Source organism: Balaenoptera physalus (assembly GCF_965194825.1).
Source record: "Balaenoptera physalus genome assembly, chromosome: 13".
Lineage (NCBI taxonomy): Eukaryota > Metazoa > Chordata > Mammalia > Artiodactyla > Balaenopteridae > Balaenoptera > Balaenoptera physalus.
The window spans coordinates 49270792-49546917 of record NC_138892.1 but is presented as its reverse complement, the minus strand read 5'-3'; the positions used below and the strand labels follow the sequence as shown (position 1 = coordinate 49546917).

The following is a 276126-nucleotide window of genomic DNA, read 5'->3' as shown; positions in this document are numbered from 1 at the left end:
TGGGCGAGGGTATAGATCATACCTAAAAGACATCCTACACAAGGGGCGAGTAAGCTGGGCTACTTATCCTCTGACTCTCTCCATCATTGTCTGAGGGCTGCTCCCGGGACATTAACCTCCTAGCACATCCGGCCTTCCCCACACGCAGACAGAGAGAAACCCTCAGGCCATGGAATAGTAAGTTGTTACCCTTTAACATTTAGCGCAGTGGGTAAGGACAGGAAGGGAGGCTGCTGAAAAGATAAGGGCAAGACACCAGCAGCATTTACTGTGGTCAATTCTGTTAACACTCTGTTAATTATTCCCTAATAATTTTTCCCATTTTTATTATACTCTTTATTTTTCAGTCATAATAACAGTACACTGACAAGTTGCATTTGTCAGGACTCTCTGGGCAGCAAGTGATGGAAATCCCAGATACACTATTTTTATCAAAGAGGAGTGTTTATTGGAAGCAATCTGAGAAATCGCGGGTAACAGAGGGAGAACCTCAGGGACACCTGGAACCAGGGACCCCCGTTGACAAGGACTTGTCTCCCTGGCTCTCATCTCTGCTTCTCTTGGTGAGACAATTTCAATCTCACCTACCACAGAGCAGCACCCTCCCCTTGGAAGGAAACTTGGCTGTCAAAACATTCCTCCAAAGCTTCTTATTTCACAGATTTTTGCCCCCAGAGATAGACTAACATTTTTTTCAATTCCAGTTTGAAACATTGTACTAATTCATTAAATACTTGTTGATGTGCTAGACATCCTTTTAAGCACTGGGGATACAGCAATAATTTTAAAAAGAGACAAAACCCCTGTCCCGTGGATCTTACGTTCTGGAGGAAGAAACTGACAATACATAAACAAACAGTTATGTAACATAATGTCAGGAAGGGACTATTGTATGAAAAAGTAAGTAGGAGAAGGGGCTGGTACCTTTTGTTTTTATTGTGGTAAAATACACATAACATAAAACTTACTATCTTAACCAGTTTTAAGTGTACAGTTCAGTACTATGAAGTACATTCATATGGTTGTGCAAACATCACCACCATCCACCTACAGAACTCTTTTCATCTTACAAAACTGAAATTCTGTACCCATTAAACCATATCTCCCCATGACCCCCTTCCTCTAGCCCCTGGCAACCTCCATTCTACTTTCCTTTTTTTTTTTTGAAACTTCCCCTTTCCCCCCACATCCCAGCTTCAGTTAACCAACACTCTACTGTTATTATGAGTTTGACCTTTTTTTTTTTTTTTATTTCACACGTAAGTGAGATCATGCAATATTTGTCTTATGTCTGGCTTATTTCACTTGTGACATAATGTCCTCCAAGTTCATCTATATTATCACAGATGGCAGGATTTCCTTTTTTTTAAAAGCTGAATAATATTTCATTATAGGTAGATATATTACATATCTATCTATCTACCTATATCACATTTTCTTCAACCATTCATCCATTGACGAACATTTAGATTGTTTCCATGTCTTGGCTATTGTGACTAATGCTGCAGTGAACAAGGGACCATGCTACTTTAAACAGACGGGTCAAAGAAAGCTTTTCTGAGGAAAGAACATTTGAGCAGAGACCTGACTGAAGGGAAGGAGGGGGTCAGGGTCATGACTGGGAGGAGAGTGACCAGGCAGAGAAAATAACAAAACAGAAACATCAAACATGGGAGCATCGTGAGCTGGGGCTGGGTTAGAGCAAGAAAGCTGGTGTGGCTGGACCTGAGGAGCAGGTAGTGGGGTTAGAGAAATAGCCAGGGACCAGCTCATGCAGCCATAGGAAAAAAAAAAAAAAGGTGGATTTTATTCTAGTAAACAAATGGGTAGTCTCCACTGGGTTTTGAGCAAGACAGTGAAACGATCTGACATATGTTTGTTTGTTTTTTAACATCTTTATTGGAGTATAATTGCTTTACAATGGTGTGATAGTTTCTGCTTTATAACAAAGTGAATCAGCTGTACATATACATATATCCCCATATCTCCTCCCTCTTGCGTCTCCCTCCCACCCTCCCTATCCCACCCTTCTAGGTGGTCACAAAGCACCGAGCTGATCTCCCTGTGCTATGCGTCTGCTTTCCACTAGCTATCTATATTACATTTGGTAGTGTATATGTGTCCATGCCACTCTCTCACTTCGTCCCAGCTTACCCTTCCCCCTCCCCGTGTCCTCAAGTCCATTCTCTACGTCTGCGTCTTTATTCCTGTCCTGCCCCTAGGTTTGTCAGAACCAGTTCTTCTTTTCTTTTAGATTCCATATATACGCGTTAGCATATGGTATTTCTTTTTCTCTTTCTGACTTACTTCACTCTATATGACTGACTCTAGGTCCATCCACCTCACTACAAATAACTCCATTTCGTTTCCTTTTATGGCTGAGTAATATTCCATTGTATATACGTGCCACATCTTCTTTATGCGTTCATCTGTCAATGGACATTTAGGTTGCTTCCATGTCTTGGCTATTGTAAATAGAGCTGCAATGAACATTGTGGTACATGACTCTTTTTGAACTATGGTTTTCTCAGGGTATATGCCCAGTAGTGGGATTGCTGGGTCATATGGTAGTTCTATTTTTAGTTTTTTAAGGAACCTCCATACTGTTCTCCATAGTAGCTGTATCTATTGACATTCCCACCAACAGTGCAAGAGGGTTCCCTTTTCTCCACACCCTCTCCAGCATGTATTGTTTGTAGATTTTTTGATGATGGCATTCTGACTAGTGTGAGGTGATACCTCATTGTAGTTTTGATTTGCATTTCTCTAATGATTAGTGATGTTGAGCATCCTTTCATGTGTTTGTTGGCAATCTGTATATCTTCTTTGGAGAAATGTCTATTTAGGTCTTCTGCCCATTTTTGTATTGGGTTGTTTGTTTTTTGGATATTGAGATGCATGAGCTGCTTGTATATTTTGGAGATTAAGCACTTGTCAGTTGCTTCATCTGCAAATATTTTCTCCCATTCTGAGGGTAGTTTCCTCATCTTGTTTATGGTTTCCTTTGGTGTGCAAAAGCTTTTAAGTTTCATTAGGTCCCATTTGTTAATTTTTGTTTTTATTTCCATTTCTCTAGGAGGTGGGTCAAAAAGGATCTTGCTGTGATTTATGTCATAGAGTGTTCTGTCTATGTTTTCCTCTAAGAGTTTGATAGCGTCTGGCCTTACATTTAGGTCTTTAATCCATTTGGAGTTTATTTTTGTGTATGGTGTTATGGAGTGTTCTAATTTCATTCTTTTACATGTAGCTGTCCTGTTTTCCCAGCACCACTTATTGAAGCGGCTATCTTTTCTCCATTGTATATCCTTTATCAAAGATAAGGTGACTATATGTGCAAGGGTTTATCTCTGGGCTTTCTATCCTGTTCCACTGATCTATATTTCTGTTTTTGTGCCACTACCATACTGTCTTGATTACTGTAGCTTTGTAGTATAGTCTGAAGTCCAGAAGCCTGATTCCTCCAGTTCCGTTTTTCTTTCTCAAGATTGCTTTGGCTATTCGGGGTCTTTTGTGTTTCCATACAAATTGTGAAATTTTTTGTTCTAGTTCTGTGAAAAATGCCATTGGTAGTTTGATAGGGATTGCATTGAATCTGTAGATTGCTTTGGGTAGTATAGTCATTTTCACAATGTTGATTGACATATGTTTAAACAGGATCCTTGTGGCTGGCAAAAGGAAATTAAGCTCCAGTGAGGCAAGAGTAGAACTGAGAGACCAATTAGGAGGCTCCTGCAGTCTTCCAGAAAAATCCAAGTGAGGCCCAAAAAGGTCAAACCTAAGTCAAGTGCCAACCCCAGAGACAATCAACTATGGAGTCATATAAAAAATGATGATCTCCCAATAAATCATGTATACAATATAAGCCAGGTTATATAAAGAAGGAAAGATGCTGGACAGGCAAATAGTATATGCCCATCACATAGGTTTAATTTACAAATTACCTCACAAAAAGTGATTATTTAAAAGATAGACAAATATATCCTGTTAACTCATGATCATATTTCAACATTAGTGTGTAAAAGAAATGTGATTACAGTTTGGAAATTTCTGTTTTTTGAAGATAGATGTATCTTCCTCCTAAAATAAAAAAATCTATGAAAATATTGTTTACAATATTGTTTACATCAATAATCTTTTAAGTGCACATGCTAAACTTTAATTGGCAATTTTTAAGTTTTATAATCTATTAAATAAAAATACACAGCATTCTCAGAGCATTCTCAATAACAACAACCACAAAAACCCCACTTAGCTCAAAATTATTACTAGTTGTACTGGAAAAGAAGTTCAAAATTAGATTCTTTTCATTCATTACCAAGTAGCATGCCAAAAATCAAGGCCTGAAAAGCATTTCTGCAGGTAAATATACTTTACTATAGCATTTATCAAGTAAGACATATTTGTTTATTTACACACTTGTCTATATTATTCATCCTTCCGACTTCATTTCATGCTATAATTTTATTCATTAGTTCATACAACACTGATTATCATTTTTTCATACCAGCACTGCAGTGTTCTAAAGATCCATTTATAACTCTTAATATCCACATTATCATTTACCTTCGAGTAAAGTAACCATTTTCTGAGCTCTTCATTTTCACAGTTCTGCTACTTCTCTCTACTGATGGCCTCTTAATCTCCACCTCTGGCAGAGACCTCTCTCTCCAAAACCTCTGACCCACTTGTCCCACTCTCGAGTAGACATCCCCCAGTGGATACTACCTCTCTTAAGACTCCCTTATTTAGAAGGATTAGAAACCAACCTGAGCTACCTTAAGCAAAAATATTTAAAAAGATAATTTATTCTAAGGACTCAGGTTTTTCTCACGGAATCCAAGGCAGGAATTTCAGCCATGGTTCAAGAGATCTCTTCTCTCTCTGTCTCTCTCTCTTTCTGACTGTAGGCTACATGATTTCTCGTCAACTTTCTGTGCACATTTGCTCATTTGCTTCATTCTTTCTCTTCCTGAATATTTGTCTGTTTCTGCCTTCGCAGGACAAAAGATGGCCACCTTATAGCTCTGGGGCTTTTACTTGTGGTTCTAGCCAGAGGCAGAGACTCTACTGTCCCTGAATCATAAATTAGAATATCCAGTGGAATTAACTGATCCATCTGGATTGCCTGTTGTCAGCTTTGCAGAACCCGCATACATTCTAAGGTCTCTCTCCTCTGTGATGCAATGAAGCCAGAAACTACATTTCCCAGAATCCTCTTCTCTGTATATTCCTTGGTTAGAGTGGGCCAGTTAAGGCATTTGCACAAGATTTAGAAGGTAGAAGAGAGAAGAGACACAAGTGCACATGAATAGACATGGGGCTCAAACCAGCTTCTGAGCAAGCTTCCTGAGAATTTCCCACATCAGTTCTACAGACTGAAATGGTCCATAGAAGCCTCCTGGAGGTTTTTGAGCTTCCCAGTTGCTTCAGGGCCAGTCTTAAAAACCAGACAGCTCAATGCTGTAGGCTGACAAAAGCTCCCAACAATGATCCAGTCAAACTCTAATCCCCGTCATTAAAACCTTGTTACATGAAATACCTAAAGCAACTTCTATTTTATTGATCAAACCCTGACTGTTACAACCTGTGAGAACTAAACCATGGCTGCCAGGTGCAGGGTTGATCTCAAAGGAGACAGTTGTGAGTGGGGAATATACACCCAAATGAGTTTACTGCCGTTTGTTGGCTGACAGTTACCCCAAACATCATCCATCTACCCTAAGCTGCCTCCACTTGTGCTCTCTCTCTCTGTGTGGTGGCATCCTCTTTTCTTAGAAACATCCAACATCTAATCAGTCTCTTAGGTCTTCCAATTTTATCTCTTAATCTAGTATTTTTAGCCTCCTGCCCATGCTTTGGAAACAACCTTGTTATCTTTCCTAAACCCCAAGAGCTGCCTAACCGGCTTCTGGTCTCTGCTTATGGTCCTTTCAACTCTTTCCAAACAGAGATTCTTTTCTCAAACGTGAATATGATTATGGCATGCCTTTCCTCAAATAAGAACTACTCTTCACTACAAGTTCTTTAATGTAATGCATGAAACCATCCCTGGGCTTCTGACCACCTGCCCATCCTCATCTCAGCATTCTCTGACTCACATCTTAAGCTCCAGCATCACCAAAGTGATTTCAGTCTCCAACTCATGTTGAACTCTCTGTCACCTGATAACTCCTACTTTTTCAAACTCACCTTGAACATCACCTTTTCCAGGAAGCTTTCATGGATTCATTCAGGTTGAATACAGCTCTCTTCTTCTGTACTCTCAATATACTGTGTATATCTCCATAGTTGTATTTATCATATCATATTATAATTTTGTTTATATGTGTGTTTTCCCCGCTAAGTTAGGAGCTTCTTCAAGACAAGGAAGGGTTTATTTGGTAAATATTTCATTCTTAATCTTTTCTTTTTACCACTCTATTATTTTCCTACCGCTGCCATAACAAATTACCACAAACAAGGTGGCTTAAAGCAACAGAAATTTATTGTCTCACAGGTTTGGAGTCTAGAAGTCCAAAATCAAGTGTCAGCAGGGCTATACTTTCTCAGAAGTCTCTACAGAAGAATCTTTTTTTGCCTTTTCTGGCCTCTGATGTTTGCCAGTATGTTTGGTGTTCCTTGGCTTGTGGCAACCTAACTCCAATCTCTGCCTCCGTCTTTACATGGCTGACTCCTTTCTGTGTGTATCTGTGTCAAAATTTCCCTCTTCTTAAAAGGACACCAATCATTGGATTGGGGAATACCCTAGTCTAGCATGAGCGCCTCTTAACTTGATTCTATCTGCAATGACCATATTTCCAAATAAGGTCACATTCACAGGTTCCAGGAAGACAAGAATTTGGGGGGAACACCATTCAACCCAGTACAACTACCTTTCATACACATGTAGCTGGTTTCCCCACCAATTACATTTTATCAAGTAGTGAGGACATTGCCTCTTCTCTAACAAGAAATTCTAATGACAAATATTATCAGATTAGTTAATAAGTGCTTACTATATACCACTTGCATGTATTAACTTATGTGGTCCTCTGGCAATTCTATGAAGTAGGTACTATTTTTATTTCCATTTTGCAGATGATCGAACAGTCACAGAGTGTCAACATAGGTCAAATGTTGTCATTATGCAGAAAGAAAAAAATAAAGAGAATAGCAGACCTTTTGTATTTGATAACTTAAAAGGGAAAAGCTGGCGTGGCCATGGAATGGATCTTGGGGCAGAGAAGGGTCGTTGAGAGCATGAGGGGACAGATGCTGGAACCAGTTCTGAGGAAGTGCTCCTGGGGCCAGGAGGAACCTGAGAGGTGGCCAGCTGTGGGGACAGAAAGAACTGAGCATTAAAAGCAGCAAGTTTGAAGCTGAAGTTGGGGTACCTTGGCAGTTTATCACAGGGAGACTGAAATCATCTGCCTTGGAGTGCTTCAATGACCTATGCAAGCCTTGCTCATCATGCAGTGTTGGGTCACTCTTTAACAAGTGGCAGCAGAGGAAATAGTCATCTAAGGCCACTTGATCGTGCAACTACTTTTTTGGATTTATAAGTCCCCAGGGCTTTTGTAAGAGGAAGTTTGAAGAACCTGTAAGAAGGAAATGCTGGATTTCTTGCTGTAAGTTGAGTGAATTTTAGAGTTCAATCTGCGTCCAATAAATAACATCCCTCTTTTCTTCCTGGTTCTGTGCCAGTTGAAAAATAAGACAGAAAAATGGAACAATGGAAGAGCAAAATATCATTCTTTTGCTGATTGAGCTGATATTAGTGAATGTGGCTCAAATCTGTGGGCAAGTGGGAATCTTAAAACTGAACCTCAGAATTAGAGACTTACCCATCCTGTGTTGCTAGACAGGGTGGACACACCCTCCAAGCCCCTGGCAGGAGCAGAACAAAACCTAAGGAGGTCACTCCCAGGAGGGAAAGAAGAGAGAAGAGGAAGAGACTAAAATATGCATGCCCCATTTGTCTTCCCAAACATGGTAGCCAGATGAGACACTCCACACCCCAGGGCAGAGTGAGTGAGAGGGCAGAGAGAGAGCAGGGGTGTTACACTCATGGAGCTTCCCCAACAAGGGTGGAGAGGAAAGTCCTACCCCAATAATGGGTGCAAAAATAGAGAAGTAGTAAAACATCATAGTATCTGCACAGCAAGTTCACAGAGCATTTCATGCTGGCTACACATAAAGATAGCTCTACGAAGCCACTTTCAGGGAGCTTGCTGGAAGTGCTTGGAGGGCTGGCTCCCTACAGGGGTTACACTTAACGTAACATTCCTATGTAGAAACATCTACTTTTTCTTTTCTTTTGTGGTTTGGTTTGATTTATGTTTTTCACAGTGTGAATCCTAAGTTGGGAGGCATTTGGGATGGCAATTAACAGCCCAGATCTTAAAGCCAGAGAACGGTGGTTCATATCCTAACTTCACTACTCAGTGATTATGTGACTTTGGACAAGTTACTTAGCCTCTCAGGACCTTACTTTCCTCAGTTTAAAAATAGGGACTATAACAGCACCTAGCTTATAGAATTATTGTGAAGAACAAACATGTTGGTCTTTGTAAAGCATTTAGAGCCCTGGTAGGCAGAGAGTGAGCTAGGATATTGTTGCTGTTGTTGTTGTTAATGATGATGATGATGATGGCACTGGCCAGCTTGATAGCTTCAGTTTCTAATACAAGTGCTGCAAAGAAATAAATATCACTCTTATGACTTGAGAAACTGCCACCAGGTGCAGACCTGAGGGTACGCAACAGAGAGTTGGATTTAGCCATAAATGAGGTTTTGCCAGGAGAATATGAAGAAGGAAGAGAAGGGCAGATGACAGACCATGAAATGTAGACTGGCTATTAAGAGAAGTAAAGACATGAAAGGGGTGAGGGGTAATGAAAACATATAAGGATTAATGGATTTTCAATATCATTGGGGTTGAATGATTACCGGAATGGGTATCAGAGGGGACAAACTGGGAAGTCATAGAGTAGGATTCATGAAACTGAGATAATATGGGGAGTGAGGGCTGTTGTTATAATGCAAGTTATGGGGTCTGTCCATGGGGACAGCCGGCTGAGGAGGATAGAAGACAAGATCTCGGTGGCAGGGAGATCATGGAATTAAGAGATCAGCATGTTGGAGTCACCATCTATATAGATATTAAAGTTTGTGTTAAGAATGGTGCTGGAGAGAATGACAGTGAATCCATAGGTAAAATCTTTCTAGAATGAGGAGGAGTGACTGAAGGGTCAGCATATAACGACCACCAGAGGACCAGTGGGTGACATAGTCTAATATGATATTTAAAACAGGAAGAAGCTAATGCATTTTAGAAAGAAAAGAGGGAGAATGGTGTGGACGCTTGTGATGAAACACAAATGGGCAAACTCCCTCCACCTCTATACCTAGGGTTATAAGAGGAAAGGGAAGAAAAACAGCCTCCTATAGAGAGAGCTGCAAGGAAGCCAGGTCACCAGGGAAGAGTCAGGTCAGTTACAGCAAGAAGGTGAAGTTCAGGGAAAAGTGTTGAAGGTCTAAAGGATTTTGCTGGCTACTGACTGAGTTCAGAGGACACAGTGGGAGGGTTCCAAAAGTTGGCGATGGGGTCAGAGAAAAGGAAGTGCAAAGCCATTGTGGAGATGAAAGCCTGAGGGTGAGAGGGGACCTGGGATTCTGGGCTTCTGTAGCATCTGTCTTAAATAGGGATAAGAGCATCATGGGATTATCCCTGGTGTTCTCAGAGTCCAGAGTGCTGGGGAGGTTATGCATGTTGAGGATCGTACTAAGAACAAGGAGATATGGGTCCCCTCTCCGCTCCTGCCAGTGGTTGTGTGGAGGTTGAGGGAGCAGTGGTCTTATCTCCCAGAAGGACCGGAGCTCCAGGCTCTGTCTAGACCCCCTGGGGAGGATGTCACGTCTGCATTAATATCTATAGATGGAGCCATAGGAGGAAGGCCTCCTAAGGAAGAGAAGCCATGTAAGGACAAACCCAGGAAGGAAGGGGTAAATATGACACATACCAACAAATCAGCAGGCCTGGGGCCAGTAGGAGACGAGCTATGAGAGAGCTTAGTAGTCTCTGAACCGAATGTCTTCATTTCAATGAGCAGAAAACTGGAGTTCAAAGAAGTAGAGTGAACCCATGATAAGTGGGGACCTATGTAATATATCTTGGAAAGTTCTCCTCAAAAATAATAATCCAAAAAGAAAATGATGAACCACTTAAAGGAGAACTGATTTATTATTTGGGAAATTCGCTAGCGGGAAATAGGCAAAACTTGTTTTAAAATGTTTAGCATAATCCACCTAAAATTCTCTTGGCTGCATAATTATCGGTAGCTGCTTCAATGGTGACACTAATAACTTCTCATTACACGACAGTAGTAATTGATTTTTCTTGTACACTTGATACTACAGTCACCAAATTATGAGCTCTGAAGTAAAATGTCCTGTTATATGACAAATTTAAAATAATACATTTTTAAGATTTGCTGTTGCAACACTCTTGGAGAATATTCGTTGAAAAACTATTGATAAATTAAAAATCCTAGTGGATTTTATGCCTCAAAGCTGTCTTTTAAGTGATGCTTGAGGGGAAAAACTATTATCCTAAGATTTTTAGAAATTATACTTTACCAGTGTAGAAATAGTTAATGGAAAACCTATATTATGGTTAAACATATTTTGTTTCAGTGGTGTTCGTGAAATTTGACAGACTATTTGATAAATCTATATTTTCTTGAAGGCTCCCAACTAAAAGCTATAATTTCTTAGGACTTGTCTTGGTTATTTTGATGACCTTAACTCTCTCATATAGGCTATTAGATTTCTAAATTGATACTTTGAGACCCCAAATTGTTCCCACCATAACTTAGAGTTGCTTTTGAAATATCTTTTAGAAAGCACAAATTGATTCTATACCTAGGGATTTTTTCGAATTGTTTATAATTTATATATATACATATATATGCGCTTATTTACATAATTTATCTGTATATGTTTACTTATATAGTTTATAACCAGATTTCTCATACCAAAAAGATAAATCAATCTATGTTTAAAGTGTGATAAACAGTTGAGTCATTTAACTTTTTTTTTAACATTTTTATTGGAGTATAATTGCTTTACAATAGTGTGTTAGTTTCTGCTTTATAACAAAGTGAATCAGCTATACATATACATATATCCCCAGATCTCCTCCCTGTTGCGTCTCCCTCCCCCCTCCCTATCCCACCCCTCTAGGTGGTCACAAAGCACCGAGCTGATCTTCCTGTGCTATGTGGCTGCTTCCCACTAACTATCTATTTTACATTTGGTAGTGTATATATGTCCATGCCACTCTCTCACTTCATCCCAGCTTACCTTTCCCCCTCCCTGTGTCCTCAAGTCCATTCTCTACATCTGCGTCTTTATTCCTGTCCTGCCCCTAGGTTTGTCAGAACCATTTTTCCTTTTTTTTTTAGATTCCATATATATGCGTTAGCATACGGTATTTGTTTTTCTCTTTCTGACTTACTTCACTCTGTATGACAGACTCTAGGTCTATCCACCTCACTACAAATAACTCAATTTCATTTCTTTTTATGGCTGAGTAATATTCCATTGTATATATGTGCCACATCTTATTTATCCATTCATCTGTCGATGGACACTTAGGTTACTTCCATGGATCATTTAACTTTTGCCACAACTCACTCTTATCCATTGATTTGGAAACCATATTCAAAGTAATCCTCTTTACTGAGAATTGGCCCACTGATGCAGCAGCAAGGTGCCATTAACTATCATTTCCACCAACAGCTGAGGCTGTGGTTTCGCATTCAGCACTTTTTTCCTTGTGTGGAGTATAGAGTAAAAGACGTTACTAATGTAGTAATGTGAGTAATCAACCAAACCTGTGGTTACCACTACCATGAAAATTTTCTTTCTCAGTAGGAAAGTGTCATTGTTCATCCCCAAGATGTTACACCTGAACAGAAAAAAAGTGAATAATATTGGCTTCTTACATTTTTGTCTAGGAAATAAAACTTAGTTCTTCACTTGTGGTTAAAGGCAAGTAACTGTGGTGACACCATTTTTTCATTCAGAGATGAGTTAAGCAGGAAGCAGCAACATGAGATGTATCATCAGTGAATTTGACACTTACGTGATTCACTTTGTTTTACTAATACAAATAGCAAATATAAAAATTATTTCTATATACTTATTAAACGTTCTCCTTTGAATTGCCTCACAACAACACATACCATATTAATGTTTTGCTTTCTTAAATGTTTCCTTTTTCTTTGAAAAGAAGTCCAACAGATTTTTTTCTGCTCCATCAATGGTACATCGATTCTTCTAGTTTCCTACTCAGTTGGTGTCTCAAAGAACAATGAGAAATAACATCGTTGTTTCTAGAACCAGGCTTTGTTCTAGGGCTATGACAGGAGAACCTAACAATAATAAGTTGGGTGGCCTTCAAATAAGGAGCCCCATGATACGTGGTTTTTAGACAGAAATGACAACTCCAGTTTGGAAAACCCACACACTGGGCACCTCTGGACCTTTCCAAAGCCTCCTTGAATCCACCATTCTCCATCTCTGCTACCTCCTCCCTGGTCTAAGTTGCCACCATCTGTCACATGCACCACTGCAAGTGCCCTTTAACTGCTTCCCAAGCTCCCACTCCTACAACGAGGGCTGAGAATCCATGAGTAAGTTTGCTTTCCCTGTGGTTGGTCAAAACCCATGTCATACTGTTTGTTAAATATTTTTATTACCATCCCTGCCCACAACTTTTTTTGGCCACGTACTAGCCAGAGTGATCTTTACCATATAAATCATGGCTTGCCACTCCCCTGATTATAATGATTTTATCTAGCTGACAACATCTGAAACCGCTGATCTATCTTAACATCAAGAAAAGAGAAACAATCAGGCATTATGTGCTGTCTGAAGTGATGCAATAGGCAATCCATAGCACCACTGTGAAGTATTCTTGCCAGAAAATTGAAACTGAATCTGACCATGCCTCTGCATCTAATAACCAATTTACAGGAAATTCTATGGATGAGAGGGGCATGTTAAGTGTCACTGTGGGGATACCAGCAGCAAAATGCAAAGTTGGAAAATCTTATAAGACAAGTAATCTGCTTTCTCCAACCAATAAATATTAAGATTGAGAGAGAGAGGGAAAGAGAAGCATGTGGGTACTGTTATAGATCTAAGAAATATATCTACCCATTTGTTTTGTATTCTGATTCAACCAAACCAACTATAAAAAAGATATTTGTGAGATGTTTAATTTTATATTAATAAATTATTGCCAATTTTTCACATGTCATGACAATATTTCAATGGTGGTGGGTTTTTTTTAGTCTTTATTTCTTAGACATTCTGAAGTATTTATGGATAAAACTTGGAATTTTCTTTAAAATAATCTGGGCTGGAGGAGTAGGAGGTACAGGTGAATCAAGATTGCCAGATGTTAAGAATTTTTTAAGCTGAATGCTGAGTATATTAGGGTCTGTCTGTATTTTTGGTTTTTTTTTTTAATAATAGCCTCTCTACTTTTTTGTAAGTTTCAAGATTTTATAGTAAAAAGATGAAGGTATTAATAGAAAGATGTCCTTTTACTCTCAGAATAAAATTCAAACTCCTTGCCCTGTCCTCCTGGTCCTACATCATCTAGTTCCTGCGTGCGTCTCCTACCCTATCTTGTCCCATTCTCACTGTTTATTGTGCTCGGGCTACACTGGCTCCTTTTCTGTTTCTTGAATACTCCAAGGTCTTTCCCACTTCAGGGTCTTTGCACTTGCTGTTTCCTCTGCCTCAGATGCTCTTTCTCCAGCAACTCACATAGCTGTCTCAACTTTGATCTTGCAAGTCTCAGCTTAAATATCAATGTCATTTCATCTCAGAAATCTGCCCTGAGCACCCTAGCTAAAATAACCCTCTACATACTCACCCACCCACCCCCAGCTAATTGTTTTTTTATCATATTACCCCAGTAATTTCCTTCATAGCACTTATCACATTCTGAAATTACCGGTTTTGTTGTCATTGTTGTTGTATGGCTCTCTGTTTTCTGCTTCCCCGTTAGATTGTAAGAACCTTAAAGGCAGGGCTATAGTCTCTTTTCGTGGCTGCTCCCCAGTATGAGAACAGTACCTAGTATGCAATAAGCACTCAATAAATATATGTTGAATAAACAAATAGTGTATTAAAAATGAACAAACAGCCAGGACAAAGAACTGATATCAGAGACCTTGAATTAGCTAATCAATTGAGTCCTGTTTCAAACTAAACACCTAGGCAGCCAGAAGTTGGAATATGACCCAGATTTCCTGGTTTGAAATGAGGCAGGAGCACTGCCTCAGAGTATTCAAAACTGTTCCTCTCATTTGGCTCAGAGATGACTGTTGTCTAATGAAATCCAGAATTTCCAGAGTAGTGGGGTCATCATGAGGCTAGTAGATGGTATCTAAATATATAAATACTTGCCCGGTCACTTCACCAGTCCACAACGTGCTTCAGGAGGCAGAGCGTGACTGAACTTGCATCACCTGTGTCTCCCCAACCTCACCCCTCTTAAAGGTACGTGAAATTTCAGGTCTCCAAGAGATCAAGATTCATGGACACCTGAACTCCTCAAAGTAAACTGGTACATCAGGATAGGACGGAGCAAGAGAAAGCATCATTACATTAACACAGCAATAACTCCTGTTCTTTTTATCCCTACAAATACTACTGGGTGATATTTAGGGTTAAGGTGAACCACATCAAAAGCTTCTTATTGATTTATTCCCAGAAAACTGGTCTCAGTTCTAAATTTGAGAATGTCTTCTTACCTGGGGCCCGGATTCCTGACTTGAGAGTGATGACAGGGTCACAGTCCTGATAAGACAATAGTTTTCTGGCTCCCTGCTCTAAGAATGCCTTTCCCAAGATCACAAGCTGGCTGGAAAGCTCTGGCACATTTATGTCAGGCAGGACAACCTTGGCAATGTTCACAGATGGTGCTGGCACGGTAAATCAGAGTTAAAACTATCACCCAAGTCACCAAAGGTTTACACATCGCGGTCAGTCCCATCAGATGATATGGAAGTGAGTGGACATAAACTCTAGTGAGTAGATATAAACTCAGTGAGGACCTTAAAGTAGATTAGATTATTGCTTCAATTCTTCACTTTATCTTTATATTAGAACTATTCATCCATGCCTCTTTGCCATACCACAACCACTAGATTAGACAGAGTTTATTTTCCCACCCCAGTGACGTTGGCATTGGCCATCTAACTGAATTTGGCCAACGGAATCTTAACAGACATTATGAAAACAGAAGCTTACAATATGCTTGCATGATTTGGCTTGGCCTCTTGCACTTCTGCCATCTGCATGAGAAGGACATGCCCTATGTTACAGAATGAAAGATGTGTAGAGTATACCTGAATCTAGACCAACAGCCTGAAGGCTGCACCAGAACAGCCCCAGCTGACCCAGATACCCAGGAACAAGGCACTGTCTTAAGACACCGAGATTTGGGGGTTGTCTGTTATACAGCATTAGCACAGAACATATTCAGTCTCACACAGAACTTCAAAAATCAAAGCTCAGTGAAATGATTCCTTCTGTCCTCTTCATTAATGAATTGGTCTTTGTTGTTTTCTCAGTTGAGGAAGGTTTCAGTCACATCAGCAGCCCATGGTCTGATGACCCAATGAAAATTCCCCAATTATACAAAGTAATGCAGGCTATAAAACTCTGTCAAAAGAGACCTATGTCCTTTTCCTTTGGGAGTTACTACTGTTTTCACATGAGGAAAAGATCTGGAAAATTAACCTACACTACCCCTAATTCACCTGATCAAGAATTTTTTTGATGGCCTCACAACAAGTTCTCACTGATATTCCAATAACTTCAAAGCAATGTTGCATTCAAGCTTTTTTTAACCTTCTAGTAAGTTGATGCTTTGTATCCATGTCAAATTTGACTCAGAATGTAAAACCCTCATGCCATCTCTGTTCTGTAGTGGTCTCCTCCAGCCCACTGCTCCTGCAGCCCTTGCGAATGGAGACAAGTCACTGATACCTACTCCAAGTTCACAGTTTACTTCTCAGAAGCAGCTTCCAAGCTATTACTTCCTATTGTTGATTATGTTACTGGCCCTAATTCTTCACCCTACCTTTCATCGACACCCTTTGTCATGGGACTTTACAATTCCTCCCACTAAAGGGGCAGAAATATGTCCCTGCCACTTGTCTCTGAATTTGACTTGCATTGGTCAATCAAATAAGGAGGACATGCCAATTTGGCAGTTCTGAGCTTAGACCTTAAGAGACCTTACATTTTCACACCCACCACCTTAGATCCTCAAAGGAGGAGAGCACTACTGGAAGCAGAGCCAAGCCAAGATAAGCAATGGCATCCAGGTAAGTCAAACCTTGGCAAATGGACCCCAATGGCATACAGAGTTGAGAGCCAAAAGACTGCTTATGTATGACGCTGAGATTTGGTGGATGTTTGTTACACAGAATTTTGTGATCATAAAAATTGGTAGACAGCCCTACTTGCATTTTTCAAAAAGAAAATTCTCATGTCATTTATCTACACCACTTTTTATACCTACTTATTGATAAGATCTATTTAAGCATTAAAGATATTAAACCTTTGCCATAATTTTTCAAAGAATCTTTTTCCAACATGGTTTTTATCTTTTAAATGTGCTAAAAGTTGTTCTTCACATATAATTTTTTAAAAATTTGATATAATAAGACATATTGGTCTATTCTTAATGGTGTTGCCTATTATTTTGGTATTTGCAAAATTGGTCATCAACCTAAGATCAATTAAATACCTCTATTTTGACTGGAACATATTTATTTACATATTCAGTTCCTTCGTATAAATTTGGAATGTTTTCTACAGTTATGCCTTTGTGCATTGCTGCTATTACAATTAAGGGGAGAGAAGTTCTTCTCTGGGAATATCTATATTTCTTAGGTTTTGTATTTGAGGACACAATGGTGGAATTCATGGGTCACATTCTACCCAGCTAAGATATTGATAGAGTACAAGGTTAGGTGCTGGAAATTTTGACTTAGAAGTCCTGAGAGCAAAGAAAAATACCTAGTTACTTGTGAAATTATGCAGATTTCCCTTTTCATCCTTTATATTTCTGTTTTGGCCTTTCTATTAACACAACTTCTTGAAGGACCAAGGCCTTATCTAAAAGGTTAACAGTCTGGTCTACTCTTTCTCAGCATCTTGGCAGCATCCTGGCTCCTGCCACCATTTAAGAAAAAAAAATCCCTAAAAAGCTGCTCCAGTAGAGGCCACCAATGTCATGGGAGAAGGAGAAACATAGGTTGTCAAGAACATCTCAGAGGGAAGAAAATACCTTTGTCAAGCACGTGCTCAAATCACCAAGTGTAGAATAATCAAGACCAGCCCCACAATCCCAGTGATTCCGTGTGAGGCAAATTGCATTATTTCAGCTATTATTTGGACTTTAACATCCTCTAAGTTTCAGGAAGTCAGAAGATGCCTACTCCAGAAGGAGACCAATGGGTAACAGAGGAGCCCCACCCCAGGAAATCCTCCCATATTTTGCGTTCATTAATTAAGCGCCCAAATGTTGAGAACCTACCATGTCCCAGGCACTGTGTTCAGGTTGATGATACAACCATGAGCAAAGTTCCTGCTGTCAAGGACCTTACAGTCTGGGGAGAGAGAGTTGAGATAATCATCAAATGTACTACTGAATGTAATTCAGTCGATATTTAACTAGTATTTACAGAATACCTCCTAGTGCTAGGTCTGACTCAGCGTGCTGGGGATGTAGTATGAACGAGTCAGGCAAAAGTTCCTGCATTTTGGAGATTAATTCTAATGTGGGTAGGGAAATGTTAGATGATTAGTTAGATGGATGATTGATTGATTGATTGATAATAAAATTCTAGGAAGGAAGGTATAACAAACAAATCTGATTAAACTGGGAATTGTTGCAAAGGCTGTATGGTGCCTACGAGCACGGACCCTGGAGCTGGAACGCCAAGATGCTAATACGAAACGCTGGTCGGCCGCTGTGTGAACTGGTGTACTTCACCTAAACCACTTATAATAATGGTATTATTATGTGGACTATATAGGTTAATATTTGTAAGGTGTTCAAAATAGTGTCCAGCCCATAATATGCATCATGGAAAGACTTTTTTTTTTAATGTTCAAAGTGGGGGAGAAAACATGTTCCACGGGGAGGGAACAGAATGTGCAGGCGCGCGGGGCTGATGCTTGCACACACCATTAGCATCTTGCCAGCTGCTTTCAAGCCACCATCCATTCTGAGTGGTTGGGCATCCATTCTGATCAGCTGAAGCCCATGTTCTATGTTTCAACTCTGACCCTTGCAAATGTTTCCAACAAGAGGGAATGAAAAGACTAGGGGTCTAGATCTCAAAGAGGAAGGACAATTAGCGTAAGGGTGTTGCAAGATGAGGTTGAATGAGGACACATAGTACCCTGGAAGCCAGGGCCGGACTGAAGGTGAGGAGAGTGAGGTGACTAGAGCGTACAATGTAAGGAGACTCTGACTATCACGGTCAGGCAAGTTCCATTTGCACGATGCTGACAGTGAGCGCCCGCTTAAAATGTGCACACCAGGTGCCCCACTGGCCTCACCCTAGTGCCAGCCCTGCTGGAGATCATTTCATGGAACTTGCTCACTATGATAGGGACAATGAAAAGCCATGTTTTGAAGGGTGATGGAGATGGACGTCATGATAGTATTTGCGCTTTGCAAAGTTCTCCCTGGCTATCCAGACAAGGAAGATGCTAGCCAAGAAGGTCCAGTGTGGACAGCTGATGGTGCTTATATAAGAAGCAAGTGCCCGGTTGGGAATCCAGATCATTCACTGCTCCATAGGATTCTGGAGTGTTACAAAGGGGATATGTTCTCTCTGGGAAAACTTGCCCAAATATACTTCAGTGGCCCACAGCCAGCTCTCACTGCCCATTCAGACTTTAAAAGCTGTCTCCTTGGACTTATGTAGCCCAGGGTCCATGGGTACACAGCACCCCAGCACCTAAGCCAAGAATGGTCCTGGGCAGCTAGAGAACCTCTGAAACCTGGTCCCAGCACCTGGACATTGGTGGGACACCATAACTGTCAGAAAAAAGAGGGGAATGATGTAGCAATAGGAACAACAAAGGAACCTCTAGGAACAACTCAGAATCCCAACAATTGTACCTAGGCCCACAGATCCCATGTCTGTGTGGGTGGAAATCTAAACTATAGAGTTAGGAGGATTTTGGTTGCAAGTAACAAAAAATTCTATTCAATTTGGCCCAAAACAATGATTAATTATTCCACCTGACTAAAACATAGGGAAGATTTGGGGCACAGTTTAATTTAAAATACAGCTCCACTTCTTGGTGATTCTCTAAACTTTGGCCTCCTTGTATTGGCTTCATTCCTAGGCTAAATTTCTTACTGGTAATGAGAGGCCCACAACAGTAACTGGTGTTACAATCTTTCTCATTCACATCAGGAAGAGATAGTACTCCTTCTTTCAATTATTGATCCAAATTTATAAACCTCAAAATGACTGGGCTCCCTCTGAATTAATCTCCATGGTCAGGTTAATTCCATTGGTCCTGTGTTGACTGAACCATTCACTGTGGCAAAGACATTGACCAACTCTATCCTCATCTTTCCCCACTCCTTATCCTTTTTACCTTGCTTTATTTTTACTCTATAGGTCTGATCATTTAGCTTATTATATACTTGTGTTTGTTTATATGTTGCCTATTTCCCATTAGAATAATGTAAGTCCCATGGGGATAGAGACTTTGTTTTGTTCCCTGTGCCCAGAACTGTGCCTGACATAAATAACTATTTGTTGGATGAATGGATGGATGGATGGATGGGTGATCTGTAGTAGTGTGAGTGGTGAATGGCTATTGAGGAAGCAGAGGCATAGACTGCTCTTGCAGGAATGTTAGCTATAAATGGAAGAACAATAAGGCTGGGGCTAGAGACTGAAGGTGAGCTTGAGACAAGGTTTCTTTTTGTAAGAAGAGAGTTTTCTACACATTTATATGCTGAGGAAAAAGATCCAGAGAGGGGAGAGTTTGAAGTATGTACTGCACACTCCTAATGTAATGTAACCGGAGGAACAAATTGGTTTCCATCTCTTATTTCAAGAAGCAAGGCAAAGCAATTTTAATCCTTATCGTCTTTTCCTTGAGTGACATCTAGAGTTAGGTCAGAAGTACTAAACCTTTTCTAGCTCTGCTTCATCTAAAGATTATCATTTGTGTGGACCAGTGTTTCCAAAACTATTTTCTGTGAAAGAAAGACACAGATGTTGCTAAGTGATAAAGCTAACATATTCTTGGGTCAAACAACTTCTGAAAACAGGTTAAACAAAGTTAAAGATTTATTTTAAAGCAGAACTTCTCCAAGCCTTTAACATTCCAATGTGTAATATAATTCCTGAGGTAGAAAATACAGTTTACATCACTTTTCCAAACTTGTTAAATAAGAAAACACTTTTTGTAAGTTAAAAATGAAAACTATTACTATATTGAGGAAATGCTAATATTCCATGGAACAGAGTGAGAAATTCTGGTTTTAGTCACATATTTGTTTTTTCCTTAGGAGCAAGGTACACCCTAGTTTGTGTTTAATGCTTTCTGTCAGGTCCAAAGGATCTGTATTATTAGGGTGGCCACATATTCTTGATTTGATGTCAGCTTCAATTACTTGGTCCATTGTCCCTCTAAGTACTTTAGAAATGTTTCCGAATTTGTTGCCCAATTTTTGATTCAGAAAACACATTCACTACATGTAGTTAAAAAAATAGTTTGGTCAATCAAGAGAACATGGTTTTCCACACTTAAGAAGTTGTTTCTGCTGTTTATTAAAAGTCATCAGATAACTGAGATGAGAGAAAGTAAGGCACAAAAGGCAGCTCAGAGTAAAACTTTGTAGGTTACGGTTTTAGTCTGTTTCCTAATAATTATGTGATATTACTGAAAATATTTAACATCCCCAAGCCCCAGTTTCTATAGCCACAGAAAACACAAAATCAGTAATACCTTTGCTCACCGAAAACTAATACAGCATTGTAAATCAACTATAATTTAAAAATTAAAATTAAAATTAAAAAAAATTAATAACAAAAATAATACTACCTTTGCTACTTCTCAGTCATCGTGAGGATCCTTCAGATCTGTGCAAAAATGCTACCTCATCAGTGAGCCTTTTCCTGACCATACCCTTTAAAGAGTGAACCAACCCCTGCCCTGACCCCCCTCCCAGCTTGATTGCTCTTTTTAATGCTTGTCATCACCTGACATACTTTATTTTTTTCTGGTAAGAATATTTAACATGAGATCTACCCTCAACAAATTTTTAGTGTACAATATAGTATTGTTAACCCTAGGCACACTGTTGTACAGATCTCTAGAATTAATTCACCTTGTGTAACTGAAACTTTACACCCATGGAATAGCAACTCCCTATTCCCCCTCCCCACTCAACCCCTGGAAACCACCACTCTACTTTCCACTTCTAAGAGTTGGGCTATTTTTAGATATCTCAGATAAGTGGAATCATGCAGTATTTGTCCTTCTGTGACTGGCTTATTTCGTTCAGCATGGTGTCCTCCAGATCATCCATGAGGTTGCATATGACAGTATTTCCTTCTTTCTCATGGATGAATAATGTTCCATTGTATATGTATACCATATTTCCTTTATACATTCATCTATCAATGGACACATATTGTTTCCATATCTTGGCTATGATTAATAATGCTGCAGTGAACATAGGAGTGCTACCTGTTTGAGATCCTGATTTAAGTCCTTTGGAATACATACCCAGAAATGGGATGACTGCATCATATGGTAGTTCTATTTTTAAATTTTTGAGAAATTTCCATACTGTTTTCCAAAGTGACTACACCATTTTGCACTCCCAGCAAAAGGGTACAAACCTTCCAATTTCTCCACATCCTCACCAGCACTTGTTATCTCTTGTTTCATTTTGTTTTGTTGATAATAGCCATCCTAACAGGTATAAGGTGATATCTCACTGTGATTTTGATTTGCATTTCCTGATGATCGGCAATGTCGAGCATCTTTTCAGGTACCTATTGCCCATTTGTATGTCTTCTTTGGAGAAACATCTATTCAAGTTCTTTGCCCATTTTTTAATCAAGTTATTTGGGGTTTTTTTGCTATTGAGTTGTGTGAGTTCTTTATATATTTTGGAAATTAACCTCTTACCAGATATATGCCTTGCAAATGTTTTCTCCCATTCGATAGGTTGCCTTTATATTTACTTCTTTATTTGTTTATTGTTCATATCCCCCCAACTAGAATGATATTTTCATCTATTTAACCTTTAAAACAGAGCCTGCCACATAACAAGTAAAACAAATCAATCTTTGTTGGCTAAATAAAATTTTTAAGTGATCAAATTTATGGAAACACTTGGAAAGTGATATTAGATTCAATCAGCAGAATTGGAAATACAATTGACGTTTGAACAACTCAGGTTTGAATTGCATGGGTCTGCTTACATGTGGTTTTTTTTCAGTAGTAAATACTGAAGTACTATAGGATCCCACGCTTGGTTGAATCTGCAGATGTGAAACTGCATATACCAAGGAACTGTGGTTACGGAGATACAGCAAATTTGTAGGGCCAACTACAATCTAATAGGGGGATTTTCCACTCTGCAGGAGAGTCAGCGCCCTTAACCCCACCCTCCACCCTTATGCTGTTCAAGGGTCAACTGCGATATCAATGAAATCAGGTACATATGAAAGTTCAATATATATTTATAGCCAATCATTGATAACACTGGGAAACTAACTGATAGGAAATAGTCATTGTGGGCTACTGTGGCCACAGAAGAATCCGTAGACCCAAGGGGATCATGAAGAAAATATAGAATTGGGTGGGAAATGGAAGAATAAAGAGGGCATTGGAGCTGGGCAAAGCAGCATATACAAGATAATGAAAGCAGAATAAGCTTGCCTTATAGGGGGGCTTTTTAAAAAATGGACTAGTCTTCAAGGGAAGAATACATTTCAAGGACTAGTGAGAGATGGATTTGTAAACTCATTCAGTCACTTATTCAACAGATACTTATTGAGTACCTACTACATGCTGGATTTGAGTGAGGACTGGTGATAGTTGAGGGCCTGATGATGGACTCTTTGAACATCAGACTAACAGTTTGGAAGATGCTTGTGCTATCCCATGGGGTTATTGCTATTTTCAAGATTAACAAAATAGTGTACTCAGGGTGCTTTGTAAGCCATTATATTCTATGATGATATACATCTCTATTGTTACCCAGCTGGAGATTGATGTGGTGAAAACCTCATGTTAGGCCATATAGTTAACCAGGTGGTCACAGACAGTATATTTCTGACGATCACATGGTATTTCAGAATTTAGAAAGCATGGTTGTGGGGAAAATAGAAAAGCCATAAAATAGATTAAGCACCATCAATCAACAGACCTGTTTCACGCTTTAAGAACAGAAACTGCTAGAATTAAGTGATAAACTCAATCTTTCCCAGAATGGATCCAGACCTTTAAAAAAATTGTTCTGAAACTAATAAAACATTCTTCTGTTACCTCATTTAAAAGTTGCTGGGTGGAAAATTACAAGTGACTAAAGGAAACTGATCACTGTCTATAAGATCCAACATCTACTAGAAAAATAGAGAAAAAGCAAACCTACATCGTGTGCCTCAATGCACTCTTCTGCCACAAATTAACCAGTTTAACAGCAAGAATCGTTTTTCTCAAAACATCTCTTATTACTTTTATCCTCAAAGAACTGATCATGCCTCTTTTCATTCTGACAAACTTGTCAAAACCTTTGCTACATGTAATGGAAAATGCCTCATTAATTCATCCCTGTGATTTTTGAGCCCCTACTATGTGCTAGGCTCTCATTAAAGGTTGGCAGAACAAAGAACAATGAGGCATAACCCCTCCTCTTAATGAGTTTTGATTCGGTGAGAGAGTTAGACAAGGGAGTCAAAGGTTGAAGTATGCTGTGATAAGTGACATATTGTATTTGGCAGGTATCGTGGCAGCCAGAAGAATCCAGGGGAGGAATCTAACAAGGCTAGAGATGGGAGTAAGAATATGAGGTAGATGGGTAAGCTCACAAACTATTTGGACAAGACCTCTGTTCTCATGTAGATGGTCAGGCATGTCATCTGGAAGGAAGGGACACTTGAGCTAAGACCTGAATGAGAGGAGTCGGCTGTGCAAAGAACTGGAGAAGAACATTCCAGGGAGAGGAAGTAGCAAGTGCAAAGGCCCCAGGCAGTGAACTTGGATGTTTCAGAAACAGAAAGATCAGCAAAGAGATGAGGTCAATGAGTTCACGTAGGACTTTCTACACCAGATAATAAGGTTTATTCTCAGTGCAAGGGAAGCCACTAAAAAGTATCAAACAGGAAGGGATATGCTTTGACTTACAGTTTTTAAGTTCTCTCTGGAAGCTATGTTGAGGCTAGATTCGGGGGCAGGAAGTGGGTGGAGACAATGGGACCACTAAGATGTGAGGCTTTTGCAGAGACGCCAGTGTATACCAATAGGGGAAGGAGAAGCAGAAGGATTGGGGATGTATTTGGGAGATAGAACTGAAAGGACATGCTGGTGAATTTGGTTTGGGTATGGGAGAAGAGAATAAATCAAAGATAACCCTAGATTGTTGGCTTTAGCAGTTGAGTATGTGCTAATTTATCATATCATAATAATAAATCATGCTTTATTGTTTTTATTATGCCCCAGTCACAGCTCTAACCACTTTACATATATTACCTCATTTAATTCTTACAAACAACACTACAAAATAGATACTATTACCATCACCCCTATTATACAGATAAGGGAAGGGAGGAATAGAGAGATTAAGCTTTTAATTTTCAGCCTATGTTTGAACCCAGGCTCTACTCATTCCAGAATTTGTGTGCTTAACCGTGACATTATTCTATCTTGTATTTCCAAGTTGCTGAAGACTAGAGGTTGGACAGATTTTAGAAGGTGAAACAAAATTTCTGTTTCTGACGTATTATGTTTTAGATGCCTTACATGGAAATGTCAGGTACAGAGTTGGATGGGTGATTACGGAAGTCAGGTCAAGCTGGACACATTAATGGAGTCATCAGCACACAGATAGTACTTAAAGCCATGGGGTTGAATTGGATATATCTAATAGCAATCTGTAATACAGTTTAGAAGAACCTCCAAACCACGTCCTGGGGTCCTCTAATTTGTAGTTTTCAGATAGAAACTCACTTGAAAGACTGAGAAGCAGCATTCAAGCAAGGTAGAAAGAAACTCAGAAGAACACGGATTCCCAGAAACTGAGAGATTAAAGTATTGGCTTCTTCTCAGCCAAGCTCTGTCCTCATGGTGGCAACATGGATGCAGTGGTTCAGCCTATAACCTTTCAAGCTTAAGACTCATAGGAAAGAGAGACTCTTCCCAGGAAGCAAGTCCTGGGATTCTGTCTGAATGGACCTTCTTAAATCATGGGCCCATTTCTCAATTCTACACCAATCACTGCAACTAGGGAGCTCGAAGTTAGGGTCCCATTCATGATGTATGGATGAAAAGCTGGGATTCCATCATCCGCTGTAGCTTGTAATTTGCGTGAAACTATCACCAGAATTTTGAAAATTACCATGGATGTAAAGTATTAGAGGGACCTGATTTCTATGAAGAGAATTCTTTCTCACCTGTTCCAAAGAATCTCAAAAGATTTTTTTACCATACGAAGGCTGCCCACACTCATGGTTGCCCATATCTAACCCTCAAATATGCCTTCTCAGTCTATGCCGCTCTAAGCCTGATCTCAAGTGGGCAGGACTCAACCATAAATGATATGGGTAAATGGAAAATAGAAAATCACCAGAGCCTCATTTCATGTCAACCGCTTTGCAAACAGTTCTATTTAAAGGAAATGTAACCACATGGTTGGGAAGCCATTTCACCCACTCTCTTGCAAGAGTTTCTATCATAGAAGAGTTTCTGTCATAGAAAGTGAGGTTAGGAACCAGCCATGGTTAGGATTTTCAGCATCCTTGGCAACAAGGGTTTTCAGTTTTCTTCCCTTTCTCTCTGAACGCACTGTTCACTCTCTCACTCACTTATTCATTCAAGAACAGTTTATCGAGCACCTACTTGGATAAGGCACCATTTAAGTACCGGAGACACAACAGTAAATGAATCATGCAAAAACCCTTCCTGTCATGAAACTTAAATTCTAGTAGAGGGAGACAGGTGACACTAAGTAAAAATAATACGTAAGTAAGTTATATAAGAGTGTACTATGGAGAGGGGAAAAAGGGATGTGGAGAGCTATGGTAGGAGGTGTGAAATTTAAAGAGGCTGGCCACCTCTCTTAGACACTTTTTTCTGCGCCAACTACCTTTACGTAGGAAGAATTTTTTCCTAATTATTAAAAACATAAAACCAGTGATGCATGAAGACATTTCGTGGAGGGGGAGGCATGGGGCCCTGGAGGACCCCAGTTTACCAGCCCTGGTTTTCAAAGGCTCCTGGGAGTGCAGGGATCAGAGTTCATTCTTGGGAAAGTGGAGCCAGCAGGACTCATCCCAAATCGGCTGGCATGATGGGCTGTCTTGTTTTGGGGGGTGGGGAGCAGATGGAATTGGGCGAAGCTTTGGACAGGAGCTGAAAAAGCAAGCTGGGGGGGTTCCTTACCCCTGGAGGACTCTGAGTCCCCACCTCTACCCTCCCACAGCAAATGCAGACTCCTACATTTACGGCTGGGCTTCTCCCTCTCCCTTGCACACCCAGCGCAGCAGAGGGATGGGGTGATGCACTCCCCAGTCTCAGCTGGGGCACACAGGCAGAAGCCATCCACACTGCAGTCTCTTGCTGACAATGCGGACTTTGTCGGGGTAGAGAGGAAGCACAATATATTATCCAGGGCATGCGTCTACTAAATTATTTGAAATGTTAAAACCAATTAAAATGTATTTTTTAGTTAGGTTTGGGTACGACTTCAGACTTATTATTGAATAAATGGCCTGACATTTTGGGGGTATGTATCTCAGAAAAAGAAAATGTAAGTGGAGTATATATAGGAAAAGATGATCTACTGAACAAGTTGTCAGACGCATGCAAACTAAAACAATGTGATGCCATTTTCAACCATTTTCATCAGGCTGGCAAAAATGGAAAAGTATTGATGATATCCGGTGCTAGCAAAAATGTGGGAGAAATTAACAATGGAAGAGTTGTGGGGAAAATTTGCTGGTATTTAGCGTATATTCTGGGGGAAATTTGCGGGTATTTATTATATATTCTGCCCCCGCAATCTTGCTTTTAGAAAGTATTCCTATAAAAATAAAAGCACAGACCAGGATATACATACAAGGATGCTCATCACCGCTTGTTTTATACGGACAAAAAAATGAAACAACAAACTGGAATGGTTGAATCAATTAGGCTGTACTCATTCCACAGAATATTTTGTAGCTAATTAAAATCAACTTATATATAATATATACATACTTGGAAAGACATCCCTGATGTGTTAAGTGGAAAGAGCTAGTTAAAAGGTGGAATAAATGGTGTGATACCACTTTTATTTCTAAAAAAGGGGAAGATGTGTGTGTGTGTGTGTACATAATATGTATGACTGTTGTTGCTGATGAAAACAGAAAAACTGGGAAGAGTTCTAGCAAACCATCACCATTGGCTTGCTTGGGAAGGTGGTGATACAGAGGTAGAACCATATAATTGTTTTTTCTTTATATGCCTTGATAGTATTTCAGTAATGAGCCAAGATCCCAGCCGCCAGCAGCAGCAGTGTTCACGGGGCTGAGTGTTCCCCAGTACGTCTGCCACCAGTGTCTATGTCCCCACGGGAATAGCAGCCACTCCTCTGCCTCTCCAGGAGAATCTCCAAGACCAGCAGGCGGGTCTAGCCCAGGATCCTATCAAATTACTGCTTTTGCCCTGTGTCCTAGTGTGCATGAGGTTTTGTGTGTGCTCTTTGAAAGCAAAGATTCTATTTCCCCCAGTCCTATGGGGCTCCTGCAATTAAGCCCCACTGGCCTTCAAAGCCAAATGCTCTGGGGGCTTGTCTTCCTGGTGCCGGACCCCCAGGTTGGGGAGCCTGACATGGGGCTCAGAACTGTCATTCCTGTGGAAGAACCTCTGCAATCTAATTATTCTCCAGTTTGTGGGTTGCCCACCTTGCGGGTGGGTATGGGATTTGATTATAGCACGAGTCTGCCCCTCCTACCCATCTCATTGTGGTTCCTTCTTTATGTCTTTAGTTGCAGGAGATCTTTTCTGGTAGGTTCCAATCTTTTTCATCGATGATGGTTCTGCAGATAGGTGTGATTTTGGTGTGCTCATGAGAGGAGATGAGCTCAGGGTCTTTCTACTCTGCCATCTTGGCCGCTCTCTACTCTTCACCTTGAATTTAATTTTTCCTGCAAATTGATTTTATTGACTGTTTCCAGGAAGTGGGATACTCCCATGTCATAGTTGTGTGACTTTTTTTAATGGATGACCCAAGGCTTTCTTCTGCAATAAAAATGAGGCTGTTACCATTGTTTTTAAAAAATGCTCCAGGAATTTCTTCTCTGTGGGATTCCTCTTAACAGGAACTCAGACCAAGGTTTTTGTTTTATGGGATAAAATTTCCAAGATGTACTTAACGCTGTTCTTCCTAAACCCGGGCCTCCTGCAGCAGCAATTTCTTCCAGTCCCTATTTTTATAATTTTTAAAAACCCTAATAAAGTATAAAAGAGAAAAGCAAGGGGATGACGCTGAGAAAACACGGCTCCAAGAACACAACAAGGATTCATTAAGAACAATTGAGGATTCAGCTGGAAGAGAGTAAGTTTTAACTATTGAAAGCACACAAAACAATGCCATTTGAGAACAGGTGGGAAAACGAAGCTGTTTACTGGAGAAGAGATTAGGTGGGAGGAGATGATGAAGCTGAGATGGAAACAAAAGGAAATGATGGATGTCTGCAAATATTTAATGTGTGGCTGCATCACCTGATATCCATTCTCCCACCACTCACAGTATGGAACCCTCAGTTTTTAGCTGGATGCATGGCTACCCCAAATAAAGGCTGCATTTTCCACCTTCTTTGCAGCTGGGTGTGACTCTAAGGTCTGGCCCTGGTCTGTGCACACACAGGGTGTATGTAACTTCCAGCTTGAACCTTTGAGTCTCCCCTCCCCCAACATACCTCCTAAGTAACCCACCTGTCCTATGGAAGATGGGTCACAATTACTCTAAACCCCAAGTTTTGGAACTAGGAAAAATACATGACAAATTTCAGGAGGGTAGATTTCAGATCAATATAAATAATTGTCTGATAGGCAAGATCATTTGGAGAGAGAGGGGGCTTTTCCAGGAGGTAGTCTTCCTTAATTGTAAGTGGTCAAGCATATGCTAGATGGGAACAGTGTTATAAAGAAGGTTCCAGTATAACATGCAAAGTTGACAATGCGCTCTTATTGTTCCTTTCAAATTATGAGATTCTATGCTCCTATGAAGTCCAAATTTCAAGGCATTTCTCTGTTGGCCCAAAGGAGATACTAGAATCTCACTGAAGTTTATTTTTCTGAGTCCTGGTTTACTACAAATCCGTAGAAAATGTAAAACCCTAGAGTCATCCTAGGCTATTTCCTCAGCACGAATCCCTCCTCAACCAGTTGGTCACTGAGTTTTATCAGTTTTACCTCCTAAATGTCTCCCAAATCCATTTCCCTTCTCCAGCCTCACAGCCATTGTTTTTTTTCCATCGTTCCATTCCAAAAATACTCCCTGAATGCTTGCTATATGATAGCACCATGCTAAGCACTGAGTACATGATGCTGAATAAGACTCAGTCTGTGTCTTCGAGGAAGAGATAAGGAAGCAAGTAGAGAGTTACAATACGATGTGGTAAATGTTATGCTGTGCAAGAGTCATAGAACACAGCCTGGGAGTCGGGGCTGGGAGGAGGGATCCAGGAAGGCTTCCTGGAAGAGGCAACACCTGAGCAGAGTCTTCAAGGCTAAATTACCTCAAACTTCACCTCCTTAGTGCAGTGTGTCCGACCTCCACCCCGCTGCACCTTCTACATAGCTCCTTTATTGCTTATATTTTACCGTGTGATTGTTTACCTTCCTATCTCCCTTCCTAGATCCTAAATTGCTAAAAGAAACTATGAGTTTTATTGATAATTATGACCTCAGCCGCGACCACACGACTAGCAGATAGTAAGCATTCAGTAAATGTTTCCAGAATTGATTGGTTTTCATTTTAGTTTTTAGTTAACAACTCTTAGCCCTAGTGAAGGAATCGATTCTCCTGACTTCTTAGGCTGTGTGGTCCACAGCACAGTTCTGCATCTGCTTTTGAGAGTTTCTGCTGCCCTTCTGCTCAGCCTGACTGAGCTTTCGCTTTTTGTTCCTTCCACCGTGTGTACATCTGACGTCTCGTGAAGCCTCCTGAACCATGACTCGCATAGCTTCCCTCCCTGGGAAGCCGCGTGGACCATGGCTACCTGGACAGAGACTGCTCTCCTGGAGGGCTGACAGGACAGGAGCAGGGCGGTACTGCCATCCCAGCATCCCCTGTGGAGAGCCATAGTCATCGGCCCCATGGAATGACTGACTGGGTGAGCGTGCTTTCATACCTCCATCTCTGGAAACAATGACAGGAGCTCTGAAACCTGTTTGAAACCTAAACATCGTGGCTTGACTTCTTCTAAACTGGTCTCTGTGGGTAGGTTAAAATGATCAAGTTCGAATTTCCAACTATTTCTCTAAGTTGGAGCAGAATGAGGCAGTGGAAATTCATTAAAATGCAGTGTTTCCCAGTGTCTGAAGTACACCCTGCCTGGGTTTCACAAGATGATTCTACGTGGTACACTTGTGAACATGTTTTAGTTAAGAACATACTTGTTTAAGTTGAGTGACCTACTTGAATAGTCATATATGTATTTACAGTTACCTCTTATTTGGGGCAAGTAAAAAAGTATGCTGATTTAAATTCTTTGTTAATGTAAATAATAACATAGATGTTCTTAGAGGACTTGGGTTGGAAAGCATTGTTATCTCACAGTCTTCAAGTTTCATACCAACCAGTGAAGATTATGGCAGCAGAAATGTCAGAGCTGAAAGAAACCTTGGAGGCTATCTAATCCAATTTACTACTTTATTCACTTAACAAACATTTATTGGGCACTTACCATGTATAAGGAGCAGAACTGCAGTGAATCCGAGAGGGACAGTCTAGTGGGAGAAACAGATATTAAATCTACAGAAGAATTATAATTATGACAGGTTCTGTGAAGTAAAGAGTGTATGAAACCATTAACAACAGGATGATGTTTCAATAAAATCATAAAGGTTCAGGAGAAATGAAGCAGGCAGAGCAGGGCTCGGGGTAGTGGGGGCAGGTGGTAGGAGAGAAGAGAGTGTGTGAGGTCCTTTGAGGGTACGTGTCTGGAGTAAAGAAAGACCTCAGTCCCCCACTCTGCAGGTATCTGTACAGATCACCCATGGTAGCTAATTTCAATCAGGATCCATCCAGAAACGGAGGCCCAGGAAGTGAATTAGCCTGACATTGGTCACACATCCTAAGAGCAGCAGGGCCAAGGCCTCGGTCCATTCTCTCAAGAGTTCACACATTCACCGTGTGCTGATGTAGTGCCCTGCGTCCAGACCCTGATCTGGATGCTGGGGACCCCCCAGAGAACAGAACAGACAAAAGTCCTGCCCCGCAGAGCCTATATTCTGATACGGCAGAGACAGTCAATAAACAAACAAGTCAGTACAAGCACACCGGTGCGAGAGAAGTGTTTAGAGAAAAGTGATGGGGAAGGAGGTTGATGCTTTGTATGGATGACCTGGAGGAAGTAGGGACGAATCGGGTGTCTGGACCACACTGAGGGCTGTTTCCACCACTCCACACTACTCACTGGTTCTCAGGCTCCTTCTGCCCTCCCTGTGTTAGGAGCAGATTCAATGCCCTTAACTCTAATTATCTGCTGTCAGACAAAACATTTTAATAGGAAACATAGTCTCCTAGGTATGATCCAGGAGGGATCTGCTAGAAGGAATCTCCCCCTATGAATGCTGAATGGCTTGGGGATTATAGAGCATCTCGTGGGGGTTTGGGGTTGTGCTGCCATTTCCCAAAATGCAGCCACCTCTGGCTCTGGTAAAGTCCAGGGTGGGACCTGTAATCAGAGGGAAGCTTTCACCCTGAGCCCACAGTGACCCCACCAAACACGGTTTCCTCCCTGTGCACAAGGATAACAGCTTCTCCCTTCTTAACTGCCGTTTCAGAATACCAGTCTTTACTCAAACACACTAAGACGACGCTTTTTCCTTTGGTATCTGAAAACAGTTTGTGTATAGGCACCAGCACGTAGATGTTGGTTTTCTGCTCGGTGATGATGTTTAAGTTCCTATCGTGCTTCAGCAGCCTTTTGACTCTTCTGGGCAAACGGAAGAATTTGGGAAACGATCCAACAAATAAACACATTGAATTCAATCACCCCAAAGTACTGTGGAACACAGATGAAATTTTATCCCTAAGGACCTGAAGTTGGCAAATGAGCATTTCACAGCCCCTCTAATACCCAGCGTCCCTAAGTAATGGAACACCTAAGAATGCTTTGTAACCAAGATGGAGACTCCCAGCTCTGTGGAAGTACAGCACAAACTCAGCTGTGAGGGTGCCTGATCCTGGAAATCACCGAGGGCCCTGAAAGTGGGGCAATGAGAGGCCGTGGGTGCACCACTTCCTCTCAGGTCCAGGGGAGAGCCAGGGGGTAGATTCCTGATCCCCAAGATGCCAGCTCTTCCAAATGTTTCTCAACAAAGAAGGCTGCCCCATTACTGATGGCCTAGGAGCCTGCACTGGGAAGCCCTAAATCAACAGCACGAAAAGAAGACAGAGTCCCCCAGTCTCCCCATCGCCAATCCCCTCCACTCACCACACCTTTCCCTGCCTGTGGATTTGTCTAACAATGAGGTCCCCAGTAGGATAAGACATGGGGCCACAGAGTGTTGATGGAGAAGGCAGAATAGAGAAGGGGCAGAGAACAAAGACGTAATTTTGGGCTATGAGATAAACCAAGAGAGGATAGGCCCAGGTGAACAGACTAATAACCATGCGATTGAAAAGAAGAACTGGATGGTGGGAAAGCAAGGTAGAGAGGATGTTCCAAGGATGAAATCCACAAGGGCCTTCGGGAAGCCCCGCCTATTCATACCACAAAACACCAAGTCCTGGTGTTGTCTGTGTGCAGCAGAGGCACCATGGGTGCCTTGTGGAAGCGAACTGGCCATCACACAAATTGCTGTCTGAAACTGCCCATGCCTACAATGCCGAGGCAGGATCTGTTTAATGCAAAACAATGGTCAGGCAATATGACTCATTCAACTGAAGGGCTAGCTGTGTGGGTTAGGTTTTTAGATAGTAAGGAAAGTTTCCTGTGGTTGACTCTGAGCTGCCGTTCAGACTTCTATTTGGCCTCTACCAACTTTCTTAATTGTATGGCACCCGGAAGGAACATAATCACGCTTCGGCATCATTCCAACTTGGTTCCTTGTAGTCTGTGTAGCTTGGGTTTCTGTCAAAGGCGTTTCTAGTAAACCATTCCAAGCAGTTAGTTTGCATGTGTGTCCTACTTGATCTGATCTGGTAGTTACCCATTGTACTCAATGAAATTCTAGCATACTGTCCTAAAAAGGACATCCAGGAGAAAGAAACACAGCTTATTTCATTAAAATCAAAATCTCTTAGGGGCTAAGTTCACACTGGGCATAATTAATAATCATCAAGCTCTTAAGTAGACAATAATCATATACACGGCATCTATGTAAGTCTCAATAACATTATATTGTATCCCAGAAATCTGTCATTTTCTATGCACAAATATTACATGATTTAATTCTGGTTATACACCTTTAGATTAAACTTATGCAATGCACTTAGGAATGACAAAACATGTTCAGGATGAAAACATTCTTTGAAAATACAGAAAATGTGCATATTAGTGACAACTTACTTACCTCCAAAATTTTATTACATTAAATTCCTCTAGTCTATTCTGAATCATCTAATTGGCTGTTAGTACTATGTACAAAATTTTAAAAAGGAAATACACTGCTTTAAATTGATTTCTGGTTGTTCTCATTATATTTCAAAATAACAGTCAAATCAATCCACTTGGCTTCTTGCATTACTTAACGCTTTCCAGGAATTGTTTAATCCAGGAAAAAAGAATATCCAGTTCACTGATGGCTTTGTAGATTCCTTTCTTTCCAATCTGTGGATAAAGTGGAAATATTAGAAGCAGAAATATTTCACATTTTAAAAAACAAAGCATTCAAAGACAAGAATTTGGAATACTTACCTCATAAAATTTTCTTTTCATCCTGGTAATGGATTTCATTTCTCTAGCTGATGAAGCACAGGAAAACTAAGAAATCAGAAGTAAATACAGAAAATATTGTTGAAAAAGGGCTAATAATACTCACTCTTCCATTCACTCAACCAACATTTTTTGAGCAGGTATAATGTGCTGGGCATGATATACACGGGCAAATAAATAGTACCTTGTCTCTATCCTCACAGAGCTTATAGTTTCATGGGGGAGAGAGATGATAAATAAGAAAACAAATGAAAAATTAAAATGTCCAAATTACAATTAAAGCTGTGTTTGTAATGCATAAATTCTATGATAGGAATTTACAGAAATGAGCTGCTTTCAACTGGGTGGTCAGAGATGGTTCTTTCAAGGAACGATATTTAAATTAAGGTCTGGAAAAGGAGAAGGAGCCAGCTACATGAGGAAGTGAAGAATGAAAACAGGGGTTTGGGGAGGATGCACAGGAGAGAATAACTCAGGTAACCTGAGTGAAAGGTGTGCAAATGTCCTGAGGCAGGAAACACCTAGTGCTTTCCAGAAACTGAAAGAAAGAAAGCACGGCTGGAGCAAGAGAGATATGGGAAGCATAGGAGATGTGAGAATGACAAGAAAAAAATTTACTTTTTGAAAAATCACCGTGGCTGTTATATACATTGCACAGTACAATATTCAGGTGTTGATTGCCAGGAGAAAGCACCAGGAAATTAATATTAGTTTCTAAATTAGGAGGAGGAGCAAACTAATGTCTCGAGAAGATGGCTTGTACCTTGGCCGGGGGGGAAACTGTCAGTCTCCTTTGAGGAGGTGAATTTTCAAACCCCATCTGAGCACAAGAATTCCTTAGGAGTCAAGTAGGAGGAAATTCTTCATCATCCTTTTTTCTCCCACAAATTTCCATAAGGTTAAATAGAGAAAAGGGAAGGGAAGAAAAAGGTGAAAGTGTCTAATTTATCTACTTAGCTTTTACTCATAAAACCTTAGCGCTGGAATTGACCAAGGACATTATATGGTTCAATTCTTCTCAATTTACATAAAAGGAAACCAAGCCCAAGGTGTCCCAGGATGTCCTGTCCTCGTGATGAAATAATGTCAGTGCATCAATAAAGATAATACGTAATTAAAACTAGAGAAATGGAAGCAGTTAAATGACAACACCTATTAAAACAAATAAAACACGGCCAACATCAACCCACAGGTCCCTTTAGACCAGAACACAGAGGAGAAGAGGGGACGGGGGAGGGGCAACATTCAGGTCTTTCTCTTATCAAGGGAAAATAACTGAAATGATTTGACAGTTATCTCCTGAATGCTGTTGCAGGGGCCTAAAGGTGGTGATGTTGTCATGACTCTGCCCAAATGGGGACTCTACCTTCAGGTCAGACCCCGCGTAGGAAGAGATTCTTCTTGTGAAAGGGGCTTTCATGATGAGGCACAGAAGAGCTGCAGACACAGAATACTCGGGTGAAAGTTTAGTCTGCAGGACTCAAGTGCTGGACCTCCCTGTGATAAGAGCCGTGAATTTTTTTTTTACCATCTTTATTGGAGTATAAGTGCTTTACAATGTTGTGTTAGTTTCTGCTGTATAACAAAGTGAATCAGCTATATGTATATATATATCCCCATATCCCCTCCCTCCCACCCTCCCTATCCCACCCCTCTAGGTGGTCACAAAGCACCGAGCTGATCTCCCTGTGCTATGCAGCTGCTTCCCACTAGCTATCTATTTTACATTTGGTAGTGTATATATGTGCATGCCACTCTCTCACTTCGTCCCAGCTTCCCCTCCCACCCTCCCCGGGTCCTCAAGTCCATTCTCTACATTGGCATCTTTATCCCTGTCCTGCCCCTAGGTTCTTCAGAACCATTTTTTTTTTAGATTCCATATATATGCGTTAGCATACGGTATTTGTTTTCCTCTTTCTGACTTACTTAGCTCTGTACGACAGACTCTAGGTCCATCCGCCTCACTACAAATCGCTCAGTTTCGTTCCTTTTTATGAAGAGTCGTGAATTAAGAGGACACTTCCTCCCACACCAGATCCTGTGAGGCGAAAACAATGCATGACAGATCCACGACAATGGCAGCTAGTGTCAGAGCATACTGTCAGAAGGAATTCATTCCTTCATTAAACAAGCATTCATGAAGTGCCTACTAAGTGTCCGATCGTGTGCTAGGCACTCAAGACATAACAACGAGCAAAACAGAGTTAGTAAATAGAATAGTGGTGGACAGGAAAATCAACAAAATATAAGATCCATATCAGAAGATAAAAAATCCAGCAGTTCCAGGAGCTTCCTTTTTATCCCAATTCCCCTTCATGCGACGACAGAACTACTATGAAGATTGTTAGATAAAAATAATAGCAGTCAACATGTATTTTGTTAGTATTATGTATCAGGCACTGATCTGAAGGCTTTAGTTATATTAACTCATTCAGTCCTCACAACAACCCTATGAGGTAAGTACTATTTTTATCCTCATTTTATAGATTAGGAAAGCAAAGCATAGAAGTTAAAATTCTGCCTATTTTCACATAGTAAGTAGCAGAGCTGAGATCTGAAATATTCTGACTCCAGAGTCCAGGGGAAATGTTGGAAATGCCTCCAAAAGACTAAGCTGATTGGCAGAGAGAGACACAGAGAGAGAGAGAGAGAGAGAGAGAGAGAGATTTCAACCTGAAAATGGACAATGCGATAATAAACAAAAGAAGAAATCCTCTGTGTGTTTGTGTGTGTGTGTGCATTTCCCTTTGTTCATTTGTTTTTCAGATTGGAACTGCAAAAGCAAATTCTAGAAATACCAAGTCTAGTTCCAACCAAGTAGAGTAGCTATGGAAAAAACTTAGAGAATTCTGCCCATTATATTTTAAATGGAGAGTCTGATTAGATGCTAAATCCTTCTAGTCAGAAATTATCTAATATAAAAGTAGTTGGCCCAAATCTTGCAACTGGGAAAACAAAGAGGACTTCACAAAGAGAATCATTACTTGCTAATTCCAATACACTCGATCAAAGTTCTTAGATGCAAAGATCAAATCACAAAGCACCAAATAAGCAAGTCACAGGGCATAATATCAAATATGCTTGTGTTGGGGTTTAAAGATTTCACACGGGAAGTGGGAGACCAAAGAAGTCAACCAAATTCTGGACGTTACAGAAGCTGAATATCATGAAGGCATTCCTGCTGACTAGGCCCTCTGCCCAGAGAACTTGGGTCTGCAGTGTCTCCCATAGCAGGGTGGGAAGTACAAGAAAGGCTTCTGACTTCATCTAAGGTACAAGCTACCCTAAGAAGAGCAAGGAGAGTAGAAAAGGAGAAAAACAAGGTCGGGCAAAAAAACAAACAAACAAAAAATCAAAACAAAACAAAAAATCACTTAACAGCACCCGTGTTGCCACCAGAGCTCCACGGGTTTATGGGATGCTTTCTAGCACCTTGAGCTCCATTTACTACAAATGACTCCTAGTAAAGATCTGACGCAAGAGGTTTTCATTTTCCTCGCTGTTGTAAATATGTCTACAGACCCAGTAGGACAGCCTGATTTTACTGCTGTAATCTAGATTGCTTTGCTTGGAAGGAGGAATGTATGAAAGAAAGATTTCCTTTACCTTATATTTCAGTGTATATAGTTCCATTTGCTGAAAACAGAATGCACAACCAAAGGGCAGCAGTTTTATTCTAAGAATGGCTGAATGATTTGACAAACTCAACCAAAGCAGACACGATCTAGACTAGAGGCAATTTATTAGTAGGGCTGGAATAACCAGAGATAGGCTCAAAAAAAAAAAAAAAAAAAAAATTGTGAGGTAGTCATGGAATAACAAACACAAGGCAACAGGCTAATCATTCATCATTAAGTCAATACATTTTTATTGCATGCTTACTATACGCTAGGCATGCAATAGTGTCCCTGCCCACATAGCAGAGATTTATTTAATTTATAAAAGTAACTTTCATGCTGAAAATTGCCTTGGGGCACAAGGCAATTGTTTGATTTAAAACAAACAAACAAACTGCTCTGGCGACAAAGCAGAGGCAGCCCAACTGTGGGATGCCAGAAGACTTCCAGAAGGAGAAAACAAGTGAGTTGCATCTTGAAGGGTGACTAAGATGGAGTGGGAGAAGCAGAAAGAAGGGACGAGTAGGCAGAGGAGGCACCATGCTCCAAGGCTGGAGAGAGCAGAGATGATTTACACACCCTTTGGGTCTCAGCTGAAATCCTCAGATTCAATTATCTATGATATGGTCCCCAACCTCCGGCCCTCAACGTCCTCTTGTTTGCTCCCTTCATGGCACCTATCACAATCTGAGAGTTGCTGAAACTGGCTGAGAGCATTCTCAAGGAGTTCTGTACAGAAAGAGATATTATCTATCAATTTTTGTTGAATCCCCAGCTTCTGGAATAGTGTTAGCAATACTAGATACTCAGTAAGTGTTTCTTGAATGAATCAGTCAATGAATGAAATGCAAGCATCAGCTATGGCTTTGGGGCTTGCAAAGCCCACTGGTTTTAATAATAGTTTGAAGCATATCCTGGGCGTTAGTGAGCACTGTTTAAAACAATTGGATTTAAAAAATAAATACAATCCTTAGATCTGCATCCCCATTATCCTCAATGTGTTTGAAAAATCATTCAAATTTGTATTGTGTATTATAACTAAAGCAAAAATGGATAATTCCTCTCCACTGATAATTCTGAGGAAATGAAATACTTAGGCCAGGGAGTGGATAGCTACACAAGGCATAGTCTCTCACCCTGTATTCTCATGAATAACGAACTCAAATCCTTTCTACAAAGAGTTTTATTATACTATAGCCTTTTATGAATATATACAGTATTCTCACAACCACTGGAGGAATGTAAAACCATACATAAGATCTTATATATATATATATTTTTTAGCCTCAGCATACAACTTCAGACAGGATTGTAACCATCTCTTTTTGTTTTGTTTTGTTTGGGGATTTTGTTTAGTTAACCTTAATAGTTAAGATAGGTCCTACTCTGGCCTTGGTTTTCTGAAACTTTCTTTCCCCCATATTGCAAATAACAGATAAGGATTCAGATTAAAGATTAAATTAACTTAATTTTACTATATGACAGTGGATGTAGAGTTTTAAGCAAATCTTACTTACTTTTTGCAGTTTTTTCCTGTGAGGTCTTACAAATATTATCTGAGGTGCATTTAAAATAACAGGTGAGAAAATTATATCAGGGTAGCCTGTTTTGAAAATAGATTTATAAAAATTAGTTTAGCAAAAAATGGACACCAGGACATCGACACAAAAGTACTGAGACCATAAATGTTCATAGGAAAGCTGGAAGTAAAATTTAAAACTCAGCATTATTGGAAGAAAGCAGGACTATATTTGCAACCAAGGAGGCTGCATGAAAGGAGGAAAAAATGACTAAACGATTAGCCAGTGCTTTTCCTCAAAACCAAGTTCATAATCAGACATTTAATTAAAAGATAATTACAGATATTCAATATCTGAGTAAATGTGTATCAGGAGAGTTTACAAAACATCATCCTATTTCTATACTCTATATAACTGAATCGTCTGATATAAAGTATATATAATCTCACCTACCTACAGTAATCTTAGACCCTCATAAAACATTTCTCCATGTTCCAATCATAGGAAAAAATCTAGAAAGAGTTTCTAAATACCTTAAATACAAACATATACTAGGGTAAGCATAACTTCATTGCTGATTTTTAAAAATTCTCAGCATAATAATCATTCATCAGAATGAGTCCATGCATCGATGTTAACTAGACTTATTGTGGTGATTATTCTGCAATTGATACAAATATCAAGTTATTGTGTTGTATACCTGAAACTAATATGATGTTATATGTCAATTATACCTCAATTTAAAAAAAGAATGAATCCATGCAATTTTGCACATGAAATGGTAGAGTTATGCCCCATAATTTTGACAGAAAAGTTATATATCATTAACCAAGGAATGAATTTGTCAGAAAAGAGATTCTATAATATTATAATTAGAAAATATACTTACCAAGATTAAAACCAATGATTCACAAATGATCTCTTTATCTTTCAGTTAAAGTAATACCATAAATAAAACACTTACATTAGGCACTAAAAATGTATTTGATTGTTTAAGAGAACCACTCCTTAGTTGGAAAAAAGAGGACATGAGAACTGAAAAGCCTAAAATATTTACTGAGTTTGCCAACCCCTGCTCTAGATAGTTTCCTGAGTCTGCCCCGCCTGGTCTTACTGTACCCCAAGGTTCTCACTGCTGGGACCCTAGTAACTGACCAGAGATTATCTACAAAGAACATTTTATTTTTTCTGTAACCTCCTCTTCAAACTTAGGGCTATAGTGGGTGAAGTGAACAATGCTATACTGTTGAACTTAATGAGATAAAAAGAAAAAGAGAAGGAAGGGAAGGAGGAAGGGAGGGAGGAAGAGAGACCACCAGAGTAGAGAGGAAGAAATAGGAATTTTTAAATGTAACTTCTAAGAAAGATAGTGATAGAATATTCTAAGTTTGAATATTCTAAGAATGTGCACTTTAATTCTGGTAATTTTTTTTTTTAAAGAACAGCACAGTTAATGTTACTATTTATAAAGAAGACATAAGGATGTGTACTCATAAACATAAAATTAACTAGTACTTTTCCAATGTGAGTTGAATAGTTATCTAAATTTAACATCATCTTCCAATTTATACAGGAAGATTTGTTCGGTTCTTGTAGAATAAACGGATCTTAAGTGCTAAACATTAAGAGGTTCTTAAAAAAAAAAAAAGAAGAGAACCACTCCTTTGGAAATTGTTGAGAAAATGTAATTGGAAGAAAATTAGTGTTCTGTGTGTGGAAAGCAATAAGAAAAGACAGTGACAATTTTACAGAACTACTACGTTAGGCGCTTTGATATATTATCTTATTTAATTCGTCTAACAACAGCAAGATGAGATTATTGGTATTGTTGAAAACAGGTTTAGGACTTTGCAGTTAATGAAAGAATAAAACAGAGTTCGTCTCACTTCCTACTTCTGTTTTTATCAGTTCAATCAATTGTAATTTTTAAAATATTTGAAATTACAAGGACAAACAATTGGCAGTGCTTCACAACTTGATAAGCTAGTTGCAACTGAGGATACAAATTATTTATCAAACATCCTACAGGAATTGGAGACACAACTATTCTATTTGCCAATACTTACCAGACTTTAAAATTAATTACGTACAATTAATGTAAAGAAATGGAGCTCTTTAATTACCAATTACTATTCAGGCTCTCAAAATGTTAATTAAAGTAAATGATGAAATCTTGAAAGCTAATGTAATTTTTTTCAGTTTCAACTTTGATCACTAGCAATTAGGCAAATTATTTTATGAATTCAACTAAGCAACTATTAAGTTCCCTTTCAAGTCTGAGAGTATTTGAGTTCTATAAGAATCTTTAGGGCTTCCCTGGTGGTGCAGTGGTTGAGAATCTGCCTGCTAATGCAGGGCACACGGGTTCGAGCCCTGGTCTGGGAAGATCCCACATGCCGCGGAGCAGCTGGGCCCGTGAGCCACAACCACTGAGCCTGCGCGTCTGGAGCCTGTGCTCCGCAACGAGAGAGGCCGCGATAGTGAGAGGCCCGCGCACCGCGATGAAGAGTGGCCCCCGCACCGCGATGAAGAGTGGCCCCCGCTTGCCACAACTAGAGAAAGCCCTCGCACAGAAACGAAGACCCAACACAACCAAAAAAAAAAAATCTTTAAAATGCCTTCTAACCAACTTTCCAAATACCATTAGGGCAAATACCATGGCTAACAAAGATTAAAAATAAATATATTTATGTTACCCATAACTTTTTTTCTTTGAACAGTTATACACCTGAATTACCCAAATCAGACTAATTTTTTTTTAATTTTTCTTTTATATTGGAGTATAGTTGATTAACAATGTTGTGTTAGTTTCAGGTGTACAACAAAGTGATTCAATTATACATGTATCTATTCTTTTTCAAATTCTTTTCCCAATTAGATTGTTACAGAATACTGAGCAGAGTTCCCTGTGCTATACAGGTTAACCATTTTATTCTTTTTTTTGTTTTTCAGGATTTAAGCACAGATCTGTGTGACTTTATATATTTATTTTTTTGGCCGCACCCTGCTTGTGGCATGTGGGATCTTAGTTCCCTGACCAGGGATCGAACCTGTGCACCCTGCATTGGGAGTGTGGAAATACGTAATATTTTATTAGGTGCTGCAAAATTCTTAGAATGTTCTCAGAAACAATAAGATGACATTCAAATACAGTGGTACTGGGATTCCAGACCTTGGGGTCTATCACGAAAATTACTGTAGTTTTTTGTATCTTAAGAGTGGCTCGAGAAGATGTCAGTCTTAGTGGACTTATAAAGAAATCCCAAAGGCAGGTAGCTTATAGAATCAGAAAGACTGCTCAAAAATAAAAAAATAATTTAAATCCATGAGTTAATAATGAAACTAAGAGAAAATAACAACTCATTGATCACCCTGGAAGAATGTTAGAAAATCAATCCCTTATATTCAAAAGTGGTAAATAAAGAAAAAGAATTACATGTTTATTCTGCCTTTCTTATACGATAAGTTCCTCAGGACAGCCAAATAGTAAGGGGTAAGTTCTCTTTACAGAATTATCCCCACTTATAAATAAAGTAGGCATAATAGAATTTTAAAAGCATCATTTTTCAGTTTTATGAATTAATAGATCAAAACAATAATTATCAATGACTGCTAACATAGAAATAGAGGCCATATAGTGCATTCTAGAAGCTAAAAGAAAGATTGATCATGTTAAGTAGGAAAGGGGAAAATATTAAAAAGACCAAATTCAGACTTCTAGAGATAAAAACTACAATGTCTAAGATGAAAAATATATTGAATGGGACTAAAGCAGATTAGATACTACAGAATAAAAGGTTTATAAACTTGATGATGTAGCAATAGAAACTATCCACAATGAAACACAGAAAAACATTGAAAAAAACACAGAATCAGTGAGCTGTGGGACAATTACCAATGGCCTAATGTATATGAAATTAGAATTTCAAGAATAGAAGAGATAGAAGGAGGTACAGAAAAATTTTTTTCTGAAAAAATAATGGCCAAAAACTTCCAAATTTGATGAAAACTATAAACTCACAGACAGAAGAATTTCAATTGACTCCAAACACAAAAAGCATGAAGAAAACAAACCAACGCACATTATAATTAAATTGCTTTAAACAAGTAATAAAGAGAAAATCTTTAAAAAGAAAGAAAGCCAGAAAAAAAAGATACGACATAAGAATAAAGATAAGAATGGGAGAAGATTTCTTGTCAGAAACAAGCCTGGAGACAATGGGGCAACACCATTAAAGTATTGAAAAAAAAACTATCAACCCCAAATTCTATATTCAGAAAAAATATATTTAAAAAATAAAGAGGAAATAAAGGCTTTTTTTCTGACATAAAAAACTGAATGTATTCATCACCAGTAGAACTGTACTACAAGATCTGTTAAAGGACAAATGCTGGAGAGGATGCGGAGAAAAGGGAACCCTCCTACACTGCTGGTGGGAATGCAAATTGGTGCAGCCACTATGGAAAATAGCATGGAGGTTCCTCAAAAAACTAAAAATAGAGTTACCATGCGATCCAGCAATCCCACTCCTGGGCATATATCTGGAGAAAACTCTAATTTGAAAAGATACATGCACCCCTATGTTCATAGCAGCACTATTCACGATAACCAAGACATGGAAACAATCCATTTTTTTTTTAATGGGCGAAATATTTGAACAGATGCTTCACCAAAGACAATATATAGGTGGTAACTAGGTAAATCAAGAGATGGTCAACCTCATTAATGATTAGGGAAATGCAAATTGAAAACACAATGTAATACCACTACACTCCAGCTAGACTGGCTAACAGTTTTAAACACTGACCATATGAAGTGATAGCAAGGATACTGAGCAATTTTAACTCCCACACACTACTGGTAGAAATGTAAAATGATTCAACCACTTTGGAAAACAGTTTAGCTGTTTCTTACATAGTTAAACCTACACCTAACTTATGATCCAGCCATTCCACTCCGAGGTGTTCACCCAAGAGAAATGAAAATATCTCTCCAAACAAAGACTTGTATATAAATATTAATAGCAGCTGTATTTGTGATAGTGAAAAACTGGTAAAAAAAAAAAACCAAATAGCCATCAATAGATGAATAGATAAATTGTGGTATATCATTACAATGGAATACTACTTGGCAGTGAAAAAGGGAGACGTAATTGATACACTCAGTAACATGAATGAATCTCAAAATAATTATGCTGGGTGGAAGAAGTCAGACATTAAAGAGCATAACACATACATAGATTTTCCTCAATTTACGATTGGGTTAAGTCCTGATAAACTTATTGTTAGTTGAAAATATTGTAAGTCAAAAATGCATTTAATACTCCTAACCTTCCAAACATCATAGCTTAGCTTAGCCTACCTTGAAAGTGCTCAGAACACTTACATTGGCCTACAATTGGGAAAAATCATCTAACACAAGCCTATTTTATGATAAAATGTTGAATATCTCATGTAATTTATTGAACACTGTAATGAAAGTGAAAAACAGAATAGTTGTCTGGGTACAGAATGGTTGTAAGTGAATCGGTTGTTTACCCTCATGATCACATGGATGACTGAGAGCCGTGGCTCACTACCACTGCCCAGCCTCAGGAGACAGTGCCGTACCACGGATCACTAGCCCAGGAAAAGAGCAAACTTCAAAATTTGAAGTACAGTTCCTACTGAATTCATATAGCTTTTACACCTCTGTAAAGTCAAAAAATCATACCATTGTAAGTCAGGGATCGTCTGTAATACCATTTACGTTAAATTCTAGGAAATGCAAATAAATCTATAGTGACAGAAAGCTGGTCAGTGGTCCCCTGGAGGCAGAGTGTCAGGGGGAAAGAGGGAGCGGATTACCAAGCCACACAAAGAAACTTCTGGGGGTGATGGACATGTTCATTATCTTAATTGCTGTGGTGGCTTCACAAATGTACACATACATCAAAACTACCAGATTATACACTTTAAATGTGTTCAGTTAATTGCATTTTAATTATATCTCAATAAATCTATTAATACATCATAAATATTAAACATACACACAATATATGAGAGAGCATACATACTACTCTTATGATTGCTTTTATGCAAGGGGCTCCTCAAACTTCTAGCAGGTCTAAAGCAATTTGTTAACCTTTCTCCAAGCTTTTTCTTTTTGTTCTCATAGTGGATGACACCACCATCCAGCCAGCTCCCCAGCTGGAAACCTTAGGCTCATCCCAGTCTGCTCCCCTCCTCAGACTCCCCTCGCCCTTCCCTGTGGCTCTAGTGTGCATACTTTAGTCCAGGCACATTATTGCAATGCTCTGTTCATTGTTTCCTTTGCCTCAGGTCTCACCCCGACCTACACCCCTCTCCATTCACCAAAGAGGTCTTTCTAAAACAGAGTATTTAATCAAGCCATGCCTTTCAGTGGCTTTTCATTTTCTTCAGTATGTAATCCAAACTCCTTAGCCAGTCTTACCATGTCTTTCTTAATCTGGCCCCTATCGGCATCTCCTGGTCAAAGTCTAAACTACAAGCCTGCCCTTTAAGTTCCCCAAGCCACATTCACACACTCATACACATACATTCATATTCAATTACTTGCAAATTCCTGAATATGGTATGTTGTTTTATACCATCAAGGTTTTATTCAAGTTTCTCCCCTTGCCATTCCTGCCCGTTATTCCCCAGGAAATTAAATTCTATCATCACATCTTCTAATAGCACTATTTGTGTCTATCCCCACATACACCCCAAGCCTCAGAGCAGGTAGAATTATTAACTACTTCTTCCTTTGCACTTCCCCAGTGACTTTGTCAGACAGAAAACTCAGCATGAGCACATGTCACATTTCATGATTCACTAAACTTCTTTGTTTACATCTCTCTCCCCAAAAGAGCATAAGCTCTGGAGAGCAGGGACCAAATCATCCTGGTCTCTCTTATAGCACCTAGGACAGGACCTAGACAATATACAATTAAACCAAACTGCTGTAAGACAAGTTGCAAGAGGTCAATTTCCAAAATTTACTTGTTTCTTTTAGTCATTTAGTTTCAATTGATTGGGTTTTCCTTTTGTCTTTATAACACCAATTTTTGTCTGTTTCAGTTCCCTTCTTCCTCATGAAAAAAATATACTCATAACAAAAAACCATTCATTTACTAATCATGAACCACCCTGTACCATTGTGCAGTTATGTCCCACACGAGAGCCCAGTTTAAGAAAGTGTTCCATTCATTGTAACATGCTCATGCAAGGCTATATCCTTTTTCTACTTTGCATAAAGGTACCCTATAAGCTAAGGATGGTCCTGGTCATAAATAATATACTAATGAAAAATTCTTGAATAATTATGGCACAGACTGCTAATTATTGGCCAAAATTTATTTCCTCTTCTTCCTAGCCATAAGCTAGACTACGTTTCCCAGGATTCCGTGCAGTTATTGTGGCCAGGTGACTAGTTCTTGCCAATAGAATATGACCAGAATGATATGTGTCATTTTGGGAGCCAGGCTTATAAGAAGCTGATATGTCTTCTTCCTGCTCTCATCCCCCTTTGCCTGACTAAACACAAAAGGCCTAAGGAATGACAGAGCTGCAATGTGGAAGGCCCCTGGATCTCTAATTCATGATGTGGAGGAAAGTGACCTCATCCAGAAACATTCCAAATGGAATTTTACATGAGTGAGAAATAAAGTTCTAAAATGTGAAGCCACTGAAATTGGTGGGCATATTTGTTACAGCAATTAGTGTCTCTCTGATATTGAAGTTGGTATATATACTTGAATGTGTTCTTGACTTTGGAAAATTCTTACAAATGCATTCTTTCCATATATAAGAGTATATTAATGTTAAATATATGCATAAGAATTCTGCATGTTCAAAAAGACTCAGTTTTTATGACTCTTCTTTATTTCCCCAGCCTCCCTTCTCTCTGCTACTCAGTCTCCCATTCCAAAGGTAGGAATCTGGAACTGAGACAAATTAGAATATTTCTTAAAATGAAGGAATTCTTCCACATGAAGATAAAAGCCAGTAAACTAAAGCCAAAGAAGTAAAAGAAATGATGGATTCAAAAAGTTGGTCTTTTGGTAAATTAGCTATTTAGCAAATTGACTTAGAGCAGGTACATGAAATATTCTGAAAATATGTTTGGGGAAAGGAAAGATGGGGGAGGGAGGAAGGAAGAAGAGGGGAATGGAAAAAGGAAGGGAAGGAAACCCTTGGTCTCAGACACTCGATGGCTACCCATCAACTATAAATCCACAAACCCTCAAAGTGTGGATAATTATTTATTTCCTTGCCTTCAGCACATGTAATAAGTGGCACACTGCTATGTGGAAAAAAATAAATGAGGGGAGAAAAACAGGGCGGTTTACTTGCCATGGACATTTTAACCTTGTGTTTGAAATTTTTTTTCATAAATGTATTTATTTTATTTATTTATTTTTGGCCGCGTTGGGTCTTCGTTGCTACGTGTGGACTTTCTCTAGTAGTGGCGAGCGGGGGCTACTCTTCATTGTGTGCGGTCTTCTCCTTGCAGTGGCTTCTCTTGTTGCGGACCACGGGCTCTAGGCGCACGGGCTTCCGTAGTTGTGGCTCGTGGGCTCTAGGGCGCAGGCTCAGTAGTTGTGGTGCACGGGCTTAGTTGCTCCGTGGCATGTGGGATCTTCCCGGACCAGGGCTTGAACCCGTGTCCCCTGCATTGGCAGGAGGATTCTTAACCACTGCACCACCTGGGAAGTCCCTGTATTTGAACTTTGAACTAAGAAATCTAAAGCCTAGAAATGTTCAATGGTTGATTGGTGATATTAATGTCAAAAGAGTTGTACCATTATCTATAGCCAGTAATCTTAAAGTTCCATGGAAACTACAAAATGGGGAAGAGATATTGATCAACTCTAGCTGACGACATGTGATGCACTATCTAATTCCTGGTTGCTCTAAACTTAGTTTTCTTCTCTGGTGATACAAGACAACCTCCACCAAGAATAACTCAGATATAACCCAGGTTATACCCCCAAGGTAATGAGATTTGGTAATAAATTACATGAGCATTCCATCACTGGAATTGTAATATCTCCCCAACCCTAATAATACCAACGAAGTCCAACGTCAGTGTTAAAGAAGGAATTTAGTACTTTGCTCTTGTAAATAAGTGAAAAATTCCGCCTAGTTCAACATATAATCAACAAATTCTATTAGGTAAAATAGGGCTGATGATATGAAAATTTTTATTATCACAAAGTAAAATATCTTTGCATCTTCAGCAGAGTAATATTTTTTTAACAGTTCTGGATGTCCATTAAAAAGTATCACCAGAAATAAAACATCCACATAGAATCAGAGTATTTTAAAAATATTATATACAATTTATAAAGAGGCTGTAGTAATCCTTACTCCTTAGTATTTTCTTCAATTATTAAGATACAAAATAAGTAATTGTTGGATTCTCTAAGTTACAGAAAGCAATTTGTATCATAGATTTTGCTGGTTTTGCTATTTACAAGTTTTTTGGGGGGTTGGTTTTCAGAAGAGCAAACACCAGTGATTATGGTGGGCATAAATTCAAATCCCAAGTAAGTGAACACATTAAACAAATTACTATATGCCAAAATTCTGTATGTAAGTTAACTGTCTAGAGCTCTGGAAGCAACATCATAAATGCAAAGCTGGTTTTTTAATCAACCCCTCAGAATCCTATTTATCCTAAAGCATCACATAACCAAAGCATTATTCTAGAATTCTGGGTCCTGGAAACAGGGGCTGGGCCATTTCCTCCTGTTTCCAGATCATGGAAGAAGCCTTGGACCAGTTTTGAAATGTGTCGAGGTTCTGCAGAAATAGAACCTGCAGAACTTGGGGCCCCTCTCAAAGTCCCTCCTTCTTGAAAACTTACCTGCTCCATCCAGACTCTAGTATTTCTGCTCTGAAACCCCAGAGCTTTGCTAGTACTAATATTATGCTGCTTTTCCTTTCTTCCTCTTGTTATAATTGTTTGTGAAGTTACCTTGCCATCCCCTTCCTTCTGCCTAGAACCCTCCTACCAACACACACACACACACACACACACACACACACACACACACTGCAGAACTCCTAGAGGGTAAAGTCTGTGTTACTCATTTTTCCCACAATACCCCAAATAGCAAGGGCAACAGGGGAAATACAAAAAGTGTTAATTATTTTCTATGTATTGGCTGTTTCTATATTGACTATATTTAGTGTCCCTTTTTGACTAAGAAAATATCACATCTCAGAACAGTCCAACGAGAGCAGCAGAGAGAGGAAAGATGAGCAACATTCTCATGAATATTTTCTTCATCATTAATCATTTAAAAATATTTTTGGGCTTCCCTGGTGGCGCAGTGGTTGAGAATCTGCCTGCCAATGCAGGGGACACGGGTTCGAGGCCTGGTCACGGGATGATCCCACATGCTGCGGAGCAGCTGGGCCCGTGAGCCACAACTACTGAGCCTGCGCGTCTGGAGCCTGTGCTCCACAACAAGAGAGGCCGCGATAGTGAGAGGCCCGTGCACCGCGATGAAGAGTGGCCCCCGCTTGCCACAACTAGAGAAAGCCCTCGCACAGAAAGTGAAGACCCAACACAGCCATAAATAAATAAATAAATAAATTTAAAATATTTTCCTCATTAGTGTTTTCTTATCAAGATGTTCTTTTTCAAAAACTCTTCATGGACACATCTTTCAAATTATTTCATAAGTTATTTTTTCCTGAAGTATTGTTTATGGAAACATGCTTCATGAATATAAATATATTCAATGACTATATTCATTTTTTTAAAAGAACAGTTAATTAGATATAAAGTTGTTAACTAGGTAACTAAAAGGGTAAAGAGAGACATCATAGAGGTAGTAACTGCAGGAAGCAGTTACCATCTCCAGGCTGGAGGGAACAAAGGGAAGAGGTTGAAAAAAAAATGGAAATGACAGCCATTGCTGAGAGCGACCTGTTTACCTTTTGCGGTGGAGAGTCATTCTTGACTCAGAATCAGCACATCTAGGGGGGTGTCTGCATCCAGTAAAAAATGAGATGACCCAGATTGGGTTATAGATGCTATTTCTGGTTTTATTTTTATTTTTCAACCCCAAATTCTATACACCAAGACATGGATTTAGTCTCAGAATCCATTCCTAGAAAGTCCACCCAAGTTTCAGATGGTTAGAGACACAGTCTGAGAGAGGAGAGCTTTAAAGCAACCAGCAGAACCATTGGGAAGGGGGAGAAAAGTTTTCTGTAACTTGCAAAGCTTTGGTTCATTGCCATATTCAAGAATTAATTATAGCCTGAGGTCCCTGGAATGAAGAGGGAAAAGAGAAACAATAGGACAATTACACATCTGGTGGAAGGCACAGCTGCTTCTGCTTAGGAAAGCTGCCCCCATCCCTGTCTCCCCGAATTAAAGCAAATGGTCAAAAAAGAAGAAAAGAAAATATCACATGTAAATTAATGTCGCCTACTTCACATTTTATAACTTCTCCCTCCTAAACTCCGCCCCAACCACTAATTTAGAATTCCACACAGAGCAAATGCTCGGTTAATTTATATTAAACAGATACTAGCTTCTGTGGCCAAAAATATAAAATTATAATTGGCAGAAAGATTAAATGCAAGGCCTATTATTAAAATTAAACTTATTTCCCTAAAGCAATGTCTGGGGAGACTTTCTAAAGCTCAGGCTAATCCTAGACTTCTTTTTTACAGTTTCACAGAGGTGGTTGGTTTACTCCAGCACATAAATGCCTTAGCTTGTGAGACAAAGTGACTGAAGTCAGCAAGGGTTGTCTTGGGGTGGGAGAATGTAAGAGGGAAAGCCCAGAGTTAGGTGGCGCTCGGGGTGGTTGTGCTCATATTTGGCCGCAAGGGGGAGCCCGCCGCTTTGGAAAGCCTCCACGACCAGCCTGAGCGGTACCGCCTGCTCCCATCGCGCTGTGGTCCAAGGCATTGAAAAAAACATCTCTTGACAGATAAAGGTCCCTTCAGGAAATAACTTCTCCCAAAACAAATCAAGGAAAACCAGAGTTCCTAGATAGCTCTATGTTTTCTAAGTTTTTCATCTAGAACATTGCTTGGTTTGGGTTATAACTATTATGAAAAAGAAGAAGTAACAACTGACACTGCAGAAATACAAAGGATCATGAGAGACTACTACAAGCAACTATATGCCAATAAAATGGACAACCACAAAGAAATGGACAAATTCTTGGAAAGGTACAATTTTCCAAGACTGGTTCAGGAAGAATTAGAAAATATAAACGGACCTATCACAAGTAATAAAATTGAAACCGTAATTTAAAAACTTCCAACAAACAAATGTCCAGGACCAGATGGCTTCATAGGCGAATTCTATCAAACATTTGGAGAAGAGCTAACACCGATCCTTCTCAAACTCTTCCAAAAAATTGCAGAGGGAGGAACACTTCCAAATTCATTCTACAAAGCCACCATCACCCTGATACCAAAACCAGAAAACGATATCACAAAAAAAGAAAATTATAGACCAATATCACTGATGAATATAGATGCAAAAATCCTGAACAAAATACTAGCAAACAGAAACCAACAGCACATTAAAAGGATCATACACCATGATCAAGTGGGATTTATGCCAGGGATGCAAGGATTCTTCAATATATGCAAATCAATCAATGTGATACACCACATTAACAAATTAAGGAATAAAAACCATATGATCAGCTCAAAGGATGCAGAAAAAGCTTTTGACAAAATTCAACACCCATTTATGATAAAAGCTCTCCAGAAAATGGGCATAGAGGGAACCTATCTCAACATAAAAAAGGCCATGTATGACAAACCCACCGCAAGCATCATACTCAATGGTGAAATACTGAAAGCATTTCCATGAAGATCAGGAACAAGACAAGGATGTCCACTCTCACCACTCTTATTCAAGATAGTTTTGGAAGTCCTAGCCACAGCAATCAGAGAAGAAAAAGAAATAAAAGGAATACAAATTGGAAAAGAAGAAGGAAAACTGTCACTGTTTGCCGATGACATGATACTATACATAGAAAATCCTAAAGATGCCACCAGAAAACTACTAGAACTAGTCAATGAATTTGGTAAGGTTGCAGGACACAAAATTAATGCACAGAAATCTCTGGCATTCTTATACACTAACAATGAAAAATCAGAAAGAGAAATTAAGGAAACACTCCCATTTACCACTGCATCAAAAAGAATAAAATACCTAGGAATAAACCTGCTTAAGGAGGCAAAAGACTTGTACTCAGAAAACTATAAAACACTGTTGAAAGAAATCAAAGATGACATAAACAGATGGAGAAATATACCATGTACTTGGATTGGAAGAATCAATATTGTGAAAATGACTATACTACCCAAAGCAATCTACAGATTCAGTGCAATCCCTATCAAACTACCAATGGCATTCTTCACAGAATTAGAACAAAAAATTTTACAATTTGTATGGAAACACAAAAGACCCCAAATAGCCAAAGCAGTCTTGAGAAAGAAAAACAGAGTTGGAGGAATCAGGCTCCCCGACTTCAAACTATACCATAAAGCTGCAGTAATCAAGACAGTATGGTACTGGCACAAAAACAGAAATATAGATCAATGGTACAGTATAGAATGCCCAGGGACAAACCCATGCACATATGGTCACCTTATCTTTGATAAAGGAGGCAAGAGTATACAATGGAGAAAAGACAGCCTCTTCAATAAGTGGTGCTGGGAAAACTGGACAGCTACATGTAAAAGAATGAAATTAGAACATACCTAACACCATACACAAAAATAAACTCCAAATGGATTACAAACTTAAATATAAGACCAGACACTATAAAACTCTTAGAGGAAAACATAGGAAAAACACTCTTTGACATAAACCACAGCAAGATCTTTTTTGACCCACCTCCTAGAGTAACGGAAATAAAAACAAAAATAAACAAATGGGACTGAATTAAACTTAAAAACTTTTGCACAGCAAAGGAAACCATAAACAAGACAAAAAGACAGCCCTCAGAATAGGAGAAAATATTTGCAAATGAAACAAGAGACAAAGGATTAATCTCCAAAGTACACAAACAGCTCATGGAGCTCAATATCAAAAAAACAATCCAGTTAAAAAATGGGCGGAAGACCTAAACAGACATTTCACCAAGGAAGACATACAGATGGCCAAGAGGCCATGAAAAGATGCTCAACATCACTAATTATTAGAGAAATGCAAATCAAAACTGCAATGAGGTATCACCTCACGCTGGTCAGAATGGCCATTATCAAAAAATTTAGAGACAATAAATGCTGGAAAGGGTGTGGTGAAAAGGGAACCCTCCTGCACTGTTGGTGGGAATGTAAATTGATACAGCCACTATGGAGAACAGTACGGAGGTTCCTTAAAAAACTGAAAATAGAACTACCAAATGACCCAGCAATCTCACTACTGGGCATATACCCTGAGAAAACCATAATTCAAGAAGAGTCATGTACCACAATGTTCATTGCAGCACTATTTACAATAGCCAGGACATGGAACCAACCTAAATGTCCATCGACAGATGAATGGATAAAGAAGATGTGGCACATATATACAATGGAATATTACTCAGCCATAAAAAGAAACAAAATTGAGTTATTTTTAGTGAGGTGGATGGACCTAAAGTCTGTCATACAGAGTGAAGTAAGTCAGAAAGAGAAAAACAAATACCGTATGCTAACGCATATATATGGAATCTAAAAAACAAAAGGAAAAAAATGGTACTGATGAACCTAGTTGCAGGGCAGGAATAAAGAGGTAGGTAGACATAGAGAATGGACTTGAGGACATCAGGTGGGAGGGCGAAGCTGGGGTGAAGTTAGAGTAGCATCGACATATATATACTACCACAAGTGAAATATTTGGCTGGGCAGCAGCATAGCACAGGGAGATCGGCTCGGTGCTTTGCAATGACCTAGAGGGGTGGGATAGGGAGGATGGGAGGGAGGCTCAAGAGGGAGGGGAGATGGGGATGTGTACGCATATGGCTGATTTGCTTTGTTGTGCAACAGAAACTAACACAGTACTGTGAAGCAATTATACTCCAATAGAGATCTATTTAAAAAAAAAAAAAAAGAGAGACTATACTATTCACTGTCTTAATAAGATGACCTTATAAGTTAAGTATAGAATAAACCAAAGATAAGTGATGACCTTTCCATTATTTCAGGCAAGGGAACTGGCCCGGAGCATTCTCTCCGTGTTCTGCCAAGAGGTACCAGTTTGTAATTTTTATGCCTGTTGTTATTTTAAGGGAATAGGAGAGTTCATGGAAAACTATGCAACCCAAGTCCCAAACAAGGACGTAACTTAAACACAGACTAACCAAAGAGAACATAAATTTGTTGAATTTTTTTACCTAACTGAGCAGCTCACCCTCATAAAAATGCCTCTGCACTATAGACTGGAATTTGGGTTACTGAGTACTTTCATGGACCACAAGAAAATGATGTCCTAACTCTTAAAAACTAAAACTCCACTTCCCACTGCCCAGAGTTCAAGTTTCTGTAGCCCTGGTGCCCAAGGGTAGAAAGCTCATTTCCTTCTGGCAACCCAAGGATTGTGGTATCTTCAGGAGCCCACACCCCAGTTTGTACCACCTTCAAGTACAACCACAGGAGGCTTGAGAAAGCACACTTGGAGCCCAAACAATGTCACAGAAAAGATTCAACACTTCCCACAGAGGCAAGCCAACTAATACTGCACAGATCCTGGCCTGGTCGTTTTGCTTTGTTTTGTTTTTCTATACCAATCTTTAATATTGTGGATGTTTTTACAGAAAAGTGTGGTCACTTTTACCTTCTTAATTAATTCCCCATTGCTTAGGGTGACAGCAACCACACTGCAGCATCAAATAATTTAGGTACCAAAGAAGACACACTTCTTTTTTTCATTTTGTTTTGATTGAGACTTTGCCTTATACAGGGTACAACTCTAAAAACTTATATAAAAATAAGACAAAAAATCAATCTAAAAGCTCTTATCAATATGGGAAAGAGAGGAGGTGACAGAAAGAGAGAAGAAAAGAAAGATAGAGGAAGGAAGGGAGGGAGGGAGGAGAAGAAAGAAAGAAAAAGAAAGAAAGAAAGAAAGAAAAAGAAAGAAAGAAAGAAGGAAGGAAGGAAGGAAGGAAGGAAGGAAGGAAAGAAAGAAAGAAAGAAAGAAAGAAGAAAGAAATGGAAAGAGAGAAAAAAAGAGAGAAAGAAAGAAAATAACCTAGAATAGCATTTGGCACATAGTTGGTGCTTAAGAAATATTTGTTAAATGAATGAATGAATTAGTTGGGAATCATATAAAGAGAGAATGATTTGAAAAACTAGATATTCATTTGAGAAGCATCTCCTGTCACTTTAGCTCTCTTCAACATGTTTTCTGTGCCATTCCTTAAGAAATAATACATAGTGGCATTACAAGTTATACAGGGTTATTTGATACTGTTTCCCTGGTGATGGACTCTCCATTTGGACTACAAGCCAACAATTAGAAAACCCCTTTACCCACTCTTTGGGGTGAAGACAACTTCCTACATGCTGTTTTCTGGATAGATGTCTAGGATCAAATTCACCTTATTTGCTATGCATACTTGCACAGTGGCTCGATTTCTGCCTAAGGCTGTGAAAGTCTTACACAAAGTGTATTTTGTTGCAAACTTGTAATTGGAGTTGACCAAAAACATCTTCCATGAAAAAGGACAGTAGTTGTTCTTGGAATCTGCCGTTTTTCTATAAATAAGATAGAATAAATTGCGTAAGGTAAACCATGAGTAGCTTTCGTAAAATGACACTGAAGCATTCCCCGATTATTACTTCATGACCATCTGGAAAAAATAAAATGCAAGGAAATAAAAGCATCCAACAAGTAGAAACGTGAGAAAGAAAAAGACCCTCTGGCTTACCATAAATAGTTTTTTGTTTTCTTTTTTAATAACTGTACTTTTTTTACGTGATCTTCCTACAATAAAACAAAGAGAAATAAGATTTATCCAGAATTTCAAACGTCCCTTTGGTCATCATTCTAAGCAGAGCCTAATACTTACTGGAATTGTTGCTTTGAGCCTTGCTGCCTTGACACAGAGCATACCAACAGCCTGGGACAGTGTTCCCCTTAGGTAGCAACTTGCGACAAAGGAAGATTGCTTGTGCCTGGCAATGGCAAGAGGCAGAGTGACAAACAGCGACCCAGACCTCAAAATGCAATCACCCACATTTCCCTCCACCCCACTCTGGGCTCATGTCACTCAGGGCCAGACAGCTACTCGTGTTGGTTAGATGAGAGGATAACCTAGTTACTTTAGCCCTCAAGGTTGCCTCTCCAATGAGATGCTGTGAAAGATAACTTACAGTTTAGAGAGAGGAAGATGACTTCAGTTGTTCTATTTTCTTAGAGCTTGCTTCATAATCAAAAAATGCTGACCACATCATCTGTGACCTTAAGTAAAAGCACAAATTTACCAGTAAGGTTGGGGCCCTGTTCCCAAAAAGAATTCAGAACCTCCGCTGCACGTCACAACAGATTTCAGTATTTTAAAAGTCATGTCATGCTAGTAAAAGAACTTGTTCTCCAGGACACCATGTGATTTTTTTTTTTTTTTAATATGAAAAAAACCTCCTTTTCTAACAAGTAGCCCAGGAAAATTTGACCAAAAGGTAGAATGAGCAGCCCTGGGAAACCTGCTCATGACCTCAAATGGGTTTGACATTTGTCCTTTGCCAGATCCTTCACCTGCCCCCCTCTTCCCTCAGAAGCCATTGTTCTGCAGCCTGGCATCAAGACCCAAGTCCTCAAGAATTTTTCCAGCTCAGAAATTGCAACTCCCCCAACATATTCAAGACTTTTTTGAACCTGGACCCGGGATTAAGACCTACAATTTAATAGGTTCTCTATCATCTCTGTCCAAGCCGACCACCCAGACTTTTCCTTTAACTCTAGACTTCCAGGAGAGTGCAAACTCCTTACCTTTTCATCTTTGAATTCTCAGTGCCTACCACGATGCCTCATGTAAAGCAGAAGCATATTAGCATTAGATGAATTGTACTTCCCTTTCCACATCATGAGATGCTACTATAACTGCTTTGTTTTTTCATGTATTCCATTAACAAATTTTTATCAAGGATCTGTCTACAAAGAACAGTGCTTGGTACCAGGGGGCTACGTACGAAAGCAGGTGTTCCATGGACTCCCATTCTCAACTCTGTCCCAGTTCTTCCCATGGTGATAAATATGGTTCCTTTTGTGTAGCATCCCCAGGTTAAGAAGTGGACACAGCTCAGAATCATATACTGAGAAGCAGAGCTAAGTCACCAAAGCCCGGAATGAATGGAGCCAACATCATCCCAGGCAAGTTAACATGAGGACTCTGGTTGTGAGTAAGTGATTCATCAAAACTAGGCAGAGTCAGTAAAGCATCAGAACCCAAGACTGATTTCTAAATCAAGGCAACCAGGGCTGGCAAAGGAGCAAAGAGAAAGTATAAAGTAAAAGGTCCAAACACATGGAAGTATTTTTGGCTGTTTCAGATAGTAAGCGGATCTCTTTGGCAAGCCCAAGCATCATTTCCACAGGAGCACCTCCGCTGATGAAGGACACTCCCTCTGAAATAAGATAGGAACCCTTCCTAAAGAGCTACGACAGAAGACAGCTGATCAAGACTGCAAAGCGAGGATCACTGAAGTTTTATAGAAATTCAGGAAAAGGAAGAATTATTTTTAGCTGGGAGTAGCTTAAAGGCTGTTGGAACTGGGACATGAAATATCCTAAGGTTTTTTGTTTTGTTTTGTTTTGAGCAGAGTAATGCTTACTGTTCAGAGTTCTTTTAGACAAAAGAATGTGAACATCAGGAATCAAAAGTCCAAATGCCTTCAGTGGGCATGGGATTAACATAAGCACCCTGAGTGGGTAGACATAGGACAATTGAGACTAAACTGCTTATATGGCCACCAGACCTAAAATCTGCCCAATTATATAGCCTATTAACACACTGTGTGGGTGCAATAAAAGCACCACACAGAATACTTCCAAGAGCCATATACTGCCTTGAGCAACTAAAATTTGGGGGCCCCTGATATGTACCAACAAAATGTAAGTGCAACTCAAATTGCTAATATTGATAAAGAAAGTCAGTGTGGGTGCTGACTGTTTTTTCACCTCCGATAGTTGCATTTCCATAAATGTCTTATATCCCTCAAATCCTCATAATCCAAGGAAGATCATACATATCCCAAGAATGTTTCTGCTTTAGTTTACAACCAACTCAAGAAAACCGTGGTCTTTTCTTAAATGACTGAAAACTATGTCGCCCTGTTGATCACAGTTATCCTACACCTTAGTCAGCAGACCTGCCTCGTTAGGGTCCTTTTAACAGTCAAATCTCACCTCACAGGATGAATAGGGATTATCCTTTTGAATAAGATACTCAAAGCGTGGGCCCTGAAGGCAATTCCAAAAGAGGGTTCCAAAAGTGTCCTGAATAACAGAACTATTGGAATAAGTACATAACGTCCTTCGGGCACCGATTTAAAAGAGAAGTTTCTGCTCATTTGGATCGATTTTTATTATATCACTTTCACAAGTTTCTTATACAGAACTGTATAAAAATTGCTGTTAATTACAAGGAGATTTGGTTTTGAAACTCAGATCCACTTCTCATTAGTTGTATGGCCTTGGGAAAGTTACTAATCCTCTCTAAGCTTCAGTTTTTGTCATCATTAAACAGGACAATAATTATACTTACTGCAGAGGGTTGTCATGAGCAAAAAATACAGCAATATAAATAGAATGCTTAGCACGATGGCAGCTATAGTAGCACTCTGCAAGTGGTAGCTATTTCATTCTTATTTTTTAAACAATAAATGTGTCTTAGTCTGTTTAGGTGCTATAACAAAATACCAGACTGGGTAACTTTCAAATAACAGAAATTTATTTCTCACAGTTCTTCAGGCTGGGAAGTCCAAGATCAACATGTCAGCATGGTCACATTCTAGGAAGGGTTCTCTTCTGGGTTGCAGACCACCAGCCTCTCACAGCATCCTGACATGGTGGAGCCTCTTTTATAAAGGCACGAATCCCATTCATGAGGGCTCTGCCTTCATGACCTAATCACATCTCCAAAACACCATCACCTTGGGGTCTAGGTTTCAACATATGAATTGGGGGCAAGGGAGAAAAACACAAACATTCAGACCATAGCAAAATGCATGTGTAATACCTGTATAATATTCAAGTTCATTATAATCCTTGAGAAGCTTTGGGAAATGGTTGAAGAAAGCAAGAAAAGGGATGGACGAACAACGAGCTAACATTTCACAGTGTGTGGGCGTGAGGAATTCCATTTATCCCACACACATCCAGAAGGCAGACTAGAACCAATTAACTGGGTATTTTAGGGCTGCGACTCCTACGTAATATACAGGAGAACATTTAAACACTTTATCTGCCCCAAAGCACAATTAGCTGCCCCAGTTCCCAAATGCCAGCATGACAGCCATTCCCCTTGAAATTTAAGTCCCTTCCCACCCAGAAGAATGCTAGCAGCCCTCTCCGATGGTCAAGCATGTCCAATAAGCAAAATGAGCACACCAGCTCAGGCAGAGAATCACAGCTCACTTTGAGTCCTCGATGATACAATGTTGCATCTGCCCCTCTGTTGGAGGAAAAAACAATTGGGGATTTTTAATTTGCTAAACCATTTTGTTGACTCTAAGATGCTTTCCTTCCACACCTTAGTATCTCTGAAATCCCAGCCTGTTTCTTTTTTTTTTAAAAAACAAAATTCACATTTTATTTAGGTTGAAATAAGCTATACAAAATTGATTTTCTTCACCAAAAATAATGGCAATATTTTCTGTATTATTCCTAGATAAACCACAAAACACTTATTTTTGTAGTTTCTAGGTTTTGCTTGTAAATCAAGATGAGGCAGTAGATACCGTCATGGAAAAAGACAGAAGAAAACAGACAAACCAGTTGTCAGTATCCATGGCCTCTGATCCTGTCTTGACCATGAAACAGAAGTGTTCAACATATACCTGCCAAAAAGCTTACGAAGATGTAGGCTCAATAAAGGAATGCAAACAGCAACAACCAGATGTGGAACAACAATGGCAGGCTCTTCCTTTCAAACTTTAACTATAACTTGTTCCTTTAACTTCATTTGATAAAGACGAAATCTACACTGAAATCCTTGTTTGGCGAGCCCACACGTTTCTCTTACAGTCTGATAATTTTCTTAACTGTCCCTTACAGATTTTTAACAGCATACTTAAAACTCCTACTATTCAAAGGTCAGTCATGAGCTTCATTGTAATGTTTTATAAAATGTATTCCTTCCTCCCGTACCTCCTCAAAATTTATTTCTTCAAAGAACTGATAACTCAGTACCTGACAATTGGATCCACAGTGATAAATGTTATGTGTAAAATGACTTAACTAATACAAGTCCCAAGTGCCATTAGCAGAGATCACACAGAGTGTAACGTGGTACTTTCAAGGCTATCTTCTGGAAGAACAGTTAGGTCTCCAAAGCATGGGACTTCAAACGGGCCATTTAAACAGGCAGATTATCAATGACTAATGTACTCAATGGGAGGCCTACAGGTCAAGATATTCAGTGATTAAGTAGCCTACGTACACCTTACAACTTTTCTGTAAGATATTTTCAAATTTCTTACAGATTTTTTCAAATATCAAATATAAGAGAAAGCCTATTTTAAAAGTCTCTTAGGTATTTTCAGTGGTTTCTGAATTATCTGTAGGAAGCTCTGATTTACTTGTATAGAGTTTAATATATGTATCCACCATCAAATCCAAATTGTGTTTTATATTAAAATTTGTGTTAAGTGAAGCCAAGTTCCTTGACCTTTGGTCTGTCAAAGTGTTCCTCAGGTATGCTTTGAGACTCTTTCACCCATTTTCATAGCGTTCACTCTCAACCTTCATCACAGGAAGAATACATAGGACCTTCAGCAATGCATAAACTTTAGGAAAAAACTTGATGTCTGCCAGATGAAGGGCTTCATAAATAGTGGACGGAAGTTCTATATCTTTCCCTCTGTGTTCCACTTGATTCTCCAACAATGCAGCTCAGCAGAGAGCGTGTCAGGATTAGGTAAATCACTTCTGTGCATGTCAGCACTATGCTCCTCTGATGTATTGAATTTGAGCTGTCCCATTACAGAGGGTACCAGAGATAAGCATTTAAGAGCTTTAAGGTGCTGTTCTGAGAGTATATCTTTCAGTTCCTGAATAATGTGTTCCACTGTTGGAACACTTAGACTTTCTTTATAGTAACTCGCAGAGGTTAGCTGAGATTCCAGGTTACTGTGCTGAGCTCTGGAAATTTCCCTGGGAGTTTCATCAGAATATCAAGTTTGGTTGCCAAATTTGTGACTTCCTCAAACCAAAATTCATGATAAACCGGTATTTTCCATCACTTCATTTAGTGAATGCAGCACTGCAGTCAAACTACTGGCTGCAAAGAAGACATCAGAAGTTTGCCCCTGAAGATTTTTCCCAAAGGCTCTTGTAAAAGATAGAACATTTTTAAGAACAACAATGGTAACGATGAAATCAAAATCTGTTACCGCAGCTCTCACAGACCTCTAGCATCCGTTTCTGCTGTGTTTTCGAACAGAACAATGTGTTCACTGCCGTTGTCTCAAGGCACTTTCTCAGAACCTCTTCACCAGAATTGATCTGGCACTCCAGCAGTGCTTGAAAGTTATCAGGAGTAAAGAGACCTTCTGGGATTTCATCAGCTTCATGTCCATCCAGAGGTGTGTTCTGTTTTCCCATAAGAATCAAAATTTCAAACAAAGGGGCTTCCCTGGTGGCGCAGTGGTTGAGAATCTGCCTGCCAATGCAGGGGACACGGGTTCGAGCCCTGGTCTGGGAAGATCCCACATGCCGCGGAGCAACTGGGCCCGTGAGCCACAACTACTGAGCCTGCGCGACTGGAGCCTGTGCTCCACAACAAGAGAGGCCACGATAGTGAGAGGCCTCTCCGCGATGAAGAGTGGCCCCCACTTGCCACAACTAGAGAAAGCCCTCGCACAGAAACGAAGACCCAACACAGCCAAAAATATATAAATAAATAAATAAGTTTATTAAAATATATATAAATAAATAAATAAAAATTTCAAACAAAGATTTTAAGTATTCTTTATTTTCCTTCTCTTCAAGGGTTAAAGGTAAAATGCCTTCATCCTGCTCTTCACCCCCTTCTGCACTGGGGTTCTGAGCATTGCCGTTGTTTATTTCCTTATGTTTTCATTCCTGTTCAGAAGTTTCATCAATTTTTTTCTGTTTCAATGTCCTGATTTCATCTTCACTCAATTCTTATATTCGTTTTCTGTGTCTACTGTGTGGATTATTCAAATGGCTGGTAAGATCAAATATTGTTGGTATTGCATTATCTCAAAGAACTGTCCTATAAGGACTAGTTCTACAGATCATAGAAGTCTCAAAGTGTTTGGCACAAATCAATAATGTTTATTTAGTTGATCAGGGGTTTTATCTTCTAAGTCTGCTCTCCTACAATTCTCCACCCACTTCTGGCATCTGGCTGGATCCCGCGGGAACCTGAAAAAGGCCAGGTCCGACTGCGTGCTCTTCCACGTGCAGTCGGGGACCTCGCAGAAGTTCGGCATCGTCGTCTGCCAGCCGGCCGGCCCAGCCCTGCCCTCCCCGCCTCCTCAGGGCAGCCCGCCAGCCCGTCGGGGCCAGGGAGGGGACTCAGCCTGTTTTATAATCCACGGAGTCTTACAATTATATCATCGAGTGAGTAGTCCGTTCTGTGCGGTCCCTAATGACGTCATCACTTCCGCTGAACTGTGCACATGGTTGTTACTGTGGGTGTTGAGTTTATGTGCTCTTCAAATGCCTTTGGAAAGACACCCTATGATTTGGCATTGAAACTAAAGTTAATGTGTTCACAGAAAGGCACAGAACAGCAGTGGACTGCAAATCTGCTTTTAGAGAAGCAAATATTTGTCTTTGGAGGAATGACCAAAAATACATGTTTTCTTGCAAAGCAACAGCCAAGTGCTCAATGTTAAGAAAGCGTTGCATCGGAGTTTATTCAGCAACATTTTTTTTTCCTTTCTTAGTGGTAAATGAAATAATGCTGCAACTTCCAATATATTGTATCTTAAATTTGTTGAAACACGATGTTTAATGACCTCAGTGACTGGCATAATTCCTCAGGATCATAAATCCTAAAATCAACACAGATGTCAATAAGAAGCAGATAGATCTATTTAAACCAGTCATCCAAAAAAAAAAAAAAACCAAAAACTCACTGAAATCCAATGTTTTTCCCAGGATAGATCCAGAAGATATAGATAAGAAATAGTCATAGATAGATAAATTTGTTCAGTACAATGATAGCTTGGTTCTCGTCCCCTCAGAAATGGTAGATCCCATTCTATTGAACACTTCCACCCAGGAAACCTGTTTATCTCATGTTTACATCCTCAGAGGGATGGATGAGAACAGGTTAGAGAGGGGAAGAAGAGTGCTGTCAATGGTCTGCACGGGAAAAGAGGGAGCTATTGAGGTCGGGTGCATAAGGAGCATGAAGAGGAAACATGCGTGGAGATTCACTGAGAGTCTCAGCCTATGTTCCCGGCCTTGTGCTGGGTGGCTGGTACTCTTATGTTTTCACCCTTCATCATTAATTGACTCATTCAGCAAGTACTTAAACTGAGTGCTTGTCATCTCCCAGGCTTACTGGAGCTTGTTGGGAGGAGAATGCTTTTATATCCTAAAGTTCGAGGTATAACTAAATGCTTCCCATCATACTTGAGAATGTAGTTAGTCTTAGAGCATCTGGCACTGCTCCATTTTACAGAGGAAGAATCTGAGGTCTGGGGAAGTTGAATCACATGCCCAGTGACACTCAGCTCAAAAAGGCAGAGGATTCCATCCATATTTGTAAGACTCCAAGCCCATGTGTTTCCCAGTCCCTGTGCAGCCTCCCTCCACACTGGAGAGCAGGATACAAGGAGTGTCTGAGGCTGTGGTGGAGATCATAGAAAACAGAGACTTAAAGAAAAAGGAACAAAAAGAAAAAAAAACCTAAGGAATAGTAAAACGAAGTTTTTTGTGGTATTTTATAGCCCTTGCATATTCACTATAGGAATATCTAATTTTATGTAATACTTCATAAAGATTTTCCTTTACTTGGTCTTCCCAACATTTCTATAAAAGGTAAGGGAGGTCTTGTTTTTCTCAGTTTACAGGTAAGAGAGCTGAGACTGAAAGAGGTTAAATGGCTGTCTGAAGGCACAAAGACAGGAAGTAGCAAACCTGGGCTTTGACCCATGTCTTCGAACAGCAAATCCAGTGGCATTTCCACTGTACCATTTTGACTCTGGGTTAATAAATAAACATTATGTATGTATGAGTCCAAGATCTTCTGATGGGAAGTGTGAGAATAAACCAACACACAAATACAAAAAAAGTATTATCCATTCCAATAGCTCTTGTGCAGTACCGATCTTCTTCATAGCTTTGTAGATTTTTGGTTATCTTAGCATTTTCAGTTTTGACATGATGGTAGCGTACATATTGGCCATTTATTCTCCGGCAATGAAAGGCACGTCATCCCTAAAACCTGTGAAGAATATGGTACCCTAACCATGATTTCAAAATAAGAAATAAGAAGTCAGAAGCAGATTTCCCATAGTAACCACCACAATGGATGACAGAAATAGACCTCTGCTGCTGTCCCCCTCACTCTTAGCCCTGCAGAAGAAAAGGATACACAATGGATACATCAATCCAAGCATCCTCCAAAATTTTATCAAAGTACATGACTTAAAAATAGCCTTTCTACCTCATTTTCTAAGTGCATCAAAAAGAAGTTTGGCAGTAATAACCGCAAGAATTGAGATAGAGTTTAGAAATCACAATAGCAATAGTCCTAGAAATAGATGCATCTTTTCTGTCAAAATGTATTAATCATTGGTCCATCTCTTCAGCCCTGTGGTTCTGGGGCAGTCAGCATAAGTGCCTGATGGATTCTACTCAGACTAAGCAATGCACTTGAACCTGAACTTGCTGGCCACTAGAAGCATGATTTCTCCCTTAAAGACTTCCTGTCACACTCAGAGTAAAAGTCAAATCCTTTCAATGGCCTAAGGGCCTGTCTGATTTTGCTATTCTCCTTGCCTTTTGGCTTCTCCTCCTGCTCTCCCCTTTGCTCACCTCCTCTAGCCACAATACCTCCTTGTTGCTCTTCAAACTCACTAAGATGCCTGTAGCTCAGAGCCTTTGCATTGGCTGTTCCCTCTACCTGAAATGTTTCCCCACTCCACCCCACCCCACCCCAGGTATCTGCATGGCCAGCTCTTTTAAGTCTTTCAAGTCTTTGCTTAAATACCACCTTCCCAGCTAGGCTTTCCTAGGATACCTGTTATGGGCTGAAGGTTGTCCCTCCAAAATTCATATGTTGAAGGCCTAACCCCCAGCACCCCAGAATGTGGCTGTGTTTGGAGGTGTAGCGTCTTTAAAGAGGTAATCAAGTTAATTACCTATCGGGGCAGGCCCTAATTCAATGTGACTGATGCCCTCATAAGAAGAGGAGATTAGGACACAGACATACACAGAGGAAAAACCACGTGAGGACACAGAGAGAAAGTGCCCATCTATAAGCCAAGGAGCGAGGCCTCAGAAGAAACCAATCCTGCTGACATCTTGATGTCAGACTTCTAGCCTCCAGAACTATGTCACTCCGCCTGTGTGGTACTTTGTTATGGCAGCCCTTACAAACTAATACAGTACCCTAACGAGAATTAACCTCACTCCTAGCTCCTTTGTTTCCTTTTTCTGTTTTATATTTTTCCAAACTCCTTACCATTATCTTACATATCTTTCATTTATGCATTTTGTTTACTGTTTATCTCCCTTTGCTAAAATCTAAGCTCTATCAGGGCAGGAATTTTTTTCTGCTTGGTCATTGCTGTTGCCGCGGTTCCAAACAGAGACTAGCCCATGGTATGTGCTCAATAAATGCTCTTGGATTACTGATTACACCTCCATCATCACCATGGAATGCTCTGTGAGGTGAGAGAAGACCAAAAGGCTGTCAGGGCTCTAAGGAGGAAGGAGAGCGAAGTTTGGGTGCTGACATAAAGATAATAAACTCTGCTCTGGGAGCTCGACCCACTTCTGAGCCACGTTGGGCAGCCACAAGCAGCTCTTTATCTTCTCATTTTGCCTATGAAATCTACAGAGCTCACAATGGGCATCCCCTCCTCTGCCTTTGATATTGTTTCCTGTCTCTCCTCTGCATTTCAAACCAAACCAGATGCGTAGGAGGATCCGATCAGCTGAGCATCTGGGCTTGATGGGAACCTCTCATGCAGCTCTGCGATGGGGGTGCTGGCTACTGCTTCTTGTTCTGTATCTTTCTCTCGTAACTTCCTACACACCAGCTGCTCGCTTTACTGCAGTTAAATGTATCTGGGTTTTTGTATTACAGGCCTGGGTGTTCTCTGACGGCAGGAACCAGCTAATGACAGGTCTCTTATCCTTCCTACAGATTTGTTTTGGTGCTAATGTCTTCCGTGATTCTGTCCTGAATCAGTATATTTGTTAATTCCTTCAAAATTACACACACACACACACACACACACACCATTCTACTGTTCATAGCAGATCTTATCACTAAGATAGGAGATATATATGCATATATGCAGACCTTATATATATTGAGCACCTCCTATGTTCCAGGCAATACTCCAGATGGTAAGCAAAACAAACCAAAACGCTTAACCTCACGGAGCTTAGATTCTAGTAAGGAATTGCCTTAGCCCAGGTGCCTCATGCATCTGCCCACACAACCTGAGTTCTAGGCACACTGGACCTCTGACCTTCCCCTGAGCCCTCTGTCCCCTTGCATGTCTCCAACCCTTTGCTTTTCCAGGTCCTTGGGCCCAGAATCCTATTCCATCCTCTATGCATTCATCCACCAAACATTTACCAAGCACCTGTAAAGTGCCAGGCATTTTTAGTTCCTGGAATACAAAGGTGAACAATAGTTCCTGTCCTTGAAACATTCTCAATACAGACACATAAATAATTAAACTTTGGTGTGATAAATGCTAAGAGGGAGATGTAGATTATGCTTGGCCAGTCCTGAAGATGGAGCAATTAACTATGACTAGATTGTAAAAGGGAAGAAAAAGAGAAAATTTCACAGAGGAGAAGACATTTAAAAAAATTGAAATATAGTTAATTTACAATGTTGTGTTTGTTTCAAGTGTACAGCAAATTGATTCAGTTACATACACACATATATGTATATGTATATATCTATATTTATACATATCTATATCTAGCTATCTAGCTAGCTATATATATTTTTTCAGATTCTTTTCCATTATAGGTTATTATAAGATGTTGAGTATAGTTCCCTGTGCTATATAGTAGGTCCTTGTTGTTTACCTGTTTTATGTATAGTATTGTATATATGTTAATCCCAAACTCCTAATTTATCTCCCCCCTCCACCATTATCCCCTTTGGTAACCATAAGTTTGTTTTCTATGTCTGTGAGTCTGTTTCTGTTCTGTAAATGTGTTCATTTGTATCTTTTTTTTAGATTCCACATATAAGTGATATATGGTATTTGTCTTTATCTGTCTGACTTACTTCACTTAATAAGATAATCTCTTCTTACTTCACTTAATATGACAAATGACATTATTTCATTCTTTTTAATGGTTGAGTAATATTCCACTGTATTTATATACCACATCTTCTTTATCTATTCATCTGTTGGTGGACATTTATGTTGCTTCCATGTCTTGGCTATTGTAAATAGTGCTGTTATGAATATTGGTATGCATGTATCTTTTCAAATTAGAGCTTTCTCCAGATATATTCCCAGGAGTGGGATTGCAGGATTATACGGTAACTCTATTTTTAGTTTTTTAAGGAATCTCCATACTGTTCTCCATAGTGGTTGTATCAATTTACATTCCCACCAACAGTGCAAGAGGGTTCCCTTTTCTCCACACCCTCTCCAGCATTTATTATTTGTAGACTTTTTGATGATGGCCATTCTGACTGGTGTGAGGTGATACCTCACTGCAGTTTTCATTTACATTTCTCTAATAATTAGAGATATTGAGCAGCTTTTCATGTGCCTGTTGGCCACCTGTATGTCTTCTTTAGAGAAATGTCTATTTAGGCCTCCTGCCCATTTTTTGATCAGGTTATTTGCTTTTTTGATATTAAGCTGTATGAGCAGAAGATCTTGCATACCCTATGATTTAAATCGTTGCTTAATGAACTACATTGTATTGAAATGCCTAAGGGTGTCGGTGAGTCAAGCAGCCATGTGAGATTCATAAAGTTCCTGCGCACTCATTGTGCCTAAAAATAGCATCTGCAGCGATGGCAAGATGAAAATGTTACGGGTGAAACAACAACTCAGAAAGCATTTCAGCTTTTCGAGGACGGCCACCGAGTCTGCGGAGCCGCCCCAGGAGCCGGAGCTGTCGCATCCCCTCCTCTTCCACTTCCCATTGCAAACAATAAAGGCCGTTCGTACCGTAGTTAAAAAAAAAAAAAAAAAAAAGCATTTCACAGCATGTGGGTTTCAAAAAGAAACGGCGCCTACTAGTTAAGGACACAGCTGGTCGATATCTAGGTGGTATTGAGGTTACCCTGCAGGCACATTGCCAAAGTAAGACAGGCGATGCAGAGGATGAGCCAGACGGTTAAACCCGTAGAAATAAGGCAGGGACTGTGCCTCCAAGAGACATGTAGGGTCACCGTGAGCATCCTTAGCAGCTGTAAAAAGAAAAGAGTTGAAGGAAGGGCCACATAAAAGAGAAGCAACCAAAACACAAGGCTGGGTGGGATCAGAATTATTCAGGTGTTAATAGCTCTCCCACCCTCTAGCTGGCACAGTAGCCTGACTCCAACAAGATTCAAGTGTGCCGGGTGTGCAAGCAGCAGGGAGAAGGGAGCCTCACGCACAAAGCAGCACGAGCACTCCCGGACCAAAAGGGAGAAGAAAGCTTTTTAGGTCCTTCAGGTAATACTGCATGTTGACCTAAGCGCCTCTATTTCCCGTGGAGAAATCTATTGGAGAAATAGGATTTTTTTTTTTAATTAAAGAAAACTATTTTGATGTTAGAAACCAAAATACCACTGTTTCTGATTTTGCTTCATTACAGGGTCAAACATTTGCACACGACTTAGATATGCCAAAAACTGGCTTGATTTATTGTCCATAAACAATATCTAAACTAGCAGACTCCATCCTACTACTAGGTGGGAGCTGGAAGGAGAATGGAAGAGAGAACAGCGATATACAGGTCAGAATCTCAGCAGAAAACATACATTACACTCAAACTGGGTAATGGAAAAGAGTTGTCTTTTTAATGGAAGTATAGTTGATTTACAATATCGTGTTAGTTTTAAGTATACAGCAAAGTGATTCAGTTATATATGTATTTTTTCAGATTATTTTCCATTATAGGTTATTCTAAGATATTGGATATAGTTCCCTGTGTTATACAGTAAATCCTTTTTGCTTATCTATTTTATGTATAGTAGTGTGTACCTGTTAATCCCATACTCCTTATTTGTCCCTCCTCCCCCTCCCTTTCCCCTTTGGTAACCAAAACTTTGTTTTCTATGTCTGTGATTCTGTTTCTGTTTTGTATATAGATTCATTTGTTTTATTTTTTAGATTCCACATATAAGTGATATCATATAATGTTTGTCTTTCTCTGCCTGACTTACTTCACTTAGTATGGTAATATCTAGGTCCATCCATGTTGGTGTAAATGGCAATATTTCACTCTTTTTATGGCTGAGTAACATTCCATTGTATATATATACTGCATCTTCTTAAACCAATCGTCTGTTGATGGGGACTTGGGTTGTTTCCATGTCTTGGCTATTGTAAATAATGCTGCTGTGAATATTGGGGTACATGTATCTTTTCAAATTAGAGTTTTCATCACTTCTGGGTAAATGTCCAGGAGTGGGATTGCTGGATCATATGGTAGCTCTATTTTAAGTTTTGTAAGGAACCTCCATACTGTTTTCTATAGTGGTTGCACCAACTTATGTTTAAAAATTTTTTTTATTAAAGTACAGTTAATTTACAATATTGCATTTGAAAAAGTTTAATAAGGGATTGGCTTTTTTTAAGGTGTGGAAAGAGTTTAAGGAACCCTATAAAGAAGTAATGCGATGCGCTGAAGCTAAGACTAGATGGAAACCTGTTAGTGAACAGGGTGGAGAGCAATTTCCAGAACCAGGAAAGAGAACTATATGGAAGAGGGCTGTCTGCAAGGAGCTGAGGTTTTGGGTAGAATATACAACCAACCTGCATGGCAACTTGGCCAGAGGGTTCCAGAGGAATACATATTCTAACTTGATTCTCTTCCTTCAATTTCCTGCTAACTTCTTTTCACGTGCCAAATGCAATCAAAAACCAGACAGCCAGCACATATAGGGGGCAATTCGTGTATGTCAGCTTCTCTGGGGGCAAAGTAGAATGGGAAAGAACAGAGGATGGATCTGGAGGGCCAGATTGGCATCATCCATTCTTCCTGTCCTCAGCACCCACTCTTTTCTTTGTGCAGGTGAAAAATGCTTGTTTCCAGCACAGGAAATACTCAGAATCTCATCAACTACACTATGGATGATGTAAATGTGGTCATAGTCCCACCTGAAAACTGAAATATCAGTCCCCATTAGTACTCTTCATGTAAGAGGGGAGGGAGGAGGAGAAACAAGGACAAAGAATGAATAACAGAAACCATATCTGCTATAGTTCCTATTTTTATAGCTGTTCATAGGACCTAAATTAATAATCATGAATTCCTTCTTCCACCACCCATTCCGTTTTCCTCTTACCCCCTGCCTGCACCTTTACTGGATGGAGTCCTTCACCTGGTAAAGTGACTAAACCTCATTCTTATAGAAATGGAGTTCTTGAGGATCCTGTCTCTCTTGGGTTGATGCCAATTTTTCATTGATGGAACTGTTGAGCAAGTTGACAAGACAATCCAGTGAACCCCTTTGGTCCAGTTACAGTCTACCTAGCCCTCAGGGTGTAGCAGTAATACAGTTTTCTCTTGGTGATTAGGATCAGTCATCCCAGCCTTGTCTACCTGTTTTTTTCAACAATAAACATTCCTTGAAGTTGATTTTAAAGATAAAGGCACTATATTGATGGTTGCCTCCGGGACAATAGGACCTCAACTTTCAACCCTTGGTATCACTGCATTCTCCTCGTTTACGTGTCTGCACTCAAATCTTAAAATCTTAACCTGCTTTCAGGGCAAAATCACTGTCTTTACTTTCATTCCTATATGAAGCACTGCATATGAATGAATACTATAGTATAAATGAAAAACCAGGAGAAACACTAACACTTTTCCTGTTAGTGAATCGGATCCATACGTAGCTCATATGTCCCAGGCAACCAAGCCGAGTGTCACAGTCACAACAAGTTTCCTCTGGCTCTACCCCCATCTACTTCAGTACAATCACCACTTTCTCCTTGGATGATTGCGTTGGCCTTGCTTCTATTCTTACCCCTCCTATAGACCTATTCTCCACCCAGCAGCCAGAGTGATCTTTATGGAACATGAGTCATATCAAGTCTTTCCCACACTCGAAACCCTCCAGCGGCTTCTCTTCAGTTCTAAATGCTGGTTCGTGTCTCAGGGGGCTTGGGTCTCGCACAAGCTCACAAATTAGTCTTCTGAAATACCTGGGTGTTACCATCTGGTGCTGGGGGAGGAGACATCCAAGGCTTCTGCCAATGCCAAGAACAAGAGCAGTGCTGAAAGTGCCAGCCAAATGCTAGCCACTGCCACGGATGCCAAAGCAGCTGCCAACGATTACGTCAAGACTCCCTATGAGGAATTTGGACTATTTCATGTCGCTGCCAAATTTATCAGCACTGCCCTCCAGACTTGAAGAGGATGCTGGCGCCTTATGACTTATGTCCATTGGCATTTGGAACTTTTAAATCTCTTTATTTCAGACTCCTTGTCCTAGGACGGAAGCATTTGTGAATCCAATTTTAAAGGTATTCTTCCATTTATGGCTCGATTTCTAGAAGACTGGTCAAAAACAAGTACGATACCAAATTTTTCTCAAATCATTACACTGAGACTCATTTGGAAGAAGAGAGGAAAGAATTCTAAACCTCAGCTTATCTCAGAAATAATTCTCATCCCAACAACCCTGAAGCTTAGCTTTGCTACCTTTCAGCATTTGGAGCCCATACCCAAAAGTATTAACTCCGCTTTATCCACGAGTGAATGTGCAATTTACATATGTGCTCACAATCACCACCAGTCTTTTTTAATTGATGGATAGTTGCTGTGCAATATTATATAAGTTACAGATGTACAATCTATTGATTCATGATTTTTAAAGGTTATACTCCGTTTATAGTTATTATAAAATATTCACTGTGTCCCGTGTTGTACAATATATCCTTGTAGCTTATTTTATACCTAACAGTCTGCACCTCTTACTCCCTTACACCTACATTGCCCCTCCCCTCTTCCCCCTCCCCACGGGTTACCACTTGTTTGTTCTGTATAACTTAATCATCACCAGTCTTGACCTCATCCTGCAGGAGCTTGGCAAATAATTGGTGAGTGACCTGTAGAATAGTCCCAGGGTTCCTGATTTTTTGGCGAAGGAAACACTTTAGACAGCTGACCACTGGCTTTCGCCTTTTATAGAAAGACCTATACATGCTTCAGTGCTGGTGTCATTTGTCCATTCGTCTAGACAGAACTAGTCCAACTTTTATCTGTATCTCTCCTCTCTCTTCTCTGTACCACTGTACAAATCTTGAAGACATCCAGCTTTCCCCCCTCATGTGTGCTTCATGATATCTTGCTCATCTTCCACTCACAAGAATTCTCTATCAGGGCTAAACTCCACTAGCAGATAAGACTCCCCAGACTCAGTCAGCTTCCCCTTTACTTCCCTGACTTACAGGAAAACTGGAGGATGGCCTTCCTAACAAGCTCAACCTAGAACTAAAAGCAGTTCATCTACAGCAATAGAGGCGACATGCATTTCTCCCCCAGCAGGCATCACTCCTTCCTTTTAGCAAACTGCTAATGAAGCAGATGGATTCTTTACAATGTCTTACCTTTTTTCTTTCAGAATCACATGCTGAATCAACATAACAAATCTATATAGGTAGTATAACAGATCCCCCAGAAATCAGATAGACCTAGCTTTAATAAGGGTCCACTGCTTATACTGACACAATGTTTTTTAACATGTTTCTGATTCAGTTTTCTCATCTGTAAAATGTGGATAATACTAATAGCCACCTCATTTGCTTAGAGTCAGGAATAAAATCATTTATACAGGTTCTGGGCCCATTTAGCAAATAGAAATGATTACATGATGATGATGATGATGATGATGGTGGTGGTGGTGGTGGTAATATTAAAGGGGAAAAAAATCACAAAGCCACAAGATTTAGGATATAGAAGTGTTTATTGAGATAAAATAAACATATCATACATAGCTCCATAATTATTGTCATAAATATTAATATTAACCTTATGATTAAGTAGAAATATCTTACAATGCTTCTATAAATAAACCCATATTAGTAAAATGACATAAATAAGACAGGTACTTATAACAATAAATTAATTCATAAATATAAATTATTGATTATGGAAATGAAATTATTTAGGGGCTTTTTCCCTAAAGAGATGGGGAAGCAATCATTTTTGTGGGGAAACAGACAACTGCTTAAAAATTAAATTTCTGTGTATAAAACACCAACTACGATAAAATGTTATTAATAGATCTCGTTATGCTTGGAAGGTCTACCTTCTGGTCGTATGGATACAGGTGACATTGTTCTCTTTTTTAAGCTAAACAGGGGTTTGTTTAGAATCCACACAGGGCTGTGGAGTTTGGCTTCCCCTTTTTCTTTTGATAGAAGAAAACCTCAGGGGATCTTATTGTTATTTCTAACAAGCAAGAAGCGTTAGTTATCCATTTCTGAGCTTTGCCCTGGACGAGTGCATTCGTTTTTCAGGGCCATAAACAGCAAATTCAGTTCTCCAATTACTTTGATCTCTCCACTCTCTCCAAGCTGTGAAAATAAGAACACACAAGTATTTCAGCATTTATACCATGTTTTCTAAAGAGGAACAAATTAGAGGGAGATGAGATGGTTAGGTTGCTGGGACAGAAACCAAGGTTTAGCCTTTTGTAAAAGATCAGTAATAATACCCTTTTAGCAAGTATACGTGATTTGCCAAAGACTTTAAAATTACAGCTATCTGAACTGAGAGGGCACCTGTGGGCATCAATCTAAGTTGATGATGTTTCAAACCACTTCCTAACCAGAGCAAGCAGATAGAGGCTGTGCTGGGATCTGGGGGACCCAGAGTGCCACTCATCCTGCCTTGCCCTACCTCCTAGGCCCACTACTGTCTATGACCAAAATGAGTCCAGTTTGGACTTCCATTTCCCTATAATGAATCCATTACTAGTATTTTCATTCTATTTGAAACTGTGTAAAAGAAACTGGGGGTTGTTCACTCTTGCTTTTAAATTAAAATCAATAGATATTGGGTATTATAACAGTTAAATGTAAGTATCAATCATTCCAGAAATTCATCCTATATGCAAGTCCAGCTCTTTTGTTATGGTTGTTCTGGGTATTTTTCTCCAAGTTTTAAATCTTCAAATGAATGACTTCAAAAATTATTTCAAATAAATATGTCCCCAGGCACTTTTCTGGTTTTGAACAAATGCTTCTTCAGATTAAATGAATCAGTAGGAATCTTAAATTTCCCTTAGAATTAATGAGACTAAACATAATATCCATTGCTCTGGCCTGGATGGGATTCAGAAGACTTGCATTCTATTCTGGCTCTGCCAGTGAGTGGCATATAGGGTGATGAGATTAGATGATTTAAGTTCCTAGCCAGTTCTAGAAATCTATGATTTGCAAAAATTTGGAAATTGACTTATAAACATATAGACACATCTATACACATATGCACCTAAATAGTCAACTCAATGGCAGGAGAATCAAGTAAAAAATCATGACATGGGGAGGAAAAAAAGGAAAGAAAAGAAAGGAAAGGAAAACAACATTTGTCTCTTCTATCAAATGATTTAGCATTAATAGTTATTAGTGGTACCTTTTTCACTGTGTCCTTCAGATTCTGTACATTTCTCTGGATATTCTGGTTGTCACGCTCAATATGCTACAAAATGAAAACCAGAGTAACAATTTTAACACTGTTGTACTGAAGCTTTTTGAACCTCAGCGCCCCTAACTGAGGTATGTTACGTTCACCTGGAATTAATGTTCTTAGCAATTTTGCCCACAATGACCTAGATTTCACCAGTGGCCTAGATTTTCTGAGCTCTTGAATTTCTCTGGACACCAAAGTCCAGTCATTTCCACTACATTGGACCTCGCTTCACTTTTGGGAAACCCTACTGAGGTTGAAGTTTGTGGAAAGAGTGGAGTGGTTTATGCAAATCCTGTCAAGAATAAAACCATAACTGCACCTCATCAAAAATACGTGCTCAGAACAAGAAACATACATAAAACATCTTATGTGAACAGGGCCCTCCTCAATAAATACTAGGCCCCCTTTGCTCTGCTCGCTCCACTCAAATCTTTTTTCATAGTTTTAAATGTTCAGAGGCATCGAGTTCACACACCTCTGATTTTGTCACTCCCCATATCAAAAGGGCAGCAGTCTTCACCCACCCACCACCAAATATTAAATCTTCTTGTTTCCCTCTTTCTCTCTTTCCAGTCCCCTCCCTCCATCAACTTATACTCAGTGGATTCATTTGCACCAACTGGCATTTTTCCTTGCAGCTCCCAACTCCTTTCTCATCTCACATTACCCGAGTTGGTTTTTCCCAGGGACAAATAAGCCTCATGTGGTCTTTCAGACCCTGTCCATCACCATCAACTCAAAATGTGACTCAATTAAAGCAAAAGTAAACATTCTGTGATTCCCAATGATTCCTGTAATTGTTTTACTGAGGCACTTCTAACTGCCAGCATGGGAGGGGCAACGAATGAGGGTGGGAAAGAAAAGTGCTCCATGCAGAAGAAGGAGGGAGGGTGGGCACCTGGGAGCAGGTGGACTTAGGTTGGGAAAAGAACTTACGCATTGTCCTAGCTTTTTGTTGAGCCTGGCCAGGAAGGGCACCACCTCCTGCATGTAGGGCTTGAATCTATTGGATTGGGGTAACAGCATCTCTTCAAGGATAAAGTTCAGCACCTGCTTCAGCATATAGCAGCGCTCCGTCATCTGCTGGTGAAAGTGAAACAGCAGGGCTCATATTAGGCGACATTAGGAAGACCCAACCCATCCTCACCACTGCTCCAAATAACCACGAGTGGCATCATGCCTATGGCTTACATTGACTCCCTGGAACAGTTTGGTCCCAATGAGACGAACATCTGTGTTGTTATCTGCCAAACTAGCCTGGAAGAGAAGAAAAGACTAAGTGCCTGGACGTCAAGGAGCTAGAAAATGTCTGTAAGTAGAGCTGTACTCTATCCCCTCTCCCCAGAGCAGCCATATAAGGACTAAAGAAAGGATTCAGATATGTGCATGAGTTTAAAATAATGCTCAGGTGTTGGGAGGAAGGATAAACGAGGAGTTTGGGATTAACATATACACACTACTATATGTAAAGCAGATAACCAACAAGGACCTACTGTATAGCACAGGAAACTATACTCAATATTTTGTAATAACCTATAAGGGAGAAGAATCTGAAAAAGAATATATATATACATATATATATCTGAATCACTGTGCTGTACACCTGAAACACGACATTGTAAATCAACTAGACTTCAATAAATAAATAAGATACAAGGGTATAATGTACAGCATAGGTAATATAGCTAATATTTTATAATAACTATAAATCCTTAAAAATTATGGATCACTATGTTGTACACCTGAAACTTAAATAATATTGTAAATCAACTATACCTCAGTTTAAAAGAGAAATGGATTTAAAGCTCCTAGCATAGAGTTCATAACATAGTAAGTGCTCAATAAATGTCAATTTCTTTCTCTTCAAAAAATAAAATAAAATAAAGTAAAATAAAATAATGCTTAGAGGAATAAAGGGAAAAATAAATAGTCAGATGGGCTACTAAATGGCTCCTTTTGGGGTAAAACTCAATGTACGCATCCTAAAGGCCAAAATGGAAGATCTCCACAAAGTCTCAGAAGAGACAGAGAATATGATGGCTGGTCTACCAGTAGAGATAAATGTTGGTTTCTTAAAGATCTTAGATGTGCTCTGAAGAAACTTTAAGAACTATTCAGGTTCCAGGTAGATAAGGATGCAAAAGAAAGAGAGAAAGAGTGAGATGAGTACCTCCTGAGCCAACGCGAAGGTGCGGTTGGTGATGTAAGGCTGCTGGAAGTTGGCCCTGTCGAGACTGCAGTGCGACACGATGGGCACAGCCGCTTCTCTCTGCACCCACAGGGCCATGACGAGGAGGCAGCTGGCCGCCAGAGTCCCCATAAGGGAAGAGCTCATAGATTTCTGCCGGGCAGCCATTGTAGACAACACAAACTCGAGCAACTGGTGACTAGGGAAGGAGAACCTGGTATCAAGAGAACAAGAAGCAAAAACAACATAAAGGAACAAAGTAAGTATCAAGAAGTGTCACACGCAACAAACAAGCATACCAAGTTTGTTGGAGGACTTACCTGTTGATTTCAGTGATTCTGCTTGTGATGGGAAGGTAGAAGACGCTGCTTTTATAGCCCCCAGGACACCAAATTGTGTGTGTGAAAAATATGACATCAGCAATTATCTAATTTCCAGTGCTGTCTTCTGAGAACTACTTAACCACCATAGGAGCCCACAAAGCACCACCTCCTAGCTTTCCCACCTTGATATGCCAGCATTTCCCTAAAACGTCACTTTTAGGGCCCAGAGGGTGCTTTTACAGACAAATCCCAGAAATTTTCCAAACCCTACATACTTTTCAAAGAAAACAATTGCTTTGTCTTTGTAGATTCCAGGTTTAGTATAATATTTTTTTATTTCCTATAGTCAGTGAGTAAGCATTTTAGTCACGAACTCATTTTCCTACCAGCTTCATAGATTCTTATCTCATTGGAGGTGATCAAAAATAAAGCACTTACATCCTCTGCTTTAAAATAAACAGTAATGACAGCTTGAGGATAATTCCATTTTCAAAAAATAATTTTATCTCATTTTTTAAAATATGCTGAGTTCTAAAGAAGACTAACATTTTAAAAATAACAGTATTGGCTATCTAAGCACCGTTTTCCCCCCGTTCTGTGACCTTTTTTTAAGTGACCATAACAATTATACTAGATGCAAATATATCTTAAATTTTTTCATTAAATTATAATCAATATCAATTTAAGTTTGGAAGTATTAATGCTGAACAATCTGATAGCTATTTTTCTTAACATGCAAGTATTTTAAGAATACAAGCAATTATACTTCAATAAAGATTGAAAAAAAAGAATATAGTAAATACAGTAGTTCATCATAAAATTTTACCTGCACTCATTCTAAACAACACACAAGTTAAGTCTCAAAAAACATTTCCAAAAACCTTATAACATTTTTTGTTATATATATGGAGGTCTAAAGAAGAGAATCTGGCAATTTAGTGATTACATGTGGACTTTATTAAAAATACATTGAATTCTAAATAATACCTAAAAACTAGACTGAAACCCTCCCAATGGGTGGGAGCAGGGAGCAAGTACACTGATCTATTGCTAAGGGAAGGAATGTAAATTCGTGCAAATTAGTTTGATCAGATATTTCTCTTCACAATGAGATCAGGAACATCAAAGAAGGGATGTGAATAATTGTAGAAACTTGAGCATTTTGTGAGTTGGCACAGACCTAGGCAAGGAGCCACAGTAAAGGCTTAGGACAGCATGAGGACACTGAGCATTTCGGAAGGTGGTCTTAGGAAAAAGAGAAGGTTAAGGAGGGTAAATAAAAACTAGACCCATTGCCCATGTTTTCTTGGGGTTGTTCATGAGCCCAAGATGAGGAAACTCTTCTTTTCCAATTTCCTGTTAATAAGATATGACCATTTTTGTCCAGATCTCTATATAATTATATTAGCATTAGGGTTAAGAGTTAAGCTCTTAACTCTATCTAGAGTTAAGCTCTATATATAGAGTTAAGTTATATAATGGATTAAATAGGTTTTTGTTTGCCTGGGAACCTTATAAACATACGTAATTTTGTTCCCTGGGAAAATAAGTTCTGATATTATTGAATTATATGCTTTTGAGGGAAGAGTCTCTCTCTCTATCTCTCTTTCATCTTTGTATCTCCAACACTTAGGACAGTGCAATACACGTAGGAAGGACTTGGTAAGAGCATATTGAATGAATAAATAGATTAAGTTAAATAATTTACTAAGTATCTTTGGGAATATGCATGGAGATAATTTGGGTACTGCCTTTATAGCACTTCTTTTTTTTTTTTTTTTTAAGTTTATTTATTTATTATTATGGCTGTGTTGGGTCTTCGTTTCTGTGTGAGGGCTTTCTCTAGTTGCGGCGAGCGGGGACCACTCTTCATCGCGGTGCACGGGCCTCTCACCATCGCGGCCTCTCTTGTTGCGGAGCACAGGCTCCAGACGCGCAGGCTCAGTAGCTGTGGCTCACGGGCCTAGTCGCTCCGCGGCATATGGGATCTTCCCGGACCAGGGCTCGAACCCGTGTCCCCTGCATTGGCAGGCAGATTCTCAACCACTGCGCCACCAGGGAAGCCATTTATAGCACTTCTAACGTTGGGGTTTGACCCAGTACTACTTGCCAGCTTCCTGCATAAGGAATAAATAGCTGTGAAACAAAAATAGAATGCCAGAAAATTGCAAACCAGTCTTTAGTAGCAGTGATACATCTATTATTCATTATATGGCCCTGATGGACAACCGTTAATAAGATAGCGTTAATGGAGCAAAGATCTTAGGTTTTAGTGAACTTGACCAAGCACACTAAGGGGAAAATCTGTTCTAGAGCTGTATGTGGATTTCTAAACAGTCATACAAGGAGTCTCAACAATATTTGCTATTAGGAGAGATTGTAGATACAGCATAAAACGGCTTCTGTGAAAATAGCTAGAGACATCTGTGTGCTAAATAATTTCAGATCATTAATGGGCCTTCTTTGCCGTTGTTTCTTTGTGAATTTTCAGCTCTCTCCCAGAAGCCACCCCGGACAAAGGGCAACCCCAGCGTCCTGCTCCCTGGCCCCAGACAGACTGTACCCATGGTCAGTCTTAGCTATTTGCAACAATCTACCTGGTCTAATGCCAGGAAGGGCTAACCAGAGTCCTCTGCCAGAAGCAGGCTTTTTTGTCTCATTCACTACACTAGCCCCAGCACCCAGAAGGGTGCCCGGCACACGGCAGGCGATGGATATTCACTGACTGCATGATTACACTCCTTCCCAACCCGTTGGCCGATGCTTGGAAATCCACAATGCATTCCTTTAAAGTACACATCTCTCTAGAAGTAGGACTTTAGGTATCTCAGGTAAAAAGTTCTGTATTCATCATACTCCTCAGTACAACACACATGATCACTGTTCCATACAAGGTTCCTTCTGGGTGTGTGTGTGTGTGTGTGTGTGTGTGTGTGTGTGTGCATGTGTGTGTGTGTGATCCCACCCTCATTATTCTCCTTGCCTCTGCACCGGTCACCCACCACCACCTCTAAGCCTGCCATAGACAACTGCTCTAATGTATTTGACATACGTTTCTAAATATATATGCATCCTTGTAAAACAGCAAGTAGCAAGTGTTGTTTAGTGGCAGGGGTGTATTTTTATTTTATAGGAATGGTTCTCTTTCTTAATCTTTCACTTGGCACAGTGGTCTTGCAATCTATCTACGTTGCTGTATGTAGCTCCTATTTCTAACGTGACATGCCATACTGAGTCTCCACATTTTACTTATTTGTCCCCCCTTTGATGGGCACCTAAACCACCTCCAGTTGCCCACTCACAGCCATCACAGCATTAAGCAACCTAATCCAAGTCATTTTAATGGTAATTTTAGAGAATATCTTTGAAACAGTTACCCAGGAGTAGGTCCGCTGGGTCATAGAGATAAATTCATCTACTAGGTACATCAGATTGCTCTCCAGAAAGGCAGCATTGATTTACTCTCTCACATCAGTGAAGAAAGCTTTCTGTTTTCTTACCTCCCCACCCACACTTGGCATCATCCAGCTTTAAGGTTACCAGCTTTTGGAGGTTTAAAATGGTATCTCATTGTTGTTTTAATTAGCAGTTTTCATACATTTGCAGCCACTTGGGTTTCCTTTTATGAACTGATTGTTTACATCAATTGCCCATTTTTCTAATGGGCTTTGGTCTTTTATTCTTGTTGTTGATGATGATGATTTGTAAGAGTACCCTGTATATTTTATATATTATTCTCGTTTTGGTTGCAGGCAACTCTTCTCCCAATTTGTGTCCTGTCTATTAACTTTTTCTACTTGTCCTTTGTTGAACAGAAAACATAATTTGGATGTCATGTAAAACATTATTTTTCATTATATGGTTTGTGCTTCTCGAGGCTTTGTGTAAAAATCTCCCTCCATCCCTAGGTCACAAAGATATTCCTCTGTCTTTTCTTTTATTTACCCTATAATTTTGCCTTTCACAATCAGGTTTTTAATGCCTTTGTGTAGATGATGGAAAGTAGGGAATCAGTTTTATTTTTTCCACATAGTGAGCCAGTTTTCCCAACACAGTTTACTAAACAGTGAGTCCTTTATCATATGTGAATTTCCCATTTATAAGTAGCTATCTTTGAGCTCTCTGTTTTGTTACACTGGTTTATTTATTTTTCCCTTTTTGTTCTTGAGCTAGTTCCTTATTTTTTATTACTGAAGAGTGTCATTATATCTAGACAGGAAAGTCTACCCTCTTTTCTTTACTTTTTCAAGGCTGGCTTAGCTATTCATGAACTTTTTGTATATATTTTGCATAAATTTTATAATAGATTTGCCAAGTTTCTAGAAAAATGCAGAAACTTTAGAATATCATTTAATTTAAAGATTAACTTGGGAAGAATTAGCATCTTTATAACATAAATTCATTCCATCCCAGAGCATTTACCATCTATCTCTCTTCTATGGAAGATCTTCTTTTATACCCTTTGATAGTCTTTCAAAATTGTTTCCCTGAGATCTGGTGTTTTTAAATTCCTAGCTACATTATAGTAGAAGTAAGATATTAAGCTGTTATTTATCACTTTCACCTGGGTGTGAATGAGTACCAAGATGGCTTGGAGAAAGAGACTATGTGGGCTACTCATCTCCTGGGAACATAAAGAGCATGTACTTTCTTCAGCTTCAGTAGAGAGGAGAGAGAGGCACCCAGCACAGAACAAAACTAGAGACTGGGGTTCCCAAATGTGAACTTCCTTTACTTTTCAGTTCTGCTCAAATATAACCCTGTCAGTACCCAGGACAACTTCCTACCATGTCCACCCTCCCTCTTAACACCCTGCCCACAAAGACACTTGTCAACCATCGCCACCTTTCTCTCCTTCCTGAGGACTAAATCTTGTGAATCTGTACTTTACCTCATCTTAAAGGGAAGACTATACCCACAGGGCTGTGTCATAATATAAATGAGTACAGTTTCCTCTCTAGTAATAACCAAGTACTGAAATTGATTTAAATGATAGAAGAAAGCAACGTTTATGCAGTTCCTCATTACTCTACGACATAAACACAGAATTTGACATTGGCTTCTTAATGTCCGCCCTCTACTGTCAGATTTTTTCTAACCCATAGATCCATCCCAGTCTCTCTTTTCACTGATTATTTTGACTAGTAAATAAATCTTAAAAAATCATAATTCACCCTTGCTTATATCACCAGATATTCTAAATCATAGCTAATGGCCTATTATCAGTGAAAGTTTTATCCCAACTCTCTAATCAGTTTTAGGATTATTAATGTTTCTCACAATCATTTGCACAGGTTAAATAGTATTTTAAAACATGACTTTAAAAACTCATATTAAAAACTCTATGTATCTTGGTGCAGTTTAACCAGACCCTCTCAGTCTCTGATAAGAAAATTTGGGGCCATGTGAACTAGACATTTCCTATATTCTCATGACCCTGTTGAACTTGTTAAAATACAACTGATCAAACACAGTTCCAATTCTGAGGTGATTTGGTTTTAAAATATCACAAACGTCAATCCTGAGAAAATGTCCCCTTTCCCTTTTCTTTGTCCTAATTCAAAAGCTGTGTGTGCTATAAATAGGACAAAGTATCACCAATTTAGGTCAGTTGGACAAGATGTCACTCTAAATCAGTGCAAGTCTGAAATGCAGTATGTTTTAAAAGAAGTGCCATTTTGTTATTACCTCCAAATTCTTATAACCAGATAAACTAAGCTAATTTATTTCATTCTGTTTAACAAATACCTGCTTTGTTTCTATTGGAATATTTTACCACGTAAGGGTTCTTGAACCCATGTTTAATACTTTTTAAAACTACAGTAACAGTTAACATACTAATTGTGTTGTAGTAGCCTTAGGATTAACCTGAAGTGGGCTTACCTTTGAGAGGAAACACTGAAGTACCTAAACACTGATTAGAGAACTGGAATTGAGATTGAACTCATATTAGTTAATTAACATACCTTTAGAGAAATTTGACCTACAGGCCTTTATATGAGTAGGGAGGGAATTAAATGTAAGAACCAGATAGAAATAGTATTGTAATACTTAAAAGCCTAGAAAAGGGAGGAGTTAACAATAAATAATAAAGTCATAGACAGCGGGTTCATCTATTAGAACATCTAGTTGAATGGGTCCAAGAGGAAATATCTGAGTGAGGTTTACCAGGAAATGGAGCAGAGACAAAGGGCTATGCACAGGTTGCTGAATGAGAGTAAAAGGGTAATTTGCTTTATTTATTCATTTCCTCATTCATTTCTTCTTTGTAACATCAGCTCCATAAGAGCTCAGACTCTATCTGGCACAGTCCTTAGAACATCCTTTTCTATGTGTTTATTATGGTTTAATAAAAGTTTTCTTAACATTCTTCAGAATCAGTTACACCTTTTCAGTGGTGACCCTGTCCACATTTTTCTCTTACTTGGGCAATAATTTCCAGGGCGGCTTCTGCTCAGTTCTGTACTTCTCAAGAAGTGATCAGTGTTGACCTTCACTATCTGTTCAGGGTTCTCTTCTTAGGTAATGGACAAAACCAGGGCCACACCTTGATTTCTAGAGCTGATCCTACACATCCCAGATTTAGTCTCTTTTCAAGCCTACTCCCTTCCAAGCACGAGAATTCCTACTTCTTTATCTTGAGAACTCAATGTAATAATGACTGCTGAATATCTGCCATGTGCCTAATACTGTCTTGGGCTTTCAGAGATGCAAAATGACTAAGACATGGCCCTGGCCTCAAGAAGCTTATTAATACAATTGATTCAATAACATTTTTAAGTCAACTGCTATGTCCCAGGCACTGGGCTGGACACTAGGGAGACACAAATGAATAAGGTGTATTTCTTGCCTTTGGAGCACTCAGAGTATAATGGAGACGGTGATCACTCAAAGAGAAAAATAATGATTCTTGTAGTATTATCCTACAAATATAAAATAACATTAAATGAATAAAACATGTTACAATGGAATTATAACCATGACAGTAGAGGTGCCTGATTAGAAATTGATACTGGAAACTCATTCAAGACTTCAAGATGTTGAATTTGAGTAAAATTGTTAATACTATCAGTATTTGGATCAGTTTAAGGCATGGAAGAAGGGTTTCCCAAGAAGAGGAAATGGCAGGGAAAAGAAACCTTGGAGATGGGGCTGGTGGAAGAGAAATGACTAGCTAGATTAGAATAGAATGATGTGGAGAAGTGATGGCAAAGAAGGGGGGGGTAGGTAGGGTAAGAGCAGCTTACGAGCAGCTTTGAATACCAGCCAGAATAGTCTAGACTTGAGACAATGGGCAATTGAGAGCCATTATGGACAGTTGTGCATGGAAGGGACTTGTATAAAGCAATACCTTAAAAAGACAGCCTGAGAGTTATGGGAAACATGAATTGGAGAGGCAGAAACTGACATCAGGGAGATGAGCTAGGAGACTGTGACAGCAGCAGCAGGGGTAATTTAGTGCTACTGGTGCCGTAAGAAACAATGAAGACAAAGGTCAGAATCCAAATATACTGGTGCCACCAGAGGGTAAGATTTAGACTTAACACTAGTTTGAGTTTGTGACACAAAATATTTTTTGACCACTTTAATTGAGGCAATTCAGTTAAAAAAAAAAAAAGTCAGCTACTTAAGATGTTTTAGGAACTAGTGATCCTTGAAGCATAGTCCCATACACTGCTGGGGATCAGTCGAATGATCTGGTAAACAACTGGCATACCCAGAGTGCAGAGATGCCTTATGGGGGTCCCTGAGAAGGTGCAGCCACTTAGGAGAAAAAGATAAATGGAATAGGAACCGCTGACTTTGAGGGAAATTTAGGCCAAATTTGAAGGCTTCGGGAAGAATCACCAAACTGCTGCCACTGATTGTATCTGCAGCAGCCCAAAGGCTTCTAACCAACTTTCTCCTCAGAATTGATTCATGAGCCCAAAGAATGCTTTCCTGTCCTCAGGGATCACCCTTCCTCCCCCAATCTAGCTGAAATGACAGGTGGGGAACCAACTGAAGCCAAGATCAAATACGCTTCCCCCGTGGAATGGGGTGCAATGGGGGGAAAGGATAAGAATGAGAATGCTGGGGCCGTGGAGATCGTATGTTTGGAGAGAGGGGTAAAAGGGACTTGGTGGCTCCTGGATTTTGCCCTCATAGAGATGGCCTACGCACCCAAGCCAGAGAACTGTTAGTGAAAACAAAATTATCAGTTGGTTGACAAAGATTCTAGTTGCTTTGACAGCTTCTCGACAGAGCCTGAGCAAGAGCGTGCACTGACAAAACCCTGCTGTTCCTCATCAGACACTCAGGCAATCTGGAGGCAACTGAGTAATGAAAGCTGATTTCTTCAGCTTCAGTCTCGTCTCCACACATTCCCAACAGAGAGAAGCACGTGGGAGAGGGGTTTCCGCTGAATTTGACCTCAAGGCAGAACTTTATCCAAAAACATCAAGGACGTGACTAGAGACGTTCCTGCTTGAGGAAGATCTTTGGTGTGACCTTTTTTACTCTCTTTCATACAAACACCCAATCACAGCTCACCATTGATCTCTTCTTCCCATTCTCAATCTCCAGCCCCACCCAGAATCTCTCTTTTCAGGTTCCATAAGAATTGAGTTAAAATTCTTTAACTTGGCACCATCTTGGTCTCTGAATCTGATTTGTTCTGATAACCACATTCTCAGGCTGTTCTCAGCCAGCCATGAAAATGTGCTCCTGTTGGGCTTTCAGGAACTCCGCCAGATCCTTTGAGACTGAGGAAAAAAAGGAAGTTTGATGATGTCAGTATAGTTTCCATTGGAAGGAAAAGAGGTGGTTTATCTGTGGACAGCATAACACTGACTGAGTCACACACATTCTAGTCTTTCTGTCCTTTTCCTCGTTAACAATGGGGTCAATTATTCACATTTCTCAGTAACTATTATCTTCAGTTAGAATGGATTTGAAGCAAAACCGTGGAATAAAACAAGCGTGCTTTGGGACTGTCATCTCTTCCTTTCCACACCATTTCATTCACCATCGTCTCTCTCCTCTCCAGCTCCAACCTCTAGCCCAGACTGTTTTATATGCATACTAAGTGATAAATCATAAAACTAATATCATCCATAATTCTCATCTGTTCCCCTAGATTTTATCTCATTTGATCTTCATAATAACCTGTTAAATTATGTTATTCCAATTCTACAGATAAGAAATATGAGGCTCAGAAAGGACAAATAACTTTCTCCAAGTCGCACAGTTACACAATGACAACTTCAGGGCTAATGAAGGGCTTTTTCCATCACCATGCTATCTCGTAGTGAAGTGTCAAGCTAAATGCATCTCCAATTATAAGATTTCAAGTATTAGCAATCCAGGCAAAGGAAATACTTGGTCAGCAAAGAAAGTTTCCTGGAATCCATGAAACTATACCACTTCCTCTTCCACTAAGTCACATAGTACCTTGTGGGCACTCCCATCATGGCACATGTGAATCTGAATTAAAATACCCTGGTTATCTATCTCCTCAACTAGATGGCTGGCTCCATCAGAGCAGGGAGCATGGATAGGTCAGTTTTTATGTGTTTCTCCCTGTAATTCCATTAAATACTGTGGTCTGTCTGTCTGTCTGTCTCTCTCTCTCTCTCTCACACACACACACACACACACACACACACACACACACTACAACACTTTATGTTTTGCCTAGGGATGACCTGGAGTAAAGTGAAAAGAACAAGAAGTGAGGATATGGCTATTCTACATAACATTTAATATGTTACATGATTACTCAAACTGAACGTAGAGAGTTTTTTATGGGAAATCTCCCTCATACATTAGGAAGAGAGATTGAGAGAGAATGGCAAGGAAAAAGAAGGGGAGTGCCATGGGCACCAAAGGGAGAGGAGGAGCAAACTGCCCACTTCCTTATTTTGTGAAGGATAAAGCCTGCACTCACGTGAACCCAGCCTCTCTGTAGTTCATTCTTTGAGCTAAGATCCGACCTGGAAGATTCACTGAAAGAAGGTCAGGTTGGGAAGGTTGCTGTCTCTGTGTCTCATGAGAGTTACCCAGTTCTTCCCACCACAAGCAGACACACATGCCCCCAGAGTGACCCAACTGCAATGACCACCCAAGTTCACCGCTTTTCTGCTTTCTCCACAGTAGCAAGGCCATCCTGAGGGCACTCTAGATGAAAAACGGAAACTGTGGGTAATTATTAGTCAAATCCTTTTCACCTGCCTTCACTAATCAAGCTCGTTTTAAGACTTGCATGTCCTCCAAGCAGCTTGTAGCCTAAACTTGTTTGCCCAAGTGGCTTTCCAGTAACTTGGGGTCAACTGTGTCTAGTAGGAGCTGAGCTGGTTATGACTGGATAGGACCATGGACCCTCCAACTGGGCATGAGCAAGGGTCCCCTTGTGACCTTTTGACCTCAGGGAGCCAAAAACTCTACCCTCAGTTGCTGCTAGGCACCTCCATATTTGAACGTGCAGAGGTCTGGAGCGTAGTTACACCTGCCCAGAACCACGAGCACTGCACCTTTTTTCAATCACCTTTCCCCACGCTCCCCTCACTCCCCATGCCTCAAACCACCCTGCAGCTTCATTCCTCATCCCATAAATACCCTGAGCCCCTCGCCTTCGGGGAGGTGAATCGGAGACTTGTTCTCCCTTCTCCTCGCTTGGCTGCCTTGGGAATAAACCCTCTCTTTGCTGCAATACTTAGCATCTCAGCATTTTGTCTTGCTGCACTCAAGCAAACAGACCTGGCTCGGTAACAAACCCACAGTGGCAGCCACGCTCACCTTCTTTACTAGACCAGTTCTCCTCCACTCTTCCACCGTTATGTTGACCCGCAGACTGCTCGGGGTTTCCAACGTTTCCCCCATGGAGGCATAGCCTCAGCAGAAACACGCCATGCCCTGGTCCTCACCTCCTGCCCCAAACCTTATCAAAAATTGTTCTGACCTGTATTGCTACTACCCACTGTGGCACCAGGTAACTGAGACAATAACGGCTAACTAATCCACACCTAGGCACTAATAACTAAGAAATTCTAAATGCAGATAGGCATTTTTGCAGGATTCTTTAACATCTTAGCTCAAAGGAACAACTGGCGGGAAACTGGTACAAAATGACAGGCTTATAGAGGAAAGATTTCGGATATGTGTCTCTGGGCAACTTTCCATGCCTCTTACGCATGTGTTGGGCTACACCCTACCCTGACCCCCTGACTTTCTTATAACATTAACATTTCTGTGACCTCTTTGGAAATATTTGTGGTTGGCTGCATTCACTGTAATTGAGAAAGAGTAGAGGGTTTTTTATATTTTCACATAAGATCCCAAAATGTATGATTGCATTATTGGCACCAGGTTGACTTGGGGGACTTTATAGCATGCTCACTACCAGGTAGCCATGAATTAACTCCCCCAGGAGGTCCAGAAAACCTCTTCCAGGGACCCTTCTGAGAACATGTTCTAACATCATGTTTGCCTATGGGAATCCCCTGAAGCACCCTGGTGGTTTAGTGTTCTCGACAATGACTTACACAATGAAGAGGATTGAGGGAAAGAACTGGAAGTCAGCATCACTTTACCTCAAGAGCCACAAATGCTTCCTTCTTTCATTTTTTCACACCCACAAATAGAACCGAAACTCTATCTTTTGAGATCTTTTGAGATAATCCACTTTCCTAGATGTCTACATTTGTCACACGATGTTGCTAGGTGCTGGCAAAAGCATCATTCATCATCATGAATTAAATTAATTAAACTGACTTGAAATAAAATAAAAGTTCTGACACTCAGATAGAAGTTATGTCCTGAAATCCTGATCTATCCAGAAAGGACCTTTCCATGAGTTTATGAAAAGCCACTTCTCCCCATAAGTCAGTCTCTCACAAGAGCATTTATTGAGTGACTGCTGCATGCCTGACCCTGTGCTGGTCCTCATTATGTAGTAGGAAAGAAACGTAAGGAACACCTCCTTATCTTATATTTGAATCAGTGAGACAAACACAAAGAAGAAGCAATTAGGAAACATGAAAGTAATGGTCAGAACAGTCAGTGTTGACATTAAGTATGATAGAAATTCAGATCAGGGTGAGTGTTGGGCTGCACCCCAGAGGCCTGCAAGCCCTGTGCTTGCCCAGCCTCAAGACCAAAGAAAGAGCCCCCGGAGCCAGCGACAGAGACATCAACGGTTGAATGGATGGGGGATCTTACTTGTCTGAAGCAAGGTCCTGGAGCAACCCCCCACCATGTGTGCAGCAGTCTTCGCTATGGGGAGAGGGAGGTTGCCAGTTACAGGGGGAATTGACGTCAGGTTGATTTATCGGTTACCAGGGAAACCAGCAGAGGAGCAGACCCCTTACTGCCCTTTTGATAAGCTATCATAGTGGAGCCCTTCTGATCTAAAGTTTAGAACAATCACGAACTGGGGCTGGGGGCAAGTATGTAGGCATTTACTGGTTAGGCTTTATGATTAAGAGAGAAGTTTAGTCTTGTGAGTAGGGTGTAGGTGAAACAGGCACTGGTCGAGCAGGGCATGTACAAACAGCAAGAGAACAGCCGTCTTAAATGGCCTGACCATAGTGAGAAACATGTACATGTGCAAATTTCTTATTAAAAATGTCTCTGTTTTAAGAAATCTTGCCATCTTCCTTTTTCTACCCCTATTAGAGAAGACAAAGGAATTTGACCTTCAGGGTCCCAAGTGAAGCTAAAAAGTTATCCTTGCCTGTTCACAATTTCTGCTCTGAGCCACAGTCATAAAAGGAATCTGAATGCAGTATAACAACATGACTTTGGAATAATAGCCTTCTAGGCCAGCAGAGAATCAACCCAAAACACAGGCAACCCGTTGGATGTCCAGGCCCCAAACACTGAGAGAACAAGCCAGAATAATTTGAAATTAGAGAATTCCATTTTAGCAGAGAGCGGAAGTAGTGTAAGAACTGTACACTGCTTTGAGCTGTCATCAACAGAGAATTAATAGAAAGTTAAAATCTCTTGACTGGAAGTGGTAGTAAGACCGTATACATTTGTCACGATTCATAGAACTGCACTTCGAAAAAGGATGGATTTTATTATGCATACATTATATCTCAGTAAACCTGATGAAAGAAGAGAAAGAAGGAAAGAGGGAAGGAAAGAAGGGAAGAAAAAGGATGGGAGGGATTGAGGGAGGAAGGAAAGAAGAATCTGGCTAATATTTGTCTCTTGTCTAAAAGCTAATTGTGATTGAAAAAATAAAACGGGGCTTACCCAGAGAAGGTATTAATCCCCAATTTTGCCAGTTTCAAGGCAATTGCTTTCTCCTAAATAGACTGTTCAATAATAGAATGGAATGCACTGTCTTGTAAAGGAGCAAATTCCTACCACTAGAATGTGGTCAATACGTATATAAAACTTACTCAGCTAGGTGATTTACATAGCCCATTTATGATCCTTAGCATAATCCTCCAAGGGAGCTATTTTACAGATGAGGAAACAGAGACTCAGAGCATTTATGTGACTGCTATTTGGTAATGGAGGTTGGTCCAAGCAGGAGCAGAATATCTTCTTGCACTTGATACATATGTATTGAGTTCCTACCAAGTGTCCATTGCTCTGCTGGGTACATGTTATCACTGTGATAGATCTGGCCCTATCTTCACAGAGAGTACCATCTACCTAATGAAACCCCCCCCAAAAAAGGCCATCATCTCACAGTGTTTGTCAAGTGCTATGGGGGTGGGGGGGAGGGGACAAAAGGAAGCACGAGGAAGGCGTACTTACCCCAGACTAGGCAGATATGAAGAAGTGGCATCTAAGCTAAGACCTGATGGCTAAATGAGGAGTTAATGAGGAGGTCGGCAGTGGGAGTGGGATGGGGTGCGGTGGCAGGGAGGGGGCAAGGGGTGAGTTATGGGTGAAGGAAATAACATGTGGGAAGACCTGGAATTAAGAAGGAAAATAGTGCATTCAAATAACTGAAGTAAGTTCCATATGACTTCAGTGCTATAGGAAGAGTAACAAGACATCTTCCCTAGATGTGCACATGACTCACTCCCTCATGTCCTTCAGGGGTTCTTTCTCCCCATCTTTAGGAGCAGTTTTTAGTTCACGGAGACTTTCCACGTACCCTCTGGCTCCATGCTTAAACTCCCCATTATCAACAACCCACACCAGAGTGGCACATTTGTTACAACTGATGAACCTCCACTGACACATCATTATCACCCCAAATCCCTCAGGTGTTTGTTACAAAGCTCCTCCTCAGGGAAGCCTCCCCAACCACCCTGGCAACTGCCAACACCACCCAACATATATATTCATTCTTTTCTTTTTTTATTAGTCACCTACTGCTATGTAATAAATTGCCCCAAAACTTAGCACCTTAAAACAGCAAACATTTGTTTTCTCATATAATTTCCAAAAGTCTAGCTCAGGGTCACTCATGATTTGTAGTTAAGAGCTAGGCCTGCAGTCCTCTGAAGACTTGACTAGGGCTGGAGAATCCAGTCTCTCTCCCATGACTGCTGTTGAAGTCCTTGAGGTGAGGAATCTGGCACATCATGGATGTCACAGAGGGATTCTTCCATCGGTTGCTGCATTTGAACTCCAGTCCTCTAAGGGACTTTCTGACCCAGGGTGTGGTCCATACTGCCATGGCACAAGCCCTCATCAGCTTCACTGCTGGAGACGTGCCCCAGGGTTCCACCTACTGTGGAACTAGTCTCATAATTTGGAAATTATCTGCTGTAAGCAGTTGATAAATTTTAGCTGTGCGGGAAATTATGATTCACTGAATTATAAAAGTCTCAGACTTTTACAATATAATCATATCATTAAAGAAAAACATGCCCCTAAATATGTAACCAAAGATACATACTAGGCTGGGCTATGTTCTCAGGATGATTACCATTCCTTTTTTAAAAATCGGGAACAATTGGATTGAGAAGAAACTAAGCTAGAAAACATTTTCCTTAGTGTCACGAGAAAGCAGAATAATGGCAATGATTAGCCAAATTTTTAAATGATGTTTTAGACAGCACTGCCATTCTGAGGATGAAGAAAAGCAAAATAGCCCCCAGAATAAAGCTATAAATAAGAAATTTTCCTAGGATTTTCTGCACATCTTTGCATAGCAAAACCAGAAAACTGTAATGTGAAAAGTGAAGATCTCTTGCAATCCTGCCCTCCAGAAAAATCCTCTTTAACAGCCTGGTGCATTGTCCTCCACATTTTTTTCTATAAATACGCTAACTCGGTGATTCTAATTTTACAAAAATGAGGTCATGCTATATACAGTTTTATATTTTTCTTTTTGTGTTTTATTTTTTAAGGTTCTGCTTAAGTCAATATATACCTTTTCTTAAAAAAAAAAAAAAGTCCTGTTTAAACCTGTTTATAACCATGTCCAAAAAATTATACCACAGGGAAGAATATTTTCTTTCCTTGGTGGCTCCAGGTTATCATCCAATGAATAGGGTATTCGAGTCCCTAAACTCTATGGTTAGCTTCACCAGGAGGAAAGACAAATCAAAATTTAAATATATGCAAGACAAAATGATATGACAGGGCTTCCCTGGTGGCGCAGTGGTTGAGAATCTGCCTGCCAATGCAGGGGACACGGGTTCCAGCCCTAGTCTGGGAAGATCCCACATGCCGCGGAGCAGCTGGGCCCGTGAGCCACAATTACTGAGCTTGCGCGTCTGGAGCCTGTGCTCCGCAACAAGAGAGGCCGCGACCGCGCACCGCGATGAAGAGTGGCCCCCGCTCGCGGCAACTAGAGAAAGCCCTCGCACAGAAGCAAAGACCCAACACAGCCATAAATAAATAAATAAATTTTTTAAAAAAATGATATGACAATCCCATCTGTAAGTCCATTATTTTTTCACGAAAAAATATCAGTGGCACAGGAACATTTTGCACCGTGCAAACATTATGCAAAAGGTAATGTGTTGCCTGCTTTAAAGCTATTTGGAATTGTCTTCAATGCTGGAAGTGGTTGTTGCTGCTGAAACTCAAGGAATGAGAGGAAGCATAGCCAAGCTTAGATGTGTCTCTGAAGGCGTAAGAAAGGGAGAGCATTATAAAATTCCAGAAATGTGGGGTTTTTTTGTTTTTGTCTTTGTTTTTTCAAAAAAAAATGCAGCCCCTGATGTAGTCAGAGGAACTGTTTACTCACATGACTTGTGATTCTGTCCATTGGTCAATTAAATATACACCAACTCATCATGCCCTTCAAAATTGGAAATTCATTTCTTTACTCAGCAAACAGCTGTACCTCATATCCTCCATGCTGGTATCTGGGCTATGTTCTGAGGATGGTACACAGTTCTTGTCTTCAAGGGGTTTAAAATGTACAGTGTACCAAGTCAGAGGCAGAGTTTTCTGAAAGTAGAGGAGGCGCTCCAAACTAGAAATCCTCTGAGCTGAGTCATGAAGAAAAATACAATGTACCCAGCCCAATAGGCATGCACAAAATCACCTTTGAGTAACTGTGTGCAAATAGGTGAGGATGAAAGGCTTATGTGAAAGGGAGAACTAGAGAGAGATGAGGCTGGAGAGAAAAGCAAGGGATATTAAGGGATCTTAATTCTTGCAAGTTTGTACTTTATCCTGAGGGCAATTGTAAACAAGCAGGACCCTATGGGGCCCTGCTGGGACAGAGACCCCCCCCCACACACAACCCATGTCCTCCACCTGCCTCTTGTTTGTAGAAAAACTTTAGCCTCCTAGGCTTTCCCCAAGTTCCAAAGAATAAATTTAATCAGAGAAGTGATAAAATGCAGAAACAAAAGAGAACAGTCAAGCAAGACAAAATAATAATAGTTTAACCATCAAACAAAGTCAAAGACCTTTAGTTCCTCCTCAGGGGCTACAGATAATATTCTGAGTCATATCCTTTGAACCGTTTTGCAACTACTGAAACCTCCACCAGTGGAAAAAGTTACCTGTATGCTGCTCACAAGCACATAAACCTCAGGTTGGAACCAGAAGGTTGATGAACCTGACTCCTGATTACCTCACTACCAACCAATCAGAAGAATGTCCACAAGCTGATAACATACCTCACAACACTTTCCCTCACCCTGTCTTTAGAAACCGTTTCCTGAAAGCCATTGGAGAGTTCAGGCCTTTTGAGCATTAGCCACCCACATACCTTGTTTGGCACCCTGCAATAAACGCTGCACTTTCCTTCACCAAACCCAATGTTATAGATTGGTTTTACTGTGCTCAGGCGAGCAGACCCGAGTTAGGTTCGGTAACACAATGGCAAGGAACAAAAGAATTGCAGTGCAAGAAGCCAATGAACTCCCATTTGTTCTTTAGAAATAGCATTCTGATGAGGGTGAAAAGGATAGTTTTGGCAAGATTGGAGGTAGAGAAGCAAGCTAGGAGGCTGATGCAGAACTGGGAAAATAGTGGGATGAAGTGGCTGATTTGGGTGGAGAGAAAGGTCATGGGTGCAAAACACATTAATAGGATAGACCTAGGATAAATAGAATTTATAGATGGATGGCATATGAAGATAGAGGGAGGAGAAAAATGTTGACGAAGGCAGATTGGAGAAAGAAAATGATTAATCAATTTGGTTTGGACCACACTAATACAGAGGTCCAAGTAAGCTATTGGATAGAAGGCTAAGGAGCTGAGCAGAAATTAATGATCAGATTATTAGATTATTAATTAGAAACTCATCATCTTATTGATAGACATTGAGGTCATGGACTTCATGGGATGAACTCACTCAGAGAAAGGCTGTAGCATGTGAAGAGTTTCCATAGAGAAATAAAGACATTTAAACAGTAAATGTGGTAAAGTGATGCTGAAATAGAGATTTCTTCAGAGTACAGTGAGAACAGAAACGGTGTGGTCAGCTTTACTTGGAAAATACTGGCAGTTTTATTAGAGGAGGTGATGCTTAAGTTGAGTGTGGTAAGTCGAGTAATCCCTCATCACATGGACAAGGAAAGAAAGATCACAGCAAGCAGAGGGCATAGCTAAAGAATGGCATGGAAATGTGGATCAGAGCAGCATAAAATGTTTGGGAAACCATGAATAGTTTGGAATCACTGGAGAGTATGATGCACAGAGAGATAAGAAAAAGTTTGTCAAGACATGAAGCTAATTGGGGTAAAACAGAATAAATCATAAAGGGCCTTGTTCTAGTGCTTAGGAGTTAGGTTTCCTCACCTATGGAACTCAGTTTCCTTTGATGGAAAATGGGCATAACTGTGTATACTGTGAGGATTACAGATAACATGTGTCAAGTCTCTAGCACAGTGCCTGGGACACAGAGGCATGAAATAAATGCTAGCTTTACTCTGATGGAACTCTCACTATAGCCGTAGTATGGAAGATGGATTGAAGTCTTGGGAGGAAGTGTACAGTTCTGACAGAAGGCAGGAGAATTGAGAAACTGGTGAAACACTGTAGGTAAGCCACAAGGGTCTAGATCTAAGGGGGATCAGAGTGGAGGAGGACAAGCTGAGAGATATCAGGAGTAGACTCAACCACCTGGGGTCTGGAGATAGTGGGTAGGGAATCAGAGAAGTCGAGAAGCACTGGCTTACTTGCCTGGGTGGCACCAATTTGTTAAAGTGGGGGCCATTCTGGGGAGAAACATCAATGAGGTAGTAAATGCAGTTCAGGATTCTGAACTGGGAGCCCTGTGGAATACACTTAAGCAGTTGGATATACAGGTATGGAGTTTAGGAGAAAGGTCTAGAGTCTCTTCTACCAGAGAAGGGGTTGTTTTGGAGAATTTATAGAATGGGAAGAGCAGTGGGGCTAAAAGAAGTCCCAAAGAATGACAAAATTTAAGGAGCGATAGAGAAAGAGGAGCTGAATTTAAAAATACAATTGATTCTCATTATTCACGGTAGTTATGCTCTTTCTCCCGCAAGTTTATTGAGATGTAATTGACATATAACATATGTAAGTTCCAGGTGTACACATGATAATTTGATACACATATATATACTGTGAAATGATTACTACGATAAGGTTAACACCTCTATCACCTCACATAGTACCTATTTTTGTGTGTGTGGTGATAACATTTAAGATCTACTCTCTTAACAACTTCCAATATATAATACAGTATTATTAACTATAGTCACCATGCTGTACATTAGATCTTCAGGATTTATTCATCTTATAGCTGGAAGTTTGTACCCTTTGACCAAATTTCCCCACTTCCCCCACCCACACCCCAGCCCCTAGCAACCACCATTCTCCTCTCTTTTTCTAGGAGTTCAGCTTTTTTAGATTCCACATACAAGTGAGATCATATGGTATTTGTTTTTCTCTGACTTTTTTCACTTAGCATAATGCCTTTAGGTCCATTCATGTTGTCACAAAAGGCAGGATTTCCTTCTTTTTATAGCTGAGCAATATTCCATTGTGTATCTATCTATCATCTATCTAACACATTTTCTTTTGTGTTTATCTGTTGAAGAATACTTAGGCTGTCTCCGTTTCTTGGTTATTGTGAATAATGCTGCGGTGAACATGGGGGTGCAGATATCTCTTCGAGATAGTGATTCCAGTTCTTTCAGATATATACCAGAAGTGAGACTGCTGGATGATATGGTAGGTCCATTTTTAATCTTTTGAGGAACCTCCATGCTGTTTTCCATAGTGACTGGTGGTTACATTCCATAAATACAGTCTCCATGAACACTGAATTAGCAAATACTGACCCATGGCCCCTAGGGAAAATACAGGGTTAGGTTCCTGCAAGTCTCTAGTCACACCATTTTTATCAACTTATCAATTATAACCTTTGTTACATGTGTTTCTGTTTAAAAACACCTTATTTCATATATATACTGTTGATTCATTAGCACTGAACTTCTAACCAACACTACAACTCATGCTTGAACGAAGTTTGTCTAACACACGTATTTTATCTGTAAGGCACATCACATCACAGGTTTCTTGCCCTTAGGATCCCTAGACAGAACTTCAGCACTATGTTTGGGGGTCATTTTAAACAACAAAGTCATCAATGAAAAGCACAAATATGCCCAAAAAAAGTGGCACAAAATAGGAAAAGGAAACTAGTTTACAGCATGAGAACTTAAACAAGAAGGCAGAGCGTCACTTAGTTCAACCTCAGCTGAGAACAAGCACGTAGGACAACTTGAATTTTTCACTCTTCCGCACATGTCTGCAAATGAATGGCCACAAAAGCGCCAAGTGTATTGGCTTGGGGGTTACAAATAAATTTTAGAGTAGGCGAATTTGCAGATATGGAATCTTCGAACAATGAGGGTTGACTGTATCTATATATATATTCAGAAGAAGAAGTAGTCATTCTCAAAAGAAATCGTGCCATGGAAGACTGTCAGTAAAAGGAGAAAACAAATAGTGGTGTTACCTTCCACATAGCACTCAGGTAAAATGAAGACTGAGTAAGAATCCGTTGGATGTTGTGAACATGAGGTAATTGCTGGCGTTCGTTAGAGCTCTTTCATGGGGTGGTCAAAACAAGAGCGTGGTTGCTATGGGTTGGAGAATAATTGGAGGGTGGAGAAATGAAGGGAGCAGAGGGAGAATTGTTGGAGGAAGCTTGGTTGTGCTCTTCACAGGGGGAGACATTCAACATTGAAATGTAAGCTCTATGAAGGTGGGGATTTTCTTGTGTTCATTGCTGCTTCCTCAGCACCTAGGATAGAGCCTGGGACACAGGTGTTCAATGCAGCTCTGTTCCCGAAAGGCCTGGTCTGATAGAGCTGAGATCATGTGCCCACTCCCCTAACTTTACAAAGAAGAAAACTGAGGCCAAAGAGGCCTAACAATTTGTCAACAGTACCCCAGCGAGCTAGTGGGAAAATTATGACTAGAAACCCAAGACTCTTCACTCTTACTTCAGGGCACTTTTTTCCCATAGCATGGAGCCAAAAATAAGAGAATGGATACAACAGAGAGCAAAATATTCTGCATCACCATCACAACAGGGGTTTCAGCATATGGAGAGGCTGGGAGGGTTTCCTAAGTGAAGAAAGCAAACTGCAAAAGAGTGTGCATAGCATGACCCCATTGTTGTAAAATAAGAACAATCTAGCTGGCATACCTTTGAAAAAAATGGGGGATCACTTGACTCTTAAAGTGGTTTTCTCTGCAAGGTGGGGTTACAAGAGAACTTCACTTTTCACAGTACATATTTCTGCAGTGTTTGGATTTTTCTAAGGGTACATATTACTTTTGCTAAGAGAAAACTAAAAGAAAGACTTTTAATGCCTGTAGAGAAAAGTCCACCACTGCTAACAACTGTTAAATGTTGTCTAAGTAGATGAGCAGATCTTTGGCCAATGCATAGAGCAAGTTTTGTGAGGATGCCAGCCACAGCCTGGAACAGCCATTGAAGTTTTCCTCAAACACCAGGGGGATCTAGAAGGAGAAAGGGAGAAGATAGAACTACTACTGCAAAGTGGGAGAACGAGAAGGTGGTGGGGAGAACTAGAGAGGCATTCCCACTATGGGGGGTGAAGGTATGCTAAAAACAAACCACAGATAATCTAGGGATTAATAACATGGGCACCTACTGAGAAAATGACTCAGAGGTTTATAGTATTGAGAACAGAGGGTTTCCTGCCCACTCCCACCTCCTCGGCCAGCTCATATTCATACATGCGCTCGCAGCAGCTCTGCCTCGCTCCCGCTCCAGCAAATTTTGTGAGTTACTAATCCCCTCAGAGCTAACTACATCCGGGCTACTGGAGGATCCAATGAAGTGATGCATGCAAAGAGTGAAGCACAACAGCAGACCCATAATAAGCTATTATCACAGTGGCTGAATGAAAAGCAATCCTCATAGTGCATACACCTTGGGGAAACTCACAGGATTTATTTTATGCTACAAGTACATTTGCTCTTAACTAAATGCTGTTCTATAGAATTGTCTGGAAGTGGGAAACGTTGGGTGTACTGATGTCTTGCATGAAGATGATGCCAGAGAGTCTCCCATACGGTGGTTCTGTTTTTTGAGAACATGGTGGACAAGAGATGGTTTTGGGGGCTTGTTAACCAAAGTTCAGGAGGGCACTCCCTTTTCTTTTCCAGGCTCTAAAGTAATAGGATGTTTTTGAAAGTTGGTGAGCAAAAGATTTAGAACTCCAAGAGACAGGCCTCAAGCATAACACTTGCAACCTAGATTCCATTAGGTAGTAATTAGATATTCCCTGTATTGGTTTCTCAGAACTCCTTCAATGAGTTTCCATTTCTGGAACAGAAGACCACCTCCCCTCTTAACACCAAAACCCTCACACTCCTCATGCCCCTCTGCAAATTAGGAGGTGTCATTAGGAGCATCATCAATCACCCAGCTCTACATATATACTGGCCCACTGCTGCTTCCCTTGCCAGGAGATTAGTGATGGAAGCACCCTGGCGCTAATGTATATTGACCTGTAAAAAGGTGAGACTTTCACACTCAATATAATTGACAGGAGTGAATTTCTCATTTGAAGCACTAAGAGAAGGACTTTCTCCCCTAAAAGAAATATCATAAATTAATGAAATATGGTATATATGCACAATGGAATACTACTCAGCCATAAAAAAGAATGAAATAATGTCATTTGAAGCAACATGGATGGCACTAGAGATTGTCATACTAAGTGAAGGAAGTCAGAAAGAGAAAGACAGATACCATATGATATCACTCATATGTGGAATCTAAAATATGATGCAAATGCACTTATTTATGAAACAGAAAGACTCACAGACATAGAAAACAAACTTATGGTTAGCAAAGGGGATGTGGCGGGAGATAAATTAGGAGTTTGGGATTAACATATACACACTACTATATATAAAATAGGTAAACAACAAGGATCTACTGTACAACACAGGGAACTATACTCAATATCTTGTAATAACCTATAATGGAAAAGAATATGAAAAGGAATATATATATATATATATATATATATATATATATATATATATGAATCACTTTGTTGTACACCTGAAACGAACACATTGTAAATTCACTATACTTCAATTTAAAAAATAATAATAATGGTAATAATATACAAAGAGCAAAGTCAAAAGATAAGTGACAAACTGGGAAAGATACTGGTAACTCATTTCAGGCAATGTAATCTCCCCACTATATATTTTTCACAGAAAAGGAACATAAATGCCCTTAAACATATGAAAAGATTCTCAACCTCAGCCATAAAAAGACAACTGTAAGTCAAAACTGCATTAGGAAACCATTTCTCACTTTTCAGATTGGCAAAAATCCAAGAGTGTGACAATACACTCTACTGGCAGGGCAATGGAGAAAGAGGCTCTTATATAATGATGGTGGGAGAATCCTTTGAAGGACAATTTGACAGTAACCATCAAAAGTGCATCTACCCTTCAACCTAGTAATTCCACTTCTGGGAATTTATCCTACAGACATAGCTGCATAAGAAAAAAAGGTCATTCGTACAGGTTTATTCATTGCAATGTTGTTTGTAATTATAAGATTTCAAACAATCTGAATGTCCTTTGACATTCAGGGTGATAGGAGCATCTTTTGTTATAATATTTGGTTTTTGTCCGACGTTCCTAACACAAGAGCTCTTAAAATCCTTGGGATCTCCAGAGTGATGAGTGTCTTTGTAGGCTAATGAGGTGACACTTGGGGGGCCCCTAGATAGTATCAGGAAAGGGGCTGGTTGCCAGAGAAACCAAATCAAGGCAGGATCTGAGGGTTGGGACTTTCAGCCCCATCCTCTGGAATTCCAGGAGGGGAGAGGGGCTGGAGATTTAGTCACCAGTGGTCAATGATTTAATCAATCATGCCTATGTAATGACGCCTCCATAAAAACCCTAAACAAAGGGGTTCAGAGAACTTCCAGGTTGGTGAATGCACCTACAAGCCAGGAGAGTGGCATATCCCAAACTTCATGCAGACGGAAGCTCCTGTGCTCAGGACCCTTCCAGACCTCACCCTATGTAACTCTTCATCTAGATGTTCATTTGCATCTTTTATAATATCCTTTATAATAAACAAACAATACTAAGTAAAGTGTTTTCCTGGGTTCTGTGACCCATAAAAGCAAATTATTGAACCTGAGGAGAACATCACAGGAACCCTCAATTTGTAGCCAAATCGGATAGTGGTGTGGGGAACCTGGGGACCCACTCCTTGCAAGTGGCGTCTGAAGTCGGGGGACAGCCTTGCAGGACTGAGCCCTTAACCCATGGGGGTCTATGCTAACTCTAGGTAGTTGGTATCAAAATTATTTAATATGAGGGGAAAAACCCATACATTTGGTGTCAGAAGAGTTCTGTGGGTATAAACAGAGGACAATCAGTATTGCTAGGGTATATTGTTAAGTAAAAAGGGAGGAGAGTGAAGCTCTTGTATAATAAAGGAGAATACAAACACATTTGCATTTACCTATATTTGCATTTAAAAAGCACAAGAAACTAATAAAAGAGCTAAACTAATTTGGAAGAGAATTCGAGTGGATGGGGACAAGTGTGGAAATAAAAAGTATATATATGTATATATATATATATTTTATAATGTTTTGATTTTGAGCCATATGAATATGACATTAAAACATAAAATCTTAAAGAAATATAACGTTGGCACAGAATAAGATATAAAGGCTGAAAAACACACCTTACTTCTGTCTCCTCGCCTTAAGGTAACATGTAATTCACATGCTTGGGTAAAACTCTGCACAAGCCCTGCAGAACCTCTTTTTGCCACTGAAGAAAGGATTATCACACGACAGATGAACAGGAGTCTCTTATTTGCAAGATGGGCTGATTCACCGATCCTCAGGCAAAGGAATGCGACCAGAAGAAAACTCCATATTTGAAGAGAAGGCAGGACATGGGGGTATTGGGTGTGTGGTTGAGGATAAACAACCACTGTAATTCCTCACCCAAGAGAAGGAAGCTAAGCTGTCTTGTACAGAAGAGCTGCACAAAGCAGGCCTCTACATGCAAAGGATGCCACTTGTGGATTCAGTCTGGTTACTTATTGGTTACATTTTCTTATAGAGGCAATATACTATTGCTCAAGGCTGAGGTCTCCAAAGTCACCATTTTCATGGGATGTGAACTTGGCTAAGTTACTCAGTTTCTGTAAACCTCAGTTTCCCCAACTGCAAAATACAGGTGATAATAGAGAAGATTATGCACTTAGGGGCACTTAGCACAATGCCTGGCACATAAAAAGGGCTTAGTCAATAGTGACCCTTAATATTATTCAGCCTGTGCTAAAGGAGACCTGTTGTTCTGTATCTCATCAAGCAAAAGATCATGCAGGGGCTTTGGAGTTTTGAAGGAGGGATAGCAAATGTCTTCACTATCTCCCTCTCATTTTATTTTTCATTTCAACTCATTTAAATTAAAGAGAGTAAAGCGCTGATTTGCACAGCTCCTATCGGAGCCACGTGTGTGAAGATGTGGATGTGAGTGTGGCGAGTCTTCCAAAGAAACCTACTCTGCCTGCTGCAGCCAGAGAGAGCTACTCCTCACAGCAGGAGGCAGGTCGCTTATAGAAATTTAATGACCATGTGTGGGAGAAAATCACAACTAAGGTTGGACACATTTGATGGGACTTTGCAAAGCCTTTAAAAGCAGTTAAATCATTTGGCTTCAGAAAACCAGGTGCAAATACTAGTTTGGCTTCCCTCCCCCCACCACCACTTTATTGAGATATTATTGACATAAAATGTATGTAAGTTTAAAATGTGCAAGGTAATGCTCTGATAACATGTACATATTGTGAAATGATAACCACAATAAGATTAGGTTAACAACCTCCTTTCCCTCATGTAATTACCATTTCTTTGTGATGAGAAGATTTAAGATCTATTCTCTTAACAACTTTCATATAGTATTGATAAAAATATAGTCACCATGTGAAACCCTGGGTAATATTCATTTCACCTGCCTTCACTAATCAAGGTCATTTTAAGACTTGCAGATCCACCAAGCTGCACATAGCCTAAACAGTAAGATGTTTGCCAGAGTTGTTTTCCAGGAACTTGGAGTCAGCTGTGTCTAGTTGGAGCTGAGCTGGTTAAGACTGGATAGGTAGAGGGGTGGGATAGGGAGGGTGGGAGGGAGACGCAAGAGGGAGGTGATATGGGGGTATATGTATACATATAGCTGATTCTCTTTGTTATACAGCTGAAACTAACACAACATTGTAAAGCAATTATACTCCAATAAAGATGTTAAAAAAAAAAAAGACTGGATAGGACCACTGACCATCCAACTGGGCATGCGCAAGGGTCCACTCTCCTTGATCTTTTGAATGTGTGGAGGCCTGTAGCTTAGTTACACAGAAGAACACAGAAGAACGATTATCACACCTTTTTCCAATCATCTTTCCCCATGCTCTCCACGTTCCCCACCCCTCGGACCGCCCTGCTGCTTTATTCCTCATCTTATAAATACCCCTCGCTCCTCACCTTAGGGGTGTTGGGCAGAGGGCTTGTTCTCCCATAAACTCTCTCTTTGCTGCAAACCTCAGCATCTCAGTGTTTTGACTTGCTGTGCTTTAGGGCAAGATGAACCTGATTCAGTGACTCATGCTGTACATTAGATTCCCTAGAACTTATTCACCTTCTAACTCGAAGTTTGGATTTTCGATCAACATCTCCCCATTTCTCCCACTCCCCCCTGCCATTGGTAAACACCACTCTACTTTCTATAAGTTCAGCTTTTTAAAATTCCACATACAATTGAGATCATATGGCTTGTCTTTCTCTATCTGATTTATTTCACTTAGCATAATGCCCTCAAGGTCCATCCACGTTGTCACAAAAGGCAAGATTTTCTTTTTATGGCTAAATAATATTCCACTGTATGTATATACCACATTTTCTTTACTCATTCATCCCTCCATGGACACTTAGGTTGTTTCCATGTCTTGGCTATTGTGAGTAATGCTGCTATGAACGTGGGAGTGCAGATACCTCTTCAAGATAGTGCTTTTGTCTCCTTCAGATAAATACCCAGAAGTAGTGTTACTGGACCCTTTCCAGATTCTTGGACAGCAATACCACAGGCATGAATATCGCTTCCACAAGACTCTTAGGCAAGCAAATCTTTTTATTAAAAGGGAGAGCTTGTGCACAAGGGGGAAGGTGGGAAAAATGCCAGCTCCCTGAGTAGAAGGGGTGAGTTGCTTTTCTAACAAAAGGGAGGGTTTGTCTCAGGATCACTGATTTCCAGAAATCATCAGACTTCTTTGATCAGCAGCAGATAGCTCCCTGGTGGCTATCAGGAACAAGGAGAGTGCTTCTGTGAGGAGAAAGGGACGCATGAAAATTTTCTGCAGGAAAGCACCGGAATAGATAAGGTTAAAATAGTTGAGCGTCCTGTCTTGTGGCAACCAGGGACACTTGTTAGTGTAACAGATCAAGTTAATCGTTTATTCCTGTGAGCCTGGTTTCCCCCCAAGCCCCCAATGCCGGGACTCAGGCCCCCAGGGCCTTTTTTAGCTTGCAAGGCCTGTTTTGCCCAAGGCCGCTCCCCAGTCCTTTTCCCAGATGGCTGTACTCTTGTCTTCTTGTCTCAGTAGGGTTGCTGGATCATACGGTAATTCTATTTTTAATTTTTTGAAGAAACTCCATACTTTTCCATAACACCTGCACCAATTTGCATTGCCACCAGCAGTGCGGGAGGAGTCCCTTTCTCCACATGCTCGCCAACACTTGCAGTCTGTTGTCTTTGATAAGTGCTATTCTGACAGGTGTAAGCAGTTTGGCTCCAGCTGCTGTATAATCACCTTGGTTCTTCCATACTCTCATTCCATTGCTCATGGTAACAGTAATATCTATACCCTAGAGGAGACACAGTAAATACTATACGTGGTGACTAAGAACTGAGCCACTACCCAGAGAAATCACTGCACTGGCACCTCAATGCAGGGGCATTTATCTGTTACCTTCTGAGACGTCTCAAGTTCTCAGAGGCTGGTGCTTTTCTGGGAATCTCATTTAGGGAAATCCAGCCTACTTAATTCCAAGGGTGTTTTTATGACTGTTTTGCAATTTTTCAAAGGGGAATCAAATTTAGTAAGACCTTTATTGGAATCTATGCCCTTGCCTGGCCTACTTTTGCAAGCAGTTTGGCAATGGTGCATTTTCAAAAATCAGCGTTTGCAATCAACGTGCATGCAAGGATGTTTATCAAGTCCTTAGTGAGATTGGTTGAAGTATCAGAAAATGGGGGGAGCCTCCTTTGATCTGGAGAGGCAGAATGGAAAAGGCAATGGAATGAAAGACAGTGGCTTCATTGGTTTTGTGCTGAGGCCCAGAACTGGATCAACCTCACTTTAAACTCCTCCTCTGCCCCCTGCTAGTTGTGAGGGCCTCAGAAATCTGTTGCAGTCCGATTAACTCTGGCATTTAACTATCAGTTGAAATGCCACTGATTTAAGAGAAGGCTGTAGGTGCCCCTTGTCCATTTCTCCACAGCATGGAGAGGAACACACAGGCTTTAGAGTTAAAAGAGCTGGGTTTGGATTCCAACTTATCTCAGCCTCAATTTTTACTGGCAGATGGGAGATAAACTCATAAGATCATTCTGAACATTTAATTGAATAACGTAAGCAAAGGCCAAGTCACGTAAAATCCATTGATTACTGTCATTTCCCTTCTAATAATGGCTAGCGTTTACTGCATGTTTGCTGTGTACAAGGCACTGTGTAGGAATCCTCTATGGACCTACTCAATTAATCCTTGGGGGAGGAACAAGGCTTAGAGAAATTCAGTATCTTGCCTAGGAGATGACATCAACACGTCAACGCAGAAAATCTGAACCCAGTCAAACTCCACAGCTCAGTTGCTTAACCACTGCACCACCCAAGCTTTTTCAAAAAGAAATCACAAGTTAATTAATACTGTGTTGCTTTTACTTATCAAATGTTTAGAACTTTCACAACTAGAAGACTTGGGGAAGTGGTTCTCAACTAGTGTACGCAGAAACAACCCAGATAGTATTACGACTTTCTTAAGAGTTCAAGTGTTGCGTATAAAGCTCAGGCTAGACGTGAATGGTGCTTAGATGTGCAAAAAACATGTTTTTTCTCTGCAATGGAACTTCACTTTCAGGTGGGTGATAGAGTGGAGTCAACTCCAGGTGATCAGAAACAATTAATCCCTCCCACTTATCTACTACATCTGGAGTTATCTCCACATCCCTGCCCACCAGTGGGGGCAGGGAGGAACCTGGTCCTCTGTGGTCAGCTGTCCATCTTGTATCTACTGAGAGATAGATCTTCCTGAATGATTGTTGATCATCAAAGAGCACAGGCTCAGCTCCATTTCAATTGCTTGAGTCCCTCTTGAAAATACAGGACAAATTTGAGCATCTCCCCCGCCCCTCTGTGACCATGGGAAATTCTGGGATGGTGTCTCATAACCTTTCTGCTAAGACAATACACAGGCCTCAGAGTCATTCCTATTTTTTGCCAGACATGAGGTGGACATGAGACAGATTTCCAAAGGTTTCCACCTCTCTAGATGCTACCCAGGAAGTGAGGTAGAAGTCCCCATTCTTCACAGTAGATTCCAAACTAGAGGTGTGCTGGTAAATGTTTAACAATCAGTTCTACATGGGGAAAACCTTGATTTGTCACAGTTGCCAATTCTGCAGTGTAAATACTCCTACTGTGGCGGATTCCAAGCTGTCAACACGAGAGCACTGAGCATGGAGTTGGGAAGAGATGCCACCATTGGCTCTCATGAGCAGGTACAGCTGCTCCAGCACACCATTGTCCCAAGCTAACAAATGTCCACGGTCCTCACTCACTCACTCAACCCAGGGCTCCATCTAGGAAAGTCTCAAGGAGGGGCTCCTCCTCAGGAAACCCCCAACCTCCATCCCCTCTCCTTTCCTTTTCCATCCCCAGTTTGGCCACTTTGAGTCTCTCTCAGGGGCTAAAAACATTCAGTTTTATCTTCTGAAAAAACCCAAAATAAAATAACTCTACTACTCCCTTTATTCAGTGGCCATCTTTATAGGTAATACTAGCTTATGGTCTAGTGCTGAATTGGGAGAAAAACGGTTTAACAGAAAATACCAGGTTAGGGCGGGGGAGTGGGAAGGATCTATATTTACTATATCAAAATAATAGCTCGCTACATTACAGAGAATTTCCTCACCTCCTACACTCCCACCAGCACTGCCTGCCAAGGATTATACCCCTTACCCATTCCCCAGGTGATGCAGGCATGATGTGGGTTTCAGTAGATGCTCAGGCTACAAGCTCAGGTGTGCAAGAAACACGATTTCATTTTTTTCTCGATTATGAAGATTAACAGTTTTTTTTCAGGATGGCAATACGACCAATTCAATAAATATAAAATGTATACGTTCTTTGACCCCCAAACTTCATGTTTTTTTGATATATACCTGTTATGGGCTGAGCTGTGTTCCTCTCCCCCACCCCCCAAAATTTTATATGTTGAAGTCCTAACCCCCAGTACCTGAGAATGTGACTGTATTTGGAAAGAGGATCTTTTGAGAGGTTATCAAGTTAAAGTGAGATAATCTGGGTGGGTCCTAATCCAACACGACTGGTGTCCTCATAAGAAGAGGAGACTGATACACAGGGAGATACCATGTGAAGACACGGGGAGAAGGTGGCCATCTACAAGCCAAGGAGAGACACCTCAGAAGAAACCAACCTTGCTGCCAACATGATGTCAGACCTCTGGCCTCCAGGAATGTGAGAAAATTAAGTCCTGTTGTTTAAACCCCCTAGTCTGTGGTAATTTGTTATGGCAGCCCAAGCCAACTGAAAAAGACTTGCACTTTTGACAAGGCAGGTATTTGTGGGACAGGACTCAGACTTGTAGAGCTTGACTTCGAGGAATCAGGACAGAGGACAGAAGAACACAGCACTGCAGCAGACACTAGGCGCTTCCCTCCACCTGCCCCTCCACCTCTTTAGTGCACACCTTGGCCTGAGGGCTATCTCATCCCTACCACGCAGGAGTTGCCAGAGCATTGATGCTACTGATGCTTATTCACCTTCCTCTCCATCCTGCATCCTTCAGTCAGTGACTGATGGGAACTCCTTCGACCCTCAGCGCTCAGATACGAGCTCCCAGAGTTTTCCCAGCTGTGCTGAGCCCCAGTCACCCAGCATGGTAACTGGTTTAACAATACACCCCTTTACTGGATGTTTCTCTGAACCTCCAGGGTAGGTGCATTGCTGTAGTTGCAGGCTTCCGTGTGAACAGCATCCTCTCTCTTCTCTTTTTTTTAACTTCTCTTTCTAGTCCCATTTGGGTGGGTGGTAGAAAGGAGTCGGAGGAGACCATGTTTGAGGTCCAGACAAAAAGATGCCAATGAGCTGCTGTGCACCTCTTAAGGGTGACCCTCCTTGGCCCTTGGGCCACTGCCCTGACTTCCTGTCTCACTTGCTAATTAAAAATGTTTTAAATGCTAAGTGAGAACAACTTTCATTCCTCCCAGCCTCCCTCATTTCCAATAAAATTGAGCAATTTTAGGAAGTGAAGTAGACAATAATCGTTACAATTTTTGAGTTCTATGTGGCAGCATTAAGTGCTTCAGGTGCGCAGAATTACTTAATTTTCACAGTAACAATTTGAAATAACTTATGCTTATTACCCTATTTAACATACGCATCAACTGGAGCTCAGAAGTTAGGTGACTTGCCCAGGATCACACAGCTAACAAGTGGCAGAACCAAGATTCAAACATCCTCTCGCCTGACCCAAGAGCATAAGCTCTGTTTAAAACAAATATTTGGGAGTGTTTCTTTTTTCCAGCTTCATTGTAGTCTTGTTACAATTGTTAAAGAAAATCTACTGTAGGAAGACTCATGGGGATTGCACCATTCACCCAGAGAAAAATATGGTAATATACAACACATTTGACCTTGTGTCCTTGCTGCATCTGGATTTGAGATGGCCTGCAAAGGCCAAGGAAAAGGTGAGTTCTAGAGTAACCGGCACCTTGGAGCCCAGGAAAACCAGAAGGTAGAGACAGGGCAAATGTTCTTTAAAGCAGCTTGATTTGACAGAGGAAAAAGCATGCAAGACTTGTTATTTTTATCTTATTTAGTGTGCATAAAGTAACTGAGGTAGTGTGTTGGTATCATCAGTAACATACATGCAAACACATAGGTACACACACAAACCACACATACCATATTTTACTGTAACTGATGAATTTGTTATTAGCAACTAGGAAAGAGTTTAACAAAGGGAACCTGACACAGGAAAAAAGAAGACTCGCTGGCTGGTTATGATGCCCTCCAGAGAAGGAAACGGAAATTGTTACAGAAAATTTGAAATCCATGAATCATGAGTGGAAAATGATTTTTCTCCTTATATGGAATTAACAAAAAAACATTATCTAAATGTCTGGTAGATTATTTTGTAACTTGCAGCTGTGACTTGTGTTTAAAGAGACACTAGGATTAACATTGTGCGTAGCAGAAAATATCTGTGGAATTTTTGCATGAAGTTTTAATGAATGAATAAATGAATATAGTCGCTAAATTTATAAAATAAGGATTGCCAGATTTTTAAGAGCTTCTCTAATCAAAAGTGTTCTGCTTCTAAGGTTTTCTAACATATTATTTAAATAATTAAAGAACTGTATGTGTTGATATTAGTCTTTACTATCTTTTTATATTCAAATTATAAACACAAACCTAAATTAAAAAATTTAAAAAAAATTTTTCTTCTTGGTCCCCATACGTTGATTCTGAATGATGAAAAAAACTGATTATGTTCTTAGAGCCTTGACCTGTGATGTTTTTAAAGTCTTGGCAGCTACAATTCATAGTAATTAAAGTGATCAGGCTGGAGTGTTTGTTTGTTAATGCCAGGTTATACTCTCAAATTAGTATAGTACTTTGGACGTTTCATCTTTGCAGAATTACAAGTTAAACCTTATTACTGGTTCTTTATGGAACAAAAGTGTGAGTATTGTCATACAAACCTATTTTCAATTTTCTTTGGTTTTTTTCTAGAACCTTAACTGTTTTGACCTGAATAATTTTTAACGGGAACATTAACTGCTAAGGTACTCATTGTGGGCAAAATTTTCCTGGGTGACATGTTCAAACTCTGACTGTAATTGAATTTATGTGTGTAATGTTTCTACATTTTCCCATAGTGTGTGGCATTTAGGTTAGTTTATGTTTCCTTCTTGAAGTTACAAAACTCGGAGTTTTTATTTAATTCATCTCCAAAAAAATAATAACTTGTAGCAAAAGTAGGAAATCTTTGATATTGACTGTGTATTCATTCAGGGACCAACCTTGCCTATCTTTCCTTTCATCAGTAATTATCGTGGGTCCTTTATCTCTGCATGTCTGGCTCATACCTGATAACATCTCCAATTCATGGTTCCTCTAATACAGTTTGCATATATCGAGTAATTGATTCCACCTTCTAGAATCGCTGAGTCACAACACTGTAGTCACAGACTTCTTTGCTTTACCACATAACGGAAATAGACAAATCATTTCAGCACCCCTGCCCCAAACTGCCTCTGTGTGAGCTGAATGTAGGTCATCGCAGACAGGGCTGTGATGCGAGATGCCACGATTTAAGGATACACTGCCTCTGGCTTTTTTATTTAAACTCAGCCTCTCTACAACACACCTTTCCCCTACCATTGTTTTAATGAAAATTTGCCTTCAAAATAACAGAACTAACATTTCCAATTGAATTGTAACCGAATCCAGGTTTGGCTGCTCACAGCTCATAAGCCAATAATTTGAGAGGCAAGTGTCAGTAGAAAGGAAAGATACTTTAATCAGAAAACCCAGCAATCTGGGGAGATGGTGGACTCATGTCCAGAGACAAGTTCCAAAGATTCTGCTCAGCCATGACAGTTTTTAAAGGAAAAAATGGAGGAGCGAGGAAAAATCTCAGTGATTCATCGAGGCAAGGGGTTAGGTTCTATATCCTTCTCCATTGAGGGTAGACTGGCTGACTCTCTCTTCAGAAGTTGTCTTACCTGTGTGATCTGCCTGCAGGATTGCTTAGGGGGCTGCTGGGGATAGAGAGCTAATCATTTTTTAACTGCTTATTTCTTCATTCTTACTTCTTTTTATCTAGGAAAAGAATCAATAGTTTAGGCAAGGCATGGTGTACATTCAGGAGAGCATAAGTCAGGAGTTAGTTTCAACTGCTTAGTGATCTCATTCCTAAAATCAGGTTTTTTTAAGGTTAGAGGGGAATAGAAATGGGCAAACAGGAAAGGGGCAAAGAGCTGCTTTCAATTCCCCACTGTCAAACATCATTCTATTTCCAAGGGATTAAGGGCGAAGGTCCATCTTTTGTAACATCTTCATACTGACATAGGGCACCATATTCTCAAGAGTGGAAGATGTCAACCTGGGTCTGTAGCATCTCTTTGCTGACAATTTTAGTTGCCCGCTTACATATATGGGCAGAGCAAGCTACAATTATTTTGATGCCCACAAAGATATAGATTATTATGAGCAGTAATGTTAACCCCATTCTCTTGAGGCCAGTTTCTTGGAACTGTGCTAGCCATAGATTCAGAACTGCTCAAGATGAAGAAGCTTATATCATGACTACAGTCTGGTCACCAGGCAGTTAGTTTTTTGTTTGTTTTTTTTTCTTTCCCTTGGCGGCAGTTATAGCATCTGTAAAACAACTCAGGAATGTGCATCACACACTGGGTCTGTGACTCTATTGTCCTAATCATTAACTGCTCGGTTTTGTACTTGGGGGGGAGTGAGGTTCTGCTTGGTTCCAGAATGACATTTGGGTAACATACATGAAACGTCTTTACAGACCTTAATCATAAGATTTGTAGATGAGAAACAAACTCAAAGGAATTTAACCAGCTTGCTCCAGGTTGAGTTGGGATTCAACCATAGCTTATTATAACCCCAAAGCCAGTGGTTCCCAAACTGCCTGAACATCAGAATCACCTGAGGATGACACATACAGATTCCCAGGCTCCACTTCTGGGTAATTCTGTGGGTGGATCATGGGTAGTCTCCCCGTACAGTCTAGTATCTGCTATTTGTGGCTTATTTTTATTTTCTAGGTAGACTCCAGCCAAGAAAGGAAATTAAACCAAAGTACTTTATTTTTATAAGCCAAGGAAGATGTGAATGGTTTAATAAATCTCATAGCTTATCTTGAGCTGCTCTTTTCTTCTTCCTGAAATGGATCATTTTCTCTATCAGGCAAATGATATGGAAAGAAAAGCAGAGACTGATGTAGTGGCTGCCATGGTGAGCTTGTATACTGCCTCTGGGGGTAATGGGGAGGAAACCCTAGTCTATAGCATTTGCCAATTTCTGTGGTGTAAATAAATACTCCCACCATTTTCAAAATTGTTAATTTCAAACTACTGATGGTTTAACAACCTGCTAACAAAAGTTCTGAATATTTAACAATTGGCCCAAAAGTCAGCTTCAGGATAGGATACTACTGGGTATAAAATACATAGGGGGGAACTGAACAATTTCCCAACATTATCGATATTGTCCACTACATGGCTCGAATTAGTTGCGTGGTCCGAGTTGGTTGTGACCTCCCCAAACATCAGTCTATCTGTTGGTCTCCTGCTCTGACTTCCAAAGGGACCTTGGTGGCCCCGCTCCTCATCTCTCACTCAATTTCCAAGGACATGCTCTGATATGGGCCTGGGGAGTAATGAAGCCATGGAAGGGACTAGTGGGTAGGGAGCATTTGGTGGAAGAGAAGTGGTTGCCGTCTTTAGGAAGACTACTCTTTCTTCTTACCTGCCTTATAGCAGGGGCAGTACAGCAGGCGAGCCGCCCTCTGCTTGAGAAAGGCTGCTATCCTTAGCAGGCCTCGCAGGACAAGGTGGGAATGAAACATGAAACAGGGTTTAAGGGAGCTTGGCTCTGAATCTGAGAGGAACAAAAAGGGCTGGGTCTTTCTGTGCCTCCACAGGAGAAACATGCATAAGGTCAAGTCAGAGTGCAGGATCAACATTAGCGAAGATACCATAGTGAAGATACCACTGGCTTGATTTTAATCCATGAGTTAGGCTAGAGGGGCAGGCTGGTTTCTCAGGCAGGGCACAACCCTAGCTCATCCAACGACAGAGACTGTTCTTTTGCCTGGAGTAGGCTTTGTGCCACTGACTCATCTTAGGAAACAGCGACGCTGGCAGTTTGACAAAGACTGGGCCCTGAGCACGCTATCATGACTAATGCCACCACATGGAAAAGGACCAAAAACATATTCCCAAACCAAATGTAAATGATTCTAAGATCACTTACCATTTTAGATTATTTGTTCCTTTGGTAAACTTCCAGAAGTTGTGATATTTTGGGGGTGTCTACAACTGCAACAAAGGTACATAATCTATCCTTGAGCTCCCTGAGTAGCCAACTGCAACACTACTTATATGAGAACAAACTTGTTTTGAACGTTAACTCACTTTTATTCTGGTTCAGTCCATTTGCACAATAACTCATTGCCCATAAACTCTTTTTCCCGACTAGACATAAAGATGTTTAATTTATCTTCTAAGATGACAAAGTTAAATTAACTCCCAAATGAATCAACCAGAGAGAACTGAATCACAGTAGGACTCACAATTTTAGTATAAACACTCCAGAGCAGGCAGTGTGGGTAGATTTCAAGGAAAAAGACCAAGATTTCTCCACCAGCTATCAAGTCTTGGTCCAGTCATTTAACCTAAGAGGGTTTTCCCATCTGTAAAACCAGGATATTTATACTTAAATCTCATGGTAACATTTCCTGCCAGGTACTAAGCATGTTTATCATGTTCTTTGCCCTTAATCCTCAAAATCATCCTTTAAGAGTGCTTAACTTGAAGTTCAGACTCCCACACAGAGATCGAGATGAGATCCGACATGAACATGCCTTCCCATACACGTGTATGAAATTGAACAAAGTCTCCCATATATGTGTGTTTGTGCATTTTTATCTGGGTTCTCAGCCAGGGACACGTAAGAATCTCAGGATCTGGGGTGAAGATGGGGGTCAGGAAGAACAGAGGCAGTAGGTGTGCTACTGCCATTGTGATCCTGACATTTGCTCCCCTGTCTAGTTTGTGAGATACCAATTTTGACAAAAAGACCAAACCACCAGTTTATAATAGTGATTTGGGTGTGTACCATATACGTAAAGTAGAAGTTATATTAAAGATGAATGAAAATGGAATTACCTAGGATTTTCCAGAGAAATTAAAGCATATGTCTACAAAGATTTGCACACAGATATCAAATATTCATTATAATCCGAAACTGCAAATAACCCAAAAGTCCACTGTGAATGAGTGGATTAAAAGGAAACATATGTGCCCAACACATAGATGACTCTCAAAAACATTCTGAGTGAAAGCCATATATAAAAGATAGTTCCATTTATATAAAATTCTGTGGGACTTCCCTGGTGGCACAGTGGTTAAGAATCCTGCCAATGCAGGGGACATGGGTTCAATCCCTGGTCTGGGAAGATCTCACGTGCTGCGGAGCAACTAAGCACGTGCACCGCAACTACTGAGCCTGCGCTCTAGAGCCTGGGAGCCACAACTACTGAGCCCATGTGCCACAACTACTGAAGCTCGCGAGCTTAGAGCCCGTGCTCCACAACAGGAGAAGCCACCGCAATGAGAAGCCCGTGCACCGCAATGAAGAGTAGCCCCTGCTCTCCGCAACTAGAGAAAGCCCACGCAACAACGAAGAGCCAACACAATCAAAAATAAATAAATAATAAAATTCTTGTAAACTAATTTATACTGACAGAAAGCAGATTAGTGATTGCCTTGGGGACCAGGGGTGGAGGGATGGGCTGAACTGCAAAGGGAAATGAGGAAACTTTTTCCATGATGGAAATGTAATGTATCTTGGTTGTGGTGGTTTCACGACGTACACATTTTTTCCAAACTCACTGAGCTGCAAAATTTTTAATAACTGCAGATTATACATAAGTATGTCTTAATAAAATTGATAAAAAATTGAATTAACAACTCCAACTCCTAGATGCCAGCAAATCTCATGGAGCATTTCTCATGTAATTAAAACCACTAACCAACTCAAATGCATGTCTTTTGAGTTGCTCTTTTAGTGAGAATGATGAAATAGTACTGATCCCTCAACACTATTCTCTCCCTTGGGCCTCTGAATAGGGCTTTTAAGAGGCAGTCAGAAGTATACTGCAAAGCTAAAGTGTCATGCGGAGACTGGGGTAATGACCTCAGCCTCATGAGAACCATACCCATAACTACTTCAGCCATACCCATAATGACTTCAGCCTCATGAGAACCATACCCATAACTACTTCAGCCACAACTACTGAAGCCTGCACACCTAGAGCCCGTGCCCTGCAACAAGAGGTCACCGCAATGAGAAGTCCATGCATTGCATCGAAGAGTAGCCCCCGCTCACCACAACTAGACAAAGCCCATGTGCAGCAATGAAGACCCAACGCAGCCAAAAATAAATAAATTTTAAAAAAGTTCTTAAAAAAAAAAGAAAAGTTTGTGTTAAATTTTTAAAAAATGAGTTTGCCTTGGAAGTTCTACATTTTTCCTACATTTGTGCAAAAATATTGTGGACTCAGTTTTGCTGCATTTGGACAGCTGCAAAAGAAGTATGATGTGTTTAAGTTGTGAGTAGAATGTTTTTAAAAAATAATTATTTGTTCCAGATAATAACTTTCTAGAGAAGCCAAACCTTTGAAACCCTTGAAACAAACAGAACTGAAACACCCGATCAATTTTTATTTCAAAATGTCTACAAAGTTATAATTCTCCATTATACAAATAATTTTTCAAAATTCAGACATTATTCAAATGTAAGCCAAAGTCCTTATACAAACAGAATACACACAAAGATCAAAAATATACATATTCTCTCAGCAAACTTTGTTACATAAATAAGAAAAGTATATACAAAAGCTGGTATTTTCAATCTAAAGAACAATTATTTTAACACTGTAACCATATACAGAAGGTACTAAAATAAAAATAAACACCACAGCAAAAGTTAAAGGAACAACAAATTCATTTTATGACATCTACAACTGTAAACATACATAAAGCCAATCTTGGGGGGAATGTATACTTCACACTTATATCTTAATTTTTACTTCACTTTATTCATTTTTAAGAATATTCTCTGGATAGGTGAAATTCACAATTCTACCAGCTACCCCTGACACCTAATACAAGTTAGAACATGTGAAGAACTATATACTCTATGTCTTTGTACTTTGGGACAGATGCAAAACGAATTCTTCAAAAGTTAAATTTTTATGAACCTGTGTTAAAAATTTTCCAAGTAAATTGAATTGGCTATTGAAAAATCAAACAATTCTTTTTAGGTAGGAAATGTTAGAAAAAAATCCAAACACTTGCAGTCTTAACATAGTAAAGCAATAAAGAAAAATTATGCCAGTGGTTCCCCTAGATAAAAGCAACTTAACTAGGTGTATGTCTAATTATGTTTTGCCCCAGAAATTCTCCTTCCTTCTCTGAGCTCGTGCCAGAGTTTGAAAAGCCCGGAGACTAGAAGCCGCAGAGCGAGCAGAAATCTCAGATAATCTGTCCTCATCTGCAACGAAAGAATTATATTCAGTGCAAAAAATATGTCTTATAAAAATACTATGTTTCAAAACATTAACAGCAAATTAAAAGCATCAAGATTTGTAATGTCAATACTGACTCTGTCAGAAACCAGTAATCTTTTAAAATATAAGATATCAACATTTTTAGGATAGTTCACAGTAATTTTCCAAGTTTATCATATTTAGAAATCAAACATTTTAATGTTAAATGAGCATCTGTTTCCTTCCTGAAATCCCACTATGTCATTACCTAAACACTTGGCCTGTGATTTCAGTATTACTCGGAAACAGTTCATCATCATATTGTCTTGTCCTACTTTAAAAAGCACAGCTGTTTGAGCAGAAGAACTTTAATGTTTTAAAAATGAAATGCCATACCTTAACATGGTACTCACATCACATTTCTAAAATAATTTCACTTAATGTAGAAATAATGTCTGACTTTAATACGCTACCCTTCATTATTAGTGAAATTCCACAATCTGAGCAAACAAATCTCTTATCAAGTTATTTGTAAACACTGTTCTTCCATTAAAAAGAAAACAGAACTGGATTCAAAGTGTCCAGATATTGGCATTTCAAAACATAGCAACTTGATTTCCAGCTCACTGAATTCTGAAAAATGTCTCAAACTTGCTAAGAGAAAACCTTTAATGTGTGTGAAGCTATAATACATAAAGTATTAATTCAAATTTACTTTCAAATTCGAAATTTAAAGATTTAGTAATTTCATACTTCTTAGGGTGAATTTAAAATAGTAATTTCAATTGTTCAACATTGAGAATTCAAAATTCCTCCTGCCACTATTAGAAGCAAATGAATTTGTCAAAACGAAAGAAAAAAATTCATTTTCCCAAATTATATATATTTTAAGAATGTACAGACATATGAAAAAAATGATGGATATAATGCTAGGCCAAATTCCTGAGCCACCAGATACCCAGGGTGTAAAACAGAGTACTGACCTTAGGTGTGATGCTAGGCACAATCTCTTGCCATCTGTTTGCCTTAAAAAATATTCTTCAAGGCTTATTTCCCAGTTTACTCGTTTATAAAATGGGGATAATTTCACCTTCTTCACAGGGTTTCAAGGTTCTAATGAAATGACATCTGTGGAAGTACTTTGTAAACTATAAAGTGCTAACCAAATGTAAAATCATACTATTATGAACTACTATATAATATAACATTATACTTTTATCTTGTGTTCTTTGACTATTAAAATACCTTCATCATTAAAGGCTTCTTGCTGAGGTAACTGGAAATTGTTCATCCTTGATTTTCCCACTTAAAAAAAAAAAAAGCCAGAAGAAATTATCCTTCAAAGCCACCCAACAGTGTATCTTATTTATAGTCAACTCTAAGTGAAGGTAGGCTGTCAGAAAATTTATTAATTTTATAACTTTAATAGAAATTACTGCCAAAGGGCCATTCATTAATTCATAATGTACTTAGCAAATATGTAAACAAACAATGGATAATCTCCTAGGATTCTTTTCAATGATAATACTGATCTATTCTAACTTTAAAGAAATACAGTAAGCTTCTCTTTAAAGATGGCAGTTGGACTACACACATCTACAAAGTGATATAAACCCACAGGACAACGAAAATGGGAAACAAGAAAACAGCAACAAAATTTTGGAAAGTGGAAAGCAAATGGAAGGGCAGTGAGTATGTGGTCATCATAGCCAAGTGAGCTGAATCCTAAGGCAGCAGAGGAGGGAAACCAAGAAGCAACCAATTTGCTCCCCTGATGGCTGGGGTTTTGGCAGTTCTGAGTACCACTGAGAGTTGGAGCGAAGGTAAAACTGAATCAGGAATCTAGTTGAAAGTCTTTCTACAGAAGTCTGCCAGATCCTTCTTCAAATTTGTACAGCAGGGTAACTCTCCCAAAAGAGGAATGGAGGTCTCATTGCTAGAGAAGGTTTATCAGAGCTACTTTGACTGAAGGATACCGGATTCAACTGGGGGCAAGGAAACCATATTCAAAGTAGGGGTATTATATATATCATTTATCTCCTCAAACAGATAAAACATGCCATCCATGAAATAAGAACTGGATGCTGTATAAAAGGAGTATGTAGTGTTTAAAAAAATCTTAGAAATTAAAAATATAGCAAAATATCATTTAAAAACTCAAGTAGAAGATAAAAATTAGTGACCCTTTCGAATTAAAACAAAAAGACAGAGATGGAAAATAGGAGCGGTAACATAAGAAAATATCATGTTCAACATGTCCAACATCTGAAAAATAGTAGTGCTGGAAGGAAGAAATAGAAAGTGGAGGGGAAGAAATTACTGACTAAATAACTTAAGAAAATTTCCCAGAACTGAGGAACATGACTTTTCAGATTGAAAAGGTCTAGTGAGTACTAGCAAAATGAATGAAAAGGGACCCACTATAAAATTTCAGAGCACTGGGTATAAAGAGAAGATGCCAAGAGCTGCCAAGAAAAAAAAGAAAGCCACGTACAAAAGATCAAAAATAAAAAGAGCTTCAGACTTCTCAGTAATAATAGTGGACGTTAGAAAACAGCAGAGCAACACCTAATAAAGCCAAAGGAAAATATTTTATGACCTTGAATTCTACATCCAGGCAACATTTGGTAACGTATGAAGACATCTTTGGTTGTCACGCCTGGGGAAGAGGTGCTATGGCATCTAGTGGGTTGCCTGTACGTTTACGGGAAAGAACACGAAAGACACCTCACACTTAGACCAAAGTGAACCTGGGTACAGCACAACTGAGTGTTCCGGAGATGAGATTTTTTCCTATTTAAAGAAATCTATTACATTAACTAAAAAACTAAATAACACAATTTTTTAATATAAAGTATATACTCAGAGCCTTTGTATCTATCAGAATAACACTTTCATTTTAATAGACAAAAAACTAAAATCCAAGTAATTACCATTATGCTGAAATTCTGGATCTCTCAGGGAGCCCTGAATTCGACGAGAAGGATGCCAGTAGGATGGGGCACAGGGTGGAGATGGAGACTGCCCAGGTGTGTTAGCTGGATTTTCTGGAATTTTTGATACTGGAAGAGTTGTCTCAGCAAATTTGGGGACATTGGGTTCAGAATCTTCCCTCAAAGGCAAGGGATCAATTGTTTTTAGGCCAGCAGCTGGAGAAGTCAGGAGGGATATAGCACGACTTTCTTTCTAAATGACAAAAACAAAACAAAACACATATATGCATGTGTACATATATAAACAAAACAAACATTTAAACACACAAAAGTATATAACCATAAAAGCAGTAGGAAAAAATATGGGGAAAATTTATGTAACCTCCATGTGGGGAAGGCTTTATAAGCCTAACAACCGATATAGATAAAGATATTTAGCTAAATAAAAACAAAAAATATGTAAATATTAAAAAAATAAAAGAAAAATGACAAACTTGGGGAAAATATACAACTTACTGGACTGACAATGAATTATTATCACTGTTACATAAATATTTCTTTAAAAGTAGTAAGATAAACCTAATTTAAAGGTAGAAAAAGGATACATATCAGCAAAACATATACATACAAATTACAAATAGCAAACATTCCACACCTCACTGATAATCAAATAATTTCAAAATAAAAGCACTGATGTAGTAATTTTTCACTTACCAAATTACAAAGATAAATTAAAACAAACAAACTATAATACCCTGAGCTGACAAGGATGTAGAAAAACTGGCACTCTTATCCAGTGTTACTGGTAGGACAACCTTCCAGGGGAGCTGGCAAAATATAGCAAAAACCTTAATACTGTGGCTCTTTGGCCACACAACTAATAATTAGGGGTATTTACATAAAAATAGGTAACAACAATATGAACAAAAATGCAGGTAAAGAATGGATTTCTTTAGAGCATTTTTTCAAAATAAAGTAAAACTAAGAAATAACAACAATAGGCATCTAGTTTTAAAAAATACATTTCAACAAAAGCATCTAGTTAAAAAATAACTATAGTATAACTACAGATCGTACATCATGTCACAATTAAAAATCAGATTATAAATTAATGGTATGGAAGTATGTTCACAATACATTGCTAGGTGAGAAGAATATATTATGAAAACGTATCTACAGTATAATAAACAAATACACTATATATCTAAACTTAAATTCAACAACGGATGTTTCTGAACAGTAGGTATGAATTACCTTCTTTTTTGGTTTGGTCAGTATTTTCCATTTTTCCACAATGATACTATATCGTGAATGGAAAAGTCCCTGTATAATTTTACCTTTTAGGAGAATGTAAACAAGTAAAATCAAATATAGCTCCAAACTTTTCTGATCATTCCTTGTAATTGTTGCCTTTAGTTATTAACTTGTGAGTTATCAATGTAATGTTCAAAACATTGCTTTCCGACCTTAGGCATCATTTTCTGCAATTAGAGGGCTTATTGCTTCAAAGGGGAGATAGCCTGGGGTCTCATCCAAAAAACCAAATATTTTAAAATCAAGATCTAAGATAAAATCACAAATTTTCCACTTCCTTCCCTTTTTAATTACAAAGATCTCTTATGAAAATTGTTCTTTTGGTTTTTTCTTTTTGTACACATATATGCAGAATTTGGAATTTCTGTCAAATTGGTTTCATTATTGTTAAAACCTGAATTAAATCTGTAGAATATTTGTAATACATGGGGTTCCCAGGTTTAATTTAACTGACTTCATGATCTGTTCTTGAACCTAAAAGCCTCCTTATTGGCCTCACTGCTTCTACTCTCCCCCAGTATAGCCCATTCTCCACTGAGTAGCCAGAGTGATTTTAGTTATCAAGTGTATCAGAGATCTATATTTACTTTACTGCTTAAAATTCTCCAAGAGCTTCCCAGTGCCATTAGAATAACATCCCACTCCTTACCCAGCTCCCTTGCCCACTCCCTTTCCACCCTCATTCCCCACCCTCTCCTCTGCTTTCTCCAGGCTCCAGTCACACAGGCCTTTTCACTCTCGATGGAACGCTCACTGTTGTTCACCTGCACTTGCTGTTCCTTCTACCTGGAAAACAATCTCTGGCCCAGATCTCTGCATGGGCACCTCCCTCTTCAGCCAGGTCTTGCTAAAATGTCACCACCTCAGAGGTGCCTGTCCTGATGACCCAAATTAAAGCAGTCTCACCCACCCCTTGGAGGTCATTTGCAGTTTTATTTAATTGATAGCACTTACTACTATCTGAAATTCTTTTTAAAAAAATCATTTGTCTACTTCTCCCAATGAAAATGTAAGTTCCACGATCGCAGGAATTTTATCTTGATTACCAATGGATCCACAGATCCCAGAACAGTGTTTGGTACATAGTAAGAGCACAGTAAATTCTGAACTGAGTGAATGAAAATGAAACTCCTGATATTCCCCTCCAAAGATGGCTTTCATGCAGAGTTCTCTTACTCAGTGCATGGCACTCTCCAGCAATCCTGCTGGGCAAGTCAGAAACCTAGAAGTCATTATCCAACCCAGCTCCAGACCTTGACATTGTTCCCCTTACACAATTCTTCAGTTTCACTCACGTCTATGCCCACCCTCTTTAGTCCAAGCTATCACAGCTCCTATCTGGACTACTGCAATGGGCTCTCAAAGGTATCCACAGTCCACTCTTGCCTTCCACGGCAGCTAGAGAGACCTTGCAAAACATAAATCAATCACAACACTCCCATATTTAAAATATTTCAGTCATTTTCCATTTTACTTGAGATGAAAGAAATTCTCAATATTGCTGTCTCCCTGCCACACACTGTACTGGTCTTTGTTTCTTAAAACTCTATGTCCATGGGATTTCCCTGGCAGTCCAGTGGTTAAGACTTCACCTTCCAATGTGGGGGGTGCAGGTTCAATCCCTGGTCAGGGAGCTAAGATCCCACATGCCTCGTGGCCAAAAAGACAAAATATAAAACAGAAGCAATATTGTAACAAACTCAATAAAGACTTTTAAAAAAAAATGGTCCACATCAAAAAAAAATTAAAAACAAAAAAACTCTATGCCCTTTCTCTCCATGGGACTATGGCATATGCTATGCTTCTCCTCCCCTCCCTTTTTACCTGGTTAACTCTTCTTCTTCCTCTATATCTCAACTCAATTATGACTTCTTCAAAGAAGCATCCTTGACTTTCAAGAAGCTTCCTGATCTCCATGACTAGGTCAATTCCTTTCAGAACAGCACTATATACTTCTTTGAAACTATTATTAGTTTTAATTTTACTTTTTTGGGGGTGTGATTCTCACAAGACTGTAGGTTCAACAAAATCATGTACCATGTCTATTTTTGCTCATTATCACAACCACAGCATCTAGCATGTAAGTAAATGGATACGAAACATCTGCTGAATGAATGAAGTGAGCTAACATACACTCGGGTTTTTAATATCATTTTTAAAATGTATAGATGGTACTTGACTATCAAACTAATATCATGAGAATTCTACTCTCAAGTCTTGTGAGACAGTGTTGTTTAGGGGTTAAAAATGTGGGCTCTGAGAACAGACTGCCTGGGGACAAATCCTACTCCACCATTATGAAGACTGAACAAATTAACACATGTAAAGTACTTAGCACAGAGCCTAGAACATAGTAAGTGCTCAGTAAATGCTAGCTATTATGATCATCCCCACAGAAGTTCCCCAAATTGCTGCTGCCCCACAACACTCCCACAATTCAAGGTGTCATTAAAAGTTAACAATGAAAATATTTCTGGATAATATAATATAGTCTTCCTAATTCCTATGGTAAAAAAAAGAGATACAGAATGATATTAACCAACGGCAACTGAATGACAGGGATAATTCATTGCAAACTGAATGACTTACAGATTTAACGTTATTATAATAGTAGCTTCTGTAAGAAAACAAAGGAAAAAAATGACTGTGTACAGTGAGTTTAATGACTCTTCTGCCTACCAGCAACCAAGGGGTAGACAATGGAAAATAACCAAATCTAGCTCCTGGTACAGCTACTGCTATGATCCAAATGACCATCACCTCTTGCCTGGATATTGTAATTGACTAACCAGTTTCAAGCCCTTGCTCTTGCACCCCTACTGTCTATTCCCAATACAGTTGCCAGAGTGACCTTGGAAAAACCCAAGTCAAATCATATCACTCCTCTGCCCCTCTAAAGGCTTTCCATTTCATTCAGAATAAAATTCAAAGTCTTTGCTATGACCTATAAGGCCCTACACAATTTAGTTCCTCATTATGCCTCTGCCCTCATTGCCCATCCTATTCTCCCTTTCTTGCTCTCAGCTCCACTCCTGCCTGTTCCTCAAAGAATCAGGTACCTTCTCACCTGGAGGACTTTGCACTTGCTATTCTTTTAGCCTGGAATGCCTTCCTAGATATGCATATGGGTCAGTCCTTCACCTGCTTCAGATTCTGCTCAAATGTTACCCTCTCAGTGAGAACTTCCCTGGCCACTTCCCACTCACTTCCCCTGCTTTATTTTTCTCCTTAGTTCTTATCACTATCTAAAATACTATGTATTTTACCTAGTTATCCTGTTTATTGTCTCTCTCCTCCACTAGAATGTAAGTTCAGTGAGGGCCAGGATTTTTACCTGCTCCTTTCACTGCTACATCTCTAGTGTTAAATCAGCACCTGGAACATAGCTGGAACAAAACTGCCACAGAAGATGCTCAATCAATAGTATTGTTTTTCTTCTCTCTCTTCCTGTTGTCACTACTGACAAAAATTGAAAGTATAACAGAAATACAGTGCCACTACCCAAAAAAACAATTCAATGCCTTTGCCTTCTGAAAGTAAGTTAAGAGCATCATCTCCATATATGATAGGCAGAATTTTCTAAAATCTGAACTTCTCATTCACTTATTGCATGTGACTAAAATAATCACTTCCTGAAGAGATGTTTTTCTCCAAAATATAAATATTTACCTTCCTAAAATCATTCTTCAAAGTTTCTAAGCCATTCTGAGAGGACATTCTTTTTCTCTGTTCTGCAACTGAAGGCTTCACTTTAGATGGAGACACTAAAACAGCACCACCTGGAAAAATGCAAAAGATGCTATATTTTGATTAAACTAAATTATCATGTAGAGAAAGCAGGTGAAATAAGAACTGCACAGTGTTTGCCTGTTACCAACAGCTGGAGTGGTAAGATCGTGATGAGTCCTCTGGATTCCACCAAGTTCTCTTAGCTTCGGAGTAGGAAGCCTGCCTCCTTTTCCTGAGGACACAGAAGACGACTCCGACCTACAAATTAAAACAATTATGAAGCATGTCCTCCAGAAAATATAATAAAAAAATACTTTGCCATCATTATGCAATTAAACTATAAACCTATAAGAGAAGGACATTTTGTTTCTGAAAAAAATAAACAAATCTACACACAGTTAAGAGTAACTGAATATTGGAAGAGAGGTGAGATCACTGCAAGTCAGCAACACACCAGAGAATTCTTCCATTAAATCAGAACCTAAGTTCCATATTAGCTGCAAAACTCATGAATGAATGATAAGGGCGTTGGACTATGGACAAAAAAATACCATAACCAATGGTAGAGAACCACTCCCCAAAGCAATCTGCATATAAATCAATGGAAATTAGCTATTTGCAGAAATCACTTATTTTATTAAAAAAAATTTTTTTTAACACCTTTATTGGAGTATAATTGCTTTACAATGGTGTGTTAGTTTCTGCTTTATAACAAAGTGAATCAGCTATACATATACATATATCCCCATATCTCTTCCCTCTTGAGTCTCCCTCCCACCCTCCCTATCCCACCCCTCTAGGTGGACACAAAGCACCGAGCTGATCTCCCTGTGCTATGCGGCTGCTTCCCACTAGCTATCTATTTTACATTTGGTAGGAAATCACTTATTTTAATATTACAAAACATCTTTTCTTTCTTTTTGGTAGTATAACTATCTAATAGTAAAGAATATCAGTTATTTTCTTTAAGTCATAAAGTCATACTTCCAGAGATATCTAGCAAATCATAATTAGCAGGATATAAATGAAAATAACCCTAACTACTTCCTCCCCAAGTAGCTCAATGTTCGAGTGTTCAATTACCAAGTAATGGTGACTCAAATACCTGAGTGAATCAAATTACATAAACCATAAAGAAATGCCTATTTCATGACATTAAAGTAAAATCTGCTCTTTATTAGTCATAAAACCAAAAGTGTAAACCACTATAATTAATTAGTGACAAAACGAAATACATATTAACTGTGAACAATAATGCGTCTGTATACTGATTAATTTAAAACGCTCACCCTTCTTTTATCTTGTCTGCTTTAGATTTTTCCTGTACTTCCAACTTCTCTAGTTCTCCCACATTAACCTGCTTGTCCCTTTCCTCCTCTTCCTCCTCCTCTCTTGGCTGTTTCTGTGTGTCTTCAGTGGTGTTCTCTGCATCCCAAGCCAGACGCCTTCTAACAGGTATGGGAGCATCTGACACACCCAATTTCTCTGTGGTAGTTTTCTGGGGTTGTTCTTCCAAGATAGGTCTTTTTTCTTCTAGTTTTGTAGAAGGACATTTCTGCAAAGTCTTATGGCTTGTAGGATCTCTGCATAACAAAAATAAGTTTTATTTTAAATTGAGTAGTTTGAGGTTTCTAATTGATACTTATTTTAATAAGTCCATCATTGCCTTCCATGGTTCACAACTCTGTTTCCCACTGATATTGCCTTGCCCAGATACTGAAGAAAAAAATCGAATTAAGAGTTCATTTTACAATAGAAGTCAAAGTTACAATCTATTAAAATATTCCAAAATAAATTATATTTATCTCCTTTTACTCCTCCCATCACACATACATGCCTGCACCACTGCTGATAAAACTCACATGTATCTCTCGAGTGGCCTCTGCATACATAAACCAGGACCCCCTCACATGGTCTAACTTGTTCAGTTACTCAGTTAGGGTTTGTGCACAAACTCATGTGTACTTATGGATCAAATAAGCTGATTCAAATTTTATATTTTAGATATATTAATCTTTTCAAGTCATTGTTAAAGAACAGATTCTGTGATGAACTTTAAAAATCAGATGTCACATAATTAGAATTTATAGTTAATTTGGTATGTATGGCTATACTAATACACTATAAAAACCAAAAACTATTTTATTTGCTACAAATCGATGTGCTATTCCTCTTAGAAACAGTTTAATTGTGTTCACTTTAAAACCCAAAATAGCAGAGAATTCTTCTGTAGAATCAGGGTGGAAGTTCCATATTAATCACAAAAATCCATTAATGAATGACAATGGAAATGTACTAATAGATAATATTCTCTAAGTTTTTATTATTGTTACCTTTTTCTTTTTGTTTTACTTTTTAAAGTTTTTTACGTCTACTGTATAGTCATCCCTAGTCTACTCTTAATTGCTAAGAAGGAATATTATAAACTCCAATCTTCCAGATTTAAATTATGTATTATTTCTACCCAAGTGTGTAAAGCAAGTATGTATAGCTTTACTTTTCACAGAGAATAAACTAAAAATAATGAAATGTAATAAGTGGCTAGTATATTTCCATTTGACTAGACAACTTTTGAGTCTTCATATCATTTTCCTATGTAATTCCATGATCTACATAATCTATAACATACTTTTCCACCATCCACAAATAACATCTCACCCAGCAAGATCTAGTGCTCTAATGTTGCTACTAATGGTTCCTTCTGAGCTCGTGGTCGAGGAGACATCCCAACAGTGGTTGTTTTCAGACAGAATCTGATTCAGATGGTCCCGAGAAAAATGAGTTCCCTGAACTCGTTTCCTATAAAACTCAGCCTTCTCTCGGAGTTCTTTAACCTATGCAGGAGAGTTGAGACATCATGTATCACTGTAAATGCTCCTTTGCAAATATCACCAAGTAGCATATCCAAGACATTGTACAAATACAGCCAGAGACCAAGGAGAAAGAAAGGCAAAAGTAGCCACATACATTCATCAGACTATGTGCATTTTTAAGCAGAAATTAAAAGTCAAGCTGATGCACAATGCAGTTATTTTACTTCAGGCCAGCAGGCAGGGAGAAATTTGCAGCAGCTAAGAAAAATATTGACACCTACTTCTTACTTCAACTGAAATTACACAAGTACTCTATGCATTATTACAGATTTAAAAACTCAAAAGCAACCAACCTCCGCATACCACATGGCATTTAGAGAACCCTAGGAGAGGAATACAGAAACATACTTAATGACAGGTTAATGCCATAATTGAATATTAATGGGAATCACTGAAATACCTTATTATTTTTCCTTCTAGATATATACCAAACTTGTCAATCAATTTTTTTTTAGTATTTTCAGTAACCAAGACACTTTAACATTGCCTTGAAAATCAACCACATTCTTGCATGGGTGGAATGCTGTCTGCAACAAGGTAACCTAATTACTATTTCCCCACCTCTGGAAGAGTACTGACATGCCAGAAACCCCTAGCCCCAGTCTTTACTTCTAGGCTTATATACACCTGCTGCTACTACTACAGAAGCTCCACTGAGAGATTCATGAGGCTTTCCCCTCCAAATTCCTCAACATTCCCTTGTAATCAGCAAAACCAGTATTAAATACATAATTTAAAAGAATATCCCACAAAATAATAACTGTAATATATTCGACAAAGCAACAGGATACCAAAAAAAGTTCTGATGAACTATTAATATAAGGTGACTTGAATTCCCTAATATGCAAATAACATATTTTCACATGAAAAGGAGTCTTTTATACTCATTGAAACCCCTTCATTTTATACATCATGCTGCCACCTTCTGGCTTCCCTGAATACAATTCCACAATGTAAAAAAATTAAGTTGCAGCTTAAAATAGTTTTGAATAATCTGCTTAAAATAATTTATTCTCAAAAAACTGTATAATTTTTTCCTATCATAAATACAAATATTAGCCTTAAAAGGATACCTGGATACTGTCTGCTAAAATCACTTTTCTCATATTATGTAACAACCTAAATGGGAAAAGAATAGATACATGTGTATGTATAACTGAATCACTTTGCTGTACACCTGAAATTATCACAACATTGTTAATCAACTATACGCCAATATAAAATAAAAAGTTAAAAAAATAAAATAAAAGCCAAAAAAAAAAAAACTGCTTTTCTCTCACTTAAAGGCAAAAAAGCAAATAATGAAAATTGGCATTGCAAAAGCAACTGGAGAAACGTATCCTCAGCTCCTTAAGGAAATACTACTGATGCAGAGGGAAGCAAGTGCTACATCTCTAGGGAATCAGACAAAGCAAAGGACAGCGCCTGCCAGGGCAAAAGAAAACACATTATCCCAACAGAGTCCTACTGCTCTAATGAACCAAACCTGAAACATTCCTAAAAGATAATTCAAAATATTGTTTTCTTCACTGTTAAAAAAATTAAGTCATGTTCATTTATCATTTTTTTCAACTCTTATACTTTAAAGAAAATTACTAATAACGGTTTTTGCATTTAATAGGTATTGAGTCTGTTGAACTCTTAACCAGTGTATTCTGAATGCATGGAAACCTTGTAATAAAGTGCCTTGATATAATCCAGATTTTATTTCTAATAAGTACCCCCATGCTTCAAATGTGTCATGGTCACTCCATCACCTACATGATAAAATCTTCATGCCTTAGGATCACTTCCTCCCCCCTGGGTTCTCAAAGCCCTTGGTGCATATCCCCACTAGTACTTATTTCATTCTTCTGGAATTATTGCTTGTGCCATTCTTCCCCATTAACCTATGAACTCCTTGAGGTGAGGGAGAATGTAGCCTTTCAACATTGATTCCACAACCTGTCCTGAGTATGGACTAAGTGCTAGGCCTGACCTAGACGGCTGGTAGCAAAGATAAGCAAGAAAGTTCCTGCACTCAATGTGCTCACAATCTGGTAGAGCAGGCCGACCTCCTCCTATATGATAAATCATTATCATAATATTGGTAAGATCTATGCCATAATAAACAAATGAGATATAAACTGAAGGAGTGGTTTCAAAAGGGGGTCCTACCAGTCCTGCACTGTGTGTAGGGTGGAGCGGGAAGGAGCTGCAGAGAAGGCTGCATTCTATCCATGCGGGAGGACCTCACTGATTGATGAATGAGAGGATGGACGAACATCCCCTCCATGTACACAGTGACCCAGTTTTATCTGACATCAATTTTTTTTAAAGAAGGGAGGGGTGATACAGAAATTCTGTAAAACTTTATTCAGTTCTATTTGTTACTGACATTCAAAACTCAATGTTTTAAATTGACTTTATCAGCAATCTTTGTTAATAATCTTAGTACTAATGTTATATTTTACAAATACATGATTTTAAACTTCTGTAATCCTAAACTAAGACGAAAAAATAGGACACTGATATTTCCAAAGTAAGGTGTTCTACTAGAAAGAGAAAAAAAATCAACGGTGTGAACTCAGTATTAAAAACAATCCCTACAGCCAAAAAAAGGAGCCACTAAAAAGGATACGAATAAACCATGCCTAACTCAGTTAAAGCCACACACACACCCCTTTTCAGGTCAAGTAACACCATCAGGTTACATAATATTAAATGCTATAAGTAGAACGTTTTCCTTTCTGGATTTCTTTTCCCAAATTAGGAATTCAACTGAATTGTTTAAAATTTGTATGTGAAAAATTCAAACTCAGAAAACTGGGGAATAAAATATTCCTTTTTCTCAAAATCATCCCCTGAAAATGAAGTCATCTTATACCTAAAAGTCCTTACAATGTCTGTCAAATTACAGAATGTCTCAATGTGGCACTTCATCTTGAAACAAAGTCCTATTTCTGAAAGACACATTAGAAAAAAATTATCTCAACCATTGCAGTTGGGAGGATTAGAAGACTACCAAACAATCAGGAAAAAAAGACATTTAACACAGATCCAGTAGTTATTCTGAGGATTGGACTTAACAGTTGCAGTTGCTGATTATTATTAAAAAACAGCCTTCAGGGCTTCCCTGGTGGCGCAGTCGTTGAGAATCTGCCTGCCAATGCAGCGGACACGGGTTCGAGCCCTGGTCTGGGATGATCCCACGTGCCGCGGAGCAGCTGGGCCCGTGAGCCACAACTGCTGAGCCTGCGCGTCTGGAGCCCGTGCTCCGCAACAAGAGAGGCCGCGATGGTGAGAGGCCCGCGCACCGCGATGAAGAGTGGCCCTCGCTTGCCACAACTAGAGAAAGCCCTCGCACAGAAACAAAGACCCAACACAGCCAAAAATAAATAAATAAATAAATAAATAAATAAATTTAAAAAAAAAAACAGCCTTCAAGCGAGCATTTTAAAGAGGAATAGAGCCACTGGTTATAGTATAGAGATAACAAATATACAACCACTGGACAAATAAAACTAACTACCTTAATGTTATGTGAATAGGAACTTGGGACACAGGATAAAATATCTAGTGACTAGACTATAAATAGATTTAAAAAGTACAATATCTCAAAGAAGAAAGAGGGACATGAAGATGATACATGGACTAGAAAACTGTAACATGATTCAAAGTGCATTAATATTCTAATTATAAAAAAGTCGCTGATGTCCAAATGCATTTGACGAGTGTGAGTAATATTCCATGAAATGTTAGGAATAGGAAAATGAGGGAGTACCTTATATATAGGTACCTCAAAATCAGCCACATACAGTAAGTATCTTCCAGGGAAAAAAATGTAAGATATAAGAAAATATGGCCCATATTAAATGTCTATGACCTGATCGACTAAAACTATTATCACTATCAGTGATCGCTAACCTCATAACTAAAAATTCTTATTCTTTTCTAACTCCAATTTGTTTTTTTGAATGATTTTGACCATGAAGTTAAGGCAAATTATTCTACTAATTTAAACATTTTCAACCACCAATAGCAATTAATAAAACAAACCTTCAGAAAAGTCACATTACCAAGATATTATAATAGGAAATCTTAAAGACCAATCTTAAATTAACAACAAAAACAAAAATGTTCTCTTCCACAAGGGCAGGATAAGGACTGTCACATTATCACGACTCCAGACATAACAGCCCTCTGAGTCCATTAAATGTTTAGATCTGAGGCCTAAATACCAACTCATCTTAGTTCAAAGAAGTCTCAGACTAAGGGATAATCTTTCCAAAACAAGGAGCTTCTCATGAACCCAACCTAGTGAAGTACCCGAACACGACAGGGCAGTGGCTGACACCTATCAACTGGCCACACACGCCCTCTATGGCCACACTCTGTTCCTGCCTTTGCCTGGGGTTTTCCCTCATTCCCCATCAGACTCCTCAGGCACAGAGATCCTCACCGAGGTCTGGCATGGTCAGAAACTGCTCAGGAATTCAAAACTGACTCAATTCCTTTCTTCTGTCATGGCTGCTTTCAATGCTCTCATTTTTAACTTGATTTCACCAGGGTGAGTATAGGAATTTTGCCCCCAGTAATATTTGGTTGGCCGAAAAGTTCGTTCGGGTTTTCTGTAACATCTTATGGAAAAACCTGAACGAACTTTTTGGCCAACCCAATATCATCACCAGGACATAGGTCTGGGAGCTGCCAGAGCCAAGAGCCAGAAGCTCAAAGTGCCAGAAGCTCAAAGTGCCAGAGGCTCATTACACATAACTGTTAGCCATGGATTAAAGTACAGAGCTAAGTAAGATTCATTCCCCATCCAAATTATCCCTCTCTTTATAATGTCTAATCCAAAATATTCTCATTTAGCTTATTCACACAAAAAGGGGAGCAAACCATCAAGATGTAGTTTAAAAGATGCTAACTACACAATAACCAAAAAAGCTCCACCATTTATCCTTTGGCTATAAGGAGCTAGTACTAAACTAGCACTCACCAATTCTAGAATTACCCTTTTCTTCCAACCTTTCTTTAGGATCCTCAGAATTTCTCCCATATGTCAGGGTATCCCAACACTAGAACTCAAACCTCTATCAGCACAAGCCACTCCTTCCTTGTGCTTGCGGACTGCACTATTAGTACAAGCTAACAGGGCACGTCAGTCACATAAACTAATCTTGAAAAATTAATCAATCTTGAATTGAGAGAGTAGAGGTCTGAAGTTTATAAAATAATCAAATCTATAATGCTACAATTCTATAAACTGACTTCATTAACATAAATATTTGATTTTAAAAACATTTTTAACTTTAAAGACCTTATAATAATACTAATCTCTAAGCTAGTATTTTAAAAAAAAGTAAACACACTGATAAACTATATCCTCATACATACAATTTAAGTCCCTGATACTTTTAGTGCTATTACCACAACATACATTTTCATATTGTCGTCTCTATTACTAGGTGAAACTATTGTGAAATTAACTGATATAGTGCCAAAGAACATGTGGGCTTCCTGAGCTTATATACTCACCTGATTTGGTATGTTTTCCTTCACACGTGTCCAAGTCCCAGCTTTATATAAATACTGGGCTGGGCTCAGAAATTTTGCTCTATATTCAGAATTCACCTTCCTAACAGAAATGAAATGAGAGTAAATATTTCACCATGTTGATCATCTAAATACCATGATATTTTTCTTACAAAATACATACCCAAGCCTTTGATGTCTCCAAGGAGTAAGTTTCTTTTTAGGCTGGTTTGAGTCTTTTGATTCCATCTCTGCTTCTAATTTTAAAGGATCATCTGTTTTATTATACTAAAATGAAAATAATTTAAACTTTTTATGCTCAATTTATGTTATACATTAAAGTGAAAACAAAGATGTTATAAAGTATAACTGGATACTGAATTACAATTCTGTTTTTAAAAATCAACAAGCAAGTTTTGAAACTAGTGTATCTGGTTAGTTTCTTGAAGTATATAGCTCAGGATATGGTTTCATTTTCTAACAATAAAAATTTTAGATACTTGGCTAGGAAAAAATTTTAATTAACAAACATCTAAATAAATAAACTTTATGTTAACCACCTATTGAACACTGGTCTTACATTTTTCCTTGATATTCTAAGTTTACATTGAACTGTTACTCACTGGGACCTTCCATTTAATTACTGTAAGTTAGCACACAGCTTTACTGAATAACTTAACAATTCTTTTTTTTTCAAGAACATCATAGGTCCAAAAAGTATATATATTATTAAACATATACATCATATATAATATATATGTATGACATATATATACATATATAATTTTTATATATGTATATTTATATATATATATAAATCATTTTACTTTTAGTCATATAATTTTTATTCTTAGAACCCATAACATTTCAGGTATGACATTCCAGGAGATCAAAAAATAGGACTTACCCCTGATTTACCTATAATTTACAATAATTTTAACCTGATGCTGTAACTGAAACAGCTGTAATTTCACACAGAGAAGTAGGTGTTTGTATATACCAAGGTAAATCGTGTGAGTTATACCTGCTATAATTTGGCATACTAAAGCTATGGTTTAAAATACATGTGTGTATGTGTGTTTCTATCTGATTTCCACTATTTAATTTAAAGTATGTGTTTCTATCACCACTGTAACCCCTGGAGCTCACATTACTATAAGGACAATCATTTGATATTAGACATAGCAGACTTACCTGCTGTATTGCTAAGCATTTGCTGCACTGTATTATACTTAATTATTTAGATCTGTCTCCCCACTGACCCAAGAACTGCTTAGGGCTTAGTGTAGTTATCATTGTATTCTCAGTACCTACCTGGTGCCTGGTTTCTACCAGGTGCTAGATGAACATTTGACATTTAGTGAATAAATAAACAAATTAGTGAACTGGCTAAAAACAAAATCTCAAATGGTGATAAGTAAAAAGAAATTTGTAAAGTTCCAAATGGTGGTAAGTAAAAGAAAATGTGGAGAGTTTCAAATCATGAGGATTTTATTTTGTTTAAAGAACTGACAAATACCTTCTTTTCAGGAGATATTGTTTCAAAATTTCCGTTCTCCTTCAAATGATTTCTTCGTTTTGGTTCTTTCACTGGAGATAAACCCTTAAAATTTCTTTTGTATTCAGTTTCATGGATGACTGAGTTACCTTTGAATTGTGGAACAAATTTGCTTTTATTGTGGAAAACCTTAAAAAAAAATTACTTTAGTTTAGTTTTTTGTTAAATGTATAGAACTTCTTCAGTTGCTTAAAAAATTTCACATATAAAGTTGAATCATAGGATACAAAAAAGGGAAAATTATATACGATTGTAATTTCATTTCACATGTCTAATTAACATCCATTGCAACAAAAGCAAAAATAGACAAATGGGATTGCATCAAAGTAAAAAAACTTCTGTACAGAAAACAATCAACAGAGTGAAGAGACAACATACTGAGCGGGAGAAAATATCTGCATTCCTCTCATAAGGGGTAAATATTTAAAATATTTAAGGAACTCAACTCAATAGCAAGAAAACAACCCAATTAAAAAATGGGCAAAGAGGCATAAAAACAGACATATAGATCAATGGAACAGAATAAGGAGTCCAGAAATAAGCTCACGTGTATATGGTCAATTAACTTATGACAAAAGAGCCAAGAACATACAATGGCGAAAGGGTCTCTTCAATAAATGGTGTTGAGAAAATTGGACAGCTACACACAAAAGAATGAAAATGGACCACTGTCTTGTGCCATACATAAAAATTAACTCAAAATGGATTAAAGACTTGAACGTAAGCCCTGAAACCATAAAACTTCTAGAAGAAAACATAGGCTAAGCTCCTTGACATGGGTCTTGATGATGGTTTTTTGGATTTGATACCAAAAACAAAGGCAACCAAAGCAAAAATAAACAAGTGGGACTACATCAAACCAAGACACAATATTTGCAAATCATATATCTGATAAAGAGTTAATATTCAAAATAATAAAGAACTCATAAAACTCAATAGAAAAAAAAAAGCAATCTGATAAAAAATGGGCAAAGGAACTTTTTTCCAAAGAAGACATACAAACGGCCAACGGGTACACGAACAGGTGCTCAACATCACTAATCATCAAGGAATAAATCAACATCAGTGAGATTTCACCTCACATGTTAGAATGGCTATTATCAAAAATACAAATGGTAACAAGTGTTGGCAAGGGTGCAGAGAAAAGGGAACCCCTGTCCACTGTTGGTGGGAATGTAAATTGATATGGTCATTATGGAAAGCAGCATAGAGGGTCCTCAAAAAATTTAAAATAGATCCAGCAACCCCACTCCTAGGTATACATCCAAGGGAAATGAAATCAGTATCTCAAAAGATATCTACACTCCCATGTTCATTATAGCATTATTCACAGTAGCCAAGATATGGAATCAGTCTAAGTGTCCATGGACAGATGAATGGATAAAGAAAATGTATTATTATTCAGCCCTAAAAAAAAAAATCCTCTCACCTACAACAACATGGATGAACCTGGAGAACATATGCTAAGTGAAATGAGCCAGGCACAGAAAGACAAATACTGCATTATATGATCCCACTTATATGTGGAATCTAAAGGAACTCATAGAAGCAGCGAATAGAATGGTGGTTGCCAGGGACCAGAAGGTGGGAGAAATGGGGAGATGTTGGTCAAAGGGTACAAAGTTTCAATTATGCAGGATAAATAAGTTATGGAGATCTGAAGTACAGCATGAATATAGTTAACAATACTGTATTATGTACTTAAAATTTGCTAAAAGGATAGATCTTAAGTGTTCTCACCACACACACAAAAAAATGGTAACTATGTGAGGTGATAGATGTGTTAATTAGCTTGATTGTGGTAATCATTTCAGAATGAATACATACGTCAAAACTTCACATCGTACATCATAAATATATAATTTTTGTCAATTAGACCTCAGTAAAGCTGGAGAGAAAATCCAAAGGTCAACTTTCTCTACTCATTACTATGTTTTGAATAATAGTTATTGTAATCAAATAATGCTTAAGCCAAAAGAAATAATGAACCATATCTTTTCTCCCCCAAGTTCCCTACCCCCCTATTAGTTTGGTAATGAGAATAGTAAAATAGGCAGATTTTAATAATATGAAAATACACATTAGCTTTACAAAGCAACTCTGTTGTCAGCTCTGTCTTTCTTTCTTTTTTTCCTCCTTGACATGAATTTTTTTTCCTCCTACAACAATAAAAAATTCTTAACGTTTTGAATATCTGACATATGCATTTGCTCAGGTTTTTTCCTTTGCTTATTTTTAGCTTAAAGCAAGGAAAAAAACAGGTAATTATCATGTTTCTATTTTTAAATGTTTTTTCTTTTATCCTTAATATTTCATAATATGGTTTCCATTTCATGGTATATTACCACTGATTACAAAGAAAGCAAATAGATAAGATATGGAGTTCAAATAAGGTATATTATTGCTTCACAACGCTGAATAATACACCTTCATACAGATCACAACCAAACAGTATATCTTTTTAATTACAGTATAACCTCAAGGACTCTTCTGCCAAAAATTGTTCTGACTCCTTTACATAGTAATATAAGACATCCTTTCAGAAAACAGGTGTCTGATAAAATAGAATGGAACAGCTCCTTTAGAAGTTCCCTATCAACAAACTTTGAAAGTTTCTGTCACAGAGCTCTTCAATCCACAGACTTGAAAACTGATATGCTTTCAACTAACAAAGAGCATTTGCTTCCAAAAAAAATTCTCTGAAACCCTCACTAATGAAAGCAATAAAGCTAGTAGTGAAGGTATTGCTAGTGATTTATTACTTCTGATACTATAAAAAGAACATTTCTACACAATGCTTTCACTGAAGTATGCAGAAGTTGTCAACAGGGCTTTGATTTGAATCACCTCTACCTTAATGGTAAGATATTCTACAAAAATTGAACAGTAACAATTTTTAGGTTGTAAGTAATTTTGTAGGTATACTTTCTATCCAAGAACACTTGTGAGCCAGCAAAAGAAGTACTGATTCTATTCACTAGGTTTATAAAGGGTATGTATTGATTTATGTTATTTTATGTGTCCCTAAAACGTTATATAAATTTCAGTTTTTTAAAAACTGAGTAACAAGTAAGTAAGCCTAAAGCTGCTACAATTTGTAGGATAACACTGGTACTATCTTAGTGTAAGATGACATGTTATTATTGCCTTGCTGAATCTAATTATCCTCTCGGTCCTTATGGGTGTATAAAGTATACAGGTGAGTGAGAAAGAAAAGACTAAGCTGTCATAAGCCTCTGGGGATATTCTAAATGGAAGTATTTCCTACCTAAGCCTAGGAGTATGGTTAAGAACATAAGTGAGCTAAGAACTGTCTGGAGAATTATAGTAGTAAAACAACAGAGTATATATTAGTAACGGTAGTCTAATACTAAAATTGTGTGAGGATACAATGAAACCTAATACCACATTTAGTTACCATTATAGCTTTTGAATTTATAAATATAGTTAAACTGACAATTCCTATCACTGCTCATTTGATATAAGGACAAAATTATATATCTTGCATCACTTTCAACCTATTTTGTACTTATTAAAATAAATATCCAAAGCAGTTACACCTTTCTTAGAAGACAGAAAACATGCAATATATTAGTCAACAAAATTCAACATTTCAGAATAAAATCAATTTAACAATTTTTTAATAAATAAAAAAAATTCACAGCATGCAAAAACTTACCAGTCCTCAAGTTTTCATTACCCTGTCTCATATTTAGTATATGTGATGGATCTGGCAACAATGATCATCAGTAGCCTAGGACAGTATAATATTACTACTATAAATCAGAAGTAATAGGATGATTTTAGCAAAACTCTCATTTTCACGTTTCTAGAACCTACCTTCAGGCCTTCTTAAGTATCTAATTTCTTTCAGTTCTTAGTTCTATGTAAATCTGCAACACTAGATTAGATGATATTCCAGAAAAATGTATTGCATCCATTAAACTACCTGATTGGCTGCAAAAGCTGAAGCAGTTTCTTTAGGGGTCTTCCAAACAAACTGCCTTTGATATTCAGAATTTCTCAAGACATTATGTGAAGGAACAACAGTCAGTCCAGCTTTTTTCTGTAGAAGTCTATCCAACTGTTAGGGAAAAAAAAAAGTCCCACTCAAAGTCATTAAAATATCTATTCAAACTTTTTTTTTTTAACTGTGGTAAAAAACGTAGAGTGTACAGTATGGTATCATTAACTATATGCACATCGTCATACAGAAACCTTTCTTCAATTGTTAATCTTCCTTTGAATTGTCAAACTCTTTAAAATTCCCTTAATACCGTCAAGGAATTACTGTGCATCCCAGCAAAAGATAACATTTCTCTCATCGCTTCTCGGCCTTTTGGCTAAGATCAAGTGTAGATAACATTTCTCAGTCCCTTCCTACCAATTATGCATAATTGAATATATTACTAAGAAACAACAGCACATTACCTCGTCCACAGCTTGCTTTGGGGACACCCCTTCCCCTGCCCTCCAGACTTACATGTCACCTTCCTTGATTCCCATGTCCCCTGGTTTTCCAACACTTCTAAATGCCTCTCCGTGGTTCCAGTCAGCGGTGGACATGAGATGGGGAGGAAGCAGTAGAGTGGAGAAAAATGGGGAGGCAGTGAGGCATCTGCACAGGTCCCTGCAGCCTCTGCTTATGTGCTCACAGGGACCTGCCGCAGGCCAGCTGGGACATAAGAGAGCAGAACTGCAAGATCTTTTGAGATCTAGCCAGACCTCTCCTTTCTTTTGCATTTTGTCAATTGAGACTCTGTTTTTTCTGCTAGTACACAATAAGAAATTGAAAAGGGTCTAGGTATAAGTCAGCTCACCATCCCTGCCAGAGGTAATGGCCTACTCCCTTTCTCTGTCTCAACTTGATCTGTCCCTTAGGACTCAGGTGCTGATATATGATAAATAAAATCCAGAGGCAGGCTGTGCACCCAACGAAGGGATATCTTAGTAAAACCAGTACAAAATGGCAACTATTAAGAAGAGAACTAAGTCATAATAACTAAAGTCAACAGCCTCTTATCAACTCTTCTACAGACACTGGACAAGAAAACAAATAATGGAAAAATTTAAGCACAAAATGTAATATTACTGAAATGATGATGAAATTTACAAAGAATTCTACGCTTCTGAAAGGAAATACAGTGAATATACCTACCCCACCATCTACGTTTTCTGAAGGAAGCTTGGTAGAATGTTCCAGCTCCACATTTTCATTAACTGGTACATGATTTGCTACTACATCCTCCTTATTTTCCACAATATCTGAAGCCCCTTCAGCTCTGGAGTCTGCAGAGTGAGATCTGGTTCTCTTGGGAACCCTGGAGGCGTCTAGTGCAAGAACCCTTTCTTGGTTAACATCTTCTTTTTGTTCTGCTTCCTGTGGTTCTGGTGTTCTGGGGGCTTCGGGTTCTGGTGATACAACCACAACGTTCTCTGAGGTAGCTCTATTCCACTCAAGAGATTTTGAAATCTGTGGGTCATGGTGAGGGACTCTTCTTTTGGAAATAAAACTTGGCTCTTTTGTGATTCCTACAAAATATAATATACAAAAATAGCAGATACCAAAGCATCAAGCTACAAAGACAACTTTTAATCACATGTATGAGAGGAGAAATGGAATTTAAAATTCAGTTGAGATACACAATATCCTTCCAGTTACAGGATTAAAAAAAGTACAGTTTTTCAACATAATATCTTTAATTTTGCTTTAAAGAAATATTAAAAGTTTGACCATAATTTTTAAATTGGGGTCACAATGTTCGAGTTATCCTAACACAAGTGGCTAGAATCGCAACGTGATGGAGCTGGCAAGCCAGGTGGAATGTGCTGCCTCCGTTTCTAATTACTTTCCTGTGCTACTTTACAGAACAATGGGCCCTGGTGCTGTCAAAATTTGGAACTTTTCACAAAGCTTCTCTTATGTACAGCAGACCAAGATGAGAAGGGGTGAGATGTCATTATGCTGGATCTTAGTTCTACATTTGCCTTGAGTTCCTGAGAAGTAAAGAGAATGAACCCTTTTGACAAGAGCGAAGATACTATTTCTCTATATTTCTGTCTGGCAAGCAAATGTCCAAAAAACTTAACCTTCTACCCAGGTAAGAGGAGCTCTGTGGAATGACAGTCACTGAGATACTGCCCTAGTTTGGAGCCATTCTTTAAAAAGAAAGAAGACAGTACAGGGTGGGGTGGAGAAGAAAGATTAAGACTGGAAGAGAAGGGAAGGTAGACAGACAACCTGGCATTAGGTAAAACCAGAGCCCTTTAGCCTCTATCATGGATGTTCTGGCCATCAAACCCAGGGTCCTCATCCTTACAAGTCTCCCCTAGACCGTGGTCTTCAAACTGAGTGCATATATATCTGGAGGCACAGAAAGACATTCTGTGGGGGGGCGGGAGCAGAAATGGGCAGCTTAAGGGAATCACTTTCCAGATCCTAACTTCCATATGTGTTACTTCCTGACAGCCTAAGGGCTGCATCTGCCATCTGTAGTTTCCTTTCTCACCACTCCCTTCATAATCACCCTCTTCCCACTTCATACAAGAAAGACACGCCTCTCAACCACCCTATGGAATAAAAAAATTGTCATAGGTGGGGAGGACAAACAAAGGAACAATTCAAGCAAGCACAACTCCTGAGGAAGAGTATTTGACAGCAAAGCAACAAAGGCAGAGATTAGAAATAACAAAAAAACAGTGCCTTATTTTATCCAGCACAACACCTTTTCTATCTACCTATCTTAGAATTAAAATTCAGGTGTAAGACAGTCATTATGTGAAATGCATATATGCATATTAACGCATTTATGTGGACCAAAAAATAAAGTCAGACTTTTTTCTCACAGAAAATAATTCTAATTTACATGATTAGTTTTCTAGTGAGGACTGACTTTACCAATTAAATGATGAACATTTACCATAAATTGAGCTCAATTGCTAGCTCCAAAATTTTAAGAAAAGACATGTAAAACATATACACAATATTCAATATGCTAGAAATCATATCCTTTGAAACTATTCATTACACTTTTGATAAAAAAGAAATTAAATATCAACTTTAAAATGTGAAGAGAGATAAGACTTTCTAAATTCTTTTAGCGGGTATGAAAGCACAAAAGCTTGAAGACCACTGCCCTAGACTTCTCTCTTTAACACAGAGCAGGGCTGGTGGAAGAAGAGCAAAATGAAAAGGGAAGATTCTCCAGTGGTCCACCCTTGTCTCCTAGCACCGTGGAAAATACACTATGAGGAAAAATAAGCACAGAACGCCCAGCCAGCCTTCGGTAACACCGCTGCTGTTCTTTCCTGGCCCCCACCTCCCTTTCTGAGCGACATGGAGTTCTCACTCTGCCCCTCCCCCTTACCTCCCTGTTAACAGGCCTCCCCCTAGACCATTCCTTCCTCACAAGGTACCATACTCCAAAGTGGCTCTGCTCCCGCGGTCTCATTTCATCACCCCTACCTTCATATGTAGCTGATCTAAGCTAAAATGTTACATGGGGGCAACTATGTGGTTAACCAATGCCCCGTGTCATAATATCCCTCAAGGCCCTCAGTGGGCTAGCTACATTTTGAGAGATTTATGTTGGGATTCTTAATCTAATGGAGCCTCGAATCTGTGGAATTTCTGGTCATTCGGAGAGGATTATGAGCACCACCCTGCCCAAGATGCAGTGACACCCAGTCTTTGAAGCCAGGCTCTGGGCAAAGGATCCTGACAATTCAGAGGAATCCTAAAAGAACCACCCACTCTCGTGCACTCTTCCCTTTGTTCTCCAATCCTAATCCTGGAAACACTCTCATCTTACTAATTTCCCAGGCTTGCCACCCCACGTTTAAGTCTTTCTTTTCCTGGCTTCAAACATCTAAGGTTGGAGGAACTTCTATACTACACATCTGGCACTCTCACACATGTCACAGGTTGGGCACCAAGCACTCATCTGTATATATGCACCTAGCCCTTAACAGGGACATCTCACGTCATCCCTCCTAGGAATCCTGTGCAATGGGCTTCCCAAGTCCCACTTGGTGAAACAGGCCCAATTTGCCCGAAGTCACACAGCAAATGTGGATCCAAACCCAGGTTTATTCATTCATTCAAAAATGAAGTTTAATAAACTCCAGAGTATGCCAAGGCCCTGTGCCATGTACTAGGCAGGAACAAGGTGGTGAAGACAGACAGACAGAGCCCTGCTCTCAGAGATCTTATGTTCTAGTGAGGGAGAATTAAGCAAGCAGGTTGAATGGAATCAGTCTGTCTCTTTCCCCCTCTACCACACTCTGGGAAACCTTGGCCGAGGGTTCTAACTTCCCTGAGATACAGGGAGGAAGCATGTGTGATGACAAGAACATGGCCTCTGAACGCACAGGCTTTGAACAACACAGACTTGATTTCAAATCATGGTTCTGTCACTTATGAGCTGTGAACCTTGGGCAAACTGCTTAATCTATCTAAGCTTCCGTTCCTCAAGACCTTGGGAGTACCCCTCCCCACGCTTGTCCACTCTCAGCTTTCATGTCTCAGCTCCAATATCACTTCAAATAAGCCTTTCCTGACCACTGATTCTAAAGTGTATTCCCTCCAACCCAACCCTCCTTCCAGTTATCTATCACGCCAGCCTACAATTTTATATAACAACCTGAAATCCCCTGGTTTATTTATTGAGTTACTTGTTTACTGTTTTCCCCACAGTTAAGGGTCTTTGTCTGGTTCAAAGTTATATCCCAGAAGAGGGGAACAGTCATGGCCTACAGTAAACCCTCAATAAATATTTGTTAAACAAACGAGTAAGTCAACCAGGCCAACTGAACAATGCTTCACAAATTTTTAATAAATCATTTTGCAAACTTAACCCCGAGGTTTATTCAAGTTATAATGACTACTAGCTGTGCAACTTACCTAATTGATCTGATCTAAGTCCAGCCCATGGGTACCTTCTCCCCACTGAGGAATTACAGGACTCTGACAAATATGACTTTTTCCACAGAAAGTTTCTCTGGTATTCACTCAACCCCTGTAATGCAAAGTACAATTTGAGTAAAATGTAATTAATGAAAGTTGTTTTAAAGTAGACATCAGTAAAAATCATTTCTGAACCTCTAAAAAGAGTTGAAAGACTTAAGACTGATAATTAAACATAGAAGAGGTCCTTAATAATAGCTCCCAACATTGACCCAGCCCTGTGCTAACCAGTTCATAGTGTTATATCCTTTAATCCTCACAACCACTTGAGACAGATGTTACAAGGATTCTGAGGCTCAGAGCGGCTACCCTTTTGCTGGCTGTCTGATTCCAAAGCCTGAGGCCTTGTCTGATAATGGGTGGCAATCTAAATCCTCATCACTATAATTATCTTAACTAACGAAGTTCTCACCAAGTACACAATATAATATAGTATGCCTAATCCCTTTTGAAGTTTTGTAAAGTCAACCAAGAAAAGACAAATTCCCTCCCATTCTGGATGCAAACCCTCAAGATAAAAGAAGACAGTCAGGGCTTGTGGAACACTGTGGTCAACTGTTATGTTGAAGAGTGCTTGACCATGACAGCTACCAGCTACCTGGAACTATTAACAAACCTTAAACAAATGCACAATTATGGAGAATGTGTATTTCTTATACCCTGTCTTTATCTTGTCAGGGTCCCATTTCTCAAGCCTTTAAAAGACATAACACACTTTAAAGTTTTAAAGGGAAGGGGTGTGAAATGCTAAGCTGTGATGGGGTCCACAGGTGTCCCAATCTGAAGCCGCCGTAGTTCCCATTATAAAGTGCCCTCCATCTACACGCCTCTGAGCTCTCCCCGCCCCCCCCCCCCACAAATAAATCCACCTCAAACCATCTAACTATTCCACTCGGCAACTCGGAAGTGAGTGTGAACGGAGAGGGGGGCTAGGTAAGAGAAAAAGAGCAGCATCCTCTAGGATGGTGACAGGCAAGATCGGGAGCTGACAGGCTCAGCAGGGCCGAGGGGCGCGGCCCAGAAAGCCAGTGAGGCTCCGGCGCCCTGCACCCGCCTTGTCCCAGCTCCCCCCATCAGGCTTCGGCCCCCGGGGACCCCGGCCTCACCTTGAAGCGCACCGGCATGTCGCCCGGCGCTGGAGCCCCAGCCACTCCGACAGTTAACGGGACAAAAAGCCCGGAGGGGGCGGGGCGACAACAGTAGGTTCCCTAGCAAAAGCCTCGGCCCGGCGTCCCCGACTACGCGCCGGCGCATTCCGCGCTTGCCTCCTTGAGCCGTGTCGCTCTGCCTTTCCCCGCCCATTCTGAAGCCTAAAAACCAATAGAGACTCGGAGAGCTTCGTACCGTCGTTAAGATTCGACCAATCAGTGCTGGAAAGGAGAACGCCCGCCTCCCCAGCCAAATCCCGGGGATTGATAGAGATGGCGGGCGGAAGGCCGGCCAATGAGGCTCCCGGGCCCGGAGTGGGCGGGGCCCCGCGGGAGCTTCGTCCTGAGGAGAGCTCGACGGCGTCTGCTTTGTCGGATCCTGCGCAACAATGGGTTTGTGTGCTGCTGGGATTCGTGAGTCGCCGGCCTCGCTGGAACCAGGTTCTTGACGTCATAAAACAGGAAGGTGTGTTTTTAGTTCCAACATGTATGACAGAACGGAATGTTTCTTTGTATGAAATGAAAATATTCAGGTCTGTTCTTTCGAATATCAATTCCTGCCACCGACAACCGTGCTACATTATTTACTGTCACGTCAAAAGGGAGAGGCCAGAAAATAAATATGGCTTAGGCAGGCCAAAAAACTTTTTTTTACTGAATCTTGAAAGACAAACTGCTGACTTCCCAGTGATGTTCTTGCCTCCCACAAACCCCCCCTCCCCCCGCCTCTGCCCAAAAAGTTGTACATGTAGCTCCTAGATTAGGAAACATTCGTTAATGATGCTTGTGAGTCTCAGCTTCCAAAGCTTCAGCCTTGTCTCTCCTCTCACCCTTTTTAAAAAATAAAATTCCACTTGATTTTTACAGATTTTTGCCATCATCAGTATTTCTTGAGATCCTACCGTTGACAGAACACTGTGACCCTGGCGATGGAAAAGTCATAAATTGTCCAGATAGTTCTCTAATATGCTTGGGGAGAATGAACATATATTTATTCAGTACTATTGTACAATGTATCATGTGCTGAATTTCCAAATGAGAAATTATATTCGTATATAAATGAGAAATTATATTTATATTTGTATATAAATGATATACGAATTGGAGGAAGGAGTCATCCCCAAGGGCAGAGATGTTTAGAAAAAGCCTCAGGAAGAAATATTCAGACTTAGCCTTGAAGTTTAGAAGAACTGAAATAAGTAAAGAGGAAAATGGAACAATCAAAGGGCAGATGTCTGAATGGAATGCTGCCAGGCTTTTTCCAGAACAATGAATGCAGTTTCATTTTACTTTTGTCATTTGTTGACTGAAGAAAAGGATACCCTCTTTTAAACTTTCAAATATTAATTTTAATCCTTTCTGCAGAGGCTTGTCTTCTGAATCCTAATTGATGTCTCTGTTCTTCTTCATCATCACTGAGATACTTAAAATTTCATTTGAAGGAGCCACCTGATATATGAAACAAAGAGAATATTAAATTAGTCCCTATGCAGCCATGCATCCAGAGGGCCCTTGATAAATGTTAATTGGTGATGACAGCATCTCTGTCGTGTAAATTAAGAATGGCACAAACAAGACACAGTGGAACATAAAACAAAAGTCCTCTGCAGGAGAGCAGCCCAGATCTTACAGGATAGGAAAGACACAGATCTGGTTGTACACAAAGCTTTGTTACCACATAATGCTAAGGTGAAATCAGTAAAAGTAAGTATGTGGAATGTAGCCTGTCTGCCAAACAAGGGTGATGATAACTATAGTCGAGCTCTGCTGAGCAGGGAACAAGTGACAAGAAAACCAAACAGCAGATGGTAAAAAATGACTTAGTCACAACCTGAGTTTGCTGAGATGTGTTATAAGGACTCAAGGAAGAAGAATAGTTTACTTTGTTATTTTTAAGAAAAGCCTACTTCAGTTTATGAGCCAAAGATGTAGAAATGAAAAAAGCGACAAGGTTGGTAAAGGAGAGTTTTGTGGCCTGTGTTTTACCAGCTCCTAACTCTCTCCACTACTGTAGGCAGCAGACCCGGTACCCCACAAAGTTCCACCCAAGTGTTCTGGAGAGTCCCTAGGAAGTGTCTCACATGTGCTTACAGCTACCACATATAGTTTGCCCAGCAGCACTAACACTTCTGCCAATAGCCACACATCTCTAGGTGTCACTCTTCTTGCTGGCCACCAACATTTACTGTGGCCTGAGTTACCATGGGCGCAGCATGGAACCTCCTCGGGCTGCTCAACCCTGGCAGGAATCTGTGGCAAAGCACCTCCGTACATTTTTTGTGTTACCCTCTATCGAATGAGTACCAAAGTGTCTTACAGAGCTTTTCCACTTGTATTTTAGCCTTCCTTCTCTCCAAAGGACTCAAAGTGAAGTCCATTGGGTCTAGGCCAGAAAGTAATTCCTCAAATGATGGATCGAATTCCGTGAGATGAGGGTGTCACAACTGGCTCCCTCTTCCCTTTCTTGATTTCTCTGTTTCTCATGCAAATAGATTTCTGTTTATTGCCTGTGAGAGACTAAACTGATACCACCTCTATAAAAGGCAATTTGGCAGTGCTTTTCACCCAGCAATTCCACTTTTGTAAGTTATCTTACAGATATACTTGCCCATATGTGAAAAGCCAATTCATTTAATGTTGTTGACTGCGTTGTTTATAGTAACAAAAGTTGGAAGCAACTTAAGTGTCCATCTGCAGGGTACTAGTTAAATACATGATGGTTCCTCCAGGGACCAGAGCAGGAACAGGCGGTGCAGCAGGTCCAGACGGCAGTGCAGGCTGCTCTGTTCCTTCGGGCTTTCTGACCCAGCAGATGTCAAGTACACACTATATCCGTCAGGGTGCGGTAGGGAAAACAAAAACTACCAGAAGCATTTCAACAGAGAAAACTTAATATGAGCTATTGGTTAGCTGTTGGAGAACTTTAAAAAGCTAAATGGAGAAAGAGAGCATAGTAATTCCAAGAAGCGGCTCATACCCTGGGTCTGGAAGAACAGAGGGAAAATGTTGAGGTTACTCGAGCACAGCTCCAGGCTGGCTGGAGACACCTCATGGGAGTTGGTCAGACCTCTGAGAAGGAGTCACTGCCTAGTGGTGCTGGTGCCTCTGAGGGGACAAAATGAGGCTGCCCAAAAAAAAAGAAAAGGGAGGTGGAAGGGAAGGGAATGAGGAGACTGCAACCAGCTGGCACCATGGAGGTAAAGGTCATCGTTAAGGGGCTGTAGAGAGGAAAAGCTAGTAAAAGAGAGCATTCCTGTCTCTAGTGTCTGTCTTAGCACACCTAACAGGGAGCTAGCAGGATCCAAGGGGTCTGCAGATTCCAAAGGGTAAGACTAGAATTGAGACAATAGCTTATTAACTTGAACGCCCCCATGCAACCCTTAAAAAGAAAGAAGCATTTTCTTGAGCTAACGTGGAATGATTCCCCCCTCTCCACCTGCCAAAAAAAAAGGCAAGTTGTAGAAGAGCTTGTGTAGTATACCGTCAGCTGGGATAAAAGAAAGACAAAAAAAAGAAAAATGATGTCATGATGGCATCATTCACAGACACTTTTCCCCTCATGAGTCTAACTACATTAGCAGCAGCTATGAAGATGAGCATTTTATTCATAGTTTCTAATACATGGAAAATTTGTGGTATTGATAGTTATCATTAAGGCTGACCTCCTATTTAAAATAACGCTTTCCATTGACCCTTTCTAGAGTCACTTAGACTTATATGTATCCCAATAGGCCTGTTGCTTCTTTTAGAGACAAAAACATATCAAAATCGTTTAAAGCAACTTTTATTTGTACTTGAAGTGTAAATATACTACTCACTCTATTAAAAACAGGAAGTCGATCACTTCGCAAATCTAACAATCTCCCATCATTTTCTCAGTAAGAATTGAAAGATTGGAGAATTTGCATTTGCCTGTAACTATATTTTTGTTTAACAAACAAAAATATGTTATCTATAAGCAAAACACTTATACAGATAACAGAGTTGAAGAAAGAAGATACAGTGAGTAAGACACAGCCTCTGCCTTCAAATGTGATTGCAATCAAATGAGGGAACAGACGCGTACACAAAGAACACAGGAAATGATAGAGAGAAGGAAGCAAAGAGGGGGCTAAATGTGAGCACCCTGGTATTCTGAAGATGCTTTTAAATCTAGAGCCAGCAAGTTTGATGTAAGCCTGGGGACTAAAGAGCAGACAGGATAAGGCAGCTGCTTTTAAATTCCATCCTGGGAAACACCTGACCTAGGTGACCTTTCACTTTCTCTTTTGTTATGCCCCCAGGTAGCTGAATCCAGGCCAGAGATCCGGAAGATTTTAACTAACACTGGCTCAAGATTCTTTCCCCAAAAGGTAAATTACTTGCTGTCTGTTGTCTCTCTTTTTTTCCCTTACTGCTTCAGAAATAAGAGTAAAGCTGTTTTAGAAATCACCGTTTTAGCAACATGGTGATACGTCATCCTTGCATTTGCATGTGTATAATTTACTCTGAAATACCTTACAAGGTAACTGAAATTCCAGTTTCCAGGCTCAGCAATGCTCTGGCACTTGTAACTTCCCCTCAGGTCACACTTACATGGGCTTCCCTTGGTAAATCTTGAGTTCAGCCTTTGCCAAAAAGCAATCAGTCTGACCACTGCTTTCTCTGGCGTTTTTCCATAGGTAATAACTGCCTTTTCCTCATATGAATGAATTTCTGATTGCACAACTGAAAAAAAAAAAGTGAAAAAATTAAGTCAATGGATTCTGTCTTGGAAGCAAAATTGCTGGTATTTCACATTAATGTCAGTAAGAAACAAATAAACAGGGTCTGTGATTAAGACTTACCAATGAGCCAAGTGCAGTTTGCTCTCCAGACTTTTAGCCCCCATGCCTTTGTTGACAAAGAAGTGTCTGGCTTTTGAATCAGTGGGGCACGTTTTGGAGGGACTCCAGCTTCTCCTGACAACACAGACTTTTGTGTATGTGTGAGGCTGCGGGCCTCCTTGCCATACAAGGCTATAGTGAGTAAAGTAATTCTCAGTAAGGCATAAACCACTGCAAGCCTTACATACCATAATAATGTTGTGCCTCCACGGAACAAGACACAGAACAAAATTGGGGGCACAAAATTCCTTTCATTTTAAGGCCTTCACTGTTGAAGATTCTATTATCTAAGAATTACCTTCCCTTTTCTTCACTGAATATTCATCATCTTAAATCACCATCCCTACAGATTTTTCTAGAGTTGCTAACTCGGCAGATTTGGAAGCTTTAATTCTCTGACCACTTAAAACAAGCTGTCATGTCTTAAGGTCAGATCAGAGGACGCTACCCACCTGCCTTCCTAAGAACCTTGTAAATATCTACTCTATGCCAAAATAAATTTCGAAATGTTCTTTTATCACATAGTTGTGTATATACACCTTAATAACTGTGGATCAAGACCATATAGCTCTTATTATTCCTTCTGAAATCACTGTTTTTTCCATTAGCCTTGCTATATCAAATATCATAAGAGACCAAGAATTTTTCAGAACATAAATCAGTTTTCCTCTCCTTAGTGACTTATAATTGTTGGTTCCCTTAAGAAATTTTTATTTGAGTTTTGCTGAAGCAATGAGTTCATAAAATCTTAGTACTACGTTGTTCATCCTTTACTCTCAACTTCTGTTAATTGAATTAATGATGTTTGACAGTGTAGAGAGTGATATGCCCAATTGTGAAATACACTGAATGTATGAATTTAAAGAAGTTCTTTTCAGTATCATTGAGCATATACCTATGAAATAAGTTTTAGGAATAATGCTCGTTTTAGTTAATCATAGCTGTGGCAGATACTGAGGCTGACTCATTCCAAATCCATTCCAACCTCCTCATGTCCTGCAGAAGCTAGAAAGCTAAAAATCCCTTTGACCCTAGATGCCTTTGCAGCTGAAGTTCAGGTGTAACCTACATTCTGATGACAAGAAACACTTACATAAAATGAATTAGATGGAAGAAAATGAATTAGACAGAAGAAAGGCAAAGCACAGGCATCTACCATGATGGTATAAATCATGGCAATAACAGCAGCAGCCTGGTTCTGAGTTAGCAGCTTCCTAATTACAGGAGAAGTGACAGGGTTCTGGAACCAGAGCTTGTAACAGTGGCTTGTCAACTTAGCAGGGAGTTTCCTGGTTCTACAACTTCATGACTTAAGTGACTCTGTCATGTGACATGGCCCCAGAGTCTACTTCTTCAGACTTCCCAGTGGTTCTGTAAGCTACTCATATCAATCATCTATTGCCACAATAATGCTCTATAACAAACATTCCTAAATGCAGCAGCTTAAAACAGTAACCATTATTATTGCATGAATCTCTTGGTCAGCTGGCCAGTTCTACTGGTCCAGGTTGAGTTTGGCTGATCTGACTGAGCTTGCGCATGTGTTTGTGGTCAGCTGATGGGTTAACTAGAGGCTGACTGGTCTCAGATGGCCTCAGCTAGGACAACTCATCCGTGTTCCATGTGGGCCCTCATCTTCCAGCAAGCTAGCCGAGAGAGAGTTCCAAGAGGAAGAGCAAGGTGTGCAAGGCCTCTTGGGGATTAGGTTTAGAAACAGCACACCATTTCTACCACATTCCATAGACCAAAGCGAGAGTCAAGGGGTAAGGAAATAGACTCAATCCCTTGATGTGAGGAGTTACAAAGTCACATGGTAAAAGAGGAATGAAAAATTGGGGCCATTACTGCAATAAATCTGCCTCAACACTGAATACTCTGAAAACACCCTTTCTGTTTTGAATTGCTAGAGTAAATTATGTTCTCTGCAGTTTAACTCTGACTTGCACAGTGGTGGGTTAGACACTCTCATTTATCTCCAGTCCCTCTTAAAACTCTAAAAAATGACAATAAATGAGGAAAACAGGTACAAACTTGTAAGGTCAAAGAGAAAGGCAGAGGCAACAATGGCAAAATAGAGATAGCAACACATACTGGCCATATGGAGAGCAGTCTGTGGCAGACTGGGTTCTCTGGGAAGCAGACTCCGGGATGTAGTTGCATGTGCTGAATGTTTATTAGTGAGGGCCCTGGGGGTCCATACCTGTGGGGGGAGAGCAAGGGAGCAGGAGTGAGCAGAAGTCAAGTTGCAAGGCAGGCCTGACCACAGCCTCAGGCAACCTCCTGGGGAGTCCAGAATTAACATGGCCTGTCAGAGTTGTCCTGCGTTGGGCCATAATGGGCTTCCCTAGGAAGGGCATGGCCTTGGGCAAGGTGGCTGTCTGCAGTAAAGGTGATCCCTAAGGGGTATGATAGCAGAGAGCACAGCCAGTAGCAGCAGGATTTGGACAACGCATCATTGTAAGCATCTTCCTACTACGCAGTCAGTGTTCCCAACTTGTAGCATATATTTGAAGCCATAGACCAAAAAACCTCTGTTCCCATTGGGAGCTAGTCTCAGTGCAACTATTAGAGTCTTAGTCCCCAAACCTTCAGGAGTGAAGATGGGTACCTGTCAGCACGAGTACCCTACATTTCAGGCACTAGGCCTGAATTTCGCTGTGCCCTTTCATTCCCTCTGCTGGTCTCCTCAACATTACCGTGTGGCATGGTGTTATAATGGGCCTCTGCAGAAGACCATGCATAGCCTTGTATTTCCAAAGATTCTGGTAGAGTTGTTGCCAAGCAAACAATTAGGAAAGCTGGATCCAAGGGCCAGCAGGACATCCTGCTGATGGGAATTGGACAAAAGGCAAAAGAAGGATGGGAATCAGAGCTGAGAGGAGCACAGGAACCCCTGCTCTAGAAGGGAGCAAGGAAAACAGAAACTGGACCTGAGGATCTGGGCCCAGAACTTGTCTTTCTACCTATAGGTGTCTAAAACACAGTATTAAGGAAAATTATCAATACTGGTGAGCCAAAAAGAGAAAAAATACTGGCTCCCTAAAATTAATTCCAATTAAAGTCATTTATAAATTGGCTACTACCATACATGTCATAAAGTGTGTGCTCAATAAATTAATTGGAAAGCTAAACTCTGCAATTATTGAAATATGGATGGTCATTAGGGTTTGTTACTACTTCCTTGTGATCCAAGGCTCACACCATAGCATGAGAGAACACATGAGCCAGAGGGCAGCTTCATTCTCTTCTGATGAGAGAAAACTATGTGGAACAAATCCATGTTTCAAACAAATGTTCTTTTTACAATATAAGCCACTTTGTTATTATAGTTGTGCTGTTCTCTTGATCATGGGCTTTTATTGTTAAGAAAGTAAGTGTCTGTTTCCAATATGTGTTTCATCTTAGCCAAATGCAGTAAGGTATGTGCAAACACTTTGTGAATTGAAAAGTGTTAATAGAAGCCTGAGCAGTTCTTGTTATTAGGTATTAAGAATGGTCTCCTTTTATACGACTCCTCATATTTGCTGTTCCTAAACAGTGGAACTCACGTGGTTTAACAATCTTTCTTTTTTCTTTTCTTATTGAGGTATAATTGACATATAACATTATATTAGTTTCAAGTGCACAACATAGTGATTTGATATTTGTATATACTGCAAGACGACCACCACAATAAGTTAACATCTATTCTCATACATACTTACAAAAATTATTTTCTTTTGATGAGGACTTTTAAGATCTCTTATCAGCTTTCAAATTGCAATATAGTATTATCAATTATAGTTGCCATACTGTACATTACATCCCCATGACTTACTTATTTTATAACTGGAAGTTTGTACCTTTGCCCCCCTTCACCCATTTCTTTTTTTTTCTTTTAATTAATTAATTTATTTATTTATTATTTTTGGCTGTGTTGGGTCTTTGTTGCTGCACGCGGGCTTCTCTAGTTGCAGCAAGCGGGGGCTACTCTTCATTGTGGTGTGTGGGCTTCTCATTGCAGTGGCTTCTCTTGTTGCGGAGCACAGGCTCTAGGTGCGCGGGCTTCAGTAGTTGTGGCACGCAGGCTCAGTAGTTGTGGCTCGCAGGCTCTAGAGTGCAGGCTCAGTAGTCATGGCACACAGGCTTAGTTGTTCTGCGGCATGTGGAGTCTTCCTGGACCAGGGCTCAAACCCGTGTCCCCTGCATTGGCAGGTGGATTCTTAACCACCGCGCCACCAGGGAAGTCCCACCCATTTCTAACATCATTAATCTGTTAGTCTCAAGTTTATTATGAACAATACCTTTTCTGATTAGTGTTATTATTGTCTAATATTTATTGAGTGCTTGCTACATCTCTTAGGACTGTATATACTATATCAGAATGGTTCTGTCAGGAAAACAGAGCCACTGTAAGTGGTATAGGAAGTGTAAATGGTATATGCAATGTGGCAAAGGAAGGGAATACATATGGGGAAGGAAAGATCCTGTAGGAATTTTAAAAGGAGAGAATCAATAGCTTTTACTTTAGTTGTGAAGAGAGGACTATTGGATTGTCAAGTCTCAGGGTTGGAAATGGTCCTTAAAATCTGGTCACTAGTCTGGCCCTTGAGATAGATATATTGCATTGATGAGAATGAACTTGAACATGAAATTTCGCCCCACTAAATTTATTTAGCAAAGAAATACATGTGATATCTCCAATTGTATGTCTTTAAGGCATCTTAATATTAGTCAATCCAAATGACCCCTAATTTCTCACCCTTGCATCTGAGAGTTTCCCCCTCCATCCTTTTAGTTGTTTAGCCTAAAAACCTTGGCTTCATCCTTAACTTTTCTGTTTCTCTTACATTTGGCATCCAATTCATCAGCAAGTCTTGTCCGATATGTATTCAAGGTTTATCAATAATCGGATCATTTCTCACTATCTCCACTGATACTATACTAACTCTAAGCCACCGATAATGTTTGCCTGAACTGGTATGGTCTCCTGGCTCCCACCCTTGGCCCCGTACAGTCTGTTTGCCCTCACTGGGGCTCTGCACATTCCCTGTGCTCGACTTCTCAGGGTGGGCCTCCCCCAGGATGCATTCTTGACCATCTGCTCTCCTGTCTGCCTGCCTTCTTCAGAAAGCTAATCCATTTCCATAACTGCAGTTAACACCTCTGTGCTGATGACTCCCAACTGTTGTTTTCAGTCTTCACTTCCGGTCAGAGTTTGGACTTCCTGAGAGTACTAAGCACAGTGGTGGTCTAGCACAAGCACTGGAATCAGATGGCTTGGGTTTAAATCCCAGTCAACTCTATAAGCTGCATTAACTGTTTAACCTCTTGTCCTTCATAAAATGGGAATAACTATCTCAAACAGTTTCCATGAGGATTAAATGAGTTTACATGTGTAAACACATAGTGCCTGGCACATAGTAAATAATAAGCATTAGCTATCATTATTGGAGGTCATACTGTCACTGCCAGCTATATTTATACAACACCAGACTCCTCATTTGCTTCTCTCCTCCTTTAATCAGTTCTCCTCCAGTTTTCTATGGGGTCTCTAATTCTCAGACCCACCGATTTGAACATTTGAAATAATCTTTGACTTAACCTCTACTTAATTTCCTTTATCCAGTCAGTGACAGACAGGTCTTGCTAACTTGCCTGACTTCTCTTCAAAATGCCACTTACTCCTTTTCGTTCCTCTCCCTCCCTCTGCCGTGCCCCGGACTGGCCCCCATCCCCTCACACTGCCACAGCCAGCGCAGCCACCTCCTCAGTAGTCTCCACGGGCTCAGCCCCCAACCCCCGAGCCCTGGAAATCTTCTCAGAGTCTCTGTCTGTTGTTCTGTCCTTCACTCAGGACCTTGCTGTTCTCCTCAGTTTCCACTTCCATAAGGTGGAGAGTCCTCTAAGTAGAGAGAACTGTCTAGAACTTCCAGAATGAAGCTCCATTCTGTACAATCTTATTTCCTTCCACTCTTCTGCTTTGCCAGCTCTTTCGCCCACTGCCCCAAGACCGTCTCACACTCTTTCTGGCCTCTGCTTTCTTGCATGTTGTCCTCATCTGGAATGCCCTCCTCACTTTACTTCATCCAACTCAGTTCTACCTGTTCTTCAGCCCAGCCCAAACTCAGCCCTCTCCTTGAAGAGCATAAACCCATTTAATCTCATTCTTTGTGTTATTGCAGCACCTGAAACCAGCATTTGATTCGGATTACATATTGTAGCATATTACTCCATGTATGAAGTATATAAATATATGTCATATTTTGTGTGTATTAGATAAGAACCTGGAAGGCTGTAATGTTTCCTAAACTTCAGTGTTCCTGCTCCACCTCTTCCCTACCATACACATAGGGAAGACATAAGTAAATGGTAAAGATTGAGAAAACCTTGATGATAATATAAAATAATAGTAATAATAATACACATTATATGCCAAGTACTCATCTAAGGAGTTTTACATTTATTCGTTTGTTTAATCTTCACAATAATTTTATAAAGTAGAAATATTATTACCCCCTTTTTACAACCGAGGAAACTGAGGCACAGAGAGATTAAGTAACTTGCCCATGATTGATTGCTGACCCAGAGTAATCTTCACATATGGAGGTATGTGAAAGAATGCAAAATATAATCTAGGAAGACTATATTGTAGAAAATACATTGAATACCCAAGGAAAAGAAATCCTAGGATTCATCCTCACTTCAGTTATACAAAATATAATAACTGCATTTCTGGGTTGTGAAGGGAAAGTAATAAATAGGGATCATTTTAAAAAAAAAAAAAAGATGCAATTTGTCTTCTCTTTATTTCTCTGATTCTAAATGAATCACAGAGATGACCTGAAAAAACATCTCATCCCACCTTCCACCTCCCCACTCCCATTTTATAAGTGAGGTCACTAGGATTGCTTTGAGAGCTCACCCAACCAAAACCATCAGTTGTTATGAAATAAGCATCTGTGTAAATTGGCAGTTGCCGTGCCCTAGAAGGAGGCTCATGTTCCGTGGCATGCTCTGAAAGTCACGTACGCTCTTCTTTATCTTGCCACAAGGAACAGTTTGGATAGATACAAATGATGAAGGGCTGTATTAACTTGTGTCTGTTTGAAAACCAGTTAAGTATTCCCCGCAAATAACAACTCGTCCACACCTACCTGAACTCTAGGTCTTCACTCTTCAGAAGAGAGTGCAATAGGGCCAAGTGGTCCCTCCATGGCTGGCCGAACAGCCTGCCCTCTTAACACTGAAAGCACCATCCCCAAAAGCTGGGATTTCCCCTCCCCGCAACTCATCACCTCCTGTGTATGAAGGAAAGACTGCAGCTTGTCTCCAGCACACAGCTAAGGTGGTGAGTTGAAGAGTTGAACAAATCAGTCATTTTCTGTGGCCTGAATAGGAATCTGTACCTCTTGGCTTTTTGTTAGAGGAGGGAAAAACAGTGGCCGGTTACCTCAGAAAACTCTGCCCAGTAAGAGGCTGGCCCTTCAGAGGATCTGCCCTGGTTGCCACACAGGTTTTACAGACCTGGTTAAAAAGTTCTTGAAATGGTTATCTTTGCTTACAGTAGTAAGTTAAAAAATGAAATGAGAATTAAGAAACCTTGTAATATAATTAATATTTCATACCACCTCATTAGTATTTGAATATGTTTTTGCTAAGCTCAGATGATTTCCATACAGGTGGGAAACTTCAGATTTCATTTTATTAAAAACAATTAACAGCACTTTGAAACAGTAGTTAGTTATATGTCATCCTACCTCCAGAAAAATATTTGCGTGTGAGGAGGTTTGAGCTGCCACAGGCATTCTTGACTGGCGTTCAAGTGGATTATTCGCTGTCTTGCCTCTAGCATCTATTCTGCCTTAATGGCTTCTATCCTCCAACACTGCTGAAAGTGACTTGAGGCATTACAGATTCCAAAGGCAACCTGCCAGATGAAGCAGAGAAGCTGCAGGAAGCATACATTGTGACAGAAAAGTGAATGCAGTTCCCCTGAGACAGGCGTGCATTAATATAACCATGGTTTTTAATCTCCTCAGATACTCTCTCTGTAACTATACATGCCTTGTATAGTATGTTCAAAGGAAACATGATAATATCTAACAGCTGGACTCTTTCTAGTACTTTCTTATCAAGTCCTAGTTTGCAGCTTTCCGGAACAAAGCGTGTCCCTAATGCTTAAGCCCAAACGCTTGACTTATAAACTTAGTGTAATGAACCCTGTCAAAATTTTATTACCAATTGGTTTGTACCATAATATATGTATGGAGCAGCTATTGTACACAAGGATGAGTTATTGTAATGAACTTTCCATTTGTTAGCTTTCTCTTAACCCTGGAAATTGTAATGTCTCCTTTGTTTTTATTTTAGCCAGCTGCCATTTAGCCAGCTGCCATAAAGATAGCCATCTCCATCTGATTTCTTTTGCAGCTACAATTCACATGTTAAAGTGGAATCCATATCTTTCATCCTCCTTGGGTGATGTACAGAAAAGATCCTGTCCACAACTGGTCTGACACCTGTGTGTTCTCTCTCATAAAAGCCAATGCCAAGCTAAATCTTGGACTAGGTTTAATCATTACAGTCCTTCTGGACCCCACAAATGCCAAGGCATTTGCTGCACAAGACAGCCTGGAACCAAGGTGTAATCAAGCCTTCCACTGGTCCCACTGGACTGGGCTATGAATCATCTTCCTTTCTTACCCAGCTGGCACAGATAAAGAGCAATTGGACAGCATTTTGTCTCCTGAAGAGTATAATTTCCTTAAATTACCATAGGTACTAGTTGTTGTATTCACTTGCAGCTTTTATAAGGTCAGACAGATCTCAGGAAGGCCAAACTAATCTCAGGAAGCAACCCACATGTGGAGAAAGCCCATTGCAGAGTTCAAAACCTCTTAGGGAGATGGAATATGCAGAATCGTCCTCACAGTCACCTGCCTGGGAAACTTGAGCTGATGGGGCCTGAAGAGCATTACTGCTCCAAGCAATGACACCACCTTTTGTTCTCAGTTTCATTTCACTGCCAAAATCATTCTGTCACCTGCCTCTTCCCTAGGGGCTGAGCTAATAGGAGATTGTTACACCTATCAGTAAGTCCATCTGGTTCACTGAAATTTATCTCACAAATAGTAGCTAGTCAAAAGAGATGGGAAGAGTGGCACAAAGTGGTCTTATTTCTGTAAATCACCACCACCGCCCCCCCCCCCCGTGAAAAAAAGCACTAGCTTACCCTGCACTAGAGCAGCAAACCTGTAAGGTAATGGACCCTTTCAGAGCATTCAGGTATGACCTGAATTGGGGCTGATATTTATTTGGTTTGTTCCTGGTATTTTATTCAGATTACATTTGTAATGCTTCAGTCTTCCACTGAAAGTGACTTTCTTCTTAATCTTCATAACCTGGAGGGAATGCAGATTGTCTAGGTATATATAAAAGGAAATAATGTATTCACAGTATCAACAAAAAGCAGGGAAATCTTTTTTTTCCCCTTGTAGGTTCCTGCTGAATATTTTAAGAGCCAGTGGGAGTTGTGGTACTTACTCATTTTTTAACCATGGGTCAGATTGGCTGCACTCTCCTCCAGTCTGTGGCTAGAACAGAGTTTCCCCAACTACGTTGCTGTGGTGGTAAAGTACGCACACTCTGGGGCCACCTGCCTGCGTTTGAATCCTGGCTCTACTACACCAGCTGTGTGATTTTAGGCAAGTTTCTCAATCTCCACATGCCCTGGTTTCCTCATTTGCAATGTGGAGATAATCATAGTGCCTACTTCATGAGATGGTAGTGAGGATTCATTTCAGTAATATAGGTGAAGTATTTAAAGTGACTGGGCGATCATAAGTGGTAGGTATCATCATAATTATATTCCACAGAACACTAGTTCCAAGAGATGTTCCTGAGGAAACAAGAGTCTGTGGTCAAATAAGATTGGAAATGCTTTACACTAACATATTTCATCAAACCTATAAACTATCGATTACGTACCACTAAGAAAGAAAAAGCAATGCCAATTAAACTAGGACACGATGCTCGTCTAGGGATTTGGCAGTTCTCCTGAGTTTTTTTGTTGCATTGCTCTCTGGCCTGTGGTGGGCAGTCGTTTTGCACCTACCTCAATAACACAATATAGCCTCAACCACTGGGTATTGTCCTTTCTTAAGTTCTATCAAGCACTTGGTTATTGTTTTGCAAGAAAATATGGCATGGCTGTTAACCCTGCATGATGAATTTTGGCTGCTGTCACATCATACATACACGCCCACTGCTCTGTTTCCATACCTCTTGGCATATACAGTAACTTTTCATTCCAGCGCCAAATCATGGTGTCATCTTTATAAAGACATTTTAAAGAGCAATTAAACATCACATATGTTGTTCTAAGAATGTTCCTAACTCAACTGACATATGACGACAACAGCTCTGACCAAGTTCATATGTGCCCATGCAGTGTCCACCATTGCACAACTGCTGCTTGACGAACAGCCACTGGAAGATGCCTCAGTCCATAAGAAGCATCCTAGCTTCAGAGATGACAAAATGTGGGAGGAAAGTGCTGCTTAGAATTGATGAAACATTTATGTCCCCCTTTAGGAGATACTCAATGCATGTTAGCATATTAAAGGTTGGAGGATGCCCTGCAGTGAAAAAACCATCTTCCCTGATTGAAGCCAGTATATTGGGCCACACAGATGTCTTTACAAGCTGCACCTGTCAACGCATTGTGGCGTGCTGAAATAGAACCTAACAAATCTGAGCATTACAAAGTAATTGGAAGGGATTTTTCTAGCCACTCTGTAATCAAGTAGCAGCAAAGAGAAGGCTGACTGATGCTGATGGGGTTCGGAACTTGCTACCCCAAAATATGGCATCTTGGCATATTGAATATTTTCAGCTGAAGGAGTTTGAGAAAACAGCAGAAACAGGAAGGTCACCCTGACCTTCTCCCTCCACAGCCTTCTCCCCAGAAAAGTCATAAAACCCTCATGTGAGAGGTACCTTCCCTATACCCCAGGGGAAAGGAACACCATTACCTCCGAAGACAAACGGACCCTTAAAGAATCCTAACAAACAGAACTTGCTTAGTTTGCCCCACTTTACTATACATGCTTCATACTCCCTAACCTATCATATTTCTACATTGACCACTCTTCATCAAACCTAGCATAAAATTACATAGGTCTGTTTCTTCAGATTTTCATTTCCTTATGAAGTTTCCCATATCACATAAAACTTATATTCAGTAAATTTGTATGCTTTTTTTGGTATGTAAATCTGTCTTTCTCAGTTTAATTTTCAGACCCAGCCAAGGACTATAAGAGGGTCAAGGAAAAGTAGCCCTCAGAAAACTCCTGGAGACTAGTGATGAGTCAATATCTCCATACTCTTAAGGAAAACACTTGCCTTCATCCCAGTCCAGGGTTTCCACCGTGATGGGACTAACTCCTTAGAACTGGTCAGATTTCAGTTAAATAACAAACATTCTTGAGCCCTCAATATGTATCAAGCCCTGAGTTACAAAATGGTTAGGGAACCTCTGTTTCATCATCTATAAAAATGAAATAATAACACATAATAATAGTGTTTATTAAAAGTAATAATAATAGTAATTATTGTAGGTGTGCAGTTAAGTGATGTATGTAAAGCACTTAATACAGTGCCTGGCATGGAGTGTTACAGGGTTCATTGCAATGAGGGAGATGGGAGGGAAATGCAGGAAACGCTGAAGGTCCTGGGGCCCGCTGTGAGCCATGAGGGCAACTGCTGCCCACTTGTCTCTTATTCTAAAAGGGCAGATTACCATAGAGGACACCAAGCAAATGGCTTTCTGTCCTCTGGTTTAGTTTAACTTTAGATTCAACTCATTCTAGTTCCTTTGTGCCTGCAAAACCAGAGGAACTAAATGAGGTTTCAGCCAGCCTTGCCTCTGGTCACCTGCCCCCTGCAAATGCTGGGGTGTGACAGAGCAATGCAATGACTTATTCTACCTTCAGCTTGGCATTTGGGATGAGAACCAGCAGTGAGAAGAAGATCATCTGGCAGGCAGAGGGAGAAGGTGCATGTGGGCACTGGGAGTTAAGCCAGACATAGACATCAACTCAAGGCTTTCACTTCCAGCCCCAGATTGGCAAGCTAAGGGAAGGATGGCACCTCAAGTCCTGCCCAACAACCCCCACTGGCCCCCTGCACTGGGCGCTGCCCAGAACTTCAGGAGATACACAGGCCCGCTTTTACTGGGGCCTGAACTTGAGTTAGAACCAGGCCAGGTACAGAGATTTTAAAGACAGGAAAACTTGTCCTCAGGGCACCGACTTTACAGCCAAGCTCCCAGTTCTTCCTCCCTGTCAGAGGCTTAGCCAGCCGCTCCTGCAGTTTTGTAGTGCTTTTCACGTACTCGCAGCCACTCTGCAGCAAGATGTCAGCCGCTTAGATGCTAGCCTCCTGCTGGGAATGAGAAACCGAAGTGAGAGAATGTTTTAAAGGGGATTATTTGCAGGATGGGAAAAGCAAAACACCGCACAGACATTGAAATCGCAGTAATTGGCTGCAATAACAAAGTTCATAACATTAAGCTTGGCTTCTCCATGCAAACATTAAGAGGAATAAGGAACAACTTGGTGAATCAACAAAGATTGTTCCCACCTAGAAGGAGGAAAAGAAGAACAAGGTAGAAGAGAACAAAGGAATAGAAAAAAAAAAATGCTGCCCAGAATCATGCCTATGGAAATGAGTAGGGGATAATCAAGAGAAGAAGGATGGCGGTGGAGGTATAGGAATGCATTCAAGGAAAAGTTTAGTAGAGAAGGCAGTTGTAAGCCAGTGAAAAAATTTAAAAACGGTAAGAAGAGGGAGTTAATCTCGTTTTTGCGGCAGTCTCTGCAACTGCCTGGAGGATGGAGAGAGGCCCCAGAGCAAAAGATAGCATATATCATTGGTTTCCATGGTGATGACTAACGGTGTCACCATCAGAGCATTATGACTTCAGAATAGGAATGAGGATATAATGATAGTATATGCTAACATACCCCTTTAATCCCTCCCCAAGCTCTTAGTATTTATTCTTTAATTTTCACAATGCCTGTGAAGTAGAGAATATTATCCATTTTATTTCAGAGATTAAAAAACCAAGACAGGAGCAGTCCAAATGGGCACCATGCCTGAAAAGTAGTATTTCTGCTCATCTTTCATTCTACAGTATAAATTTGTGAAATAATCAGTATGAAAGACTATTTCATTGGTTTCATGATAAGTAATATGAGTATTTTGAGCTAATCATTTTTGAAAAATGTACTAGCATTGTATGGAGGAAAAACCATTTCTAACTACTATTCACATGTTTCGCCTTTGCTTACAAAACAAGAAAAGCCAAAATTTTAGCCTTTTCAACGGGTCAGCATTGCCTTCCAAACTTTGTGTCGAAGATTACCAGTCCATCTTACCCATAGGTTACTTTCATTGCAACTGGCATTTTTTCAGGCTTTGTATATTTTTTCTGGGCTTTGTTTCACTTTAGTCTTCTGTCTCACTCTTTTCCTCTTCATTCATCTGTCCCATAGCTCCCTTCAAACAGACCTTCAAAACCAGGGGTAATAAGACCTGTGACCATATCACTATAAAATTCTTAAAACTAGTTGACATGGAGAGGAAGTTTGTATAGCAGTTGAGAAGGCTTTGGAGTCAGACAAACTGGGTTCTAATTCTGCCTCTGCCACCTACCAGCAGGGTGACCTTGGACCAACTACTGCTCTAACCTTAAAATAAGATTATATTAGTATGTTTTGTGAGGATAAAACTGGAGAATGTATACAGAGCACTTAGCAATTATTATTCTTGGGGCTATGAAAACCCAGGAGTCCTTTCCTAGGTGGCTCTCCTTCCACTTTCTCATACCCTATTTCACATTCCCCACCTTGGCTCTAAGGTCTTTTGACGCTAGCCTCCTTGTGGGGGGTTCTCTCTAGTCATATCACGAGAACAAAGAGAGAATCTCAGAGAAGCTATGTTCATGCTTAGGATCTACTAAGACCTCAGGAAGTGGCTGAGGGGCTGTAGATCCAAGGACCAAAGTTTTCTTTCTCTGTGTCCCCCTTGCAGATTGTGTGATCGAGGGCAAGCTACTTAACTTCTCAGACCTTCAATTTCCTCTTCTGCAAAATGGCATCGCAGTGCTTCGTAGGTGGTCATAGGGACCCTGTGAAGGTTAAATGTGATTATGAATATGAAAATTGCCTTGTGCAGGAGCATAGCACACAACAGATGTGCAATAAAGTATGAACTGAATGTGACTATGAATTTAAAATATTCCCCACCATTCTCACTTTCCTGGAATTTAACAGTAATTAAGTACCTTCTGGTGTATCCTATGATGCAGTTACTAAAATCGTGTAATAGAAGAACATTTTTTTTTTATAAGCAAAGCATTGTCATTTTTTTAAAAATTTTATTTATTTATTTATTTATTTATTTATTTATTTATGGCTGTGTTGGGTCTTCGTTTCTGTGTGAGGGCTTTCTCCAGTTGTGGCAAGCGGGGGCCACTCTTCATCGCGGTGCGCGGGCCTCTCACTATCGCGGCCTCTCTTGTTGCGGAGCATAGGCTCCAGATGCACAGGCTCAGTAATTGTGGCTCATGGGCCCAGCTGCTCCGCAGCATGTGGGATCTTCCCAGACCAGGGCTCGAACCCGTGTCCCCTGCATTGGCAGGCAGATTCTCAACCACTGCGCCACCAGGGAAGCCCAAAGAACATTTTTTGACATGAGAAAATGCTCATGATCTATCATTAAGTGAGAAGTATTTTATATCATTTTTGTTCTTTGTTTTTTAAAAACTACAGGCACACACAAATAAGGAAAAAGGGGCAGTAAGGATTTTTGCCAAAATGTTAACAATGATTATCTCTAGATGATGGTGGTGTGGTGTCTGTGTGTGATTTTCTCCATTTTCTAAGTGTTCCTCATTAAGAATAAATCCTTTTCCTTTTCGGGAGAAAAAGTAAAAATGAAATTTAAAAAGGAAATTGTGGTGAGTTTTTAGAATTATATGGTGATTCTTAGGGACATAAAGCATGACCATGGACGAAAAGCAGTAAACGCAGCAGGGAATGTGGAGCAAGCCAGCAGCAGCCGAGGAAGGGGGGTAGGGGTGGAGGGAGAGGGAAGGAAAGAGGTCAGAGAGAGGACAGGCAGTAAGTCGAGGCCAGGACCCAGAAAGAACCTTGTCGTCTTCCAAGCATTTGTTGCTGGGACTGCCAAAAAGCCTGTGGGGATACAGGGTTGTGTCCCCAGGCAGGCAGGCCGCTGAAGTTCAAATTTCACCAGGGAATTGGGAGTCAGTGGGCTTCTGAGCCCCAGCGGCTTTGAACTGCCTGTCTTTTCTGTCTCGGGTCCACAGAAAAGGTGATGTACTTGCCTGCTTACGTAAAAGCTAAAGGACGAGCCAGATGGCCTCTGTGTGGCTTTCAAGCCTAGGAGACTGATTTACTAGGACTTGGTTTACTTTCTTCCAATGAGCAATAAACCAAAAGCTATCGCCACTAGGTGGCATGCCCCCAATACTATTTCACTTTGAAACTGGCAGAAAAGTTGGTGTGTCAGGGAACCACAGACACCCTATAAGTCAAAAGCATAGTTAGAGGCAACAAGGTAAAGACCACTTAAGGTTTTCAGTTTCTTCCTATTAAAAACAAACAACAACACTACCACCACAACAAACAATCCTCTCCAGAATAATAAATTCAGTGCATTTCTCATGGACACACCTGAGGGTCTCCTTGGAAGACTTGCCTCCCCCCACCTCCTCCTCCCCGTCCTTTGCCAACCAAAATAAGTAAGTGCTCCCACAATACTCCAAAAATGGAAGCAGGTATCTAGTGTCGTCTTAGACTAATGTCCAACCATTGATGTAAGATAAGCTTTAGTTGAGGGAGGACAAGAAAGGTCCCCATGTAGGATCTGTTACAGCTGAGGAAGGACAAGAATGGTATTCAGCCCAAAATGAATATACTCCTTTTGGCCTAATAAATTTCTCTTTCTGAATATCAGTGCTAGTGCCAGGACCTCTATATTTAGCTAGAGTTATCAGTCATTCACACCTTGCTGTGGATTCATTTTCCTCTGCTGTCTTTTCTCCTAAAAATTACATGCTATTGGTTATCCTGTCAGAATAGAATTTTGGTCAGATAGCTAAAAAGAAAAATAATTTTGCAGCACATGAAAGGAGCACCCAGAAAGGATAGGACAGGGTGGGACCTTGAACTTGCTCTACACGTGGTTGCTGAGGCTCTCTGAACCCTTGGCATTTTTGAGTGAGGAGAGAGTAGATGGAGAAATAATTAAAGGGAAGTGCTGAAAGAAGGGGTTGCGGCAAGACACATTTTGCATAATTTGCAGATTTGCCTAGGACTATCTGGATCATAAAGCCCCAATGATGAAGTGGAAGATACACAAGCAGTTTGGTATTTTCTGATTATAAAACTCTGACAGGAAACTCCCCAAATTCCCTGTTATTTAAATAAATATATGAGATGTGACAATAAATATAAGGACAGATTTTTTAAAAAAACAAACACGCATGTATATACACACAAATGGGTATTACCCAATTCAAAGTAGAAAACTTAGGAAGCTGATCACTCATTTTTTTTTTTTTTTGATCACTCATTTTAATGATACAAACCATTTTGGGAGTTCCTCTTTTTGAATTGATTTTAGCAACTGATACATATCTTTTGAAAAGCCACAGTGCTAACAAAACATCATTCTTTTTGAAGACAGATTTCATTTGTTGATAGAATCAAACATCATTTGGAGCTAAATCTGGCAAATAGGAAGGTTGATCAATAAGAATGCTCCATTGCTAGTCAAAAATGAGATGTGACTTTGAAGTATTGATCAGAGGTATGTGCTCTGATATCAAGCTGCGCCCCAATCCCCATTCCACTATTTTCTTAGCTTTGTGAATATAAGCAAGTTGTGAAATCATTCTGTGCCTCAGTTTCCTCATCTATAAAATGAAGGTGATAATAATTCCTACCTGATAATGTTGCTATGTGATGAGATAGTGTGCGTAAAATACTTCCATGGTGCTGGTACATACTATTTACTAAATAAAGAGTAATATTGGTAGTAGTAGCAATAGCAATAATAGATGTAGCAGCAGCCATAGTAACATGTGGTTTATGAACTCAGAGGCAATTTAAGTATACATTCTCCCAAAGTAACAGCTTGCAATAAGCACACTCATTTGCATGTGTTCTGACATATTTTTTAATGTTCTTTTTTGCTTATTAGCCAATCCTTATTTAAACTCAGGTGGTACATATTTTCCAAAGAGCTCCTCCAGTCAGTGGAGAATATTCAAACAGGCAGTTTCTGCATCAGTGGTTTTAAATTATTGTACCAATACATTAGAATTAATTAAGATGCTCTATTCTCTAGACATGTCAAATTGTATGTCTTTTGTTAATTCACAAGACGTACCAAGCTAATGCAAATCACTTAAAAACTAAAATAGATCTAGTCAGTCACTGATTAAAATAGATCTAGTCAGTCATAGATTAAAATAGATCTAGTCAGTCAATCAACACATAATTATTGATGATGAATTTTGGACCGTACGGGCTGGCCCCTGTGCTAGTCACCAGAGATATAGGGATGAACCAAAAAGACATAGCAGATGTGCAGGAAGGTCTTGGATTCTTGAAAATCCTTCTATCTAAGGGACACACACACACACACACACACACACACACACACACACACACACACACGGCATCATTTATAGAAGAACACCCAAGACACTAGCAGTGGTTGCTTCTAGGGAGCAACCATTTTATACCATTTTGTATTGACTTCCCATGTGCTTGCATTCATTACCTTTTCAAAAAGTAAATAGAAACTAAAAATTTAAACTTTTATATAAGCCAAGAAATTTAGCAGCTCATATCTATAACTCTGATCCATCTATTCTCTCTATGTGAGATCTTTGCACTTCCCTCTTAATGCAGAAAGAAAATTAAATCGTTCCCTGCGATATAGTACTGCTATTGATCCCCAGCCCATTAATTACTCCTAATTTCCCTTGTAAGCACACAATAACAGCTGTGCAATCAGTCAATCCCTGTACCACCGTGACAGCCTGTTGAAATGCTTTGCCAAAAGAATTTGGTCGTGGTGGGGTGACCAGGATCTCCCTGTGTGGCTGGGTAACCATTCTGTAGTGGCCAGCAGGATCTGCAACCTGCACAGCAGAGCCAGTCCAGCATCCCCCTCATCCATCAGCAGCATGCCTCCCAGAGGCGCTAGGCAATGACCTTCCTCCACGAACGCTGAGGCTCATTTTCTTCTTTGAAGCTCATTGCTATGTGCTTGACTCCAGAGAGCAGTATGTCCTTCAGCTTTAACCTTGCCAAGAAACCATCAATCAATCTATCAGCAAAAATTTATTAATCATCTCCCACGTTCAAGGCACCATGATGGATGCTTTTGGGAATGTCAAGAAATAGATGTAGTTTCTAACCTATAAGGGTTTATTGTCTAGTTCAAGAGACAGAACATGTAACAATTCAAAAGGTAGAATCGTAGAAGGTAGAATATTAAAAGTGACAAATTAAGAGGTGAAGGGGGAAAGGGAGCTAACATTTACCAAATGCCTATACATTGCGCTAGGGCTTCATATATGCTTTTCACTTAATCATCCTGCCCTGCTTTTAACTCCATTTTACAGACTGAGAGATGAAGAAAGTTGCCTAAAATCACAGATAGGTAATGGCAGCACCTGCATTAAAATTTCAGTAAATCTGATTTCAAAGCTCTGCTCTTCTGACTCCAAAACTTTGCTCTTCCCAGTGTGTATAATACCTCCGCATAGAAAATAAGCACTCTAAGAATTCACTGGAATGAGTTATCACTTTGATGGTAACATAAGGCATCATGAATAGGATGTGAAATTTGAGTAAGGCTCTAAAAGGTTAAAAAGCCAAAGATGGGTAGAATGTTGTCAGGTAAAAGAAAGGAAGAAAGGTATATTTCTATTTGTAAGGAAGGGCCTGTACTGTGGTGTAGAGATGAAAAAGCCCAAGCTGGTGAGAAGAATACTGGGTGGTGTGCCCATACCTGTTACCTGCTCTTCTCAGCTCAGGTATACAGCATGGTCCTAAGAGCATGTAGGTGCTTCTGGGACCGGTCAATTAATGAATAAGTGAGCACTTCTTAGAAGGAGGTCCCGCTGGGCATACACTGGGAATGGCATCTTAAAACCTTATATATCTCCTTACGGGTTCTTGCTGTATGTCAGGGACCCATTATACAAGACTAGCAATTTAACTTGATTATAAGTAATGAATATATTGAGAGAAACACAGATATTTTGGAGTAGAATCCAACACTGACATTCTTTTGAAAATATAAGACAATAATGCAATGCCATACTTGTAGTGGGAGGCATCAAAAGTTTTGGGCTCTGGCTCAGACAGCTGGGAATGATTGGTTACTCTTCTCTGCCTTTGGGGGTCTTAGGGTAAGGGTTGAGAGATGCTAGTATGGACAAGACACATACATGGCATAGCACATGATATTGTGGTGGCAAAAGGTGAAGGAGGAAGGATCCGTAATGCTCCTCCAGGTCTCCATGTTCTGCTCTCCCTTGTCATCCATACTCTCTTGTTTTTTATTTCTTGTACTGACTAGTAAATCTCTCGTTAGGAATATGCCATGTGTTGCTTTGTCCTGATAGGTCGTCTTCGATTTTGCTCTGTCTCACATCCCACATCTGATCCATCAGCAAATCCTGTTGACTCTGCCTTGGAAATGGACCCAGAATCCAACAATGCCACCATCTCCACTGCCAACACCTTGACCCAAAGCTCATCTTCACTCCCCTTAATTGTTGCAGTAGCTTCCTCACTGGTCTCCCTGCGTCTGCCCTTGCTCCCTAGAGTCTACTCTCAACAGCAGCTGGAGGGATCATATATATTTTTTTAATTTATTTATTTTATTCATTTATTTTTGGCCACATCGTGTCTTTGTTGCTGCGTGTGGGCTTTCTCTAGTTGCGGCCAGCGGGGGCTACTCTTCAGTGTGGTGCGCGGGCTTCTCATTGCGGTGGCTTCTCTTGTTGTGGAGCACAGGTTCTAGGTGCCTGGGCTTCAGTAGTTGTGGCTCCCGGGCTCTAGAGTGCAGGCTCAGTAGTGTGACACACAGGCTTAGTTGCTCCACGGCATGTGGGATCTTCCCAGACCAGGGCACGAACCTGTGTTCCCTGCATTGGCAGGCGGATTCTTAACCACTGTGCCACCAGGGAAGCCCGGAGGGATCGTACTTTAACCTACATCAGATCATGAGAGTACTCTGCTCAAAACCCAGAGAGACATCTTGTCCCACTCAGAGTAAAAGCCCAAGGCCCAGCTGGCCTAAAGGCCCTCACAATCCTTTCGAACCACCTCCTCTATCCTCCCTGCCCTCACCATTCCCCAGCCACACTTGCCCCTTTACTGTCTGAGCAAGCCACGCACCTTCTTCCTCAGATACCCTTCCTTCTCTTCCTTCTTCCTGGGATACCCTTCCTCCAGACATCCACCTGGAGTTACCCCACCCGCCTTCAGATCTCAGCTCAAATGTCACTTTTTCACCGAGGCCTGTCCTAGCATTGCAAAGCCTGACATGCCCTGCTAGCAACATCTGACATCACCATGTATTCTACTTGTTCATTGTCTGCCTCCCTCCACTAAAAAGTGAGTTTCACAAGGGCAATGCTCTTTATCATTTCATGCACTCCCAGCACCTTGAACAGTGCCTGATACATAGTCGGCAGGCAACAAATAGTTGAATGAATGAATCTGGTAGTCTTTGGCTCAAAAAGTGTTTGTTTTGTTTTTATAAAGCATGGATCAAAGTAAACCACCTGCTAAGAGGCAAAAAGAAATTGCATTTAAAATTTAAAACAAGTTACAGAATTTATATAGTATAATTTCATTTTCAAAATTATATGTTTGGGTATATATTATGGAACACTAATTATATGCTGGCAGTTTGATAAATATACTCTACATAAGCCATATAATATACTCTTATATAAATGTTTGTAATTGCATGAACAAAGCTCTGGGAAATACACACCAAACTATTGGAAAGTAGAAGTGACATTTGAGGGAGCAAGGAAAGACCAGCTTTACTTTATATACTTCTCCAGGAGTTGATTTACAATGACATATATTATTTTATAATTTAAAAAGAAAAACATCTGAAGAAACTGGGTACCAGTCTTATTTCCATTGAAAACTTTCCATTTTCATTTTTAACTTCTCACAGAATGATTTCCTTTGGATTTGGGGCATGTGCTAACTTCCAAGGTTGTTCTGTCTCAGAAATTCTTTCTTGGCTACTTTAGAAAACATTACAAGTGTCGGTGCCATCCAGAAAGCAAAGGACTGTGATCTTTCTTTTTTTCCTTTGGGTTGCATTTTTTTTTAAGATTTCCTGTTCTTATTGGCATGGTTACGAAATGAGAGATATTGCACACTGGATTACCACAATCGCCATTTTCGACCTATCTTTGTGTCCCACACGTTCTTCAAGGATTCCTGTCACCTCAGTATCTGTAATTTCCACACCGAGAGCATAACAGCGTGGTGCAATTGTCCTTTGCAATGCAGCAGAACAACAGAAACATGCTGAGGCCTACAGCAGTTTCACAACACAGAGGGTCTTTCCACTTCAGCTGGACAGATGCCCAGACAGTCTGGGTGGAGTATTCTTAAGGTCTCTACACAGAGACCAGGCCTGTTGGAACTGAAATGGCTCCACCCCGTCAGCAAGGGACACTATGTGGGGCAGGCTGCCTGCATCCCTCTGTTTGTTGTTTAGTTGGGCAATTTGGGCAATTGTTCACAGGGTAACAGGGACTCCACCACCTATCACATCTGGGCTGTCACTGCCGGGCTTATGAGTTACTTCTGCCTGTCAGTGACCACGCCCTTTCCCAGCCTGGGCCACAGGAAGTCAGGCTGGGAGGGAAGGAAGCCTTGCGAGCTGTGGGAACCACACAATCTCCCGTACTGCTGACCAAGATCTACTCACCCCTCACCAGAGAAACTATCCCGGAACCACCTTTGCCCCTCCTCCCCAGCCCTCTTGCCCTGAATGGCTGACTTGGGTGAGGTTTACATTCATTTTTTTCATACTTAAGGTTTGGGTACAGGGATCAAGTTGCTCACCACTCAGACTGCACACAAGAAGCCTTACATTGAAGCATGCTCAACCTCCATTAATCAAGTCACGCAAATGGGAAAAAAAATCAGATCGCATTATATATTTTTTCTTTTTTTTCTGATGGTAACAGTTGTTGCCAAATACTTGGTTTCAGTTTACTGCGGTTGGAGTATACAGCCTTGGTACAACCTTTCTGAAAGGTAATTTGACAGCATGGATCAAAAGCCTTAAAGATGTTTATATCCACTAGTAATTCCACTTCAGGGAATTGAATCTAAAGGAACGCAAGGTGAACGTACAAGGATGTTTCTTTGAAGGTTACATCCGTGGGGATGGAATACTTTAAATAATATTTTAGAAGGTTTTTTAAGGGCATGAGGGAATGCTCATGATAAATGAAAAAAGCCCTATATTTATGTAAAAATATACATAGTCGGTGAAAAATATGCATGTGTACATACATGTAATATATGTACGTAAGTGTTATGTGTGCAGAGAGAGAGGGAGCACTTTCATTCTCTTGAACTACCCTCTATCCTTGGTACCAACCACTGCCCCCTCTCCTAGACTTCTTACTAGTCACTGGCTGGTCTCTTATGCTGCATCCTCCTCCTCTTTCCAGCAGATACGTTTTGGAGGGCCTTAGGTCTCGGTGCTCAGTCCTCTCTCCATCTGCATTTAACTTCCCTAGACCAGTCTTCTCTTTTTCATCCTCTCTATGCTGGTGAACCTCAGGTTAAAATGCCCAGTCCCGTCCTCTTGCCCGGAGCTCTCACCATATATCCCACTGCCTACTCAAAATCTTCATTGGGGTGTGAAATTTCCATTCAGGCTTTTCATATCCAAAATTAAACTCTTGATTTCCACTACCACACACACACTTCTCTCCCATTGTTTTCCACCTCTGTAACTGGATCATCATTTCACCAGAAATGGGACTAGAAATCTGAACGTCGTCCTTTTCCTGCCTTCCTTCCTTACATCCAATCCATCAGCAAGTCCCCTTGCGCCTATGTTCAAAATATATGCTCAATCCAGTAACCTTTCACTATCTCCACACTCAGCTCTCAGCCCAGGACACCAGCATCTCTTCCCTAGACTTTTGTAAGAGCCTCCCAATTGGTCTCTCTGCATCCACACTGCCTGCCTACAATCCGTTCTCCATACAGCAACCAATGATCATTTAAAAATAATAAATCAGATCAAAGGCAAGAAATCCATAACCAAAATATTAAAAGTTACCCAGGAATGATGAGATTATGGACTGTTATTTTCTCTGCTACTCTGTTATTTGTCAAATTTCCAATGATAAACACATTTCACTTTTACCAGCAAGAAATCAAAATGTTGTTTTGAAAAGCCAAAATCATTACAGAGTTCAGCCTGAAATATTAGTATTTATCTCCCATGAATCAGTTCTGGCAGACTAGCACCAAACAAGCTATAGGGCGGTAACGAATGCTCAACTTCCAAATACAGCACAAGGAGCAATGGAGGAATGTCCTAAATCAAGGTAGCTAATACACAGCACTTGTGATGCCACTTCTCCCTCCTGCACGCATAGCAGACATCACTAAATGATTGGCACTGTTGCCAGCTGAGCTTAGGTGCAGTCTTGAAATCCTTCTCAACACAGAGGCAGCCACTACCATTCAGTTAGGACTGACACTTAAGAGGAAACATATTAGTCATCTATAATAAGCATTCTATGTGAAGATTGAGACATTAAATTTTTATGCTCCATTTAAGTGAATATAATGCACTAAACATTTTCAAATTATCTTTACATCTAAAGCTTTATATATTTTCAAAACACCCCATAAGGTGTGTAGGGTAGATATTTTTATGGCGCCAGTGGTTAAAGTCACACAGCAGAGCTCTGGTCTCCTCATGCTTGTCCGTGGTTCCCATAAACCTCTGCAGCCTATGAGAGAGGTCAGAACCGCACACCAGACACTGACCACAGCAGAGAGGGAGGTGGGGGCCAGGGTAGCATCAAACCCGAGCAAAAATGGACTGCAGGTAATGAGTAATTCGTTACTTAACAACTTCGGAAATAAATAATGGAGAAACAGCTGAAGTGCGGTCCACAAATATCAAAACAAAAGCCATCATCCTCTTCAGGGGCAGGGCCTTTGAAAGCCAAACAGTTTGTTGGTTACCATAGCAACCCAACTGGTGTGCTGGCCAGCTACCCATTTGACCTACTCTGAAGTAGTTTTTATTCGGGGCTCCCAAGCCTGCAAAGGACAGATTGCTCAGCTGGCTTTAGTATCTTTTCACACTTCCTTGTCACCTTCTCTGCTGTCATATACAGGTTCAATGACCAAGAAAACTAAAGCGTTCACATGACCGCCACGAAGTAGAGTACAAACTCCTGCTGCTGTTCCATCTGTCGGAAGTAAGCAGCTTATTCCATTGGCCACTAAGCAATTCTGATTGCCATTGGAGATAGTGTGACCCCTGTCCTTGGCAAGCCACTTAATGGAAGTTCCATGGTAGGAAATAAGTGGAGAAAACTCCTATTCCCATAGGAATAGGCGTGGCACTCTAAAATAGCAAAGACTATCAAGGAGATTAATCTTTCTGCAACGTTCAGGACCACATCACAACATTGGTGAGTGGGGAAGTTCATCTTCTCTTCAATCTCCCGCCGACACACCTCCCATTAACTGCTCCACCTGCCCCCCACCTTCCTAAGGCATCCCCCTGCAGTCTCCTGCAATCACATCTGCAGAGGCCGATGCTTTATATTCTTTTCCCACCTCTCTGCCTTTTTACTCTAGTTTGGAATAAAATGTTGTATCTCTTTGAGCAATATGCAAGTAAGGGGGGGGGCATTCTCTGGCCAGGGAATTCTGCATTTTTTAGGTGCAGGGACGGAGTGGGGGTAGGGAAAATATAGAGCACTGGGGTTGTATTGTCAGCCCCAACTCCTTTAAACCTTACTTCACCCCTCCCACCCTCCTACCCTAACACCACCTGGCTCCTGGAATCCAAAGCTCTGTTTCAGTTAAGGGCAAGAATGTCCTTATCCTGCCCAAGCCACTGCCCCTGCTGCTGGCTGATGAAGTCCTAAGACCTTCAGGTGTGCTGGGTGAGAGTGATTATGCAACAGCTCGCAGTATTGTTGAAAGAATGTGGGCTGAAGTCAGAACACCAGGATCGGAGCACAGTACTGGCCCCTTCCACTTGTTAATTATGTGTATGGACTATGTGTCCAATTTCCTCTGCAGGATAATAATGGCTATAAAGTGTGATGTGCTCATGTGAAATTAATATAGCACCATGGTGGAATACCATCAATGCCAATTATAGATGCTAGAGAAATAAAGTGAGATGAGAAAAACAAAACACGGTTTAGCCAAATAAAAGAAATAATACAGCAGTAAATTGTTTACAGGGTGTGCCTAAGTGCCATGCAACCCAGTAACAACTAGGTATTCTATTAAATATGTGCTGCAAATTTAATTCAATTACAATAATCAGATTTACACAGGGCCCTTTGCTCACAATCAAAAGAAAAAAAGGATCCCCTCCATCTCCATGGCTGCTCCAGGAAGAGGGGAAATGGCATCTCTAATGTGCCTTATGTTATAGTCTCCTGAGTCTGCCAGCTGCCCAATGTCCACTGGCACCTTCTGTTTAATGCTACTCACACCCTTTCCAGCGCTGTCAATCCCATGGATTCCCAAGTTTGAGCAAAGGGAAATAGGTCTTTCAGAGATAGCTGACAACATGGCTTCCCTGAGGGGAGCTGACAAATGCTGCCTCGGAATGGCGGGCCTTCCCTAGTGGGAAGGGCAAGGCAGACAAGATCCAAGCAAGTAGGTGGGTGAGAAGGAGGTTGTTTGCACTGACTGAAACAACCAGTGCAAACAGTCAGTGACAGGAAGAGCTGCCAGTGGAACAAGCCAAAAGCTGTGGTCAGTTGCGGGGATTGCTGAAGGGAGAGCACCAAAGCCGCAGGAGTCAGAGGCCAGACGGAAGGTACCCCCCAAAGAAGGCCACCAGATGACAAGCGCTGGGACGCAGTGGGCGTTTTCATCGGCACATCTCGCAAGCTCTCCCTTGTGGGCGGCCTCTACTGCTCTTGCAGGGCCTGACTTCTCACAGCAAGACTCAACTAGAGCCCAAACAGGTCTGGTATAAATGAACCAAGCTGGGCAAAATTCCACTCCATCAGACCAAAGGGCAGAGTTCAAGGGAAAGCCATGATTCCACGTTCATGTTAAGATCACAAAATATAAAAGATGTTCCCCCAGGTCACCAAATCTGTATCAGATCTACTGTCATCTTAAAAATGGCAGCTCTGGACCCCACTTCAGGAGTGAGGTTTACCCTCTGGGTCAACCACCAGAGGCTGGATATCAAAACATAAGGACATATGTTAGAGGGGAGTGTAGTTTTATGTTTGTTGCCTGGTAATTATTGGGTCCCAAAACAATAGGCTTGGAAGGAGTCTGGTCCTCCACACCCAACAGAGAGAATATGGGTCACAGGGTGAGGACAGATCTGTACAAGAACTCACCATGTGAATTACCCCTATCTCAAACCTCCCCACCACACACAAATATCTTAGCTATACTCTGCTAAAGCAGAGAGGCATATCCCAGTGTCGTGGCAAAGCCAGGCATTTAGTGGCTTCCCATTGCCCTTGGAATGAAATCCAAACCCCCTGACCAGAGCCTACAAGGCCTGGCATGTTAGGGACCCTGCCTGCCAGCTAAATGTCATCATTTGGTGTCGCTAGCCCCCTTGCTCACCCTGACTCAGCCACTCTAGGCTGCTCTCCGTCCCTTTTCCCTGCCTTAGAGCCTCTGCACCTGCTGTTTTCTCCACCTGGACCTCTGACACCACCTGCCTTCACCAGTGGCTCTTTCTCATCCTCAGGCCCCAGTTTCACATATACTAAGAAGTCGTCCAGCAAATACTTACTGAGAACCTGCAGTGGGGCAGGCTCAGCAGTGAACTGCAAGCCCCTGCCCTCCTAGAGCTTACATTCGAGTTGGGGGAAACAGATAGTAAACAAATAAACCAGGAAATGGAGTAAAGAAAGCACAGTTAGGGGTTAAGGAGGAAGGAGGGGGAAGGGAGGGAGGTATTATTCTATCTAAAGATCTTTTCCAATATTCTCTGTCTCAGCCTTTGTCTGTTTCCTTTATAATGCCCATAACACTGTGTAACTTTTAAGGTATAGGTTTGCTTGTTATTTTTAATCTGTCTTCCCCACTAGAATACAAACTCCATGAAGGCAAGAACTACTGCTGCCTTATTTTCTATGTATCCCAGCACTTATGGTTGGTGTAGTAGATGCTTGATAAATTTGTTGAATAATTGGATAAAGGAAGGAAGGAAAAAAGGGAGGAAGGGAGGAAAGGAGGTAAAGAGTAGGAACTAGAGGGAAGAGCAAAGGAATCAGACAGCCAGGAAAAAGACAAGGTGAGTGGAAGGTGGTCTCAGTGGATATTGCCCTCAGGTGGACTTTAACTTATTCATGAATGAGGTGTGTGTTGATGGAAGGGTGGGAAATGAAGGTAATGAGGGTAGAGGTTGCCCTGGGTCCATCTAAAAGGTTTTGAAATAGAATAAACAGCAAACTTAAAGCTCTCTCACTCTCCTAAGAGGAGGAAGCAGGTGCTCAGAATGATTATACAGCCTAGTGGGGTGAGAACTGGGCAAGTCTGCACTCTGAAGATGGAACTGAGACACTGCCCCCAGAAGAGAGTGAGGAGAGGGACAAATGTCGTCCCTATGTCCTTAGCACTGCCTTTGGGAGGTATATGTTCTTTGAAAGTTTTTAATGGTTGAAAATGAAGTGACTTTGGTGAGTGTGAATGAAATGAATACTCACATAAATTGCTGGTGGCAATAGGAATTGAAAAATAACACTTTGCCAAGGCAGTTAAGCAACATGTATTAAAAACTTTAAATGCCTAATGACCTTAACATTTTACATTGGATGTTTTAAGGAAATAATTTAAAATATGAAAAGGCTTTATGCCCCAAAATAAGCAAAGCTACTTATAGCAAAATTATTAACAAATTGTAGCAGGCAAAACAATCTCGAATGTCCAACAAGAGAAGATAAATTAATCAGAGTACATGCACCTGATGGAATAGTATGCAGTCATTAAAAATGAAGTTTATAAAGCCTGAGTAAAATTTAAAATACTTCATAAAATGTTAAGTTAAAAAAAGTAAGATTAAAATCTTTATATGTCCTCTAACATAAAATTTACATGGTTATGGTAAAAGGGAACACAATATAATTAAAGCAAAGATTTAAGGGGAAATGTTTCTAAGAGCGTAAACAATGGTTCAATTTAAATTCACTTCAACAAATATCTCTGGAGCTGTATGACATGAACTAGGTGCTGGGCTGTGCATTGAGGATAGAGATGCCCTCACAGAGAAGGGCTAAAATACTGTACGATGAGCCACATGATGGGAGAAATTCTGTGGGTTTTTGAAGTACCCAGGAGGACCTCCAAACTCAGATTTGATAGGGAAAGCGGGGAGGACAGTCAGGGAAGGTGTTTTAGGGGAAACTGGTATCTAAATTCTGAACCGGAGAGAGAAAAGATGAGAAAGATAAACACAGGTAAGGAAACAGAGGAAAAGGACCAAGAAAGGTGGAGAGAATTCCAAGCAGAGCGAACAGCTTGTGAAAAAGACCAGAGGCAGCAGGAGAAGATGCAGCTTGTTTAAAGAACTGAAGGAAATTCCATTTGGCACAAGTGTAACATGATAGGGCTCAGAGGATAGGAAGCTGAAGAGACAAGCGGAGCCAATGCTGTTGAGTAATTTGGACACTGAGGGCAACAGGAAGCCTTTGAAGTGTTTTAAGGTCTGTGTTTTAGAACGATCTCTCCCTGGCACTGTAACTAGATTGGAGGGAAGGCTGGAGGGAAGGGGGCAGCTTTAAAAGCTGTTTCTAGGGACTTCCCTGGTGGTGCAGTGGTTAAGAATCCACCTGCCAAGGCAGGGGACACGGGTTCGAGCCCTGGTCTGGGAAGATCCCACATGCCGCGAAGCAACTAAGCCCGTGCACCACAACTACTGAGCCTGCGCCCCAAAGCCTGCGAGCCACAACTACTGAGCCCACGTGCCACAACTACTGAAGCTCGCGCGCCTAGATCCCATACTCTGCAACAAGAGAAGCCACTGCAATGAAACCCATGCACCGCAACAAAGAGTAGCCCCTGCTCACCACAAAAAAAAAGGCTGTTTCCATAATCTAGGAGAAAGAGAAGGATGCTTTTGTATTGAGGTAAAAGGATTATGGATAATTTTTCCACCTTTGTATAATATTTTTCTGCCATTTTCAGTCTTTAACGAGCATGTGTTATGTTCATAATGAGAAAAATAAGATATTTTAAGGAAGATGAAGTTTATGGTATTCTGCCTGAAAGTCCCTCCGAGCCTTTGGGACTATCTGCTAAGGCCAGGGCCTGTGTCTGTACAAGAATCCACACCCACATGCTGACCCACAATGCCCTGGGTTTGTGTCTCTACTGAGAGGGTGAAATATTCCCTAGTCCCTGGACTCAAGGTATTTTGGGCAGAAGTAATAGCAACTGAGAAAAGAAAGAGATGGCTTTCATCTCATACATAAAACCCAAGTGTTCATTCATTTGTTCATTCACAAGTATTGGGCACCTATGATGTGCCAGGCATGGTTTGAGGCACTGAGGGTACAGAGCTGAACAAAATGACAAAGTCCTGGTTATACATTCTAGGGGGCAAGACAGATCACCTACAAATACAAATCCAGCTAACTGTGTTCCCTATATGATAAGGGAAGATCCTTGTGCCCTACTGCTACTTATTGACAAGAATGGTTTAGGAAACTTTGAGAAATAATTGCAGGTTTGCTGACTTATCAATACATCCATGCCAAATGGGGCACCTGTTCACAGAGACCTATGCTGCCACGGTGTTTGTGACTGAGTTGAGTAAGAGCATTTTCAGTATCAATTTCATATGTATGGATGGATATTTACAGATGTAACTCATTTCTCCAAGCCTTCCCAGCCACTGGGTACAAATGAGGTTACAATAACAATAACAACTCACATTTTATTAATGTGCTCTCCGGACCACTAAGGAGGGACCTCAGCAATCTTTTCTCCATGCTTATATTTGGAGGCGTCCAAGGGAACCTCATGTGTGTTCACAAACAGGCTTTTTATGTTTTTGTATGCCAGCCTCATCAGTGATGTCTGCTACACAAGTGACCATTTGGAGTAGCATGTCACTGTAGGCCTGCATAAGAATTTTGCTTCCCTGCCCAGGGAGCAATTTACAGAGATCCCCAAACAGCAACTGTTGAGGTGGAAAAACTCTCTTCAGAAGAGGAAAAATGTCCCTTTCCCCATCACTATGCAAAGACCCAAGCTGAGTCCATGTTCAGGACTTTGGAAGCACGAGCTTAGGAAATGATTAACAATGTCTGGGTGCACTCTGAGTGGCATTTTCTCACCTGGTCCTGGAAGCAACATTGCTTATGGCCCTTTGTCTCAAAGAGTTCTTTGTTAAAAAATAGCCCCTTTGGCTTCTGCCTGCAGACCCCTCTCCGCTGAGCACAAACCTAGTCCACAGGCCGGTCTGGGGAAGCCCTGTGGTGGCCTCCTCCACGCCCTCTTCTCCACATCAAGCCCCATGCACAAATCCCCCCTCAGGCCAAGCAACTCACCTGGGGCCCTTTGGGGTCACCAGGTAGGCCCAGGTGTGGCTAAATCTCAATTCAAGACTGGTAAGATGGAGAAAAATCAATACGAAAAGATCAAGCATGGTTTAGGAGAGTATTAGGGCAGAAAAGTCCATCCCATACCACCAAGAAACGAGGGATTAACAGAGAGGAGAGCAGGCTGGAATCAGTATTATGCCCCTTAGTACGCTGCGCATCAGGATGCAAATGTCCCAGCCCAGGTGCAGTACACACCCTCCTTTCTACCTGCCTTGCTGCTGGGCCTGCTACTTCTCACACGTGACCTTCTAGTTTAGAAGCCCTGCTACGGAGGACAGAAGGCTTCAGGGAATCAATAAGTGAAGACAGAAGAGATACTGCCAAGAACCATCTCTAAATTTTAATTCTGGGCTGTAATCCAAATTTTCTTTGACTGCAAGCTTTGCCTTGTAGAGGTTGAGTCTTTCAGATAGCAACTTTTGGACCTTACTCAGCACTAGAAGGTCAGTTCAGGAACCCACCATCAGTTCCAATGCCACTGATTGAAGTTAGTTATTTATACAAATAGACCTCAGTCCCCTCCCACCCCAACAAGCCAGAGATCCTGAAAGGAGCTCCCAGAGACAGAAACATTAATCTCAAAGGCCAACTCAAGTGCCACTTCCACCATGAAGCACACCTGGAGCTCCCACCCCAGATACAAACTCCTTATAATCTTTTCTTCTTTCTATAAAGTTCTACAAGACTGTTCTACCTCCCTTCCCCCTGTGGTGCGTGACTTATATGCCCATTTTCTCTACTACAGGCTAAACTCTCTATGACAGACGTCAGGCTTCATCACTGTAGCCCCAGCAGCACCACAAATAGTCCCTCCTGTAACAGACATTTAATAGGTAATTATGGAGCCAAGTAGGTTCCCAGGGGACTACTTTCAAAGGCCATTTTCTTTGGGCCCTAATATGGTAGGCCCCAAGTAGTAGGGAATTCTCACCCAGTCTATTATATTCCTTAGGGACAGACCACAGAGGCTGGGATTCCTTGGCTCAGCATGAGGGCTCCCCAGTCTTTCTGTGACTCCAGCAAAAGTGGTCAAGGATTTTCTGACACTGTCTTTTCTCCAAGTCCCCGCTGGCATGTATTATGGTATAGTCAGGATGTTTTCCACAAAGGGATAATGACCTACCCAGGGCTGATACCCAGCCAGTCCGAACCTGTATGACATAAAGTCCTATGTCTGTTCTGGTTGGTCAGGGCCTTGTCCCTGGTCTTTCCCACACATCCCTAGGGTCCAGTTTCCCTGAACTCCCTCTGAATGCTCCATTGCTTTTGTATACCCTCTTCCCTCCATCAGGCAGACCCGTATTCATCCTTTGAAGTTCAGCTGAAGAGTCACCTCCTGTGTGGAATCCCTGTGACCTCTCCTCATAGCAGAGTGAACATTCTTTCCTCTACCTTCCCCCAGCCCTCTGCATACAGTTGCCTACAGCACTTACTCTAGGCTGAAATTGCTTTTTGTTTCCATCTCCCCCACTTATGTGAGCTTACGTTTCACTCACCTTAGTAGATCCAGCAAAGCACATTGCCTGGCAGGAGAAGGAGCCCCTCAGCAAATGTTTCATGAATGAAAGAATGAGCATGACCCTTGCAAATGTTTTCCAAAAAAGAAAGAAAGGAAATCCCCGAAGGCCCTCGAAATTAAAGTTCTTATTATTTTGTTATCTATATCATGTTTTGCTTTTTCAATTTAAAAATAATAATGGCTAAGATTTATTGAGCACTCGCTAGGTACATTATCATGTTAAAATCCAAAGCAACCATCTGAAGTAGAGATTATTATTACCTTGTTTTACAGTTGAAGAAATGGAAACTGAGAAAGATTAAGAAGGGTATCCAGATCCACATAGCTGGTAAGTGGGCGTCTGTTTGGTTCGAATGCCTGCTTTCTCAGCTACCAGACTTTCCACACAGCCTTTCTAATAGGAATTACAGTATGAGCATTTTCCTCTCTCTTTAAACTATAATGTGTTTATTATATAAAGGACATGTTTCAACACATGACTCTAGTACCTTGCTACTCAAAGTGTGGTGTGCCGACCTGGTGGCTTGTTAGAAATGCAGATCTCGGGTTCCACCCCAGATCTACTGAATCAAAGTCTGCATTTTAACAAAATCCCTAGTGATGTGTATGTACACTAAAGGTTGAGAAGCACTGGTTTAGATCAGGAGTCCACGAACAACAGCCCATGGGCCAAACCCAGCCCATCCCGTTTTTGTACAGCCCATGAACTAAGAATGGTTTTTACATTTTTAAATGGTTGAAAGTTTTTTCAAAATAAGAATACTACTGTATGGTATGTGAAAATCATATGAAATTCACATTTCAATGTCTATAAATGAAGTTTAATTGAAACACATTTTTTGTTACTTTCTGCCTGTGGTTGCTTTTGCACTACAATGACTGGCAGACTTGAGTAGTTATAACAGACTGTATGGCCCGCAAAGATATTTGCTGGTCCTTTACAGACAAAAGTTTGCCAATCCTTCCCAACTCTATCCCACATTCACTGCCACCAGCTCATAATGGGAGTAGGAAAAAGGGCAGCCGCCACTCGGGAAGACTAAGGAGGGAACAGTATTCCTAGGGAGAGCCAGAGTTCAGCTGAGGCCAGGGGGCTGCAGGAACTGCTGGAAGGGGATTCACCATGGAGTAGAAGTCCAGAGGGAGAGGGAATCGTGCTGAGCATATGGTGTGGTAAGACAGTGGTGGTTAGGAAGAGGAAGCACAGAGCAACGAGAAGACCAGAGTCCAGAACACAGCCAGTGTGGGGAGTGAGCTCCACAAGGGCGCATGGGAGGGCTGGCCAAGGCCAAAGATGAAAGGTCAAGTGGAGTTCTCAGCCTCAAGTTTCCCCAAGGAGCACAAGTGCAGTTGTTTCGAGACTGCTGCAAGTTGAAGGGTCGGGTGTGTCCCAGTTGAAATTGACGGACTTTTCCTGAGGTTTCCAAACTGTGAGGGTGAAAAGGCATTCTCATCCTTAAGAAGAAATTGTAAACTTGATGTCTATAGGGATGAAATTAGCTCTCTGCACCTTTATATTGAGATGGAATCAGCGGCCTAAGTAAGGAGCTTGTTACATATGCAGACTCCCTACCCCACCAGAAAGAGCCTCATTCAGTGGGAATCTGAAGAGAACTACTGCTTCAGTGAATGAAAGAACTCAGGCCTCTGGAAGGAGTCAGCTTGAATAGGTCATGCTTCTGAAAGTGATCATTTGTATGAATGAGAGATTGGTTTCTGGTTTCTGATGGCACATAGGACATCAAGAAGAGGCAGCAGCATTAAAATTGATGGGCTCTATCTGCTAACACCAAGAAACAGGGAAACAGTAGGGGGAAAGCTGCAGGCATCTGGGAAACTCGAGGAAAGGCATTAGCTAGAAGAAGGCCTTGGAGGAGCTTGGGGACTGAAGCTGATAGTTCCAATCCAGAGGACTCCACCAAGTGAGACTCAGATCACACAATGCCAGAGAGCAGATACACCTGCCTCTCCCTATGACATAAGGATCTCAAGTGATACTTGACAGACTAGGCTGCTCAGGGCTCAGGGCTCAGGGTTACCATAGGCAGGTGGCAGATCTAATATGTATTTACGTTGCTTTTCTGAACTTTTAAAAATTTCACCCCTATTCCACTGTTCCCAGGGTCTTTCATGACTGTCCCCTGAATATTTATTTTCTCAGGTGCTAGATGGGGGCTCAGTGCCAATTAAATTATGACACTGGACCCCAAGGAATCTCTGACACCAGGGTAGATATGCAGGGGCAACTTATTTTTCACAAGTTACAATAATAAAAATGTAAGATAGTGTGACTACAAGGCATCGTCTCATACATCAATAATTCAGTTTCCTAAAAAAGATGGATATGGAGAAGAAGGACAGGATGGGAAATTAGTGCTTTTTAAAATCTGCTTTGGAGCTGCCTTGCAAAAGCAGTCATCTCTATTTTTCTGTGTTTCCGTTCATTGAAGGAAACCATGCTGGAAACCACCACATTTGATGCGCAGCGTGAAACATCTGTCCAAACTGTTCTGGCTTCTCATTGAGACATTGGTTCAGCTTTTGCAGGCAGCACCTTGCTGTCTTGAGACAAAAAACATTCCCAGGCTCCTTAAGCTATTATGTAGGGTTGCTATTACAACTGAGTGTACTTAAACGGACTCTCAGCCCACCCAGGAATATAGGTCTGACCCTTAAGGATAGTAAGTCGGAGTCAGATCCAAGAAAGGCTGACACTCCCTGCCCAGTTATTTTTAAACCCCAGAGGCTGCTTCTGCATATGATATCACTTATGTAACTTCTTTTTGCAAAGACCCCTCTGCTGCCCCAAGCCAGCCTCCACACCCATCCCTCCCCTCCCCGTAGCATCAGCACAATGACACATGTGCTGCTCCACCCCGCTGTGAACTTGCCAGCAGTTTAAGGATGTGCTCATTGAGTAAATAAACATGCAAAAATGAAGCTGGCTTTTGTGCAACCAGCTTTCAGGAGTTACATTTTGCTCCTTTAGGTTTAAAATTTCAGTGCAGTGGGATAAGAAAATTGCCCAAACTCTACTGCAAAGCTGATTAGGAACTTCCATCACTAGAAATAGCATTATGTTACTTTGGGATAAAAGATTTTTTTAATTTATACTGCAGCTTCCATGTAAGAATATGCATATTAATCTAGAACAATCCTACTGGTTTCTGTATACTGGATTTATAAATGTTTGATAAAAAATCATATATTAAAACTTTTAAATAATTTCTAACAATGACCATCCACTCCAAAAAGTGAGAACTAACTAATGGGATTTTGCTTCAAAGAACCTGGCCTATTACATATGACATTAGATAGTCATCTATTTAAAAAGCTGCAAATGTCAGTGAAAGAACAAAGCTGTCAAATGCTAGGAGCATTTCATTAAGAAAACGGCCTGAAACACTGATGGGATTTTGATGAAGCTGGGGACTCAGACAAGCTTTACCTGCCAGTGAGACAGCTATTGATACTGTTTTTGTTACCAAAATGCCAAAAGAGCAGAAAACAGCAATATGCTAACCTGAATTGAAATTTTTCCTTTTCTACATTTCTACTGGCTCAGTCCTATTGTAAATTAAACCTTTATCTAACTAAATTAGCATCAACTTCAATGGAAAATTGTGACATCAGTACTATAGTTAATTTGACGCCCACGGCCAGGCTAAGAGAGGAATAGAATGGATAATCAGCACATATAGTAATTTAAAAGGGTCATTTTAGCGATTTCTTTTAATCTTGTCTACAGCTAAGTGTTTCAGGTAGGGATGCTTTTGGCTGTAGGTAACTGAACATCCAAATAACAATAATATAAAAAATAGAGTGTTCCAGTTGCTGGATCCCGCCCCAAATTTAGTGGCTTAACATTTATTTTGCTTATGAATCTGCAATTTGGGAAGGGCTTGGGCGGGGGCAGGGGGCGCAGGGAGAGGGTTGTTTGCTCTCCTTGGCATCAGCCAGGGAAGCTTGAAGACTGGGGGCTGGAATCCTTTGAAGCCTGGTTCACTCACATGTTTGTCAATTCTTGATGGAAAGGCAGACCTGGAGGCTGGGGCAGCTGGGGCTCCTCGGGCATCTCGATCACTATGTGGTTTCTCCCACATGGCAGCTTCAGTGTAGACTGACTTCTGACATGTCAACCCAAGGCTCCCAAGCTGCATAAGAGAGAGAGGGATTGATAACAAAGCAGAAACTGTATCACCTTTTATGACTTGGGGAGTCATGCATTATTACTCCTACTGCATTCTGCTTATTGGAAGCAAGTCATTAAGGCTGGCCTATATTCAAGAGAAGAGGAATTAGACTACATCTTTTGATAGGAGGAGTGTCAAGGAGTTTGTAGGTATGTCTTAAAACCGCCATGAAAGGATTTGGTTTTCCTATATGATGTCTATAGGGAAGCAGTTTTGTATAATGTGGGCCTCCTTGATATAATAAAAACCAAGGTTTTTTCTGTAATTCTGCTCTACCATTTTTAGTACATTGCTTTATTGTCTCAAAGTCACAAGATGACTGCTATAGATTCAGACATCGTAACCACGTTTAAGACCAAAAGGAAAAAAAAAAAAAAAAAAGGAGGGAGTAGTGCTAGCAGCTTCTGGCTTCTTTTATCAGGAAATAAAAGACCCTTCCCTTCCCAAAACCCTCCTCAGCGGAATTCCACTTATGCTTCATTGGCTGGAACTCTGTCAGAAGGCCACCAGTTGCTTCGGGGGAGGTTAGCACAGTGACTGTTTAACTTCATTCTCTGTTGCAGAGGTAGGCAAGGGTGGAGAGGTCTGAGAATGGGCATTGGGTCAGCTAAGCCATGCTTCTGCCCACACATCAGACCCATAAAATCATGAGTAGGAGGAGTTTCAAAGAGCTGCTTCTCTTCCCTCAGCCAAAGTTAACAATGAAATGACCCGAAAATGGTTAGCAGAGGAAAAATGCATCGGCTAATGAATGGAATCGTTTTCAACTATATATTTGCAAATAGGATTAAAAGCTAAATATTGAATTAAATGAATCGTTTATACAGTTTAAACAGGAAGCAGAATTGGGTCACCACAGCAACATTTGCCAACAAGATAGGGAGGACAAAGAAGAGCGGAGACCACTAACTTCTGATAAAATGTTACAGCTGCTTCACAGATTACCTTGGGTTCAGAGGCCCCAGGCTAAAAATAATTTAGGGGCAGGGCAAAAAGGAACTATTACCTTATAAGCCTAACCCAAATTTTATATCTTACTTTATAGAACATTTTTTTTTAGCCTTCTGTTGCCACTAGTGAATAGAAACAGGAAAAATACTGTGAGTTGATGGATGTTATTTAACCTATCTGCAACAATTATTCGAATTTAAGCTTTAAAGTTTTATAACATTTAACTAAAGAAGATAAAAATCAAAACTGCTTTCTTTCCTCCCTGCAAGCACAGAGCTCGCCAGGTCTATTGTCTCATGCTATGGTCTCACACAAGAATAAAGAAATTGCACTACCGCAGATATTTTCCGGACGCTTCCCCTGTACAAGCATTAGCACATGACCTCAATAGCTAAGACTGAAGAATGAGACAACCAGATTTACTGACTCTGATGGTGTCTAGAGCTCTTTCCTGGGTAAACTAACACATTCATGAAAACACATGTACTTAAGGGCGAGAGCTGAATATGAAGAAAGAATATGCCCACAGTGAGAATGCCAGTAATCTCAGGCTATAACTCGCAGTGAGTTTAAGGGAATAAATGAGTGGTTAATTCTCAAAAAAAAGAAAAAGAAAAAAAAAAGGAATAGGGAATAGGAAACCTTTCCCTTCATAATGAAAGAATTCTGGCATAAAGAAATAATTTATCCAAAGTGATATGCCACATATGAAACAGAAAAAAAGCCCAGGCATTTCCATTTATAGTTTAATTTGGAATAGGAAGTCATGCAGGTCTTTATTCTAAACAATGACCACTTGATTTAACACAAAATAGACACCTCTTAAAATCATAAAGCATATATTACGGGAGTCACCAATCCTTTTTTATAATCTATAAGCTAACACTCTGTTTTCAGTGTTTTTATCATCTGTAAAATTTAATTAAGAAGCAAAGAATAGGCTTATAATGATCATGACCCCACGTATTTCTTACTCATATTTCAAATTATAATCATATCATGATGAATCTTGATCCTCACACAGTACAACAAAATTATATATTTGAACTTTTCCTTATTAAAAAAAAATACCAATTTAAAGACAGACTGTAAGTTACTTCAGATACTCCCAAGCCACATAGCAAAATTCTGAAGTGCAGAAACTATCGTAAACTTATTTTATAACTCTCCAAAGCAACTGTCAAGTTCTAGGCCTAGGATAAGTGTTTGATTCATACTCTCAAAATTACATTGACTGTTCAACATCTCTCACAAACACATAATATATTTTTCATGTACGAAAATATTTTTGAGATCGAATATTCCCCACACTCATTTCTAACTAGAAATTCCCATTGGGTTTTGAATGAAAAGGTTTATTAGAAATTACTCAATTAGGTGACAAGATTAATAGTCCCCATTAAACACTAATTTGCTTTTTATCCTGCAAAGACTACCACAGACATAAAACAGGCGTTGGCCACCCCTGGAACATATATCTGATGATAAGACAGCAAGCAAGCTGATGGTAATTTGGTACATGAGCTATTGTTCATTCCATGCCTCCCTTTCCACTGTCAGTTTTGCTAAAAATGAAACTTAACAGCAAATGCTTCTGTTTTCTACATTGTGTCTGACAGCCTCCGCGCTGGTAGTTTTCAGATATGTGTGGGACAAACACACACACACTGAGTCTAGATAAACAAGCACTTATCGGGACTTCCCTGGCGGTCCAGTGGTTAAGACTTTGCCTTCCAGCGCAGGGGGTGCGGGTTCGATCCCTGGTTGGGGAGCTAAGATCCCACAGGCCTCAGGGCCAAAAAACCAAAACATAAAAAAACAGAAGCAATATTGTGACAAATTCAATAAAGACTTTAAAAAATCTTTAAAAAAAAAAGCACTTATCAAGTATCTACTACCAGGTGCCAAGCTTGTATTGTAGATACAGTGCCAAAAGGGACAGCCTCTGGCTGTCTTAATTCACACCTAAGGTCATTATTTGCTAGCTATATAGCCTCAGGATCAGTCTTTCTAAGCCCTAACTTCTTTATCTGCACAATGAGGATACTAATAATACCTACCTCATGGGAGTTTTGTGAATATTAAATAAAATAATTCATATACAGAGCCTGGTACCTAGTGAGTGCAATAAACTCTGCTATCGTCACCATCATCATCATCATTATCACAGCATGGTCTCTCAATTTTATTTCCCCAGTTGGGGGAAAAGACACATAAACAGATTGTTTTCTTTTTCTTTTTTTTTCTTTTTTCTGCTGGGGTAAGTGGAGCTCAGAGGACAGGCGCTTATCTCATCCTGGAATTCAAGGAAGGTCCCTAAGCTGAGACTTGAAAGATGAGTAGAGTTAGCCAGATGAAGGAGAAAGGTGTTCCAGAGGGAAGAGCTTGAGCAAAGTCACAAGGAGCATGTTGTGTACAGAAACTGAATGTGGTTTTCTATAATTGGACAGGAAGTTCACCGTGGGGAGTGGTGGAAAATGAGCTTCATAAGGAAGGTGAGAACCAAGTTATGGGAGGGCTTACATACCACACTGAGATGACTAATTTTCTTTCTGTAGACCAAATTTCCTAAGCCAAGTTATATAAAGTACTAGTGTTCATAGAGGTATTTCATGAGGTGTTCCTCAAAATAGTAGCTTTACTGTGACTTGTGTCTGGAAATATCCTCAGTTATACCCCTGCTGAGTGATTGATAATGCATACATCATCAGCATATTGAAGGCTCTGAAAAGTCCTGCAATAACAGGGCCTCTTTATCTCAGGTTAGTGCAATATTTTTTAATTGATTTTACTGCAAGACATCATTTTTACAGAATGCTGAGGTTTTTCCAGGTTTTAATCAGAATAATGAATTAGACACTTTAGCTTAGTAAAATCACTGTAGCTAAGGAGATGGGTTTCAAAGGAGCATGACTGGAGAGTGTGAGTGAGATGATGATGATCCAGGGTGGAGGAGATGTAAAGATTCAAGATGTATTTAGGAGGTAAAACCTATAAGTTTTACTGATAGAGCGGAGTGCGGGAGATGGCTGTTTAGAATGATACCTAGAGTTCTGGCTTGAGCCAAAAGAATAGTATTGCCCCTTGCTTCAGAAGGAATACAGGAAAACATGACACAGGGGAAAGAATAAGAGGTAGGTAAGATAAAGAACTCAGTTTGGGACATGATAAGTTTGAAACACACATGAAATTTCCAAGTGAAATTATAGGTAGCAATTAAGTCAACAAACAATTGTTCAGCCCCAGTCTAAACCAGGGTCATCTGACAAATAATTCCCTGATCATCCTAATCGAAATTTCAAAGTTAATTTAAGGTTCCATTATGCATTATGTTAATTTTAACAGCATATTTGCGAATAATAAGGTTAGCATTTGGTCATATTAAAAAAAATTTAGGGTTTTCTTAATGCATTTCTAAATTAAAATATGCAAATCGACGTATACAGACAGGTGAATCTCAAATCACTCAAGGTAAACTACTGAAATTCTCACTTAAAACATGAATCTGCAGTAGAGCTACTGTCATAATTCAAATTACTGTTACAAATCTATATAAAGGAATTAATTTTTCATGTATGTTGTAGTACATCATTTATTAAAACTGATTTGTTTTCTTCCTGTTCTATCTCTAAGCTCTTTGAAAGTAGGAGACACATCTTCATCGTTGTGCACTGAGAGTCTGAAACAGTTTTTGACACACGTAAAATATACATTAAAATTTTTTGAGTAAAATTAATTAGAGCAGGTCACAGTAATAAATACAAAATAATGTTTCCAATTCTCCTCTCTCTCTAATTGATCTCATCCACCTTCTGAGCTTTCAATATGATCTACACGCTAATAACTCCCAAACTGTTATAAGCTCTGCCCTCCCTGGAAATTCAGACTTTTATTTCCAATCTTACTTGACTTTCCCATTTGAATGTTCAACAAGGACCTTAAATATAATGTGTTCCTGGTGATACTGCTAGTTGTCTGCTTTCATAATATCCATTCACCCCTTACTCCTTTTTAAAATACCCCATTTTTATTTAATGAAACAATGTGTCCAGCTAAAGAGCTCAGCCTCCCTTGCAGCTAGAGGTGGTCACATGACATAATTTTGGTCAATGAGATAAAAGTAGAGGTCTACTGAGGATTTCTGCAAATTTTTTTGCTTTCCTGACCTAGACACCACCCTCTTCCTCCTTTCAGCTTCCTCCTTCTCCCATCCAGAGTGCTGATGCTATGCCTGGAGCTGTAGCACTCCTGTTACATTGAAGGGAATGAAAGACATGCTAAAGAAGGACTTTCAGACCTGTTCCTTTCCTAGTTATACTCATCTCGATTTCTGCCTTCACCATCCATCCGGTAACTTAAGCCAAAAAATATATATATAGGTACATCCTTGATGCCTCCTCCTGGTTCTAAACTGTATCTTCAAACCCATCTTCTCTCCATTTCCACCATCCAGCCAACCCATCATCATAGCCTCCCACTGCTCTCCGTGCTACAATCCATCCTCCACACAGCACCCAGAGTGGTCTTTTGAAAACACATATCACGTTAAGTCACTCCCTATTTTAAAACCTTCAAATTGCTTCCTATTTTGTTTATAATAATATCCACATGCCCGCCCATGGCTTACAGGGCTCTGCATGATCTGACCTCATCTTGTACCCTTTCCCCTCTTACTCACTGTACTCAGGCTGTACCACCTTCACTTTATTCCTCAAAACCACCAAATGTATTCCCACCTTAGTGCCTCTGTACCTGATGGTCCCTCTGCTTCAAATGCTCTTCTACCTGGCTCTTCCCATTGTTGGCTCCTCATCATTCAGGTCTCAGCTCAAATGCCCCCTCCTGAGGGAGGTCCTCTCTGACCACTTCATCTCCCCTGTGATTCATTATCCCTGCACCCTGTGTTATTTCCTTGATATGCTCATCATTATCTAGAATTATCTTGCTTATTTAGTTGTTTACTTGTCATTTTCCTTCTCCCCTTCTAGATTATAAGCTTCATGAGTGCAGCTTATTGTGTCTCTTATTCCCTGCTCTATCCCCATGTCTAGAACAATTTTTGGCACAGAGTAGCCCCTTGATAAATATTGTTTTTAATGAATGAAGTTAAAAAAGTTTCTTTTGTTCTTTAGTCTGTTTTATTTTATTATTTTTTAAATTTATTTATTTATTTATTTATTCATTCATTTTTGGCAGCGTTGGGTCTTCGTTGCTACGTGGGCTTTCTCTACTTGCAGCGAGTGGGGGCTACTCTTCGTTGTGGTGTGCGGGCTTCTCATTGTGGTGGCTTGTCTTCATTGCAGAGCATGGGCTCTAGGCGCATGGGCTTCAGTAGTTTTGGCACGCGGGCTCAGTAGTTGTGGTGCACGGGCTTAGTTGCTCCGCGGCATGTGGGATCTTCCTGGATCAGGGCTCGAACCTGTGTCCCCTGCATTGGCAGGCGGATTCTTAACCACTGAGCCACCAGGGAAGTCCCGGATGAATTTTTTTAAAAAAACCAACACATAGTCTTGGAATCTTAGAAATCTGCCAAAGTTTATGGTTTTGAAAACATATGAATTTTCTTGTCTAAAACCTCGAATAGCAAAAGAGATTTTTAGATTTAAATAAAAGCTTATTGCAGCATATTTGACTCAGAAATAACCAAATGTACTTAATCCTATTAACTATCCTCCATCACAGGTAAATATTTTTGCTTACCACATATACTCTTGAACCTAGTTATAGTAACATAATAAGGGATTAGATCCCTGATACAAGTTGCCAAGTGTCATGTTTTTATATAAAACAAGCCTTTAGGAGTTTGGATGGGAGCCTAACAGACTCAAAGTTCAAAGCTTCCAGATCCATTTACATGTGGTAGCACTAGGGAAAGGCTATCCTTCAGACTATTCCTATGGACAGCGTAGAAGCCCGTTTTTTTTTTTTCCAAACTCTTCAATTTCAATCCAATGAAAATAAAGCATGTAGGAAAAATGTTCAAGGTAATCAATACAGCCTCTTTAAGGGACAGATGCTTTCAAAACCACAAGGAGAAGTGTATACATTTCTGGTCAGTTCTTTTTCTAGATGGTTTTTTTCAACAATTTGGAGGTTTTTAAGGGTTTTGTCAGTATTTTCATTAGTAAATTCTTAGTGTTGGAAGGAAAGGGAGAAAAAAGTCTTACACCACCACCCTTCCCAGAACTGCTACAGAGGCTAGTGGCAGAGTAAGTTAAAAGGCTCAGTGTCTGGAGCTCCCAAAGACGTTGTTGTATTGCGCTGTGGACAGCCCAGGACAGAAGAGGAGAGCGGCAGGTGCTGGGACAAGTCAGGGCACATACAGAACACAAGGTCCTAGGCAGCAACAAGGAATTGCTTCTTAGAGTGTGGTCTGTAAAGTCCTGAGGAAATTTTCAGGGGATCCAAGAGATCAAAACTATTTCCATAATAATGTTTAAAGAATGATTTGCCTTTTTCACTATGTGGACATTTATGTTGATGGTGCAAAAGTAATACTGGGTCAAACTGTCAGCACCTTTGTACATGTCAAAGCAGTGGCACCAAACTTTACCCAATAATCACCAAATTCTTCACCAGCACAAACTCACAGGACAAAAGGAGAGAAAGCCAGTTTTACTTAAGAATGTCCTTGATGAAGTGTTAAAAATTGTCAACACTTCAGGGCAGGTCTTTGTAATATGCTGACAAACTGGGAAGTACACAGAAGGCACTTCTGCTCCATACTGAGGAGCATACTGATAGAATGGGTATTGCCAAGATAAATACTTGTGTTATTGTTTGAGTTACAAGCTGAACTAACCATTTTTTTCATGAAACACCATTTTTACTTGAAAAAATAACTTATTCAGATTTAGGAATTTGGCAGACATTTTCTTGAAAATGAATAAAATGAGCCTGTTATTTCAAAGAAAACATCTGGCGATATTTGTTGCCAAGTAACCTTTAAGAAACTACCTCCCACTAAGATTTGGGTAATCTACAATTTTCCAGAAAAGCTACTAAAATACTCCCCCCTTTTCCAACTATATACCTCTGTGACAGCAGATTTTCTTCATATACTTCACTGTAAACAACATCTACCAGACTGAATGCAGAAGCCAATATAAGAATCCAGTTTGTCTTCTATTAAGTCAGACATTAAAAAGATTTGCAAAAAATACAAAACAATGCCATGCTACTCACTAACTTTTTTTTGTTTGTTTTGGAAAATAAGTATATATTATATAAAAATATGTTAATTTACCTGTAGTGGGTTTATTGTTTTCAAATGAATTAATAATAAATGTTTTCTAAATGTGTTAGTTTTGATTTCTAGTATAGTTAATATTCATAGATATAACCCCCCAAAACAAAAGCTCTTTGGAATCCTCAACAATTTTAAAGAGTATAAAGGAATCCTGAGACCAAAACTTGGTATAGTAGATAGTTAAAATAGAAATGTATACTAGAAATATATAACAGAACTATGTAGTAGAAATAGAAAAATGTGTAATAGAAATATATAACAGAAATGCAAATCCTACATTTCTAATAGCATAGATCAGATCATTTTCATTCTACTGCAAAAAAAGAGATAGCCTTATTATACAGTTAAAGTAAAAATACAAAGAGCAGAGTCCAGGTTGCCACCTAGCATGTCCTCACAGTGACCAGTGGCTTATGGGAGTTAAAAAGCTGTCAGGATGCAGTGGCAGGTGGGCTAGTGGCACAGGAAAGTGCCAGCAGTGACTGGACTGGGGAATAAGAAAAGGCATAATGGGATAAAATGCTCAGTTGCTTTATGGGCCTTTCTGGGTGCAGAGATTTGAACAATGAGAAATGTACTCTGACACAAGATTACTTTTTTAGATAAATTTGTGTTTTCCCTTCTGTTTTTCTCCTTTGAGGTCTTCATTCATGTGAGTACAGGCTCTATGCTCCCTTCCCTCAGGGAAAGTTTGAGGTTGGAATTTCTAAACTTTGTTTTAAGAGGCATTAAGGAGAATCCAGTTAAACCTGGGGAGGGGACTTCCCTGGCGGTCCAGTAGTTAAGATTCCGTGCTTCCACTGCAGGGGGCACAGGTTCAATCCCTGGTCAGGGAACTAAGATCCCACATGCCAAACGACACAGCCAAAAAAATCAAAAAACAAAACAAAAAAAAAAGCAAAAAACAAAAACCAAACCTGGGGAGGAATATCCCCTATCTAAAATGAGAGTCTCTCTGACTTGGGGGGAGGAGTCAAAGTCTAGGGTCCCCTGTGTCCTGCCTTACTCCCTGCCAGTGCCCCAGGGACACAGCAGTACCTCAGAGAGAATGGCCATCAGTGTACCAAGCAGAACATTGGCCCGGGCTTCTCCAGCCACAACAGTGGTTCCCATGCTCCAGAGGTGGCATGGGAACCCACAGAGGGGAGACCCTTAAAGGCTGCAAAGGGAGAGATAGTGACATCTCAGCAGTAACCTGTGTGGCCAGATGGCCGATGCCTTGCTGGGCCTCTGGGGTGTCTCAGCTCTGCTTGAGAGCCTGGAACCTTGACACAGCCTCCAATGGGAAACCCCAAGAAGGAGGAGCTGAATTCTTCACTAGCCCTTTGGAATGTGGGGAAAGGGTCAAAGTTAACTATTGAATTAAAAGTAGAGAAGTATGAATATTATTTGTTAATAAAAAAGTATGAAGTGGTGTTGCATGCTAAAATAAGGATGAACCTTAAAAACACTATGCTAAATGAAAGAAGTCAGTCATAGAAGGTCATATATTGTGTGATTCCACTCACAGGAAATGTTCAGAATAGGCAACTCTACAGACAGAAAGTTGTTAGTGGTTACCTGGCGCTGGGGTAATAAGGGGTAAATACTGAAGAGTAGGTGATTTTGTTTGGAGAGGGGTGATGAAAATGTTATAAAATTGACTGTGGTGACGGTTGTACAAATCTGTGACTATGCCCAAGAAGTGAATTTTATACTTAAAATGGGTGAATTATATGGTATGTGATTTATATCTCAATGAAGCTGTTACCACAAAAAAAAAAAAAAGTACAGAAGTGTGATCTCAGCCCATTTTACAAAGTTAATGCTTTACAAAGTTATTTTATGAGGTTGCATCAAGCTGCGGTAGTAACTTCTGAACACACACACTGCACCGTCTCAGTGCCTAGTCAGAAAGCCCATAGCACAGGTACTGGGGAAAGGTGCAGCAGAGGGCAGAACGTGGGCTCCAGGGAACGGGGGGAGGGGACAGGGCAACAAGTGGTCTCGGCAAGTGGTCTGTACCACCGAGGAACCAGACATGCCACCAGGGCACCATCGTGGGGAACACCAGAGCAAGCAATGTTCAGAGATATGAGAGGACAGCCAACATTAAGGACATCCTCAGCAGGCTGCAAGGCTCCCACCTCAGAGAAGGCATCCAGTGACAGAGTCCTGCCCCAGCACATGGTTGCGATGAGGGCTGCAGCCCTGGAGAGACTGGGCAAGCTATCCAGGAAGGACCTGAGGCAACCCAGCAGGGATCTAAAGTGTTAATAATAATATAAGTATATAATTGATGTCATTTATGTCTAATAATATGAAGTATAAGTCAGACAAGCTCTATAATAATAACAGTAACAAACACTAATTGCCAGGCACTGTTATATGTACTTTACATTTTTAATTTATTAAATCTTCACAACAACCCTCTGAAATCACTACTATTATTCTCCCCATTTTACAGGTAGAAAATTGAGTCACAGAAAGATGAGGAAACTTGACCAAGCTCATTAGCAAGGGCAGAGTTGAGATTAAAACACAGGCCCCATCCTAACAACTCTACCATGCTGCATTTAGGGTAGAGGCCCACTTATTACAACTGATTGACCAGGACCACAGAAACCATGGTTGATGTTGAATCCCCCTCAGCATTGAACGAGAAGTCTTTAAAGCCCTTCCCACAGAGGAAGGATTGATCCTAGAGCCTGGGCTGGGACCGAGCCTGCAGGTAGTGGTTAAGTGATGCCCTTTCTAGAGAGAAGCAGGATAGGGAACCAGGCAACAGCAGACAGGTATTATTTTCTTCTTTCACAGCTGAGGAATCTGAGGCTCAAAGAAGTTACACAATTTGGCTGAAGACCCAGTAAACAACAGAGTCAGGACTGGATCTCAGACCTCCTGATTCCAAGATGGAAGCTGTGAACTGGCTTTTGGAAATGGGCAGGCAATGTCAAACAGTAGGTGAACTGGGAAGTAGGGTAGCAGAATGGTTAAAAAACATGTGTTTGGTGGCCAAACTCCAGCTATGCCAATTACCTTATGATCTTGAAAGAGCTACTAATCTCTGAGTCTCAGCACCTTCACCTATAAAACAGGTTTAGTAATAATAATAATGTCTGCCTAATGGAGTTGCTATAGGAATTGTATGAAAAACTGTATGTGTAAAAATCTGATCACCCAATATACAGTAGGTGCTCAATAAGTGGTAGCTGTTTGAGCAGCCATTCCTCTTATTATACTGCTGAGTGATGACAAGCTCTGAGGCAGCGGAGATCTTTCCCCTGAGCCATTTTACTTCCTGGCTCAGAATATCAGTGCTGAAAGGCACAGTAGAATGTACTTAATCTCATTCTCTTTTTTAACAGATGGGAAACCTGAGGGTCAGAGCAGTTACATATGTTGCCCAAGGTTTTATAGCTAGTTACCAGAAGAGCAAAAACATATTTTATTTGTAACTTAAAATTTTTAAAAGCTGTTAAGAGGAGATGGAAAAGAAGAAAGCTTAAGAAGAAGTAAAATTGCAACAACCTCAGGTAGCCCTTCAATCAGGGATGTAAGGTAGCAGGAAAAGGCTTGCCATACCTGAGAAAAGCTGTGTGACTGATGATGTTCTGGCGGAGCCTCCCCCGACTGTCAGCGTGCACAAGCGAAGGGACGCTTCCCAGCCAGCAGGAAGTATTGCTTTCAGATATTCATCCCATATCATCCTACCCTTAGGTAGTGGTATAGTCTGTACTGAACAAAGGAAACTTGACCTTGGGTGATAACACAAGAGAAGTTAACGAAAGGGTGGGAACCAGTATCTCGGAAAGCATATGGTAGGTACTGGATTAGTGTTAGCAAAAGGATCAAAGGCAAAAAAAAAAAAAGTCCTTTTATAATTCTTGAGCGGATTGCCTTCACTTGCTGAAAGACTAGCTGAAAATTGAATGAAATTAACAAGCAGGTGTTAGATGGGGATGCAGAACGTTAGAGAAGGTGTATTGAACTGAACAGGTAATAAAGAGCCTTGAGAATGAGGTTTGAAGGAAACAAATGTGTGCGTTTGCACACGTGCACACATGTATATTTAGCAGAGAGTGCCTGTCTTCCCCCTTTGTAGTTAATTTAAGAGCTGCCCTCAAAGGCAAATTAAATGTGTCCACTGTGCTATTTACAAGTGTCGGGGGAGGTTTTGGGGCATGATGGGAGATGTGGTGGGAGTATGGCAGGGCAAGGCAGTTAAGGATTAAGGAGCAGAGATTCCAAACTGAAATTGCTGGGTCCACCTGCTATGCATTAATTATGCAACAATTACTATTTAGTGTCACTACTGCATCTTTTAAGAAAAAGAAGTACACTTGGGAAACACTTGACAGATCTACTCACCAAAGAAAGAAAAGGTTAGAATTTTGTATGTTTTTTTGACCACATATATTATTAAGAGAAACTAACTTAACCCCATTTGATAAAAACACACTGAGTGACTACTGGGCAAAGAAATCAGCCTAGAATCAAAGTTTCCCATTGTCTAGAACCAGCGTTCTAGTCCTGTTTGATATTTTTAAGCACCCAAGTGATGTTAACTTGCACATTGTTTTGCACAGATTTGCATTTTGAGTTAAAGAGGCACCTGGTACAAATATGTAAAGGAAAAATTAAGTTAATATTGCCAACTACCCACTAGCACTATCAGCTGTGACATCATACACTAATAAGATGAATCTCAAAGATCACAGGTCTTCCTGGATATGTTCCCTCAGTGGGAGAACCACAAGTTATTATGGGAAAAGAGAATTGCCCAAAAATTGAGGAGAGAAAGTTGACACCAAATACAGATGATGCAGAATTCCAATCTAAATATGTACTGCTGATGAGTGATGCACACATGTTCACATGGGACTACCACTCCAGATATTACCATTCATTGCCTACATGCTTGGGCCACTGGTGTTCTGCTCAGCTGGCAGCTTTTTTTTTGTGGAGACATCCTTGGGGAAGCCCAGTTTTTGTCCATCTTCTTATATCTTCTAGTCTTGGAATTTTGATGGTGCTTGTCCTTTTGTCTTCATGGAACATTTACAAGCTCACCTGCAACCCTCTCTAGCCTTCATCACCCTCAACTTTTTTCACAGATAATATTTTAGCTTGGTGAGCAACTATTAATATTTGTCTAGGAGCTGCTGGGTTAACAGGGTTTTGTTGGGATTTTCTGTGTTATATGTATTTATGTGTTTGTTTTCTTTTAATTAATTAATTAATTAATTTTTTTTTGGCTGCGTTGGGTCTTCGTTGCTACGCGCGGGCTTCTCATTCCTGTGGCTTCTCTTGTTGCAGAACACGGGCTCTAGGCACATGGGCTCCAGTAGTTGTGGCATGCGGGCTCAGTAGTTGTGGCGCACGGGCTTAGCCGCTCCGCGGCATGTGGGACCTTCCCGGACCAGGGTTTGAACCCATGTCCCCTACACTGGCAGGCAGATTCCCAACCACTGTGCCACCAGGGAAGTCCTATGTGTTTGTTTTCTGTCTGTTTACACCACAGCTTTGACCCACTTCAGTCATTTTGGGGAACTTATATTTAAATACAGACCCACAACTAGACTTATGAGCACAACTTTCATGATGTTTTTCATTAGTCTCTTCTATATTTTAAGTTGTCTTGGCCATATAAATACACATAGAAGTAACTGGAACATAATTTCTATATACCTCTATTAGCTATGTTAGTCTACCTCTAAGAAAAATGCTGTCGACCTCTTGCTTAAGTAAACTAGGTAGGAAATCAGTAGCAGCTCTCACAAAAGGGAAGATTGGAATTAGAGCCATCATTAACTGGATTAGATCTCACCTCATCCCATTCCCCCTGGAGCCAAAAATGCCAACTCCATTGCCAGCAAGTATCTGGGGTTTACAAGGTATGAGAAGGAACCAAAGGGGTAATAACTTCTCTTCTGAGAAGAGTTGAGATTCCAGAGGGAGGGAACATGGGCACAAGTCTGTAGGCCTTGAAAGGGAGTTGTAAGAAAAGAAAGAGGAATTGAGGAGAGAAGGACCAACAACTTTGAACAGCATCTTCCCACAACCTCAATCCTTTGAGCCCCTTCTTCTGTGTAGTACACAGGGAGGAAACTTAGGTTTAAATTGCTACTGCCTCTGTTCCTCTTACACTGCATGGTTCTTTTTGAAACATGTCTGGTCCTAGGGCCAAAGTCTCAGGGCAGAAAAGAACAATCTCCAGATACTGCTGAACAGTGCAGCCTTTGCTCTAGTGATAAAGGCTGCTCAGAGGCCCCCAGCCTTCCAAAAAGACCTGACCACAACACTTCCTCCATCTTTCTCGGTGGAGAGGCTCAGTAAATTAAGCACTTCAGTGATCCACAAAATATCGAATTTTTCCTGAACCTGCATGAATTTTATCTTTCTGTTTCCAGAGCCCTTGGGGAACTATCATGTCGATTCTGAGAATTTCAAAGTTCGTGAAGTTCCTAGGAACCATTATGGAAGGGAGATTTATTTACCTATGGCTATTCTTTAGGGTTGTAGAATTTCTTTGGCCAGGTTTTCTTTAAAAACTTCAGGAAAATAAAAACACTAAAGGGAAATATAGGAATGCCTCCAGGACAAACAACCATTTGGGTTACACAGATGGAACATACTTGGCATAGCTTAAATCTGATAGCAACTTTACCAGGCGTAGGATAAAGTGCGTAGCACAGGATATTGGTTCTCAAATTTTAATGTGCCTCAGAATCAACAGTAGGACTTGCTAAAAGTGAAGATCCCACGGTGCTACCCGCCGAGATTCTGGAGTGGGGCCCCGACATCTGAGTTTTGTTTTGTTTTGTTTTGTTTTGTTTTTTAATTTATTATTTATGGCTGTGTTGGGTCTTCATTTCTGTGCGAGGGCTTTCTCTAGTTGCGGCAAGTGGGGGCCACTCTTCATCGCAGTGCGCGGGCTCTCATTATCGCGGCCTCCCTTGTTGCAGAGCACAGGCTCCAGACGCGCAGGCTCAGTAATTGTGGCTCACGGGCCTAGTTGCTCTGTGGCATGTGGGATCTTCCCAGACCAGGGCTCGAACCTGTGCCCCCTGCATTGGCAGGCAGATTCTCAACCACTGCGCCACCAGGGAAGCCCCCGACATCTGAGTTTTTCAGAAGCACCCCAGGAACTTGTTGCAGGTGGCTCAGTGAACTAATTGTCAAAAGACATCAATTTCTCCTAAGAGCCTCAGTTCTCACCTTCTCCACTTGCTCTCTCCTTCTCCCACTCCTCTGAAACAGCTCTCATCAAGGCCACCATGACCTCCATGTTCCCAAGTCCGTGGTCTGTTCTCATCTTGCTTGACCTAAAGGCAGCATTTAACCCAGTTGAGCGCACTCTCTCCCTTGGAGCACGTTCTCCACTTGGTTCAAAGGGCACTCCTCTCTCTTGGTGTCCCTTTCCTTTTCTACTTACTCTTTCTCAGTCTCCTTTGCTGACCTTATCTTCCTAATTTCTAAACCTTGGAGTACCCTGGTTTCAATCCACAGGGCTTTCGCCTTCTCAGCCTACACTCATTTCTTCGGTAGTTTCATCCAGTGCATTGGTTTAAATGCCCTTTAAATGGTATTAATGCTGGGAATTTCTGAATTTGTATTTATAGTCCATTCTGCTCTCCTGAGCAGAGTTATAGATAAAATTGCCAACTCAGCATCTCCACTTGGAGGTCTAAGAAGTATTATGATAACATGTATAAACCCCCTGACTGATACTTCCCCTCTCAAAACCTGCTCCTTCACCAGTGTTCTTCAGCTTAGTAAAGGGAGACTCTTTTCTTTCAGTTGCTAAATGTGAAAACCTCAGTCATCAGCGACTCCTCAGTTTCTTCACAGTCCACCTCTGAACCATCAGCAAATCCTGTCATCTCTACTAGGAAATACATCCAAAATCCAGCCACTTAATGCCATTTCCAATAGTCTCACCCTGGCCTAAGCCATGATCATCACTGGATTACTACAGTAGCCTCCTAACTGGTCCCAGTGCCTGCTTCCCCCACACTATACTCTCCACGTAGCAACCAGTGTGATCCTCTTAAAACAAGAGTCAAGTCATGTCATGTCACTCCTCTGCTCAAAACCCTCCAAAGCCTTCTTGTCTCAAAGTAAAATCCAAATTCCCCACAAGGACCCACATGAAATTACATTATCTAATCCAGTGCCACCTCTCTGACCTCGTACCATTCCCCTTCAGCCTTTGCACTAGCTATTCCTCTGCCTAAAATGCTCTTCTCCCAGGTAGCCATGCTTGCTCCCTCACTTCCTTTAGGTTTCTGTTCAAATGTCCTCTCTTTAGAGAGGCTCCCTAACGGTGGTAGGCAGTTTCTAAGGTGATCCCCACCTCCTGGTATTCATACCCTTATATAATCCCCAACACTTGAATGTGGGCTGAATTTAGTGACGTGCCTCTAGTGAATAGAATTAGACGGTGGTGATGGATGTCGCTTCCGGGATTACTGTGTCACTTCCAAGAAGATGGTGGCCGGCATCTTGGGTACACGCTCTCATCTCTCACTTGCCTGCTCACTCTGTGGGAGGCCAGTGGCAGAGACCGAGGGAGGCTTCCAACCAATGGTCAGCAAGGAGCTGAGACCCTTAATCCAACGGCCTAAAAATGAACTGAATGCTGCCAACCCTTCCATCTGACACACTGAATGTAATCTAGTGAGAGACTTGAAGCAGAGACACCAGGTAGGCCATACCCAGTTCCTGACCCACAGACACTGTACGATAATAAGGGTTTTTTTGTGTTAAGCCATTAAGTTTGGGGCAATATATAGTTAATACACTGACCATCCTATATAAATTCACAAAATCTTCCTACCCTTACCACCTAGTATTCCTACTCCTCTTATTCCCAGAACTTGCTCCTAAGCCTTGCAGATTATCTGTTTGTTTAGTGCTGTCTCCACCCACTACAATAAAAGCTCCATGAGGCAGGGACATTGGTAGGTTTTGTTCACTGCTATATCCCCAGCACCTAAAACATGCTTGGCACATAGTAGGCACTCAATAAAAATTTGCCGGATGAACCAATGAATCTGAGTAAGGGAAAGAGCTTTGTAAAATGGTGAAAACATAACTTAACTCACAAAGTTGTGGTGAGTGTTAAATGAGCAAAATATGTAACACCTCTGGTCCTCAGTAGGTGCTTAACAAAGTAAGGTTCTCCCCTTCAAAAGAATCTTTCATCAAATGACATTGGCACAGACAGCTAAAATTGTAAAAGTTTTTCAGACTGGGATGCTTATTTGCATAATACCTGGCAAAGAAAAGAGAGCAGCTCATTTCAATTAACATACAAAACATTATTTCAGTGGCTGTCTTAATTGTGGGTCTCACCCAACTCGTCTCCATTTAATCCAGGATCTCTGAAAGCAAACAGCAGTGTACTAATATATGAGCCACATCTTCAGTTTTCTATATTGTTCTACAACTCAGTCTCCTTTCAGCATTAAGGACTTTGAATTGATCGGAGAAGTTCTTTCAGACCTCTATGGGCTCTGAATTAAATTCTCACTTTGAGAGTCATTCAAAGAAAAATTTAAAAATAGTTCCTTCTGTCACTCTTATTGAATGGCCTCTTAAAACCCCACTGTCTTCATAACCATTGCCAGACAATAAGATAATCCCCTGAGCAACAGGCAATTATTACCATTTCAAAACCATTGTGCAGTTGCCTCTGAAACGAAATCATTGAGTTATATGATCTTCAGTTATTATGGACTTAGCCATTCTCCAACAGGAAGCAGCATAAGCAGACCATTTCTACAGAACAATAATGTTTAAAACTTTAAGATTGACCAAGCAATAGGAGCAATTTTCCTAACAGAATTGAACTGAGGATAAGTGGACGTCTGACAAGCTACTCAACTGCATCAACGTTTCTTGAAGCCTTCAGGAACTGTATTTTGTTCATTGTTTTATCTAAACCTGGCACAGTTCTTGTTACATGAGAGGTGCTCAGAAAATGTTTGTGGGTTAGACGGATGAATAGGCAAACGAAAGAGTTATTATAAGCCCCTGGATGACTGTCTCCTTGTATAAGCTAGTCCACCTGGGCACAGTATCCTGGGTGGTCATTTCTTTCTTTCTGATGAATCAACTGATGGCCTCACTTGCCTTAGTGATTAAACAGACTTGACTTTCAAATCCGGGCCTACAACTCCCTAAACGTGTGACATTGGTCTTGTTACTACCACTCTCAGGCTCAGTTTCTCCATCTGTAAAGCTGGCATAATAATATTTACCTTGCAAGATTATTAAAAGGATTAAATTAGCTAACATGTAAAATACCTATAACAAACACACCTAGGCAATCAATACATAATTGTTCATTAAACCTAGCCCTATCCTCTGTCTCTGTGATCAAAAATATCTCACTTGGCCTGTTCTTTCTCAACCAGTTTTGTTTCCCAAGCCCCCAGGTAGGTTGGCCCTTAGTATGGAGAAATTTATGCACCAGCAGAGTATTTCCATTATTATGTTTGCTAACTCCTTTCATTTAAAATTTCTTTTCTATTTACAAAGTGCACTCAAATACATTATTTCTTTGAGTCTCACAACCTAAAATGTTAGTAGAACAAGAGTTGAGGCCCTGTTTTACAGATGAGGAAACTGAGGCATAAAGAAATTACTTACACAAGATCATACAATTATGGGAAAGTGGGGTCTCAGACTCAAGCCCAGAACTTTTTCACTATGTTATACAGTCTCTAGCAGGTGGATTGAGGCAGAAAACCAACAGAAGAGCCCAAATACATCTGTCAACCAATATCCTGCTTGAAGCAGCACAGGTAACATAAGCTACTGGCCAGGCAGCCCCTTCTGAAATCTCAAACCTGGGTCTTTATAAATTGACAGAGCAGTGAGCATCTATAACCAGCAGTGGAAGGGAGCCTTTGAAAGGGTGGTGCCAAGCCTTCTTTTATTCATTCCCTTAGTGTCAGGTGATGGGGGCAGGCATGGGCCACTCCCACCAATAATTGCTTTGATGACAGAAATCTTGAAACTGAGAGGTGTTTTCTTTGTGTATGCACATCACAATCCTGCTTTACTTGTCCTCCAAATACATAGCCTCAAGCCACCCAAAGAGGGAATCTTTTCTAACCCCTTACCATTTTGCAGCACAGCCAACTAGATCTAGGAAGAAGGAGTGAATTCACAATCATTGACTACCCACTGTGTGCCAAGCACTGTGCTAGGCCCTTGATATATAATCTCATTCAATTTAATGTTCAAAACAATTGCTATCTCCCTGTAGTGGACAAGGTAGTACTTCCCCAACATCCTGTCCCTGGTTATCTTGGTAACCATCCCAATTTCTATTAGGGTGCCCATACCTCCTCCACATAGTCCATATGTTCTAGACAAACTGACTTGCCTTGCTGCTAAGAGGTGGGACAGGTGGATGGCCTTAAACTGATCAGTATAAGCCCATCCTCTGATCACAATTCAGGGAAGACATGTGACCAAAATTGGGTCAATACGAAGTTTGCTGAGAGTGTTGGAAAGAAGCTCATTTGTCTCTCCTCTCCTCTCCTCTCTCTTCCTGGAAGGTGTGGTGAGTTACTGTGAAGCCTGGAATCACCAGAGCCATTCAGAACAACCAGCCATGGTGTGATGCTGACTCCACAAAAGGTGGAGCAAAGGGATAGGAAGAAATCCATTCTCTGGTGATATCATCGAAAACTGACTCAAACAACTCTAAAGTTTTCCCCACTTCTTAAATTTTCAGATATATGGGAGTCAGGTAACGCCATTTATCAATTTACCTAGTTTGAGTTGGGCATTCTGTTACTTGCAACATAAAGAATCTTAACTGTATCGGTTAAGGTAAGGCTAGGGTAACAAGGACACCCAACAATAATGGAGTGGCTTAAAGAAGTCAGAGATCATTTCTCTCTCTTGTAACAGTGGACAGGTATTCCAGGTGGGCTGGCAGGTCTTCTCCATGTGTTCGTTTAGAGATCCAGGTTTTTCCAAGTCATTGCCCTCTTACCTATGGTCTTGTCCTCATCTCCATGGTCAAGGTTGGGGTGCTGTGGGTTCAAGCTTGTAGGAAGGGGAAAGAGCATGGAGGAGTCTTATGTCCCAGAGCCAAGTGTGTCACACACACTTCTGCTCACATTGCCCTGGCAGAGGGTTAGTCCCTTGGCCACATCTAACAGCAAGGCAGACTTGGAAATATGTTAGTAGCCATGTGCCCAGCTACATGTCTATTACCACAGAAGAAAACAAGAATGGGATTTTGGTGGACTGATGCAGTCTTAGCCACATTAACCATCATAGAACCCCTTTTATAGAGGAGAAAAGTAAGGTTGAGAAAACTTGCCTAAAGTCACATAACCAGTAAGTGGCAGAGCCAGAATTTGAACCCAAACCTCCAATTCTCACTACTGCATGCTCCATAAGGTAGACTCTTCTTGCTCTTCCATGTATACAGTTATCCCTCTCTACAATTCCAGCTCTTAAATAACATCGCCCACCATTAGTAACATACATGGTATAGGTTGCTAACCCCTGCTCTGTCAGTTGCCTGGTTCCCTGCAGAGGTTGCTGCTTCCTCCTTAACTCCCAACCAGGACTTTATTTTCCATTCTCTAGGGGTGGAGATGTTGAAGCAGGAATTGAGGTGATTACCCCAGGTCTGGCACATAGAAAAAAGAGGTCTACAAAGTGATATCCAGCTGGAGGGGTTGTTACCTGACAACTGCAGGAGAAATCAAGAGACACACTGAGGTCAGAAGCAGAGATAGAAAATGTGTGGCACATAGAGGAGCAGGATAAAGGCATACATGGAGGATGGACGGCCACTAAAGTCAATTTAAAAAGAGACTGGAAAAATTGAGGCTCTAGTACAGATCGAATAAATTTAGGCCATTACATGTTTAATCTGTGTCAGAGCATTGCTCTTATTAAAAATTATTATTTTCTAATTTGAATTGGCAGGACATTCTCAAAAAGAACAAAAGGGATACAAAGTAAAAAAAAAGAAAGAAAAAACTCTCTTCTACCCTATGCCCCAGGCACCCAGTTTCTCTCCACCAAGGGACTGAGTATTATCAATTTCTTGGATATCCTCCTGGACATGCTTTATGTACATACAAGCAAATACATGTCTATCTAGTATAAGTATTCTTTCCTCTTTTGTTACCCAGTTTTCTGCACCTTAATTTTCTTTCACTTAACAAAATATCTTGGAGCTCTTTCAACGTGTGTACGTAAAGAATATCCTCATTTTTTGTGGCTGTATCATATTCCATTATATGGATATGTCATAATTTATTTAATCTCTTACTGATAGATATTTGTATTGTTTCCAGTCTTTTGCTATTACAAATAATGCTGCAGTGTATATCCTTGTGAACTTGTCATTACCTATATCTTCGAATAAAGCTATAGGATAAATTCCTAGAACTGGATTTGACTTATCAAAGCATATAGGTATTCATAATTTTGAAGGATATTTCCAAATAACCCTTCATAAGGTTGTAGCAATTTATTCTCCCACCAGTTGTGTATGAGAGCACCTGTCGCCTCACACTCTTACCAACACAGCTTGTTAATTTTTTTATCATTACCAATCTAATTCATGAAAAATGGGTGTCTGTATAAATTTAATTTCTATTTCTTTTTTATTTTATTTTATTTATTTATTTATTTATTTATTTTTGGCTGTGTTGGGTCTTCGTTTCTGTGCGAGGGCTTTCTCTAGTTGCGGCGAGCGGGGGCCACTCTTCATCGCGGTGCGTGGGCCTCTCACTGTCGCGGCCTCTCTTGTTGCGGAGCACAAGCTCCAGACGCGCAGGCTCAGTAGTTGTGGCTCACGGGCCTAGTTGCTCCGCGGCATGTGGGATCCTCCCAGACCAGGGCTCGAACCCGTGTCCCCTGCATTGGCAGGCGGATTCTCAACCACTGTGCCACCAGGGAAGCCCTTAATTTCTATTTCTCTTATTATGAAGCTGGCTCTCTTTTAATATGTTTAAAAAAGATTTGTGTCCCCTTTTCTATGGACTATCTGCACGTTTTTGGGGGGCAGGGTTTGGCTGTTGGTCTTTTTGATTTGTAGAAGCTTTTTACATATAAAGAAAATTAGCCATTGTCTATGAAATGAGTTCCAGATATTTCCCCTTTTTATAAATTGTCTTTTGACTTTGCTTATGATGGGTTTTGCATTGCAGAAAAACATTCCTTTTTTTTTTTTTATTTTTTTTTATTTTTTGGCTGTGTTGGGTCTTCGTTTCTGTGCGAGGGCTTTCTCTAGTTGCGGCGATCGGGGGCCGCTCTTCATTGCGGTGGCGCGGGCCTCTCACTATCACGGCCTCCCTTGTTGCGGAGCACAGGCTCCAGACGCGCAGGCTCAGTAGTTGTGGCTCACAGGCCCAGTTGCTCCGCGGCATGTGGGATCTTCCCAGACCAGGGCTCGAACCCGTGTCCCCTGCATTGGCAGGCGGATTCTCAACCACTGCACCACCAGGGAAGCCCAGCATTCCTTTTATTCACTCTGAAGCATTTCATTTAATTGGGAGGAGGAACTCCTTAAACAAGCCAAACTTTACTACACAGGTAGGAAAGGAGTATGAACTTGAGAGAACTTCACTCTTGAAGGTTTCCTCTCCTTATTGATTCCATCCTTAATTACTCTCTAATGATGATATTATCACAGAACTCACCCCACTGAGTAAAATTAAGATTACTAACCATGACTTCCAGCAGTAACAGAGTGCAAAGGAAGCAAGTTTCCTGCCCTTTGGCTTCCAAGCTAAATCAGAGAGGAAAGTAACGTTCTGAAAATCCCCAGATAATGTTGTTGACACATCAGCTTTCATTCTTTCTGAACCTACTTCCTCCATACAATTCAGTTATAAAAGTCCTTCTTAGGTAGTTATTCAATGAATGGGACTGGGCTGAAGAAGACTGGGCCTATGGATAGGTTATCAGATGGACAGGGAAAGAAAATAAAGAAATGGAGTAAATGAATAACAGGAGACATTGCACTGTAAGTGAGGGGCATTTCATAAGAGGAATGAAATTGCGTCTGCCACAGGCAGGCAAACAGATTTCCCCACACAAAGGAGGATGGAGCACTTCTCAGAAGACCAAACATCAGTCTCAGCGGTGAATGTTTTCAGGACCCCAGAGACTGTGACCACAGTGGGTGTGGGATGGGGAGGAGCGACGCCCCTTTTCAAGGTCTAGGAAGGAATGTAAGCAGCATTTCTTTAATGTCACCAAGCAAATGTGCTGAGGCAGCTTTGGAGAAGACTCTGGTTCCTTCTGCTTTCTCAGCCTGATCCATGGCAGTTACTGAAAACCCCCAACCTTCCATCTTAGCTGGTCAGCGTCTGAGCGAATTCTGACTCTGCCTTGCTGGACATTTCCCTACCCCATTGATGAGTGAGTAGTCTGGAACTCTGGAATTGTACTGCTGCCTCTCTCTACACTTTCCCCTTCCTCCAGGCCCCCCCTTTCTCGCCACCCTAAAGCACAATGCTGTGCAGCATCTGGCAGGGCACCCCTTCCCAGGTCTGGGCTTCCGCCTGGCTTCCTGACTCCTGTTCCAGTGCCTGTTCTTGCTGGAGCATTGCCCTGAACTTCAGCCTCTTTGGCAAGGGCACTGACAGCCTGGCTGGTCCTCAGCCACCATCCTGTTCTTCTCAGCAACTGGCCAGCATCCTGTTTCAACCTGGATAGCCCATGCCCCTCCACCACCCCCTCTTCCTGACCACCAATTGGATAAGTGTTTCCATGATCCAGTGCTCAGTTTTGCCCCTGCTGTGCTCCCCTCCCTCCAGTAGATGGGACCCCATGGACCAGCCAGGTCAAGCCCAGATTCACTACACACAAACACCAACTTAACCTGCTTTATGCAATAAGCACATTTATTAACTTATGTAACAGGAAGTCCAGAGATGGGAAGATTCCAGGCTTGGCTAATTCCATAGCTCAAGGTATCATTAAGGACCTAGAGTCTCTCATCTTTCTGCTCTGCCATCGCCACCATGTTGCTTGTTCCTTTCACAATATGGGCACAGCAGCTCTGAACAATCAGTGGTGAGCTGGAGTCAGCAACCTCAGGCTCCTGAGAGCCAACTGCTGAACTTGCCAGCCAGTCATTGAGCTATTGGTAGCTTGAAATAGGCCATTGGAAGAGAAACTATACCACAGAAATGGAAATAGGCAGATGCCACAAATCAGAGCTTTTTTTTGTTTTTGGAGAGTGGGTTAACAGCAGGTTAATGCTGCATCACATCCTCACACAGTAATATCTAGAGACATAACGGGTCTACTTCTCGAAATACCTTTTTTGAAAAGCAAAGAAACTTCTGGAAACCTTACAGAAGATTCCCCCACTCCCACCTCCTTGGCTTGATTGTGTCATGTGCCCATGTTTCAACCAAAGATTGGCAAATTGATAGGATTATGATTGACTCTTCTGAAGCATACTGAGTACCTGATACCTGAAAATCAGGGTCCTCTTAGCTAGAAATAAGGTGGGAGATGGCCTTTGGGTGAGCAAACAGAAGGGTTTGTCACACACACACACACACACACACACCATCTACCCAGCTGATGGAGAGCTTATCTCTCTGCCCTGGCCTGCCGTGGAGTTTCCAGCAGGTTTACAGGGCATGTGGGTTCTGAAAGCTGAGCTGCTTGCAAGACTATCTCAGCAGAAGAGTAAAAGACAGCAACAGAAATCAGTGAGGGGCAGTTTTTCTTAGGTTCTCGGCCTGCAATTTACCCAAGTATTTAAAAAAAAAAAAAAAAAAGCCTCTTTTAAGCACTGTCAAATGTATAAAAATTGTCCTGTGTTTCCACTCAATAATGCTTTTTCTATAAAGAAATACACATTCCAAAAGCACTAAATGTTAACCAGGAAGAAAATTACATTAATATCTGTTTGTTGACATGGAATTTAAATTGAGTTAAATACAAGACTAGATTCAGTTATGCAGTTCACTCAAAATTAACTTTTCTCAGTTCAGGCTTAACCTAATACTGGTTTCTCTCCACCTTGAGTACACCCTAAGTTTGAACTCACCTGAATCTTTTTTTTGGAGTTGGTGCCTCCAAAGATTTGTCTAAGGTTGCAAAACTTTCACCGATAGAGTGAAGAGTCAGGCTCCAAGATATCTGTCTTCATGTGGCTTTCATTGCCCGCAGGAAGGGACCTCAAGCCTGCTCTCTGATAATTTCAAGAAAGTATCTAAATTGCCCTTCTCTGCATCCTATCTGACTTCTTGTGCCTTTTCCCTTGCATTAATGAAAACAGAAATAGAAACCTGACCACATATGCCTATGTTTGTCATAAAGAGTTAGGCTTAAATATATCAAACTTTTATATACAAGCTTCTGTAGGGTATGTAAACAAGTACAGAACTTAGTTTTCGTCTTCAAAGAGCTGACAGTCTGGTTGGAGATACATACAAGAAGTAAATGAGCACTATAAAAAAAGCTGTAGACATTTGGGAAAAGGAGAAATCATTTCTGAGGAGGTGGTTGGAAATTTTGTTTTCTTTATTAATGTTTTCCACTATTTTATATGAAAATTTCAAACACATAGAAAAGTTGAAATAACAATGAACACTATATCCCCATCAGTTAGATTTAACAAGTTAATATTCTGCCATATCATTTATCTACCTAAATATTTCACTATACTTTTTTTTTTCTTTTTTTTATTTATTTATGGCTGTGTTGGGTCTTCGTTTCTGTGCGAGGGCTTTCTCCAGTTGCAGCAAGTGGGGGCCACTCTTCATCGCGGTGCGCGGGCCTCTCACTGTCGCGGCCTCTCTTGTTGCAGAGCACAGGCTCCAGACGCGCAGGCTCAGTAATTGTGGCTCACGGGCCCAGTTGCTCCGCGGCATGTGGGATCTTCCCAGACCAGGGCTCGAACCCGTGTCCCCTGCATTGGCAGGTAGATTCTCAACCACTGCGCCACCAGGGAAGCCCTCACTATACTTTTTAAAGGACGTTGCAGTCACGATAACACTTCACCCTGAATATTTCAGCATGCTCATCTTAGGAAGGACATTTGCCTAAAAACTACAATACCTTTATCATATCTAAGAATATTGATAATAGTTCTTTAATATCATCTAAAATCCAGTCAGTATTAAAAACTTCCCAATTTTTTCCCCAAATATATTATAGCTGTTTTTACAAACCAGGTTCATACATTACATTTGATAGTTATGTCTCCTTAGTTTATTTTAATCTAGAAGCGTTTTCTTCCTTTTTTTAATAATATTGACCTTTGGAGACACCAGACCAACTCTCTTGTAAATGTTCCCAAATTCTGGATTTGTCTGATTGTTATCTCAAGTTGTTGTTTAACTTGTTTTTCTAGTCTTGGTGTCCTGTTAAAGGCCTGATTAGATTTAGGCTGAATCAGTCCAAGTCCTGACTGGAAGCAGATGGCACACTCAAAGGGTTTAACTGAAGGGAGTTAAGTGAAGGGACCATTTACAGACATGTGGGCAGGCTAGAGAACACAGGGGTGGTGAAGCGCCCAGGAGCTACCACCCTGGCTTGAAGCAGCCGGGCAGAGCAGTGTTACTGAAGCACTGCAGCAGCTGGGGCTTTGGAAGAGGGGCCCCCAACAGGAATCGTAGATGTGAAAGGAACACCGCCACCGCCAAAAGCGCACCCAGGTGGAGAATGAGGTAAAAGGGAATAAATACCCCAAATCTCTCTCCCTTGTCCTTCAGATTTCTGCCAGAGCCTCCGTTGGTCACATCTAATTAGAAGCCAAAATGTGAGGGAACCTGGGTGATAACTGTGTAGAGGGGCATTGCCAGGGGCACAGAGCAGGATGGAGAAGGTACCAAATGGACTTATAAGGGCAAATAGAGAATGACCAACACACAACTTAAACATTTTTGGGCTAGAATGCTTCATAGGTCATGCTGTGAATTTCAAATTGTATCATACGAGAAGAAACATGTTAACTTGTCTCACCATTAGCAAAGCTAAGCTTCACAGTTGGTTAAAGTGATGTTGGCCAAATCTCACCACTCAGATGTAAAGGTGGGTTTTCACTCTTACAACAAGCAAGTAATCTAAGGAGAGACCCTTTGGAACCATGGGAATGTACTTTTGCCCCAACAACTTTTCAGAGAATCGTTTCAGCATCCATTGATAATTCTGATCTGAATCAGTTATTTCGTTGGGGTTACAAAGTGTTAATTTTTCTAATTCTTTTATTGCATATTTGGTTGAACCAGATGAAATTTTGTAGATTAAAAATGGATGAATATCAACAATTGCATAGGGTTCAAATTAAAATATGTATTACCTAGCATACTTTGGAGAGGAAGTCTTTCTCTCCTCTACCAGGGAAAGATTACAATTCCTCCTAAAAGGACAAGGTAAATGTTAAATATTCCTTTCCTTTATATATGATTGTCAAAATAAGAGTCCCCACCAAATGAATAACAAGCTGCTGCTACTCCAGTTGCTCTTCCTCCTCCTCCATTCTCTTTCTGTCTTCCCCTCTCTCCCCATTCATTTTTTTCTTCTTAATGCCCAAATTGTCCCAAATTTAGCCAATGGGAACTCCTTCAAACTGACTCCTTAACAGGCCCCTGTTAGTCTTGGAGGACTTTCTTTCTTTCTAGAACTGTGGGATATCCCAGGCTCACCCAGGCTAAGTCATATTTCCCTGCCCCAGATCCCCAAAGAGTCTTGGCTCAATTTAGTGGAAAATGATACTTGGTGCAACATCTGTGCACTAGGTGTGCTCGTTGCTACTGAGGTATTATTGCCTGTAGGCTTTTACAGTGGACAGATCCCATACATATATGCACACATACATACACATATACCTTAAATCAGGAGTTCATATTAACATTTCCAATTCAAATTTAACCTTACAGGGTAGTCAAGAATAGTTATGAGGAGCAAGGATTTGAGCTGGCCTTGGGAGGTATGTACAATATCTTTTTTAAAAAACAATTTTCCATAATATAATCACATTTCCAAAGAAAAACAAAACTAAAAAATAAGAAAGAGAATAAATTTACCAATATTCTCACCATCTTAACACAACCATTTTAAACATTTTTGTATAAGTCCTTGGTTGTTAGTATTTTAATAGATAGGTTTAAAGTATGTGTAGGACTTGAAATAGAAGGTTTGTATGATACATTGTTCATCCTTAGGCCTCCATTCACACTGTACTTTCTGGGTGCATAACCTTTCCCCTGTTTCTGCCTGTCGAAATCGTGTTCATCCTTCAGAAGGCCGTTCAGTAGCTTTCCCTGATTCCCCTGCCGAGTGTAGCCTTGCTCTATGTACAGAACATTTCTGTGGACCTGATACCACTTTTCACCTGATATCTTTCAGAGGTGTTTGTGTAGCTGTGTTATCTCCCTAACTAGTTGTCAAGCTGCTTGAAGTCAGGTGTTATATCTGGTTGTCTTTGTATTCTCAAAGGTCTTTGCTTGGTAGTTCACATGCAAGAGGCTTCTAATAAACATTTGCTACATTGAGCTGTGGAGCTTCCTAAATGAATCTGACAAGTCTGCGCTGTATTTTTTTCCCAGGTTGAAGAAAACATTCCCATGACCATCTTTCACCATAGTTATTTACTTTTGAAACCTAGGGCTTAGGTTATTCCTAGTTGTGAAAATATACTCAAGGTTACTTATTTAAAATCCCTTCAGTTGCCTAGTAATGCTTCAATTTACTTTTAAGGCTGCTTCTAGTTTTCAAACAACAATTTTAAACACCTTTAAGGAGAATATATTAGTTTTTAAACAGACATATAGAGTGTTCCACATTTACATGTAAAAATATCATTAGATTGAGAGGTGTGAAAAACACTCTAATGCTTCACAAAGGAAGTGACCGAATTGCCTTCTTAGTAGGCTGTAAAGAAAAAAACCTGCTGATATTTTTCAAAGCCGCTGTGATAGAGGCAGATGGATACATTATTGTAAGAGACCTGAAGGTCCCTTTCAGCTCTCTGATTTTAATAGAGCTATACAAATTTACCCAGTCCCACCTGTCTCATGACTAAACTCAATTGGTTTGGCTCTAAACCTCATTATTGGTAAATAGTTAATTTCAGTAAAACTTGACAGCAAAGAAATCCACTTGCCTCCGTTTTCTTATCTATAAGATGAGAAACTTGAATTGATTAATCTCATGGTCACGAGGTACTATAACTCCATAAATCTTTTGAGAGTCTAGTATAGTCAGGTACATGCTTTCTGTGATAGTGACTGAGAATAATTTTTTTATCTCCTAAATCTTCCTAATAGCTGATAGATTTTTTAAAGAACAAATTTAGCTCTATTGAATACCTTTAGATTTCTAACAGTAGAGCTATAGCTGAGGAAAAGGAAAAGGACAGACAGACATATTGAAAGACACCTGGACATGGATTTGAATCCCAGCTCTGCTACTTACAAGCTATATGACCTTGGACAATTTACTTACCCTCAATATTTGCATCTAAAATTAAATAACAGCTACCAACTCACATACATTAAAATGGCTACTATCACAAACACAGAAAATAACAAGTGTTGGTGGGGATATTGAAAAACTGGAACTATGGTGCGCCATTGATGGGAAAGTAAAATGGTACAGTGTTGTGGAAAACAATATGGCAGTTCTTCAAAAAATTAAGAATAGAATTAGCATATGACCTAGCAGTTCCATTTCTGGGTATATACTCAAAAAGAATTGAAAACAGGGTCTCAAAGAGATATGTGTGCACTCATGTTCATAGCAGCATTATTTACAATAGCTAAAACATGGAAGCAACACAAGTGTCCATGGATGGATGGATAGCAAAATGTGGTATACACATATAATGGAACATTATTCCGCCTTAAAAAGGAAGGAAATTCTGACAGATGTTACAATATGGATGAAACTCGAGGATATTATGCTGAATAAGCCAGTCACCAGAAGACAAACACTGTGTGATTCCACTTATATGAGGTACTTAAAGTAGTCAAAATCATAGAGACAGAAAGTAAAATGGTGGTTGCAGGGTCTGGGGAAGGGGGGGAATGAGAAGTTATTGTTTAATGGGTACAGAGTTTCAGTTTTGTAAGATGAAACAACTTCTGGAGATGGGTGGTAGCAATGGTTGCACAATATGAATGTACTTAATACCACCAAACTGTACACTTAAAAATGGCTGTGATAGTAAATTTTATATTATGCATAATTTACCACAATTTTTTAATTGGAAAAAATGGCATAATAATTTCCATCTTGTGGTATTGTTTTGAGGGTCAAATTAGATAACATAAATGAAAGCCCCTGGTATACCATCTGGCACTTTGTGGATGATGACCAAATGTTTATTGACATGCCTGTTAGTATAGTTTTGGTAAAAAGAGATGGTTGGAATTCCCTGTTCAGACTGCCCGTTGTGCCAGTCAAGGTTCCTGGTTGTCAGCATCAGAAATCTACTCTGGCTAACTGAAGCAAAAAAACCCCAAAATTTACTAGAAGGATATGGGGGAGTTCACAAAATCAAAGGGAAGGCTGGAGAACCAGGCTCAGCAGAGAACAAAAAGCAAGACCACTTCAGGGTCTCTGTAGCAGGGATATTGCAATAGTCTAGACAGTGTTGCCATGGGAATAAGTGAGCTCCAGCTGTTTTCAGTCTCCTTGTCACGCTGATCAAGAGTTGGGTTCCCAGGGGAGCATCCATTTAGGTTCACTCAGGTCTTACACCTTCCCCTGGGGTGTGATCCGGGCATCTTAGTTAACAGTCCCACCAAGAATGCAACCAGTGAGAGAGGTTTCCTTTTCCACAAAATGAAAATGTCAATGTTGCTGCCAAAAGATGATGAATAGATATAGGACTGACTAAATTAAAAAGTGAAAAATAAAGATTTCCACTAATCGTAGGTGTTCAGGACAGGAAAGTACTACATGGAAGAGCTTCTAGAACTCCCCAAAAGACCCAGCTGTTACAGGTACAAAAGTTGTCATCAGAGGATTGGACATGCAGCCAACCTTACCCCCTAGTCTGGAAGGTTCTGCCCAGAACTAACAGTTGTGTCCTAGTTGTGCTGCTGTGCAGCCCCTCTGTCTCCTTCATCAAATCCAGTGACGCAAGCCTTCATCTTCTCCTGATTCCATTTGTCATTAAACCCTGTACCTTGTTGGAGCCTTCAACTCAAGTCTTTGCATGAAATTTATGGCTACCAACCTCAGTTAGTCCTCTGGGTCTTTGTACTTAACATCTTTCCTTTGATGTTATAGTTTAGTTTAACTGGGGTGGTACCTATGTTACTTACCCCTCTATGCCTCAGTTTCCTTCTGTGTAAAATGAAACCTGAAAAGAGGTCAGGGGAGTAGATGACCAAGGAATAAGGAAGTGGATACTGAAAATTTGAGGAGGATAAAGCCCTTTGGACTAAGTAATTTATGCTTCCAGTGAGAAACATCAGAACATTTTCACACTACTATTTACTACTAAGTCTAACAATACAATCTAACACAATGCATCCAAAAGCTTATTATGAGACAAAAATCACCCTCCAAAACCTCATCATAAAGACCACAGCCTGGATTAGGACTGTACAATAAACCAGTGAGGAACTAACAAGTATCCAAGAATCTGGTTTCTAGTTCAGCTTTGCCACAGATAAGCTAGGTTGCCATGGAATATTTACTTACCTCTCTGAGCTTGCATCTCCTCCCTGTAAAATTAGGTGGGTGAACCAGATCTGGCCTCTAAATATCTCCCTGCTTTTACATTCTATGTTTGCAAACAAGGTATAGTCAAACCCTCAATAAAAACTAAAAAGAAAAGTTAAAGCAAGGTGAGGGGGCAGAGAATGACCAGAATTCTATTTGAGATGCCATAGTCAGGGAAGACCTCTCTGGAGAGATGGCATTTGCAGAGACTGAAGGAAATGAGGGAATCAACATGTGGCTGTCTGGGTTGAGAGGGGTCTAGGCAAGATCTTTCTTTTTCAGTGATGGTGCTCAGTTCTGTGCACAGTGTGACAAGAACTCTCATTCCCTGTCAGATTTCCCATCCCTGTCAAGAGGGAACCATGAAGAGATCATGCCAGCCCAGGACAGGTCCCACGGGAGCTGGATGAGGCACAGCTGGGACTGAGTGCCCAAGACAAAGGGTGGAATCTGAAAGACATGACTTAGAGGATAGTGATAGTCAAATCCAGTTGAGCAAATCCAAAACAGGTCATCAATTTAAAGGAATCGTTGAACAATGGAACCCTGGGGCTTAAATGAGTAGAGAAAAGAGAGAAGTTGAAGTCCTAAGAAGTCAAGTTGTAAAACAGGAATTGTCCTAGAATGATGTTTTTCAAACTCAGAGTAATGACCCATTGGAGAGTTATTACATCAGTTTAATGGGTCATGATGAGCTTATTTTAAAAATTAAATTAGAAGAGAATGGACTTTGACCAAAGTGCATCACATAGAAGAAGCGAAAGCGATTATTTTGTGAAACTTTTGTTTCAGTTATATACATATATGTGTTGAGTCACTTTGTAAAATTTACTTCTCACTGTGAGTCATGGTCAAAAAAGTTTGAAAGCCAGCAGCCTAGAGAAATTCCAGATATGGAGTACAGATGGCAGTGGCAGCTTTTCATTCAAAGATTTATGTGGGTGGACCAAGTTTATTTAAAGGGGACGAAGCAGAACATAGAAACACTGTTGATGGGAGAATAAATGCAAACAACCTTAATGGAAACATTTTGCCAATATATCCCAATATTCTTAAAAAGAATAAGTACTTCCATTTTCACAAATCTATCCTGAAGTGATAACCCAAAATATAGTCTTATGCACTGAGATTTCATCGCAACATTGTTTATGGAAGTGGAAAATTGGAAACACCTAAACGTTCAACTTTAGAGGAATGGATAAATTATTATACACTCTGCATCAGCTCTCCTAAATTGACCTAGAAGGAATGGGAATCTCACTAAAAAAGAAAAACAAAACAAAATAAAAAACGTAAATTATGACTGAACCCTCTCAGAGGTTACTATGGGTTCACTTTCCCATCCACTGGCTTCGTCACGCCTTGGTCATCTGCTCCCTGACCTCCTTGCAGGTTTATGACAGGGTGTCTTGGCCCCATTTGTCATCTACCCTGTTGATTTTGGAACTCTAGTTTTTGGACACTCTGCTCATCTTAGACCTCTGCCTCTTAAAGTAACCAATTCTAGAATCTCTTTATTGATTGGTACCCTGTCCTTACCTCTTGTTTCCTCTCTTCCCCTAATGGACATGTCTTCCCACTGGACGTGCCTCTCCCTGAGACCTCACCCATTAGAAAAGAAGGGCAGGAAAATGTGCTATATCCATATAAGCGAACATTGTTCAGCCACTAAAATTTATTTTCGTAAATAATTTTAATGACAGGGAGGAATGTTTATAATATCTCTGTGGCTGGGTCAAATGCCAAGACCTAGGCCTAAAGGGAAACGGGGGGTTTAAGGAGAAGTGATCTGGGCCTTACCAGGCTCTCTTCACTGTTAAGCAATGTGTGAAAGCACAGAGAGGGGAAGTAGTTTCTTAGCATAATAAAGTCACTCTTATCAGTTCATAGGAACATGGCCAAAGTTATATAAATAATATGCAGAATAGATTTGGGAAGTGTTTAAGGAAATTAGTCCTCTAGATGTAGAGCTTATTTAAATTTCAGAGACACCAGGAGACAAAGCAGAAGTCAAAGACCTCTGCTCTCCCACCTTCTCCAGCAAAAGGCCACCCCCTCCTACCTATCACTCTTTGTTACCATGGCCACCACCCACAAAGAGTATAGCTTTGGACCTGAAATGTTGGGTAAGCATTATTTTCAAATGAAAAGAGAGAAAACTCAAAAGCCCTCCCAGGGCATGAGAATAACAAGTGAATGAAGCTGAGTGTAAGAAAAGTGGCGGTGGTGGGGACTGGGATAGATGGAGTATGTGGGCCCTACCCTGCCCCAAAAGCAGCTGCTTCTCAGCTTCCATCAGCTACTGCCCTGCAGGAATGTGGCCCCAGTGTTGTCAGAACTTGATGATGTTTTCAGCATCAAGAGATGCTAGAAATCTAGGTTTTTTATATGAAAAACATTTTAAAATAATGTGTAGTCTGAACAAAACATGTCTGAAGGCCTAACACATACTACATCAAAATGTGAATAGCTGTTGTCTTTGAGTGTTGGGATTTGGGGTCATTTTTTATTTTCATTTTTACGTTTGACTGGATGTTCTAGAATCTTAACAGTGAATATGATATTACTTTTATAATCAGAAAAAAATTGCTACTTGTTAAATTTTTAAAAATTAATTACTAAAAATAACTAAATGGCATTAAAACAACAATTAAACAACAAATGCTACAGGAACTTTCTCTGGGTGGATGTTTACATGAGACTAAAGTTTTATAATATGTTTACCTTCGCAAGTTTGCAATATATCAAGAAGAATTTCAGCTTAAGCATAGCAAATACCAGGCCTCAGGCTTACTGATTCTCGGTTTGTGGTCATGATCTTTAGCTGTTGTTTCCGGATCAGGATATATGAAAGCAAATTGTTTGTTCTATAATAGTATCATCATTTCTATTTGATTAAGTATTTAGCCAGACTCTAATATGTGAGTTGTCCTCATTCTGACTAGATGTTGAAAGAAAAGAGCAGGTAATGCTTCCTTCAGAGTAATTATAGGATAGTCAACTACATAGGGTGGTTATGAGTATTAAATCAGTTAAAATTTGTAAAACACTTAGATGAGTGTCTGACACAAAGCAGGCATGAAGTGAGTGTTAGCTATCACTGTATTATGACTGCTGCTAGCATTGTCATTATTGTTATTATTATTGTCATTATTTTTCAGAAAGCAGAAATTAAGAATGACCATTTCTTGCTAGGGAGTGGAAGAGATGTGAGAGGGAGAGAAAAAGAAAGGGAGATAAGGGAAGGGAAGACTAGAAAAAGATAGAAAAGGCATTTCTGATTTGCTGTTTCTTAACTTGGAAGACAAAAAGGTGGAAATGGAAGAATTAAGAATATGACAAGTCTGAGGAGTCAGGGTAAGGGTGGTGGGCTCAGAGTGAGGACATAGCCGGTGGGATACAGCAAGGTCCATGTATCTGTTAGACCTCGACTTCTCTAACTGCAGGTGACACCCATTATGGGTCATGAAATTAATTTAGTATGTGACAATCCACGTTTTGCTAATGAAAGAGAATGGACCAGAGCAGAACACAGTAGTGCAAGTAGTGAAGACAAGTATTGCTTATTGAAAATTTGTTTTTTCTTTTATGTGGATGTGTGTATGTGGAGGTGACAGTCATGGCAGTCAAAAATTTTTGAAAATCTTTACTAGACCAAGGTGAAGCATTGGCTTTCCTCTGCATTGTGACCCTTCTTTAAAAGAGGGAAAGAAAGTGTGTATGCGCACACACGCGCACACACGCATGCATGAACACACATACGTCAATTACCCTGAAAGAATTTCAGAAAATGGAACTTTTTAAGAGAACTGAAGAAATCCCCACTCAAATGGAATGCCCTAGATAGAAAGATATTATCCAAGGGCAAACTTTTAAATAACAACTAGTGTTCATTAAGACCTTACTACACTGCAGGCACTGGGCTAAGTACCCCACATTTAATCCTCCCAACAATACTATGAGATGAAAACAAACACCAGCAATAGAAGAAATCCCTGAGATCAACAAACATTACAGATTTACAACCTACAGGTAACAGATAACCCTCCTTCCCTGTCTTCTCTCCCTCCTTCCTTTACATCTTTTCTTTCTCTCTCTTTCTCTCTCTCTTTCACTCTCTCTCGCTCTTCCAGTTTCATATCTGAGGAAAGGAAAAGAATGGTGAAAGAGAATGAAAAAGAAAAACCATGAAAATAAAACAGATGGGAACAACAGGAGAGGAGGAGGGAGGAAGGTGATAAAAAGGAAAAGGAAGGGAGTATTGAACACAATTGACACCATACCATATGCCTCTGAGAAATTATCATTTTAAATGTAAAGCCTTCCATGAAGCTCTTTAAGGGGGCTCATTGTTTAGGGTGGAATTGAGAAGGGCCAAGGGGGGTAGTGTGCCAAAACCAAGCCCTGCCCCCTCATTCTGCTCAAGGTCAGCCTTGGCTGCAAATGTTCATCAGATAGGACATGACAACCAGCTTCAGACAGAATGCTTCTGAAACCAGTTCGAGGTATTGATATTAGCATCTTGTGCAGGGGTAGCCTGGAGTCATGCATTTTCTTCTCTCAGAGGAGCCCTCTATATCTATTTGATTTCTGTGATGCATGCCAGCGGGCTTTGGCTCAATGTTAATGATTTTGTTCCCTTTGAATTCCTGTGAGATTTTATTCCTTTTGGTTTCCAGGAGTTATGTGCCACTGTGATTTCAGCCCAGTCACACTTTTGCTGTGATAAAAAGAAACTATGAGGAAGGCTTGCTCTGTATCCTCTGCCTGATGCTGCTACCAGACACGACTATTAAGAATTCCTTTCAGAGAATGCAAGGGATAGATTCTGTTTCCAGGGCCCTGGTCATGTGCCTTTACTGTTGGATAAACTGAGAACTCTAAACCACGTGCTATTCACACATACTGTCTACCTGGAAAAGACCCGTTCTGGCTTGAGCCAATTGGACTAACCATGACTAGATAGACAAAAATGTTGTGGTCAGTGACCTAGCTCTCACTCCTTAACCATCACATGACAAACCACCCGTTAAAAACAACTTTATTGTTAGGAATACTTCACAGCATTTTTATCAATGCTATCATTTCAATGTTTTGAACTAAGGTTTTGTTTGTTTCCTGGCTGCCCCTGCCCCACACACATAATGACACACACACATACCCTTTTTTCATTGAGGTAACAGGCTGTGATAGGAAAACATCTGTTTATACTGATAATTAAGTTATCAAAATTTCTAGTTTACCAAGAAGAACCAGGTTTTAGGCAATATTATTTATACTAGCCCAGAAACTTGATTTTCAGCCTTCCTGACCCCAAAGAAATCACTAAAGTATCCCCTTTTGCTTTTGTATCTTCCACCTGGGACCCAGATTTTATCTGTGTCAATGACACTCTAAATATAGGATCTTTTAGTGACTCAGGTCATGCAGAGGCACAAGAAAACTTCAGGCTGGGGCACCAAACCCTCATCCAGTCTTTGAAAGCACCCTGAAGCGTCTCAAAATATAATGAGGGCAGTAGCAGAAAAAAAAAAGCCCTCAAATTAAAATTAATTTCAGTCTACTTTAATTAAATGCCTTTTAGCACTTTGTGGAGACAGATGACGATTTTGTTACAAAATCAAAAAGCAAGTGATTCTCTAATCTCGAGTTGTTGCCAAGTTGCAGCTGACCTACTTTTCAGTTGCCCTGCAAAACATGGCCTCCACCCACTGCCCCGCCTTCCTGTCCAGCGCCCTCCTGACCTCTCTGCTCGTCTCCCTTCTGGTTCTGCTGGGTCTTTCACAGACTCCTCTTTCTCCTCCCACTCTTGTCTGTGGGAAGGTCCGGAGGCTGGCCTTGACATTCCCTTCTTCCCTCAAGCTGATGATGAGAACCCCGTCCTCATGGCTTCTCCTGTGTCGCTCTCAAAGGGAAACCAACACCCAAATCTCTAGACATGATCTCTCACCAACTCTCCAAAACTCCTTAAATCCAGGGTGACCCCTTGCCCCCTTTGCTGGGACAGTCCCAATTTATGTCTGTCATTCCAGCTTAATTAATAGTGCCCACTTTGACTCTCAGAAAGGTCGCAGACAATATATTATTTAGTCAGTATATTATCTAGTCACCCTCCTCAAGATTAAGGATTTTCCCCTATTTACTTGATCCAACATTTAATCACTCCACTGCTTCTTTTTCTGGAATACTGGCCTTCTTTCCCTGCATTCCCACTTCTGTCGGTGGTTCTGCTGCTCTTCTGTGGCTCAGAGGCTGGAAGCCTTGGCACCTTGCTGACCCCTTTCTCCCCATCCCATCTTCACCACACACAGCACCAAGGTTAGAGGAATGGACACAGCTCCTGACTGTGTCACTCACCAGTTCTGTGCTCTGTCTCCGTGACTCAATATGATATTGTCATTTGTAAAACAATGAGGACAATACTTTCTGACAGGGTCCTTGCAAGGAGTAAATGAGGCTGTTTCTAAGGGGGCACCAGCCACTGTGTGTGACACAACAAATCTGATGGCTTCTTAGTCACCCATTCATTCAACACATATTTACTGAGCACCTCCTATATGCCAGGCACTGTTCTAGGTCCTGTGGATGCATCAGTGAGCAAGACAGTCACAGCATCTGCCCTCACAGAGCTAGCATCCTAGTGGAGAAATTAGACAATGAACAAATAAAGAACTCACGTCAGGCGGTGATAGGGAAGGAAAAGCCAAGCAGAGCAAGGCGGATGGAAAGTGTCAAGGTGAGTGAAGAAGGGTTGCTATTTTGAGAGGGGTGGTCAAGGAAGATGTCACTATTAAGGTGGCCTTTGAGCAGAGACCTAAAGGAGATGAGGGAATTAGCTCTGAAGATATTTAGGGGAAGAACAGGCACCAGCATGTTCCCTGGGGCAGGACCAGGTCTGATGTGTTTGAGGACCAGCACGGATTACAGCTTTGTGGAGTGGAGAAGCAAATAGGCACATAGTAGGGGCTGAAGCCAGAGGTAGCGGGAGCCCAACGGTGCAGCCCGTGTAGATCCCGGCGAGGAGTTTAGCTTGTCCTCTGAGCGAGGTGGGAGCTGTTGGACAGTGCACACAAAGGCGCGACTGTCTTGAGATAAGGCTGCAGGAGGCGAGGCCAGAAGGAGAGAGCCGTTAGAAGAGCTGCAATAATCCACGCAAGAGGTGATGGTGGCCTGGACCAAGGTGGAGGCAGCAGAGGTGGTGAGAAATGGACACCGTTCCTTTGAAGTCTCTCAGATTTCCCACTGAATTTCTGCCTCACAGCCACAGCCCTGGCCCTGGCCTTTGTCGCCTAACACCTAATAATTGCAATAGCCCCTCCAGGTCCTCACTGGACCTCCTATCCCTGTTTCTCCTTCTCTCACTTTCATAATATCACTTCCCTGCTCAGGAAAAGCAGCTGTGCCCTAGCAGTTATACACCAGATCCAAACTCCTCCCCCGGCTCTCTAGACCTTCCACTGGCTTCTACACATTCAGTGTTCTTTCCTACCATAAACCAATCCCAGCCAGTGCTCCACAAATTCAGTAGCAACTCAGACAGTACCTGGCTTCCTAAATGACCAAGAGATTTGCTATTCAATATGCATGTCAAAATTAATAATAGAGTAGTTCTTTTCATTGAAACCTACTTCCAGGTATGTATTACAACAACAGATGATAACGACTGACATTGTTTACTAAGTGCCAGACACTAATCTAAGAACTTTACAAACAGCATTCCCTTTAATCCTTACAACACCCCTATGAGGTGGATACTATTATTACCCCCAGTTTTACAGATGAGGAAACTGAGGCACAGAAATGTTGAGTGAATTGCCTTTCATTGCAAAGCCAGTAACGAGAAGAGGTGGGTGTGGAGCTGGGATTTGAATCTAGAAAGTCCAGCCCCAGGGTCAGCGCTCTTAGCCAAACCCTCTATTGCCTTCCATACTTGGACATTCTGTCTCAAATTTCTTAAAGTGATTTGTTAAATTGTCAGTGTGAGTACTGCAAAACTCTCATTACCGCCCCCAGGCCTTGGCTTAGCCTCTTCTCTGCCTCCCCACCTAACTCTGCCTTGCCAAATCCCACCCAGCTCTCAAATAACTTAACCTCCTGTTCTTCCACAAACCTTCTCTAGACATATTAGACCTCGCTGACCTTCCATTCTCCCAGCTATTTGAAATCCATTGCAAATCACCCTGTTTTCTGGGGGGTTTTTTCTTGTATCTTCCCAACTACACTGCAAGCTGCTTATGTAGAGCAGCTATAAATTATATCTCTTTTTATATCTCTATGATATATAAAGCAATCCTGGGCCATTCAGCTCAACAGACATTTTAAAATCAAGCCTACAGTGAGCCAGATATTGAATCGGTCCTGGAGACACAGTGAAGACAGTGCTCAATAACCCTTCTTGCCCAGTTGGGAGGATCCAGAGAAATGCTTCCCGAAACATCATCATTCCAGTTAACCCTTTGGTGTAAATGCCATCAATGACACTATTCATACACAAATATATGATTTTCATGTTATTTCAGTGTAAATTCATTGAGCACCTACTTTGTGCAGAGTGCTGTGCCAAATTCTTGCTCCAACAGGGAACAAGGCAAAATTCCAGTCGAAGATTTCCCAGCCTATGTTACCAATTCCCAGTCTATGGTGCCATATGCCTTAGGGCATAGTTAGACGTAAAGAACAGAAAAGCCACTCAAATCTACTTTAGGTGAAAGAGAATATAGGAAATCTCACAGAACTCAAATGTAGAAAGAACAACGAGGCCCATGGGTTATTGGAACAAAGAAGGACCAACAAAGTTACTTTCTCCATCTTTCTGTCCCCCTCTCCCTCTCTCTTCATCAAACCTACCCCCAGGTTGCCACCTTTCACTCTGCTTTCACACGATCCATCATGGCTTTCACAAAATGCTACCCTCAACCTCCAAACACCTACATGGTGACCTTCCAGGTCCAGCATCACTGTCTATTCACTCGACTTTCCATATTCTAATCCCAAATGTCCAGCAAGAGAATCTAACAGGCCTACTGTGTGATAGGTTTCCAAATACCTATGGCTGGGGAGTGGGGAAAGGATACACAGGTCATGTTGAATGTTATGTAGGGCTGCAAGGGACTACTCTTCCTGAGGCAGAACTCAAACATGTGGGTACATTCTTCTGTAGAATGTAATGTGATACATGGTACAATAGTTACTCTAGAACATAGACACACCTCAAATTCACATACTGCAGACTTCATAGATTCATGGAATTGTAGAAGAGTAAGGGATTGTAGGAATCACTTAACACAACTTTCATACTTGAGCTCAGTGGAAACCAAAGCCCAAGAGTGGTTAAGGGTAGAGCCCAGGGTAGATCCTATACTCTTTGACTCCTAATTTAAAGTGCTTTCTACCTCATGCCCAACATTAACCAAACAAGCAGCCCTTAAAGACCACCTTTGACATGTGGGTACCCAAAGATAGTCTACACATCATCATGCGGGTTTGTTTATTCTTTTAGTATAATTTCAGTACCAACTCAAGCACTTTCACACATATCATGTTATTTGGTCCTCATAACAATCAGGAGAAGAATCATTAAACCTATTTTGTAGATGATAAACTGAGACTCAAAGAAGTTAAGAGACTCGCCTATAGTTTATATACTTAGTATTGGGCAGGGCCAGGATTTAAACCCAGTCTATCTGACTCTAAACCCTTGCTGGTCCTGCTGTGCCGTATTGCCTCCACTCTCCAGAAATCAGTTAAGTGTCAATCATAAAAAAGGGATTGGAAAATCAGACTGACAAGTTCAGAGGTTCAGGGAATTAACATGTACAGGAGTGGGGTGCTCAAACCATGGACACAGTGTCCTTCATCCCTGATAATCATGGCTTCTAGCACTTCCCTCCCTCAGCATTCATGTCTCCATTACAGAAGAAGGAAGGACAGGAGCATTTTCCAATGCACAGATCAATCCCCTTTGCATGGTGGGGAAAGCCGGTTCTTACATTAGATTGTTTTGCAGCAGTGATTCACTCTATCAAAGGTATCACTGCTGCTTTTGATATGGACACTATCATCATCAGCCCCTTTGGAATCAATCTCAAACCCATGTATAATTCGGTTAGCCTGGTGAAATTCTTCACAGTTCTCTAAACAACTTCAAATTCCTGTGGATAACTTGACCCTATGTTCCTGGGACCAAAAAGGAGTGAGGCACCAATGTTTAAATCCCAGAGTGGTTCCAAAGGGTGAACTCTGCACAAGGCTATTTCTTAAAACATGTATACTTTTACTGCCTATTGACTTATGTTTCTTTGCCGTGGTGGAGATTTATTTTCCTTTAAAAGGAAATGCTGGACTCCAAATCAATTGCATGCTCTGGTTTCAAGAAACCCTGATAAGGTCCTCTCAACTACACAACTAGGGAGAGGGTGACCAATCTTCTCAGTTTGCTCAGGACTGAAAGGGTCCTAGGGATTTGGGACATTCCATTTTAAAATCAGGAAACTTCCTGGCAAACCAGGACAAGCTAGTCACGCTAATATGGAGATTTTTTTAAAAGGCAAGTCTTTTGTCTTACTAAACTACAAAAGTTGTCTGTCGAACCAACCGCCTTGGCAATGCAGGATGGCTGATAATTGTCCTTTAATGTCTTTAAACATCATATTTTTATAGGGGTGCAGAAAACGCAAAGTATAAATGTGTGACAATAAATACATCAAACAGTGATTCTTAATACCTCCAAATGCAGATGAAATACATCAAGCAAATGAAGAGCAAAACTGACACAGGTGACAATGATTCATTTCAATATGTAAAGACCCGGCAGGGACTTTTATATAAAAGGGAGTCTTTAGCAGTCAGCTCTGTAGTCTTTGATTCATTGCTATGAATCAAAAGGTGCCAGATTTCACTCTTCGAATGGTGAGGGGCAGGGGTACTTCAGTCCCATGCTCCGTGTTCAAACTCTTACCTCTGCCTGTGTCCAGCAGTGTTAGAATGGGCAGCCCAAACCATGTGCACGTTAATTAAATCGTCAGTAGGGGCTGAAGAGAGGGAGCCTGTTGAGAGTGCAGATTGCTTTAATCCTTTCTGGAGAATAAGAAAAGTTAAAGCTTTACCAATCTAGCCTCTAAAAAAAAAAAAAAAATCCTTCAAATCTCAGCCCTGCAGTGCTAATTGATTGATGTCATTTATAAGTAATCTAATAATGTTGAATAATTTATTTTAAAATGGGAGTTGTTGAAGATATAGAGTCATACTAATCTGTGTCTACTGAATATTCTTGTGATTATCATATATGATTTCAGGTCAGGATTAAATTTTGTTTTGTTTTTTAAACAATCTCCAGATACCTCATTTTAGCACTTAATAATAAAGTGAATTTAGGAAATGAGTAATTTTGAGCCAGTGGATGAGGCTGGATTATAAATTCATCATTTCACAAATATACGCCAATCACGGTGCTAGATGGTAGGAGGACAGAGAAATAGTGGAGAACAGAAAAATGGTGCTTCCTCTCCCCCACTGGTTTCCAATCTAGTGGGAAGCCTGACAATAAACAAGTAAATAAATACACAAAATAATTTCAGACTGTGATGAATAAAAATTAATATAAATCTACTTTCAGGTTTCATATCACTTTATCTATAGCTCTTTGAACCATTCACAACAGCCTATGAAACCTCAACATCATATATTATTCAACAACAGTATTTTTTCAACTCAGTCTTTGTTAGTTCCTGCTTCATTAAAAAAAAAATCTTTGTGAGGAATGATTTAACGTTACATCATAATTTTCCCACCAGAGGAACTACATTATCCACCTTAGGCTATTAAAAATTCTTCATTACTTTTTTATTGTTTTATTCAATATTTTTAAAGCCCTGGAGACAATTTACAACATCAAAATACCAGGCCTTACAAATAAGCCAGAAGTGCAGTTTCTCAACACTTATGAGGCCTCCTTTCCTTGCTAATAAGATTAACATCTGTTTTTCCTGGTTCCTAGAACAAATAGAAGAATAAAGGGGGAAATCTGTGTTCCATCTCTCTAAGTATAACCACTGCCGCATGCAGGAGAAGGGACAAGGAAGATTAAGCTGCAGGAAGGGTACAAGGTGGCCCAACTGGCTTCTCTAGAGAGGACAGTCTTAGGCTGGCTGACCCTCCCCTCCCCCAGCCTCCAAACATCCCTCTCTCCTTCCCTGCAGTGACAGCTCTCCTCCCAGTTTCCCTAAGAGCCTTCTCCTCTGGTAAAGCTTAATCTTCAAACAGGACCCAAACTCACTCATACAAATATGTCAGTGATTTATGACTATAAGGATATTACCTTCTTAATAAGGATCAAGGTCGTTAAGAAATGAAACTCTGAGCATAAGGTCTAGCACTGGTGAGTGACCGGGGGTAGTATATATTTGGCCAACCCTAGAGGTCTTGTCTCTACATTTGAAGTCTCCTGGTCTAAAAACCAGCTGGCACATAGGGCGCTGGTTGCTTCTGACGCAAATCTCAGTGTCCCACTTCACAGTCATGAATACAATATCAAGTAACACTGTTTTCAATATATTATAGAGTGACACCCAGGCAAACTACTCAACAAAAAAAAATCACTGTAGGTACACTCAGTCCATCTTGGATTAGCTTGTGTAATAGTTTTTCACTCTACTGAAATGTCCTCCATCTATTGTACTGTTATTTAGATTTTTTGTGTGCTGACATTTGTCTCTCCCTCCAGGCACGGACTTTCTTCTAAGTCAGCACATGGAAAATATTGTTGGCTAGCCTCTTGACTATTAAGTATAAATTAATCTTTCCAGGACTCATTACAAATGTTGTGTTCTGAATGCCTTTAATGTTATTATCATGAATAATAATAACAGCAATTATGTTAGCTGGATACTTGCTACATACCAGGTGCTCTTCTTTACGTCATTGCTCATGCTCACAACAGCCTCCACATTCGTTATTATCCCTCTTTCTGTAGTTGAAGAAATCACCCTTTCTCTGCAGAGAAACTCTTCTAAAAAAAAGTCTGTCAAGGTTTTTGTTCCTGCGCAGGTTTAAGGACAATAAAGCAGGAAAAATACTGTGTCCCGGCTGTTACACAGGACACATTAAGGCACAAGGTTAATAGATAAGCACCTTTTAAAACCTCTGTGCTTTCTGAGGAATATTTATGAGTCTGGAGGTGAGTCAAGAATGAAACAGCCTATTGAAAAGTGTAAGAACTATAATCAACGCTATGGGACTCAGCAGAAACGGCTTGAACAGAGGAAAGAGAGTTGCAATTTAGACTCGCCCTTTCCAAAGTAGGCAATAACAGAGCAACAACCTGACTGGCAACCACAGGTTTAAAGCATGTGATGTCAGGACCAACCCTCCCTTGGCAAACCCAACGTTGTCCCAGGCTAATTTTCAAATGCTCATGCTTTATGGGGTGTTATTGCTAACCTTGCTCTCATAGGATAAACCAGGGTTTCAGTCACCGGAGACCTGGGGGCGGCTTAAGTATGGTTCTCCATTCTGTCCTCCCTCCCACTCTCCCTCCAACACTGCTGCCGGCAAATCAGCCTACAAATAGTCCTAACTACCATTGGTAGACTTCATCCCAATCTACCAAGTCCTTTCACATACCTTACTTCATTTAACCTTGTGAACTAAGTATTATTAGTAGCCCCATCTTAAATAGGAAGATGGTTCAGAGAAAAGTTATGACTTACTTTATTTTTTTAATTTATTTTTTATTGAAGTATAGTTGAATTACAATGTTGTGTTAATTACTGCTGTACAGCAAAGTGACTCGGTTATACATATATATACATTCTTTCTCATTTTCTTTTCCATTGTGGTTTATCACACAATATCGAATATAGTTCCCTGTGCTATACAGTAGAACCTCATTGTTTGTCCATTCTATATAAACAAATTTGCATCTGCTAATCCCAAAATCCCGATCCAACCCTCTCCCACCCCCTCCCCCTAGGCAACCACCAGTCTATTCTCTATGTCCCTGATTCTGTTTCTGTTTCGTAGATAGGTTTATTTGTGTATGACTTACTTGAAATCACACTGCCAAGAAGGACCAGAGCCAGAACCGGGTCCAAGTTTTCTGGGTCCTCTAAGTCAAAAGGAGACCAAATGAAATCCCACCAAAGAAAATGTACCACATGATTATCATTTTCTCTACCTCATTTCAGGCTTTAAGGTTAAAATTGATAACAATTTAGTAGATGTAGTGGTGTCCTACCATTAACATACCCACCTCCAACAAGCACATCTAAGTCCCACAGAACTATTTATTTAGTATCTTGTAGCTTATTTCATTCCTGAGAGTTTATAGAGAGCATTGCTCACCCATCAGTTTCTCTCCCCCCCACCCCCCTAGGTTTATAGACAATGTACATGAGTATCGGTAAGTGTTAGATAAGTACACGAGAGGATAAATCCTCCTGCATGTCCTGTGTAGGCCTGGGATTCATTTTCACTGCTTAGTTATGAACTTCTGAGGGAGATAGCTTTTATAAAGCACACACATACACTGAGTACTTTTTGTCTCTATAGTATAGGCAATAGTACTCAGTCTTACTATTAAGATAGAGCTCATTTTCAATGAAAACAACTTCTGTTCACTTGAGAGTGAAAAACAAAAGAAGAATTTGAAATTACTACAAGCACTACTTAGATTAATGGTCAGTAATTCAAGAATCAATTATCCAGTTTGTAGATTTTCTCTGTTCCTACATTACCTCCCTCTTATTGCCTACTTGGCATTTTCACTACTCATTATTATCTCCTGCAGAGGGTATTAAAGAAAAAGAGTGGAGGTGAGATTCAAAATAAAATTTCAATGAATGATTATTAAGACCTTCTTTGTGCCAGACACTGAGATAGGTATGAGAGTCCTAAATGAGTAATACATGGCCCCTGTATGTGGGTTACTGTGATAAATGCTGTATATGTATGTATACAGATACATATAAAGTGCTACAAAAACTCTGGTGAAAGAGCAATTAGCCTGGAAAGAAGGGCAGGAGGTAAAAATAACATAAAAGAAATGACACTTCTGCTGGGACTTGAAGAAGTTGAAGTCTAAGAGGAAACAAGGGAGGGGAGGATGAGGAGAAAATAGGATGAACAGGGGACAGCAGGAGGGTAGGCAGTGGAGTTTAGAAGTACGCATGTGCCCCGAGAACAATGAATCTCTGATGCGGCCCTAATGAACACAGGTGAATAGTGAGTGATGACACTGGGGTGATTTCATGAAGGGCTGTGTGGATGGTGACCATACATTCTGGTTTCTCTGACTCAGTTCCAATTTATGGCACAACTTAATTTACTATTTTAGTGTAATTATGATAGCACCCCCCTTTTACTCTCAAAAATACCTTGGTTTGGGCAATAAATTATATGGCCATGTGTGTCAGTCGGAGGCACATGTCATCACTCTCCCTACCTTCACCCATGGCAGACATTACTAAATTATCATGGTACACATTCCTGGGGAAGCCCGCACTTGTCTTCAGAATCCTATTAGAGGTATCACTCCAGACATAGATTGAAATTGGACTTACATATTCCTTCCATTCTATGGGCCAGAGAAGGTGCAAACTGGCAGCACACAGTCTATATCTGGATTGCATTTGTATTTTGTTTGGTCCACACTGGATTTTCTAAAATCCTAAAGCTGACATTTACTCTCATGAGATTTAACTTAGAGATCTATTTTTCTGGCTTTATTTGAGAAATGGAAAAATCCAGCAACATAGGACCTGTGTTCCACCATAGTGACAGCTGGCTGAAAGTGGATGGTAATACCACCATTTTGTCACAAAACTACCCGAGGTCATCAGCGAGCAAGATGTCCCCCAGTGATCCTTGTTTCCTGGTATCCATACCCTTGTGTAATCCCCTCCCACACTGTATCCAATCTGGTACTGTGACCAACAGAATAAGACAGAAGTGATGCTATGTCACTTCCAAGGCTAGGTCATAAAACACACTATGACTCTGCCTCTCTTGTATCACCTGCTCTGGAGGAAATCTGCTGGCATGTTGTGAGGAGAGGCCCTCACAGTGAGGAAGTGCAACAGCCATGTGAATAAGCCTTTTTGAAGTAGATACTCCAGCTCCAGTTAAGTATTCATATGACTGAAGACATAAACATAGACATCTTGACTGCAGCTTCATGAAAGACCTGAGCCAGAACCACTCAGCTGAGCTGCTCCCAGATTCCCGACTCTCAAAAACTGTGTAAGAAATAGGGTTTGTTGTTTTAAGCTGCTAAGTTTTGGAGCAATTTGTTACACAGCAGTAGATAACTAATACACCAATACAATTGATTTTCTTACAATCTACTTGCCTCTATCAGTTATGTTACCTATATTACTCTAGACAGTTGAGGTTACATCCCTGCTGTAGAGAAAGAAATATTGTCGAGGATTCTAAGCAAGAAAGTGAGATGGTTAGATCTGGTTTTCATCACAGTAGAAACGGATGGTAAGAGAGGGATGAGTGTTGTTCAGACAAGGTAACACTTGACACTGGCATCTCTGAAAAGGAGAAGTAAAAGGGAGGCTCAAGATCAAGCTCAAGTTTCCTAAGAAGCCCATGAGTAGATCTTGCAACCTAACACAATGGGAATGTGATATAGTACCATGTCTAAGAGAGTAAGCTCTAGACTCTAGAGTCAGAATATGTGAGTTAAAATCCCCATACCACCACTGAAAGATTATATAAATTTGGCAAGTCACTTGTTACATGTAGCCTTTGGTTTCCATATCTGAAAAATGGGACTAGGAATGTTTTCAGCTGCAAATAATTGACTGCCCACCTAACAATGGCTTTTAAAGTCACTTATTTTTCTTACAAAACTGGAAGTACATTGGTAAGCAGTTGCTGGACATGGTTTGGCTGTTTAACAATACCATCAGGATCCCAGATTTTTTTTCTGCCTTTTAACTCTACCTTTCTTAGCATAGAATGCTAAGAAAGCATGTTTTGCTTTCTTGAGCATGTTGGCTCATTGCTTTATGTTTCCAAGATGGCTGCTGCAGCTCCATCACATTTATACCAAAGGCAGCTCCAGCCATCACATTTATACCTAAGGCAGAAAGAAGTGGGGATAGGCTGAGAGCGTTACTCTAGCTCTTTGTGTCCCATTTCATCAAGAAGGAAAAAAGCTTCCCAGAAGCTCCCAGCAGACTTCTGCTTACATCTCATTGTCTAGAACTGGATCCCAAAGCCACCTTAGCAGTGATGGAGGCTGGTAAAGTGAGTATTTACTTGGATACACTAATACCCCAAACAAAACTGTGTTCTGTTAGCAAACAAGAAGAGGGGATAATGACTATTAGGTGTTCAATTGCCCCAAATGGTACAGTCAACTTCAGAATATAGATACAAGCGTTAAAATAAACTGATGCATGCTTCAGAATATAGTGCCTCACGTGTAGTAAGTGCTCAATAGATAGTAGCTATTGAAATTACAATAGTCCCGGCACAAAATGATTCAACCCTGTACTAGGACATGGCAGAGGGAATCATTTTGAGACCCAGTTAAGCTAAAGTTCTCGAAAACAAAGACAGATGAAACTGTTGGTGGGAAAATAAAAGATTTTGGGTTTTGGGGGGATTTTTTTTAATACATTTCTCTTTTTTTTTAAATTAATTTATTTTTGGCTGCGTTGGGTCTTCGTTGCTGTGCGTGGGCTTTCTTTTTAGTTGCGGTGAGCAGGGGCTACTCTTCATTGCCGTGCACGGGCCTCTCATTGCGGTGGCCTCTCTCGTCTTGGAGCACCGGCTCTAGGTGCGCGGGCTCTAGAGCGCAGGCTCAGTAGTTGTGGCGCACGGGCTTAGTTGCTCCGCGGCATGTGGGATCTTCCTGAACCAGGGCTTGAACCCGTGTCCCCTGCATTGGCAGGCAGATTCCTAACCACTGCGCCACCAGGGAAGCCCAAAGATTTGGTTTTAATTGTTTTACCTTTACCTCTTCTTTCCCTTAGAACCACTCAAGTGTCTATATTCTACATCATCATCTCTTTTCTTTCTAATTATTTTATAATTGTGTTCCTTTGTTAGATCTCAAGTACTCTATTTTTAAAATCTAAGGAAAATATAAAATTCGAGTTCTTAAATCTACTTGATTAAAAACCCTCTTACAGCAACTTTAACTCTACTCTCAATTAATAGCCTGCATAATTATATAATCATATAATGCTGGGCACTGTGACCTACTCTTCATATGTATTTGGTTTAGAGATAGCTTGTGTCTGTGAAGAAATAGAAATATCTCCTATGTTCATGCTAAAATTAATTGCAATATGGTAGTCATAAGACATGAAATGTTTAACTAGCAGGCAACACAGCTCCCAGAAACCCAGTGACACACTTTGCTGAACCCATCTCAAGGCACTTTCAGGGTGGATCAAACAATTGGTGGACCCACCATACACTTTTCTAACCATGGAGAGTGGTTTAGGGGCCAGGATTCAGAAACGATTGGCAGCTATGTAATTACATAGTGTTAGAGACCAGAGAGGTAAGTGGCGTGGGATAGAGATTGAAAGGGAAAGGAAGGAATTGGAATATGATACCCCCACTTCAAGCACTCATTATGCCCTCCCAGCCCTCCCCAAACACACTAAGTCCTCTAAAATTTGCTTAGTAAGGGGGAAAGAAGGGAACAAAATTACAGAAGAGAGCCTTCCAAGCTCTTTCTAGATATGTACAGCATCTTTTAGCCATTCTGTATTTTTCCTTTTTTTTTTTTTTTACTATAAATATGTATTGCATTTGTAATCAGGGGGAAGAAAAGGGACAGAATATTACAAAACTGGGCAGCAAAGGAATAAGTGGCTTAAGTTTCTCTTCATCTCTGGCCTGACAGGGTGAAAGCAATTCTCCCCTCACCCTCACGAAGCTTGAGTTTTCACCCTGAAGTATGAAATATCATTCCTTTTACCTTTCACAGCTTCAGTGTATGATAAACTCGGGGTCAGCAATTACATGACTGACCTGGAATGATTTCGCATTGCTGCTTGCACCGCCTGCTTTAGGGCGATGAACTGGAGCAAATGACTGTGTAAGCAGCTTCTGGAAAGACCAAGTCGCAGAGCTGCTGGAGACAGCTTACTCTCTTTCGTTATTTCTGATTAGATCTTTTCACTTTTTTTTTTTGTTTTTTCTTAGAGGAGGCAAGGGTGTCTCATCGAAGCTTCAGGGAAATGACTGAATTTTAATGGAATCTAATTGGCTCCCATGGTTATCTCAAAGGAGCTGTGGTCATAAAAGTTAATTACATTAGATTCATTTGCATATTCAAGACCATTCCCTTCCCTCACTTTAAAACTGCAGAAAGAGAAGATGTGTCCCTCCTCCCTGGATAAGACATAACAGCAGTGTCCAGATCGCTTTGTTTGTATGCTGGGAATTAGTCAGACTGGCAGGTTATTTTTTTAATCCTCTACTTAGGTGAGTGTCAGCACAAGAGTTAAATTGGTATGCATTGCAGTTCTTGCTTTCAAATACAGAACCAGTCTTTTATAGAAAGAGCTTTGCCGTGCTTAAAGACTGCGGTAATTTTCTAAACAAAAGGTGAATTTAGAATGTTCAGTAGATAAAGAACTAGCAACAGATACAGCCCCAGGACTGGCTAGAAGTGTTTCCCATTTGTGTATGTACTTGCATGTTTATTGGCAACAGCAGTGTCTATAGCTTTATTATGGGTCAGAGGGATGGAACGATGGGACCTAAAGAGACTGTCCAGTCTACCCTGCTGCCTGTGGTAGGCCCAAAATAAGCAGCTGAAATGGAACTCTGGCCTGTTTTCTGAAGCCTCTGGGGAACGCTTCCTCTATATTCCAACCCATTTTTAACAATCCTTAATATCATACCAGAAAGCATTCCCTTGTATCCAACCTATATCCCCTGTGCTGCTGATTTATTGTTTATCCTCCTGTGCATGCAGTGCAGGTGTGGGCAGCCAAGTTCAGTCTCCCCTGCCCTGCTTCTTTGTACATTTCCTTGGGATATCAACTAGTGCCTGGATCAGTCTCAATGGATTAAAGGCAGTGTCTGCCCTACTTCCCCCAGCCACTCTTGCCTGTTAACACACATAAAGGTATATCATTATCATCATTCTCCCCCTTGTGAGAAGACAAGGTTGATTTTGTTTTTAGTGTTTTGTTTGGTTTTTTTTTTTTTTCTCTAATGAACACAAATGTGCCAGACACTATGCTGAGTTCTTGAGAAACAATGGTGGACAGGACAGGACAGACCAAGGCCCTGCCCTCATGCCTGAAACTCAGACATAATACAAGTAATTACAAGTGGAATGAGCATGTCAAAGAAGTGTTGGTTACTAAGAAATCACACAACAGGCTGAGCTAACATAGACTAGGAGGACAGGAAAGCTTTTTGAATAAAGTGATGTTTCACCTGAAACAAGAAGGATAAGTAGGATTGATCCAAGTGGGGAAGAGTATTCATGGCAGAGGGACCAGCATATGCGAGGGCCCTGACAAAGAAAGAGCATGGCCTGTTTGAAGGTTGTCAGCGTCTCCAACCCCTCATCTGTAAAATGAGTTTAGCTATGGACCCTCCTAACTCACATTCTGGGATAATTTAGCAACATAGTACCCATATGGTTCAGTTCAGAAGTGGGTCACATTATTACCAAGCTAGCCTACATTTGGGAGTGGAAGGAAGAGCTATTCAGACACAAGCCAGTGGCCTCTCTCCAATTCACTTTTTTCGTTTTCTCAATTTTTTTTTTTACTGTGGGAAAGTATACATAACATAAAATTTAGCATTTTAACCATTTTCAAGTGTAAAATTCAGTGGCATTGATTATATTCAATGTTGTGCAGCCATCACCACTATCTACCTCCAAAATTTTTCACTCCAATTAACTTTTTTTTTTATGGTGAGGATAGTTTCTCTTTTTTTCCCAGTTGTATTGAAATATGATTGACATACAACATTGTATTAAAGGTGTACAACATCATGATTTGACCTATGCATATATTATGAAATGATTACCACGATAAGTTTAGTTATCTCCAATTCACTCTTAAACGAGCCTGGGCAAGTTCTACAAGTGTCCTCACAACCCATGAACCTGACTGTCTGTTGTGACTCCTGACTTGTACCTTGAGAGACCAGGCACCGCTCTTAAAGCAAATGATGCTTCTTACTCCTTGTATAAAAATGAGTACAGAGGGTAAAAATAATCTGTTGAGTAAAAATCTTTGTAGCTAAATCTGCTCCCTCCACCTCTAGCAAAGTCACCTTGTTCAAGATCATAATGCTTAATACCCCAAATGTACTGAGCCCCCCACATGTGTGCCCGGCACTGAGCTAATTGCTTTGCACTTGCCATTTGACACGTAGTTGATATTATTCCCATTTTACAGATAAAGAAATAGGTTACAGTGGGACCAGACTTTCGACCCAAGGCAGTCTGCCTTGAAAATTTGGTTCACCCTCTCTACCTAGCAGCTTTCCCGGAGACAGCTACAGGGGAGACCTGAATGGGGGTTTTTGAAAAATGAAGAAGAGCAAAGAAAGACAGAAACTGAATCTAAACGCACACTGCTCAGCCTACCTCAGATTTGTGACTGATTTTGTCACATACCTTTTAGTGTCTCCACTTCAGTCTTTCTTATCTCTCTAGCCCATGGAATTGATAGTATTTACTGCCCCACTTTTCAAGGATAACATGTGGCTCAATTACTTAATTAAGAAAATCCTTAGAGCATCATGGTGCTTAGCAGGCAGGAAGGGTTAATAGCCCAAGGAAGCGCTGAGTTCCCCCACCTCAGGTGGTGACAGAAGGCCGGAAATGATGAGGCCAGGTGAGCCGCCCACCCTCCAGAAGCCTTTGCTGTGAATCTTGAAAGAACAGAAAATAAATGTTGAGACAAGGGAATTGTCTGGTAAATTGATGTGAAGAGTTCAGGTTTTGTTTTCTTTTTCCTGCAAGAGGTATACCATGAGAACTCACAGCCCAAGACAGGAGAATGGGTTAAAAATAGTATGACAATAGCCAATTGATGCTTCTCGTTTAAAAAGAGCATCATGTAATATTTTACAAGAAGACTGTAGAAAACTGAAAAGTCAGAGCAGTGGCAGGAGCAAACATACTAACACCACAGGATTTTTAAAGGCTCAAAATGAAACCATATTGTGATATCATAAAATAAATTTTAAAAAAGCGTTCCAAAGTATGAAGATTTTTAAACGAAAATGTTTGTCCCTCAGGGTATCAGACATCATTATCTTGGCCTGCAGGGCCCTCTATGACTTACCTCTCCAGCCACATCTCTTCTGCCACCGTGAACGACTCTCTAAAGAACTGCTTGAATTCCTTTTATTTGCTGTCATCCTCTCTAGCTCTTTCTCTCAGGCCCTTATTTCCCTTCTCTGACAGACACCTCAGACCATTCAGGGTCTCCCAGTTATACCTTCTAACAGCTCCATGCTAACCTTATTATTATCCTTATAAATATTGTTGAACATCTGCTTTCCTGCTAGATCTGCTCTCTAAGGGCAAGGTCCATGTCTGCCTTGCTTATTGCTCTACTGCCAACCATACCACAGTTGTGAATAAATGAATGAATATTGGTGGCCAACTAGGTTTCAGTTGCTGACTTCATGACATGTAAAGCAAACAATGGCTTCTTTAGTTCATGTATCTGTCAGAGTTTAACAAGAGAAGCAGAACCAGTGGGAGGTTTTTTTTTTTAATCGATCCATTTATTTATTACAAAGAATCATCTTACACAGTTGTAGGAGCTGGCTAAGCAACTCTGACATCCACAGGACAGGCAGTCAAGAAGGGAGATCACAAGCAGGCTGGGATCCCACAAGTATGACTTTGGTAGTGAGGGTATCCTGTGGAAGCCAGAGCTCTTGGTCCTGGAGCTGAATGCATTCACTTGACCCAAGAGTCAATGAAACTGAAGGAAGAACCACCTGGAAAGGCAAGCAGTTACAGGCCCAGCTGCTGCTTCACACCAACGAGGCAAATCAGCAGATCAGCAGCAACGTGGGTGTTGTCCTAGAATATAGAAGAAGATTCTACAACTTTTCTTCAGCCCTGTTACGTGGACTCTCTGATCCCAGCAAGGGTCTAACCCCTCTTTTTAAATGCTTTCCCTGAGTGTAGAGGCGGGGGATTGGATAAAGCTAGTCAGAAGGTCCAAACTTCCACTTATAAGATAAATGAATACGGGGTGGGGGGGTTGGTGTGTGACATACAACATGCTGACCACAGTTAACACTGCTGTGTGGTATGTTTGAAAGTTGTTAAGAGAGTAGATCCTAAGAGTTCTCATCACAAGGAAAAAAAACCATTAAAAACAATTTTGTATCTGTATGAGATAATGGATGTTAACTAAACTTATTGTGGTAATCTTTTTCAATATATGTAAGTCAAATCATTATGCTGTACACCTTAAAGTTACACAGTGCTGTATGTCAATTATATCTTAGTAAAACTGTAAGAAAAAAAAGCTTTCCACTGATTAAGACTTAGAACAATCTCCCTTTTGATTAAAGTCAACTGATTCCGAACTTTAATTACATCTGCAAAATCCCTTCACAAGTAGCATCTAGATTGGTGCTTGGTTGAACAATAGGGAGAAGGTATGTGTATGCTACAAAATAGCTGCCCGCCTCCCTTTCATCTTCCGGTTTTTGCAAAGGAATCTCCCTTATAGCCCACCATTGCCAAAAACATATTGGAAAGAGAATTCTGGGGGATGTAGTTCAGCCTAGCCAAGTGGGCACATCACAAGTCATATCGTAGGACAGTATCTCCTTAACTTTCAGTTTGACCCTGAAGGAAAGAAATGAGTAACAGAAACTAGTGATATTCAGAAGGGGGAGGGGTCACTTTGCTAGCAGAAGTAGTGCAGAGGCAAAGGAAATGAGCCCATCTGGATAGGAGTGCAGAGCTAACCACCCTAGAGGGGCATGCTCCCAAGAAGTGCAGGAGGCATAGGGGAGCTCTTATAGCCAAAATAGTGGGTGGTAGGCATGTATTCCTATCGAAAGTTGAGGATACTCCATTCCAGGCTTCCAAGCTGGAATGTAGATATTCATCAATGAATGTTTGGTGAATGATTGAATGATTCAGTCAAGCAACAAATGAATGAATGCCTCCTTCTAACTCACTGATTAAGAAAAACTTAAGGCCCTATGTGAAATTAGAGTGATAAATAAGACACATTGTCCTCACTTTATGGAGGGTCCCTAGGGATGGAAGGGATGGCAGCTATACAAGGGTCAGACAGCTCAGGCTACAGGCCAAGAGTTCTCTTAAGAAAGGCCACTTGACTGAAAGAGAACAAATTGGCTGTCATCAGTCCCTTGGTGGGCACTAGATACTTCCTTGTTGCCATTTCTGCATTGCCAGAGCCCCCCACACACAGGACACACAGGTTTTGTGCAGCTTCCAACAGAAAATTAGGAGCCAGAGCTGAGCGTCTAGCTGACAGTGACAGTCTGGTGATTACAGAAGCCTAAGTATGGTATATCTTGAATAACCGATGATTGAATCGTGTGCCTTTAAGCTTAGCCTATGCCAAATGCCTCAGGGAAATGTTTAAAAAAAACTCAGAATTTGCTCACTGGCTTAGAGTGATTGAGTTATGCTGTGGGCTATGGTAAATTCCTTGCATGGCTAAAAATAGATAAAGGGCAGTTCAGTAACCCTGGAGAATTTTATCTGCCTCTTTCATGCATCCAGAGATGCTGCTTACGTAAAGCCAAAATAAGCACAACCAAAAGGGCACTGAGGGAGATGGATAAAAGGTGACGATTCAAATAGAAACCAAGAAAACAAAACAAGCAAAGATCAGGACTAGTCCCAGTTGCAAAGATCTGAGCAAGAATTGGGCCTATGAAGGTGATCAGTACCTTGAACTTTCTGATAGCTTCTAGAGGGGAATTTAGAAACCTCTTCCCAGAGAAAGCCAGAGCCTCCAGCTGTCCTTACCCTACACATGCAGGCACCGACCTTCCTCACAGTCTCTCGGGGAATTACTCTTCACACTGGCAGAGCACACCCGCCATCCCTCCTAGAAATACTGGCTCCTCCCTGACCTCAGGCAGAGCACCAGAAGGTCAATTAAGAACCATTTTAAAATGTGACTCAAGCAACTCCGCAATAAGCAAAGATATGGAGAAGTTCCAGGAGTTGCCCTTGGCCACGTTTACCACCAAGTTATTTTATTATACAAGTGGTTTTTAAAGGAAATCATTTATCATAAGGTTGCAGGAAAGGTCTGTTTCTGGTCTCAGCCCCCTGTGGAAAGAGTCTCGGATTGGCTGGAGGTAGCTCTAAGAGGCTGGAAATTCAGTTCATGGTCAAGTGTGTCACTGTTTTAAAACATTCTAACAAACCCAACAGCACCATCTGTAAGGACTGCATAATTTGCAAAATTTCTTGCTAAATCAGCTGGCCAAATGCGGAGCCAATTACTTTGGCTTCTGTACAACACCATGCTGCAGTCGGGAAGTATTTTAAGTGGATAATGAGTAGTCTCTTCTCTCAATGACTATATTCAAATAACTTCCACTGCCTAAAATATGTGAAGTTCCCAGTCAAAACTGCCTTAGGAACCCCTGCCCCTTCACTTAGAGCTTTAATCTTCACAGGGGAGTGTGTGTGTGTGTGGTGGGGGGGATAATTAGATCCCCCTTCTCCAGCAATATTTTAAAAGGCATTTGTCTAGCGAAGACCTCATACACTTCCCAGCTCACACATCCACATATACAACAGCACACACATGAACACACACAGCTCACCTTAGTTCTACGATATGCTAGGCTTCCGCCCTGCATCCAAGAATGGCAGTCAAGTTTTCCTTTATTTAGTTACAATGTCTAAAATTATTTGGGGACTCAAAATGGCCTTTTTTTTCTTAGTGAGGAAATACAGGCAGGAAGTATTTTTCTGCCTTTTTCCTCTGAGAAAAATTGTTATCCATGAGTTATCCATGGAAAATATTCCTTCTCTGTGTGTGTGTGTCTGTGTGTAATAAAAGTGGCAAAGCAGATAGAAGTGCCTGATGTGAAGAAACCAAATTCTATACTCTTTATAAGCCAACCTCCATTGCCTCTATCTCTGTAATTTAAGATATCAATAGACATGCAATAAATGCTTGCTTGTTTGATTTATTAAGTGAGCTTCTCCCCCAGGTTTCTTTAGAATCTTACCACTCAACCTGCAACCCACAGACACCACCACCAGCATCATGAGCTTTTCAGAAATGCAGACTCTCAGGCCCCACCCCAGACCTCCTAAATCAGAATCTGAATTTTAACAAGATTTTCAGGAGATTTGTAAGTACACAAAGGTCTGAGAAGCACTGTTTTGAATACACCTTGATTCTTAACACTGTTAGTAAGTTACTGTCTAGTAACTTCCGTAACTCCTCCAACATCATATCTTGCATCGGGGACACTCTTCTGGAGGCTAGTGAGTAAGAGCTGACATTATTGGGCACTAGCCGTGTGCCAGGAGTAGAGGGCACAGAGTTAAAGTGATGCAAGTGACACAGCCGGCAAGGCGTGGGGCTCAGTTGGAACTCAGTCTGCCTTCTGGGTCCACATTCTCCAGTCACTAGGCTGCTAAGCCAGGTGCTGCTTCTCAGCTGGGGCACTATTGGCATTTGGGACCTGGCAATCTTGTGGGGCTGTCCCACATTCTACAGGACATTTGACATCCCTGCCACCACCCACTAAGCACAAGGAGACCTCCAGTATCCTGACAACCTAAGAAACCTCCCCCCCCCCCCCCCCCCGCCACATTACCAGACACTGTGGGACGGCACTAGTTCACGAACCAGTGTTTTATAGCACTTCCATGTAGTGAATTTGAGAAGCTCATTTCCTGGGATTTGTTTCTTTCTTCACCCATTTAACCTTTTTATAAAATTCTTTGACATTTGACATTCAATTTTCATTTCAACAGAAAGCTATAACTATTGAGTGCCTACTCTAAGCAGACTAAAAGATAAGATCCTTGCCTTCTAGCAGCTGACAATCTCATTAGGGAAATAAGGTCTTAGCAATTTGAGGCACTCAAAGATTGTCAAGAAATGACCAAAAAAAAAAAAGACCTAGATTCATCTTCTAGCTTTACGCCACTTACTACTTGTGAGCTCACTGAAGTTCTCTTAAGTCTCTGTTCCCCCATCTGTAAAATGGGGACATTGTTAAATAATGCTTGTGAATAGCCAACACGGTGCCTGCAGCATGATATACGCTTAATAATGGTAGCCATGCCCTCAGTCACCACTTCCTCCAAATCAGTGAAGATATAGGACAAAAGTGAGATGGAGAAAGGATGAAAATGAGCTCGCATTTGCACAGAATCTCCTGGGGATTTTTTAATTTCTTCAGTATCATGACTTTCAAAGAAATGCAAAACAATGTAAGCCTACAGAAAAGTTGAACTTCCTGCACCAAGGGGCAGAGATGTATTTAAGACCAATCAGTGTCTTTAAGAAGCCTGAAGAAATAAATACATGGCACTGCTATGGGACATATTGTAAATTTTTATTTCAATTCAGACCTGTCATCTAATTTATTTCCAGCTTCACTAAAATGCCTTTTAAGCCCAGACCTGGGCTAAATCACATAGTTCATAAATAAGTGTACATATAGGAATATATTTTGTTCTTCAATTTTACAAAGTCCACAATTTCAGCATAAAAGAGGACAAAAAGAAAGGATCCCAAAATATCTTAAAATGGCCAAGAAGCTTTTGCTACTACTACTGGGTTAAAATAGCTTACGGCAACATTCTTGTTTCTACTGCTTTTTACTAAAAGGACTGTAACACCCAGCGGAAAAGAATAATTAGCAAATCAATTAGTCAAGGCCCTATCGACACTCCTCTCGCCACCCCAGTCCCATCTTTGTTGTAAATAAGCTTCCATGCCTTCATTAGTCATTAGTTCTTCGTATGTAAATAATAATGCCTTTGAATTTAAACTGATTAAATATCAGAGAATATTTTCAGTCCACCCTTTCTGATCTAGCCAGGATATTGAAAACAAAGAGCATTATTGTCTTACTTAACCTAGCAAATTCAATACAACTGTATATACTTCCGGATCTATTAATTTCCAGATTCACCTTCCCTCCTGAGGACATAAGCCAGAATGCTATCTTTAGTTATCTCTCTCTCTCTCTCTCTCTCTCTCACACACACACACACACACACACACACACACACACACACTACAGTAATTAAAGAGACCACCCATTTCCTTCCTCCTAAGTTCCAGGAAGCCATGTTATTTCTGTGGACCATTTCTATTTGCCAACAGTTCTCCAGAGCTTTTAAGGAAAAAAAAAAAAACAAAAACTAGAAGCTACTCTCCAAATGACAGCCAGGAACATATCTCCTAGTGTCTCCTCCCTTCAGAGGAAAAAGCAAAAAATGTGTGTTGGTGTGTATGTAAGACATACAATCTGAGCATCTTGTTAAAATCCTGAAAGATTTAAAGCCCCACAGTCACTTGAAAGGAAATGTTTGAAGGAGCTTCTAGTCTCTAAAGTTAGAGACCTTCCCCTCTTATTTTGTCTCGTCTAATTATCCCTTTTAACTTAATGCTGGTTATTTTATTTTTTATCTCTTCCAATCTTCCATCATACCACATTGTTTACAATTGGTTTAAAAAAATAGCCTATGTTTACGTATTTCTCTCTTCATTTTAACTTCTCAGTGTGTTCCCCTCCTCCATTTACCCAAGGGGAGGGGATGGCTTCTTCTATCATTTTCCTTCTTCAGTCTAAACAGCATGAATTATCAATATAATCCCCAACAAACAACTATTTCCCACTCCTCAACCTTTGGTCTATTATTATAATACAAGATAGAGATGTATCTCAACCAAGAGTCACATATAGATCATTTTGTTTTGAGACAGGAGGTAGGAGGTCCTTATTTTCTTCTGATTTGGATCCAAGGCAGATATCTTCTGTCACCCAAAAGGGAGCCGAGCAATTCCTCACGCGCTAATCTTTCTTCCGTCCATTCTTGTCCCTCACAAATACCTCCCAGAAGGCCAGATTATTTTGTTAGAGAAGCTCCAAGCTGCCTCAAACCCCAAACAAGATAAAAGCTTTAGCAAAGTTTATGTAACCAACACTCATTTTCCTCATTACGACCAACACAAAAAAATAATCTCCCCTTCCTGCTTCTCAGATGATGCCCTTCACTTCCTGTCCAGGTCAGATTCCAGCACTGGAGGTCCACCCAGGGCGCCACATCCTGCCGCCTTAGAGCACTCTTCATTTCCTGTGACCTTAATGCCCGTTTTCCCCTTGGGCTCGTGTGCTTCTTAGCCTGTCACACCATTTGTTTACCTCTTGCCTGCTCTTTACTCCTTCTGAATTTATCTTCTATATCTGGTTGTCTCTCCTGGTTCTTTGCCCACTCACCAGCCTCACCCTTCCTTAAGACCAGCTCTTTCACAGAAGTGATTCGGTAGCTAACGAAGGCAAGAACTTTTTAATATCCTGTTGACTCTGGTTTGCTCTATTAGCTTTATGGTGAAAATGACCACCACCTGCAGAATTCTGTCTTTTAAAGGCCCAGAACTTCACAATTAATTAGGAATATTTTATATCTGAATTGTGCTGCTTATCAATTATGAGCCATACCTTTGGTGTTTTTTGTTTTGTTTTGTTTTCTGTTTCTTTTTTACACTGAGCAGGATTGCACCTACCAGCTACCTTCCCTGACCTCCTAGGTTAAATTAGTTCCTCTAGTTATTCTTTCTCATAATACCCTGTACTTTTTATTGTTGTATTTAGGGACAGTGTAAAAACTGTTTGTCTAATTATCTGTTTAATAGTTTTTCCCCAGCAACCTGTAAACTTTATGAGAACAGGGAAAAGCCAGGTGGTTCCTTCTCAAGCTGTCCTCTCTTCTTTCTTTTCTGGCTTCCTCACTTTCTGTTGCCAGCACAAACACAGGGCTCAGCACATATTAGATGATCAAGAAATACACATTGAATGCACCACAAAAAAAGAAAAAAAGGAAAATGGTAACTATGGGAGGTGATGGATATGTTAATTAGCTTAATTGTGGGGAATATTTCACAATGTATACATATAACAAATCATCAAGTTATATACCTTAAATATATATACTTTTTGATTGCCAATTATACCTCAATAAAGCTGAAAAGAAAAAATATGCATATTGAATGGATAAATGAATGAATGATACCTTCTCCCTTTTCCCATCCCCACTCTTTTCCTTTCAGTGCCACACCTCCAACCATGGTGGCAACTTGGCCCTGGTAGGACCAGAGAAGCATATGGCCAGCCCCTGGTTGATTATGTGGGCAACACCTCTGATATCCTTCCTGGAACAGCATTCCGAGCACGGACATGGTGGTAAGGCTGTGTTTAACTGCAATAATGCGTCTTTCTTTAATATTTTCCAGGAAAAAATAATCTCCCTTTATAAATGCTCTCTATGTCTCTGTGTCAGTGTATTAAACTGACATCTCTGGGCTCTATGGTGACAGATTTTGCCATACATACAGGAAATTCTTCTTCAAACATGAATAGAAGTTGGCAAAAGATCGCTTTTCTGCACTACTTTGCAAAAGCCACTAATGTGGGATGAGTTGCACAATAATAAATTATTCAAGTCATAAATCTGAAGAAATTAGTTCTTCATGATCAATATAATCTAAGCGAATTGGTGTGTGGGATTCAATTTTCGTAATATAATTCATTTTAAAATATTCAAATTAAGGAGACTAAAATCATCATGAAAAGTATTGTCTCCTGTTTCTAGTAGAAAAATACTACATTTTGGTCTTTATTTTTTATTTTTATTTTTTTTAATATATTAATTAATTTATTTATTTTTGGCTGTATTGGGCCTTTGTTTCTGTGCGAGGGCTTTCTCTAGTTGTGGTGAGTGGGGGCCACTCTTCATCGCGGTGCGCGGGCCTCTCGCTATCGCGGCCTCTCTTGTTGCGGAGCACAGGCTCCGGACGCGCAGGCTCAGTAGTTGTGGCTCACGGGCCTAGTTGCTCCACGGCAACTAGGCTTCCCAGACCAGGGCTCGAACCCGTGTACCCTGCATTAGCAGGCAGATTCTCAACCACTGCACCACCAGGGAAGCCCATTTTCGTCTTTATACTAATAAATCTAAATTATGTTCTTCTTCACTTAGATAAAAATTCCTATTTAAAAAAAAATTAAATCATGTCTTACTGGTGTTACTATAGCCCTAACTGTTGAAAAATGTTTGAAGAATGATGGAAAGTTAGCTAAGGCCATTTGCTGATGAATTTGAGCTATCTCATCATATGAAAATTTATTTTTTCAATAATTATAAATTGGCAATTTTGAGAACTGTCCCCTCTAAACCACAAAGAACTTTTCTTAAACTGTTGAATTTTCCAATTAGAAACTCCAGATCATCATTCTGCTCATGTGTCCAGCATAAGCTATGACATTTCCTTACATTCATTTTTGTGTTCTGTACTTGCCAAGATAATACGCTGCCTCCGACTTTCAAATTCTTCTGTGCTTGGAGAATATGGTGTTTACATGGCTCATTAAAAGTATATACTCAATCTATAACAAATACAGTATCCTAACACATATATACGGAATCTAAGGAAAAAAAAAAAAAGGCCATGAAGAACCTAGTGGCAAGACGGGAATAAAGACACAGACCTACTAGAGAATGGACTTGAGGATATGGGGAGGGGGTGGGGTGAGATGTGACAGGGTGAGAGAGTGTCATGGACATATATACACTACCAAATGTAAAATAGATAGCTAGTGGGAAGCAGCCACATAGCACAGGGAGATCAGCTCGGTGCTTTGTGACCACCTAGAGGGGTGGGATGGGGAGGGTGGGAGGGAGGGAGATGCAAGAGGGAAGAGATATGGGAACATATTGTATGTGTATAACTGATTCACTTTGTTATAAAGCAGAAGCTAACACACCATTGTAAGGCAATTATACTTCAATAAAGATGTTTAAAAAAAAAAAGTATATACTCAATCTATAATAACTTTAAATGGAGTATCATCTACAGAAATATAGCGAATCACTCTGTTGTACACCTGAAACTAATATAACGTTGTGATCAACTATACTTCAGTTTTTTAAAAAAGTAAAGGCTCAGTGAGTCCTTGTCGTTTTAACATAGGGTTTCTCAACCTGGGCACTATTGACATTTGGTCCAGATAATTCCTTGCTGTGGGGGCTGATGTGTGCATTGTAGGATGTTTAGCATCGTCTTTGCCCTCCACCCACTCTACCCACTTGGTCTCAGCACCTCTCAGTTGTGACAACCAAAAATGTCTCCAGACAGTGCCAAACGTCCGTGGGCAGCAAAATTGCACCTAGTTGAGAACCACTGTTGTATTTTTAATTTTTTTTTAACTTAAGATGATGACTAGCTATTTAATTTGAATTTATTTATTTATTTATTTATGGCTGTGTTGGGTCTTCGTTTCTGTGCGAGGGCTTTCTCCAGTTGCGGCAAGCGGGGGCCACTCTTCATCGCGGTGCGCGGGCCTCTCACTATCGCGGCCTCTCCTGTTGCGGAGCACAGGCTCCAGACGCGCAGGCTCAGTACTTGTGGCGCACGGGCCTAGTTGCTCCGTGGCATGTGGGATCTTCCCAGACCAGGGCTCAAACCCGTGTCCCCTGCATTGGCAGGCAGATTCTCAACCACTGCGCCACCAGGGAAGCCCAATTTTCATCAGTTTTTAAACATGTGGTACAAATTCCCCAAAGCCCAAAGACAATTGCAGGGAACCAACCTTTGCATTCCTACAGTCCAACTCATCTCCACCCAATATGGCAGCGAGTTCCCAAGATTCCTCTGGAGATGGGGGAGCCATTGGCTCACTAAATATGCCAGGTGTTTCTGCCCCAGATTCACTTCTGTAATAGAGCATCAAAATGTTAGATCCATGGGGGAGGGGGGGCATGAACTGTATTTTGTTCATTGTTACCAGTATCTTAGATAGTGTGTGGCATCTAATATGTGCTCTCAAACTGGTTTGAATCTTCGATCCACCAATTATAAGCTGTGATTCTAGGCAATTGACTTAACCTCTCCAAACCTCAGTTACCTCATCTATAAACTGAAATAATAAGAGTACCTACTCATAAGGATATCACAAATAGCACTTTAAATACTACTGTTAAAATATCAGTACTGTGCCAGGCACAGTAAGCACTCAATATATATTTTAAATTAGTTGCCTGTGTCATTGCCTCTGCCTAGAATCTCTTCTTCCCATCCTCCTCTTTATTTCCTGGCTAGTTCCTCTTTTAGGGTCTAAGCTCAGACATGCTCTTCCACTCTGCAGGATTCAAATCCAAAGGTATTGTCCCCAAACTGTCACTCTCACAATCCATTTTAGTAAAGGTTCTTAAGGAAGCTGATGATCCGCAAAATGAGACAACTCTTTCACACTATAACCCTTGGTTTCAGTTACCTCATTAGAACAAAAGACACTTCTATTACCCTATCACTCAGAAAATTCCAAGGGTTTTGGGAGCTCTATGCCAGGAACCAGGATCAAAAACCAAATTTCTTTCTTTTTCACCACAGTGACTTATTAAGTTATTGCGTCAGTTGGGGATGCTTTGGGCCACAAACAAGTAAGAACATGCCTAACTAATAGTTAGCTTTATTTATTTATTTATTTTCAACATCTTTATTGGAGTATAATTGCTTTACAATGGTGTGTTAGTTTCTGCTTTATAACAATAATAGTTAGCTTTTTTAAAAATTTTATTGCATTTTTATTTATTTATTTTAAAATTTTTTTATATTTATTTTTGGCTGTGTTGGGTCTTCGTTTCTGTGCGAGGGCTTTCTCTAGTTGCGGCAAGTGGGGGCCACTCTTCATCGCGGTGCGCGGGCCTCTCACTGTCGCGGCCTCTCTCGTTGTGGAGCACAGGCTCCAGACGCGCAGGCTCAGTACTTGTGGCGCACGGGCCTAGTTGCTCCGTGGCATGTGGGATCTTCCCAGACCAGGGCTCGAACCCGTGTCCCCTGCATTGGCAGGCAGATTCTCAACCACTGCGCCACCAGGGAAGCCCAACAATAATAGTTAGCTTTAAAAGGAAGGATTTAATTTTTTCACAAGCAAGAAATCTGGAGACCTTTTTTGGCTAGCGTTGGTTCAGTAGTTGAGTGCAGGCAGCGCTCAGAGCCAGGGCTGTAATTCTCTTAGGCTCTACCTCAGTGGTGAGAGGGCTACAGCAGCTCAAGCATCAGATCCTCACCCGGCAGGTCTCAAGGGGAGAAAATAGGCTGCAGAGAGGGCAAAGAGTTTCTACTTTCTCTCTTCCTCTTATCAGGAGGAAAATATTTCCCAGAACCCCCTGGTATTTATTCATTCATCTGTTCGCTCACTCAACAAATATTTATTTAGCGGCTATTATATGCTATGCACTTTTCTAGGCACATGAGATACATCAATGAACAAAATAAACAAACATCCCTGTCTTCATAAAATATATATTCCAGGAGGATACAGAGACAACAAGTAAACATAACAACAAAGTTAATTAAATAGCATGTTAGAAATTAGTAAGAGCTGTGGATAAAAGAAAAATTAGAGCAGAGTAAGAGGGACTGGGAATGTATTTAAATAAGGTGGCCAAGGACCTCATGAGAAGCGAACATTGGAGCAAAGTCTTGAAAGAGGCAGGGAGCTATGTAGGGGGAAAGCATTTGAGACAGAGGGAACAGCCAATACTGAGGAGGACAGCTCTGGGATATTCATGGCCCAGCAAGGAGGCCAGTGCAGCTGGAGCAGAGTGAACCAGGGAGACAGTGGTGAGAGACAGGCCCAGAGAGGTATTGAAGGGGTCCTGATCATTTAGGGCCTTGTAAGCCAATGCAAGGATTTCCCCATCCTCTAGAAGAAGGGGTCACCATATGATGTCTGCACATAAGCAGGATCTGTTAGCAAAGCAGGGGTGGGGGTAGAGGCATGGGGATTGGGGGGAGATTGCAAGCCAGTGATGAACAGAGTCTGTCTCAATAATAGGGTAAGTGGATAAAACTCTTTTAATATCACACAGAGAGGTAACTTTGGAAATGTTCTAGTAATTAAGCCTTTTTTTTTTTTTAGTAAGACTATTTAAAATCTCACAAGAAAAATTCACCACCATTAAAATTAATGAAGGACTGCATTTTATGCAGAAATTGATTTTTTCCCTTTTCCTGATTATCTGGGCAATTTCGTCTCTTGCCTCAAATCCCAAAGTCTCTGCTCTGTCAGTGGAGACCTGAGACTTGCTGTTACAACACAGGATGCTTCTGTAACTTGACTAATACCCTAGAGCAGTGTAGCGCAGTGATTCAGAGCAGGTCACACCAGCATCAGACTGCCCAGCTGCCTATCCAGGCTTAACGACTTTGTGCCTTAATTTTTCTCACCTGGAAAATGAGAAGGATGACAATAGCAGTACTTAATCAGGTTTGTGGCAGTACATAAAAAGCACTGAAAACCATAGTAGACCCATAGTGTGTACTTATTTATTAATAGCTGGTATTAGTTAGCTGTTATTAAGTAATTTGCCAGGTCACCTAGAGATTTGCTATCTTTGCCGTGGCTGCTGCAGCAAAAACTTCTCATCTGCAAGCATAAAACTATCAGTTCCCTTAACACGGAATTCTGGGAGCTTGCTGGGCTCTGCCTTCCAGCAGCCCTCTATAGATGAATTACTCGGCAGCCCTCGTAACTCTAGGGACATGCTCACCACATTTTTTTAAGATGATGGGATTGATTTTTATCTTTAATTTTTGCTTACAAATAATTCATCTGTTATGAGAAAAATAACAAGCTCCAAAGGGAAAATGCAGATACTAGTCTGTTCCCGTACTGCCTTGAGTCAAAGGATAAGAATTATCTACCACCGATAAGCTTAATGAGAAACAACTTGCAAGTTATAATTTCAAGTTAGACTATAAATTGAGGTCTAGCTCTACCCGTGGTGGTGGTGTTCTAAAATTCAGTTGAATACCTTCTCATTACCCTGTCATATTAGTTGGGACTCTTTCTGATGCAAGTAACTGAAAGCCAACTAAAACTAACTTTGAAAACAAAGGCAGGGGCGTGGGGTGGGAATTTATTGGCTCTTGCAACTTAGAAGTCCAGGGCATTCTGGCTTTAGGTGTGGCTGGATCAGTCTCAAGGTTCATCAGCAGTTCTGTCTGCCTCCAGGCTCTGCTTCTGTCTGTTGTGCTGGCTTCATTCTCTCCAAGGGAGAATTCATCTAGTATCAAAATGAAGGATAACAAGGAAAAAACATGTTGAGGAGCCCAAAGCAATGGCTACTATGGTAGATAATGTTCTGATTTATACATGATTGTTAATAAAGAAATGAATTAAATAGAGACCTACTCTCTCAAGAAATCCAAATTCTACCCATTATTCAGAGTCCAGGAAAATTTCCACATCTGCCATGAAGCCTTCTCTGATAACCTCAGCCCCTAGTGATCGCTGCTTCATCGAAACTCTAAAGCATTGTCTGCACGGTTTATTTTGCAAAATATCATGCATTGCTTTTTATTATTAACTTTATATGTATAAAAATATGGACATGTATATTTTATATCTCCAACTCAATTTTTTTACAACCACAATTATTTTTTCTTATTATGAAAGTTACATGTACTTCAAGTTATACATGGCAGATTGAACACTCATAGTTGTCACAGATTTCTCCCAATCTCCCCTGCCCCAGGCCCAAGTGATGGTAAAAGAATTTTGTTTAAGGCATAAACTCACAAGGACAAAGAGAAAGCAAAAGCAACAGAATATTGGAAGCTGGAAGGTCCGTGGTAACTGACTAAGCGAAGCCAAGGAACTGAAACAGCTTTGGGAGAAGCACAGATATAAGCTTCTCTGGGCTACAGAACCCCAGAAAGACTGAGGAATGAGAGGTTCCAGAAACCTCTGAAAGTGGGGGTCCAGGGGGGCCTGAAAACAGAAGGCTTGACTGAATGTCCATATGAAAGCCCTTTGTCCCCCAGCCAGCACTCTACCCATAGGAGCAGGGCAACTGCCCTCCCCAACCTAGCAGAAAAGCAAGTGGGAGGTTTCTCACCTCTCCAGTACCTACGAGCTGGCCGAGGTACTCTGTGGCCTTGGAGGGTTCTGTGCTGACTGTTCCTATGATGGGGTGCTTTTGTGGGGTCCTCAGAGCTACCCCCACTGAAGCCTTCTGACTAGCCCCCTAGATATGGGCAGTGCCTCTCTTCTGACCTCTGATTCCTCTCTCTGCCTCTGATCATCCAGAGTCACACCTCCTCTACCAGAGTCACAGCTCTCTTCCGGCCACCTTCTTGGGCAGGATTCAAAAATGGCTCCACGTAGCTTTGCTCCTATGAGTCCCATGTCTGGACAATGAGAAACACAAGCTCTTGCCAGTAAACATGGATGAAATTGTAGCTTATTCCCCGTGAAGACCTGTCTCCCTCTGCTGTGCCAGTGGGCAGGTGGCTCCAGCCCCCGTCTCTTGCCCTCAGTATTTCAGCACAGAAGCAATGACTATCCCTTTGCCCTCAAATGCTACAGGATTTCTGTTTTTCTCTTGAATGGTCATGTTGAAGCCCTGTTGCTTGACTTGAGCAGAGAGGGAAGTCCTCCTCCGTTCCCTCGCTGTTGGCTGGGGGGAAGACCATACAGCACACATTGTCAATGCTCTTGGAAGGAATCACCCCTCCTCCTCTGACTCCGCAACTCTTTGATATCCTGAAAGTAGATAATGAACTCACGAAATCAGCTTTAGAGCATCTTCTTTGCAAGCCCAGCACATGTGGTCTAGCATCCCACTTTGAAATATGGTAGTACTTGGCATCTATTTTTTCCATCTCAAACTTTGGGGTCTTAGTGGCAATCAAGGCATGAAAAGAGTTTCATTTTGATAAATAATGATGATGTGTTTTGACAAGTGCTGTAATAGAAATCCCTTATGCAGAGAAGGACCGCTCCTTTTCCTGGAGTGACTGGGAAAGATCTCACAGAAGACGTGATACTTGAACTGCTTTCCAGGCAGAAAGTATATTATATGCAAAGCGTGATGATATGAGTAAGGCATGCTCTGTGAAGGGTTCAGTGAGGTGAGAACACAGGGTGTATGCTGGGTAATGGTGGATGAACTTCAAAAGCCAGAGGTCTCATGTGCCATGCTAGACAGTTTGGCCTTCCTCTGAGTACAAAAGGGAGCTACTGAATGAAAGGGGCCTGGTGAGGAGAGGTCTAACTAGCCCAAATAACCAAGGAGGTAGAGTGAAGGCTGAACTGTAGGGAGGAGAGACAGGACAGTTGAGCAGGTAGGAAGGGATTACAGTGGAGACTTGGGGGGGGGTGGGTCCTAGCTCTCGGGCCTCCTTCTTGGTTATCTGCACTTGATTATTATTATTTTGACTTGCAGAGCATTATGCTTGTGGAGACAACTCATGTTTTTGCTTAATTTTCCACTGAGGTCCTTCTTTGTTTTTAGAAATGCATTTTATGCAAAATATATAGAAAACAAGCTCAGAGTAATGGTTCCAAAAACAGGACTATGTAGCCCCTGAGAAAAAGAAAACTTTTGGGGTCTTGTTTCTAATTGGATTCATCTTTATGAAAAGTCACTTGAGAATTATTTTATAAGTCAAAAAAAGTGGATAAGTCTGCCACATAGCAACCACTTTCCAGACAAACAAAGTTCGATATAATTGTCAACATCTGAATTGCATCCACTAATTATTTGCTTGCATGTCTTGTTTTTTGATAGATTATTTGGAAATAATCTTATCCCTGATGCTACTCATTTCTCCTAAACACTACCACACACATGGACATGTATTATTTTCACTTAAGTGTGGAACTTGTCTCCTGAGAATTCTGAGACAAATAAGAGCTAAACCACATAAATCCAGTCTAGGCCATGCAATTTGGTTCCTCTTTGAATAATATGTTTCACACTACAAGGCTAAGGGGATCTTTTTCTCAACATTATTGTCTCACCCTTGTATTTTCTTAATTGAATTCCCTATTGCCTGTAATAACAGCCTTCAGCAAACATTATGATTATCATATTTATGTTTTCAGTGGGATTATGAGATTTTTCTTAATTAAACATGAAGCAAATTTCAATCCTCAAATCTCACTAGAAAACAGAGAGGCTTCTTGTTAAACACTTTCTAAATGTTCTTCGTCTTACCAAACTTGATTGCAGATCAGTATCAGTCAAAACTCGTTCGTCACATGACCAAAATACCCCAGGGAGTGTCACCCCAAGTCCTCTATCATCTTATGGGAAGTGCCCATGACTAGGCTTAAGTGCTGCTTTCTAAACACCCAACCTCACTGGACTCCTCAAAGGTCAAACTGTGTTGCCTTCATCTCAGCCTCCTCTGAGCCCCACATCAGGCCTGGCACACAGTAGGCCTTCAATAAATATTTATCGTTTTATTGAATTTTAATAAAAAGACAGCCAGACCTCTTAGAAATCATGTCATAGATGGGTGTTTTTTTTTTTTTTTGGCTGTGTTGGGTCCTTGTTACTGTGCGCGGGCTTTCTCTAGTTGCGGTGAGCAGGGGCTACTCTTCCTTGCGGTGCGTGGGCTTCTCATTGTCGTGGTTTCTCTTGTTGCGGAGCATGGGCTCTAGGTGCGCGGGCTTCAGTAGTTGTGGCACATGGGCTCTAGAGCTCAGGCTCTGTAGTTGTGGCGCACGGGCTTAGTTGCTCCGCGGCATGTGGGATCTTCCTGGACCAGGGCTCGAACCCGTGTCCCCTGAATTGGCAGGCGGATTCTTAACCACTGCGCCACCAGGGAAGCCCATCATAAATGTTTTGAGGTGTTTTTTTGTTTTTTCGTTTTTTTTTTTTTTTTTGGAGTTTGCTCACAGTCAGCAATTGTTTTATTGCTTTTACAATAAAAATTAAATCAAGGAAGAATCATTCACAGAAGGGGCACTTGAGTTATTTAAGGCCACTCGCATCTCTCCCTGGCTCTGCTTTGGTCTTCTACTGAGCCTTTAGCTTTATGCCTTTAGCTTTAAATAAAGAAAGAGAAAAGGAGAGGAAGAAGATTAGAAATATTGGGTCAGCTTTTCCAAGGAGAAAAGAAGTACTACCATTGTCAGAAACTGCAGGAAAGATTTGTTGAGCCTACTAATTTGGGTGTGACTACAGGACCAATTGAATAACTTGGAAAGCACTGCTTTGGAGAGGACAACCTATGAAGGACAAAGGGGCATAACTTCTAACTTGCTGACTTGTATTAAAAGAGGTCTAAACTATCTAAATAATCCTCCAATATTCCATTTATAATTTAAAAGCAGAACAAATGGTTGTTCATTAATGTGTTGAAAATATTCATTTTACTGTGTATATTCGTTTGGGGGAAAATTTAATAATAGAGCAGGGTTTAATTTTATGTTTTTACATAGACTTTACATAATCCAGGTATTGGATAAACAATGTGTATTTATGACAGTTTTATAGAACTCGAGGCATGATTTTACTATGCTAAGTTATTTTAGAGGATTACAGTTGTAGCTTTATCTTTCTGACATGTTATTGATCGTGACTATATTTTATTTGATACTGAGTCCTTGGTCAGCCCTTAATTACAGCATTGTCTCTAGAGGAGAAATGTTCCATTTTATGGAAGACGTGATTTCTAAGAATACAATGTAGCAAAAAAGGGGGACTGACTATAAAATCTAGGAATATATATTTATGGCTATAACGTGATAACAGGAAATGTCTTAGGAAGGACGAGACTGGCTAGCAGATTGTAAGAAGGATAACCAGCAAAGACTTTCCAGAGAAAATAGGCCTCAATCTGTTATTTGAAGGAAAGAAAATGAAGGCGAGAAGATATGCTGTAGGTGGTTACCGTTATTGTTATTTAATATCTGTTGAGCAGAAAGTGTTTTATTTCTTAGCTGAGTCACTCTACCTACTCCAGTTACACCAGGTAACAGAACACTCATGGCATAGAGAGTGAATGCATTTGTTTTCCTTCATAATATAACAAATCATTATTGATTACCTACCATGACCCAGGCACTATCCTGGGTGTTGGGAAATATAAAGACAATTGTAACTTGGTTTTTGTTCTCAAAAAGGTCGAAATCTAGTAGGGGGGACATACATGCAATAAGGTAAATGCTGTAACAGAGATAGCATTGGCAGACAAAGAAGCAGATATTAAATCTATATTTGTGGGCACAAAGAAAGCTTCCGAAGAAAAAGTATGAAAGGATGAAGATGAACACATCCAGAAAGAGGCCCTGCTAGGCCTGCCAAGGGCAGCCACCTCTCCCAAACAGGGCCAGCCTCAGCCCATCCTACTGCCCTGCCACATGGCGAGAAGAGCATTCATCTAAAGAATGCTAGTGCTCCACAGAGAAGGTTCAAAGCCACTGTGCTTCTTCCCTCCCTAGCACCTCAGCTGGACATTCCTGGTGGTCCCATTGGTGACAGACCTGACCCAGCGCTTCTCCTCTGAAACTACGTCAGAGGAAACAATGAGCTCTTCCTAGGACTTAGAGGATGGGGCTTGACTACACGTGATGTTTGGAGAAGTCACAGCATTGGACCCCCCTCGCATCTTTGGAAATAATGAAGTAAGGGCGCAGGTTAGGGCCACTTCTCAGCATCTCATCAATGTCCCAAGCACCCCGCTCCATTCCCTCTCCAATTCTCCCTTCTGTGACCCAGCCCAAAGAAGCCTTATCTTTGCTATTATTCTTTTAAGTCTTAATACAAAGATCAAGACTTTTCTAGCTTAACCAAGAATTTGATATCTTTGTTCTCCAACTCCACCTCTCCTTGTGAAGCAGAGCTGGCCAGATTAGGGTTGGGATGGTGACAGGGTTGGGGGCAGGGAGGCAGGGGTCCACAGGATAAAAGCAGAATGTTTTTCGTTTTGTTTTTAAATCTACTAGTATATCACCCCTTCTGCACAGATGGCTTTGATTGTCTATCAGATGAGGTAGTTGCTGCTGTCCAGAGTTGCAATTGAAGAAAGTCCTTAACATGGTTGAAAACTGAAAATTGAACAATTAGATCCACACCTGAGATACAGTACATCATAGGTTAAACAAGCTTTTTATGGGGTGACCTGCAAAATGAAACACCAATTGCAATCAGGAAAAAAGAGTTCCAAAGCCCAAACTTTATTTATATGTACTGTAGAGATGATTTTGTTAATATGTATTCTGATATGTCTGATCTTGGGGATTTATAAATGCACGTGCTAATGGTTTGTATATCCACAGTACTGAGAGTTCCTTGTTTCTATCATATTATAGATATGCTTATATTATCAGGAATATATTGATATGATCTCTTTGATTCCATTCAGTTAAGCAAATTTCCCTGATCTAAAGTAATTCATCCTGATTTTTGGCAGTGACTGGCCAATCTCCTGCATATTTTGTAATGATAAGAGAGGACTCTTGTGTGTGTGCTTTATCACAGTGATCCTGTGTAGCAGCCACCTGCACAAGCATAAATCTTCCCTGGTGGCCCCCCGACTTCGGGAGCAGATCTCCAATATATAAACCCAGTGTTCACAGTAGCTGCTGCCACAGAGCCACCAGAACAGCTTTTAAGTGACTGCTTCTCTTTACAGTTTCCATCTGTCTCCCCATGCTCTCTGTAGTATGTTGCAGTCCTCCAAGATTTGGTGCTCTGGCCTCTTTCTTCCTGATTTATCTGTCTGTCTAGGTGATCTCATTTAGCCTCTAACTCCAGCCCCAACCTCTCCTCCGAACACATCATACTCATGTCTAACTGCCTCCTTGAAATCCTCGCGTGGAAGTACCTCAAACTTAAAATATACAGAATAGAACTCCTTCCTAAGTCCCTTCTACCACCTACAAACATTACACACACACAAAACATGCCTTCCATAGTATTCCTCATCTCAGTAAAAGGCAACTCCATTCATCCAATTTTCGCAGTTTCTCGAGCTGAAAACCTTGGAGTCGTCATTGAGTCCTCTTTCTCTCGTATCCAATCTATACCCAGGATTCAATGACATTTAGCCCTTACCTCCGCCATCACCCTGATCCAAACCATCATCATCCCTCACCTGGATTATTACCATAGCTGGCTAACTGGCCTCCTTGCCTCCATCATTCCTTTCCCATAGTCTATTCTCCTCAGAGTAGACAGAGTGAGTTTCTTAAAATAAGTCCGACCAGACCAGTTCTTTTCTTATAATAAAACCCCAAGTCCTTCATCATAACTTATAAGACCATGCATGGTCTGCCCTTCCTTGACCTTGAAGCTCTGACCTTATTTCATCTCCCCAGTGCCCTCCACTCTCACTTAGCTCCAACTACACTGGGATACCTCAAACATGGCACAAAACTTTCCCATGACCTTTGTACTTTCTGTTCTCTCTGCCTGGAATGTTCTTCCCTGAGGTAACCTTTACTGCCTTCAAGTTTCTGCTCAAATGTCACCTTATCAGCGATGTCACTGACCATTCTATGGAAGAGGCAAGCCCTCTGCCCAGTCTTCCCCTTTTCCCCTCACCCAACTTCATTTTTCTACATAGCACTTACCACCTGACATATTATACATTTTTGTATTTGTCAACTGTCTCTCCACACTACTCGATTTGGCCTGTGAAGAGAGGGACTTGGGGTATTTTATTCTCTATCCTACCCACAGCAAATAGAACAGAGATTGGCACAGGATCAGTGCTTTTAAAAAACTTGTTGAATAAATAAATGAAAGAATTTTAGAGACCTCAAGACGTCGTGTTCCCTAACGCCTGGCCACATGGTTGCTGGCTGTAGCCGGAGGATGTTCCATTGGAACTGCCCGACTTCAGTCAAAACAGCTCATGAAAAACTAATACACCATTGTAAAGCAATTATACTCCGATAAAGATGTTAAAAAAAAAAAACCAGCTCATGAAAATCTGAGTTTTATGATGAGTATTGGCAATACATCTGGTAACATTATCCTCCCCTGGCACCCAACCCAGGAGGGCCTACACCTGGAATATTACATGCAGCTTTAGCTGTTATCTCTCAAGAAAGGTCCAAACAAAAGCAAGGGAAAGGAAAGGTCTGCCAGAGTAAGGAGTAGGATATTTCAGTCTGGAGTGACAAACAATGAGGAAATATCATCAAAATTTAGAAAATAATGTGATAAAACCCAAAATTAATTTGTATACCAAATCCAAGATATTAAAAAATGGAGGGAAACACTGTAAAACTTGGAAGGTGGCACAGTGTGATGGAAATTTCATGGGCAGTGAGATAGGCACACTTGTGTTAAAACTGAACATTTAGCTGCATGATCTTGGACATGAACTACTATGAACTAGTACTTACATGTAAAATTAAGATCATGGTACCTATGTCTTCATCTGTCATGAAGAGAATGCACATACAAGGCACAGAGTATTCTCGTCCTGTGATGAGGAAAATATTGGGATAAATAAAAAGAAGGGTTTTTTTCCTTTGTTTTTTATTGAAGTATAATTGACTTACAAAAGGAAGTCTTAAAGCAGAAGGCAAACTTAGATATGTTTTGTTAAAGGATAGAATCAGGTGAATTCATGAGAGGTAGAAAATATATATCTTATATTCATTCTGCATTTTGCAATTTTCAGACTGTTTTTACTGACTTTATCTCCTTTGACCCCACAAGCTATCTTATAAGGTAAGAAAGGTAGATATTATTAAACCCATTTTACAGATGAGGAAACTGAGGATGGGTTTTCTTTTGAGTCCTCTTAATACAAGTTTAGTGATCTTCCCGCTACTCCACAGGGCCTCTTTCTAGAATTTAAATCACTTCTCAGAAAGGCTGAGTCACTTAGGAGAGACTCACTATGGGTGATTAATGAAAACAAAAATGTCTGAGGATTTAGTCTGTAAGTCAAGAACCAGCAAACTCTTTCTCAGCGTACCTCTTAGGCCTGTTATGAAAATATTCAACTGGTTGAGACCTGGATCTAGTTCTCCAGAGCAAGTTTCTCAGTTCACTGTTTGCTGTCCTTAACTAGGCATGAATGCAGTCTGTCAGGAGGCGTGCCCACAGAGATTTTCCTTCTGCCTCTGGTTTGGAGGGCATGTTGTTCTGCATTCCCAAGGGTGGAGGGCAGACTTGGGAAGCTTGGGTCTTCAGTCACAATAGTCCCAGTTACAGAAACAGCTAAACCAAATTTATAACAACTGTTTCCACAGCCTCAAATACCCACCATTTGTCCCATGACCTTCTGTCTTTAAACAAATGCCAAAAAAGGAGATTCAATTATTCAGTCGGTCTAATAAGGAATCAGTTTATGCTGAAGTTCAGTGTTGGGTTTATGTAATTTTACATTACAGGTCACACTGAAAGCTTTATGCAAGCTTGTAGCTGCAGTCAGGAAAGAGTCCTGCCTTTCTTTGTAGTTAAACTAGTATCTAGGCAGAATTGATCCTCAAAGAAGAAAAAGCCCATCACACCACACCAGTTTTTGGAATGAAAAATAACAGAGAAACAGCGTTCATTCATCCATTCAATAAATATTTATTGTGCTCTTTTGAAGTGGCAGGCACCATACAAGGTATTGGGAATATAAAATGGAAAAGAAACAGTCCCCTGGTCTCAGAAGCCCAGGGTTTGGTGGGCAGACAGACACTGCACAGTCTGAGTCATTTACAACACAATGTAATAAATATTATGACCGAAAGAATCACAAGGTACAATGGGAGTCTACGCTGCATAATTCTTAAGTGTTACTAGGAGATATCACCTCAGCAATTAGAGTGACCTATTCATCCCAGTTAGCTGGGACTTTCCTGGTTTTACCACTGATAAGCCTGTGTCCTGGGAAATCTCCCAGTCCCAGGCAAACAGAGATGGTTGGTCACCCTACCTGCGACGCTAAACCAAAAAAAATGTTATTTTGCTCTCTTTGCAAAAGACCAAGTTCATTCTGAGGGTCACATGGGGTCAGAATGACCTCATCAGACTGAAGTCTCAGTAGTTGATGGAAAAATCAGTGGCCTTTCATGGATCTGCCAGACACAAATGAGTCAGCCTGCCATGTTAATAGAGCTCAGACATCGTTTCCCTGGCCCTTAACTAGAGTCCTAGGCCATCTATTTCACCTGCGTGAGTGTGCATTTATTCACCTGTAAGACTGCAGTAGGTGTGGTATTAGTCACTTTTGGCACTAAATCTTGGTGGCAGATAATCACAGAAACTTATCTGCGTTGCAGGTCAGCTGGGGCTGCGCTGCTCAGCTCCTCACTCCAGGAACTAGGTAGATGGAACAGCCACCATCTCCGCCATTGTCTGTCTGCAGGTCAGAGGGAAAGAGAAACAGCCTTCCTGCCTCAGAAAACGTTTTCTCACCATCCACCAGCAATCCCTAAAACAATGCCAGCTGACTTTAGGCTTTTTTGTTGCAGCAGCATAACCTGGCCTGTTCCAACTGATGGGCATACCCTATGGTGCAGATGTGACCCATAGAGGAACTAAGAGTGGTGAAGAATGTTTGGTGCCCTCTTAAGGGGTGATGTGAATGCCCTGGAATGCTGTCTCCTTGGATTACTCATATAAGCGGTCTTGTTTAGAAACCAAAGTTAGCGTTGAGGTTAAGGTTAGGGTTAGGGTGCTGCTAAGGAGCCAGAATTCCTGGTTTGACCTTTAATACAAACTTGTCAGTTGCTCACAGACAAACACTTTTCCCACAACCAGAGACTGTAGCCATGGTCTCACCCAGCTATTTTTCTGACAAAAAATGAGCAACTGGTCACAGGGCCAGAAAGTGTGGCTGCCACAGCAATGCCCCTCCCTGCTACTGAACAAAACAACTATGCTCTGTCATTCTCATGTTTCAAAAATGGACTTTTTAAAGCCACTGGATCATTTGGAACAGATTTCCTATGAGTTTTATAACATTTTAACTCTATTCCCCTCCATTTGAGTTTCATCGTATGTTTCCTGTTCGTGCTAAAGATAGTCGTAAACAAATTCTGTGGTCTGTATCTCAAAAAGGGAAACATGTGTAAAGTCCAATTATCATCACTTTTCTCTGAGAATGGAAGAGTTCTGCTTCCTAGAGGGTGATGTTCATTTGAAAATTGCCCTTTGACAGGTAATAAAAGGAACATCCGAACTAGCGGCCTCTCATTTTTAGAAATCATTGGAAAGAATCGTGTGGATAGCCATAACATCCAATTATAGGGTGAGTAACAAGAAGGGTTGTCCACTAGGGATCATCCAGCAGGAGTTTCAACATGGCTGAACTTCTTTATAACAGGAGTCGTCCATTAACTTCTGAGGAGCATCTATATAACACAACGCCCATGTAACAGGGACATCAAAAAGTTCTGACCTTTTGGTTAAGTGAAGTGAAATGTTTCTCGTAGTCTGATGGTCCTTTAAAAAAATCATAAAAGTTTAATTCTGTTTAGATGACTCCCATTATGATCTTGCCTGGAAATGAGTTGTCCTACAGCATGAGTTTTATAGTGACTGATTTCCTCCTCTGCTCAACATAGCAATTACTTAGCTGTGTTCTTATGTATTAAAGCACATTCTCTAGAGCTCAATTTAGTTCATTTCACTCCTGATGACACTGGGAATGAAATTTCAGCATAATCTCATGAGGATCCATGGACAGGAAATTGTCCAATGGAGAAACTCCAGTGAGACAGAGAGAGACCCGCTTGCATCTGCAGTTGAAGATGTCAGATGGTGGAAGCCCGGAGACAAGCATAGAGAAATTGGTTCCTGAGGATAGAGGGAGAGTCTCCTGTGAAGTGCTCAGCTCAGGAAATAAGTACCTCTCCTACTGTTAGAAGTCTGTTAGGTCCCTCCTTAGTTCATGGGCAGAGGACTTTCACAGAGTTACAGGCACTGGGAATTCTAGAGGAGGCATTTCATGGAGGTTCCCAAAATGCACTCCAAGTATAAAGGACTGCAGAGCAACATTACCTGCAGTGCACAAATCAGTCCTAAACAAGAGCAGAAAAGGAATTAATATTTCCCAACATGGGAGCCTCAGATCCTTAAGTTTCCATGAAGGGACTTAGAAGAATCAGAAACTATGCTCAAGATTCCCCCCAAATCTCATTCACTTACTTGTTGATTCCTTCAGTGAGTGTGTATCAAGGGCCTATTATGTACAAGGTGCTCTGCTAGGCCCTGGGAGTTAATCTGCAAATGAGACAGCTCTAGTCCCTGACAACATGAAGCTCATGTTCTACTGGAGTTGTCTGGTATTACATAACAACTTTCAAAATTAATTAATTAATTAAACTTGTGGTAAATGTTGCAAAAGAGAAATATAAGATACTTGGAGAGCGTACGACAGAAAACATTACCTGGTCTGAGTTTCAGGGAAGGCTGCGCTGAGGACATGCTGTAGAAATTGAGAGCCACATAAAATGAGTCATAGTGACCTTGGTGAAGAGGTGAGGGAAAAACATTGCAGAGAGAACTGGAAAGGCAAAGGCCCTCAGGTGAAAAGGAGAATGGCACTCTCAAGGGACAGAGAGGCAGCCAGGTGACTGGAGCACAGATGATGGACAAGAAGATGAGGAGAGGACAAGGGCTGTCAGGGGACTGAGGCCTGAGCTGGAGGAGGGAAAATGGTTGACTGTTAAATTATACAAGTAATAGAAATTGTTTTACTTGTGGTCGAATAATAAACAAATCACATAATACAGAAGAAGATGAAAAACTCCATGAGAGACTTTCTCCATCTACCCTCCACCCCAGTCTCATGTTAGAAGTAACCACTATGAGCAGTTTTGTGTGTGGATTTCCAGATCTATTGCCAGAAATATTTTAAAAGGAGAGTTGCTATGCATTATACTTAGATAGATGACTTTATACTATATATATTATTGTGAAATTTTTCTTTACATTTAGTAATATGAGAATATCTTTGTGAACTTGAGACAGGAAAGAAGGAAGAAAGAAAAAGGAAGAAAAGAACAAAAGAAAGAAGGAAGAAAAAAGGGAAGGAGGGAGAGACATATGTATGGGGCTGGCAAAAGCAAAGGCAAAACCAAAACACCTCTGTTGGGAGTTACCCACAACTCAGAAGACACATGATTCCAAAAATATAAAACAAAAGAAGCCAAAAAAATAAAAATACCCTCTAAAGATGAGCTCTCAATAAACCTACAAATCACACACAGAAACAAATGCCCAACTGGAGTTGCATTAAATACACAGATTATCTTAAAGATAATTGACATCTTTAGTATAATAGATAACCTATTAAGTATTTACTATGTGCCGGGCACTGGGCTGAGTGCCCTAAACAGATCATTTAATTTAGATCATTTTAGTTAATTTTCATACTTGATACACGAGCTAACTAATATTATTACTCTCCCTTTACAAACAAGGAAGCTAAGCCTTAGAGGAGTGAAGCAACTTTCCTGAGATGACCCAGATAGGAATTGGTGGCATTCAAACTCACACACTCAGACCTCAGGCTCATAACCACCACATTAAACTTTTCGTGTAGAAACTTGGAGTGTATTTTCATGGATTCAAGTGTTATTTTTCTATCCTTCAATAACAGTTTAGAGCTTTTTAAAAATGTGGATTTACATATTTTTATTAAGTTTGCTTCTAGGTATTTTATAATTTTTGCTCCTTTTGTGAATCAGATCCTTTCTGCCATTACATTTTCTAATTGGTTACTGCTGGTGATTGGGAGATCTATTGATTTTTTTTAAATCTTTTATCTGACTACTAAGCTGCCTTGTTAGCTTCTAGTTGATTCTCTTGGATATTCCAGGTAGTCAAGGTGAGGTATGTAAATAATGACAGCTTCCTCTCTTTCTCCTGACTACCTCACTTGCCAATATTTGTAGGTAGTACTGGTGGGCAGGGGAGTCTTTAATGCATTCCAGAAAGAAACAACTCTGTTTTGAGCACAAGGTTATGAAACAGCTTGACAGATTCCAGAAATTGGGAGTAGTTTGACATGACTATAAGGTAGGGTACAAATGAGAAAAGCAAGAGATGATAACTTGAAACACAGGGGATCTTGAAGGATGACAAGCCATGAAAAGATGTTAAGCAAAGATGTGGCACAGTAAGATTTACATTTTAGAAAAACCCCCAGTGTCAGCAGTGTGGAGACTGATTGAGGAAGATAATACTAAAGAAATGGAGAAAAGTTAGGAGACTAGAGCAATAATACAAACAAGTGATAAGCCATCCATGGGGTAATAGGGAGAGGACGTGAATCTGTGAGAATGGAATCGCTACTCATTCAGCCTCCTTCAAGGTGTGATCTTGAACCAGTTAATCTCCCCAAGCCTCAAGTCTTCTAATCTGTAAAATTAGGATAATAGCACCAACCGGGTGTGGCTACAAAGTTTAAGATAATGTGTGTGAAGTGCACTAAAAAATGGTAACTCTTTATTATTGAGCTATACAATGGCAGTGAGAATAAAGTTGAAGTCACAGATTCTAGAAATGCCTCTCCATCAAAGTGCCGTGCCAAAGCTATCACTTCCTATTCTGAGTTATCAGACTTAACAAGTTATTGAGGAAAATAAAGCTGTGTATCAGCACCCTTTCAGCCACACCCCAAGTTCCACCTCTCCTGTGCTCTTTGTTTTCTCTTCTCCCTGCCCACATTCCACCTTTAAGACTACTGTGGGTGTTGGATTTGCATCATGAAACAGCTGAAGTGCATGGCTCAAAAATTAGTATGCTAACTCAACGACAACAACACAACCCAATTAAAAAGTGGGCAAAGGATTTGAATGGACATTTCTCATTTCTCCTAAGAAGATATACAGATGGTCAACAAACACATGGAAAGATACTTATCACTAGAAAAATGTAGATCAAAACCCCAATGAGGTACCACTTCTTATGCGTTAAGGTAGCTATAATAAAAAAAAATAAAAAAAAAAACAGAAAATAACAAATGTTGGCAAGGATGTGGAGAAACTGGAACGCTTGTACACTGTTGGTGGGAATGTAAAATGGTTCAGCCCCTTTAGAAAACAGTTTGGTGGTTCCTCAAAAAGTTAAACATAGAATTATCAAATGACCCAGTAATTCTACTCCTAGGTATATACTCAAAAGAATAAAAAATAGGTGTTTAAACAAGTACAGGTACACACATGATATGGTCTGAATGTTTATGTCCCCCACAAAATCACATGTTGGAATCCTAACACCCAATGTGATGATGTTAGAAGGTGGGACCTTTAGGAGATGATTAATTAGGTCATGAGTGTGGAGCACTCAAGAATGAGATTACTGTTCTTTTTTTTTTTTTAATAAATTTATTTTATTTATTTATTTATTTTTGGTTGTGTTGGGTCTTCATTTCTGTGCGAGGGCTTTCTCCAGTTGTGGCGAGTGGGGGCCACTCTTCATTGCGGTGTGCGGGCCTCTCACTGTCGCGGCCTCTCGTTGCGGAGCACAGGCTCCAGACGCGCAGGCTCAGTAGTTGTGGCTCACAGGCCCAGTTGCTCCGTGGCATGTGGGATCTTCCCAGAGCAGGGTTCGAACCTGTGTCCCCTGCATTGGCAGGCAGACTCTCAACCACTGCGCCACCAGGGAAGCCCAAAATTAGTGTTCTTATAAGAGAGATTCCACAGAGCTCCCTAGCCCCTTCTATCATGTGAAGATACAACAAGAAGTCTGTGTCCCAAAAGGGGCCCTCACCCAACCATGCTGGCACCCTGATCCCAGACTTCCAGCCCCCAGAACTGAGAGCAATAAATTTCTGTTGTTTATAAGCTACCCAGTCTGTGGTATGGTATTTTGTTATAGCAGCCCAAATGGACACATGTTCATAGAAGCACTGTTACAATAACTAAAAGGTAGAAGCAGCCCAAATGTCTATTAATGGATGAATCCGTTAATATGTGGTATATATACATTAAATGGAATATTACCCAGCCATGAAAAGAAATGAAGTACTGATACATGTTATAACATGGATGAACCTCAAAAACATTATGCTAAGAGAAAAAAGCCACACAAAAATTATATATTGTATTATTCCATTTCCAATAGATACCCAGAATAGGTTAATCCACAGAGACAGAAGTACTGATATATACTACAACATGGATGAAACCTCAAAAACATTATGCTAAGTGAAAAAAGCCACACAAAAGATTATATATTGTATGATTCCATTTCTAATAAATATTCAAAATAGGTAAATCCATAGAGACAGAACAAAGATTAGTAGTTACCAGAGGCAGTGGGAAGGGAGAGTGAGGAACAATTACTTAATATTTATGGGGTTCCCTTCTGGAGTGATGAAAATATCATGGAACTAGAGGTGATGGTGACACAACGTTGTGCATATACTAAATGCCACTGAAAATGTTCACTTTATAATGGTTCATTTTATGTTATGTTAATTTCACCTCAATAGGATACATAAATAATATATATTATATATATATTTTAACTATTATGAGAGCCTCTTCACAGAAAGTGGATGTGATTGGCTGCTAGAGTTCATAGCCTCAAGTCACCCCTGAATAAAAAGTAGTTTGCATTAAACCACTATGGTACCCAGGCATTCTTTATTGTTTAACAACACCAATAGCCCCAACTGGAGCAGTGCAGTCTCCTACATTACCTTTAACTAGTCGCAAACTTTGTTGGGAGCCCTTATTTTTCCTCTCCATTATCTTGTCTTCCCACAGTCCCTCTGAATACTCCCTGCCTTGGGCTGGCTCCAGGGGCCTTTTGGAGGCAATATTTCTCCTGGTGAGTTGCTGAATTTTCTTCGACTATGATGTCTCTTTGAAAGAGCTCACATACTGTTGTGTGAAATTATTAAGTCTTTTTTGTCTAGACTATAAGCTCCATGAAGGTGGGAACCAGGCTGCTTTGGTTCACCACTACACCTAGCACAGAATACAAGAAACTTAGGTGTTTAGATGCCCATCTCACCGGACCTGTTTTTTGCTATTTTGCCTGCTTTTGAGTAGAACAGCACCTGAAGCAAAAACCCAGATATTTAAATGATTTTTCAGCTTTAACATTTGACTTTATAATTATCCCATGCGCATAGAAAAGGAGATTGACTAGAAACTAGCTAATGCTTCTCTTATATCGCCACTCCCTCCCCAATCAAACACCACCTTGGCTCCCGTATCAACTGATAAAACACAGGATCTTTCTCAACCTCTTCCAACTGTAGCTCTTCCATTGTGCTTGTTCATTACTGCCTGATGGTAAAAATTCTAGGATAGTGATTCAACATAGTTTAAAAAGTGAAATAACATTTTCATTTGTTTCTTTCTACTCAGAATTCAAACTGCTTAATTAGTTGTGTTAAAAAAAAAAAAAAAGACAAAGCATTAAACACTCTCTCACTTCACTTTTTTTTCTTTTATTCAAGGTGACTCAGTTCTGTCCAGTTGCTGACAATGGTGCCAGTACTGGAGGCTGAGATTGTACTGTTTTATTGCTCTACACAAACAAAGTGCTAATCTGGCCTTAAGGCTCCAAGAAAGACTCTACAGGTAATAATTACAGGCACGCGGTGTCCCAAAAGAAAGAAGATGTTTTGACACTGTTAAGAATCACCATGCGTAGGTGCCTCCTGCATTGAGTGCAATACGTGGGAAGAATACCAATTTACTAGTCAGAGAGTTTGGGGTTTGAATCTCAGCTCTGCCACTTACCATGTGAACTTGAGCAAGTTATTAAACATCTCTGAACATCAGCTTATTAATCTTTAAAAATGGAAAATGATTAAGTCATAGGGTTTTTGTATGCATAAAATATGTTATTGATTTAAAGACTGCCTGACACATACTAGGCTCTCAATTAATAGCCATTATCATCATTCTAAGCAGAACTCATCTTATTGGTGTGAAATTTCATTTAGCTCTTGTTTACACGTGCGCACACACACACACACACACACACACACACACAGAGGCATCTCCTCGCCTCATTTTCAGGCTTACTTGGTAATAAAACTGCCAAAAGAGAAAAGTAAGACAAACTGTATAATGTACCAAATCCATGAAAACAGTTCTCAAAAACTCTTAATCTATATGAATTCTGTTAGACTAAACATGTCTTCATTCATCTTACCCCTATTTACCAAATATTAAACAATTTTTGCTACTGCTTGCCTTGTCAGAATCCATAATTTTCTATCACAAATATATACCCAAGTTTCCACAACATACATGAATTCCCCACAGGAAACTAAAACCAGACGTAATTTAAAAAAAAAAAAAAAAGAACATCCAGGAATATATTTTTCAAACACTGTCTGATTTTTAGGAGGCCCAGAAATGATTCTTATAATTTTTATAATAAACTGAATTTAAATCAATAACTATTTAGAGGATGCCTACTACATTCCTGACACAGGAGAGATTCAAAGATAAATGCCATACAGTCTGTGCCCTTGAGTAGCTTATAGTCTAGTAGAAACTTGATAAGCTCAGCCAAGCATCAGATGTTATTCTTCTAACAAATCCACTTTATCCTAGCATAACGTGTTCAGTGGATCTCACAGAAACAGTTTAGACAAAATCAGTTGGAAACAGTAGAGGTAATTTTCCAAATTCTTCGGACAGATAATCTTGCTTTAAAGGATAACAAAACAGAAAAGGCATTCTGAATTATCTCTTGTGGCTGGCTCTGTGTTTGTATTCACCAGGTAGTTACTCAATTATCCTTTTCTATGCAGATGGCACCATGGCAGAGGAGCTCTGGCAAGAATATTTGCAAAATGAGGTATTTCCAATTTTGTACCAAACATGATGACATTTAAGTAACTCAAGGGAAATAAATTTGTACACTGTGCTAGATATTCCATGCTTAGAATTTTTATGTGGTACACTAGGTAAATTCCATGTAAATAGTTTTCCCTAAGAAACAAAATGTTCACAAAGACACCCTTGTTGATTTTTTTTTTTCCATTTCAAAGGTTAATCCAAAATTTGACCTTCTGTACAATACTGGCGCACAGTGAGCCAGACACTTGCAAGTGAATGTTACTCTCTGGTAGCTAAGCTCTCTGGGGGGGAAGAAGGAATGGTACATCATTTCCACTCCACCACTAGGGAACTATTTATAGTCCAGCAATCTAATGAAAACTCTGGTGACCCGGAAAAGTTAATGTGCCTTTCAGTGTCTTATTTACACCCAAGGGATAACTCAGGATCAAATCCAAGATGTATACATGTGTTTTCTCACACACACACCCAGACACACACAGACACACACACACACACACACACACTCATTTATCCCATTCAGTATGAAAGCCAGAAAGAATTACACAGTCTATATTTATTTGGGTTCTTGCATTACACAGCTGATAATTGAAGACACAGCAGAATAATAAAGTTCTACTAGAAACACCTTCAAGAAAATGATGGACCAAACTGTGGAGATAGAGTCCAACAAAAACACCAAAAAAAAAAACCAAATCACAGTATTCCTCCCCTTAAAAATTTAATGAAATTCAAAGGTTAAGTCAGAAAGTGAAACCAGTAGAGTGGGAAATGTAGTCTGAAAGAAGGTTAAATATCAGTTACATATACTTATGTTATTAAAATGATAACATAATTATTACTGGCATAAGTGTGTGTCCTAGTTTGCAAGGCTCCTCTCTTTTTGGACTTGGACCCACTTGGACTCCACTACATTCAAGAAGACTCTCCTCACTCTTCTCAGACCAGGTTAGGTGCCCTTTCATGTGCGCCTTATCTTACCACTGGTCAAGTAAGCCTGGAAAGAATTCTGTATGATAGATGTAGTTTTGATCACCACTTTACAGATAAGAAAACTGAGTCCAGAGAAACTGAGTGAGCTGTCTCCTCAAGATCACAAAGCAGAACCGAGAACCAAACTCCTATCAAATGATTCCAAATCCCTTTGTCTGGCTGCAGCTCACAGGGCAAAGGTCATTCAGTGGACTTCTCTTCCACTTTAAGATTGCACAGCTGAATTAAGAAAGTAGGAAGATGAGCAATTATCTGTTGACTTTGGGCAAGAATCAGAGAGCATTTGAGTAATTATGATAAGAATGCATTGAGCATTACTGTGTGCCAAGCCCTTGGCTAAGTGCTGAGTGCATTCTCTCATCTCTTTCTCACATTTTGTGAGCTACAAATGATGATTAGTCCCATCCACCTACTTCTACATTTTATCGTTAGAGAAACTGAGGCTCAAGTATATTAAACAATTTGCCCAAGTTCACACCACTAGAAAGTGAGAGAGCCAGGCCCTCTACCGAGGTTTCTGACTCTGAGTCCACTTGCTTAAGCACCACATGTGTTGCCCACTTCAAGCCCCACTCTCCTGACCCTTTTCCTTAGATATTTAAGGGGGGAAAGTGTAGGCTACAAGGTGTGGGCTGTCCTGAATTATCTTAATAACTGCTGAGTTCTCCCCCCTTTTTTTTTTAAACACATATAGACATACACTAAGAACTTTTTTCAGACTTGGGTTCAGATTCTGGTTTAGTCACTTACTAGATGGAATGACTTTGTTCACATTACTGAACCTCCAAAACTCAGTTTTCCCATTTGACAAAAGGAGCTAATAGGACCCAACCAACGGGGAGGGGGTGGGGGGTCGGTGGGGGGTGGTACCCAAAGGTGGTACCCAAAGGGAAGTCATGTCATGGAAACCATCTAATACAGAACCTAGCAGTCAGAGGTCAATGAGTCAATTTCAAACCCATCCCTTTCCTTTCCCCTGACTTCTAGCTTTAACTATAGACATAAATCAAACACACACTAGATGACACAAAAATCTTCACTCATTCATCTCAACATATTGTTGATCTTTCTTGAACCTCTCCA

The 276126-nt window shown here is 40.3% G+C and overlaps 3 protein-coding genes and 1 long non-coding RNA gene across 8 annotated transcripts; 1 reads left to right on the top strand and 3 right to left on the bottom strand.

The window, feature by feature from the left end:
• Positions 1-24475: 24475 nt before the first annotated feature.
• On the bottom strand, positions 24476-56800 carry IL26 (interleukin 26; the record flags this gene model as incomplete). The annotated part of the gene is given in 8 exon segments (XM_082422942.1): positions 24476-34334; positions 34422-34487; positions 56182-56217; positions 56221-56316; positions 56490-56506; positions 56509-56545; positions 56631-56791; positions 56794-56800. Coding segments are annotated over 8 exon segments (507 nt in total). The 3' UTR covers positions 24476-34247.
• Positions 56801-59062: 2262 nt separating this feature from the next.
• Positions 59063-78191, bottom strand: IL22 (interleukin 22). Of its 2 annotated transcripts, XM_082422918.1 has the most exons (5): positions 78000-78191; positions 77021-77086; positions 76766-76912; positions 75773-75838; positions 59063-74712 (listed from the first exon to the last, which is right to left on the bottom strand). In XM_082422918.1, the coding sequence occupies exons 1-5, from the start codon at positions 78183-78185 to the stop codon at positions 74605-74607; spliced, it is 573 nt and encodes a 190-aa protein (XP_082279044.1). In that variant the 5' UTR covers positions 78186-78191; the 3' UTR covers positions 59063-74604. The 2 variants fall into 2 exon arrangements, with proteins under 2 accessions (XP_082279044.1, XP_082279043.1); XM_082422917.1 differs by having other exon boundaries at positions 74637-75838.
• A 28357-nt stretch (positions 78192-106548) lies between these two features.
• MDM1 (Mdm1 nuclear protein) lies at positions 106549-154797 on the bottom strand. 3 transcript variants are annotated; one of them, XM_082422750.1, is made up of 15 exons: positions 146144-154797; positions 144691-144805; positions 140947-141320; positions 139738-139872; positions 135750-135917; positions 134415-134518; positions 134234-134333; positions 129007-129036; positions 128499-128674; positions 127130-127423; positions 125986-126098; positions 125781-125890; positions 120798-121050; positions 119110-119169; positions 106549-117869 (listed from the first exon to the last, which is right to left on the bottom strand). In XM_082422750.1, the coding sequence occupies exons 1-15, from the start codon at positions 146354-146356 to the stop codon at positions 117757-117759; spliced, it is 2358 nt and encodes a 785-aa protein (XP_082278876.1). In that variant the 5' UTR covers positions 146357-154797; the 3' UTR covers positions 106549-117756. The 3 variants fall into 3 exon arrangements, with proteins under 3 accessions (XP_082278876.1, XP_082278874.1, XP_082278875.1); XM_082422748.1 differs by lacking the exon at positions 146144-154797 and adding an exon at positions 145860-146027; XM_082422749.1 differs by lacking the exons at positions 129007-129036; positions 146144-154797 and adding an exon at positions 145860-146027.
• LOC309642035 lies at positions 146244-250703 on the top strand. Of its 2 annotated transcripts, XR_014252922.1 has the most exons (4): positions 146244-146367; positions 150185-150253; positions 183499-183553; positions 249570-250703. It is a non-coding gene; the product is annotated as an uncharacterized lncRNA (long non-coding RNA). The 2 variants fall into 2 exon arrangements; XR_014252923.1 differs by lacking the exons at positions 183499-183553; positions 249570-250703 and adding an exon at positions 161199-167313.
• Positions 250704-276126: the final 25423 nt, after the last annotated feature.

Bases quoted from the DNA above. Each gene is read 5' to 3' on its own strand.
- IL22 (XM_082422917.1), bottom strand. From the start codon at position 78,185: ATGGCTGCCCGGCAGAAATCTATGAGCTCTTCCCTTATGGGGACTCTG. The intron at 77,087-77,999 runs GTACTCATCTCA...CTTCTCTTCCAG, and splicing joins CCTTCGCGTTGGCTCAGGAG to GCTAGTTTGGCAGATAACAA. The intron at 76,913-77,020 runs GTAAGCCATAGG...CACTTTCACCAG, and splicing joins AACTGTTCCAGGGAGTCAAT to CAGATGACGGAGCGCTGCTA.
- MDM1 (XM_082422750.1), bottom strand. From the start codon at position 146,356: ATGACGTCAAGAACCTGGTTCCAGCGAGGCCGGCGACTCACGAATCCC. The intron at 144,806-146,143 runs GCGGGCGTTCTC...TTTGCATTACAG, and splicing joins CCCGGGATTTGGCTGGGGAG to GGGTTGAGTGAATACCAGAG. The intron at 134,334-134,414 runs GTATGTATTTTG...CATTTCTGTTAG, and splicing joins TGGAGACATCAAAGGCTTGG to GAAGGTGAATTCTGAATATA.